This window comes from Sorex araneus, chromosome X (assembly GCF_027595985.1).
Source record: "Sorex araneus isolate mSorAra2 chromosome X, mSorAra2.pri, whole genome shotgun sequence".
Taxonomy (NCBI): domain Eukaryota; kingdom Metazoa; phylum Chordata; class Mammalia; order Eulipotyphla; family Soricidae; genus Sorex; species Sorex araneus.
Window position 1 is genome coordinate 235,178,602 of NC_073313.1, and position 252,410 is coordinate 235,431,011.

The window sequence follows — 252,410 nt, forward strand, 5'->3', positions numbered from 1 at the left end:
TAGATACACACACATATATACACACTTGATAGCTTTATTGTCTCACTGGTTTAATTCTCAAGCCTCAAGTTCAATGACTAAATGAAGAATAAATGAACAAATTTGGATTTATCAGTTCTTCACACATGAACCTCCCTTAATCATCATCAGTTACTAGTTACTAGTGTTTATATTTTAGAATGAGAAATTGCCTAATAATTTTGAACATATTATAGTTTCATTCCATATTTATAGCAAAAAAGTCCTAGAGTCACAGACAAGTTACAGTGATTGAATTATAACTCATTGAATTATAAATAGCTTTAACTTATTTAATATATTGGAGAAACATGATTATGAAATATGAAATTGGGGATCAAAGGGTTATTGTAAGCATAAGTTAATACAACTTCTGATTGGAGCTTAAATGATCTGTAGTAGTTTGAAAGAAATCAGAAATAGTAAGATTTTTACTACGAATTCTCTACTTGTTCTAGAAGTGTTACTGTATTCCTCATAAACTTCCTCAGAAGTTTCCTGTATCATGCATCAATTCTTATGAATAAGTTTTCTTTACTCTTCTCAAATCACAGATGTTTTCCCACCCTGTGAAATCTATCTAGTAGCTGGCTAGAGCTTTACTGCAATTGTGTTCTTCTGAAGGAAATCCTTTTTTTAACTGCCAGGAATTTCAGGCTCCAAACTGGGGGAGAGAGGGGGGGTTGGCACACTGCCAGGTCATTGCCTTTAGCCATCTGCAGGCGACTGGCTGGAGCCCAAGGGGTAAAAACCATAGCCTCCCAGAACTGGAAGGGACAGACTTTCAGGGTTCCTGGGGAGGGTAAGACCAGTTATTTTTCTTCTAAACCACAGCCTAGACTAACTTCTGTGCCTTCCAAAATTCATCTAAACTCTGCTGACCACATATCCCAGTGTTAAAAACAGTGTCGTAAAACCTTTCCTTTCATCTAAGCCAGATGGTGAACTTTTGGCAAACTTCGCTTGCAAAGGACCAGTAAGTATTTTAAACTTCACAGGCCATATATGCTCTATTTCATTACTTAGTTTTGACATTGTGGTGTGAAAAGTCATAAGTAATAAGATGCCTCTACAAATGAATGTGGCTGTGTTTCAATAAAACCTTATTTATGAGACTTGTAAAAATATGACAGTAGTTTTTAGAATATAGTTAACTAACTGAAAACTATAAAGTGCACAATTGTTATTTAAAATAAATAACTAAATATTTTTATAATTTCTGCTTTGATAATATGGTGAATATTGATAAGTATGTTTATATAATAATTATATAATCAAAAGAGTACTGAAAGTATAATGCAATGCAAAATTCAACAAGGAAAGAAACTTCTCTGGGGGCTAGAGAGATAACACAGCAGATAGGCATTTGCCTTGCACACAGCTGCCCTGAGTTTGATCTCCAGCACCCCATATAGTTCCCTGAACCTGCCAAGAATGATCCCTGAGTGCAGAGCCAAGAATAAGCCCTGAAGATAGCCAGGTGTACCCAAAAAACAAAACAAAAAAAGTGTTTTTGGTTTGAGGGGCTAACAGAGGTGTGGTATGTCTCCACGCAGCGCTCCAGAGGCCCTGGGTCTTTCCTGTGGGTCAGCAGTTCAATGTGAGGATGTGGCACTGCTAAGGTGCTCAGGTATCAGGGCCACTTCTTTGGTTCTTGGGGGCCTCTTGGGTCATGCTTGAAGTGTTTGAGGGCCTTCAGGATTGCACCTGCTCAGTCTCAAGGGACTGTCTGGTGATGGGGATCAGACCAGGGTCAGCCTCAGTTGTCTAAACTCCTAAGCTACCTTCCTGGTCCATTTTTTGAAGGGAGTGGGGCTGTTATTTGATTTTAGCCACCATGAGCCACATTCTACAGTATTTGCAGTGATAGAGTTTCATGCTGCAATAGTCCAGTAGCACACAAGCCACCAGGGTGCATGTTTCCCTCCACCATTGTCTCAGGGTTCCTACCACTGCCCCACTCCCCCCTCCAACCCCACCCCAACTCCCCACGCTTATTGTTATGGTTATCTCTGTTCTGTAGACCCGTTCTTAGATTCTGTTGCTTTTGGCCAATTGTTTTCCCTTTACTATGGGTTTTATATTTCACATATGAGAAAGATATTTCTGTATCTGTCCCTATCCTTTTGACTGACTTGCTTAGCATGATGCCATCTAGTTCTAATCATGTTTCATCAAATTGCATGATTTTGTCTTTTCTTACAGCTAGTGATAGTAGTCCACTGTGCATACATACTGTAGTTTCTTTATCCAGTCATCTGTTTTGGGGCATTTGGGTTGCTTTTATTTTTTGGCTATTGTGAATAGTGCTGTAATGAATATGGAAGCAAAAATGTCTCTTTTGATTAGAGGTTTTTTTTTTTTTTTGATTAGAGGTTTTGGGCAATTGGGATAAATACTCAGATGTGGGATTGCTAAGCCATTCTTAGTTTTTTGAGAAATATCTATGTTATTTTCCTAAAAAGTTGAACTGATCAACTTCCCTACCAACAATGAATGATTTCTTTTCCCCACATCCACACCAGTGCTTTGTTTTCATTCTTTCTGATGAGTGCCAGTCTCATTGGTGTAAGGTGACATCTCACTGTTTTTTTTTTTTGGGGGTCACACCTGGCGATGCACAGAGGTTACTCCTGGCTCTGCACTCAGGAATTACTCCTGGCGGTGCTCAGGGGACCATATGGGGTGCTGGGAATTGAACCTGGGTCTGCCGCGTGCAAGGCAAATGCCCTACCCGCTGTGCTATTGCTCCAGCCCCATCTCACTGTTTTTTTTTATTAGCATTTTTCTGATGCTTGAAATATAGAGCATTTTTTCCATATAGATCTTGGCCAATTGTATTTCTTCTTTGAAGAAGTTTCTATTAATCACTTATTCCCATTATTTTTTTTTCTTGTTAATATTAGCCATTGCTTTATATATCTTGGAAATTAACCCTTTTTTCAGGTGGGTGGTGAGCAAATATTTTCTCCCAATCTGTGGTTTGTCTTTTTATTCTGGCCATTTTTTTTAACTCCAATTCTGGTCATCATTTTTTTAAAGTGCAGAAAGTTAATTTGATGTAGTCCCATTTACTTAAATGATGTGATCTCCTTTACTTCCACTTGCTTGGCATTGAAGATAAATACTGCTCAATTCATTGTTGTGAAGGGCTCTTGCCTTTGTTTTCCTCAATATAATCTATGAATTCAGGTCTGATATCTAGGTTTTTAATTCATTTTTAATTAACTTTTGTTCACTTGGAGAGGGATCTGAGATCACTTTTTTTTTTTTTTATTGAATCACCATGTGGAAAGTTACAAAGTTCTCAGGCTTATGTCTCGGTCATACAATGCTCAAACACCCGTCCCTTCACCGGTGACCATATTCCACCACCAAAAAAAGATAAAACAAAACAAAACAAAACAAAAACAGTATGCCTCCCCCCCAGCCTCCAATCCCCCCCTCCACATAGACTGACAAATTTCACTTCCTTTTCTCTTTACCTTGATTACATTCCTTATTTCAACACAAAACTCACTATTGTTGTTGGAGTTTCAACACAGAACTCACTATTCTTGTTGGAGTTTATCCCCCAAGAATACAGCCCTATTGACAAGGAAACATTTGATAATTAGTTTTCCACTGATGACAATGAAGAGATATAAAGTCTCTTTATAGGATAAATACAGGTTTAGGATTTCTGTATTTTAGTAATTAAGTCCAGGGAGATTTAAGTTGGAAATAGCATCATTTCCCTTCCTGGAGCAGCATGGGGCAAAAGCTTAGTTCACAGTCTGGACACATGGCTGCAAGCACTTGCTGGGACCCCAAGTCGTATAGCTGGCTCTGGATACTTGTCGTTCAGCACCCAAGCGGCTGTGCAAAGGCATGGCCACCCGGGTCGAGTCTCGGCGGAGCTCGAGCCAACTCTGGCCCTGGCCCGAGACTCTGAGATCACTTTTTAACATGTGACTGACCAGTTTTCCCAGCACCATTTGTTGAAGAAATTTTCCTTTGTTTAAGATTAGCTGGCTATCTCCTTGAAGGTCTATCTCTGGCTCTCAGTTTTGTTTGTTTGTTTGTTTGTTTTGGGGGTCACATCCAGCAATGCTCAGGGGTTACTCCTGACTCTACACTCAGGAATTATTCTGGTGGTGCTTGGGGGGCATGAGATACCAGGGACCGAACCCCAGTTGGCCGCCTTACCTGCTATACTATCGCTCCAGCCCCTCTGGCTCTCAATTTTATTATATTTGCTTGAGATTCTTTTTCCTAGGACCACACAGTTACTATAACTTTTCAATATAATTTAAAGTTGGGAAGAGAAAAGCCTCCTATTTCTTTCCCTCACCCCCGCCCCATTTTCTTTAGTCCCTAGGATTGCTTTGGCTATTCAAGAGATTTTATTATTCCATATGAATTTCAAGAGCACTTGATCTGTCTTTCAAAAATGGCATGGAGCCCGGAGCCAAGATGTGATCCCGGGGGCCACACGTGAGTGCGACCTCTCCGAAGCTGCACGAGTGTGAATCCAGACCCAGCTAAACTACTTTCGGCATGGGCAGCTCCTCTCAGAATGTCTCCAGCCTGAGAACTAAGCCGCAGCCCCATGCCCGCCCAGGAGGGGAAAGGTATTTCTCTCTCTGGCCTCTTGCTTGCCGGGAGTGAAGGGCATGGTGACCGCCATATTATGACGACCACAGATGGGGTTTACAAGCTTGCAATGATCCAATATCTGGAAGAAATCTCCCTGGACTTAGTTGTTAAAGTACAGAAATCCAAAACCTCATATCTCTTCACAACAGGTCTGACTCTAGTGGGGGTACTCCTAACAATAATAGTGAGGTTTGTGTTGAAATATTGAATGTAACCTAAGTAAACAGAAAGTAAAGTGAAACTTATCAGTTACAAAGGGGGGGCGGGGGGGCTGGATGGGAAGTGTACTGTGTGGGCTTTTTTTTGTTTTTTTGGTGGTGGGATATGGGCACTGGTGAAGGTATGGTTGTTTCAGCATTGTATAACTGAGACTTAAGCTCGAAAGCATTGTAATTTTCCACATGGTGATTCAATAAAATAAAATTCTTATTATTAAAAAAAATGGCATGGATATTTTTACGTTGACTGGTTTAAATCTATATAGTGCCTTAGGCAATATTGTCATTTTGACAATTCTTTCAAGTCATAAGCAGGGGATCTATTTCTGTTTCCTTGTGTCCTTTATTACTTTTAGTATTGATTTATAGTTTTCTCTTTTTGGTGGGGGGAGGGCCCACACCCAGTAGTTCTTGGAGTTACTCCTGGCTCTGTGTCAGGAATTACTCCTGGTGGTGCTCAGGAGACCCTATGGAATGTCAGGGATCAAACCCAGGTCAGCCACATGCAAATGCCCTAGCTTTGTACTATAACTCCGCCCCTATAGTTTTCGTTATATAAGTCGTTCACCTCTTTCTTTCTTTCTTTCTTTCTTTCTTTCTTTCTTTCTTTCTTTCTTTCTTTCTTTCTTTCTTTCTTTCTTTCTTTCTTTCTTTCTTTCTTTCTTTCCTTCCTTCCTTCCTTCCTTCTTTCTTTCTTTCTTTCTTTCTTTCTTTCTTTCTTTCTTTCTTTCTTTCTTTCTTTCTTTCTTTCTTTCTTTCTTTCTTTCTTTCAGCTTTTTGGGTCACACCTGGCGATGCACAGGGGTTACTCCTGGCTGTGCACAGAGCCAGGAGTAACTCCAAGCACTACTAGCAGTGATGGCGAACAGGCCACCCAGCACTGGGAATGACATGCCCAACTCTTTCCACACTGTCCAGCATCAGGGGAAAACCTGAATCGTCTCCTTAAGAATCATTACCTGGGGACTGGAGCGATAGCACAGCGGGGAGGTCGTTTGCCTTGCATGCGGCCGACCCGGGTTCTATTCCCAGCATCCCATATGGTCCCCTGAGCACTACCAGGGGTAATTCCTGAGTGCAGAGCCAGGAGTAACCCCTGTGTATCGCTGGGTGTGACCCAAAAAGGCAAAAAAAAAAAACCCAAAAGAATCATTACCTGAGTAAGGCACTTTCAAGGGCGATCATTTGAACTCGGTAAGCTACTAAGAATATCCTGCCCAAACGGCAGAGCCTGGCAAACTCACCATGGTGTATTTGATAAGCCAAAAACAGTAACAATGATGGTCTCATTCCCCTGACACTGAAAGAGCCTCCAGTGCGGCACTTTTGGGAAGAATGAGTAAAGAGATGAAAAATAACCCAGTTAGACTCCCCAGTGCAGAGCGGGCAATGCCTCTATCTGATGATATTCTGTACCTGGCAAGCTACCCGTGGCATATTCAATATGCAAAAAATAGTAACAAGAAGTCTCACAATGGAGACGTTACTGGTGCCCACTTGAGCAAATCCATGAACAGTGGGATGACAGTGCTACAGTGCTAACTGTTGGACATCTGAAAATGGTTCAGGGAAACAAGAAAAGCCTTCTTTGTTCCAATATCAGGCACCCGTACTTGATTGATGAATTTCAGGGACTATTAGAGCCTCTATCAATTGAAAATATGCAGACTAGCTCCAAAATGAGTTGCATATGGAGGTATTCAAATAAAATGATACTGAGTAGACCTGGAAACTCATAATCTAAGGGTGCAGAGGAAGTGGGTAAGTCAGCAGAACTGACACTGCTGCCTTGTCCAGTCAGAACTCTGCAGGGAGGATTCGTCTTAGCACGCTCCTGCATTCTGCCTGTAGTAACAGGCTCTGTGTACTGGACATTCACTGTGCTCCGGGCTTAGTTCTAAGAGCTTTCTTCAGTGTCATGATCACTCTTAGTCCTTGCACTCTGAGTGAGATAAGTGAAGAGGAAAGAGTGGTTTAGATTGAGTTGTCTGTTTAAGGCCACATATCTAGAATGTGCAAGAACTTGGATTAGAACCCAGGCTCTGAGACTTCAGAATCCTAGCCCGGGAAGCTATCGAGAGTATCCTGCCCGCACGGCAGAAGCCTGACACACTCCCGTGGTGTATTCGATATGCCAAAAACAGTAACAACAAATCTCACAATGGAGACATTACTGGTGCCCGCTCGAGCAAATCGATGAACAATGGGATGACAGTGCTACAGTGCTATAATGATTTGTTACGTTTAATATTCCAACACCAATATCACCACCATTGCATCTTCCCACCACCATTATTTCCAATTTTCCCAACCACACCTCAAGCCTGCCCCTATAGCGGGTCCTGAATCATTTATTTTCTTTTGCTTGTTATAAATAATTCACTAAAAATGATCAAAAATTATGGAAGGGTCTGGAAAGTATCATGCTGAGTGAAGTTAGCCAGAAGGAGAGGGACATACACAGAAAGATCCCTCTCAGGTGGGATATAAAGGAACATGGTGGGGGAATAGCATATGCACAAATTTTGAATGGAATAATATAGCTGGAGTTAAATTTTAACTGGATTGTGACATTGGTAGACATGGATGACTCAGCCTGGTGCAGGGTCTGTAAGCATCTCTGCAACTTGTTGATCTCTTTCGAGATTTGTATGTGAGTCTCTGTATCATGTCCAGTTAATGATTGGTGATTTCCCCCCCAGCCCCCTTTTACAAGATAGGAGAAGTTTTACAAAATGAGAGAAAACAAATAAAAATAAAATATAAACAATGAGTGAATTTGAGTTAAGGGAATATTGAAAAAAATACCCCATCTAAATAAAATAAACCAAGGCTAGGGAAAATAGCTCTAAGGGATAGAGCACTTACTTTGCAGTGGGAATCTGGTTTCCATCGCCAACACCACATGGTCCCTTGGGGAGTGCCCCTGAGGTACTGAGCAAGGAATAGTCCCTGAGCACCACTGGCTGTGACCCAAAACCCTAAAAGAAATTTAAAAAGCAGGCAGGAGAGAGAGTCCAGGAGGGAAAGCACTTGCATGCAGATGCTGCTGCCAATCTCATTTGGACCCCCAGTTGAATCCCTGACACTTTATATGGTATCATATGAGCACCTCCAGGCATCACTCATGAGTACAAAGGCAGAAATAGCCCCTGAGCTCTGCCAGGTCTGGCTTAAAAATCAAAATAAATAAATAATCCACTAGTTTACTCCCCTGCTTATAATTTTCTTTTCTTTTCTTTTCTTTTTTTTTTTTTGCTTTTTTTTGGGTCACACCCGACGATGCACAGGGGTTACTCCTGGCTCTTCACTCAGGAATTACTACTGGCAGTGATCAGGGGACCATGTGGGATGCTGGGATTTGAACCCAGGTCGGCCGTGTGCAAGGCAAACGCCCTGCCCGCTGTGCTATTGCTCCAGTCCCCCCTGCTTATAATTTTCTAACAGGACAGAACTTGCTTGTAACTTTCCAGGACAGAAAAATTTAATTTATGGACCCCGAGGCCACTCCTGTCTGTCTCACTGGCCTTATCTTCTTTCATGTGATCTCTGGGCAGAGCCTGCCAGCTGGGCAGAGCCAGGGGCACTTTCATATCTTGGGACCGTGGCACCTGCAGTTACCTGAGTTTGAGAGACTCACTTCTACTCAGACCAATTTTGTGTTCAGGTTGTAATACATAGATGGTCTTTCTTCTTTTCTTCCCCATGAAGTAGAACTGTTTACTTCAGAGGTATGAGAGAGGGGTAAGAGATAAGGATCCCAAAAGTAAAAGAAAGCTGGGCTGTGGGTGACTCCCAGGTGGAATGCACCCCATATACCTGTCTAAAGGAGAACTCCTTTAGACAGCCCTCCTCCATTCTCTTTCTAACTTTTATCTTTTCACTCCCCGATTTTCAGCCTATCAGTGATACAGTTACTCCTCCATCATAGCTACCTCTGTGACCCTGTAAATCCTGGTGGTCAGGCTCTGCTTTGTCATTTTCATTGATCTAACTTGCCCCTCATTCACTTAAGAATGCATGCGCAGGGGCTGGAGCGATAGCACAGAGGGTAAGGCATTTGCCTTGCACGCGGCCAACCCAGGTTCGAATCCCAGCATCCCATATGGTCCCCTGAGCACCGCCAGGAGTAATTCCTGAGTGCAGAGCCAGGAGTAACCCCTGTGCATTGCCAGGTGTGACCCAAAAAAGCCAAAAAAAAAAAAAAAGAATGCATGCGCATGCTCAGGGGGCTGGAGTGATAGCACAGCGGGTAGGGCGTTTGCCTTGCACATGGACCTGAGTTTGATTCCCAGCATCCCATTTGGTCCCCTGAGAATTGCCAGGAGTAATTCCTGAGTGTACGTGCCAGGAGTAACCCCTGTGCATCGCCGGGTGTGACCCCAAAAAAAAAAATGCATGCTCAGTCAATGTCTTTAGATTAAATAAATGAATTCACAAAACAGAAGATTGGGGTCCCTGCTGTGAAAGCACAATTAGAGCAGAGATGATGAGAGGTCCTGGTGAAACAGTGGGTCTGGGTTTGTGTGTGGGAAGGTGTGGGGGCAGTCCTTAGAGGCTTCTCTTTGAGGATGGATGGAAACAGGAGGTGGCCTCAAAGTGCATGGCAGTGATGTGTGGGATGGGACAGTTTCTACTCTGTCTCTACTCATTTCCTCCCTTCTGTGTGCTGTATGTGGCTTATGTAAAGTGGGGGTGAGAGGAGGTAGCCTTGAGATGCTTACTGATGCTTCCCTCTCTACCACCTGCAGAAAAGTTCTTGGAAACATTTAGGACTGATGAGAATCTTCCAAGAGCACCTGCAAGGTACAGAGGTGGTTGTTAGCCCACTCCTGGATTCCACATGTTCTGTCCTGCGTAGGAAATGATCCCTGACTCCTGATTTCCCAAGGATCTGTAGAACCCAGGAAAGGAGAATCAGCCCTAATTTTTACCCACGTTTTCTGGGTCCCTTGCCTTGCCTTGCCTCACAGGAAATAATTTCAGGAAGAGACGAATAGGGAAGTAGAACAGATTTATCCAGCAGGGATTCTGGAGAGAGAGAGAGACAGAGACAGAGACAGACGGAGGGAGGGAGGGAGGGAGGGAGGGAGGGAGGGAGGGAGGGAGGGAGAGAGGGAGGGAGGGAGGGAGGGGAAAGAGAGAAAGAGAGAGAGAGAGTAAGAGAGAGAGAGAGAGAGAGAGAGAGAGAGAGAGAGAGAGAGAGAGAGAGAGAGAGAGATTTCTCCCTTGAGTCACATCTCAGGTGGGGATTCAAGACACGCATCCCATAATGGGGAAGCACCCCACTTGCCTTTGCAGAGTTGGTGTTCCAGGTTTTCTCCCAACAGTCCCCAGGTTTTCTATATGTTTCCTATACAGAAAGTCCCCAGGCTATCTATATAGATAAGAGTCTGCTGCTACTAGCACAGTCAAAGGGAAAAGATTGCAACTTTGTGGTCTACCCTCACGTCCTTATCACAACTCTTTGTTCCTGCTGGAGCTTCTCTCTGGAGGCGGTTCCAGCTTTCTCTGGCCTGTTCTGGTGCCAGTTACAGGACTCTCAGTCTTGCGTCCACAAAGCGGATCCAGCCTTAATGATTTTGACTATTTTAGGGCTAGTGACAGAGTAACTTTTTCTTTTCTTTCTTTTTTTTTTTTTTTGGTGGGGGGTTGAGGTGGACATATCTGGCAGTACTCAGGGTTCACTTCAGACTCTGTACTCAGGATCACTCCTGGTGAGCTTGGGGTACCATAAGACGTGCCAGGGATTGAACCCTGTTTGACTGTGTGCAAGACAGCTATCCTACCTGCTGTACTACCTACCGCTGTACAGTCCTGTCTGTTATTCAACCTCTGGTCCCCTAGAGTAACTTTTCCCCATCACATCTTGGTTTTACTACTTCGCAAGAACTCATTGCCAGGGCTTCACCTGCCAGCTTCACTTGCAAGTGTAAAAGGTACTTCCAGGGATTGAAAACTTTTGCTTTGCCTCATACTTGGAAACGTTCTGTCTTTGAATCTTTGCAGTACTCCTAGAGTAGGGAGGCTGGAAAATAACCCAGGGGGATCAAAATCCTGACTTTAATTCATAAACATGTTATTATTTTTTTCAAAGGAAAAAGAGAAATTGTGGTTATGATCTCACCATAGTCAAGCCGTTTCTTTGACTTCCATTGGTTTTGTATTAATGGAATCCTTTTATCTTCAGAACTTTGTACTTGTGCTGCCAAGCGGAGGAAGGGAAATGCAGAGAGCTCAGCCTGCATAATCACCCCTTTGCTGGCCCTCCCCAAATCCAGAGTTCCACTGAAGGCTCCCCCCTTGTTCTCATGGGCCGCCCCAGGCAAGCATGAGAAATCAGTGGGAAAATGTTCCTTCAGATGTCAAATCCACAGTTCCTACCAGAAAACAGGGACAGATGAGTAAAGCCTCAGGCAAGGATAGGCAGGCCCTATGTTACTTATGTGAACATTCTAAAAATTCCAACATAAATGCTTAGCGTGGAGTTCTGAGACCAAAAACTTAATATATTCTGCCCTAAAACACATTTTATAAAATTTAAAAATCCTTTACCCTCGTGTTTAACTCTTGATAAAACCACTTTCAAGGGGAAATAGCTTATTTAAAAGTTATTTTATAGCTGTGCCTCCTTCCAAAGAGGCACACATTGCCCTTTCACACATTTTATATAAGAATTTTTAGGGGCCGGAGTGATTGTACAGCTGGTAGAGCACCTGACTTGCACACAGCATACCTGGGTTCGATCCCTGGTATCCCATCTGGACCCCCAAGCTTGCCAGGATTGATCCCTGAGAGCAGAGCCAGGAATAAGCCCTTAGCACAACTGGGAGTAGCCCCACCCCAAAAGCCAAAACCCCAAAAGCCTCTCTCCAACCTCAAAAAAAAAAAAGAATTAAAAAAAGAATTGCAGGAGGGGTCAAAGAGATAACTCATCAGACTCAAGCACATGTTCTGCATGTGGAAGACTCTTCTTTGAAAGATCCCCAGAGCACTGCAGAGAGTGACCCCTGAGCACTTTACTGGGAATAGCCCCATAGCCCCTGAGCCATACCCAGTGTGACTCTCTCTCTCTCGTTCTCTCTCTCCATATATATATGTATATATATATACATATATATATAAATGTATGGGGTTTTTTTGTACGTATATGTACTAGAAAGATAGTACAGCTTGCCTTGCATGCACTCGACCCAGGTTTGATCACTGGCACCACATACAAGCCCTAAGTACTGCTGGGTGTAGATCCAACCCACCCCCAAAAAGACCCTCACAAACAAAACATACTTGTGTGTGATGCCATGTGACCTTACACAAGCAAGGTAAATGCTCTGCCTCTGAGTCACATCCATAACATGTGATATAAAAAATCCTGTAAGAATTTTTTTCAGAGTTCTGAGAGAGTTTAAAAGGCTAGAGTGTGTGCTTTGCATGCAGGAGCCTGGGTTCAATCTCTGGCACCGCATGCTTCTCAAAGCACAGAACTGGTAAGGAGTAGCCTGGCACTTCTAGGTGTAACCCAAAAACTATGCTGGTATCGGGTGCAATGTGGTACCAGGGATTGACAGGCAGGTGCTCTGCAACTTGAGATATCTCCCCCAGCCTTGATCTCAAAATTTTTTTCTTGTGTTTTCTATGGGTTTGGTCCACCCTGGTGATACTCAGGAGTTACTTCCGTGTCTGTCTTCAGGGATCACTCCCAGTGGTGCTTGCAAGCAGGGGAAATGGTTTTCTGGATCAAACCTGGGCCTCTTGTATGCAAGGCGTGACCTCAACCCACCAAAAAGTGGCCCTGTGAGCACTTTAGCCAAGTATGTGTGCAGGCAGTAGTCATCACAACAATAGAGGAAAGGAAGGGGTAAATTTTTGTTTTTTTCTCTTTTTGGATCACACCTGGTGATGCTCAGGGGTTACTCCTGGCTCATGCACTCAGGAACTACCCCTGATGGTGCTCAGGGGACCATATGGGTTGCTGGGATTTGAACCTGGGTTGGCTGCGTGCAAGGCAAACACCCTACCCGATGTGCTATCACTCCAGTCCCGGAAGGGGTAATATTTTTTTCTTTTTGGGTCATACCCGACAATGCATAGCGTTACTCCTGGCTCTGAACTCAGGAATTACTCCTGGTGGTGCTCGGGGGGACCATATGGGATGCTGGGAACCGAACTCGGGTTGGCCGCGTGCAAGGCAAACGCTCTACCCGCTGTGCTTTTGCTCCAGCCCCGTTTGTTTATTTGATTTTGGTTTTTGGGCCACAGCTGATGGCACTCAGGGCTTATTCACCTGGCTCTGCACTCAGGTTCTTTCCTGACAGTGCAGGGGATTGAACCTGGGTCAGTCAGGTGCCAGGCCAGTGTCCTATTTGCTGTGCTATCTCTCTAGCCCCTGTACTCCATTCTTTGGGGGAAAGTCTAACCCACTCTTAAAAAGGGGGAATAATGAGTAAACCAACCCTCTGGAAGACGGAACATCAACATTACTTTAAGTGAATTTCTCCTCTCAGGGCCTGGGGAGATAGCTCAAAGGGCTGGAGCAAATGTTTTCTATGCTAGAGCCCCTGGTTTGATCCCTTATACTGCTTGGTTCCCCAATCACTTCCTGGAGGGACCTGAAGCACTAAACTGGGAGTGGTCCCCGAGCACTGCTAGGTGTGATTCATAACCAAAAACAGAAATTCTCCTGTCAGGGAGATTTGTCTTCCTTTCTTCTTTCCTCATTATTTATTTATTGATTATTTATATCTGCATGGAATCGTATATACTCATTTTTTGCTTTGGCTTTGACTCTTACATAATCTATTAATTAATTAATTAGCACTGTAGCACTGTCACTATAGCACTGTCATCCCATTGTTCATCATTTTTTTTTTCTGTAATGGGAAAATTATCTGAAGTATATTTCTTTTTTTTAAAATTTTTTATTGAGTCACCATGTGGAAAGTTACAAAGTTTTCAGGTTTAAATCTCAGTTATACAATGCTCGAATACCCATCCCTTCACCAGTGCTCATATTCCACCACCAAGAATCCCAGTATAGCTCCACCCCGCCCCCTCACACCCCTAACCCCCCCACGCCCCTATCCCCCCACCCTAAGCCCCCCCCCCGCCTGTGTAAACCATTGTTCATCATTTGCTCGAGCGGGCACCAGTAACATCTCTATTGTGAGACTTGTTACTGTTTTTGGCATACCAAATACGCCACAGTTAGCTTGTCAGGCTCTGCTGTGCAGGCGGGATACTCTCAGTAGCTTGCCGGGCTCTCTGAGAGGGACGTGCAAAGCAAATGCCCTACCCAGTGTGCTATCGCTCCAGTCCAATTAATTAATTAATCCAAAATTATTAATTTCATCGTTTGCATGTGGAGTGGGGGCAGTTCTGGGAGCCCAGGACCCAATCCTGATGATACAGGTCCAGCTCTGCATGCTAAGAAGTCAGTGTCCTGGTGAGCAAAGTGGTGCTGCCCAGGTCCCTGGCTGCTGGGGACCAGAAGGGCTGTCCTTGAATTGCACAGGGTGACATGCAGTGCTGGGCAGCAAACGTGGGACCCTTGTCTCTTGCACTTTAGTACTTTGAACTATTTCTCCAGTCTCCAACACTTATATATATATTATAGTACTGGGGATTGAACTCCAGGCATCACACACAAGATGCATGTACTCTATCACTGTTTTTTATTTTAGTACTGAAAGTTATTATAGTTTTGGCTATATGGAGTGGTTTTATTTGTTGATGGGACAGGGGGATGTGAGGGGCTTTGGGATGTACCAGGCAGGGCTCGGAGACAACTTCAGACTGTGTTCAGGAGTCCCTTCTTAAGGTGCTCCAAGTACCATGGAGTGCCCAGACTGAACCCAGTTCTCCTGCATGGGAGGCATGTGCCCCAGTCTTCTGAGCCATAGCGCCCATCAAGATTTCACTTCATTTTTTGTTTGTTTGGGGGCCACATCCAGAGATGTTCAGGGGTTCCTCCTGGCTCTGTACTCAGGAATCACTTCTGATGGTGCTCAGGGGACCATATGGGATGCTGGGGATCAAACCCAGGTTGGCTATGTGCAAGGCAACTGCCCTACCCACTGTACTATTTCTCTGACCCCTTATTTAATTTTTAAAAATTGTTAATTATTTTTGGAGGCCACACAGAGCTGTATTCAGAGTTTACTCCTAGCAGGCTCCAGGGAATGTGTGGTGCTGGGGATTGAACCTGGTTGTCCACATGAAAGGCAAATGTCTTACTTGTTGTACTGCTTACTTGCTGTACTATCTCTCTGGTCCCCCAAGATTTCCATTTTAAAAGCAATGTTTGAACCCCATCAAAAAATGGGTGAAAAGATGAACAGAAAGAAACTTCCCCAGAAAAGACATGCAAATGGTAAAAGGCATATGAAAAAATGCTCTGCATCACAACTCATCAGGGAAATGCAAGTCAAAACAGCAATGAGATATCGTTGTACAACAGACTGGTTCACATTAAAAATCAAAACAAGAAGTGTTTATATGAATGTGGGGGCAAAAGGGACCCTCATTCACTGCTGCTGGAAATGTCAACTGGCCCAGCCTTTTTGGAAAACATGGACACATCTCAAAAATCTAGGAATTAAGCTTTCACTTGATCCAGCAATTCCATTTCCTGACATCTACCTCAAAGACCCAAAAACACTATTTAGAAAAGACATTTATATCCCTATGCTCAATGGAAACACTATTCACAATAGCCAAAATCTGAGACCAACCTAAGAGCCCTGAGAATAGATGACCAGTTAAAGAAACTATAGGACATATACACAATGGAATACTACTAAGCTGTAAGTAAAGATGAATCCATGCTACAAGGATGGATTTGGAAAATATCAGGCTGAATGAAGTTAATCAGGAGAGGGACTCACACAGGATGATCTCACACATTTGCAGGATATAACAGAAACATAGTAGATGATTAACAATTGCCCAAAGATAACAGAAACCAACTGAGAACTGGCCTTCATTAGGATGCAGACTTCAGGGGAGGGAAGAGAGTATAGGATGCGGAGAAGGCCACTGAGACAATGATAGAAGGAAAGGGTCTCACTTCGGGAAGATTATCTATCAGTAGCAGTATTGTAAACCGCTGTGTCTAAAACAAGGGAAGAAACAAACGAAAGTGCCTGTCATAGAGACAGACGGGGGTAGCAGGGAAAGTGGGAACAAACTGATGGAGGGAAGTGGACACTGATGAAGGAATTAGTGTTGGAACATTGTATGCCTGAAACTCAAGCAAGAATAATTTTGTAAATCATGGTGCCTTAATTTTTTTTTAAAAAAAGGTAATGTTTGGGGTTGGAGAGATAGTGTAGCAGGTAAGGTGCTTGCTCTGCATGTGGTTTGCCCTGACCTGGGTTCTATCCCTGTCCCTGAACACTGTCAGGAGTGATCCCTGAGCACAGAGCAAGGAGCAAGTACTGAGCAAACTAAGTGTGACCCAAAACCCGAAATAAAGAAATAAAAAATAATGCTCTACTATCTGGACTGGAGCACAGTGGGTAGGGCGTTTGCCTTGCACGCAGCTGACCCGGGTTCTATTCTTCTGTCCCTCTCGGAGAGCCTGGCAAGCTACCGAGAGTATCCTGCCTGCACGGCAGAGCCTGAAAGCTACCAGTGGCGTATTGGATATGCCAAAAACAGTAACAACAAATCTCACAATGGAGACGTTACTGGTACCCACTTGAGAAAATTAATAAACAACGGGATGACAGTGCTACAGTGCTCTACTAATCTGATTGTGCTTCTGTTATATTGAGGCAACATTTGTCTTTCATTACTTTTTAAAATTTACTAAAAATTTACATGGGGGTGGGGGGCTTGCAGGTAGGGTGTTTACCTTGGATGCGGCCAACCTGGGTTTGATCTTGGGCACCCCATATAGTCCTCAGGCACTAGGAGTGATCCTAGAGTGCAGAGCACAGTTAAGTGTGGCCCCCAAACAAACAAAATTTAGGGGCAGAGAGCTCCAAGGGTACTTGATTGCACACAGAAGGTACAGGTTCAATTCCAGACTTAGCATGGTCCCCTCAAACACCACCAGGAGTCTTTCCAGCACTGAGCTTAGAGTAGCCTTGAGTACTGCCTGTGTGAAACATAAAAGAGAACAAAAATTTTTCATTAATGATATGAATTTATTATAGAAAAATTAAAATATGTGAGGGGGGGGAAGACAGAGCAGAAGAAAATACCCATCATCTTATCTCCAGTGTTAGCATACTAATACTTTGCTGCAATTTTCTCCTTTTTGAAATGTGTATGTGTATATCACTTAGCTGTATACATACATAGGGGATATCGAGGGTTTGATTCCAGACTACCCACCACAATAAATACTTCAGTAAAACAAACTGCATGAGGGTTCAGGATATGTCTCAGTGGCACAGCACATCGTTGGATGTATGAGACTCTGAGTTTGCGTACTGGGGGTTGAGGGGCAAACTCAATGGTGCTCAGGCTCTGAGCTCTGGAATTGCCATTGAGGCTCAGGGGACCATATGGGATGCTGGGAACTGAATCAGGGTTAGCTATGTATAAGGCAAATGCTCTACCAGTTGTACTATCTCTCTGATCCCCTTTTATTTTATTTTATTTTATTTTATTTATTTATTTATTTATATTTTGGTGGAGGCTGTACCCTACAATGCTTGGGGATTACTCCTGCTTCTATGCTCAGGAGTAGCTCTTGGCACTACTGGGGGACCATGTGGTGCCTAGATGGAACCCCAGGCCCCTTCATCCAAAAGTATGCATTCAGCACTGAGTTATCTCTCCATCCTTGATTCAGTTGGATCCTCAGTACCACCATCATGATTAAAGCAAGTCAGATAAGTTTTTAAATTTCTCAGTACTAATAAGAGTCATAATTCTGCTATACAATAGCATCATGTCTAAAATTGTAGTATCTTAATTTAAAACTAATTTATTGCCAAACAATGTTGAGAGGGACACAAAAGGTACATATGCTGTTGGAGATGGCACTGACAGGTGCTTGAAGCTGGATCGCCACAAACTTTCAATTTGTGAGATGTAGTAAGAAGACGAATAACTGCAATGTTTACAATTTTCCTGTAGTGATTCATACATTTGGTGAATATTCAGTTTGCTCTATCCCCTTATTACAATCTTCCATTCACATATACTCCACACTTAAGATGGGGCTACATCTTGGTAAACCCATGGTAAATAAAAAATATCCCAAGTCAGGGTCAGAGAGAATATAAGAGTAAAGGCACCTGCCTTGCTGCATCCATGTTAACTGTGACCCTGGTTCAAATCCCTGGCACCACATACAGTTTCACAATTTTTATTTTTTTAATTCATTAATCTTTTTTTGCTTTTATTTTATTTTTTAATTTAATGTAGGGGAAAAGTAGCAACTATTGATACAATTCTAAGATTACAATTGATTAGATAGCAAAGTTTCAATGTTAATATCAATAAATCTAGAAAAGAAATTTTTGTTATCATTGTTATATCTGATTGCTTGGTTGGTAAATCCTTGTCTAAGAATTTATTAATTTTTCTGTTGCTTTGGGAGGTGTCCAATGAGGCCGCACAGTTCAGACGTTCCAGATTTGTGGTCTGGGCCAAAGAGTCGACAATGTGTGTTGTGGGTCAGGCTGCTGGTGCTTCTGGAAATATGGGGGATGGGGGAGAGACTACCCACCCTGACTCTGAAAAAACACCAGAGTTCACAGCTCAGCCACTGGTATCTCAAATTATTTGGAGACTGGTGTCTGAAGAGAGTATTCTTTTTTTTTTTTGGCTTTTTTTGGGTTACACCCAGTGATGTACAGGGGTTAGTCCTGGTGGTGCTCGTGGGACCATATGGATGCTGAGAATCAAACTCAGGTCAGCTGCGTTCAAGGCAAACCGCCCTACCCGCTGTGCTATCGCTCCAGCCCCCGAAGAGAATATTCTTGAGGCAGTGGAGTTGAGCCCTTGGCGTAGGTATAGTGATATGGATGGTTGCTGTTGCCAGAGCCTCGGTTTGGTGGTATTTGCCCCCCCTGCTTCCCATGGGTGCTAGCAATTCAATAAGGTTTGGCTGCTTGGTGTGCATCCCCTGGGAGACTTGGTTGTGATTTGGTGGAGCAGGGGCAGTATGTGAATTGACATGGTGGCAGATGTGGATGGTAAGTCTCCCCTGAGTTTTCTGCATGTTATCCATGAGCACAGATCCAGGAATAAACCCTGTGCATAGTTAGTTGTGGCCTGAATTGCAGCCCCCCCCAAATAAAAAATAAATTTTTCAAATCCTAAGTCAAAGATGCATATAACTAATCTACTGAACTCCATCGCTTAACCTAGCCTACCTTAAATGTGCTCAAGGCACATTTGCCTGCAGTTGGGCAAAATATTCTAACAGAGTTTCAGAGAGATAGCTCAGAGAGGTTAAGGCACTCACCTTGCATGGAGCCAACGCCAGTTGATTCCCAGCACCATATGTGATCCCCTGAGCATCACCAGGAGTGATGCCGGAACACAGGTGGGCCTATGTGTACTCAGGAATAATTCCTGACTACAGGTAGATGTAGTCCCCCTAACTAACAAAACCCAAAACAAATTAAACAAAATTCAAACTTAAAAACTACTTAATTCAAAATGTTGAAGATCTCAAGTAATTTATTGAATAAGTATACTGAAAGCAAAGAGAATAAAAGCCAGAATGGGAATAGGGAGAAACTCGAATGGTTAGAATGCATGTTTTCATGAGAGAGGACTAGGTTTAATCCCCAGCTCTGCATGGTTTCTTGACCACGGCTGAATTTGGCCCCTAAAGCAAACAAATATAGAGTACCACTTATTTATCCATGTGAATTCATGTGTCGTGAGCTATGGCCCCATGTAACTGTCCAGCATCATAAATCACTAGCAGTACATCACTAGCCCAGGAAAAAAATCAAAACCCCCAGATTTGAAATTACTTCTTTACAAGTACTGAAAACCTATTGCTTTTGCAGCATTGTAAAGTCAAACAATGATTAAATCAAGCCATCTGTATATCTTTTAATCATTAATTTTTGCCATAGCAACTAAACCAAACTTAAATGTTTCCATATTTCTAGGGATTGCAAACTGAGGCTTTCAAGGCCTTTGTTGAAATTATTCAGCATGGTCTTTTTTTCTGTCTGTTTTTTAGGGCCATACCCACCAGTGCTCAGGGCTTGCTCCCAGTTCTGCACTCAGGGATCCCTCCTGGTGGTGCTCTGGGGACCATATGAGGTGCTAGGGATCAAACTCTTACTAGTTGTGTGTGAGACAAGTGCCCTGCCCAGTGTATCATTTCTTTGACCCTCAACATGATTTTTAAAAAATTTATTTATGGGTGAGGGACAGAGAGATAGTACAGAGGGTAAGCTACTGACCTGGGTTCAATCTCTGGCACCCTCTATTGTCTGCTAATCTCACTCTGAGTGATGCCCTGAGCACACCCAGAGACAGGAGTAAGCCCTAAGCACACTTGGGAGTGGTACCAAAACCAAAAAAAAAAGGGAAAAATGTATATATAGGGACTTGGTAATATGGGTTAGCAGTGAAGCATTCATCTTGCATGTGTAAGGCCCTGAATTTGAACTTTCTTTTCTTTTTTTTTGAGGAGCAGGGGTACATCTGGCTGTGCTCAGGGGGCCCATCTTATGCCTCTAGGAGACTATAGGTGATGCTGAGATTCAAACTATTATTGCAGTCACTGCTACATTCAAGGCAAGACCCTTAGCCTCTGGATTCTCTCTCTTTGGCATAGAAGAGATTTGGTAGCTGGCAATGCCCTGCATCTTTGCACATGATGCTATCCCTCATTCCCAAGTTACCACCATTTACTTATAATGCTTATAGGAAAGTCTATAGTACGGTGAGTATTAAAGGAGTAGAAAGACACATGCTTATGAAATAAAAATGGAGGCAAGAGACATATTAATATAAACAAATAACTATGAGATAAAGTTAGAGGTATTTTAAAGGAAAAGAATAAAAATAATTTGGGGGGACTGGGAATAATGTAACTTGGCCATAGAGCATATGTCTCCTATGTGTGTGGCCTTGGGTTCAACCCTCAGCATTTTCAAAAAAAGTTCTGACAGTTTCGAGTACAGGTAGGCATGGCCACGTGATCGTAGTTTGGTCAGTGGAAGGCAAGCAGTGTGGCAGACAACACTTCTAGATGTAAAGGAACTTCTCAGGCACAGGGCTGGGCTAATGATTCAGTGGTGGATCACATGCACATGTGTGAGGCCCCATGCCTCACACTCCTTAGTACACAAAAGTTCCCAAGTAAAATCATTGGTTTTTGAGGGAGAGAGTTGGGATTTTAGGTCACATACTAGTTGTTTTCCAGTGTTGTTCCCAGCAGTGACCAGGAAACCTTGGTGATGGGGAATCAAACCCAGGGCTTTCACATCAAAGACATGCAATCCAGCTCTTTGAGCTATCTCCCAGATTCTCATATTCCATATCCTCCTATTTGGCCTCCTGTCTTTAAGGACAACAAAAAGAGGACCGCAGGGTCAGGGAAAGATAGCACAGCGGGTAGGGCATTTGCCTTGTATGCGGCCGACCCGGGTTTGATTCTCAGCATCCCATATGGTCCCCCAAGCACCGCCAGGAGTAATTCCTGAGTGCAGAGCCAGGAGTAATCCCTATACATCGCCAAGTGTGACCCAAAGAGCAAAAAATTAAAAAAGAGGGGGGGACCACAATGTATCAACAACTTGGGTCCTGAATGATTGTTAAAAGCAGAGGCTCTCCCCCTTCTGTTTCATCTTTTCCTTCTCCTCCTCTTTCCCTTCTTAGTTGATGCCTTCTCTCCTTTGCCCCTCTGTCAATTCTCATTGGACTGCCTAGAACTGAGCTGGCGGTAGCCCCTGAGTACCACTGGGTATGGCCCCCAAACAAAACCTGGCTGATGCGGGTTCCATCCTCAGAACCACCACATATGTTTCCTCAAGCCCAGTAGAAGGTGATCTCTGAGCATAGAGCCACGAGTAAGGGTGTTATCTACACACACATCATCATCATCATCATCATCATCATCATCATCATCATCATCATCAAAGTATCTTTTTTACCTGCCTCACTTGGTGGCAGTAAACTTTATTACAAACATTTCTCCTTTTATGGTGTTTAGCAATTTTACCTGTACTTACCTCCTGGGTGGGGCCAAGGAACTGGCTCTGGGGCTGGTGTATAGACTTTGTATAGGAAAGCCCCTACTTTGATCCCTGGCACAACTTGGTCCCCTAGCACTGCTGGGAGACACTCTAGATACTGAGCAGCCTCTGAGAACCACTGGGTATATCCCCAAAACAGAACAACAGAAAGGAATGAAATTGTTTTTTGCCCTCCCTGTTTTCTCTGTCCTTAGGAAAACTGATGTATGTGGCAGTTTCTTTTTAAAATATTTTTTATTTTATAAGATAGTTCACAATATTTGATTACATTTAATATTCAAACACCAATCCTACCACCATTACACCTTCCCACAACCATATTTAGAATGTTTTCATCCCAAACCTCAAGCCCTGTTCCAAAGCAGAACCGAAATAATATATTTTGTATGGTTTGTTATGAAAAACCACTGAAAATACTACAAAAAAGTATCCACAGAGGAAAGAGTATGAAGATTGTTCTATTTTGGCAAGGTCTTATAAGTCTTTCTATAAGATATCACTAACATATTGTTAAAGGTTGAACCTTGTAAACTTTCATATATATATGAATATATATATATATATTCGATACTCTTGGAGTATGGGTAGCATGTCTTATGATGTGTTGCATGGCTACAAATGTAGCCACACGGTCCAGGAATAGGTTCACTCATGCATGAGGCTCAGACTGAGTGTGTGGGGAGCGACCTTGAGCATGGTGACGGTTGGGTTCTGGAGGCTTTCAACTGCCAGGACTGGGTCCCTTGGAGCGAGGAGGGCTTTCACCCACCTCCCTCTGGGGCACCCTGAGTGAAACAGCCTGGCACAAGGTCCGGTGGCATGGCTATGGTGAGCGTCATGTTATGCTCCCTTCCAGGAGAGAAAGACATGCTATCTCTGATGTGACAGTTTCATAAGATTATCTTACCATCATAACACACATACTAAACTTTAGAGTGAGAAATATAGCACAGGTATATGCAAAGGGAGATGGGATCCACAGAAGGAAATCATGGAAAATAGACAGTTTCAGTGGTAAGGAGGATTACTTTTTTTTTCTTTCTTTTTTTTTACTTTTTTACTGAATCACTGTGAGATCGACCCTACGGTGGATTAGTTATTACTAGGATTTGAAGGATGGATAAAATGTTGTCACATAAGCACACAAAGAGAAAGCTTTATGGAGAGAGCAGCATGCCATATGTAGACATTTCTTCTTAAATATAAACACTCTAGTAGGATAACACTTTGACTGAAAGCTCCAAAGTAGCATATTAACTTTTAGTCTTGGACGCATGGGGAATAAGGGCAAAATGCCAGTACCAACACTCATCATCTCCCATGAAATCTGTCTCAAAGCACAGAGAATGGTACTTGCTCATCACATGATGATGGTGGAACTGACTTCGATACCAATCTTTTAATAATTGTGGATATTGTTTCCACTTCCCTTCTCCTTTGTTGTTTGTCTTTCTGTTATGGCTGAAGTTTCTGTACACTTGGTTGGGGTGCTCTAGAGATAGCACCTTTTTTGGGACTCTGGGGATCCAAATAGCAGAGCCACTGGGATTGTGCTCGTGCATGCATGTGGGGTGCTAAGTCTTACCAGCCTTATCCTAACATGGCAAGGCTCCACCACTGAGCTACTTGGGCTCCTTGATATGAATCTCTCTCTCTCTCTCTCTCTCTCTCTCTCTCTCTCCTCTCTCTCTGGTTTTTGTTTTGCTTGGGGGCCATACTGCGGGTTTACTCCTGGCTCTGTGCTCAGGGATCACTCCTGGAGATGTTTAGGGAGCATAATAAGCATATAAGATGCCAAGCATATGAACCTGCCTTATACAAGGCAAGTGTCTACCTGCTGTACTATTGTTATGGCCCTCTTATTGATAAATATGTTTATTTTGTGTTTGGGGGCCACACCTGGCAGTGCGCATGGTTTACTCCTGGCTCTCTGCTCAGAAATCACTCCTGACAGGTTCAGAAGACCATATGGGATGACAAGAATCAATTCTGGGTTGACTGCATGCAAGACAAGCATCCTACCCTTTGTATTATCTCTGTGGTCCCACTCTTCTATTTTTTAAGTCTGGATTTTGGGAACACTAAATATGGTTCAAATCCCTGAGCACCACCAGGGGTCACTCCTGAGCACTAAGCTAGGAATAGTCCCTGAGCACCACAGTGTGTAACCTTCCTTTACTTTGGGGGGAGAAACTCCAAACAATAATAGTGAGGGGTTTTTTTTGAAATATTGAATGTAATCAAAGTAAAGTGAAAGTAAAGTGAAACTTATCAGTGACACAGGCAGGGTGGGGGGCTGGGGAGGTGGGGTCGTGGGGGGAGGTATACTGTGATTCTTGGGTGGTAGAATATGTGCACTGGTGAAGGGATGGGTGTTCAAGCATTGTATAACTGAGACTTAAACCTGAAAGCTTTGTAACTTTCCACATGGTATTTAATTAAAACAAAACAAAACCAAAAATTTTTTTTTTAAATTTTAAGTTAAAAAGAAATCTAAGCTTTCAGTGCCAGCATTAATGTAAAGGTATCTGAATTTCTATGCTATTTATTTATTTATTTAGTTAGTTAGTTAGTTAGTTTTTGATTTTGGTTCATACCCAGCAATGCTCAGGGGTTACAACTGACTCTGCACTCAGGAATTACGTCCAGTGGTGCTCAGGGGACTAAATGGGATCTCTGAAAGGGAATTGAATTTAGGTCAGCTGTATGCAAGGCAAGTGCCCAACACTCTATACTATTGCTCCGGCCCCATCTCTGCTTCTTTTTTATTATCAGAAACCATACCCGGTCAAAAATTTTGTATTGATATTATTGATGATTAGTGTATGCAATCATAATAATTATTTTTGTGTGTTTTATGGGGGGGAGAGGTAGCAGACATAACAGCTCCGCTCAGTACTTATTCCTGTCTCTGAGCTCAGGGATTACTCCTAGGGTCACTGAGGGACCAGATGTGGTGCTGGAGATAAAACTCAGTCAGCTGTGTGCAAGATAAGCACCTTAATCCATGTACTATCTCTCTGGTCCTTGATACTAACCTTTAGAGCAAATAAAGAACACTAAGCAAACAACACAGATTTAATTTGGTGATCTTAAAGCGAAAGAACAAAGATAGGTGGGCCAGAGCCATAGTACGGGGGCTAAGAAACTTTTGCAGATCCTTAGTTACTTTCAGGAATAATCCCTGAGTGCAGAGCTAGGAGAAACTCTGAGTACATTGGGTTCACACACACAGACACACACACAGACACAGACACACACACACACAGAGCTGCGGGGGTGTGAGACGTGGGGGCTCCCTGGCACAGCAGATAAATAAGGAAAGAAAGAATAATGTTAGCATTTTGCCTTTATAATTGCATCTGAGAATTAGTCTCATCCTTTTTCATTGCAGTACCCAACCCTGCCCTGTTAGGAACGAGTAAGGGCACCTACACTGAAGAGTGCTTCCACGACTAGTCCCAGGGTCACTCTCCCCACAGGCAGAGCTGCAGACCTCTGTCTTTTTCCATTGTGCTTCTGGAACAAACCTGATGTGATGAGAGTACTTCAAAAGACTCTTTAGGAAAGGATAGACCCAGTAGCAGAGATTCAAAGCACAGACTGAGAAATTATAGTGTTCTCCCCCAAACAAAGGCCCAAAACAAGTAATGCTGGGTGCTTACTTCTGAATTCCCTTGATTCCGCATCAAGTTGAGTCCTGCACAGACATTCAGGTTTCCTCTTTGTTTATTGCTTGGCTTGAGTCACTGAAGTCAGTTGATCACGTTGGCTCCTGTGTGCAGCCTGAACACCCCAGGGCTGATTTCTTCCCACATCCTTCATGATGCAAATTTCTCAACTGAGTAGGTGTTATTTGCTCTGAATCAACTTCACTTACACATGCCTGACAAGGAATGAAGAGCCCTAGTTTCTTTTTCTCATGGAACATCAGAGGACACAAGTAGGGAAATTTGAATTTTTAAATTATAAGTCATTTGGAAAAACTCAGTATTGTTTGACTACTGTTTGCTTCCAATTATTTTTACTGTAGCTCTACCTAATCAAGAGTTCTTTCAGTTACAGTCTTTGGAGGACAGCTAGTTTTCTGAGTTTTACAAATGTACATGAACACTGTTTTCTCCAGAATGTGAAAGAGGAGGCTAGAGAAAGAGCACATCAGGTAAGGTGTCTGCATGCAGCTGACCTGGGTTTGATCCCCAGTACCACAATTGGTGCCCTGGACACCACTAGGAATGATCCCTGAACACAGAGCCACGAGTAAGCCCTGCAGCAGGAATGGCCCTCAAACATTTCTCTAGGAGTAGTGCACCCATCTAGTACTGCAGGGTGTAGTTCGTCCCAAATCTCAGTTAACAGATATTCCAGCAATTTCTCTCCTAACTATATATCTGAAATAATTGAAAACGTGTCCAGACAAAACTAGGTACACAAGGAGATAGTATAGAGATGAAGGCACTTGCTTTGCATGCAACTGACCTGGGTTGATCCCTGGCACTGCACCTGGTATCCCAAGTTCTGTCAGGAGTAATGCCTGAGCACAGAGCCAGGAGTAAGCTCTGAGCACTGCTGGGTGTGTCCCCTTAAAAAATAAAAAGAAAACACAAATAGTAAAAAGGTGAAAACACTTCAATGCCTGTCAATGGATGTTCATATAGGCAATGTTATGCAGCCACATAAAGGGACTAAGTGTTAGGGACTGGAGCACTAGTACTATGGGTAGGGTGTTTGCCTTGCACATGGCTGACCTGGGTTTGATCCTAGGAATTCCAAACAGTTCCCTAAGAACCACCAGGAGTAATTCCTGAGTGCAGAGCCCGGATTAACCCCTGAGATCAATGCTTCTGCCCCTCCCCCCAAGTCGGGGGTGGGGAGTGTTAAGTGTCATAGCACGTATGGATGAAATATGAACACATGCTAAACCTAAGTTACCACAAAGACCACATATCAGGTGATTCCACTTCTTGAAACGTCCAGAATAGACCACTCTATAGGGACTAAACTAGGTTAGCGGTTGGCAAGGGCAAGAAAGAGGGAGCAATTTAGAATGACTGCTAATGGATCCGGGTTTTTTTTGGCAGTAATGAAATGTTCTAAAATTAGATAGTGGTGATGGTTGTACAGCTCTGGATTTTTTTTTTTAAACTTGAGATATGTACTGTAGAAGAGTGAATTTTGTGTCATTTTTATTGAATTTTATTGAATTATATCTCAAGAAAACTACTGCAGGGGTAGAGGAGTTAGGGCTTATGCCTCAATGTACTCAGCCAGGGTTCATCCTTGGCACCATAAGTCACTGGAGCATCATTGGGTAGAGCCCTGAAGGACTCTGAGCACAACTGCCTGTGGCCCTGGTGATCCCTGGGCCTTGAGGGCCAAAGTAACACTATCTCTTTAGGCCCAGCACTGAACCTCCAGACCTATTGGCCAGGAATCACTGGGAGTGGCCCATAGGCCCCCCCCCCAGGCACTGCTTGGGAAGTCCCCCACCCTCAAAACCAAAAACAAATTGTTGCAAATTTTAAAAAATTATTATTTTGTTTGTTTTGGGGCCATACCTGGCAGTGCCCTGGGTTTACTCCTGACTCTGCATTCAGGAATTATTCCTAATAGTGCTCAGGGGACCATAAGGGATGTCAGGGATCAAACCCAGGTTGGCCATGAGCAAGGTAAATGCACTACCCACTGTACTATCATTCGGCTCCTTTTAAAAATTTATTTAATTTTAGGCATCATGATTTACAATATTGTTAATGATAGGGCTTCATGAATAAAACACTTGAGCACCACAGCCTCTACCAGAGTGTTAGCTTTCCTCCACTACTGTCCCAGTGAGCGGCCCCCCTTCCCCCGCATCTAATTGCCCTGCCCTGGACCAAGCTTCCCTCTTCCCCCCTACTGTGGTAATGGTAAGTTTCCTACTAAAGACCAGTTTTTAATTTTTGATGCCTCTGGCCTTTTATTGTTTGTTTCTTTGCTGTGTTTCTTTCCTGTTTCTTTTTTTTTTTTTTTTTTTTTTTTGCTTTTTGGGTCACACCCGGCGATGCACAGGGGTCACTCCTGGCTCATGCACTCAGGAATCACCCCTGGCGGTACTCAGGGGACCATATGGGATGCTGGGATACGAACCCGGGTTGGCCGCGTGCAAGGCAAACGCCCTACCCGCTGTGCTATCACTCCAGCCCCTCTTTCCTGTTTCTTTGGCTGGGAGTGGGGGCACTGGGGAGGAGGAGGGAAGCCATACCCAGTCTGGTGGTGCTCAGTCCTTACTCCTGGCTCTGCGCTTAGGGATCACTCTGGCAGTGCTTGTGGTGGCAAGGATTGAATCAGGGTTAGCCACGTGCAAGGCAAGCACCTTACCCACAGTATTATCTCTCTGATTTCTCCTTACTCTGTTTTTGTTTTTGCTTTAATTTTCCACATATGGGAGAGAGAGAGCACAAAAATCGTTATGAGAAAGGACTCCTTATACATGTAACATAACCCAGATGTCATAAGAGAAAAAGCTAATATATTGGATTCCATAAAAATAATAGAACTCCTGAGACTGGCCCAAAGGACTGGAGCATGTGCTTTGTACATGGGAGTCCACTGGTTTAATCCCCAGCACAAATGGTCCCCCAAGCAATTCACTAGGGACCCCAGAGCACTGACCTAGTAGTAGCCCCTGAGCACAGCTGAGTGTGGCCAAAAACAACCAATAAAGATTCAACTCCAGTAAATAAAATATAGCGCAAGAAATGATGACAGGGCAGCATCAAAAGACAAGACAGTCGGGGCTGGAGTGATAGCTTGCATGCGGCCAATCTGGGTTCGATTTCTCCATCCCTCTTGGAGAGCCTGGCAAGTTACCGAGAGTATCCCGCCCGCACAGCAGAGCCTGGCAAGCTACCCGTGTCGTATTCGATATGCCAAAAACAGTAACAAGTCTCACAATGGAAACGTTTTTACTGGTGCCCGCTCGAGCAAATCGATGAACAGTGGGACTACAGTGCTATAATGCTAAAATATACATATTTATGTTTTAAATATAATAAAAATATAAATTATTTTATAGGTGAGATAGCTCAAAGAGATGGAGCACATGTCATATATATGTAAAGATCCAAGTTTGGTCCAGCACCACCTGATTTCCAAGTGCCGAGGTCATCACTTGACTGGCTCCTGAGCACTGTAGGGATGGCTCCTAAAGATACAAAAGACAAGAAAAAACCCCAAGGTCCCTAAGTATGCACAAATCTTCTGTTATTTCAAGAAAAAAATGCTTTGGAAAAATATTTAAAGACAGAGCTGGAGAGATATATAGCGGGTAGGACACCTGCCTTGCCTGACCCAGGTTCACTCCTCGGCATCTCATATGCTTTCTGAGCACTGCCAGGAGTGATTCCTGAGCAGAGAGTCAGGAGTAGGCCCTGAGCATTGCTGAATGGGTGATCAAAAAATAAAAAAGTTAAAAACATGAAGAGGCAGTTCTCAAGAGAGCTAATACAGATGATTAAGAAGAAGAAATGCCCAATATCATTTAAAGAAGTACAAGTTGAAACCAAAAACAAGCTATTATTTTTACCTACTCAATTGTCAAAATTTAAAGAGTTCATAACACCCAGTGTTGCTCAGAGTGGTAGGAAACACGCACTTTTAGTAAGAGTGTAAATTAGTATGAATTTTTTTAAAGGGCAAGCTAACGAGTTGTTAGTAATAAAAAGAAAAGTACACATTAACCTTTGGCCCAATTGTTTTCTATTTTTAGACACTCAACACACAGAAATTTTTTTTTTCAGTTTTTTAGCCACATCTTGCAATGCTCAGGGATTAATCCTGGCTCTGCTCTCCAGAATCCCAGTGGGGCTTAGGGGGTCATATGGGATGCCTGGGATCTATTAGTCATGCACAAGGCCAGTGCTTAACCTGCTGTACTATCTCTCTGGCCCCACACACAGAAATTATACATGATTTTAATGAGTAGGATCACTGAAAAATTAGAAACAAATTGAAAATTCACCAGGTTCTAAAGCAATAATGCAGTGACTTAGAGTACCTGCTTTGAGAACATAGCATATGGTTATGAGTTCAAATTCCAGGTCCCAAACGCTCTGAACATAATCCTGGCAGCTCTGTTACTTTTGGTGTTTGGGTTTCGGTTATTAAACCACACTTAGAATTTTTCAACGTCTTCACATAGTGCTCTGTGGTTATTCCTGGTGGCGCTCAGGGGACCATATGCTAGAAATTGAAATTGGGTCTCTCTCAAGCAAAGCCTGCACCCCCATTCCTTTGAGCTATCTCCCTGACTCCTGAGCTGCTATTTGTGATCCCCGCCCCCACAAATGATTTCTGGCTGCACCACAGCCACATGTATGAGCATTACAAAAAGAGGTTCCACCCCTCTGAGCACTACAGTATGAGCACCATCATCATCAGTAAGTACAACCTCTATCGAGCCTGTGTGTGGACATCACTGTGACCCCCAATGACCGCTACTATAACCTGTGTGTGCCTCAACTAGGAGTGCTTGTGCTGGCAGTCAGGTGTGCAAACACCACAAATGAACATGTGTAAATTTTGGTGAGCACTGTAGTTGAGTGTGTGAGCACCACAGCTAAAAATGTGAGTACCATAGCCAGGTGGGTGTGTGACTCTTACCATTGCAACGTCAGCAACAATACCACAAACAGCAGTGGCAAACAAAAGGGAAGGGGGGGAGGGCAGAGGAAATAAAATTAGTAAAAATAACTAAGAAAAAAAAGTACTGGGATCTGGAAGATAGCTCAAAAAGCTTGGGGTCTGGGGAGCTAGTAGCACTGTAGCATAGTTGTTCATGGATTTGCTCGAGCGGGCACCAGTAACATCTCCATTGTGAGACTTGTTGTTACTGTTTTTGGCATATCGAATTCGCCACGGGTAGCTTGCCAGGTTCTGCCGTGTGGGTGGGATACTCTCGGTAGCTTGCCAGGCTATCCAAGAGGGACAGAGGAATCGAACCCGGGTTGGCCACGTGCAAGGCAGATGCCCTACCCGCTGTGCTTGCTATCACGCCAGTCCCAGGGAGCTAGAGAGCAGTATAGGGATTAAAGCATTTACCTTGCCTCCCTCTGACCTCGGTTCTGAATCTCTGATTCCACGTATGATCCCAAGCGCTGCCAGGGGTCCCTCCTGAGCACAGAGCCAGGAATAGCCCCTGAACAGCACAGGGTGTGGTCCAGAAATCCTCTCCCCCAAAGAAAGAGGCTGGAGCACGTGCTTTGCATGTTAGAGTTCTGGGTTCCCCCCAGCACTGTGAGTTCCCAGAAGCAACAAGCTGGGAGCTATCCTGGGCACAGCTGGGAGAGGTCTGAGACAGCCACTGCAAAGAAGTCCTCAGATACACGGGGTGTGTCACAACCAACCAACACATTAATGAGTAAGTCCTTCAAAAGATGATTGTAAAAATAAGTTACAATCTATTTGCAAAATTAAAGATTATGCAGCAACTAAAATTGGTAGTTCTATGGAAATATATACAAGAGAAATTAATCAGGGAAAATTAAATTTCTTGTGAGAAAAGGAGAGAGCTCAAAGCCTGGGGTGATAGAATCCTGAGTTTGATCCCTAGCTCCATCATCCCCAAGTGCTGCAGTAGCAGTCTTTGAGCACTGCTGGACATGTTCTTGCAAAAAGGAAAAAAAAAATTGTGCAGGAGAGACCAGACTCCTGTGAGGCAATTCCTAGGAAATAGTATACAGAAGCACACATGGTGTGGTGGTAGGAACTCAGAAGTCCCTGCGTCTCCTCATCACCCCAATGTGTAAGATCCAATCTCTCTTTTTTTGTGTCTCTCTAGACCCAGCCCTGCAAGGTTTTGTGCACAAAACATTCTTTTCAAGGGAAATAACAGTTATGTGGAAGTATATGCGATTATGCAAATTGACACAGGCTGTTGTTTGTTTGGGGAGCCCACTCCTGGCAGTGCTCAGGGGCTACTCCTGGCTTTGGGGGTTATTACCAGTGATGCTCAGGGGAAGTATGAGTGCTAGGGATGGAACCCAGGCAGCCCACGTGCAAAGAATGTACTCTAGCCCTGTGAGCTCTCTCACTGGCCCATGTTACGCACTCTTTGAAGGACATGTACTATATATGTGTACATGTCCTATATATGTGTGGTCCAGAAATCCTCTCCCCCAAAGAAAAAGTATATATGTTTGCATATAAACTTAGATGTCCGCAGGCTATGTTACATGTTAGTTATCACATGCATGTGTGCTTGAATGTATATGTAAGTATTAAAGGGAAAGAAACTTGAGCTCTCTCTCTATATATATGTATATATATATATATACATACACACATACATACCAAGTAATCAATTTTTTCCCTGGACTTTGGGATTATTGTACGTATTCTCTTTCTTAATCATATAGTTCTAAAATCTCTTATTAAGAGGCTGGATCGATAGTATAGCGAGTAAAGTGCTTCCCTTGTGTGCAGCCAACCTGGATTCTATCCCAGGCACCCTATATGATCCTCTAGCCCCACCAAGTTCGATCCCTGTGTGCAGAGCTAGGAGTAAGCCCTGTACATAGCTGGGTGTGATCTCAAGCTTCCCTTACCCCCCTCGCTCAAATCTTGTATTTAAAACAACTAACAGGGATAGAGTGAGTACAGCAGGTAAGGGAGCACCTTACACAGGGTCAACTTAGGTTTGATTCCGTGGCATTACGTGTAGTTTCTTGAGCATTGCCAGGAGTGATTCCTGAGTTCAGAGCCAAGAGTAAGTCCTGAGGACCATTGGGTATGGTCCTAAAACATACACACACACATACAAACACAAACACAAACACACACAAGCAAGCAACTTACGGGGCAGAAGAGACTGCTCAACAGACTGAGCACATGCTTTGCCCGTGGGAGGCCCAGGCTGATCCCGGCACCTCTTGATCTCCTGAGCATTGCTGGTAACAGCCTCTGAGCACAGAACTGCAGCCCCCAGCACCACTGGGTGTGGTCCCCAAACCAAATCCCACCCCCCAGAAAAGCCAAAACCAAATAAAAAAAAACCTGAACTATTAACTGTAGATTTTTGGTTACAGAAAAAGCAAGACTTATAAAAACAATAATGGCATGAACACACCAAGAGTTCGGCATGCTATATATGTCTGAAAACTGGATTGAGCACTTTGTGATTTGTGTTTGACAACCTAAAATTACCAGGAGAAGATGGTGCTGGAGAGCAAGTACAGTGGGTAATAAGGTACTTGTCTTCAAGCCACGAGTCAGGTTGCAATATCCAGCGCCACATTTGGTTCTCCCCTACCACTTGGTCCCCAGTGCACCAAACCACCAGCAGTGATCCCTGGGCACAGAGCCATGAGTAAGTTCTGACCATAGCTGGGTGTGACCCCCAAAAAAGCCCTTCCAAATACAATGAGAAAAATGAAATAATTTAAAAACAAACAGTGAAAAAAATGCCTGCTTTTGAGATATACATTTTAGAATATTGGCTAGCTGCATTCTCTCTGCTAAGTTATATTTTTGCCAAGTAGAAATTCAAGTTATACAAGCAAGAGCCAATTTTAGCTTCTAGATGAATAGTGTCTTTCCGTGTATGTGTTATCCATCTCCTAGATAAAGATCAGATTTTTTCCTTTTTTGTAATATTCAGCACCATGGTTTACAATACTGTTAATGGTAGGCTTCCATGCACAACACATCTCAGCACCACACCCTCTGCTAGAGTGTCCACGTTTGTCCCGGTGCCTCCCATTCTACCACCCTGCCCCTTAAGCTTCCTACTGAAGACCAGTTCTTAGCTGATAAAGATTAGATTATTAAAGTTCCTTTCATTTGGGAATTTCAAAGCAGAGACAGTAATTAGTACTCACGACAATTCTGAAGTATGCATTTTTTTTCTGTCTGCTTTCCATCTGGGAAGATTGATAGGCTCCAGGATTCCCCTGTACTCCAAACCTCATTATTTTTAGTAAAACTAAAACAGCCATCACTTCACTGGTCATTTTTTCATAGGGATATATGAGCTCTTATCCTGCTGCCATGCTTTTTATGGTTTGGTGGCCACATTTGGCAATGTTCAATGGTCACTTCTGGGGAACCATATGTGGTGCTGGGGATCAAACTAGGGTTAACTGTGTGCAAGGCAAGCACTTTAACCCTGTATTATCTCTCCAGCCCTGCCATGCTTTTTTTTTTTGCTTTTTGGGTCATACCCGGTGATGCACAGGGGTTAACTCCTGGCTCTGCGCTCAGGAATTACTCCTGGCGGTGCTCGGGGGACCATGTGGGATGCTGGGAATCAACCCAGGTCGGCCGCGTGCAAGGCAAACGCCCTACCCACTGTGCTATTGCTCCAGCCCCGCTGCCATGCTTTTTGTAAAGAGTTAAAGCTATTTACTAGGTAAGCCAAATTAAAATTCATGAGTTATTTTTAAAAAGGAGATACATTTCTACTTTCTAGACTATCAGGAATATTTTAAATTAATCCATGCTTCAATGGTTGATTAGGACAATGTTTTCTAAATTAAAATTTCTATTTTAAAATATATCAATAGTTAGAGGTAAAAGCTATTATAGCTTCATCAGAGATCTGCTTGGGGTATTCTGTCAATTACAAGAAATGTGCTTACAGATAAAGATAAAGTAATGTGGCTTAGTGACTAGGGGAACTATTTTTAAAAAATCCTGGCCTGGCACTATGAAAGAATACAGTACATTTTTTTTAAGTCAGGTATAAAATGCTCTTGTCTTACACTGCATACTAGCCTAACAACTTTAAAAGGATTATCTCAATTTGCTACATGAAAAGGTAGTTCCTAGCATTATATTTCTTATGTAACAGGTAAAGAGAAAGCCTGACTACACAATTTATTTAACATTACGTGACATTCATGTCAGGCACAGTTCCAAAAATCAAGCCAATGATGTCAATTTGACATTTTTCTTCTTTCTTTGAAGGTGGCATCACTCCCAGGGTGCTGGGAGTCCACACAGTGCTGGGAATTGAATCTGGAGCTTCCACAAAGTTTGTGTACTAGCTCTCTGAGTTGTCTCCCCACCTCACTCCCAGGTGTATAGTTCTATTTTACTTTTCGTTTTGGTGTGTGTGGGAAGCTTTTTGGACACACCTGGCTCTGCACTCAGGAATTACTTACTCCTGATGGTGTTCATGGGACCATATGGGATGCCAGGGATTGAACACTGGTTGGCGATATGCAAGGCAAGTGCCCTATGCACTGTACTATCACTCCACCCTTTAGTTTACTTATTATTATTATTATTATTATTATTTTATTTGGCATTTGAATTACACCCAGTGGTGCTCAGGGTTTACTCCTGGCTCTGTGTTCAGGGGTCACTCATAGCCATGAATAGGGGACCATATGTAGTGATAGGGCTCAAACCTGAGCCATTTGTGTGCAAGGCCTTATCAGGTATATGATTTTAATCTGCCATTTTGAATCTTATATTTAAACTCATTTAAATGACTATTATAACCAACTTGATCTTATTTTTGGCTACACCCAGTAGTGCTTAGGGGCTACTCCCCTCAGCTTAATGCATTTGGGTGCTCTCAGTGCTCCTAGGGGACCATATAGTGTAGAGGCTCGAACTTGGGCCTTCTCCATGCAAAATGTATGCTTAGCCCTTTCAGCCATCTTTCCAGCCCACCAATTTAATTCTTTTTTTTTTTTCTTTTTGGGTCACACCCGGCGATGCACAGGGGTTACTCCTGGCTTTGCACTCAGGAATTATTCTTGGAAGTGCTCAGGGGACCATATGGGATGCTGGGAATCGAACCTGGGTCGGCCGCACGCAAGGCAAACGCCCTGCCCGCTGTGCTATCACTCCAGCCCCCCACCAATTTAATTCTTGATCAGATTTCTATGCAGTACTTTCAAGCTACTTCTAATATTTTTCCATTTTCATTTACATTTTTCTGAAAGTTTTTGCTTTAGATAAAAAATTTCTGTGAACTTTCCATAAAGAGACTTGTTTCAGTTCTCAGGGTTTTATCTTCCCTATCAAATGCTATCAATTTTTTGATACTACTTTTGGAGAGTTTTGTTCAGTAACATTAATTCCATGAAATTTTATTTTTCCCCATGACCCAGTCAAAATGTTTTATTGGGTGAAAGTGGTGGCGTCCAAACATCCATTTTTGTCTAGGACAGAAAAACTCAATTCAGGTCATTTCTTTGATGGTGATATGAGTAAGAAATGCCGGCTCTAGCCCCCTTATGAAAGGGGTTTGTATAAGTAAAAGCCACTTTACCAATTGTTAGAATAAATCATATAAATCCATCCTAAAAATGTTACGCAAGGCAAGCCCCTTCCTATTCCTGATGTAAAGTTTATTGTAAACATATTTGCAGACTTCTGACTTACTAAGTATATCCTCAGGACTGATCATTTCACTCACCATTCTCCTTTGTTGCTCAGCAGAATATCTTCAATTCCGGCCTCATTATTTTTTCTCTCTAGCCCTAGTATTGGAATCCTCTGAGATGTGGAGACCAGCTTTGGCACTGTAGTGAATCTGTATTGCTACAGATATTGTTATTTCCCCCCATAACCCAGTCAAAATGTTTTATTTATTTATAAAATTGTTAGCAGTTTCATTTTCTCAGTTGCTATAATTGTTGCATAGATTGAATTATGGTATTGCTAGCTAGGTTTTTTTTTTTTCAGAAAAATTAGAACAAGTGTGTCACCAAATAGATGTCATCTCTACAGAGGTCCAGGTGCTCTGTTACAAGAAATTCTTCTTTTAGCACAGCTTTTTCTCTTGCTTAATATACCATTTGCCTGCATATGAGTTTAGAAGGAAGTAGAAAGGCCATGGGTTATCAAAAGAAAGTTTACAAATTCTATTATCTACTGGAAGGCTAAAGTTTACATGATAAGCATATTCCCCCTTCATATATTCTGAAATAGTTTAAGATTGTAGGCATTATTTTCAATAGACTGAATTATTTAGAAATGTGGTGATAATGCCAGGTCAAGCCCTGTGGGAAAGGAATGATTCATTTTCATAACTCTGACTCTCTCTCTCATTCTTTCTCTTTGTTTCTAATGTTAGTATAAGAACTCAGAGTTTTCCTGTAAGACTATATACTACAATGCCGGAGTGATAGTATAGTCGGTAGGGCGTTTGCTTTGTACACAACCTACCAGGGTTCAATCCCTGGCATCCCATAAGGTCCCCCCAACACTGCCAGAAATAATTCCTGAGTCAGAGGCAGAAGTAACCCCTGAGCATCATCAGGCTTGACACAAAAAGGAAAAAAAAAGATTATATGTACAGGAGACAGAGAGATAGTAGAAGAGTTAAGGCTCTTTTTTTGCTTATTTGTTTTAGGCTTTGGGTCACACCCTATGGTGCCCTGGTCAGTCCAACAAGGCAAGGCAAGCACCATGCCAGATGTACTATCTCTTCAATTCCAAGAGGTAAGCTCTCGCCTTGTATATGACAAGATCTCTATTAAAATTTCTGGCCATGTGTGGTCCCTCAAGTACAGCGAGATTCACTCTGAGCCAGGAATAGCCCCTGAGCCAACTGGCTCAGTGCATACTTTGTAGGCAGGATGTGTGGGTTTGGATCAACAGCAAAGGCATAGTCCACCAAGCACTGCCTGGAACAACCCCCAAACCAACACAGAGCTGGGAGTAGCCCCTGAGCACAGACAAGTGCAGTTCAAACCTCCCTGCAAAAGACCAGAATCTGCCATGAGGGCTCCACCACATTTCACTATCTCCCTTATACCTAATAGAAACTCTTTAATACAAGCCACTTTCAATTTTCTCCCATCTCCCTCTCACTCCAACTCCAGCAACAGCAATTTACTTTTTTTTATGTTCCTTTTTCTCTCTATTCAAATGAGCACTGCATTTATTTAGGTCCTAATATGGGTCATACTTGTGCTAAATCATGAAGCTCAAGTACCGTGTCTTAAGGAATTCATACTAATCTCTTGGCTTCCTAAAGCCATCCTTGCAATAACTTGCTTAAATAATAGTGTGTGTAGGCGTCTTGTGGAGATACAAATGGCTCAATAGTAAAATCTTCTCAGGGGGTTAGGGATATGACCAGTGCAGGCAGTGGCTCCCACCACGAAAGCAACAGCAAATCTTGTGGAGATATAGATATGTTTCAAGTAATGTTACAGAGGGAATGGAAAGGAATCTGTTTTTGCATAAGTGGAAAAAAGTCAAACGTTATAAATTATACCTTGTATCAGTCACCATGGTATAGAAAATGCTGATCATATCAAACAAGGAGACAGCTAAATGAGAGATGCTGCCAAGGAGCAGAAGTTACAGGACAGAGCATTGACTAGACCTCCTCCATAACAAATACAATTGAGTTTCTACTTGACGCAATATTCAGAAATGACAGGTTTGGAAAGTGTTACTGGTTTTACAAATAGTAATAAAGGCACTAACCTCAGAAGACACCCTGCATTCTAGCCAGAACGTCTGGTACAGGAACTGAATACACAAAAGAATACCAGTCTTGAATTATGCAAGAAGATAAATTAAAACAGAAAACAGAGCTCAGCCATTTGCTGCTAAGGGTTTTCACAAGTTCTATAATGAGGAGGGCATGGAAATAAATATCAGAACCTTCTGCTTGTTATTTATGGTTTGTTGCATGTAGACGTGTGTAGGATAACATTGGGTTTGCCTTTTAGCCTTGCTGCAGGGAACTTAGTTTACCTTGAAGCAATGTTCTTTTTGTATGGACACAGGAAGACAATTAATATTATGCTTTGTAACTTAGGAGCTGACTGACTCCAATAATATTTACTCTTGGGCATCTGTTTTCTCAACTCAGTTGTCCTTAGTTCCTAGCACCCCAAAAGTAGGGACCCGATGAGGGACGGAATGGACCCAGGGCAAGCTGTGAGCTACCCTGGCATTGAAATGGGCCAGGCCAAGGTGCCACAACACTCAACTATAAGCTGAAAGCATAGTCATAGACAAATGCTGTCATGATCAAAAGTAATGACGAGACTAGGACCCTGCTGGGGTTTGGAAGACTAACCTAACCTGAGGACTATAGTCTGGAATATATAGTGAGATGTCCTCAGGAAGAACCAAACTTTAAATTTGATATACCTCTTACTATGCTCATACAGAATGACATTGCTAGAAATATTTAAAGTAGATTTACTACAACTATTTAATTGGATTACTAGCTGAGGAAGGAAGAAAATGACACACCCTTGTTTGGACCCCACCCTTGAGTGGATCTTCTAGTAATCTGGAGTAATCTCCTTAGATGAGATTTTGTTAATCTTTTGGAGGAATGGTCTTATCCCTCTTTGTTGATTTGTTAATTTTCAACCCACCTTTGTGTCATCACCCTATGTGATTGCTATAAAACTAAGACTGTAGGAGAAAGAGAAGACACAGAAGCGGGGAAGACACGGAAGCAGCAGAGAAGACACAGACACAGAAGCGAGAGATAAGACAGAGAAGCAAGAGAGATAACACAGAAGCAGAGACAGAGGAGAGTCGAAGAGACCAGAGGAGAGACTACAGAGAAAGAGATAGAGAGATAGACAGAAGAGAGCACAGCAACACACACAGAAGCAGAGCACAAGGAGGAGCCATCACAATTCCGTCCATATACAGAGGCTTGAGAGCACCGAACAGGAGTGGTGAGAGAGAGAGAGAGAGAGAGAGAGAGAGAGAGAGAGAGAGAGAGAGAGAGAGAGAGAAAGAGAGAGAGAGAGAGAGAGGAGAGAGAGTGAGAGAGAGAGACAGACAGAGAGAGAGCCACCCTGAGAACCTGCGAACCACACACACACACACACACACACACACACACACACATATCATCTCACCTCCTTTTGCACGCGCACATCTTTGAATTTTTTACATACATGTTTATGAGACAGCATATGGGAGACCTTTTACATGATGGGTTTTAGGCATTCAGTTAGTTATTTACTGTGAGGTCTTGCTTCAAAGATGCATTCTCATTCTAGGTATATATGTGGTTTTGGTGGACTCTGAAGAAACAATTTAAAGTGTTTGAATTTCTTCTTTTCGTTTTGTTTTGTTTGGGGACCATACTTGGCAGTGCTCAGAGTTTACTCCTGGCTTTACACTCAGGAATCAATCTTGAAGGGTTTGTACAATAGTAAATACAGTAATAAACCAGAGTGCTGAATAGAATATAAATATACCCAGAAAATAATTTGTAAGATTAAAGTACTGTGATAAATCATCATCTATGAGTTAATTATTTTTTTAAAATAATATGCTGTGTATCTGTATTTTTTTTTGTTCTTCTTATCTTGAGCATAATTTTTTTCTGGATACCAAAGATTTTTACTTTTATTTTCTTTGTCCTGAGCGACTGTTTAAAAATAGTTCCATTTATTTGTTTATAATAAAAAGAGAATAAGTTGTAGAGGCTGGGAAGAAGCTCAAAGGCTGTGTGCATGCTTGCATGTAAAAGGCCCAGATTCCATCTCTGACACTACATGGTCCCTCAAGCATGGCTGGGTGTGGCCTCAAACAGACAGAATAATATGTTGTCGCAAGTCAAAATATATTTTTAAAAATCATGAAGAAAATCAGTTTAAATTTTCCCATAGTCTCCTCTCTTCCCAAATCAAAACAAGGAGTGATAAAAATAGAAGATAAATGTTGCACGATTTGAGTGTGAACAAAGTGTTTTGGGAACACCGAGGACAAGGTTAGTTATGACCTGGAAATTGGGATATGTTTAACTCAGTAGATGACAATTATGATGAAGTTTGACCAAAAAAAAAAAAAAAAGGAGCTTGCCTGGAGAGGGGTCAGAGAAAACCTTGGAAGGAAGACAGAGGGAAGAATCTGTAGAAAATGATAAGACCCCACCTCCTTTTTTTTTAAAGAGGTAGAGTTTGGAAAAGGACCTTATTTGGTCAGTCCTCTGTAAGAGGTTCGTGTGTCTGGATTTTAGGGAGAGTAAAGAGGAAAGAGTACAAGGGAAAGGTGGAAAAAACAGTGAGGGTCCTGCTCACAAAGCTCAGGAGCAGGTCAAGACCTCCTGACTTGTTTTAGAAAAGCATTCTGGGAGTGTGAGGTTATCATCAGGCTTTATCTAGGAAGTTATTACTTAGCGTAATCACCCCACCTAAATTTTTTGCCATCCTCATTTTTTCTGCTTTTAAAGGATTTTTTGGTTTTTTTGTGGCTTTTTTTTTTTTTTTGGCACTACACTCAAGGATGCTCAGGGCTTACACCTGGCTGTGTTCAGGGATCACTCCCAGAGGGACTCTGGGGACCATATAGGGTCCTTGGGATTAAACTAGGTTGGCTGTTTACAAGGCAAGTGGCTAACCTGCTGAACTATCTCTCAAGCTCCTGTTGCTAAAATTTTATGGCCAGGAAATATTTGGGAACTTAATGCAGTTGCAGGTGCATTTTGTTTTTGTTTTTATTTTTTGTTTTGGTGATTTTGGGGCTGGGGGCTGTTCCCAGCTTTGTGCTCAGGGGCTGCTCCCAGCAGTATTCATACTCTGGGGAGCGTGGAGCTCTGGGAATCAAATCAGGGTCAGCTGTTTCTAGATCAGGTACCTGCAAGGCAAACCCCTTAGCCCCTGTACTATCCCCCCATCAGCTCCAAATAAGATTTCCTACAAACAGCTGTCCTACTTAAAATTTTTGCAAAAGAGGCTGGAGAGATAGTCTGTGTTATCACACAAAGTGTACTGAGCATTGCTAGGATCAGGTGTGGAATAGCTCATGAGCATCATTTGAAGTGGCCCCAACCAAAAGAAAACACCCCCCGCCCAAAGTTGGCAAGCATAATGCCCAAGAACAATCCTTAACTGTGAAACCATTCCAGTAATTATTCTAGTAACTGGTTGCAATTGGAAATTTTCAAAGGCATTTTTTTTGGTATATGGAATAATTAATTTGTACTGGTTGAAAAAGGGAGAACCCCCTAAAAGTTTGGCACTTTCAGTTTTTTGTTTTTTTGAGCCACATCTGGTGATACTCATGACTCTGCACTCAGGAATCACTCCTGGATGTGCTTGGGGTACCGTATGGGATGCTAGAGATTGAACCCACATTGACTGCATGCAAGGCAAACATTCTATCCTCTCCCTGGCCCTGGTACTTTCAGGTTTTTGTGGTCTTTTTGGCTTTTTGGGTCGCACCCAGCAATGCTTAGGGGTTACTCCTAGCTCTGTACTCAGGAATTACTTCTGGTGGTGCTTGGGGGACCATATGGAATGTCAGGGCAAGGCAGATGCCCTACCCTATATACTATTCCTCCGGTCCTCTGCTTTCAGTTTTTAATCTTGTATTTTAAGAAGAATAAAGGAGAAAGGATTATAATAAGAATCATCTACTGGAAAACGTGTCCCCAAGAATGAGTTTTTCATAGAGGTGGTGATGATCCTGAAGCAAAAGAATATTAAAGAAGCCTTATGCAGGATGAAATAGGACATGCCCTAAAATGAGCAACTTGTCATCAGCCTAGTTTTATGTTGAAACTTGGATTTTGCTCCATAAAAAGAATGTGTGTGTGTGTGTCTGTGTGTGTCTGTGTGTGTGTGTGTGTTGCAGGGGTGAAAATAGAGAGAGTAAAGGGGTTAAGGCACTTGCCTTGCCTGCAGCATTCCCAATACTGCACCTCTTGGTTCCTTGAGCACTACCAGGCATAAACCCCAAACACAGAGCCAGGAGTAAGTCCAGAGCACTGCTGAATGCGGCCCCCAAACCACACACACACACACACACACACACACACACACACAAAAGAGTGGGTGGTCATTTTCTTTTTTTGACATTTGGTCCTAAATTTAGACCAAGATTTTATCCTAGATTTGCTGTATAATTTAATTTCCTAAGAAAAAAGTGTTTTGTTTTGTTTTAATTCAGACTTTTCGTTGAAGAGGCTAACATTTTATAACCTCATAAGTTTTATGTTTCCGAACAAAAACATCATATTTTAATTTTAAGTTAGGAATCGATTTTTTAAATTAGGGAAATTTTAGATATAAAAGGAGTAAGTTTCCTTTGGGTTTTTACTTGGTTTGTTTTTGGGGTTTTGTGCTATATTCAGTTGTGGCCATAAGAGCCAGGGATCAATGGGGCATGGAACTCAGGCCTCTAGAACACAGAGCATGACTGCAGCCCACTGAGCTAGCCTTCCAGACCAAAAGTAGTAAGTTCTAGTATGTTCTGTTTCATTTGTTTTGAAGATCACACCTAATGATGCTCAGGGACTACTCCCATTATTATGTTTAGGGGTCACTCCCTAGATGTGCTGGGTGAAGATGGGGCAGGAGGAAACCACCAATGTAAAAAACAGGTAGTTGCCTTGGATGCAACTAACTCCCCAGTTTGATCCCCAGCACCCTATATGGTCTTCTGTCCCTGAAGCACTGCCAGGAGTGATCCCTGATCACACAGCCAGGAGTAACTCCTGAGCACTGCAGGGTGTCTTGAGAGCTACAATCTTCCTCCCCCTCCAGTACCTGCTCCTATTAAAATAAACATGTACTCCAGCCCGTTGAGCTTTCTCCCAGACCCTAGTGAATGCGTTCTTATCTTGAACAGGGTGAAGGTTATGAGCATGGGTATTACAGTAGCTGCAGCTGCTCTTGAAATTCTTTGTGTAATTTTTACAAACAGATAGTCTAGTGCAGTTATTTGGAGGTCATTTTTGAAATGCCAGATAAATAGCTATCAAAATCCTGAGAAATTAGTATACAAGGTCATAAACAGTATTATATCTAACTTCAGGATGTTTCAAATGTTTATTCAACAACCTCAGCATCTAAGTAGAAAATAGTATCATGCTTAATGCCTGAAAAAGTATTAAACATGTTTCAAACATTTGTAGAAAGTACAGCCAAAAAACCCCTATTTATTATGTTGTTGTTTTTTCTAACTCATAAGATACAAAGAAGTGTATGTAGGGGGAGGGGTGCGGGAAGAGATAGCTCAAGAGTGGCTGAGTGCATGTTTTCAAGCAGGCCACTCAGGTTGTATCCCTAGCACCACATACGATCTGAGAAGTAACCTCTGAACTCTACTGGGTGTGGCCCAAACTTCACCCCACTTCTGAAAGAAGAGCTTCATACACTAGAGTATATGAAATAATTTTAAAAGGATTACTTTATAACTTTATCACTTCTTTGAACTGTAGAGCCTTAAAATTAACTAGTATTGACATAGCATTTATATAATATTATAGCAGGGACCCCATAAATGCTAATTACTAATTAATCTTACTTTCATGTCATGGCATTTTAAAATTTTTCTTTATTTCTCTTATGGTACAGTATTCTGAATAAGATGTAAAGTTTGACTTAGAGCTTTTTTTTTGGGGGGGGGGAAATTAAACCCAGGACACGTACACGTAAGACAAGCTCTCTACTACAATACTGAACCCCCTCCCCAGCTATGAATGTTTAAAATTGCAAAACATTAAGAAGGATTGTGCCAATTATACCTTATTGACGAAAGTAGTGCTTTGGTTTACTTCTCTCTCTTCCCTTTCTCTTGCTGGTGCTGTTGTGATGAGGAAAGGAGATGCCCTCAGATGCGGTGCTGGCACACTTTGCTTGTGGTACTGGAAAGCATTTTGGTTGTAGTACTCTCTGTGGGTCACAGTGAGGCTCATAAACATGCATGCTGGGGTTTGCGCTCACAAGTCACTTTGGTTTGATGTGACTAGACAATTCAATGCTCAGGCCCACTGATGCTGGAAGGTCACCCCAGCAGTGACTTGCAGGAAGCCATAAGATGCTGGCGATCAAACTTGGATTCTTGAGTATGCAAGGCATCTGTTGCTGACCACCAAGCTTGCTTCCAGCTCTGGGATATCTTTAGTTGTGGTGCCAGCCAGGGCGGCAGATTTTCCTTATGGTGATTGCATAGGATTGTGTGCCAGCCAGGGGTTCCAGATAATAGGGCAGCCAGGACTTCACTCGATGAAAGTGGGTGACACCAAGAATCAAACTTAGGCAATACAGGTGTGTTTAGTTACTGAGGCCCCAAAATTAGACCCCGAAAATTGTTTTTAAAAATATTTGTGGGGATAGAGCAATAGTACAGCAGATAGTGTGCTTGCCTTACATGAGGCAGAGCTGGGTTTGATTCCTGACATCTATATGGTGCCCTGAGCCTACCAGGAGTGATCACTTAGCCAGGAGTTAGAGCTAGATGTGACCTAAAAACAACAAAATTTTAATATAGAAATCTTTTTTTTTCCTTTTTTGCTTTTTGGGTCACAGACGGCGATGCTCAGGGGTTACTCTGCACTCAGAAATTACCCCGGCGGTGCTCAGGGGACCATATGGGATGCTGAGAATTGAACCCAGGTTGGCCACGTGCAAAGCAAATGCCCTACCCACTGTGCTATTGCTCTAACCCCTATATCAAAATTCTTTTCCTATGCTTAATCTTTGAATCACTATTGTTTCATATCCCCCCTCACCCCGCCAAACCATTGGCCAGGTTTTATTTTTATTATTATTTTTTTAAATAAAAATTTTATTTTATTAAATCACCATGTGGAAGATTACAATGCTTTCAGGCTTAGGTCTCAGTTATACAATGCTGAAACAACCATCCCTTCACCAGCACCCATATACCACCACCAAAAAAAAAAAAAAAAAAAACCACACACACAAACCACAAACCACATGCTCGGGGGACCATATGGAATGCCGGGGATCGAACCCAGGTTGGCCGCGTGCAAGGCAAACGCCTTACCCGCTGTGCTATCGCTCCGGCCCCAAGAGTACATTTTTTTTAAAAAAAAAAAAGTTAAAAGAAGAAAACCGTATTAACAAAAATGGTAGGTTTGGCAAAGAGGAAGAAATTAATTTATATTTAACTTAAGAGGCAGCAGTGATAGTACAGTGGGTAGGGCGCTTTGCCTTGCAGTCAGCTGACCTGGGTTTGATCCTCAGCATCCCATATGGTCTCCCAGCACCACCAGGAGTAATTCCTGAGTGCAGAGCAAGGAATAATATTTTTTTCTTTTTTTGCTTTTTGGATCACACACAGCAGTGCGCAGGGGTTACTCCTGGCTCTGCACTCAGGAATCACTCCTGGCAGTGCTGGGGGACCATATAGGATGCTGGGAATCGAACGTGGGTCTGCCGAGTGTAAGGCAAACGCCCTACCCACTATGCTATCACTCCAGCCCCACAAGGAATAATCTTTGACCACCTCTAGGTATGGCCACTAACCTTCCTGCCGCCCCCATCCCCCACCCCAAAGGGGATTACAAAAAGATAAAGGATATAAAGTCTGGAATGAGTAAGGAGATCGGAATTTAATGTTTGGTTCTTTATCTTGTATATACACTTGAATATTTTTTCAAATGTACAACTCTCAATTTTTTTTTTTTTTTTTTTTTTTTTTTGCTTTTTGGGTCACACCCGGCGATGCACAGGGGTCACACCTGGCTCATGCACTCAGGAATCACCCCTGGCGGTGCTCAGGGGACCATATGGGATGCTGGGATTCGAACCTGGGTCGGCCGCGTGCAAGGCAAACGCCCTACCCGCTGTGCTATCACTCCAGCCCCAACTCTCAATTTTTTAAATAAAATAAAAGTAATTTATGTCAGCCATATACATGGGGAGCCCAAGCAACTATATGAAGTTATCAAGTTTCTTTGTACTTCCTCCATTTTCCCCTTTAATATCTTTTCCTTTCAGACAATTACCAAAGTCAAGGATTCTTTTTCTCATAACAGAAGTCTTTTAGGGAAGTTATTCTAAAAACGGTATTAACTGGGAGCTGGGAAAAAATGGTATAGGGAGTAGGGTGCTTGCCTTGCACACAGCTGACTTGGGTTGCATGTCCAACTCTCACCAGGAGACATCCCTGAGGGCAGAGCCAAGAGTAAGCCCTGAGCACTGCCACTGTGACCCAACCTCAACACCATCCCCAAGAGAAAGAGCAATTTGAATTCAATTCATTTCAGCAGTCTTTATTGAACAGCTGTTATATTGAACACCTATTTTATATGTAATTATACATAAAATTATAACTAATGTTAGGGAGAAAGCAATAGGAGATAATTATTCCATTTTCTTTGTGATCTTTAATTTTCTTGGGGGAATATATACCTTGTGATACTAGGGAGCTACTTGTGACCTTGGGCTTGGGTGCTGCTCATGGTGGTGCTAGATGGACTATGTGGTGCTAGGGATCAAACCCTGGGCTTCCTCCATCCAAAGCATGCATTCAGCCCTTTGAGTTATTTCTAAGTCCCCAAAATTCCTCCTATGACATTATTCACAGTCTAGAGGAGAAAATGAAATCAAGTAATCAAAATGTTGGGACCAGAGTGCTAATATAGCAGATAGGGGTTTGTACACACACAACCCAGGTTTGATCCCTGGCACCCCATATGGTCCCCTAAGCACTGCCAGGAGTGATTTCCAAGTGCAACGTCAGGAATAAATCTTAAATCTTGAGCAAGGTCAGGTGTGGCTCAAAACTAAAAACCAAACCAAAACAACTCCCATCCCTCCAAGATAAAAGCAAACCCAAAATGTTGTCTAATGTTGTCTAATATTTATAAAAGGCACATACATCATACAAAGGAGGAATAACTGAGCTTGAGTATCAGGCTATCTTTAGAGTACTGTCTGAGCTGAGTGTTAGATTGTAAACAAGAATGAGATAATCAGAGAGTAAAAGAACATTTTGATACACAAAATAGTAAGTGCAAAGGCACAAAGGTCAGTATATTTGAGGAACTTCTGATAACTTCTGAGTAAATTCAGATAGTACAGAGCTTTATGAGGGCAGAGAAAATGATTCTCATCTTTCCCCCCATTGTATCTATAATATCTTTTTACCCAGTGTGGAACAAGTAGATAAGTTTTTGCAGAACAAAGAGCCAAATGAGAGGGAATCACCTGACATTTAAAGGAGTTGGGATAGAATCTCATGCCTCCCACTGACTGAACCTAATTGTAAAAGAGATTCTTGGCAATTTACTTCGTTGGAATCAGCACCTGAACAAAGAAGAAAAGGGAAGGGAAAGGGACTAAGAATAAATAGGTAAATAATCCACATTCTTATTATAGCTCACTGGCACATGCCCAGATCTCTAACTTCATCTATGTTCCACTTAATTGGCCCCCTCTTTATTATTTAGATTACTAGAATGTTCTAATTATCTCAGAGATTTACCTGTTTCCAATGTCAAAAGCTCTTCCACCATATCTCTACCTAGCCATTGGTTCCTTCTCATCATTCAAGACTTTAAAGTAAAATGTCTCTTCCTTTGAGAAGTCTTTCCTGATGAATCCTTTTAGCTGAACATCTGTCTCCCTCAGATTGTTTTCTCTTGCCACATGTTAGTGAAATAAACTGTGCTCTAAAGTAACTGCCCAACCATCCATATCCTTGTAAAGTTCCTTTTCTTTGAGTGTCAGCAGCATACATTTGTTTTAAGTCCTTAGAATATGACAAAATTTATGAGATAACAGTTCTATGATTATGTTATTGGAATTTTTTTTTCTTTTTGGGTCACACCCAGCAATGCTCAGGGGTTACTCCTGGCTTTGCACTCAGGAATTACTCCTGGCAGTGCTTGGGGGACCATATGGGATGCCGAGGATCGAACCCGGGTCGGCCGTGTGCAAGGCAAACGCCCTACCCGCTGTGCTATCGCTCCGGCCCCTGTTATTGGAATTTTTAGGGTATTGAAGAACTGAAAGCAGCCCCTGGTAGCCAGCTTTGGAAAAAACAAACATCTAAGGAGATTCTTTCCCAGTCAAACCTGCATGAAAACCCAGCTAGACTGACGTCTTGGTTGCAACTTTGAGACACCGAGCAAAGGACCCCACTTAACTAAGCTAAAACTTCAGACTTATGAAAACTATGAGATAACAAATGTATTGTTTTGAGAGAATTTCTTACACACCAGTCAAAAACAAATGCAGATAAGTATCATATGCTGACGAGAGGAAGGAACTTGACTCCCTTGTTTTCTTCCTGCTATGTCTGTGCTTGGAACAGTGACTAGCACATAATTCAATAAACATTTGTTGGTTGTATAAATGAATGAGTAAAGGATGTGTAGCAGGGACTGAAGAGATAGCACTGAGGGCACAGAATGCGGTCTACCTGGTTTTGATCCCTGGCACCCTATATGGTCCCCCAAGCCCCTCCAGGAGTGATCCCTAATCACAGAGCCAAGAGTAAGCCCTAAGCACTGCCAGGAATGGCTCCAAAACAAAAAACAAAACAAACAAACAAAAAGCAGAGCGCAGATCTAGTATCAGAAAGGAGAAGGTTTTTGATTAAAAGATGCCAGTAGAAAATTCCAGAGCAAGTCAGGTAAATTTGTAAGAATAGATGAGTAAATCAATATTTCATTAATGGGGATGCTGTTTTAATCTTTATTTCATCTATTATTATTATTATTATTTGCTTTTTGGGTCACACCTGGCGATGCACAGGGGTTACTCCTGGCTCTGCATGCAGGAATTACCCCTGGCAGTGTTCAGGGGACCATATGTGATGCTGGGAATTGAACCTGGGTCAGCTCTGTGCAAGGCAAATGCCCTACCCACTGTGCTATTGCTCCAGCTCCAAATCTATATTCTAAAAATCTGCTTAGTACCTTCCACCACCATGCCCAACCCTCTTATAAGTCTTGGGCCTTGCTTTTCTAAGTCTTTTCTACCTAAGATGAAATATACAATGTTAGAGTACACATTTCACATAGGCCCTGGGTTCTATCCCTAGTACCAAAAATCAACTTTTCAGATGCTTCTGATTTGTCCACCAAAATTCTCTAAAAAATTTAAAAAAATTGAATCATGGTGAAATACACAGTCACAAAGTTGTTTACAATTGGGTTTCAGTCATTTAATGTTCCAATACTCATACCTTCACCAGTGTACATTTTCCCCCAACCAGTGTCACCAGTTCCCTCCCTTCCTTATCCCCATCATCCCACGTTACAAGGTTGTTCATGATTGGGTTTCAGTCATTTAATGTTCTAACACCCATGCCTTCACCAGTGTACACCCCCCCCCCATACTCACCAATGTTATCAGTTTCCTTCTCCCCATCACCCCTCCCCTTATGGCAGTCATCCCCATTCTCTCCCTATTTTTTTTGTCCACCAAACTTCTATGTTGCTTCCCTCATTTCCTGGTTCCTTAACCCCTAAGTATTCATTTTTTTGGGGGGTCACACTCAGTAGTGCTCAGGGCTTACTCTTGACTCCGGGATCCCTGTATAGGGATCATTCCTGATGGTCTTGGGGGACCATCGGGGTGTTGGGAATTGAATCGGGTTGTTCACATGCAAGGCAAGTGCCTTGCCTGCTGTACTATTTCTCTGGCCCCTAACCATCCAAATCTTTACCATAAATTAGGAGATACCCCTCTTCTTATTTTTGGTGATTTAGGGTCTTGGAGATTATATTCATTTTGGATACCATGAAAGTCATTAGGGTAGATCACAATATTTTCTGTTCTCTCCCTTCTAATAATATGGTAAGCTTATAGGTCTTTGCTCTCTTAAAGAATAAGCTTGGTCAGGTGACTTCCTTGGTCAATAAAATGAGCATATTGCTTCTGCTTGGAAGTACTTTAATTGCTAGAATAAAACTGTAATTAATTAAGAATTAATCACCAGAATGTAGCTCAGTGCTAGAGTGCATACTTCATATGTCTGAGGCCCTGGATTTAAATCCTAGCACAAAGACATACTTAGATCCATCCTTTAGAATTGAAATTTTCTATTTCCTAAATGCTGGGAATATTGGTGGCTTGCTGCTTTAATTGGGTGCCTCTCTGAGCCCTCTTTTAAATTTATATACATATTTATTTTATTTTAATGAATCACCGTGAGATGCAGTTACAGACTTACAAACTTTCATGATTGCATTCCAGTCAAACAATGTTCAAACACCCATCCCTCCACCAGTGCCCATTCACCACTGATGGATGTTCCCAGTAGCTTCCCCCAACCCCACCCCTTCCCACCCCCTGCCTCTGTGGCAGTCACATTCCCTCTTACTCTCTTTGTCCTTTTGGGTGTTATGGTTTGCAGTTATCAAGCGGCCATCATATTGGTCCATAGGCTACTTTCAGCACGCATCTACTATCCCCAGCGATCCCTCCCAACCATCACTTACTTAGCACTCCTTTCTCCATCCCAGCTATCTTTTCCCCCAGCTCATGAGATGGGTTTCCAAGCCGTGGGTCTGAGCTTTCTTTCTTCTCTAGTATCCAGTGATTGAAGTCTTCCTTTCTGCTTAAATTTAAGGCAGCGCTGAAGGAAAGCTGGTGGGGAACAGAATTGACTGTAGCCTCAGTTGCAACTGTGTTGCAGCTCAAGGCAGTTGACTTCTTTCAAGAGCTCTACCCAAGAATCTCCCCTATGCTTTGTTGCTACAAGAATCCAAATGGGTGAAAGGCTCTCGGATGCCTTGTGTCAAACATGTAACATCTCTCTTTGTATCATGTGAGAAATAAACCTTTTTTCAATAAGTTCTTGAGATTTTTGTTACAACCCATTCTATCCTGAGTATTTCAGATACCTAGACTTGCCTGCCTAGTCAATCTTTTGTTCTCACATGAAGTTGACTTGTATTACTCTATCTTAGATGACAAATAACCAATTGTTTTTAGGGGCCTGAGTGCTGGATTCTAGTTCTTCTCTGATGCTCTATCTCATCGTCTTGGGAACTGCCAAGTCCCCACTGAGATATTACAAGGAGCAACAGAAAAGGGTTGTCTCTCCTGTTGTCTACTAATTATTTCAAGTTAGTGGTATATTTTTCACTTTCATTTATTAGAACCTTCTTTTCTATACAAGTTATGATGTTTATTATTTCGTAGGAAAATTTTACTAACATTTATTAAAGTTAAGTAAAAACAGTAAACAACTAATCCTAATTGACAACAATATACTGTCAACAATACACTTTCTGCAACTCTAACATACTAAAATCCTACCACTGTGCTATCGCTCCAGCCCACTAAAATCCTGAGACTAAAAATTCAGTGCTAGGTTTTGTTTTTTGATAGTCAAAAAGCAAAACAATACTGGTTTCTTATTTTAGGCCTTTGGGGCAAAACAAAATACTGTATACTAATAAGCTATGACCTTTTTTAAAAAATAAAGGAATTTTACTATAGGGAAAAAATTCTCTCTGCCGGAGGGTAAACAGTATAAAAAATGTTTCCATTAAGAGAGTGTTAAGGCTCCTAGACTGGAATTACCACAACCTTTAATTATGGAAGATACTTAGTATGATAACAGTAACCATTTGAAGGAATGTGAGGATTATTCCCATCGTTTACTTAAAGAGATAAAGGGGGACTTGAGTAAGCAGCGAATGACTTCAGGAGTGTATCTCCGAACCTATCTCTGAAAGTGCCTTTAGTCTCGGCGCCAGACCTGCCAAACCAGCCTGCAGACTCGGCCTCCAGCTCCGCAGAAGGGGGAGGCTAGACTTCACCCCTCGCATCTCCCGCCCACGCACATTTTCCACGTAGCCGCCGCGCCGCGAACCCCGACTTCCGATCGTGGTGTCACACACGCCACCTCTCTCTCTCTGTTTCCCCAGACCGACTGTGTAGTGACTGTTAGAAAGGCTGTGGGAGAAACGCCCCCGCCCCCCACCGCGGTAGCTAAGGGTTTTTGTTTTGTTTTGTTTTTTGTTTTCTTTTGTAATTAACCCAACTGGACCCAGCAGTCCTTTGCAGCTGCTTAGGCCGGTCGTCGAGTTTTCTGGAGGAGGGGGCGAAGTCTTTCGGCTCCGAGGCAGTCGCCCAGGGCCTCGATCTCTTTTCCCCAAGGCCCGGGGAAGACCCCCAGACTTTGTGGATCCTGCAGGACCCACCCTCGAAGTGGGACCGCGGGCAGAGCCGGCCACACACGGCGGCGGAGGGGACAGACTGTTGTTTGCTTTCGGGCTCCGTGTCCTTTCTCCAAAGCCCCAGCGTTCGGGCCAGCCAAGCAAGGCGTCAGGCCTGGGTGCCGGAGGAAAGATCCAAGCCGATAAGAGCCGAACACGATCTAGTCAGGGGGCGGGGGGTCGGTGCCATTCCCGGCTTTTGTTTGAGTGCGGGTGGGAAGCCCCAGGAGGCCGAGGTTTCCGGTTCTGGGAAAGGCGGGTCCGTCTGGGTTCTAGAGGTGACGGAGAGGCAGGCCTGGGCCCCTCGGAACCACGGGGAGCCGTCCTGTGCCGCGAGGTTTTCCATCACGGGTCCGGGAGGGCACCGTGACGCCTCGCTCAGGGAGCTCCGAGGAGGTGGCCCAAGGCCGGACAAAAGACGTTGCCATCCTCTCTCGTGTCTACGCACGCGAACACACGCCGAGACTGCACGGGGAGGGGTGTGTGTGTGTGTGTGTGCGTGTGTGAGAGACAGAGACAGACACAGGAGGGCCCTCGCCGCCAGTCGCGGGTGGTCAGCTCCACCCAGCACCTCGCGGCTCTCGGAGGAGACGCGCCGCGAGGGCCGCCGCGTCCCCCACAGCAGCCGGCGCGGGAGGGGCGGGGCCGGGCGGGGCCGCGAGCGCGCAGGCGTAGTGCGGGCTGGGTCGCGCCGCCGCCGCCGCCGTCGCCGCCGCCGCCGCCGCCCGCGCTGCACCACAGGCCCGAGACAGACGGGGCCGGGAAGAGCCGGAGACTGAGGAGGAGGCGGAGGCGGCGGCGGAGGCGGGGCGACTCCGGTGACCGGGAGCGCCGCAGACTGGCAGCTGCGGCGACTCCCCCCTTTGTGTCTGGTCTGTTCGGAGCCACGGGAAGTGCTTCCCGGAGGGGCGCAGAGGGTCTCGTCGCCTCGCCGCCCACACCCCCCTCCCCGCCACCTACATCCGCCCTCCCGCCGCCCCCCGCCCTCGGCTCGCGACGCCCGAGCTCCGCCCGGAGACCCGAGCTGCGGGAGAACGAGGCGGCGGTGGTGGCGGCGGCGGCGGCGGCTGCTTCTTACTTGGTGGAGGGGGTTGTGATTCGTTCGCCGGAGCCATTGCCTGGAGAATACGAGACTTTCACGGTGGAATTTACCTCCGGCCAGATCGAGCGGCAGCGATAGGAAAAAAGAGGGGGAGCGCGAGAGAAAGGAGCGCACCCGGGAGGGCTGCAAGGGGCAACCTCCCGGCACCTCCCCTGCGCCCGCAGTCTCGGGAAGCTCGGGGCCCGGCCGGCCGACCCTCCCCTCCCCCGCTCCCCGCCGCACCTCAGCCCTCGGGCCCGGCGCCGCCGACCCCACGCAGGATTGTTCGGCGAAGGCGTGAAGGCGGTGCAGTCGCCCATGGGGGCAGGCACCTTTTGCGATCCCGTCGAGGAGGAGGATTTGTGCTTGCAATCGGAGTGAAAGAAAGAAGCACCGAAGTGAAACTTTAAAAGAAAAAGGAATCCTGCCCGCCCCGAGCCCCCCGGCGATGCCACTCGGGCCGCCGGGCGCCGCCGCCGCCGCCGCCGCCGCCTCCTCCCCCCGCCGGGCTTCGCCCTGCCCGGCAGTCGGGAACTTGTTCTGATCGTCGCCCGCCCCTCAGATCCCCGCTCTCCAGTCCTCGGCATCCCGGCTATGTTTTCTCCCAGACCTGGCTATTTTTTTGATATCGTGAAACTACGAGGGAAATAACTGTGGGGCTTTCCGCAGGTCTTCCGGCCGCTTCCCACGGACATGCCTTCAACTGGGGGGGCCGAGGCACCCCGTCCTAGGCGAAGGAACCTGCCTGGCCGCGAGGGCGAGAAGTGAAGGGAATTTGGGTAGCGGCATGAAAGCTCTGCAGCCAGGTCTCCGCATCTGCCATTTGTCCTTTCAAACTGCACTGTAATCGGGCCCGAGCGGACGAGCCCGCCGGCCTCCCTTCTCCGCCCGGTGTTTACTTTCCGGCGTTCGGTTCTCGGCTTCGCTGCTGCTGCTCGGCTCGGCGCGGGGATGACTCCGTCGCGCCCGCGGCCCCGGGGGGTGCCCCCGCTCGTGTGCGCCGTCCTGCTGCTCGGCGTTGCGGCCGGTGAGTAGCCTCGGCGGCGCGGCTGGGCCACTGCCCCTGTGGGTGGCGAGGGAGGGAGCCCCGCAGAGGCCGCGGCCTGCCTGGCTGCCCGAGCCCCCCGCCAGACCACTGGCCAGGGGCCCCGGGACGGCGGGGACTTGAGCGCCTGGACCTGAGATCCTGCAGGGGAAAGCACCTTTCCTGTTTCTGTCTTGTTTCACGTCTTCACAACCCTGTTCCCCGTCCCCAGCCCCCTCCACGGGGCGGGGTGGGGGGGGCGCGCAAAAGACATGTTGGGTGTGGTATCTTGACATTTTTAGCTGTGAGGTAATGCAGGGATTAAAAATAATATTTTAATCACCAGCAGAGTGTCTATTATGAGATCTTTGGGAAGAGAGGCAGTGGTCTTTAATATGAAGAAGCGGGCTTGGCTTGCAGCATAAAGAACCTAAGCAGTAGAACGCGCACTTGACTCATTTTTAGATTTAAATCAGTCTTTTGGGAAACCATGTTACTGACATCCTTCAAAAGTGTTGGCGAATGAATGAAATACAGATTGAGCCAGAATCGTGAGATTCTCAGTACATTGTATCATGTTAATCGCTGTTCCCCCCTCCCCCACCAAAGTATTTTTAGTAATTATGTTTCCATCCTTTGAATCTGGACTCTGTGCCTTTGGGGTTTGGTTGGATGTAGGAAGATTTTTGATAACTTTACATCTACTCACCTGGCGTCTCTCGGCTTTCCTGTCATGAGACAACTTTGACCTGACATCAGCCTTTCAGATTTGAGTTCTTGAAGTTCTCGGACATTTTACTCAGGCTTGTAGAGAAATGATAATTGTCTCTTTTACGAGGTATTTTCACTTTAGCTGTCATATAGCCCTGAAATAACCTGTTTCATTTGCAAGTACTTTGTAAGCAGGTGTGTGTGTGTGTGTGTGTGTGTGTGTGTGTGTGTGTGTGTGAGAGAGAGAGAGAGAGAGAGAGAGAGAGAGAGAGAGAGCGAGAGCGAGAGAGAAGAGATTGATTTGCTTTTAGAATTTTTTTAGAGCGATTACTACTTTTAATTTTTAAATTTGGTTTATGATGGCTAAATAGATTATGCATTTAAAAATCAATAAAGGACAACATGACAGCTTTCCAGTTGCGTTATTTTTATAAGTGCATAATTTTCACATTCAATGAATTTCTCATTGCTGTGTTAGTCACAGAGGTTGCTTGCTCATTTCCATTTTAAAAGTCTGCACTGGGAAAAAACGGAATGATTCGCAGTTTCCTTTTGTGCTTTTAAGATTGCTGATTTATGTCTGTTGTTTTTATGATAAATCTAGATGGTTGTGTTAAAATTTTGAACTTCTGAACTGCATGTATTTTGAAACTGGTTATTTTAGTATTAGTCATCATAATTCCTTTTATGGTGAAAATGAATGATTTTTCTCTAAATTTCTTTATGTTGTATTAGCTATTTAAATTCTCTAGCTGTAAGCCATGTGGTTCCTGTAAAATGTGAAGACTGAAAGGCCTTAAGCTTGAGCAGTCATTCTTTGAGCCAACAAATCCCAAAGCACTTTTCAGTGTCTTTGTGATTCTTCACCTTTTTAGAATATTGATTCTTAATTGTCTTATAGTGATAGGTATATCATTTTGTGAACAAAACTGATGAAGAGAAAAACATTGCTTGGAAAAGTAATCTTAATTTTTATTTCTTAAATAAAGCATTGAAATAATGTCTCAAAAGGAATGGATTAAAGAATGATTCTTATGAATAACTTTAGTTTCTTTCTCTTTAATTTTACATAGCTCTAGATGCAAAAATTTATGAAGCTGAATTTTAGAGTTATAACAATTCTAGATTTTTTTATGTGCTAGCAGCTATTTTATTTTACATTATTTTCCTCATTTGCTCATTATCATTTGCTCCTCATGATAAATCTATAGTTTAGGTATAATTATTTCTATTTACAGAGCGCAAATGAAAAATAGAGAATATGTCTTTATTTCTTACTTATTTTTAGTTTTTGGACCATACCTAGTGCTTTGCTTGTGTGATATTGGGGAGGGGCTGGGGGGACCATGTTGTGCTAGGACCTAACCCTAGCCTCCTACATGCAGAGCATGCACTTAGATCCTTGAACTATCTTTCTGGTCCCAGTTGAGAAATTAACCTAGCATGCAGTAAATTGTGGAGGCAGAATTACAACCTGCATCTTTATGTATGGCATAGAAAACTTTTCACTGTAATTGAGAACATGAGATAGAATAGTAACTTCACTGGATCAGTAATTGAAAAGAAGCAAGGATGTCTGACAGGATTTTGATATAACACTAGTTATGCAAGTTCAGGCTCTGAATATTAAAGTTGGATTGGTTAATGTAGTTTTACTAAGCGCCAGGTGACTAGAGAGGACCTGTGTGATAGATGCATTGGTGTGACTAGATAAGTACCAATAAGTGCAGTGAACAGGAAAAAACTATAAAATAACGGTATTTTAAATTACATCCCTCTTTTGTTTTTTTCTGTTTTTGCCCATGGCAGGGTTCAAACCAAGGTCTCTTGTTTGAAGGGCACACTTTACCACTGGGCCACATCTCCAGACCTGTCACAGCCCTCTTTGGATCATGGATAAATCTTACATTTCTTTTGAATCCTTCTTATTTTATTTATTTATTTATTTTTTGGTCACACTTGGCTGTGTTCAGAGCTTATTCTTGATTCTGTGCTCAGGGATCATTCCTGGTGCTACTCAGTGGACTATATAGGATGTTGGGGATCAAACCTGAGTCAGCAATGTGCAAAGCAAGCACCTTACCAACTGTACTATCTCTTCATACTCTGAATTTATTAATTCTAAGGAATCTAGTTTTTTTTGGGGGGAGGGTTTCACAGCTGGTGGTGCTCAGGGCTTGGATCACGTGTAGTGTGGGTGGGGTACTATATGCTATGCTGGGGATTGAACCCAAGTCAGCTATGTATAAGGCAAGCACTCTACCCACTGTCTTATCTCTTCATCCCCTAAGGAATCTAATTCTTGAATTCCTTAATTCTAAGAACAGTTGGTATGCAAATAAATTATCATTTATAAAAAATGTGATATGCTTGTTTGGCTTATAGATGGATTGATTCTTAATCTTAATAAAAGAACACAGTATAATGTGACACTTCTTTAAGTATCTGCTTCTGTGAAAAATGTTTTTTTTTTTTTGTCACACCCTGAGATGCTCAGGGGTTACTCCTGGCTTTGCACTCAGGAATTACTCCTAGTGGTGCTTGGGGGACCATATGGGATGCTGGGAATCAACCCAGGTCAGATATGTGCAGGGCAAACGCCCTACCCACTGTGCTATCACTTCAGCCCCCCGAAAAATGTTTTTTTTTGAAAAAATTTGCCAAGTATTATTTAGGTTGTAATTGTTACAGATAACATGTCTAACCCTATATCCCACACAACCCTATGTGCACCCCCCACCCCAGGTAAGCTCGACTATTCTTTCCTTTCAGTCACATTTCTTTCCCTTCTCCTTGTCCTTGTCATCCTTGGTAGCCTGTGAGTTCTACAAACCATGGCATTTCCTACAGCATAGTTGTGGGGAGCCACACCTGGAGGATTCTCTAGGACAGTGGTTTTCAACCAGTGGGGTGCAGATCTGCAGAGATTTTCCTGCCTGTCCTCTTTGAATTTTCTGTTTTCTTTCTTTTTTGACCATGCCAGGGAATTTTTTTTTTGACCATGCTTTACCACTGAGTCACATCCCTAATTAAAATATTTACTTCTAACACTATATTCAGAGAGTGTGTAGTGGAATGAATACATTAGGGCAGGGCTATTTGATTTGATGAATCTGTGTCAGTGTCATATATTTAAATTGTTTCTCCTATTTCACTGAACTGAAAATAGATACTTACGTAGGTATAAAATGGTTGAAGGGGGCCGGAGTCATAGTACAGTGGGTAGGGTGTTTGCCTTGCATGTGACCAACCCAGGTTCAATCCCTTACATCCCATATGGTTCCCCAAGCACCGCCCAAAGTAATTCCTGAGTGCAGAGCCAGGAGTAACCCCTGAGCACCGCTGGGTGTGATCCAAAAAGCAAAAAAAAAAAAAAAAAAAAAAAAAAGAAAGAAAGAAAGGTTGAAAACCATTGTTCTAGGAATCTGTGCAACAGGTAATCGTCATTCTCTTTAGCTTCAGATGTTCATGACTTGAAATGACATCAATGTCAGCTGACTCTTCCTTCATTTGAAGTGATTTTCTTGGGTGGATTTCAACTTTACATGTATTGTTTGAGTTACACACACATCTTCTAAAGAAAGATTCACCTTTTTCATATTCTTGAGCAGTCAGTGAATATTATTAAGGAACTGGAAAATCAGTAGTTCTTTATTTTGCTTTTTGGGTCACATCTGATGGTGCTCAGGGTTTACTCCTGGCTTTGTGCTCAGGAATCACTCCTGGTGGATTTGGGAAACACACAGGGGTGCTGGATATTGAATCAGGTGGGTTGCATGCAAATCAAGAGCCCTCCCTGCTGTACTATCGCTCTGACACTAGTAGTCCTTAATGTTTTCAAAATGTGGGCACTGCAGTAAGATTATGTGGATATAAAATTAAAAAAAATAATTTTTATGTAATTAAAGAATTGTGATTTACAGAGTTATTGATAGTTCAGTTTTAGTCATATAATATTTCAACACTGATCCCACCACTAGTGTCACTTTTCCTCCACCAGTGTTCTCACATTCTGTCCCTATCTCCACCCACCCTAACCCCTGCTTGTCACCTTTACAGGCACATTATGAAGTTCCACTGGCTGTAGCTTAGATCTCATGGTTTCAGTGTTGCTGAGTTTGTGATTTGGGCATATAGCCATAACATTCTCCTATATCACCATATAACTGAAGCCCTGACCTCTGTTTGCTCATTACTTTTCTTTCTCATCTTCTTCCTCCCTCTGATTGATTTCTTTCCTCCTTGTCTTTTTTCTCTCTAAACTCTGGGGTCGGGGTGATCTAGGCATTTCTCCTTTACTATAATACATTTCATCATCCAGTTATTTTATATACCACAAATAAGTGAGATCATCCTTCGTTTAAGATTGATTTTTTAAAATAAAATATGTATTTCTTATCCTATAAGCTAGATGAATGGATCTCTTTGGGACTTATTCATTAGGCTCCAATAAAGCTAGAATTCCTTTACAGTTGAGAAATTTGGGCACATTTTAAGCTCAGTTTTAAACAAGAGTAACATCACTAATGATTAGTTTTGATGCTATTATTGTTGTTGTTATTTATTTGGGGGGTAATTATACCCAGCTGTACTGAAGACCTGTTGGTCTTATCCTTATCTTATAAGGTGTTCTTATCCACTGTACTATTTCTCTGGCCATTGCTACTATTATTGATACAATGTGAGACAGTGGCACTTTATATCTGTGATTTCTTCCCCCAAAACCACAACCGTTCTCTAACAGGATAAAAACATAGAATCTTAAAATGGAGGGACAGGTCACAAAAGTTTACAAAATTCTTTACAAATATTTATCAAAACTCCCTAGATTAGGAATCTGAGAGCTAGTACAGAGATTATGGTGCTTCCTTGGCAGGAGGATGACCCCAGTTTGGTCTTTGGCACTACATGATCCCCTGAGCACCAAGTGCTGCTGAATGTGGTCTAACCCAAATCCCCACCCCTGCTCCAAAATTAGGTTTTTAGACAAGGAAACTTTGAGAAGCTGTGAACTGTCATAGTCCAGAAGAGCCTAAAGAGACTTGATAATGGGCCAGAGATATAACTCAGTGGTAGAGCATTTATTTACCTGTGTTTGATCCCTGGCACACCCAAAAAACAAGCAAACCAAGAGGTATGATGACTAAATGTATCCTAGATGGGGTCCTGGAACAGGAAAAGAACAATAGTAATGGTCATGTTGCTTTTTAAGTTATGATAGGTGTAACAGATATACAGTTGTAGTGTACAAGATGTTAATGAGAGGGGCTGGAGCGATAGCACAGCGGGTAGGGCGTTTGCCTTGCACGCGGCCGACCCGGGTTCTAATCCCAGCATCCCATATGGTCTCCTGAGCACCGCCAGGGGTAATTCCTGAGTGAAGAGCCAGGAGTAACCCCTGTGCATCGCCGGGTGTGACCCAAAACCAAAACAAAACAAAACAAAACAAAAAAAGATGTTAATGAGAGGGGAACAGGGTGAGGGCTATATAAGAAACCCTGAAATCTTTGCATATCTTTTTCCATCTACACTTGTTTCTGTCATAATCTGATGTTGCACAGAGTTAATTGCAATGCTTGTACCCTTTGTTTGCAGCTTTCTCTGGGGTCACCACTTTGTTGTTGCTGAGTGATCCTAAATAGGAAGATTGCTAGGATTCTAACTGGGTTTATGGGGATTGTGCCAGGGATTGAAGTTGAGGACTCACTGGCCTCCTGATGCAAAACAACTGCTGAGCTATGCCTATTATATAAAATAGGTTCTATCCCTGTTTTACCCCCTATTCCTACTCCCCATCCCCACCCAACCCTTACCTGTTGCTGCTTAGGGCTTACTTTTGGCTTTGCACTTAGGGATCACAGAGGTGCTCAGGTGACCTTATAGGGTGCCAGGGATTGAACCTGGTTAGCCATATACAACACTCTCTGTACTATCTCTTTGCAGCACCCCATCCCATTTATCTTTTAAGATGCTAAATTTCCTGTAAAATCTAAGTATAAAAGAATACACATCTTTCTTTTGTCTCAGGCATTTTGAATAATAATAAAAGAAGGATGGTTTAGAGTAATGTGTGAAGGGATTAAATTACATTACAAATTAAATTACACATGTGAAGTGATAAAAATATTACAGTTCCAACCTCCAGTTCTTTTTGGGTGATTAGGGGAGCTCTTCCAAGCAAACCTAGGTATTTGACCGGCACTGCATGGGCTCAGCAATTCTGGGGCCTACTAAGGCCGCCAGGGACTTTATACAGTGTCAGCAATTGAACCTGGGGATTCCTCATTCCACTAGTATTCCAGCCTTTTGTGCTATCTCTCAGATCCTTCAGTTATTTTGTTTAATTTAAATAGGGGAAATAGTTGACATTTCATTTATTCATTCATTCACTAGTTTGGGGCTACTCCTAGCTCTGTGCTCAGAAGTTACTCCTGGCAGTACTCAGAGGATCATATGTCTTGTCTGGGATTGAACAGTGTCAGACACAAGCAAGGTGAATCTTAACCTCCAAATTATCTATCTCCATTGCTGACTTAAAAAAATTACTTTTTGGGGGCCGGAGCGATAGCACAGCGGGTAGGGCGTTTGCCTTGCACGCGTCCGACCCGGGTTCGATCCCCGGCATCCCATATGGTCCCCCAAGCACCGCCAGGAGTGGTTCCTGAGTGCAAAGCCAGGAGTAACCCCTGAGCATTGCAGGGTGTGACCAAAAGAAAAAAAATTACTTTTTGATGTGGTTATGCAATGTAGGTTCTCACATATGCTATGTAGGTTCTATTCCACAGAGCCACATTCCTGACTCTTTATTTATTTTTAAATTTTATTTATTTATTTATTTATTTATTTTGCTTTTTGGGTCACACCCGGCGATGCACAGGGGTCACTCCTGGCTCTGCACTCAGGAATTACCCCTGGCGCTGCTCAGGGGACCATATGGGATGCTGGGAATCGAACCTGGGTCAGCCACGTGCAAGGCAAACACCCTACCCACTGTGCTATCGCTCCAGCCAGCCCCATTCCCGACTCTTTAAATTGATTATTGATTTTTAATTTTTTAAAACTTTTGGGGCCATGCCCAGTGGTACTTAGTACCTACTCCCTGTGCACTGCTGGGGGACCATTTGGTGATAGAGTTTAGAACTCCTTTGTACGAAGCATGCACTTCAGTTCTTTGAGCCATCTCTCCATCCCTGCAGTCTTTACTTTTTATAGATAAGAATAGTTTAAGAACAACAATATATAATGTTATCAACACAACAGGCCAATCTTTTGGGAGTTTTAATTTTTAAATTTGTTTTTATTGAAAAGTATCCCTGTATCACTGTCATCCTGTTGTTCATTGATTTGCTCGAGCAGGCCCCAGTAACATCCCCATCTGTCCTAGCCCTGAGATTTTAGCAGCCTTTCTTTACTCATCCTTCCCAAAGAGCATTGGAAGCTCTTTCAGGGCCAGGGGAATGACACCCATCATTTTTACTGTTTTTGGCATATCAAATATGCCATGGGGAGCTTGCCAGGTTCTGCCGTGCGGGCAGGATACTCTCGGTAACTTGCCGGATTCTCCAAGAGGGAGAACTAGGCTATGAGAGGTCGCGACCATGCGCATCAGGAAGCTTTTTATAGTCTCTGGATCTTGGCCATTGATGGGATTACACGGCACTGGGGGCAGTTTGTGGGTGTGACTGCCTGCTACTGGAAAATGGGAGATCTGGGTGGAGGAGGCCCATCCCGATCCGAGAAGGCTTGGAGATCTCAGCCCCGGGTTCTGCACACCTGGGTTCCTCTGTCGGTTCCTTCATGTGTGAGGCTCATCAGAGCATGTGGAGAGTGGCCCTGAGCATGGTTGTGGCAGGGTTCCGGAGGTCTTCTGGAGGTCTTTGGCTGCTGGGGGTCTGCTGGGAGGGGAGGGAAACTCAACCCGCCCCCCTCCGAGGGGCCCCGGTGAAGACATCCAGGTGCGGGGGTAGGAGTAAAGAGAAAAACAATTATCTCTTAATTTTAATACCATATTTTGTTTGGGTTTATTTACTTATTTTTGGGAGGTGGGTTCTCCAGCAGCACTTAGGAGCTTATATACTTACTACTTGTGGCCAGGTGGTACCAGCTGGTATTTGCCCAGGTGGTACCAGGCCTGGTGGTAGGTGCTGAGGCCTAGCAATGCTGGGGGCCACTGGAATCATATTTGGTGTTGCTTAGTGTATCAGACTTGGGCCCACAAACATGAAAGGCATGTGTTTGATTTCTCTGAGAAATCTCCCCCATCTCTATTACTATTTTTTAAAAGTATATATTATGTATTTTTTGTTTGTCTTGTTTAGTTTTGATTTTTGGGTCACACCTGGCTGTCCTAGGGCTTATCCCTGACTGCATAAGGGTTCACTCTTAGTGGACTTGGAGAAAAACACAGGGTGCAGAGATCAAACCCAGGTTGGCCTCATGCAAGGCAAGCACCATACCCATTTACTATTGCTCTGGCCCCTAAAATATATTTTTTGTATGGTTATGATTATATATTATCTTTTAATTATATTTTAAACTTTCAAGCATGGAGTATGTCATAAACAGGAGCTGTGTAGTATTCTATTGAATGTTTATGTTAAAGTACTTAGGTTTTTTCTGTGTGGTGTTTATTGCAGTTTTCTTTTCTTAATAAATGGTGCCCAACAAGCTACTGAGAGTATCCCATCCTCACCGGCAGTGCCTGGCAAGCTACCCGTGGTGTATTCAATATGCCAAAAACAGTATCAATAGGTCTCATTCCCCTGACCCTGAAAGAGCCTCCAATCGTTGGGAAAGACGAGTAAGAGAGGTTGCTAAAATCTCAGGACTGGGAGGAATAGAGATGTTACTGGTGCCTGCTCGAGTAAATCGATGGGATGACAGTGATGATGATGACAGTGATGAATAAATGGTGCCATGTTGATTAAACATGCCCTCAGATAATGCAGTTTCTTATTTGCATTGAGAAAAAAATCGACATCACTGTGTGGTGTTTCCATATTTCTTTCCGTGGCTTTACATGGTACTCTGGTTTTCTTCCACATTGTAAAGATATACATGTTTGTGAATTGCTTTACGTTATCTTATCCTGATGAGCAAGTGAGTGAGTCAGTGAATTAATGGCCCTTTTGATGAAAGGGAATCCTATTCAAAATTAGTTCCTGCCTAGGCCCTACTGTAGTTGAAATAGGCTCTAGCCACCCAAATACCTGAAGTAGAATATTAGGGTTAAGTGAGGGAAAACATTCGTATAACATTTAATGTTAATATTAAACATTAATGTATAATATTGTTTGATATTAGAAATATTTGGGTTTTAGAAGGTTAGTGATTTTTTTTTTAACCAGATATGTGTTGTAGGAATTGAACACTTGTTTATAAAGCCTGTGGTAAATTGATTTGCTTAAATCATTTTGCTTAAAGTTGCAGTTTCCAGGAACCTGTGGAGGACTGTGCTGTGTAGCATATCAGACCCAGGCCTCTTGAATGTGAAGCATGTACTATAGCCCTATAAACCATCTTCCTGTCCATCTAGTTTTGGACAAACACTTATTAAGTTTTGGTTTATTTCTGGATAATCACCTTTTTTTGGGAGGGGGTTTGGTTGGTTTTAGGCCACACTTGGTGGTGCTTAGGGCTTATTCTTGATGTTATACTTGGGAGTCATACCTGGTGATGCTTAGGGAACCATACATGGTGGCAGGGAGCAGATCCAGGTCTGCTGCATGCAAAGCAAGCACCTTACCTGCTGTTCTGTCTCTCTGGTCGTCAGGATGCTCATTTAGATTTATCAGCAGTACAACCCAATTTGATCATTTTCCTCTTTAACACTTTTCCCCATTTCCCCCCTCCACTTCATTTGACTTTTAAAATATTTTCTCGTTGGTTTTCCTTCTATCTTTGTATATATCCTTTGATAGTTCTTCTTTATGTCCCTCACTTAATGGTATGTCTGTGTTCTCAGTACTCATTCCTTGGACCTTTTCAGTCTATTCTCAATTCCTTAGTGATCTCATTCAGAAATAAATCTTTAAAAATATCAAGAGACTCACAAGTTTTAAATTTATTCCTATCCTAAATCCCTTTCCTTGAAAATTAGTTTCATATAGCTAACTGTATAATCAGCACCTGCATTTGTACATCAGATAGTCACAACAAAGTTAACATGTCCAAAATTGAACTGCGATTCTTCTGCAGGACTCTTCTGTAGTCTTTCTTAGTGCTGCAAATGGAAATTCTGACCAGTTATCAGGTCAAAAAATTGAAGATATCTTTTTCATTTTCTATTTCTTTCTTTTTTATTCACACATACAATCTGAGAGCTAAAACTCTTGTTTCTACCTTTAAAATACATCTTAGAGGGCTGTAGAGATATCTTGATGGACTTGATATTTTAATTGCATACTGCATACCCAGGATCAATTCCCAGCATGACATCATCCTTTGAACACTGCTAGGAGCAACCCTATAGCACTAAGCTGGGAGTAGCCCCTGAATAACCCACATTTTTTTTAAAAAAAAGGAAAGAATAAAGAAAAAAAATTACATTAGAATCTTTTTAATTCCTGCCATTTCTTAGTGCTACCATGTTAATCAAAAGGCTATGATCTTCCTGTTTGTTGGTTTTGGTTTTTTTTTGTTACACCTGGCAGTGCTTGGGACTACTTCTAGCTCAGTTCTTTTGGGGAACCTTATAATACTAGGTATTGAACCAGGACCTCCCATCCGCAAAGCATGTACTCAGCCTTTTTAGCTATCCTTGACCCATATTTAGTTTTTCAGTAACTTTTTTTCTGTTAATACCTCTGCTGTATGTCTTTATTCTGTATGTATGTATGTTTGTATTCATGTATGAATGTGCTTGAGATCAAACCCAGGGCCTCACCATTTAGCAATAGATTCCTGATCTCAGTATCATGCTGTACTTCATTACAGTTTCTTTTTCTTTTCTTCCTTTCTCTGGGAATTGAACCCAGGCCTTCATACAGGCAAAACATGTGTTCTGTCATTGAGCTACATCACTGGCTCAGTTACTTTTCAATATAGTAGCCTTTTCAAATGCAGGACACTGTCACTTTTCTGCTTAAAATTCTCTAGTTTGGGCTAGGGACATAGCTCAAAGATCTAGTCTGAGGCCAGAGTGAGTGATAGTTAAGTGGTTACGCTTCTTGCCTTTCACATGGCCAACCCAGTTCAATACCAGCACCATATATGATCCCCTGAGCCCTACCAGTAGTGATCCCTGAGTGCAGAACCAGGAATAAGCCCTGAACACTGCTGAGTATTGGCCAAAAACAAAACAAAAGGTTAGTGTGCATGCCTGGAGGCACCATCATGGTCCCCTAAGCACTATGGGGTGTGTAACCATAAATAAAAAATGAAATAGAATTCTCCATAAAATAGAATAAAAAAATAGAGGGACAGAGCAATAGTACAGTGGGTAGGGTGTTTGCCTTGTATGCAACCGACCTGGGTTTGTTCAGTGGCATCCCATATGGTTTCCTGAGCCCTGCCAGGAGTAATTCTGGAGTGCAGAGCCAGGAGTAACAACCTCTGAGCATTGCTGGGTATGACTCAAAAAACCAAAACAAAAAATAGAATGATATGCCTTCAGTAAAAATTCTAGTCATTGATGATATTTTACACAGTTTGAATCCTAGTACTTATGACTTTATCTACTAATCTTTGCATTACTTACCTTTTGTTAATGATTTTAGCTTTACCAAGAAATAAAAATTAAGAAAATAAAACTTTTTTTGAATAGGTTCTAGAGTGGTACCAGGGATTGAGCCCATGTTGATCACATGCAAGGCAAGCATCTACTCACCATATCATCTCTCCACGTCCTAAAACTATTCCTTTTTGTTGTTTCTTGTTTTTAGATTTTTTTTTTTTTTTGCTTTTTGGGTCACACCTGGCGATGCACAGGGGTTACTCCTGGCTCTGCACTCAGGAACTACTCCTGGCAGTGCTCAGGGGACCATATGGGATGCTGGGGATCGAACCCGGGTTGGCTGCGTTCAAGGCAAACGCCCTACCCACTGTGCTATTGCTCCAGCCCCTGTTTTTAGATCTTGTTTTCATCATTGTTTGGGGGTTTCTCCAAGACCAGTCAATTCTTGAGGGTTGCTTCTTGTGATACTTGGTGTCCTGTACAGTGCTGGGTATCAAACTTGAGGTTTGAACAACAAAAAGCAGAACAGTAGGGGCTGGATAGATAGTACTATGGGTAGGGCATATGCCCTGCAGATAGATCCCTGGCATCCCTTATGATTCCTTGAGCCCACATGGAGTGATCCTTGAGTGTAGAGCCAGGGATTAAGCCCTGAGGACTACCAGGTGTGGCCCAAAAACAAAACAAAAAACCAAACTTGAGGTTTCTTCATGCAGAGCATATACTTTAGAAGCCCTTTGATCTGTCTGCCTGCCCTTGGCCTTTTAATCATTCAGAAAAAATTGCCTACAATCAACTAAGTTTCAATTATAGTCTTTTATTTTACTAAAAAATGACAACAGATGTTTTAGGTTTTGGTTCTGTGTGTAGTAGTCAAATGTTGATGAATAATAAATTTTTCATTGAAGATTCCAAGCTTCAGTTTTGGAAGGGAGCTCCAGTTAGATCAGGAAAGTGATGATGACATATTTAGTTGAGGATAAGTTCTTAATGTTTCCATCTGTTGCTAGTGATTAGAACTCTAGGGGCCAGTCTAATGTGAAGGGTAACTATATTTAGTTACTACTACACAAAGGGCCATATTGTGGCGACAACAAAAGCAAGATTAAAGAGTCAGTGATATCAAGAGATGATTTACTAGTGCAACTTATTGAGAAAAAATTTTACACGAGAGATAACTTTCCTGAGATACATAGTTTTTCTTTTGGCAATACCATGTGTTAGTTTGATGACATGCTATCAAGAATGCTAATCTCTAAATTCAGATTAGCCTTTAACAATCTTTTTCACTTTTCTAGAGCTTTTATAGGAGTTACTCCTTTGTTTATTTTGTTACAAGTAATTCAGTTTTACTAACTCATGATGCCCCTTTTTAGGAGCAAAACAAGTAGACTTGGATTTGCAACGAATCATTTTAAGTTGTATATAAGCAGCCAATTGGTTTTATATTTCACATTACCCTCATATTATAAATAGATTAAGTTCTAGTTATTTGTCACTAAAAGAAATTATGTTAAAGTGTGGTATATGGACGTGTATCAATTGGATTGGGTAAGTATTTCATAGCAGTTGTGGTTATTTCTTGCTCACAATTTATGTTCGCATTAAAGACTCGTAGGAGTTCTTTGCTCATCATTTAGGGATCCAGGTCGATGAAATACTACTATCTTGAAAGTTGCAGAAACTTGTGTCAAGGACTTAAACTGCCTCAGTATATATACTTAGTTAGTGTATAAGAACAAATGTGAGTTAGAAGCTATTCTCTGCAGTTTTTTGTATTCGAAAATACATAGCATGAACTGGAATGTATTAGTTCATCTTAGAATACTCTTCTAGTGGGGGCCGGAGCGATAGCACAGCGGGTAGGGCGTTTGCCTTGCACGCGGCCGACCCGGGTTCAATCCCCGGCATCCCATATGGTCCCCCAAGCACTGCCAGGAGTAATTCCTGAGTGCAAAACCAGGAGTAACCCCTGAGCATCGCTGGGTGTGACCCAAAAAGCAAAAAAAAAAAAAAAAAAAAAAAAAGCTCAACAAAACAATAAAATGATAAGAGGAAATAAACAGATATTTAAAAAAAAAAGAATACTCTTCTAGTGGCTACATTTTACTGGATGTAGGAAAGGGACAGAGTTGGGGGTAAAAGAACAGAGTTTGGAGGAGAGAAAAAGTAATGTATTTAATTTTTTACTACATTGTTTATCACTCTCTACCCACATGGGCTCAACTTAGTTTGGTCTCATTGACACTGATGTAGGTGCCAAAGAAACACAGTCATTTGTGTTTGGTAGTTTAGGTGTGTGAATTATGGCACTTTAAAATGATATCCTTGATATTGGAAACTTGGGGGATATTATTTATAGCAATAAATTATATTTGAAAAGAGAACTCAGCCCAGTTAAGTAAATGACCATATCAGAAGGAAACTAATAGGCAGCCAGGAGTATAGACATAACTATAAGCTGAATTTATCATACTGTTACTGAAGTGGACTGGTTCATGAAGTCTTTTCAGCTCATCTTACTTGTTTAGAATACTAATTATAGAATTTGTTGTTTAGAAGATGGCATCTAGTTAGTAAGGTGTTTGGGGATGGATTCCTGTGAGATTCAACTAGTCATGTCCTCAGCAATTATCTTGAGAACTGTGTTGGAGAAGCAGTGAATTTTGGCAGCTAATATTTCATTTTTGTTCAAAGGACCTTCTGTATAAAATTTACCAAAATATGTTATATTATTTATTTTTAAAAATATGCCATATTATTAAAATGATACTTACACAGAGGCCTCTGAAAATAACAAAATACTATAACTGCTGTTTAATAACAGTATCATTCCTCTTTTTGAATGATTATTCAGTCAGGTGCAGTGTAGAGTGTTTTAACATAGATTTTCTCTACTCAAAAAAGAATTGGAAGTTAGGAATTTTTTATTTAGAATTTGGGGACAGATGACCAGAGATTAAGTGTTTTTGTTTAAAATAGTATTTACATCTAGAGGTAATTAGTTACTATAGCATGTCCTGGCAGTGGGGAAAGGTATGAGAGACCCAGGGTTCCACATGCAAATCTCCTTAGAACTATCTCCCTAAATCTCTACCTAAGAACTTTTGGTTTATAACCACATTTAGCAGGTAATAATAATTAGAGAAATTGACTGTGGGCCAGAGAGATAGCACAAGGGTTTAGGTACTCGCCTTGAATACAGCCAACTCCTGTTTGATTCCTGGCTTCTCATATTCCTGGCTTCTCCCCTGGGCATTGACAGGAATGATCTCTGAGTACAGAGCCATAAATAAGCCCAGAATGCTGCTGGTGTGTCCAAAACCCTTCCCACCTCCCCCCACTCAAAAAAAAAAAAGTGTTTTTATGGTTTCAATGTCTTACAGAAACTTTTACAGAGAAAAGTGTTGATGAACCTAAATAAAATCTCTTTTGCAGTTTTTTGGGGAGAATTTTTCATTCAACTCTTTTCTAATAACATGTGAAAAATACTGATGATTTTTATAAAAGGGTCGGTGGCCCAGGAGGTGGCTCAAGGAATTGGAACACATGCTGTGCATACAGGAACCTCGGCTGGATTAGCCTCAAACTGGCATCATATGGTCCCCAGGGCACTGCAGGGAGTCTTGAACGCCACTGGGTGTGGCCCTCCCCACCTCTACCCCTCCTAGAAGGCTGCATGTGAAGCAAATTATATGCTGTAATGCATTTAAATGTTGCCAAGTACATTTAATGAAGGAGGTGTGGAGACCATTTAACCATCCTGGGAGGTAACAGCCTAAGTGCCTTTCTACAGGGTAGCAGTTAAAGTAAGTTTAAAGCAGAAGTTCCCAAACTTCTTTGGACTAGTGCTCCCATTTCAGAAAAACAACAACAAAAATAACTTAGCAACTCCCCTCCTCCTCCCTCAAATCTGCCTTCTTTAATTGAACTTATAGAAAGCACCCACTCATACCATTGTGCTTGAGTCTGTTTCATTGCCTTCCTGCCCTCCACCCCCCAGTCTGGGTGGTATCATGGTTTTTTTTTGGAAATAGTGGTTTAAGGACATGTTTAGGGAGAAGGCATGTTTGTGGACTGGAGAGATAGTATAGGAGTAAGGTGCTTGCTTGCCTTGTATGCAGTATACCAAGGTGGATTCCAGACCACATATGGTTTCCTGGGAAGAGCCAGGAATGATCCCTGAACAGAGAGACACAGGAGTAAGTCCTAGTATATCTAGGTATGCCACCAAAACAAAACCAAAACAAAAGACTACTTTGTCAAAGTACTGAAATAAACTAACATAAAATACGTACCTGTTGACTTTTTAGTATAATTGTGTTTTTTCTATGTCTTCTGTCATTTGAATATTGCTTAGTTGTGTTGTAAGGAGATGATGTGCAAAATATGTAAGAGAGTTTATATTCTATAATCTAGGTCTTTATTTTCTTTTTGGGTCAAAACCTGATGATGCTCAGGGGTTTTGAGCTCTGATGCTCTGGCTCTGCACTCAGGAATGACTCCTGGCAGTGTTTGAGAGATCATATAGGATGTCAGGGATTGAACTCAGATCAGCCATGTGCAAGGCAAATGCTCTACCCTCCATACCATTGCTCCAGTCCCTAGTTTTTACATGTTGTAGTTAAGAGAATATCATGGTATCTTACAGACATAAAAGCATTTGAATCCCCACCTTCAATGCATTTACATGCTTGTTGAGATCATAAACAAGTAGTAAATACATGAATTCAAAGATAATTAGAGATTGTGATAAATGCCTTAGAGCTACATCAGTATAATCAGGGAAGACCACTTTAGCTAAGGGGGTCAATGAAGTTTTTATTATGAGATGAATCTGAAGAATTAAAATGAGCCAGAATAATTAAAGGAATATCATTTCAGGTAGAGGAGCATAGAGTACAAAAGCTAGAAGGTAGGAAAGAGCTTGATACTGATTTTTTGCAGCATTAGAAACCAGATGTGTATGGATAGGGTTCATTGTGTTAGGGAAAGAGATAAAGAAAAGAGGCAGGCAAGAGCCAAATAGTGTAGGGTCTGAAGATAATGAAAAGAAGATGAAGAGCTGGATTTTTTTCCTGAGGAAATGAGGAATACTGTTGAAAGATTTTTGAAACAGTGGTTTCATTTTCAAAGATAAATTTGGCTTGTAGTTGGAAAAGGTTTATAGATCTGTAGGAAAACCAGTGAGACCGGTAAGGCGAATTGTGGTCGAGATGACCAGGATGGTGGCAGGTTGGATTTTCTCTTCAATTTCTTACTATGAAGTAATATCTTAGTATCATTATATATCTACTGCTGTGATACACACTGCTTTGATTTTTTTTTAAAAGGACAATAAGTTTATTTGGGAAATAAAGGGAGGGAGTGAGGAGGGCAGGAGAGAATGAGAGGATGAGAGAGAGCAAGTGAGAGATAGAGAAAGAACGAGAGAGAGAGAGAGCGAGAGAGCACGCACAACAGTACTTCTCTAGAGTGGAAATAGCAAAGCTGTTTTATAAATGGCAAGAACTTTATTTAGAATGTATAGTTGAATTATGAAATAAATAATTTTTCTCAAACAATTATTTTAGGTATCTGTTAAAATGTTTTTTTTTTTTTGGGGGGGGGAGGGGGCTGGCCCACACCCTGCAGTTCACAGGGGCTGCACCTTGCTTTGTGCTCAGAGGTTACTATGGCGGTGCTTGGGGATTGTCTGTGGTGCTGGGGATCCAATAGATTTGCCACATGCAGCTTCTTACCTCTGTACTAATAATCCTCTGGCCCTTGCATGTGGCTTGGATTGGCCACATGCAAGCTTCTTACCCCTGTACTAATAATCTTCTGGCCCTGTGTGTATTTACATACTTAAAACATAATAACTAGATAACATGGTTACAGTAGTATTAATGTTTGTGATTTTTACGTACAAAATATTACTTTACCACACCTCTACCCAAATGCCCAGGCCTTCCACCACTATTCCTATGTCACTTCTAGTCAGCCTCTTCTTTTATGTTAAGATTTTCAGTATGTACTGCCTGTGTGTATTAGTGTTATTACTATTTGTTTTTAAATTTACTGGAAAAATGGAAAATGTTTTGCCTTATTAAATAAATTCAAACAAAAGAGTAAAGTTGATCTGCTTGGCTTCTCCTTATGATGCAGAGAATACAGACTACAAGAATAATTCCTAGTCATATGGCTCTTTGTAGATGAGAACTTTCCAGTTTATCCTGTTCTTAAAAGGCTTGTTATTGCAGTGTTTGAAGGCTTGGGTCATGTCTCATTTAAAACATATGTAATCATTTTTTTTTCCCGGGAAGGCACATGTTCAGTGTGAGGATTTTTGTTGTTAGTTTTCTTTGCCCCTGTATCATAAGGAAGTACTCATTCAGATAGTTCTTCATTCATGCAATATACAAATTATTCTCATCTTTAATTACTTTCAATAAGGCTGGTAGTTTTTTACTTGGGTAGTAGAATAAACATGGCATAACTCAGTCTCCACTGTCTCCTCAAAAATATTTTAATGAGAGTCTAAATTATGAGTAATAGCTGGTCCGTGAAACCCTCTTATAGTAAAGTGAAAGAAAGTTGCATATAATAGGGGAATAGTTCGGTGCAGTAGTTAAGGTGGAATTCATTTTTTCTTTGCTTTGAATATTACTTCTTTTAATTGAAGTAATGTATTATTTTAGAACTTATATTAATTAAAAGATTTTCTGGTTAATTGCCAAAAGTCTCAACACAGCTAACTGGTACTCTGCTTTTCTAATCTGATACCCTCACCAGGGTATCATGTTTATGAGATATGGCAGCCTTCTATTATTTAAAATCTGTGGAGTATAAATGTAAATAAAGGTTTTTCCATCAGTTTTTCTTTCTTTCTTTTTTTAAAAAATAGCATCTATACCCAGAAGTGGGGTAGATAGTGTGAGTCTTTTGTGTGGTGTTTCGGCCTATGGGCCACCAGGGCCACATCTGGTAGTGCTCTTTGGTGATATCAGGAATCGAACCTGGGGCTTCGGATATAACAGGCATATACCCCACCCCTTTGAGCCTTATAAGCCTTGATCCCCATCAGTTGTTTTTATTTTTAGCCTCTAAGAAGAAAATTCTTTTAGCCTGCCACAAATCAATGTAGCCTGTGACAAACCAATTAAAATTACTTATGTTTTGTTTTGGGGCCACACCTGGCTTCGCTTGGCTGCTACTCCCAGCTCTGTGCTCAGTCCCCCAAGCAGCACTGCAGATCAAACCAGGGTTGGCTGTGTGCAATTCAAGCTCCTTTAATGCCTATGCTATATCTCTGGGCCCTAAAATTACCTTTATGTAAGTGAAAAAAAATGTATTTAAAATTATCCAGAACAACTCAGTTTAGAAGATCCTAGTTTTGTTAGCAATCCAAAGAATTATACTCAGGAGCCAATCAAACATATGCCTTCTTCCCTATCTCAGGAGTGATCAGAGGGTTGACTTTGACAACATCAATGATATAAAGCTTTCTTATAGCCTGTTTCAGATGGTTCTGGTTGATCTTGACATGCACAGTGAACATGAGTCTGTTTTTGTCTTTTGTCTTCTTCATGACTGATTTGGTGGTAAAGGGGAACTTGAATGTGTCATAGTGGTCAAGCTTGTTTCTGTTGGGATGCTTTTCTGAGAATATTTTGGCTGATATGGAATTTGTAGAGATCTAGACTAATAGAAAGTGGGTGATGTGGGCATGCTGGGGAAAAAGACAGCTCAGATAGAGAAGGGACCACCAAGTAAAGGGTGTTTAGAGGGCCTGCTCGAGATGGGAGATACGTGCCAAAAGTAGACTATAGACCGAACATGATGGCCACTCAATACTTGCATTGCAGAGCACAAAACCCTAAAGGAGAGAGAGAGAGTAAAAGGAAATGTGCCTGTCACAGAGGCAGAGGGGGGAGGGCAGGGAACGGGGAGGGATACTGGGAACATTGGTGGTAGAGAATGGGCACTGATGGAAGGATGGGCTCTCGATCCATTGTATGACTGAAACATAAGCACGAAAATTTGTACGTCTGTAACTGTACCCCACGGTGATTTATTAAAAATAAAAAAATATATATATATAAAAGAAAGTGGGTGATGTGGGAACCTTTTTTCTCCCAGTCACATGAATGTTTTTCAGCATTTGATCTTCCAAGTATTTGCCTTGGTTTTGAATTTGGGAAGCCTTCTTTTAAATAAAATCTTGTGAAAAGACTTCTAATTTTTACATTTTTCTTTTTCTTTTCCTTTTTCTTTGTGGTGCTGTGACTGTGACCTAGGTCTCATGCATGCAAGTGAACTGATGGGTCACATCCCCAAACATTTTTTTGGGGGGGGTTTGGGGGGGATGTTATAGCAAAGGTTTTGCAAGAGGCGGACAGCTACTCCAGACGTTGTGCGTTGTTCCTGGTGGTGCTAGGCGACTGTGTAGTGCTACAGATGGAACCCAGGCCTTCTACATGAGAAGGGCTCTCTCTGGCCCCCAACTTTTATTTTCTCTACAGGATATGTTCCTATTTGTCTAAAATTTACTTGAATTTACAAATAATCATTTGTGATTTTATGCTAAAGAGGGGCAAAATTGGCATTTCTCAGATCTTCAGTTTTAAAAACTAGGGTTATTAAAGATACTGAAAAAGAAAAATGAAATTATGCCCAGACAATTGAAGATTACCTTTTAAGAACCAACTTCTATTCATATTTGGCATATTTATTTTTATTCATTTAACTTTTTAAAATTGAATGAGACAGTGTACATGTCCCACCAACAATGTCCCCATTTCTCTCCCATCATCCCCCCCTCAGTCCCCCACCAACCTGCCTCTGTGGCAGGCACTTTTCTTTTTTCTCTCTCACCTTTTGTGCATTATGGTTTGCAATACAGATTTGCAATACAGGTTTGCAATGCAAATTTGCAATACAGGTTTGCAGTAAAGCTCCCGGAAGCACACGGCCACCAGATCTTTTATAGTCTAGCCCACTGATATACCTAAAGCAGCACACATGTGTTTGGTTTTAACATATTTGCTTGTATTCTCTTATATACATTCTGTATCCCTCTCGGAGAGCCCAGCAAGCTACTGAGAGTATCCTGCCCACATGGCAGAGCCTGGCAAGCTCCCCGTGGCATATTTGATATGCCAAATACAGTAAAAATAATGGGTCTCATTCCCCTGACCCTGAAAGAGTCTCCAATACTATGCTAGAGGGGGGCAAAGCATGAGTAAAGAGAGGCTGCTAAAATCTCAGGGTTGGGAAGAATGGAGACGTTACTGGTGCCTGCTTGAGCAAATTGATGAACAACTGGATGACAGTGATGACAGTGATACAGTGAATACAGATACTAAGAGGTAATTGTATTTGTTCAGGGCGTTCAGTATTTTTATTGGGAAGGTAAGGCTTTGAGTAGCTTTTTTAACTGTGTGGAAGCTTTGGGTGTGCATGTGACTGCTACGGCTTCTGGAAGGACAGGGAAGTGATGGAAAGTGGCCCATCCTGACCTCAAGAAAACCTTGAGATTTCAGTCACAAAACCTGCACACCCAGATTTTTAAGAGATTATGCTTCCGTGAGGTTCATCCTGAGATGGTGGAGTTGGCTGGGGCTTGGCAGCGATTTTGGATTATGGAAGCAAGTGGTTGCTGGGGGCTCTGCCTGGGTGGGCACCAGGCTGTCCTGACCCCCTCTGATTTACCCTGGTCAGTTCAGCCATGAGTGGGTCTGAGATAAACTGCGGCTTTTGATCTCTTTCAAGATTTATTCATGGGTCTCTGAAGCAAGGCTGGTAAATGATCTTGTATAGCTGAGCTAGAGGTGGTTTGTGGAAGTGGCTTCTACATACATAACTTTCGGCTACTTAGTTTCTCGGGAACCTTGGTCCTGAGTTGTTGGGGTCCAACCAGAGGCACAGTGGCAATTTTGGGGTATCAGAAAGCCTGAAGGCACCATCAGGTTGCTAATGCACTCACCCTGCAAGTGCAGGTTGACCTGCTGATGACTCGTCACCCCCATGCTTATTTATTTTTAAACTTTAAATTTTTTGTTTTTGTTTTTTGCTTTGGGACCATACGTGACAGTGTTTAGGGCTTACTCCTGACTCAGCAGTCAGGGGTCACTCCTGGTGGTTCTTAAGGGGTGACCATAAGGGGTTCTAGGGATTGAGGCTGAGTTGATTGTGTGTAAGGCAAATGCCCTACCCATGGCACCATGGCTTGGTCCTCAGTATTTTGTGGTGGTGGTGGTGGTGGTGGTGGTGGTCATGGTGGTGTCGGTGTGTGTTGGGCATAGGGTGAAGGTTGAGACAAATCCAACAGGCTTGAGGGCTATTACTGGCTCTGTGAGGGTACATATGGGGCTAGAGACAGCCAAATGTATATCTTTATTTTTTATTTTTATTTTTTTGGGGGAACACACCTGGTGATGTTCAGGGGTTATTCTTGGTTCTGCCCTCAGAAATTACTTCTGTTGGTACTCAGAGATGCCAGGGATCTAACCTGGGCTGGCTATGTGGAAGGCAAATTTCCCACTTGCTGTACTGTTGCTCTGACCTGTGGGTCAGCCATGTGTAAGGAAGGTTTTGTATCTCTGACCATATATATCTGTACATCTACATATCTATCTATATGTATATTTTACTTATTAAGGTATATGTTAAATGCATAAATCAAATCCATGGCAAGATGATCCTTGTTTTGGGGGTCTCAAAAGCAGTGCTTAGGGAGCTCTAGAACCTCCTGATGTGCTATGTGAGTCAGATAGTTCAGGGCTCAGACTTGGCATTCAGTGCTCAGACTTAGTACTGGGGACCACACCAGAGGTGTTTTGGGGATTGTCCAGAGGTGTTGGAGATTGAACTTTGGGGCTTGTGCATGTCAAGCATATACTCTAGCCTTATGAACTAGCAGCAACCTCTGGCATGACAAGTTTTCACAGAGTAATTTCCACAGAGTAAAAATGCACATAGAACAAGTAACCCTATGTTACAGAAACAACTCAAGTTCTTTTCCTTTTTTGAGTTTGTTACTCTCCTTACTTGTAATACCACAGATTAGTATTGACTCTAAATTGAATATTCTTTTAAAAAATTTAAATTTTCCCTCCTGTGGATCTCAAATCATGGGGTGGTTAGAATTGCCTTGGTGTATGCAAGGTACTGGAGATTAAATTCATTGTCTCAAATCCTTGCCCTGGGCATTTCCTAAGCCATTGAGTCACCTTAGTAGAGCTGTCACAATTTTCTCTGCATGTGTAGGCAGTATTGGGGTTTGAACTCATGACCTTGTGCTTTCTGAGCACGTGCTTTAAGTCATTGAGCCGTATTCCAGACCCCTGAATATATATATACATATATATTCCAAACAACAATTTAAAAATATATATACATATATTTTTTAATATATACAATACATACAATTTAAAAAATATACATACATATATATGTATATATATTTTTAAATATATATATTTTTAAATATATATAAATAAATATATTTTTAAATATATATAAAAATATATATACATATATATATATTTTAAATTGTTGTTTGGACTATATCTAGTGGTGCTCAGGGGATCATGTTGTATCAGTGATTGAACCTAGGTATCCCTCATGCATAGCATGCACTCAGCCTGTTGAGCTTTCTGTTCCCAAATATTAATTCTTCTAATATATATATGTATGTGTATATATATGTGTGTGTATATATATGTATATATACACATGTATATATATATATATAAGTTCATTATATATATATAATGTTTTTTGGACCTCACTTGGCAGTGCTCAAGACTTACTCCTGGCTCTCTGCCCACAGATCATTTCTGGGGTTGCTGTATGTTGTGCTGGGGATTAAACCTGGGTCTGCCGTGAGCAAGGAAAGCACCTTAACATCTGGACTGTGTCTCCACCCCATGAATATTAATTTATTTTTTTGGTTGTTGGACCACACCCAGTGGTCCTCAGGGCTTACTCCTGATTCTGCACTCAGGGATCACTTTTGGCAGTGCTTGGAGAACCATATGAGATGTTGGGTATTGAACCCTGGTTGGCCACATGCAAGGCAAATGCCCTACCCACTGTACTGTCTCTCCAGCTTTAGTCATGATTATTAATTCTTAAGCTTGATATTTATCATACTAGACTTGACTTAGTGCACTGTTACTGTGTGCATTTTTTTTATCCTATTTAGTTTAATAATTTAAATTCTATTGAGGGACTTGAGAGAGAGTAGAATCGGTAGGGTGCTTGCCTCACATGTTGGGTGGTTCAAACATTGGAAAAATTTAAAAAATATATTGAATTTGTTTTAATAGTGAAAAGCAGTTACTAATTTTCACTCTTAATTTAGGATAATTTGACAAGCTAGTCAACATTCGGTATGGGGATGGTACACATCCAATTGTGCTCAGAATTTACTCCTGCCTATATGCTCAGGGAATTACTCCTTTTGGAACTCAAGTGACCATATGTAGTTAGCGGATTCAAACCCTGGCCAAAGCATGCAAGCAAGAGCTTTAACCCCTGTACTATCTTTCTGACTCTGCCCAACATTTCTTTTCTTGGTCATTGCCTTTTCTTTATTTTCTATTAATTCTCCAAATACTGCATTTATTTCTGTGCCTACTAAAAGATTAGACATCATTTTTGTCTTCCTCATTAGTTGAAGGACGTAACTTGTAATTGTGTAGTTTTACTGAAAGAAGCCTAAATTGGCAGTGAATTTTTCTGATACTTTTGAAGGTATGAAGCAAAACCTGGGGGTTAGTAGATAATCACATAGAATCAAAGAGTAGGACAAAAGTCAATTTCTTAAATTTTCTATATATTTCATTTTCTAGAGATCAGGAGTTGTGAGACTTTAGAGAGGAAATGAATGAAGAGCAATAAAAGTGAAGGCATATAAGTAGATGATTATTACTTTAACAATGGCAGCATTTTCACATTTTCATTAGGTATAAGATCTGTCAGTTTTGACATTGAGTGAAGCTTAGATTTTCTTTCATCATTTTTTTCTTAAAATCATTTACTTAATGGATGATTTCTCCCCAATTCCAGTTTTAGTAAGATCTCAAGCTCCCAACTTTTATCACTTATTTGCAATTTCATATATTTTTAACTTCATTTGTTTTTGTTTATTGGTTCATGCCCAGCAATGACTAGGAACTGCGTGTAGCTACATGCTTGGGGGGTTTTCCTGGCAGTGCTTAGAGACTATGCTGTGGTGGGAATTGAACCCAGATCTCCTATATTTGCCTGATCTCCAGTGTCAATGATATTTCATTATGTTTATGTATCTCATTAAATCTATCCATTCTCTACTGCTCACCAAATACCTTTTGGATTTTAGTCAGGCAGGATTCTTTAGAGTGCAGTTGCTGAAAAAAACACACACCATGTTATAGTTCTTTGGAAAAATGTATTTGACATATTCCCTAGCAAATTGGTTTATAATAGGGTAACAGAAGCTTGAACTGTCTTGTGAAGGCTGGAAGACTTGTCAGGTAGAGAGAATTCCCTATGAATTATACCATTTTATCTGTCAGTAAAGTGATCTGGAATTATCCCATACCTGTGTCAGAATTTGTATAATCTGCATAAAGTCTTTATTGCATAAAGAAGAAGAATCAGTACATAAAACTCATTTCTTTCTTTATAAACACTTTCATTCTGATAGGCATTTATTCCAGTGTCTTGTTCTTCATTGGTTTCTATGAATCAATATAACATATCCTCTTCCTTTTTATTTGGTAGTCTTGTTGGTAATATTATTTACCATGATCAATATTTCCTATCCTTAAGACAAAAAGGTAAGCAGACAAAATAGACAAGAGCACCACGAGTGTACACACATGGCTTAAAAAAAAAGATATGCAAAAAGCTTAGGCAAAAAACTGTGTGCATTTATACATGTACATACATACAGCATACATTTATGACTCTTAAAAAAATTTTTTTTTTAAATTTTGCTTTTTGGGTCACACCCAGCAATACTCACGCTCAGGGGTTACTCCTGGCTGTTCACTCAGGAATTAATCCTGGTGATGCTCAGGGGACCATATGGGATGCCAGAGATTGAACAAGGGTGGGCCTTGTGGAATGCAAATGTTCTACCTTCTGTACTATCACTCCAGCCACACATTTTTGCCTGTTGACCTCTGTTTGATCTTCTTTTCATAGCTAGACTTCTGGACTATTGGCAGATCTATTATTTTATTAAAACAGTATTCCATTAATAACAAAATTATATAGTCTTTGCTCACTCTCTTTTGAACATATTTGCATTACAATAGTAGTATTATGCTGGAAGGTGGATTTAATTTAATACAGAAGTATATTCTTTTTTTTTTTTTTTATGGAGGGAACTCAGCAGTGCTCAGGGCTTACTTCTGGCTCTGAGTCAGGGATCACTCGTGGCGGGCTCAGGGGACCTTATGGTGTAAGGGAATTGCACCCTGGTTGGCCATGTGTAATGCAAACGCCCTTTTGCTATACTATCACTCCGGTCCCAGAAATGTATTCTTGTACATAACCTTGCACATAATGTTCACAATCAAGATGGGAAAGTAGTTTTTTTTAATTGAATCATTGTGAGATAATACAGTTACAAAGTTATTGATGATTAGGTTTCAGTTATGCAGTGCTCCAACACTTACTTTTTCACCAGTGTACATTTCCTGCCACCAGTGTCCCCAGTTTCTCTCTGCCTCCTACCCTAGCTGCATCTATGGCAGGCTTTCTCTCTCTCTCTCTCTCTCTCTCTCTCTCTCTCTCTCTCTCTCTCTCTCTCTCTCTCTCACTCTCTCTTCCCCCTTTTTTTCATTAGCCACAATACTGATTCTGAAAGGTTACCATATAAATCACTTTCCTCCTTTCACTGCTAGGTTCTTGTCCAGAGTGACCTTTTCCAACTGTCATAGTTCTCCCTTCACTATCCTAACTGCACTCCCCCACAACTTTTGGCTAGTTTCCTACCATAGATTGGTCTTTCTGGCCTCATCTACTGTCTTGTGCGTTATCTTATACTGTATAGATATTTTATATCCCGCAAATGAGTGCAGTCAGACTCTGTCTGTCCCCCTCCCTCAGACTCATTTCACTCAGCATGATTCTCTCCATGTCCATCCATAAACAACTTTCATGAGGAAAGTGCTTTTTACTTTATCACAATTAGTCTTAGGTAGTTAAAATTTAATTTTAGGGCACATGCCTTGCATATGGGTTTGATCCCTGGCACTACAAAAGTAAATAAGTAAAGCAAACATGTATATCAGAATTTAAGTTATTTTTGTAATAGATGCAGATTTTACATTTTTATTTATTATTGGGGGGAGTTGGGGCCATACTGGTGGTGCTCTGGGGTTATTTCTGGTTCTGTGCTCAGGAGTGACCCCTGATAGGTTTGGGGAGCTATATATAGTGCTGGGAATTGAACTAGGGTTAGCCACTTGCATGTCAAGTACTTACAACCTGTTGCCTGTGGCCCTAGATGTAAATTTTTAATTCTATATTAACTGCAAATATCATAACTGGATCAGTGCAAGAACTTTGGAATATTTATTTCACTATATTTATAATTTAATATTAATGATAATTTATGGTGACTATGTAGTATCAGGGATCAAACCTGGGGCTCCTGCATGCATAGCATGCACTCTAGGCTTAATTAGGCTAGCTTCTTGGCCCTTTTCTTGATCTTTAAAACAATGTCTAAAACAGTTCTCTATTCTCTCTTGCTCTATTGCTCTCTCTCTCTCTCTCTCTCTCTCTCTAGCCCCCTTCCCCCTACCCCATCCCTGATTGATCCACTGGCATAATCTAGGACTTCCTAGTACAGCTTATCGAATGCAGGGCCACACATGCACCAGTTATAATACTTGAGATCCTCCCCTAGCTTCTAAAGCTCAAGAGTTTCTTAGCTTTATTTGTCCTCTACATTCCACATATTCCAGAAGAGTACTGATTTATCTATTAGTACTGATTATCCTTCCTTTAGGAGGATGCTGTAGCTCCATTTAGGAACTTTTGAACTGATGACATTAAATGACTGTCCATTTATTTGGTTCAGTCAATTTAAATGCTGAGATGTTTCTTGAAATTTTGGTATGTTAGCCATAGCCATGCCACTGGAACCCTCGGGAGGCTGTTTCATTCGGAGCAACCCCGGGGTGGGTGGCAGGTGAGGCCCCTCCTGGCCCCAAGGGAGCCAGCACAGAAGCTGAAAACCCCCAGGACTCAACTGCCACCATGCTCACAGCTGCTCTCCAGATGTTTGGACAAGCCTCACCCATGAATGAATCTATTTCTGGACATCTCATACTTTATACCACCAATACACCAAGAGTAGCACATCACATTTGGTTGGGAAGGCAACCAATCTTAGGGGGTAATATATTTATACAAATATCTAAATACATATATATGTATCTATCTATATATACATACATATAAGCACACAAGATTCAACCTTTTAACAACATGTTTACTAATATCTTATAAAAGGGCTTAATGACTCCTGGGTGAAATACAACATTCTTCACACACTTTCATCTAAGGAAAAAAAAAAAGGAAGTTTGGTATGTTTGACTTTTGACTTATTCTTTATGTTCGAAGATGACTTCATATATCAGGCACACTCAGTTCTTAGATGGAGAGAATAGCTAATAGTTTATTACCAGATGCCAGGTTTTATCCAAACTCAAAACAGAAGATTTTTAGTGATATTTTCCCTAACATTGTTAATTTGAACTTGTTTGCAACTTGCTATTTGTCCAGTCAAATTTCAGTCCTTAGTCATTTTTTTTTGGTCTACTGAATTTTTTTTTATTGTTACCAAACTAGTACTTTTTCTCTTGCTTGTTGTTCTTATAATCTGTAATTACTGTGCTTAAGTGTTGCTTGGAAGTATATGTATGTATTTCGCACTATCAACAATCATGATGTCATCCCCCATGTTCATTTTTGTTTTTACTCTACCAGAAAATCATTTCTTGGATACTCTGCAGATTCACTAGCATGACCTTATGTAGACCTATCGGCTTTGATGGAGTTGTGTACACTTTCGGATCTATTAGTGATATTGTGTGTGCCAAGGAACAAACCCAGACCTCAAACCTATGAAGTATATGTTTTATCACAACCACTGGGCTATGTTCTGGCCCCTATAACTTCCTTTTTGGAAAAAAAAAAGCTTTAAAATTATTTCAGTCTTTTTTATAAGCACAATGTGATGATCAAAATCAGGAAATTAATGATGATATGCCATTATAGATATCTTCAGATAATCATTAATTTTTCTAGTTATATTCTTTTATAGTGAAAGAAAAAAAATTTTTTTGTTCCTGGAGACCAGTCTATATACATTGCATTTAGTTGTTATGTTTATATTTCTTTAATCTGTGGCAATTCCTAAATCTTTGTCTTTCTGTCTTAACATTTTGGAGAATAAAGATCATTTATTTTGTAGAATGTCTTTTAATTTGTATTTATCTGATATTTCCTCACTAGAGTGAGGTATTTTTAGTAGAAATACCTCAGAGATGATGTTAAATTTTTTTAGTATAACATATCAAGGGGCATATGATGTTAGTTTGCCTGATTACAGATGATTTTTAACTTTTATCACCTTGGCTAAGGTGATATCTGTCAGATAAAGTTACCTTTTTTCCCTTTGTAATGAAAAGGCAATTTGTGAAGAGATATTTGAGACTATGTGAATATCTTGTTTCTCACTAGACTACTTTCAACATTTGTTAATGATTCTTGCCAAATGGTGATTTTTTTGTTTTTGTTTTGGGGTCACACCTGGCAGTGCTCCGAGTTTACCCTGCATTCAGGGATCACTTCTGGAAAGCTCAGGGTGCTGGAGATTGAACCTGAGCCCGGCAAGCTACCGAGAGTATCTGGCCTGCCCAGCAGAGCCTGGCAAGCTACCCGTGGTGTATTCGATATGCCAAAAACAGTGACAAGGCTCACAATGGAGACATTCCTCAAGCAAATCGATGATCAATGGGATTACAATGGGTTTAGTAATGTATTTTCTTTTCTTCCTTATTTTTTTTTCAGGTGTGGCCACATCTAGGGGTCTGCCACACCTAGAGGTGCTTAGTGAATCTGGTTTGTCATGCTAAGGATTGAACCTGGGGTTCCTGCATGCAGAGCAGAGCAGAGCATACTCTTTGGCCCTTTGAAATCAGCACTTTGAACTGTCTCTCCAGCCTTCTCGTTTTTGTTTTTTATTTTGGGGCGGAAGGGGGCACCTGGTGGTTCTCAGGGAGTAGTTTGACTGGGAAGTCACTCCTGGCAGAGGTCCAGGGGAACTAAATGGGCCTTGGAATCTTAGTTAGGCCTCTAGCATACTAAGCATGTGCTTTAGCCTTTTGAGCTCTCTCCCTAGTCCTAATTATTCATGTCTTAAGTGAGGAGAGACCTATTTCTTAGGATGTTAAGAAATATGTGTGATGTTTATTTCACTCTGGTAAGTACTCCAGTTCCTAAGATATTGCAATGATTAAGTATAAAGATGTGGAAAGGCTAGTTGAATATTATTATAGGTTTATGATCTCATAAAAATTTAAAATTTGAAGCTGATTTTCAAAAGTGTTTTGCTTACAGCATTCTTATTTGGTGAGAAAATCAGGTCTGACTTTTTTATCCAAGTGTGAATTTTATACTTCTTACTTAAGAAATATTAGTAGAGAGAGAGTATGGGGAATATTATCTGCCTTAGAGGCAGGGGGAGGGAGGGAAAGGGGGGATATACCCAGGATATTGGTGGTGGGGAATGTGCACTGGTGGAGGGATGGGTGTTTGATCATTGTGAGATTGTAACCCAAACATGAAAGCTTGTAACTATCTCACGGTGATTCAATAAAATTTTAAAATTAAAAAAAATACTTTAAAAAAGTGATTAATAAATTCAAAGAATATTGTAATCAAAATATTATTGGAGAACTAATATGCATAAATAAAATGCATAAGAATAAAAAAAGAAATATTAATATACTTGGCCACTGGGATTCTCCTTAGACTTTGCTGGAAATGTTATGTATACATGCCATGTACACATGATATTTTTCATAAAAATCTAGAAATTCATATTTAAAAGCACATTTGGGTGCTCAGTTTGGCAATACATATACTAAAATGGGAGCATTATAAGAGAAGAGTAGCATGACTCCTGTGCAAGGTTACCATAAATTCCTGAAGTAGGCCATTTTGCCCTCTCTGTACCTCTCATTGCATCATCTCCCACCCTGAGCTATGCCACTGTACCTCTGCCAAGGTCTTACACTCATGATGGGAAGGACTTTATAAGTCCCAAGGCCTGTTAGACATGGTTGCTTAATAAGTATTTGTTCAAAGATAAAATTATTAAGCATCACAACATATATTTGGTTATAATGAGCTCATGTTAAAGACTTGGGGGTAAAGGGGCTGGAGCGATAGCACAGCGGGTAGGGCGTTTGCCTTGCACGTGGTCGACCTGCGTTCGATTCCCAGCATCCCATATGGTCCCCTGAGCACCGCAAGGAGTGATTCCTGAGTGCAGAACCAGGAGTAACCCTTGTGCATCGCCAGGTGTGACCCAAAAAGAAAAAAAAAATAAAAAAAAAAAGACTTGGGGGTCTGTAGGTCCTATTTATTTGTAAATATATATATAATATTTTTGGTAGTCTATTCCTACTTGGTAAATTGACACTAATTGTTACAGTTATATCTATTTATATTCCTTTAATATGTGACAGTTCCTTAATCTTTGTCTTTATTAAGAATAATTTTACCAGCATTTGCTTAAATAGCAAAGAGAAACCTGAGTACTTCTTTGCTCTTAGGTAGACTTTCTTGTGCTATTTTAAATACAATTAGAGAGATCAAATTCCTTTGTGATTTTTCCCCCCTTCACTGTTAATGCTGAACCTGCTGCTTTTCCAAATGTATAGTGTCTTTCTAATCTTTCCATCTAGGCAGGCTTAAAGAATAGCTAATGATCTGTAATAAACTATAGAATATAGGATTTCATGTCTTTTCTCAACTACCAAATGTCTTTAACTAATGTTAGTGTAGTATTCCTTGTAGAGGGCAGAATTAGTTTCAAGTTGAATGATACAAAGACGGATTTTAACTGTGCCTTGACTGCAAAGTAAGTTCTTTTTAGAGTACTAACAGAAGAGGTGGTCGTACATTTTAATAGAGGATAATACTAGCACACATTGCTTGCTGTCTTTTCAGAGCTAATTAACATTGAGGTTATACTTGATCTTAATGAGAATTTTAAATTTTAAGTGTTTATTCATAATGTGATTTTCCTAGCAAATGATTCTATGCCTAGATCTCAAGATAAATTAGCTAAAAATAGTGCATAATTAAAAAATCTTTAACTTTATTCCTAGAAATTATTTTAATTTTTTTTTTTTTTTTTTTTTTTTTTGCTTTTTGGGTCACACCTGGCGATGCACAAGGGTCACTCCTGGCTCTGCACTCAGGAATTACCCCTGGCGGTGCTCAGGGGACCATATGGGATGCTGGGAATCGAACCCGGGTCGGCCGCGTGCAAGGCAAACGCCCTACCCGCTGTGCTATCACTCCAGCCCCAATTATTTTAATTTTTAATTTGCTTACTAATTGTGAAACTTAATTTTGATTAGGTTTTGTGTCCTCTTATTCATGCAAATCAGTTAAAACTTTTTCTTATTTAAATTAATTCTCCTACAATCTTTACTTCTGTTACTAAATTTTCAACTCATTATGCTTGATTTAGATAAAAATTATTTAAAGCTAGTAATTAAAATAATTGCAACTAGTTAAATAAAACACAAATATAATAAAAACTCAAATTTTTATAAAGAATATAAAATGAAATTGACCTTTTATAACATTTTTATTATCAAGTCAAGCAAAGGTTGACAGCTCTCTTTCTATTAGTTGTCATTCAGCCTATGAAGTATGCAAATGTCTTGTTTGCTTGCTAGCCAATTTAGCTGTAGTGAGAGAGGGGGACCTGGTAAAGATTTCCAATAGTCCTCACATCTCCTCTCCCCCTTCTTTGTAACCATAAAGTTACATAAAGCATGTGGTGGCAACAATGGAAGGGAACATAGTTCTGAAAGTGAATCAAGTTTGTTTTTTAAAATTGATTTTAGATGTTTTACAGTGAGTGCTCATTTTTCTGGTAGCTGAGACAAATACACTGTACTAAGAACTTTGTTCAAGCATATTAAGAAAAAGACATGTTCTTTGGGAAGACATTTGTTTTCTTCATTCTATATTTCCACTGCATGCTCTATAACAAATGCTGTTCATCTTATTGCAAGAGGGGTTTTCAGATTAATTAAAATTTATGTCCAAAGAAATGAACACAAAATATATTTGTCTACTTTTTTACTCTTCTATGTTTTAAGTGAATTATCTCTATTTGATTTAATAGTTTGTACATATGTCTATTTACTAAAGATGGATGATATCCTTTAAGTATTAGCACGCATAGAAATGAAAACAAACCTGATTAAAAGAATAAAATTAATGGATTGCCATATGTCCCGTATCAGTTAGCATTAAATTTAAATGTTTTCAAAAATGTGCCATTAAATTACCTCCCCTAACTAGGAATTCTTTCAGATTAGAAATAATTGTGTTTCATTTATTTATCTATTTTAGTGAATCACAGTGAGATACATAGTAACAAAGTTGTTCATGATTGGGTTTCAGTTATCCAACACCCATTCCTTCACCAGTACATTTTCCTGAGTTTCCCTCCTGCCACCACCCACTAGCCTCCCTCTATAGTAGACACTCTTCTCTCTCATTCTTGCACATACACACTCTCACTCTCTTTCATTTTGCGTATTATGGTTTGTAATACAGACACTGAAAGGTTGTCATGTATGTCTCTTTACCTCCTTTAAGCACAATTCTTGTCCAAAGTGATCATTTCCAGCTATCATTGTCAGCTATCATTTCCAGCTATCATAGTCTCTTCTCTGTTCTAACTGCCCTTACTCCCCCTCCGCCACTTGTGGCAAGCTTCCAGTCATGGATCAGAACTCCTGATGCTTGTTCTACTGTCTTGGGTATTAGTCTCATACTATGGTTTTTTTTTTTTTTTTAATATTCCACAAATGAGTGCAATGTCTGTCCCTCTCCCTCTGACTCATTTCACTTAGTATATGATACTCATGATACTCTCCATGTCCATCATTTTATAAGCAAATTTCAGGACTTCATTTTTTCCTTGGAGCTGCATAGTATTCTATTGTGTAAATGTACCATGGTTTCTTTATCCAGTCATTTGTTTTCAGGCACTTAAGTTGTTTCCACTTTCTGGCTATTGTGCATAATGCTGCAATGAACATAGAAATGCAGATGGCTTTCCTACATTGTGTTTTTGAGCCCCTAGGTTATATGCCCAGGATTGGTATTGCTTGGTTGTATGAAAGTTCAGTTACTAGTTTTTTGAGGAATTCCCATATTGTTTTCCAAAATAACTGAACCAATTAATATTCCCACCAAAAATGAATGAGAGTCCTTTTATCCCTGCATCTGCACCAGCATTGATTGTTTTTGTCTTTTTGATGTGTGCCAGTCTCTGTGATATGAGATGCTATCTAATTGTTGTTTTAATTTGCATCTCCCTGGTGATTAGTGGTATAGAACTTTTTTCATGTACCTTTTGACCATTTATATATTTTTCTTTGAGGAAGTTTCTGTTCATTTCTTCTCCCTATTTCTTCATGTATTGGATGTTTTTTCTTGTGAAGTTCTAGCAGTGCCTTCTATATCTTGGACATTAACCCTTTGTCAGATGGGTATTAGGTAAGTAAATTTTCCCATTCTGTGAGATGTCTTAGTATTTTGGTCACCATTTTCTTTGAGGTGCAAAAACATCTTAGTTTAATGTAATCCTATTTGTTTATCTTTACTTCCACATGCCTGGTCAGAGGTATTTCATTTTTGAAGATGTCTTTAGCTTTAATGTCATGGAGAGTAAGAAAGATATTTTGAAATAAGAACTGACACAAAAGAATTTTGTTCTGTTATTAAATGTTTCAGAAAGTATCTTTTAGTGGGGCTGGAGTGATAGGGCAGCGGGTAAGGCGTTTGCCTTGCACACGGCCAACCCGGGTTCGATTCCCAGCATTCTGTATGGTACCCTGAGCACCACCAGGGGTAATTCCTGAGTGCAGATCCAGGAGTGACCTCTGTGCATTGCCGGGTGTGACCCAAAAAGCAAAAAAAAAAAAGTATCTTTTAGTAAGGTCATTTTTACTTCAAGTTTTACATGCCAACTAAAATCATTAAGATATTTTTATATAGGTGCTGGAGAGATAGTACAGTAGGTAAGGTGCTTGCCTTGCACACTGCAGACCCAGGCTCCATCCCCTGCATCCCATATGGTCACCTGAGCATGACTAGAAGTGATTCCTGAGTGGAGAGCCAGCAGTAAACCCTTAGGCATCAGGTGTGCCTTCCCCTCCCAACCTTGGTTTTCTTTATAGGTTGCTAACCCCTCATATACACACACCCATTAGTGTTTATTTGGTGTTAGTCTGATTTTAAAATATTTTAGCACTAAGATTTTATCCTTTTTATTTATTTTGGTTCTGGGGCCACCTGAGTGATGTTCAGGGCTTACTCCTGATTCTGTGCTCAGAGATCACTCCTGGTGGGCTCTATGGACTATATGGGGTGATCAAACCAGGTTGGCTTCATGCAAGGCAGATGCCCTATCTGCAGTATTATCACTCTAGCCCAAAGGTTGTCTCCTTTATCAGGTATAAGGATTAATAACCTAGAACCTAGTAGAGATGACTATAGTTTATAAATTAATGGTTAATGATCATTAGATATTGGTAGTAACACTGTAGCACTGTCATCCCATTGTTCATCAATTTGCGTGAGCTGGTACCAGTAACATCTTCGTCGTGAGACTTGTTACTGTTTTTGGCATATCAGATATGCCATAGGTAGCTTGCTAGATTCTGCCGTGCGGGTGGGATACTCTTTGGTAGCTTGCCGGGCTCTCCCAGAGGGACGGAATGTTATAAACTAGATTCCATTTTAGAATTTCTTATTTGAAGGATTAGGGATTTTATTTTTAATTAATTTAAAATTTCCTTATTTTGTTAGCTCTAGAACTGGGGAGACAACCCAAAGGTTTGGCGGATGCTTTTTATGTAGGAGGCCTGGGTTCCATCTTTTGCACCTGAGCATGGCCTGCAGACTGGAGTCTCCTAAGCATTACTGGGGTGCCCTGATAATCTCCAATGTATATGAGCAGCACCTCATTTTCAGACCTTTGAATTGAACCACTCTTCCAGTTGATGGATTCCAAGTGAGGAGCTCTAACACCCCAAATTACAGCACTGTAGCACTGTCATCCCGTTGCTCATTGATTTGCTCGAGCAGGCACCAGTGACATCTCCATTGTGAGACTTGTTGCTGTTTTTGGCATATCGAATATGCCATGGGTAGCTTACTAGGCTTTGCTGTGTGGGCAGTATACTCTCGGTAGCTTGCTGGGCTCTCTGGGAGGGATGGAGGAATCAAACATGGGTCGGCCGCTTGCAAGGCAAATGCCCTACCTGCTGTGCTATCACTCCAGCCCCAAATTACACCCCAAATTATTAATTGCAAAATTAAAATCATTTGAATAGTTGTCTTTCTAAAATAGTTTGATAAAATGGGAAGGAGAAGTATCTCTGTTACATTTCATAGTATGATGTTTTTCAGGAGCAAATGTGGTTGTCTGAGTTGAGAACCAACTCAGCTGCTTTTTTTTTTTTAACAGAACACCATTTTATCTTTAATGGTCAACTGACAGACTATGGTTACTCAGAATTTAGCAGACATTTTCTTGAAAATGATTGAAGTGATCTCATCAACTGATAGAATTTGTTGACAGTGATAAAAGTTGAGCATTTAAAGTAAAAAGTTGTAAATTTGAAAAGCTTTTATTTCTCATCAGAACTTGATATTTAAAGATTTTTCTAGGCTAGCTGGCATGTTTTGCATTTTTGAGTCTGAGGTTTGGTTCTTGGCACTGTCGGATCTCCTGACCATCAGGAGTTATCCCTGAGAACTAAGTCAGGACTCTTAATACTCAGAGTATTCAAGTGCTGCCAGGTTTGGCTTCCCCCAACCAAAAAAAAGAAAAAAGGGAAAAAATCTTCTAATATGACCAGTAGGGGTGATATTAACAAATGTGATTAAAAAATAATGATATATCAGTATTTGGGAGCCATACATAAAGAAGTGATCCAATATATTTTATATATTAGAAAATTCTGCACTATCCAAAGTCCTTCTAAAGAACAAGATCTGTCACTGTCATCTCGTTGCTCATTGATTTGCTCGAGTGGGCACCAGTAACGTCTCCATTGTGAGACTTGTGGTTACTGTTTTTGGCATATCAAATATGTCTCGGGGAACTTGCCAGGCTCTGCTGTGTCAGCCACGTGCAAAGTAAACACCCTACCCACTGTACTATCGCTCCAGCCCTAGGAACAAGATAGATTTGTAACTTTTGTAATAATATAAAAACAGTTTCCACAAGTATTGTGAAATTGCTATCAGATTTTGGTATAGAATCAAAGAGTTATAGCTCAGTTAAAGGTTATTAAAATGCGAATCCACTTATAGACCAAACAAGATGGCCACTCAGTACCTCTATTGCAAATCACAACATCCAAAAGGAGAGAGAACAAAAGGGAAAAGGGAATTCCGTGCCACAGAAGCGGGGTGGGGGGGATGGGATGGGAGTGGTGGGAGGGATACTGGGATCATTGGTCGTAGAGAATGGGCACTAATGAAGGCATGGGTACTTGATCATTGTATGACTGAAATGCAAGCACGAAAGTTTGTAAGTCTGTAACTGTACCTCACGGCGATTCACTCATTAAAAAAAAATGTGAGTCCTTTTTCTAACTTCAGGTCTGCATGAAGCTGGATGTCTTTCTTGTTAACCAAAATAGCTATCAAAACAGATTGAATACAGGAACAGATATGAGAATCTGACTGACTTATTTAGGCCAAGTATTAAGGTCTGTGATATAAAGTGGTACTACTTTTTTCAGTACAGATTGTATATAATGTTTTATAGATTATTTAAAATTATAAACATTTTATTATTATTATTATTATTATTATTATTATTATTGTTGTTGTTATTTTGTTTTTGCACCAGATCAGACTGTACTCAGGAGCTTACTTCTGGCTCTGCACTCAGGAATCACCCTTGGCAGTGCTAAAGGGTCAGACAATATGGTATACTGGAACTTAAACTCGGGTCAGCCATGTGCAAGGCGGGCACTCTACCCATTGTACTCTCTCAAGCCCTTCATCTTTGCTTATTGCTGAAGAGTATTCTTATATACATCTTTATCCACACAACCATCATTGGGTACTTGGGTCTCTGAATCTTAGCTATGGTGAACATTGCCATAGCCCAGCTATTTTTTGGTGGTGTCCCCATCTGATTTTGGTATCCGAGTAATGTTTGCTTTGTAGAAACTGGGAGTGTTTTTATTTCTTCAGTTTCCTGAAAAATTCTGAAAAGATTTGGCAGTAAGTCTTCCTTAAAGGTCTGAAATAACTCATCTGGGCCTAGACTTTTGTTTTTGGGAGACTTGATTACCACTTTGATTTCTTTGATAGTGATAGGTCTGCTGTTCAGGTGTTTCATATCTTCTTCTTGATTCAGCCTCGGGAGGTTGTAGGAGTCCAAGAATTTATTCGGTGTTTTTTTTTTCTTACGTTCTTTTATTTCATGGCATATCAATTTTCAAAGCAATCTGTAATGATCCTTTGAATTTGTATCATCTGTTGTGATGTTTCCCCCTGTTGTGATTGTAGTTTTATACTGCCATTTGAACAATAATCAGGGTTTCTATATGGAAGTATACCTTAGTGCTAGGATACCTTACATTAAAATTTTTAGATTATTTTTGCCTTATCAGACCAATCACAATTTCCCTCTGCTTATGCTTAATTAAAAGTGAAGTATTGGACTGAGGATATAGCTCAGTGATAAAGCACTTCCCATTGCATGTGAGAGGCCCTGGCCAGGTTCAGTCCTGCAAAAAATTGAAAAAAAAAAGTTTAAAAATTTTCTTTAATGAACCAGAAAATGATTTAATTAATTTATTGTGGTGCATTGAGGAAATAAAGACTTGGTCCAAAGATGTCTGGATTTGCATTTTTGCTGTGTGAAGCAAATAAGCTATTTAACTTTTCTAGACTATTTAAAAGCTGTAATTGAACTTGAAGACATGTTCCAACTTTAAAATATACTGACTTGGGGATGGAGTGATAGTACAGTGAGTAGAGCACTTGCCTTGCACAGGGGTTTGAACCCCAGCTCCCCATATGGTCCCCTGAGTCTATTTCTGAGTGTAAGGAGTAAGTCCTGAACAGTGCCAGATGTGGCACTAAAACAAAAAAATTAATAACATGCATGTCTGACTTGACAAATTATTTGGCATATATTTTAACTTAGTAATTGACCTCTTTTAATATTTCTGTTATTACGTTGCTTGGCATAGAATTTGCTTATAAACATATATTTAGTAGAACTTGACCTTCAGTCAAAAAAATTTTTTTTTCTTTAACCAAGTCAGTAGTTAGTTCCTGTAACCCTCAGTTCTTCTGCTATCATGCTTTTTATTCATTCATTAAAAGCTCAGAGTCTGATGAAAGGTTGAGTGTTGGCACTACATCATTTCTGAGACCTAGAGCAAAATAAAAGGGTGGGTCTCCTTACTCAGAAAGAAGGGGAAAGTGCTATTAAGAGATACTAAAACATACAGTTTTCCCTATGGTTTCTCTTTCAACTTGTCATAGGGTTTTAGAATTTTATTGTCTAATGTTATTGTCAGAAAAGAAAATATAATTAATTAGTACAAATTTTACTTTTCATTTTTTATATTGTGCAGTGCCTATTTAAAATGCAAGTATAAGGGGCTGGAAATGCAGCACAACGAGTAGGATACTTCCCTTGCATGCAACTGGCCTGGGTTTGATCCCTGGAGCCCCAGGCCAACCAGGAGTGATCCCTGTGCACAGAGCCAGAAATAAAACCTGACTACATCCAGGTGCAGCTTACAAAACAAAAACAAACAAACAAAAAGCAAATATATGACTTTAACTCATTTGTAGGAGTCCCTAATTTGCTTAATCTTATTTTGTAGTTTGAACTTAACATATGTTATTCGTTTTCATCAGAACAGTAGAAATTGAATAAAATTAATTCAGCTGTTTTTATTTTACTTCTTAATATAAGCATATTTTACCAACATTATACCTCTGACTTATTAATGAGTAAGGATGCACTGAGAATCATGGGTTTTGCTGTTCTTCTTACCTTCCTGTTATTTCATCAGATTCAGTACTAGTAGTTGCCTAAAACAAGTAGGTTGAATTGGAATAAGAATATCTTTTTTATTCCAGGTAACTGTTGTTTCTTAGGGCCATGATCTCTCACCTTCCCAGAAGAGAATTAATAAAAATTTTCTTTGTATTCTGTGGCCGAAGAAGAGACTCACTTTTCTAAGAACATTTGTTAGTTTTTTGTAGATTATTTCCAATAGTACTTCAGTTTGTTACCAACAGGTTAAGGAAATTATGTCATTAAACATTTGCACAGTAATAATTGTTTAAAAGACATTTAAGAAACAGGCCAAACAGGAGTTTCACTGTTCTGTTTTCAGGGACAAGAACATAGTTTCACGTGTAAAATATTTTTAGCAAATTGAAATTGTTCTCTAGGTATAGCTTACAAATCCATTATTAGCTTACCTTTTGTTTTAAGTGGAAACTGTACGAAGTTAAACATGAATGAAAAAATAAACCTCTGTGTCAGATTGGCAGGCTATTTTAGTCATCCAACTTGGAGTTAGGCACAGAAAAGAGCCGGGAATTGGTAGTTGAACTATTTCACTTTATTACTATTGACTGCTATGCAAGGATGGCAAGAATGGTCTCATAAATGAAAAGCAGTGGTGATGCTGTAATTGATACTACTAGTGCTCAAAGTCTGGGTTAGTGTACCTGAGCATTCTTGTTCAGGCGTTATTCTCTATGCCTGTATTTCTTCTGTCCACTTGGGGCTCCATGTTGGTTATTATAAATATTAATGTGATCATCTCAGTTTAGGCATTTCTCCTTAATAACACTGTATAACATTGTATTCTGCATACATATTTCTTTTTTTTCTCTTTTTCATATTTCTTAAAATAGCAATTCTCAGCCTTTTTATATCTGCAGACCATGAAAATAACTCTTTGTGAACTTTTGAGGATGAAACATAAACCATTTTTTTTATAATAATATACCATTTTAGTTTTTTCCCCCCTTTTTTAAAATACGACACCTGGCAGTGCTCAAGGCTTACTCATGGTTGTCTGTGCTCAGGGTTTATTCCTGGTGGGGCTCAGGAACAGATGGGGTCCTGGGGTTCAAACTCAGGTCAGTTACATGCAACACAAGTGCTCTGCATGCTGTATTATCTCTCTAGCCTCTTGTATTTTTGTTTTTATTTTATTTTGGGATTTTGTGGTTCATACCTGAAGGAACTCAGGTGCTAATCCTGACTGCTCAGGAATGAACTCTGATGGTGCTGGGGCGGGGAGTGGGGTGGGATGCCATATTTGGTGCTAGGATTTAGACCAAGAAAAACTGTTTGTAAGATAAGTGCCTTGCCTCCAGTGTTGTCTCTCTGGTCTTGTATCTTTTTTAAAAAAAAACTTTTTTTTTTTTTGCTTTTTGGGTCACACCTGGTGATGCACAGGGGTCACTCCTGGCTCAGCACTCAGGAATTACTCCTGGCAGTGCTCGGGGGACCATATGGGATGCTGGGAATCGAACCTGGGTCAGCCGCGTGCAAGGCAAACGCCCTACCCGCTGTGCTATCGCTCCAGCCCCTGGTCTTGTATCTTAATTCTAAAATATAATATTAAAAAATAAAAGCCAGGTGTTAAAGCAATAATTTTTGGGGGACCAACAAATAAATTTTTGCAGATTGACACCAATCCATGGATTAGTGGTTGAAAATGACTTTACTCTGAGACTGGGGAGATGTTCCTGACCTTGGTTCAATCTTTGGTACCACATACCCCTCCCCATTCTAGCATCACTGTTACGTGACCCTGAAGGCATCTGAGCAACATCTGTGGGTTGGCACCTGTAGTACATGGCACCGTAAGGCCTAAGTAATACTGCATCCTCAGGCCTTCACATCAAACTGTGAAAAAAATGACTTCCTGAAATGAATGAGGGAAACAAGTACATTTGCTTGTTTATTCACTTTTTTGTTTTGTGTAAGGAATTGAACCCAGGTCAGCCACCTAGGCAAGCACCTTATCTGGTGTACTGAAAATAATACACAAATATTGACTATAATTATATCTGGGATGATGAGTAAAATGCTAAATAACACAGTGGAAAGGTCCCGAAGACCAAAAGTTTGTGAGTTTTCACATAAAATATCTTATAAAAAGTATTTTTAAATATTTTTATGTAATCTACCTGGGAAACTTAAACCTTTTTACATCTGTGGACCAACAGCAGTCCAGTCCATGGACCAGCAGTTGAAAAGCAGTACCATAGAGATACTAAAGTAGTAGGCTTTTTTTTTTTTTTTAAAGGAGGAAGAGGGTGCCACACCCGTCAGTGCTAAGGGCTATTTCAGGCTCTGTGCTTGGGGATTGCTCCCTTTGGTGCTGGGGTTGTGAGGAGGATTGTGCAGTGCTGTAAATCTAACCCGGTTCAGCTGCATGCAAGGCAAACCGCCTTAATCCTTCGATTGCCTTTCTGGTTATTAATGGCTTTTTTGTGAAAAGATTATTTTCACACAGATTTTCTTAAAACAAAGAATTTGTTGAGAAAAATTGAATCTTTGCTATGAAAATAATACACAAATCTTGACTATAATTATGTCTAGAATGATGAGTAAGGTGCTAAATGACTTAGTGGACAGGTCCTGAAGACCAAAAGTTTGTGGGCTCTCACATAAAACGTTACAAAAAGTAATATTTAAAAGCTTTGCAGGTTGGGGGATGGGTTGGACTAATAGTACAGTGGGCAGGGCATTTATTTTCCATGCAGCTGACCTATGTTCAACCCCTGGCACCCCATCTGGTCCTCCGAACCTGCCAGGAGTGATCCTTGAGCTCAGAGCCAGGACTAAGCCCTGAGCACTACCTGGTGTGGCCCAAAAACCAATTAACTAAAAGTTTTACAGCTTCAGGGGACAGAATAATTTCATATGCTTATGTTAGAATTAATATATGTGTGTGTATGTATATATATGCTGCTTCTTAGCTCTAATATTAAATTGTTTCCTGTTGATGTTCAGGATTTATTTTTGTCTCTGTACACAGAGATCACTCTTGGAGGTGCTCAGGAGAAAATAAGTGGTGCCAGGGATTGACCAGTCTAAACACATGCAAGGCAAATGCCTTAACTCCTGTACTATCTCTGCACAGGTCTGTACTACCTAACCCTCTGCATTTTTTCTTAACTATATATTATGACAGATGTCATAATATAGTGGGGTGATTCTTTGCAACGTATACAGATATTGAATCATTATGCTATATACTTGAAATGAATATAATTTTAAGTAAACTTCAAATAAATAAAATAGCTTCTCATAGAAGGTCTTGATAGATTTGCTTCATAATTTTGGTGTTAGCTTTTTATCATCACAAGATTTTACTTTTCCCTGCACAATAATGAATAAAATCCAGGGTGGAGACAAATTAATACAAACTATAGCAGAATTAAGGGCTCTTTAAAAAGAGCTCTCATTGAGCCAGCCCTGCGCAACCTCAGAGAGCCAGCCCTGTGTAACCTCAGAGAGCCAGCACTGGCACAACCTCAGAGAAACCTCAGAGAGCCAGCACCTGCGTAATCAGAAGGGAACACCTAGTAGAGACTATTGGGAGGACCCACTCAGGTTGAAAGCTGTGTGCCAAAAGTACACTATAGACAGAACATGATGGCCACTCAATAAATACCTCTATTGCAAACTACAACATCCAACAGGAGAGAGAACAAAAGGGAATGCCCTGCCACAGAGACAGGGTGGGGTGGTGGGGGTTGGGGTGGGGGTGGTGGGAGGGATACTGGGAACATTGATTGAGGAGAATGGGCATTGGTGGAGGGATATAAATGAAATGCAAACATGAAAGTTCATAAGTTTGTAATTGTACCTCATAGTGATTCATTAATAAAAAATTAAAAAAAAAAGAGCTCTCATTTAGTTAGATAAATACATATAAAGTACTTAGACTGTGCTTAGTGGAGGATGCATGCACAATTTTTTTTGTTTGTTTTTGGTTACACTTGGCGATCTCAGGATTTACTCCTGGCTCTGCACTCAGGAATTATTCCTGGCAGTGCTTGAAGGACCATATAGGATGCCGGGGATCAAACCCAGAATGGCTATATGCAAGGCAATTCCTTACCTGCTGTATTATCTCTCTAGTTCCAAGTGTTTTTAAAGTAAATAAAAACTTGACTCTTGTAAGCAGTAGTATTAATTAGAGATTTTAAGCCACTGTAATCAGTCTTCTATCTTTGAGATTTGAAAGAAGCCAGGAAGTAGGGCGTGGACCTACAAGGAAACAGAAAGTCTACTTATGTTTTTATTTCACATTCCACTTCAACTATCTTGGAAACACAGGGTAAAGCATCAAACAATGGTTGTGTAAGTATTTTTCTTGTTTCTTTTTATCTCTATATCTACTTTGTACTATATTTTCATTTTAGGACACTGAGTGTCCTGTGTCTGGACATGTCTGGAATGTCTTGAATTGATTCATTAATACCAGGAACATTATGTTTCTTTGTCAAGGAGATAATGAGTTTTCTTTCCATTCCCATTTATTAAAGGAACCAAATACTCTTCTTAAATATTCATTATAACAGGTTTATTATTCCAAACATAAATCATTCAGCCAAATTATTCTACATCTAGGATGTGAGGAATATGTGTACACACACACACACACGTAAATGCATATAATTGTATTGTAGAAGAATAATATCATTACACTGAAGATGGTAGGGGAAGGGAAGAGCTAGAGTTATTCTGTTATGTTGAAAACCATAAAGCTAATGACAAAAATGTACACAAATGTTGTAGTCTGGTTAGTTAGTATTTTTTTCTTTAGAGGCACAGATTATTATTATTATTATTTTTTGCTTGTTTTAGTTTTGGACCACACCAGGTGGTACACAGGCTTACTCCTTGCTTTGTGCGTAGGAATAATTCTTGGCTGGGTTTGGGGAACCAAACGGGGTGCTGGGGATTGAACCCGACTCAGCCACATGCAAGGCAACAACCTTATTGTTGTACTGCTTCTCTAGCACCTAGATTAACATTTCTGAATTGCTACTAGTGTTAGCACGGAAGTGCATTTTTCTGCACTGGTGGATTTTTGAGATTTGTATGAAAAATTTGGAGGGAGGGAGGGAAGGAGGGAGAGAGAGAGGGTGGAGAGAGGAGAAAGAGGATAGAGAGAAGACAGAAAGAGGGGTGGGGAGAAGAGAGAGAAGAGAGAAAGTCAAATTTCACTCCCAGCCATACTATTACCTATTCTGATTGGCTACCTGTTCCATGGGTGGAGCTTTAAAGTGTCCTGGTGCTACATACCTCAGCTCTCTCTGTATCACTAGTAATTCTATTTATTAATTAAAAAATATATATTTTATTTGGAGCCACACTTGATGTTGCTCAAGGCTTAACTCCTGTCTCTGTGCTCAGGGATCTCCACTGGAGATATTTACAGGGACCATATGTGGTGGCCAGGTTAAAACGGGTTGATCACACATGCTATACTATTTTTACTACCTCTGTTTTAAAATTTTTAATGGGGTAGGAAGTGAAGTTAGAACAGAGAAGGGACAACTATGACAATGATAGTTGGAAATGATCACTCTGGACAAGAACTGAGTCCTGAAAGGAGGCAAAATGCCTAAAAGGAAGAAGGGAAGGAGGGGGGAGGGGAAGCTGGGAATGTGGGTGACTGACAATGTACATTGTTGAAGGATTGGATGTTGGAACATTGTATGACTGAAATCTGATCATAAATAACTCTGGGGCTGGAGCAATAGCACAGCGGGTAGGATGTTTGCCTAGCACGCAGCCCACCCAGGTTCAATTCCCAGCAACCCATATGGTCCCCTGACCACTGCCAGGGGTGATTTCTGAGTGCAGAGCCAGGAATACCCCTGTGCATTGCCAGGTGTGACCCAAAAAGCAAAACAAAAACAAAAACAAAAACAAAACAACAAACCCCTCAAAACCTCTGTTTATGTCATGGTGATTCAATTAAATACTTTAAGAATGGGGGGCCTACAACTCCATACCCCAGGATAGTGCCTGGGGGTCCATGTTGTGTTGAGCATTGAATCTAGGACTTGGGGTGGGTTTATTTCCCCAGCCAGAAATTATTATTATTATTTAAAAAAATTTTATGGAGATTATAATGTCTTTTATTTTTTAATTTAATTTATTTTTTCTTATTGAATCACCGTGAAAACAGTTACAAAGCTTCCAGGTTTAAGTGTCAATCATACAATGATCAAACACTCATCTTTTCACCAGTGCACATGTTCCACCACCAAGAACCCCGGTATACGCCCCCACTCTGTGTGGCTGATGATTTTCACTTTATTCTCTCTTTACTTTGATTACATTCAATATTTCAACAGTAAATTCGCTATTAATAATCATTTGGAATTTCCCCCCCAAAATCAGACCTGCCGAAAAGGCCAGAAATTATTTTTAAATGTGTACTTGTATTGAACAAATAAATAAAAAGAATGTGGGTGACATCTAGGATCTTAATCAAAAGAACCTAGTAATGACACTATTCAAGTAACAAAAAAATCACTACCAAGCACTTGGTTTCTATTTTTTGTGTGTGTTGTTGCCTCTAAACTATCTCTATTTTCTGTCTTTAATTTTTTTTTAATTGAATCACAGGGAGATACAAGGTTATTCATGATTGGGTTTAAGTTATATAATGTTCCAACACCCATCCATTCACCAGTATACATTTCCCACCACCAGTGTCCCTGATTTCCCTCTCCTCACTTCTCTGAGAGGTACTTTTCCTCTCTCTTTCTCTTTCTCTCTCTCTCTCTCTCTCTCTCTCTCTCTCTCTCTCTCTCTTTCCCCGCCTCCCTCCCCCCATCCTCTCTGTACTTGGTTTCTAAATAGCATTTTTCTATAATAGAACCCTGGAGAAATGATTGATTGTAATACTGGGATAGGGAAATCAAGAAGAATCTAGAACCCTTATTTATACCAGAATGTAAGGAAGTAGTGAAAAAATGACTGGGGTGTATTAAAATAATACAGCCATCATGAAGTCCCTCTATTGACTATACACAGCTGGTATAGAAAAAATGATGGTATGGATAAGAATCCATAGAATAAAATAAATGTGAGTTCATACTAGTATAAAACCAGGGGCAGTTCTTTTTCTTCCTTTTTGTTTTTAATCAACAAACTGTGCTTTACAGCACTTTTAAGTTTTTGGTACCATTGAGGGATAACTATTTTTTACTGTAACTTTCCAGTTAATAAATTTCAAATGAATCATGGAAATAAAAATTATCACTATGATTCTTTTTTTTTTAATAATTTATTTATTTTTAATTAGAGAATCACCGTGAGGGTACAGTTACAGATTTATACACTTTTGTGCTTATACTTCCCTCATACAAAGTTCGGGAACCCATCCCTTCACCAGTGCCCATTCTCCACCACCCGTAAACCCAGCGTCCCTCCCACCCTCCCCAATCCCATCTCCCCCCCAACCCACCCTGCCACTGTGGCAGGGCATTCCCTTCTGTTCTCTCTTTCTAATTAGCTGTTGTGGTTTGCAATAAAGGTGTTGAGTGGCCGCTGTGCTCAGTCTCTAGCCCTCATTCAGCCCGCAACTCCCTTCCCCCACATGGCCTTCGACTACAATGTAGTTGGTGATCGCTTCTCTGAGTTGCCCTTTCCCCGGAACGTGAGGCCAGCCTCGAAGCCATGGGGTCAACCTCCTGGTACTTATTTCTACAGTTCTTGGGTATTAGTCTCCCACTCTGATATTCTATATACCATAGATGAGTGCAGTCTTTCTATGTCTGTCTCTCTCTTTCTGACTCATTTCACTCAGCATGAAACTTTTCATGCCCATCCACTTAACTACAAAATTCTTGACTTCCTTTTTTCTAACAGCTGCATAGTATTCCATTGTATAGATGTCCTCAACCAGTCATCCGTTTTGGGGCATTCCTCATGTCCTCTTTGATTTCATGGAGTAGCGTTTTGTAGTTTAAAGGTCTTTTACTTCCTTGGTTAAGCTGATTCCGAGGTACTTGATTTTCTGGGGTACGATTGTGAATGGGATTGCTTTTTTCATGTCCCTTTCCTCTGCCTCATTATATGAAGGCCATGGATTTTTGGGTATTGATTTTGTAGCCTGCAACTTTCTTAGTAGAGGTTTTAGGCTTCTCTAGATATAGTATCATGTCGTCTGCAAATAATCACTATGATTCTTGTTGCAGGCAAGAACCAATAAACAGGAGAGCTGGAGAAATAGTACAGAGGGTAGGGTTTGCATGTACCTTGCATGTCTGGCATCCAGTATGGTTACCTAGGCTTCGACAGGAGTGATCACTGAAAGCCAGAAGTAAATCCTGAGCACAGCTGGCTGTGGCATTCCCGTGCCCTCCCCCCCAAAAAAAAAGAGAACCAGACAAACAGGTTATTATTAGTGGGTGAAATTCTGGGGAGAATCTAGGATAGTCTCATGGTAGTTTGTAATTACAAAGAGAAATTTTTAATTATAGTGAAGAAACCTAGAGACACCACCCTAACCAAATGATATAATTACATTTCATACCCTCCCTGATAAGATGGACTGAGAGGTACAGCATTGTCTCTGTGATATTCTTCCCAGAAAAGCATCATCTCAGTCTAATCACAGTGACAAACCTAGGTTGGAAGACAGACTACAAAATAACTCATCATTACTTAAACCAAAAAAGCCATGACAGGAAAAACAAACAACTATTTTTTTAAATTTATTTTTTATTGAATCACCATGTGGAAAGTTACAAAGTTTTCAGGTTTATGTCTCAGTTATATAATGCTCAAACACCCATCCCTTCACCTGTGCCCATATTCCATCACCAAAGACCCCAGTATACCTCCCACCCCCACCCCCCATCCCCAATCCCTGCCTGTTTAGTTGATAAATTTCACTTCATTTTCACTTTACCTTGATTACATTCCATATTTCAACACAACATTCACTATTGTTGGAGTTTTCCCCCAAGAAAGATAGTCCTACTGCCCATGCAGCATTTGATAATTAGTTTTCCATTGCTGAAACTGGAGAGATATGAAGTCCTGTTGTTTCAGCTACATAGAGTTTTTCCCCCGTCCTTCCAGAGCCACCAAGTTTGTGCCTGCTTAATAAATAGTCCTCATCTTATAGCTGACACCACGCCGCCCTATGAGAAAAAAGGATATTTCCAGTCCTCTGCCGGCGTGGGGCTATAGCTTAGTTCAGTCTAGAGACATGGTTACAAGTAGTTTCTGGGATCGGAAGTAGTCTAGTTAGGCTCCGGATTCTGGTTGATCAGCAACATCGCTGCCACTCAAAGTGTGGCCACCTGGGTCGAGTCTCAGCGGAGCATGCGCTGGTATTGGCCCGAGACTTCCCAAGCGTCCCGCTGTTCAAAGTATATAGTTTTGTTTTTTTTCTCCTCCCATTCCCGCGCCTCTAAGTTCGTGCCTGCTTAATAGACTTCATAATATGGTGGACACCACACCACGTTTCTCCCAGAAGAGGGAAAAGAACCAAGAAAGAAGGATATTTCCTCACCTCGGCCGGTGTGGGGCTTTGGCTTACTTCACAGTCTAAAGAAATAGCTGCTACTTTGATTACCTTCAATATTTCAACAAAAAACACGGTACTATTATTTGGAGTTTCCCCCCACAGTAAGATCTGCTAAAAAGGAACCTTTTCACGTTGCTGACAGTCAGGAGATATTAGGTCTGTCGCAGCCTCGCGGTTTGGGATTTCCATATGAAGTCCAGGGAAAATTCTTTTGGTAATTGCATCACTGCAATCTTTTACTTCCCTTTCGTGGTGCTCATATGATGGAGAAGCCTGGAGAGAAGAACCGTGCCCTGCTGGAGGCCCATGGGCCAGTAGCTCTGATCACACAGTTTGGAGGCATTTTTGGGGTGCTGCTCGTGTCCAAAGGAGTTCAGTTGCCTCCGGGGTCGAGCTCGCGAGGCGGCAGAAAAGAACATACCCACATGGCGTTGTGCTTAAATATCGGCGCAGGGCGGATCCGGAAATCCCGCCCCCTCGGCTTTCCCGGACTTCTGCGGGTATCTGCATACTCTAAAAACCGGCAATCACCTCGCTGCATTCAATAAGAGAGAGTTGAGAGAGAAAAGACCATGCCCCGCTGGAGGCCCAGGGGCCAGTAGCTCTGATCACACAGTTTGGAGGCATTTTTGGGGCGCTGCTTACTATTTTTTTTTAAAGCAATGAAAAATAGTTTTGGTTGAATAAAATTTACTAAGATGTCCTGCTTATACAACTCTATGATAATATGTATGTAAATTTATTTTTTTTCAAATAAAACTTCATTTTAGAGCAGTTTTAAATTTATAATATCATTGAAGGACATGTTTTTTTTTTTCTATAATTTTCTAGTTAATGTCAAATGAGTGATCGAAATGAAAGAAAATAGTCATTAAAAAGTATAGAACTACCTTTTGGGGGCAGATTTTCTCTAAGTTTAAAAATCTCCAAAACAAAGCATGGAGAGATTTGGGAGATGGTCTAAGGGCTTGAGGACAAAACTCTGTATTTGGGAGTCCTGCATTCGATCTCTGGAACTTCATGATTCCCCAATAGCACTGGGAGTGAACCCCTAGTGCTGCACTGGAAGTAGCCCCCGCACACAGCAATTTTGGGTGTAGCCTAAAACAAAATGTAGCATTGAAAAGCAAGAGTTTCTCCTTTATAATTCAGTAAATTGGGGGAATTCTTTTTTTTAAATTTATTTATTTTTTAATTAGTGAATCACCTTGAGGGTACAGTTACAGATTTATACATTTTCGTGCTCGTGTTTCCCTCATACAATGTTCGAGAACCCATCCCTTCACCAGTGCCCATTCTCCACCACCAATAAACCCAGCATCCCTCTCACCCCCCAGTCCCATCTCCCCACACCCCACCCTGCCTCAGTGGAAGGGTATTCCCCTTTGTTCTCTCTCTCCAATTGGGTGTTGTGGTTTGCAATAGGGGTGTTGAGTGGCCATCGTGTTAAGTTGGAGGAGTTCTTTTTGGATGGAGGAGGAAAGTGTTTGGATCTTACCCAGCAGTACTTAGGTTCTGGTTCTATTCATGGCCCTCTGTTCAGGGGTCACTCTTTGGGGTTATGGGAGTTGTATGTGGTGCCGGATAGCAAACTGGTGTCTGCTGTAGGCAAGACAGTTTCTTACCCTATGCTATTTCTCTGGCTCCTAGAAGGAGTTCTAATGGTAATAAAATGGTAAACCAAAACTTCAGTAAATTCCTTTTTTTAAAAAAACTCCTGACTCTGTGTTCAGGAATCACTTCTGGCAGAGCTCAGGGGACCATATAGGGTATAGGGTGACTGAAGTAGAAACAGGGTTAACTGTGTACAAGGCAAGTGCTACACCTTCTGTACTGTCTCTCGCACCAAAACTTCATTATTTTTAAGTCTGAATAATACTCCATTGCACACATATCCCAAATTTTGTTTATCCACTCATCATTCAATGAACACTTGGACTGCTTTCACCTTGATTGTTACTATTGTTGCTATTATCATTTTATTATGTTAATTTTGTGAAAAAATACTGCTATAAGTATGGGTGTGCAAGTATGTCAAGTCCTTGTGTTCAATCTTTTGATTATGTATCCAGAATTATATGGCAATTTCTTTATTTTTCCTTTTTTATTTTAATTTTTTCCCCAACACCCGTCCCTTCACCACTGTACATTTTCCACCACCAGTGCCCCCAGTTTCCTTCCCACCTGCCTCCCCTGATCTCCCTTTGCCTACCTCAGTGGCAGGTACTTTTCTTCTCCCCCACCATCCTTTCTCTGTCTCTTCCTCCCTCACTACCTCTTGCTATTTCTGTTCAGATATTCCAAATATTGATTCAACCTTGGAAGGTTATAGGAATCCAGAAATTTATCCATTTTTCTGAGTTTCTCCTGTTTCATGGCATAAAGAGTCAAAGTAATGTCTGATGATCTTCTGAATTTTTGTGGTTTCTGTTGTGATGTTCCTGCTTTCATTTCTGATTTGGTTTATATTAGGGTTCTCTCTTTGTGAGTCTTGCTAGTGGTTGATTAGTCTTGTTAATGTTTTTCAAAGAACCAACTCTTGTTTCATTGATTTGGATTATTTGTTGGTATTCCAGTTCATTAATTTCTGCTCTAAATTTTATTATTTTCTTCCTTTTCCCTGATTTCGGCTCCATTTGTTAGTCATTTTCTAAGATCTTAAGCTGTGAAGTCAAGTTATTTCTGTGGGATCTTTCTTCCTTCCTTATGTATGGTTGCAAAAATATGAACTTTCCTCCTAACACTGCTTTAGCTGTGTTCCACAAGTTCTGGAAATTTCTTACTCTCATTTGTTTCCAGTAGTCTTTTGATTTTCTCTGTAACCCCCAGGTTGTTCAGTAATGGGCTGTTTAATTTCTAGGTGTTTGATTTGATTCTCTGTTTCTGTGTGTTATTAATTTCTATTTTCAGTATCTCATTGTCTGAAAAGATAGTTGATACAATTTCTATCCTCTTAATTTTTTTGGAGGTGTATTCTGTGACTCAGTATGTGGTCCATCTTGATCCATGTACACTGGAAATGAATGTATATTCTGTTTTTGTGGGATGAAAAGCTCAGTATATCGTCTGTTACAGAGGCAGGGTGGGATAGGGTGGGGATGACGGGAGGGATACTGGGGACATTGGTGGTAGACAATGTACACTGGTGGAGGAATGGGTGTTTAGTCATTGTAAGACTGAAACTCAATCATGAAAGCTTTGTAACTATATCTCACAGTGATTAAAAAAAAGCGCAGTATATATTTAGTAGTCCCTCTCTTCCATTTCATCCTTCAAAGCCAATATTTCCTTGCTGAGCTTTAGTCTCATTAATCTATCAAGAAATGACAAAGCATTGTTGAAATCTCCAAGTACTATTGTGTTGCTACCAATGTCCTTCTTGAAGTTTATTAGCAGTTGTTTTGAGTATTTTGCTGGTCCCTCATTGGGTGCATATCCATTTAGGAGGGTAATTTCTTTCTGATATATGTATTGATTGTTAAGAAATAATAATTATGATAATGATTTTCACTGTCTCTTGTAATCTTTTTGGCCTAAAATGTATGTTGTCAGATACTAGTATGGCCACCTCAGCTTTTTTGAGGGAGTTGTTTGCTTGAAGAATTGTTTTCCATCCATTCACTTTGAGTCTGTGTTTGCCTCGACTATTCACATGTAATTCTTGTAGGCATCAGAAGGTTGGATTCAATTTTTCTAATCTGTTTTGCCACCTTGCATCTTTTAGTTGGTGTCTTTAGACCATTGACATTGAGAAGATTATTGTCATGGGGTTTTGTGCCATCTTTCTTAAGAGAACTGTTTTTTTTGTGGGTTTATCTTGCCTTACAGTAGCATCTTGAGTTTTTCTTTCAAAATTGGTTTTGAGTTTATGAAGTTCCTGAGTTGTTGTTTGTTCGTTAATTTATATATTATTCCTGCAAATCTGAATGAGAGTTTATCCCACCATTGTCCTCTAGCCTGGAGTGTTTCATTAGGTAGGTTTACTGTAAATCTATGGGATGCTCCTTTGTATATAATTTCTTTCTTTGATCTTGCAGCTTTCAGTATTGCATCTCTATCTATGGTGTTGTCATTCTAATTAGGATATGTCTTGGAGTCTATTTATTAGGGTCTCTTTCAGCGGTATCCTTTGGGCTTCTTGGATCAGGATGCCTTCATTATCCATCTCTGGGAATTTTTTAGTAGTGTTGTCTTTTAACTGACACTATCTTATTAGGGTTGTCTCCCTGTCCCTTTGGGATTTCAGTGATTCTTATGTCATTCCTCTTGAACTTATCTCGTAGTTCTCTGTTCTGTTCTTGAGTTATTTTGAGGACTTACTTCATTTTTTATTGTTCCCTAGAGGTTTTGTGCATCTCATCCTCAAGCTCAGGTTCTGTCTTCAGTTGTTACTCTCCTGTTAAAGGCACCCATTGAGTTTTTCATTTAATCTATTGAAGTTTTAATTAATGCCATTTCTGTTTGTAATTTTCTTATTTCTACTCTCATTTCCTCCTGTGTTTTATTGGCTGTCCGTTCCACTGTTTCTTTTTTATCCTCCTGTATTTTATTGGATGTCCATTCCACTGTTTCTTTGGGCTCATTAAACATCCTCACTATTTTATGTATGAATTCTTCATCAAAGAGATTATGTATGTGGGCATTCCTTGTTGAGGCTGCAGGGCTCCTGTCTTCATCCACTCCTGATGATTTTTTATGTTGTTTCCCCATGGTGCCTATGGTACTCCGGATCGGGTACTCTCTAACATGCTAACATCATCCCTCTCCCAATCCCCCCCCCACCAGTAGGGATCTGGGAGGGATCTGGGGGAGCTTGGTGGGTGGTGGTCTCTTCTTTCTTTAATAGACTATGGTGGGGGAAATTAACGCTCTTACAATACAGGCCCACCTGTGGCCCATCAGTAAATTCTTTAGGAGCTTCATTCATTCATCCTTAACAAATTTTACTTTAATTGTAATGAATGTTATCATTTCCTTTGCCTTTTTATTAGATAAATAAAAAGATTCAAACTTTACATTTGAATCAAAAACTGAAGCAAGAATCTCAGCCCCCAAATCATTGTGGATCCAAGGATTCCTTTTAGTTTGTAAAGGAAGAATGAGTATTATATTTGAGTTCATAAAACAAATAATTGAGAAGAAAGATTGCATATCTTAGTCCTTTGAAAAAATTAAACTAGTAACTAGGTTATTTAGAGAGAATGGTTTGAGGTTGTAAGGAAAAAATCGGATCCTTTAATTTGATGGTGTAGAGACTCTGCAGAATGATAAGCTGGAAAGTTGTTTAAGCTGTTAGGAATTTTAAAAAATCAGACATGAGAGAAGCAAGCAAGGCTGTGGATATATTTTTCAAGATAGAAAGTCATAACGTAGATAAGGTGACTGCTTTGTATTCATAGAATATTGTAGAAGGTATGCAGCAAACTTCAGGGTAGATAATCTATGTCAGAAATGTTAGAAATATAACCTTTGAGCTTAAATAGGTTTTATTTTGTGTGGACACCAAAATCCTCTTTTAGCTCTCAAATTTAAGTTGAAAAAGAAAAAGAAGGAAATCAGTAAATTAGGAATAATAAAACTATTGGGGAATGAACCTGTGATACTTTGTACATTACTTTCCTTCTACTTTTACCTGAACATACTTGAAGGTGTTTCTATGCTTGCCTATATGTCACCTTAGTGAAAAAATAAAATGAAAGCTTCTGAGAAACATTGTGCTTTGTAGTATTGTATCTGTGCATAGGAAGAGAGTAGTCTTCCCAGTATAGTTAAAATTTTAAGACATATTCCCAGTTTTGATTCTAGTTGTTATAAATTTCATCCCCAAATATTTTTGATTTAAATTTCTGATTATGCAGGAATCATTCAGTTATTACTTTACACGTTTTCTATTTTTCCCCAATTTTTGGCCACACACTGTGGTACTCAGGCTTGCTCTTAGCTTTGTGTTCAGGTATTTCTCCCAGCAGTGTTTGGGGAACATTTTGATGTCAGGAATCAAACTGGAGTCAGTCAAATACAAGGTAATCAATCACCTTACCCTCTATATTCTCCAGTGGTACTGCATCTTATGTTTTTTATCCTTATTTAATTTCAGTTTTATTTGAAATCTTGGATTATGGTTCATACTGTTAATACCTAATTAATAGAATTAATAGTTCCAAAGTTTAAAGTATTAATTACAGTATAGCTATTATTACTTAATGTATTATGAATTAATATTTTATATATAATTTTGTGTTTTGGAGCGATAGCACAGCGGGTAGGTGTGTCTTGCATGTCTTGCATGCTGCGGACGTGGACGATTCCTCCGTCCGTTTTGGAGATCCCGGCAAGCTACCGAGAGTATCTCGCCTGCATGGCAGAGCCTGGCAAGCTACCCATCGTGTATTCGATATGCCAAAAATAGTAACAACAAGTCTCACAATGGAGATGGTATTGGTGCCCGCTCAAGCAAATCGATGAGCAACAGGATGACAGTGATACAGTGACAGTGATATATAAATTCAGTATTTTATGTACTTAAATTTCCCCATGGCACTCTTAAAATACTGTGTTTCTGCCTTTAGATAGTCAACACTTTTTTTCTGTTGGGCTGGAGATAGAATGAGGGGCCTCATGCATACAAGGCAAAGAAGTCTACTGCTACACTATATCTCTACTAGAGTATGCAAATGATAATTTTCTTAATATTCTGTATGGTGGCCCACATTCAACAGAAGTGCCTGTGGAAATGAATCTCAGCATATTTTGAACTCCTCCATTACCTGCTAAACTTATTCTGAAAAAGCTATTTTGTAATCTTCCTTGCTGCTCTCCTCTTGGTTTGTGTCCAATGAAGTGACTTTTCTTCCTTTAGCCTGAATATATGCCTTGAGTTTTTATTATTTTATTTGAAGTCATATAGGAACTTTGCTGAGATCAGAGTATCACTTTGAACTTTTGTAGCAGTTTTTGTATTCAAAGTGTTCTTTACATGTATTTTTTAATTTACTAGCAGTTATATAAAAATTTTTCCTATAGTGAGAAGAGTAATTCAATCCATCATTATTAAACCATGCTGTCATACTTTTAAGATACAACTTATATTTAGTACTTAGAATGCTCAACAAAATTTTATATAAAAAGTTTTAGACTTACAAATTTTGATCAGGAGATCACTCTTCAAGGAAAACTAGATTTATATAATTACTAACATTGCTATTTAATATTTTATGCAAACTTATTTTTCTTCTTAAAAAGTAACTGGTGATCTTGGTGTCTTAAGTATTTATCATTTTATTGTTATTTATAAGATAATGTCATTAAAGTAGCAAATTTTTTTTATTTGCATGTGTGTCATGCTTTTTTTGGTGATAAGGCATATGTTCACAGTTGTGTATACCATATTTGTGAAGTCAGGTACTCACTAAAATTTGTTTGTTACCTTCAAATCATATGGCATTGTTATGTACATACATAGAGCTGAGAAAAGAATTGAGTCTTCTGTTATGAATATTCTCAAGTAAGGTCAAACAAGGCAAGGCTCTGCTTTTTTATTTCACTTCTTAGTATCTTTTCCATAGTTTATTTAATGTCATGTGTTATTATTGTTGTTTTTCTTCATTTTGTGCTTTTGTTGGTGATTTAGTTGTTTAAAATGACCCACAAGTATTACAGAGTTTTTCTTTGTTGTTTCTAAATGCAAGACTTCACTAGACTTTGAGAGAAGTCCTGCCTTGTATGTGTGAGTTTCTAGTTTTGACCCCTTGCATCAAGGGCGAAACAAAATATGCTGGCTTTCCTCCCAGAGAAAATACCTGTGTTAGATAATTTCATTCAGGCATTATATTGCTGTTGGCCATAGGTTTGATGATAAGGCGTCAAAATTATATATTAAACTGTCTTTCAAGAGGGACACATCAAGCAATGTTGTCTGTTGATTAGGTGATGAAAATGTTTTAACCAGAAAGTACAGGTCTGTACATTTTTGTTTCAAAGAGTTAAATATTTTTTTCTTTTGGTAATTATTTAAAATTTGATTAGGATGATCTTTCTAAGATCAATTTTGTTGATTCTCTTTTGTACTTTTGTTTACAGTCTTGACTGGGAAGTGTTAAAGAGCAATTTTATTTTCCTTAGTAGCACTGTAGCACTGCTTGAGCGGGCACCAGTTACGTCTCCATTGTGAGACTTGTTACTGTTTTTGGCATATTGAAGATGCCACAGGGAAATTCCCAGGCTCTGCTGTGCATGCGGGATACTCTTGGTAGCTTGCCGGGCTCTCCGAGAGGAATGGAGGAATCGAACCCAGGTTGGCCGAGTGCAAGGCAAATGCCCTACACGCTGTGCTATAGCTCCAGTTCATAAAGATCTCATTTATTTAGAATGTATAAAGTCTTCATATTAAACAGTATCCTATTCATTCTTTTGCTTTTCACTACTTCCTCCTCCCAAAACAAAGCACAATAAGAAAAATTAAAATATATTATAAAAAATTAAGAATTGGAATGATAGGTATTTGCTCTAAACGGAGTTAGAATATTTTTCATAATAACAGTTGTCTAATCCTTTCATTTTTCTCCTAGAAGTAGGTGGACTGGCTGCCTAATGGTGCTTATTTCTTACAGTAAATAGGAATTAAGGCAAATATCTAATGAAAAATAAAAAATAAGAAACTGAGAAAAACTTAAAGGCAAATCCAGTAATAGAAAATCTAATATTTATTTAAAATATGTTGGGTAATTGAAAAATTTAGCCTGAGGGAAGTGTCTTTATTAAAGTATTATTAGTACTTTCATTTAAAATGAAAACATTTTACACATAAAAATTCAGTGTTTAATTTTATTTCTTTGGATCTTTGTCAGATGCTGCCCCTGGTTATGTTTAGGGGACTAAGTGTAGTCCCTGGGATGAAGTCAGCGTCAGCTGCATGTGAGGCAAGCTCTGTAACCCCACTCTCTGTGGCAGCCAGCGCCCCCCTAACCCCACCCCCAAGTATTTCATTATTCTCCCTTACACATCGTCTCCCTTTTCATTTACATTCAATTAAGTCTTTATGAATTTAAATTGGGAAGTAGGGCCTGCTATCATTTAAATATGCATTTGTTAACCCTACACATCCTATCTAGAGTTCAAAACCTTTAGGAGGGTCAAAAGTTTTGGATACAGTATTTAGTAATTCATTTTTTTGTTTGGTTTTGGGCTGCACCCTGTGATTATCAGGCCTACTTCTTGCTCTGAGCTCAGGGTTCACTTCTGACAGGGATCAAGGAATCATGTGATGCTGGGATAGAACCAGGGTTTACCATATGCAAGGCAAGTGCCCTGCCTGCTGTACTATTGCTCCTGCCCAAGTAGTTGATGTTTTAAAAAATGTATGCTGCATGATTTAGGAGAGAAAAAATGTTACAGAGCCTAATTTTTAAAATTGTTGTTTTATTTTTTACAGGCAGGTAGGAACATGGTTGCAGTCATATAGTTAACTGAATAACTAAAGGATTCTTCATCAGAATATTAAGTCAGCATAGGTAGTACTCATAGCATTTTCTATTGCATCTCACAATTAATCCCCCTCCCCCCACACACCTTCTTTTAGATTTTATTTTATTGGATATTTTTGCTTTTTGGGTCACACCTGGCGATGCACAGTGGTTGCTCCTGGCTCTGCACTCAGGAATCACCCCTGTGCTATTCCCGCCGTGCTATTCCTCCAGCCCCAGCCCCTTTTAGATTTTAAACAATGTTTTTAGGATTTAAGACTGAGAGTTTCTTAGAGGAGAAGAATTTTAGAAACCCGGAGGTATGGAGTGGCACTAAAATTCATCAATAAAAAAACTTCTCTACAATTTCACCACCACAAACCTATCCTGCAACTTCCCTTCTCCCAAAGATTCCCCCAAGGACTGATCTACTCAGATACTTGTTGAGGAAACAGGACTGGGGATAACGATTGATATTTTGCATGTGGTGGAATAAGAATTCTGTAGTTTGGAAAGCACACCATATTGCCAGATCTGAGCACTGAACTGCCTAGCCTTCCTTATCTACTGCCAATAGAGCAATAGAGCATACAACTAGATATTGAAGTAATACTATCATTCTAAGGAAATTATCTAGAATTTCTAATTATTTAGAAACAACTGTTAGCTCTTATAGCAGACAGAAGTAAATTTCTTTTCAATAGTCCTTAGGGAATTTTTCTTGTCCCCTTACACAGATGGAAAAGCTAAGTTCAAAGAGGTTGAGTAATTTGTCACTGTCATCCCGTTGCTCATCAATTTGCTCGAGTGGGCACCAGTAACATCTCTCATTGAGAGACTTATTGTTACTGTTTTTGGCATATCCAATATGCACGGGTAGCTTACCAGGCTCTGCCGCACGGGCTCGATACTCTCGGTAGCTTGCCAGGCTCTCCGAGAGGGGTGGAAGAATCGAACACGGGTTGGCCGCATAAAAGGCGAACGCCCAACCGTTGTGCTATCGCTCCAGCCCCAAGTAATTTGTACAACTTTAAATATTGATACGTTTTGGTTTTGAGCCACACCTGACAGTGCTCAAGGGCTATATCTGGCTCAGTGCTCTGGGATCACTTCTGGCAGTGCTCACGGGATCATATGTAGTTCTGGGGATTGAACTAGAGTCAGCCATATGCAAGGCAAGCACTTTAACCCTTGTACTATATTTCCATTTCATGTTAAAATTTTTGTGTGATTTTGGGGCCGGAGTGATAGCACAGCGGGTAGGGCGTTTGCCTTGCACGCGGCCACCCGGGTTCGATCCCTGGCATCCCATATGGTCCCCCAAGCACCACCAGGAGTAATTCCTGAGTGCAAAGCCAGGAGTAACCCCTGAGCATCGCTGGGTGTGACCCAAAAAGCAAAAAAAAAAATTTTTTTGTGTGTGTGATTTCAAGTCTAGTTTTTGTTTAATTTGGCCCCATAATTATTTCTAATCCATTCCTTCATATTTTCTCAATTTTTTAAATTTCTCTTTCTGGATTATTGTAATTGCTTTCTTTTTTTAAATTTATTTTATTGAATCACCAAGTGGAAAGTTACAAAGTTCTCAAGCTTATATCTCAGTTACACAATGCTCAAACACCCATCCCTTCACCAGTGCCCATATTCCACCACCAATAAAAACAAAAACAAAAGCAAAAACAAAATAAATAAACAAAAAAAACAGTATACATCCCACCCCTCACCCCCCAACCCACCCCGTATGTGAGTGATAATTTCACTTCCTTTTCTCTTTACCTTGATTACATTCCAGATTTCAACACATAACTCACTATTGTTGTTAGAGTTTCAAAACAGACTCACTATTTTTGTTGGAATTTATCCCCTAAGAATACAGCTCTATTAACAGGGAAATATTTGATAATAAGTTTTCCCCTGATGAGAATGAAGAGATAAAATGTCGCGCGGCCGTTTACAATTTCTGTATTATAGTAATTAAGTCCTCGAAGATTTAAGTTTGAAAATGAATCATTTCCCTTCCTGGAACAGCATGTAGCCAAAGTTAGTTCACAGTCTCCATATATGGGTGCAAGCACTTGCTGGAACCCCAATTCCTAAAGCTGTCTCTGGTTCCCGCTCGTTCCACATCCACCGGCTCTGCAGGGGCATGGGCACCCGGGCCGAAAACCCGGCCGGCCGGAGCCGAGCACCGTCCCCGGCTGGGGCTGCCCCGGTATCCGGCGGCTGTTTCAAGTTCAAAGCACACATTTTTTTTTTTGCGCCAAAAGTTCATACCTTCTCAACGGACCCACAAAATGTCGGACACCACGCCTTCTCCCGGAGGGGGGAGAGACCAAGAAGGAAGGTTATTTCCTCCATCAGCCGGCGTGGGGCAAAAGCTTAGTTCACAGTCTCCATACATGGGTGCAAGCACTTGCTGGAACCCCAATTCCTAAAGCTGTCTGGTTCCCGCTCGTTCCACATCCACTGGCTTTGCAGAGGCATGGGCACCCGGGGCTGTAATTGCTTTCTAACTGGTACAATTTCTGTCTTCTCTTCTTCAGCTAGTCTTTCTTATAGTTAGCCAGCATACTTTCCTAAAATACAAATCTGTCCATTTTATTCCCTTACTTAAAATTCTTTGGTTGTTCACTGTGGCCCACAAAATGAAGTCTAAACTCCTTATCATGGCACATCCATCATCTGGTTCCTGCTTACATTTTCAGCATCATTTCCTCCTACTCTCCCTTCCCCATTCTGCATTCTGGCAACACTGAACTGTTTATGGTTACTGGAATTTAACATGTTCTCTCCAATCTTTTGCTTTTGGAATTTTCCCCTTGCTTGGAATTTCCTTCTCTCCTGGTCTGCCTTTTGAATCCTATTTATCTGTCACAATTCAACAATTTCTGTGATTCGAACATTTAAAATATTTCTTGACATTTCCCCAGAGTGATGAGATATTGTTAAGTTTGCTAAGATTTTGTTTTTTTTTTTAAAAGAACATCTATCACATTGTGTTTTTCTTCTCTTATTACACAGTGGAATCCTTGAGAGAAGAACTTCTTGAACTCAGAATGAGTATTTTATTGATTGCTTGATTGCAATAAACCAATCCCTAACGCCATGAGTATCTTTTATTTATTTAGGGCTATACCCAAGTGGTGCTCAGGAATATATACAGTGGTTGGGAATGAGCCTGGTTTGGCAGCATGCAAAAAACTTAAATGTAATTATTGTAGGGTTTTTGCTATTAAAGATATTAAGATTACATATAAGATAACTTGATTTATATAATAGTTTAAAGTCACAAGTAATATTCTTTCCACATGCTTTCATGAAGAGATTGCTTAATTTTCCCTTTTAAAACTTTGATTTCGGGGCTGGAATGATAGTATAGCGGGCAGGGCATCTGCCTTGCAAGTGGCCAACCTTAGGTCGATCCCTGGCATCTCATATGGTCCCCTGATCACCGCGAGGAATAATTCTTGAGTATAGAACCAGGAGTAACCCCTGAGCATCACTGAGTGAGACTCTAGAAGCCAAAAAGAAAAATTTTGATTTATTATTAGATGACAGCATTATAGAATTTCATGGTTATAGCTTAACATCTCTGTATTTGTATAGGACTGTCCACACTCACCACTAAAATTTCAGCACCCTCCCACCACCAGTAAGATCTCTACCCTTTTCTATCATCACCCCACTACAATTTCCCTTTCATAGCCCTTAATTTTCATCAAGTGTATCAGTTAGTTTTTCTGTGTTTTGCCAGTTTGTTTGCTTTAGTAACTTAGAGTCTGTAAGTTATTAAATAATTTGAAAGTGAAATAATTTAGTAATTATTTTTCACTTTCTTATTTCACTTAGCATAATAACTCAAAGGTTTAATATATTTATTGTTGTTGTTGGGCCACATACTTCTGACTCTATGCTCAAGGATCATTCTTGATGTGGCTTTGGAGACCAAATGGAGTGTTGGGGATTGAACCCCAGTTGGCCACATGCAAGGCAAGCACTCTACTCTCTTTACTATTTCTCCAGCCCTAGGTTCCATTGTTTCCAATGAACCCCTATACATTCATCACTGTCATAAATGTAAATTGGTGCAGGCAATATGAAGATGCCTCAAAAAATTAAAAATAGAAATTCCATGTGATTCAGTTATCTCACTTCTGGGTAGCACTGGACTGTCATTGCGCTGTCTTCTCTTTGTTCATCGATTTGCTTGAGCAGGTACCAGTAATGTCTCCATTGTGAGATTTATTGTTACTGTTTTTGGCATATTGAATAAACCACGGGTAACTTGCCAAGCTCTGCCGTGCAGGCAGAATACTCTCAGTAGCTTGCCGGGCTCTCTGAGAGGGATGGAGGAATCGAACATGGGTTGGCCTCGTGCAAGGCAAGCGCCCTACCCACTGTGCTATTTTTCCAACCCCACTTCTGGGTACTTACTTAAAATATAAAAACTAATTGAAAGAAATATATGCACTTCCATTGAGCATTATTTATAGTACTCAAGAACTGGAAATAATCTAAATGCGTACCAGCTGACAGTGGGTAAGAATGTGATATAAATGCACAATGGAATATCACCCCAGTATAAAAAATATAATCTTGGGCACTATCAGCTTCCAGTATTAAAGCTCATATATCATATAATGATGGCATTTGCTCTGCTTGTTTTCAGCTTAGTTAAAAACAGATTGGGACCAGTGGTAGGGTGTTTGTGGCCGACCTGGGTTTGATCTCTGGCATTCTATATGATCCCTGAACACTACCGGGAGTAATTCCTGAGTGCCCAGCCAGGAGTAAACCCTGAGCATCACTGGGTGTGTGTGACCCAAAAAGCCAAAAAACAAAACAAAAACAAAAACAAAAATGAAACAATCAAACCATATCAAAAGTTGTAGCAGATATTTCTCCTAAAGTTAAATAATAAAGTGGATTTCTTATTAATGTTCTTTCAAGCTTTGAAATTAAACCAGACCTTGTTTTAATAACCAACTGAAGTTGAAATCATAGTTATTTATTCTGTGCTGTCTAAATAAACTGCCTATGGTAGTTACAAATATGATAGTGCCTCAAATGTTCAGATGTGTTGCTTTGCCAAATGAGGTGCAAGTCCTATGCCTAATTTTTTTCAATACTGAACATTCAATCTCATTAGGTATATTAGAAATGCTTTTTTTCCTTTGAAAATTGACAACTAGATAGTGAATTAAATCGGCAGTTCCTGGTGGAAATGAAATTATGAGGAATAGGTGACATTGAAGATCTCTGGATTGAAAGATAAAGTGTCAAAAAGATAAGAGGGAAGTTGAGATAGTAGAGGTAGAGGTAGACATGAATGATGTCACATTACACTATTTGGAATATATAGTGTAATCTTGGAAACATGCAGCTAAAACTACAAGGTCATACAGCCAGTAATTTTGGGACTAAGATTTAAATCCATACATCTGACTTTTAACTTTATAGTCTTTCTTCCTTTCTTCCTTCCTTCCTTCCTTCCTTTCTTTCTTTCTTTCTTTCTTTCTTTCTTTCTTTCTTTCTTTCTTTCTTTCTTTCTTTCTTTCTTTCTCTTATGGTCTTTCTTAAGCTTACAATATAGAAATAGAAATAACAGGTTGCAAATAAAGGACAAATAGTATAATATAAGGGAAATTTATAAATATACTTATGTTTTTCATTCTGACATTTGTTCTCAAGAACGTCCACGGATGGTCACAGATAGTTACATGTTTAATAGCTTGATCATATACATTAGATATATACGTATTAGTTGAAAGATATCAGTTTTAGGAAATAAACATCCACCACCTATCCTTTGTGTTTGTACATATGTGTCAGTATTATATTTGTTATGGAATAGATTATATTCTTACCTGCCTTCTCCAGTTCTTTAATAATAAACAGGAATGGGAGTCATTTAATTTGATGAAATATAGCCACTTGTAAGGAAGGTACGTACAAAATCAGTTGCAGTTTTTGTAGTCAATGGGATGGGAAAAGAATTTATATTGTCACTGTGTTTTCATTTAAAAATATCATAGTTGGGGCTGGAGTGATAGCACAGCGGGTAGGGCGTTTGCCTTGCACGCAGCCGACCCAGGTTCAAATCCCAGCATCCCATATGGTTTCCTGAGCACTGCCAGGGGTGATTCTGGAGTGACCTCTGTGCATTGCTGGGTGTGACCCAAAAAGAAAAAAAAATCATAGTTTATTACTTTCATCATAGTGAATTTTGTCTCATGAGTTTCTGAATTGATTTGTGGGGTCTCAGTAACATAAAATAGCATAAAAATAAAGAATAGGGTGTAGAATATGGCTTGGTTGTTCAGTTTGTTGAATTCAGGATTTTATATGTTGACACTACAGAGCAAAGAAAAATAGCAAAGTCATGTTGAATTTAGTAAGAAAGAGTATTAACTCAGGAAATTTTGTTTCACATATATATGTATGTATAAACAGGTTATCACTAATGAAAGCAGTTCTTACGCTATTATAAAGTAATAAAATGACTTATTATTAGTAATAATAATAATTTGATAGTTTTTATAATAAATGAACTTATCTTGAGATCTCATTTGCTTCCTAAACTTATGATTTGAGGGGCTGGAGTGATAGCACAGTGAGTAGGGCATTTGCCTTGCATTCAGCCGACCTGGGTTCGATCCCCAGCATCCCATATGGTCCCCTGAGCACCACCAGGAGTTAATTCCTGAGTGCAGAGCCAGGAGTAACCCTTGTGCATCACCAGTTGTGACCCAAAAAGCCAAAAAATAAAATAAAATAAGATAAAAAAGAAAAAACATTTCAATATATGATTTGAAATAATGCCTGACCTACCTAACAAGCTCCTAAAAGAAAATGACCCTCATCTTTAAAGCATTTATGTAAATTTTTCCTCAGAAATGTTACATGTAGAATGTTACTGTTTATTTTTAAATTAAAATTCAATTAATTTAGAAGAATATGATACTGCTGAATCTTTCTAGGTAGGCTTGTCTTGGGCTGAGACCTCTGGAGCCTTCTCATAATGGGATTGGAAAGATTTCTCTTTCTGCCTAAAGACACAGCAGCTTGAAGCCACACCTGAAACCTTGTCTTAGAAATGGTCCAGCTTCACATCTAATCTTAAAAAGAGTGATAAGCAGCTGAACCTTTTCAGGTGGGAGCAGGATCTGGGCTGAAAACTTTGAATTCTCTTGCACCTTACCCCCATCCACACCTCCATGCCACCAGAAAACCCAGCAGCCCCTACCCACACCTGCCATCTTGCCACCAGAGAATCACCCAGCACCACACCTCTAAAAGAGCAATGTACCACCCAATATTCCCAGGTGACAAATCCAGGTTGAGAACACTGGAACCTTCCTGGAATGAGGACATACAGATTCCCCTTTCTGCCTGAAGACACAGCATCCCACAGTCACACATGACACTGGAACACAGAAAACGGTCCAGCTTAACACTGAACTTTAACAAACTGCCAAGCCACCCAATTGTTCCAGCTCCATAGCTCCTGGTCCATGTGACGACACATACATGGTCACATGATACTTCAAATTTCACAGAACTGTAAGCCCAGTAGTGTAGAAGACAACCAAGCTTAATGAGCCTAAACAGTAACGACTAGCACTAACCAGCACAGTAGATCCTCAGACAATGACTTTAGTAACATCATCGTGAGATATAATAATTATCATAAATTGACTTTAATTGATCTAAGTTTTGATAGTTCCATTTGTCTTCCTATAACAATGTGAAGTAAATCTGTGCCTAGTAGGGGGCAGACCTGGTTAGTGGTTTGGTGACATTGGTGAGAGTTCACACTGGTGGTGGGATTGGTGTGGAACATTTAATGCTTGGAACAACTGTATTATGAACAACTTGGTAAACAACTGTATTATGAACAACTTGGTAAATAACAGTATTATAATAAATTTGTTTAAAATTAGTTTTATATCAGGTTTCCCCCAAGCACTCTTAGGAGACCAGAGGCCATTCCCAGAAATATTCAGCCAACTGGACTGGCTGATAATTGGAGGCCACCAAGGAAACCATGTTTTCTCAGGGGTCTCCAGGGTGACATCCAGTATGCAGGGGACCATGCAATGCTCAAGACCATACTCTGCTCCTTGCACCTGTCTACTAAGCAGTCTTTCCAGCCCTTTATTATTTTATTACAGCATTTTTTGGTCTCATTCCCTTGACCCTGAAAGAGCCTCCAATCATTGGGAAAGATAAGTAAGGAGAGTCTGCTAACATCTCAGGTTTGGGATGAATGGAGACGTTACTGGGGCCCACTTGAGCAAATCAATGAATAATGGGATAACATTGGTCCAGTGATTTTTTTGTTGGAAGTTACTGCTGTTTTTTTTTTAATGAATAATGACTTCTCAGATTCTGAGTAATACTTTGCAATACTTATTCATGTCCTATTTCTTGAAAATAATATTCTTCTTAATAGTTATTCCTAGTGGTACTGAAAATAACTTTGGTTTTGTTAAACTTGGCAGACTTTTTTTTTTTTTTTTTTTAAATAATTTTATTGAATCACCATGTGGAGGGTTACATAGTTCTCAGGATTATGTCGGTTATACAATTCTCAAACACCCTTCCCTTCACCAGTGCCCATCTCCCATCACCAACCCCCCCAGTATACCTGCCACCCCCTCCCACCTCCCCAGTCCCCACCCTTGTACATGATAAGTTCCACTTCGTTTATGCCTTATCTCGATTACATTCCATGTTTCAACACACAACTCACTACCGTTGTTGGGGTTTCCCCCCAAAAAGGAAAGCAGTCCTATTGCCAAGGAGGCATTTGATAGTTCTCCACTGCTAAGAATATAGAGATATTAAGTCCCGCTGTTTGTTACATAACTTTTCTTTTTCCCCCTTGCCCCGCGCCACCGAGTTCACGCCTGTTTGGTAATCGCCACGCTGCCTGACAAGGGAAAAAAAAACCGAAAAGGATGGTTATTTCCCGTCATCGGCAGGCGTGGGGCTCTGGCTTAGTTGATAGACTAGTAGAGTTTCTGCAAGCAGTTTCTGGAACCGAAGGGCTTGCGCTGGTATAGGCTCCGGCTCGAGATTCCACCAGCGTCCCACTGTTCCATGTACATAATTTTTCCCCTTATATCCCATTCCCACGCCACCAGGTCTGTTTGCTTAATGGACATCACACTATGTTTGACACCACGCCGCGTTTCTTCCCGAGAAAGAAGGATATTTCTTCTCAGCCGGCGTGGGGATATAGCTTAGTTCAGTCTAGAGAGATGGCTACCACTTTGATTGCCTTCAATATTTCAGCAACAGACTTACTATTCTTGTTAGGATCTCCCACAAAAGTCCGACCCATTAAAAAGGGACATATTACATATTGCTGATGCTAAGATGACATTAGGTCGCGCGGCCGCTGTCGCGGCCGCGCGGTTTTGGGTTTCTGTATAAAGTCCAGGGAAAGTACAACCAGAAATAACATCACTACAAACTTTTACCCTTTTATGGTGCTCATAAGATGGAGAAGCCTAGAGAGAGGCTCGGCGTCTCCATTTTGCGCTCAGGAAAACCGCGGATCCTGCGCTGTGCTCAGGGGGGAGGTGTGGAGAGAGAGAGAGGTTAAAAGAATTGGGGGATGCCCGGCTCCCACTGTTTCAGCGCACCGTGGGGTCTCTGGTCCCATGCCGGAATTAGTTCAGTGGGCTGTTTGGAGTCCAAGAGCGCTTCCTTGGGCTCTTCCATCATGCTTGCTCCGCAGCAGGGTCCAAAGGGGAGGCAGACTTTTTTTTGATTTATTTTTTGTAAGCTTTTTTGTTTTGGGGTCGTTCCTGTCAGTGGTCAGGGCTTACTCCTGGTTCTGCACTCAGGGATCAATCCTGGCTGGCTCATGCACCGTTTATGGTGTTGTGGATCGAGCCCAGATTGGCCAAGTGCAAGGCAAGTGCCCTTCCCACTGTATTATCTCTTTAGCCACTAAACTTGGCAGTTTTGAAAGAAATTTGGCTATAGAATTCTTAACAGCCTTCATACATTGTTTTCTCTTGCAGTAGGAGCTGTGTTTTACAGAGCTTGCTTTTTCTTTTTTCTTTAATTTTCTTTGGTATCCAAATGAATTATCTTTTCTTGTTTGTTTTTAGACCATACCAGCTGTACTCAGGGACTGTTCCTGGCTTTGTGCTCAGGATGATACCTAGCAGTGCTTAAAGGACCATATGTGGTGCTAGAAATTTCAATTGCCCAGCAAGATGCAGGGCAAATACCTTAAACCTATACTATTTCTCCAACTTTAAAAGAATTATATTTTAAGTTAATTAGAATCGTATGGGTTCTGTTTCAAAAGTCTTAAATTTGCCTTTCAAAAACTTAAGCTTCTTTGTTGTCTTATTTTTCATTTCCAGTCATTACATGTAAATATTTTTAAGTGGGTTTAAATCACATGTAGTATTTATGAGAATATTAGCTTTATGAGATGTAATTTACTTACTATATAATCAATTTAAAGTATGCAATTTCATGACATTTAGCATATTTACAGAGGAACTCACCATAGTCATCTCATGATCAATTTTAGTATATTTTTATCCAGCTCACTAGAAGTCTTGTGCCCGTTGGCATTAATTGTTCATTTATTCCTCCCCTCATATCTGGCAACTACTAAATAGTTTAATCTGTTTACAAATTTGACAGTCTTGTACATTTCATATAAATGTAATATAAATAGACTTTGTAAACATTTGTGTCTTGTTTTGGTTAACATAATATTTTTTGAGGTTTATTCATGTTGTAGCATGTATTGGTAATTCATTTATTCTTATTGCTTAGTATTTCATTATAAGTGTTGCTTAGTATTTCATTATACATATTTAGTTTATCCTTTCACCACTTATTAGGTTTATACTTTTGACTATGAATCATTTGTATCACTTGTCATCATCTGTGATTTGCTCGAGCGGGCACCAGTAACGACTCTGTTTGTCCCTGTTGCATACTAGTGTAGCCCAATGGTATCTGCTCGCTTCAAGAACAGGAAGACCCTCAAACTATTCATTTAGGGTTTTGACAAAGAAGTCTGACCATCTCATAGGTGGGCAGCCATGTGGTCTTTTGGTGTCCCGTGGAATCCAGTCAATAACAGCTCTAGTCCAACAGTCGTCTCTGAGTTGCATTACGTGTCCGGCCCATCTGATCTTTGATGCTTTGGCAAACAAGACAGTGTCCCTAATTCTTGATCGTCGACCAAGGTTGGAACCCCAGATTCCTTCTCTCACTGAAGTGAAACGTGATACTCCAAGTATAGCTCTTTCAGTTCCTCTTTGGGATACCCGAATAGCGTTCTCATCCTGTTTTTGTTGGGCCCAGGTCTCTGAGGTGTATGTTAGTGCAGGAAGAACAGTGAAGTCGAAAAGATGTGCCCAGAGCTGGAGGTTCTTTGTCCTCTTAACCACTTCTTTGATGCTCTTGAAGGCATTCCACGCTGCTCTCTTCCTCCTGTGCAGTTCTGGCGCCAAGTTGTTCCTCATGTTGAGTTCTCGACCCAGGTACACATAGCATTTGGAGATGTTCATTCCGTTGAGAGCAAATGGAATGTCAGAGACTAGTTTGTTTTTCTGCAAAGGTCAGTTGCAGTTGGCCAGCATTTGTGCCTCTTGGCTAATGTTTGGTGTTATTAGAACAATGTCATCAGTGAAGCAGAGGTGGTGTAGTTGCCGACCGTCTGTCTTCACTCCCATTCTTTCCCTTTCCAGTCGTTGCATGATGTTCTCGAGGGTGGCACTGAAGAGTTTCAGTGAATTGGTATCACCCTGCCGAACCCCTCTCTTTACATCACTTATCACTTCCTTGTAGAATGGTGAGATCCTGGTGGTGAATCTGTAATACAGCTCACAGAGGATCTTGATGTACTGAGTTTGAACGCCCTGTTTGGCTAGGGCTTTGATGACCACTTCAGCCTCAACAGAATCAAAGACTTTCTTTAAATCGATGAACGTTAAACAGAGCAGCATCTTGAACTCTCTCGAAACTTCAATGAGCTTGGTCACTGTGTGGATATGGTCGATGGTGCTCAATCTTTTTTGGGATCCGCTTGCTCGCATGGTTGTCATTTGTCTAGTGTTCTGCCTATTCTATTCAGGATGACTTGAGTGAACAACTTGTAGTTGACGGACAACAGGCAGATTGGGTGATAGTTGCTGATGTGGATGTCTCCCTTCTTGTACAGCAGAACAGTCCTGCTGGTTTTCCATTGGGATGGAACCTTGCATTCAGACAGGTAGCATGTGTATTGACAAATACTGGCGGCAGATTCTTCAGCTGTTCGGGTCTGACCTTATCTGGACTGGGTGCTGTATGCGTCTTTACTGACGAAATGGCATGTTGGATTTCAGAAGGGAGGACGTTGGGAATGACATATCCATCCTGTGGAATTTGGTATGTAGGCAGGTGGGCGTGGCTTTCGAAATTCGAGTAGAAGTCATGAATAATCCTCTCCACTGCCCTTCTGGAAGATGTGATAGATCCATCAGGACATTGGAGGGCAATCATCTTGGTCTTGTGGATGGCGAAGGACAGGCGAGCATTGCGAATACTTTTCCTGGCTTCTGCTGCATTGGCCAACACTGCTGCTCTTCTCTCTTTGAGGTCTTCCTTTATCGATTCTCTGCACCGCTTTGCAAGCTCGGATGTTAGCCTGTGGTTGCCTGAGGCTCATGCCAAACCACGTTGGCGAATGAGCTTGAGGGTTTCTGAAGACAGGCATCTGTTTGTGGCTTTCCTACTCTTAGCATTCTTTGCACAGTCATGGAGGTGCTGAACCAGGCAGTCGTATTCTTTGTCGATGTCAACGATGGTATCTTCCCACATTGCCGCAATAGTACCAACGAGCTCCCAGTTGGTGGTCATTCTGGGAGTTGTCTTCTTAAACTTAAACTTTGTAGACCTTTCTCCTTGCTCTGTGAAGTAGAATTTTGCATGAAGGAGACAGTGGTCCTATCCTGTTTGGAATTTTGGGACAGCAGTGATATTGGTCAGGCAAAACCTTTGATTGAATATGATGTGGAACTCTCCACCCGGAGACTCCCATTTCCAACGTTTAGATTCGGCCTTCTGGAACTGTGAGTTACTATGGATGGTCTCGGTCGACATGATGAACTCAGACAGTCTCTCACCCTGTTTATTCCATTCTAGGCCATGGGTCCCAATGTGGAGTTCTTCGGGCGACCTTCTAGGTCCTATCTTGACATTAAAATCACCGACAATGACCTTGTAGAAGGTGTGGTCTTCTTTATAGAAATTCTCCAGCTCCATGTAGAACTTCTCAATTTTTTTCTTCATTGTAGTTGGATGTTGGTGCGTAAACGACAAAGATAGAAGCTGCCGGCAGTGAGCCACATCTATTCAAGCGTAATCGTCTGATTCGGGTTGTTAGGCATTTGAATGAATCAGTGTTCATGGCCAAGTTCATGTTGACAAGGACACCAATGACACCACCACCTCTGTTGTCACATGTTCTGAGGAACAGTTCTTCTCCAGTGTTGAAAATGGTGTGATGTGATCAATGCCTTCTCGTTTCGTTCAGACTGATGATATCATACTTGATATTCTGCACTTGCACCATCAGGTCCTCAACAGATACTTCCGATGCCAGCATACGTGCATCTAAAGTATAGACAGTAATTTTAGTCTTTCTTTGTTTTGGCAGTCTAGTTTGTCCCTGAGATTTTATCAGCCTCTTCTTGGTCATCTTTCTTAATGCTGCTGTATTTGGGGCTCTTTCGGTGCCAGACGGATGAGGCCCATTGTTTTTGGCATCTTGAATATGCCACGGGTAACTTGCCAGGCTCTGCCGTGTGGGTGGGGGTACTCTTGGTAGCTTGCTGGTCTCTCCAAGAGGGATAGAGGCTTTTAGGGCGGCCTCCATTCACCCTTACATGTGTTCTCCCATGGTTCGAACCATATTTGAACACCATCAAATATGATGCAAAAATTATGGAAAATGAGTATTAAGTGTCTTATGGCTGCTTTCTGGCCGCATGGTCCAAAAAGCGGCCTGGAGTGTGGTGATTGCTGGGTAGTGGAGGTCGCAAAGTTCTGCTTTACCTGGTTCTATGGGGCTTCACTCATGCATGAGGTTCAGCCCAAATGTCTGGAAAGCGGCCTGGAGCGTGGTGGTGACTGGGTATTGGAGGTAGTGGAAGCCTGCAGGTATTTATCTGTCTCCAGTAGGGTGGGGCGTCTGGGTTTGATCTCTGGAGCACCGGAGATTGGAGGAGGCAGACAGAGGATTTTGTTTCTGGGTCTCCACTACCCAGCCACCACTACGCTCCAGGCCACTTTCCGGACACTCATGCCAAACCTCACTCATGATTGAAGCCCCACAGAACCAGCTGAAGCAGAACTTTGTGACCTTTGACTATGAATAATGGCGAATTTTCATCCTGTAATTCTTTGTGAACATGTTTTTATCTTTCCTGGGTATAACTCTGTAAATGGAACTGTTGGGTCCTTGTTGGGAATTGTTGGGTCAGAATTCTTTTAATATTTTGCACATTAGTCATTTCTGAGATAGATGGGCAGAGTTTAGAGTTTAGTGAGTACTAGCAGGGGCACTAAACAACGAGGATGGAATGACGACCATGTTGATGACATTTAGTGGGTAGCACTGCACTGTAGCACTGTCGTCCCATTGTTCATCAGTTTGCTCAAGCGGGCACTAGTAATGTATCCTTTGTGAGACTTGTTACTGTTTTTGAAATATCAAATACGCCAAGGGAAATTTGCCAGGGTCTCATGTGGAATGCTGGGGATTGAATCCCGGTTGGCCAAGTGCAAGGCAAGCACTGTATGTATTGTACTATCTCTCCGACCCCCATATTTATTCTTATTTACTTTAAATTTTTACTTATTAAAAAAATACAGTTGATTCAGGCATTAAGTGTTCCAATACCAGTTCTACCACCAATGTCACCTTCTTTCACCAATGTCCCCGGTTTTTCACTACCACTCTATTTTGCCCCCTTACAGGCACAAACAGATGTACTTTTTTCCCCTTCCAGCAATGTTTATTAAGACACAGTGATTTATAAAGTTGTTCATAATCCAATTGTTTCAGGCATACAATGTTACATTAACACCACCATCAGTATTAGCTTTCCTCTTTCAGAATCCCCAGGTTCCCTCCCTGCCCCCTTGGCAGGCATATCACTGTATCACTGTCCCTGTCATCCCGTTGCTCATCGATTTGCTCGAGTGGGCACCAGTAACAAGTTTATTTCATACTACATGGTCCAATAAAACTTAAAGGAATGGGAAGTTAGAATTATCAGAAAATAAGTCAATGAATGAATAACTTTGAAAATTAGTTGCTATGTTTTTAACCTTAATCTAGTAAAGGACAGCCAAGAGCACCAGTTGGTGAGTGTCATACTCAGTGCCACATGACGGGAAGTTTCTCCTCTTCTTTAAAAGAGCTCTTTTAATGCTTCTTGAAAAACTGGTTATTAGGCTATGAATTCTCTAAGCTGTTGCCTGTCAATAAAGTTCTGTATAGTTCCTTCAAATATGAATGATAATCTAGCTGATATATTGTTGGTGAGGCGTTCACTTTTGTTGAGTTTCTGTACTATATCCTTCCATGTTCTTCTGACTTAGAGAGTTTCATTTGATAGATCTGCTATACATATTTTGGGCTTTCCTTTGTATGTAAGTTCCTTTTTTGAATCTTGCTACTTTTAGTATTCTCTCTTTATCTTTGGATTTTGTCATTTTAAGTATAATGTGTCTTGGGTATTTTCACTGAGACTCGCCAGATTTCTTGGATCTTAGTGCCTGTAGTCCTCAACTCTGGGAGATTCTTTTTTTTTTTATTAATTTATTCTTTTATTGAATCATCATGTGGAAAGTTACAAAGCTTTCAGGTTTAAATCTCAGTTATACAATGCTCGACACCCATCCCTTCACTAGTGCACATATTCCACCACCATCTGGGAAATTCTTGATGACTTCTTTAACTAATGTTTCTTCATTACATTTGCCTTACTGTTCTTCAGGAACTCTGATGATTCTTACATTGTTCCTCTATAACTCATCCCATAGTTCTTTGATATACTGTTCATTTTCAGACTGTTTTCCACCTTCTACTTGTTTTCTACTGGACTTTCCTCCTCTCCTTGGAGCTCCTCAATCTTTTGTTCAACTTCTGCTATTCTGCTGTTTAAAATATCTGTTGACATTTTTTTCCAATATCACCTATTATGTCATTCATTTCTTGTAGTTTTTAAATTTCTACTCACACATTCTTTTTTTTTAAGGATTTTATGATTTTATTTATTTTTAAAAATAATTTATTTATTTTTAATTAGTGAATCACCATGAGGGTACAATTACAGATTTATACATTTTTGTGCTCATGTTTTCCCCATACAAAGTTCGAGAACCCATCCCTTCACCAGTGCCCATTCTCTACCACCAGTAAATCCAACATCCCTCCCACCCTCCCCAGTCCCGTCTCCCCCCACCCCACACTGCCACTATGGCAGGGTATTCCCTTTTGTTCTCTCTCTCTGATTAGGTGTTGTCTACTCACACATTCTTGTGCTGTGCTGAATACCTGTACTGTTATTTCTTTGAACTCATCAAACATCATAGTGTCACTAAGGACACTGAAAATTTACTGTGTTATTTAGGTTTTTGGGGATGTTGCTTTTGCTCTTGGAGTTTGGTGGGCTTCTCTATGTTTTCCCCATTGATTTTCTAGTGTTCTTACTGTGTTGGGGATGAGTCTTCATAGTAATTAAAGTGGAAGTGTTCTCTGTCTTTTCTGCCCTTCCTGACCTGGTGGAGCAGCAAGCAGAATTATGAGCCTTTACTATGGCTCCACCAGGGTGTTGGGTGTGTAGCCCCTCTCAGCCAGGACCCACCTGGTAGGGATGGGCTCTGCCTCTCATTCAGAATAGACCCATAGATGTCAGCTGGAGATAAGCCCTACCTGGAATGGTGGAGTAGTAAGCAGAAGGTCAGCTACTTTATATTGTTTGTTACAATGACAGGAAAATGGTATTACAAAAATTTGTACCAATAAGAGTCAGTTTGTGATTGTTATGTCTCATAATGCTATTAAAATCTTTGTACAAGAATTTTCTGGGCTAGTTGGTGCTAGTCAAGACTTCTGTGTTGTTTAGGCTCATTAAGTTTTGTGGTCATCTGTGCAACGTTCCCATTAGATTTGCAGGTCTAACTATGAAAGTTAGGGTGTCATTTGGCTGTGTATGCATCCGCATGGTCCAGGAGCTATGGAACTGGAACAGTTTGGTTGCTTGGCAGTTTGATGAGGTTCAGTTTTGAAGCTGTACCATTTTATGCCAAAGAGTGTCAGTGTGTCTCTGGGCTGCTGGACCTCGAGGCAGAAAGGGGAATCTTCCTACTTCCATTCTGAAAAGGCCCTGGAATTCTCAGCCTGGACCAGTCTACCTGGGAAGATTCCCTGGCATCATGTTATTTTTGAGATTATTTATGGAGCTGGATTGTTTCTCTCCTGGCATGATCAACCTTGTTAATTTTTTATTGTTGTTTGTTTTGGGGCCATATCCTGTGATGCTTAGGAGTTACTCCTGGTTCTACACTCAGGAGTCACTCATGGCAGTGCTTGGGGTACCATATGGCATGCTGGGGATCAAACCAGATAGGCAACATGCATAGCAAACACTTTACCCAATGTACTATTCTTTCAGCCCCCCTTTGTTAAATTTGGCAAAAAAATTGGTTATAGGGGCTGGAGTGATAGCATAGCGGGTAGGGCGCTTGCCTTGCACACGGCCGACCCAGGTTCGATTCCCAGCATCCCATATGGTCCCCTGAGCACCGCCGGGAGTAATTCCTGAGTGCAAAGCTAGGAGTAACCCTTGAGCATCGCTGGGTATGACCCAAAAAGAAAAAAAAAATTCTCTATTGCTCTACTACTTTTCTACATTTCCAATCCTAAAAAATTTTTTATGACTGTATAGCATTTTTTGGTACACTTTGATCTTGATAACCTGAATGTTTATTGGTGGATTCATTTTTATTTTTTAACTATTATAAACACTGCTTCAATAATCACATACATATTAATATACATTTTCTTTATCTATTTATGCCTACAGAAATTGGGACTTGGACAAAATCTGCAACTCAGTAATGTAGAGGAACTTGTGCTTATGTGAAGTGCTGGGTTTCAATTTCTCTCTCTCTCTCTCTCTCTCTCTCTGTCTGTCTCTGTGTCTCTCCCTCTCTCCCTTTTTCTCTCTCTCTCTCACTCACCCACACATCCACACATCCACACATGCACACATGCTTGCACCACACACACTTCTAAGTACCTGCATTTAAAATATTTTGTAGAAAACATAGTGCTCTTCAGGGAAATTTTGGCAAATTATGTAGATAAAGAATATTTTTGAATATTCTTAAATTAAATTTGCTTTTTTTTTTTTTTGCATTTTGGGTCACACCTGGCGATGCACAGGGGTTACTCCTGGCTCTGCACTCAGGAATTATCCCTGGCGGTGCTCAGGGGACCATATGGGATGCTGGGAATCGAATCTAGGTCGGCAACGTGGAAGGCAAATGCCCTACCCGCTGTGCTATTGCTCCAACCCCAAAATTTGCTATTCTTTTAAGGGTATTTACTGAGCATGATCACTGATTGTAATTTAGAAATAAAAATGCACTAAAACCTTTTAATTTTTTTTTTTTATCATCATAATGGAAACCAGGTCCTCCATGTACAGGCAGGACATGTATTCTCCCATTGAGTGACTTCTCTAGGCCTAAAATTCTTCTTACTACCTACCTGTTTCCATCACTGTAATATAAACACCTAAAGGGGACTACTGTTTTGTTATAAATGTAAACTATTTTTTTCCTTTGTCTCTAGATTTAGAACTGCTTGATATAAACAGTCACGTACAAATATTTGAGCCTTTTAATGCAGGCCCCAGGATATATAAGACTCTTGAATCTTTGGACTTGCTTCACTGTTACACTTTTAGTGTGTGGGGGAATGGTAGGGAGTGGTTGGATTACACTCTGTGGTGCTCAGTGCTTACTCCTGACTCTGTGCTCAAGGATCACTCCTGGTGGGTCTAGGGAACCACATGTGGTGTTGTGGATTTAATACAGATCTGGTGTGTAAGGTAAGCATTTTTACCCACTGTGCTATTTCTCTCACTTCCCCACTGGTATCTGAAAAAAAAAAAAAGGGATTTGGTGAGTATTCTCTCCATTTGGAATAGATGATAGTGCTTTGCTATATCTAAACTGTACAAACATAAAATATGTTTTATGAAGACACCTCCAGTACAAGCAGTATGACTTTTGTTGGTTACCTTTTCTTCCAAGAGTCTTAATTTTTTTTTCTCCCTGAGTCATAATTGGCAGTGCTCAGAGCTTGCTCCTGACTTTATGCTCAAGGATCATTCCTGACAATGCTCAGGGGAATGTGTGTGGTGCAGAGGATGGAACCTAGTGGGTTTCATGCAAGGCAAATGCCCTGCACACTGCACTCTATCCAGCTTGTGTTTGGAGTATTTTATGTGCTTAGACAGAAGATGCCTACTCAAGCAACCCACCTAATCACCCCCACTAATAAAAACATTAGATATTGAAACTATAATGAGTTTCTTTGGTTAGACAACATTTCACATCTGTTTCCCCAGTTTGGTGCTAGAGTTTTAATACATATGTGAATCCCTGGGGAGAAAATTAGGCAACCTTGAACTTGGTTTTTCTGTGTGTATGCTCATATGACTTTTTTCCTTTGCCGATATATTTATGCATATATATAATTTTGTTGTAATAAATTATAGCTGTGAATATGACAGTCTGCTGTGTGAGTCCTATGAGTTCTCCCAGTAATTTTTTAATTCCTCTGTGGTCTTAGGAACTTCAAATATAGTATCATGTTTAGAAACTTTCTAGAGAGAAACTTTATGAAGATTATAACATTCATTCCACACTGTTTTGTTGACATTGTGTGGTTGCTCCCTTCGATTCTTTCTGTCTGTTGTTAGGGAATTTAAATGATAAAACTCTAGGCTCACAAATGGGAGGCATGTACTCTATCACTAAATATCCCTGGTACAGAATGACAGTTTTAAACTCTTATAATCTGGATATAGAAATTAAGGAATATTTATATATATATTTTTTTGGTTGGGTTTTTGTTGTTATTTTTGGGTCACACCTGGCAATGCACAGGGGTTACTCCTGGCTCATGCTCTCAGGAATTACTCCTTGTCATGCTCAGGGGAACCATACGGGATGCTGGGAATCGAACCCAGGTCAGCCACCTGCAAGGTAAATGCCCTAGTAACAAGTCTCACAATGGAGACGTTACTGGTGCCCACTTGAGCAAATCGATAAACAATGGGATAACAGTGTTACAGTGCTCACATTTGAAATGTATTTGTCCTGAGAAAATTTGTTTTGGGAAAAGGATGCTTGTTTCTTCAGTTATTCAGTTATTTGCCCCATTACTGCATGGTTCTTGTGTTGTTTACTTTAGATAGTTTACTCTGACACTTAGATAAACAGAAGCCAAACACACACGCACACTCAGAGTTAGTCCTTGAACTTTGTTCCAGGGTAAAGATAAAAGCATTTAGATTTCTCCAGTACAGATAAATATATTACAGCTACTGAAAAATGACTGTTGTTATGACTTGAATTGTTTAGAGCAGAGGTTCTCAAACTTATTTGGCCTACTGCCCTCTTTTCAGAAAAAAAGTTACTCAACATCCCCTTGGAAATTTTCTTTCTTTAAGAGAACAAACAGAAAGTGTTCCCTTATTTGCCCCCAAGGCTAATGCATACCCTCTCTTGTATTGTTCCAGTGTCCTCGTCATGGGCTTCCTTGTACTCCCCCCACCGAAGGTAGGACAGACAGAGTTGCACTTTGGGGAATATGCTGGTTTAAACACTGGTGTTCTTTGATTTTGTTTTGGGACCACACCTGGCAATGCTGAGGAGTTAATCCTGGCTCTGCACTCAGGAATCATTTTTGGCAGGGACATATAGGATCCTGGGGATCCAACGCAGGTCTGCTACATGCAAGGCAAGAGCCCTATCTACTGTACTTTCTCTCTGGCTGCATAGACACTCGTGTTTTTATTTATTTATTTATTTATTTATTTATAATAATTTATTTATTTTTAATTAGTGAATCAACGTGAGGGTACAGTTACAGATTTATACATTTTTGTGCTCATGTTTCCCCCATTCAAAGTTCGAGAACTCATCCCTTCACCAGTGCCCATTCTCTACCACCAGTAAATTCAGCATCTCTCCCACCCTCCCCAGTCCCGTCTCCCCCCACCCCACACTGCCACTATGGCAGGGTATTCCCTTTTGATCTCTCTCTCTGATTAGGTGTTGTGGTTTGCAATAAAGGTGTTGAGTGGCCATTGTGTTCAGTCTCTAGTCTATATTCGGCACGCATCACCCTTCCCCCGCATGACCTCCGACCACATTTTACTTGGAGACACTCGTGTTTTTAAAGAAAAAATCCTCCAAAAAGCTTAAGGGAAATTTTGTATTCATCCACAGAACATACTTTCAAGAGAATAATAGATTAGGCTCAAGAGGCTGTGATTTAGTCATTTTTTACTTATTTATTTTGGTTTCATATATATTATCATTGTCACTGTATCACTGTCATCCTGTTGTTCATTGATTTGCTCGAGCAGGCACCAGTAATGTCTCCATTCATCCTTGTTGCCTGCTAGTGTAGCCCGATGGCATATTGGGGGCTCTTTCAGGGTCAGGGGAATGAGAACTATCGTTGTTACTGTTTTTGGCATATCAAGTACGACACAGGTAGCTTGCCAGGCTCTGTCATGTGGGTGAGATACTCTTGGTAGCTTGCCTGGCTCTCCGAGAGGGACAGAGGCTTTTGGGGCGGCCTCGCCTTTACAGGTGTTCCCAATCTACCATATGTAAGCTTTTGGTCGACTGGCATGTTGTAACAGTCTGCACACTGACAAACACACACCTGCCTCTGTCTCTGGGCAGCACCTGGGACATCTGTGGCCTCAGGTTGATGATCTCCTTGAGGTTGATGGGCCGGGACAGGCGGTATATATAGTATCTTAAAATTTTTTTATTATAGGGGCGGAGGTACAGCTGGTAAAGTGCTGAGCTCCGGCATCAGATATGGTCCCCTGAGGCCTGACAGAAGTGATTCCTTGAGCACAGAACTTTGAGTAAGCTTTAAGCACTACTAGGTGTGGCCCTTAAATGAAAAAGATTATTATTTTAAAATGTTTTTAATTTAATTTTAAAGTTTAATATTTTTAAGGTAAGGTGTTTACCATGATGTTGACATTTGTAGTGTCTTTTTAAAAAACATAGTAATGTTGAGATGATTCATATAATTTTTGTATCAGTGATTTATTCTTTTGTTTATTAGTACTATTTGTATATATTAAATCTTGTTGATACATCTATGTTTTTAAATTTTTTATTGAGATTCTATGATTTTCAATGCTACTAATTATGAGTTGTCATGTATATAATTCCAATACCATATTCATCACCAGGAACCCAGTACCCCTCCCTCTTGATCACCCCCACTCCCACCCTTATCCCTAATCAATTGTATGGATAATTTCTCCATTTTGTTGCTTTGGGTTTGTGTGTGTGTGTGTGTGTGTGTGTGTGTGTGTGTGTGTGTGTTTACTTTTAGGGTCCACCTGGAGATGCTAGGACTTACTCCAGGCTCTGCTCTCAGGAATTACCTCTGATGGTGCTCGGGGGACCATGTGGGATGCTAGGGATCAAACCCGGGCTGGCCGAGTGCAAGGCAAATGCCCTATCGCTCCAGCCCCAGTGTTAATTTGTTTTTGAACACCTGATTTGAATGCCTGATTATTTCCACTGGAGGCTATCAAATAAAGTTGCTCTTGTACTTATTTTTACATAGAAATAGTTTCATTTTACTTTGTGCCCTACAATTTTTCTTTTTTCACTTTTTATATTTTGGTTTTGTTTAGTTTTAGGGCCACATCCAGGGGTACTCAGGTTTTAGTTGTGGCTCTGGTCTCAGGGATCAATCCTAGACAACTAGGGGGACCATATAGGGCATGGGGGATTAAACCTAGGTCAGCTTTGTGCAAAGGAAGTGCCTTACCTGCTGTATTATCTTTTTAGTCCCCTACCAGTATTTTAAATTTATAGTGACAACATTAAATTTTATGAAAAATAGTCCCTTACTTGCATTAGTCATATTTTAATTGCACAATATTCATATAGCTAGAGGATAGCTATACTTTGTTACTGTATAGAATACTACACATTATAAAACTTTCTATTCTCATAAAATTATACTGAATAGAGTATTTGGATATAATATTAATACATGTAGTATTTGTAAGTCTGTTAAGGTTGTTTTGGATCAAAGGGAAGACTTTAGTTCATTTTAGTTTGGATGAGATATGAGGCTGTGATTGCTTCTAACTTGGAGTCTGCTTGGCATTGTGTATTTTTAAGTATTACTGATAAGCCTGACAAGATCCTTATAAACATAAGCAAATTCTTCTGTTAAACTCTCCCATATCTTCTTCCCCTCCGGCACAAAGCAGCAGAATAAGACACTTTCATTCAGAATGGCAAAACATACATTTTTGTTGTGTTTTGGGACACAAACTGGAACGATAGCACAGCAGGTAGGGCATTTGCCTTGCATGTGGCTGACCCAGGTTCGATTTCTCCATCCCTCTCGGAGAGCCTGGCAAGCTACTGAGAGTATCCTGCCCGCATGGCAGAGCCTGGCAAGGTACCCGTGGCATATTCAATATGCCAAAAACAGTAACAAGTCTCACAATGGAGAAGTTACTGGTGCCCACTTGAGCAAATCGATGAACAACGGGATGGCAGTGCTATACAGTTTTGGGGCACATACAGTGGTGCTTAGAACTGACTCCTGACTCTGCGCTCAGTGATGATTCCTGGCTGGGCTCTGGAGTTCAACTTGGGATGGCCATGTGCAAGGCAAGTATCCTACCCATTGTATATCCCTCTGGCCCAACAAAACATAACCTGTAAGTTACATTTTCAGAAGTAAATGATGGCTGGAGAGATAGTACAGGGGGTAAGGTAAGATGTTTAATTTGCATGTAAACCCTGAGCACTGGAGGATGTGGCCCCAGACCACTCTCCCCTTGCAAAGTAAATGATTGGATACCTTTAGCGTTTTTTTGTGGTGGGAGAAGACACACCCAAAAATGCTTAGGGCTTACTTCTGGCTTTGAGTTTCAGAATCACTCCTGGCGGTGTCCAGGGGGCCAAATGGGAATAGAACCTAAGTCAGCTGTGTGCATAGCAAGTGCCCTACCTACCCATTCATTGTACTATGTCTCTAGTCCCACTTTCAGCATGACTTGTATAAAACAAAGCCAAATAGGTGTTTTTTTTTTCTGAAGCTGTATATTTGCCAAATCTATAAAATAGATTTTTGAAAAACTTGACTTGTTTTCTTTGTGAAAGGTCTCTGTTAGAATTTGGCCTCAGCTCTGTTTTTTTCAAACTTTCTTTTTTTTTTTCTCTTCCTATATTTGTGAGCTTAACAGATAGTCAGAGTAAATGACAATCAAGCAAATGACAATATTTTTTTCTCACCTCTACTTTTTTTTGGCACAATTGGAATTTTAATATCGTCTATCACTTTTTTGCATTTTTTATACATTTTATTTTTATAAAGTAGTTCACAATAGTTCATTACAGATGATATTCAAACACCCACCCAAGCAGCAAGCATCTTCCCACCACAATAAGAGGGAAGTGTGTTAAGGTTGTTGATTTCCTTCTGGGGCCCTTAAAGTCCATATATAAGAGAAAACAAGTAAGTATGTTAAAACCCAACACATGTGTGCTGCTTTAGGTACAAAATTGGACTATAGTATAAATGGTTGTGCAGTTGCAAATGTGGCCACATGCTCCAGGAAAAACTGCATCGCTCTCTTCCAAGAGTTTTGTTTTCTAGTCTCTGGATTTTAGCCGTTGATGAGATTACATGATGCCAGGGGGCAGTTTGTGGATGTGACTGTCAAGCTACTGGAAAACTGAGGATCTGGGTGGAGGAGGCCCAGGTCCAATCCAAGCAGGCTTAGAAATTTCAGCCACAGGTCCCACATACCTGGGTTCCTCTGCTGGTTCCTTTATGGGTGAGGCTCATTCGAATGTGTGGAGAGTGGCCTTGAGCATGGTTGTGGCTGGATTCTGGAGGTTTTCAGCTGCTGGGGCTCTGCTTGGGGTGAGGAGGGAGAGAGAGAGAGACTCAGCCTGCCCCCCTCTGAGGGGGCCCCAGTGAAGACAGCCAGGCGCGAGGGCAAGAGATTCTGCCCACCTCTACATTTTTATTCATTTAAAAACTTGTGTTTAGGTAGGGATATCCTCGCAGTAGAGAGCATACCTTGCTCATGCACCACCCTGAATTAGATCCAAGAATCCTGAGTTTGATCCCCAGCACTGCATCACACAGCACTTACACTTATACATACATGAATATATACACACACATATCACAAGCCCCCATTTGTTTTTATTTGTCATGTGAGCATTTTGCATTTTTAAGCAGTTTTATTTATTTTGTTCTTCAATAACTATTTGCCTATTGGTAAACTGTTCCTTAAGCGTGTTGCAAAGGAATGGTTACTATACAGAATTAACATTGAAAATCTTGTAATGATTGTGTTTTTATGTGACAAAATTATATTCTTATACACAAATGAGTGTATGAATGAATGGTGCTAGTATTTCTTGATTTGATGTTCAGTAATTGCATGGGAATGTGCACATTGAGGAAAGAAGCACTGAACTTTGTTTTTCTTTCCAACTACCTATGAATATATATATAAAATTAAAAAGTCTAATATAAAATTAATTATCTTTTACTTTTGAAATGCGTAAGTAACACATGAATAACATTTCATATAAATTTAATTGTAAGAGTATTTGATAAAAAGAGAAATATTTAATATTTTTAGAGTATTTCCCCCCCTCATAAAATAAAGTAATAAATAAAGTAATATTTTTCAGCATTTTTTTAATTGCATGTTGTATTTTGCTTTGGGGCCACACCCCATTGTGGCTCAGGGCTCATTCTTGGCTCTGTGCTCAGAATTACTTTTGGCAGACTTAAGGGACCATATGGGGTTCTGGGGATTGATCCTGTGTCATCCACTAGCAAGGCACTACTTGCTTTGCTCTCTACCCTGTTTTCAGTGCTTATTTCTCAAAAATAGATATGTTAAAACTTTTTACCGTACTTTGTTGATTTTCGTTTGTTGCTTGACAAAAACTGTGGTGCCCAAGAGTTATTCCTAGTTTGGTGTGTAGAGGTCACTCCTGGCAGTGATTGGGGTACTGTGTGGTGTAAGGGACTAAACCTACACCTCTGGCTTGCACACCAGCCCATTGAGCTAGCTCCTCAGCCTTCTTAATAGTTTTTTATTATGAAGTGGAAAGTAGAAGATAGCTAATATTTCAGATATGCCACTTCTGTTCCTTGGAATTAAATGCTACATATGATTAGCAAATACTGATCCAGGAAGCAAATCCCGTTGCTCATCGATTTGTTCGAGTGGGCACCAGTAATGTCTCTCATTGAGAGACTAATTGTTACTGTTTTTGGCATATCCAATACGCATGGGTAGCTTGCCAGACTCTGCCACTCGGACTCGGTACTCTTGGTAGCTTGCCGGGCTCTCCGAGAGGGGCGGAGGAATCGAACAGGGGTCGGCCGCATGAAAGGCAAATGCCCAACCACTGTGCTATCGCTCCAGCCCCCCAGGAAGCAAATATAAATAGAAAATGATTATTCTCTTAATTTGGAAATATGTGTGGGGGAAGGATATAGTGTTATGTGTATACTTACACTATGTTCATAGTTTCATTGGGCACAGAGTGGTAGAAAACCAGGTGATTCTTGTCTAGGGACTACAATTTTGAGTTGGATATGATATTGAATATGATACATATGCACTGAAAACTTTGAGGTTTAATACTATACAAAATGAGTTGAATAGACGTGTTTATGCTCTAAAACTAATGAAGAATTCTTTAAGCTTGATAGAAAAGCTAAACATAAAAACAGATAAAGTCTAATGCTAAAGCAAACATATGTTTAAGCTTTGAAAGTAGAGAGTCTGAAGAGTTTATTAAAAATCAGGAAATTGGCAATTTAGATAGTGGGAATAGATTGCATAAAAATCCTTATGTTTAAAGTTCAGGATTGTCCTTGTAATATTATAATGTTGGGAACCAAGAATGGAGGAGCGAGGTGGTTGGAAAGAGATGAATTGGTTGCAAGACTGACTTATCCACTGGGCTGAGTAGGAGCAGAGCCTCGGACCCAGTATTTCTTTGAAACTTTTAATTCTTTGAAACTTTTAACTCAAAGAAGGAAAAATGGGAACTGAAGAGAGTATAGCAAGCAAAGCACATGCCTGGCATGTGGCCAACCGGGGATTGATCCCTGACAGCCCATATGGTTCCCAAGCCCTCCAGGAAGTGATCCCTGTGTGTCAGCCAGGAATAAGCCCTGAGCACAGCCTGGTGTGGCCTCCCCCCAAAAAAAGAAACAAAAATGGAAAAATAAGCTTTTAGATAGAATAGAAATGGTTAAATATATATATTATTTTCATATCGATCCTGCACGCAGAGCCTGGCAAGCTACCCGTGGTGTATTCGATATGCCAAAAACTGTAACAGTAAGTTTCACAATGAAATGTTACTGGTGCCCGCTCGAGCAAATCGGTGAGCAACAGCATGACTGTGACTTCATATCGATACAGTTGAAAACTGTAGTTTTAAATATTTTTTAAAATAGAGGAACTGACCAGGGAAAAAAGTTTCTATGTCCCACAAATATGATTATGTAGCCCTATCAAGGCATGATTATGAAGGGCCTGATAAGCTAACTGAAGAGTTCGGATTTAATTCAAGGAGTTTAAGGGAGCTAACAGATTTTATGTATAATCAGCTGTCTTTTGTGAAAATGCCTCTCAGCATTTGGATGAAGCTATTTCTAGTTTTATGTAGTTATGTTAATGAGAATGGTTTCAGTGCAGGACCAGAGCCATACTACAATATGTAGGATGCCAAACAGGCTTTGATTCCTGCTACCCCATATGATCCTCCAAGGCATTCAGTTTATCCCTGAGTGCTGAGCCAGGAGTAAGCCTGAGCACAGCTGGGTGTGGCCCCCTTCTGGAAAAAAAAAAAAAAAAGAACAGTTTCAGTGCTTTCAATGCTTATTGTAAACAAATCTCACAAGCTCTGCTGGGAGTTGCCTAGGTCCTAAGCACCTCCAGGTGTGTATCCTATTTAAGAAATAAATTAAGGGCCAGGGAATATAACTCTTTCCTGGATTTGACCCTTATCACTGCATGATCCCCTGAGCACCCCAGGTATGGTCCCCCAAACAAAATTAAATTAAAATACATGTTTTTGTTTGTTTGTGGTCCACACTCACCAGTGCTTGAGGCTTACTCCTAGCTCTGTGCTCAGTGATCACTCCTGGGAGAGCTCAGGTAATCATATGGAGTGCCAGGGATTGAACCCAGGTTGACCGCATGTAAGGCAAGAGCCTTTTTTACTGTACTGTCTCTCCACCTCAAAACACATTTGTTTATTTACTTATTTTGTTTGTTTTTTCTTTGGCCATACGTGGCAATGCTCAGGAGTTACTCCCAGATCTCTGCTTGGGAATTACTTCTGGTGGTGCTCAGGGGACCATTTGGGTGGCAGAGAATCCAACCCAGCTTGGCTGCATGCAAGGCAAGCGCCCTACGCACTGTACTGTCGCTCCAGCCCCCACATTTGTTTTTTTAAAAAAGGGGAAACATTATGTAGAAAGGAGAAATAATAAGTAAATAGCAAAGTTCACCAAAACAGTACAAATCAAATTGAAAAAGCTGTAAGGAGAGATAAAAACAAGGTGAGCAATTTTCTTCACAAACTAAAGACTCATGCCTATCATGCCTATTGTATGAAAATTAATGATGCCTCTTAAAAGAAACAGTATCATACTAAACTGATCATAATGTGTCTTGCTGTTGACAGATTTAGAACACCTTCATGTAAATGATAAGTTTTCTGTAATTTGACAATATGATGCTAGGCTATATTGTTTTTAATTGTACTCTTCTTTCCATATGTACTTTTTCTACACTGTTTATAAAGAACTCAAACTTTGTACAGAAAGAAGTATTTTCTGAGATGATTCTGTAAATACCACTTTAAATTACTAATAATATTTATGAAATGGATTTGACTTTGGTTTGACCAGGGCAGACTAGTTGAATTCTTGCTATAACACTCTGCAAAATCATAATGTAATGTGAAATTTACTCTTAAAATAGCAAATTTATAGTTGACTTAAACTGGTTCCTTTGTCATGAAAGTAACTCCTAAAAATAGGCTGAATTTATTTTAAGAAAAAATTATTTAATGAAGATTGAGGGGTATTAAAGATAACATTCAGTTCCTCCAAATTGTACCTTTACTGCTTCAATATTGAATTTGTCTTGGTGGTAGGGATCTTATCTACCACCAAGATGAACTGAATATTTATTCTGTTTGTAAGGGAAAGACACAGGAGTTTGGATCTAGGGTGTTTTGTTATTGTTGTTGTTTTGTCCATTAGGATAATTTGAAGGGTTTTGTAATTCAATGATTTCATAATGCCACTGAAAAATCTGTATATGTATATATAGATAGATGTGTTCAGGGTATCAGTTATTTTACAGTTGAAAAGAAATTCAGTTTAAAAAATATTTTGCATCTGTTGCTTTATAAAGATAGACTTTATTTCAAGTTTCACTGTCACTGTCACCCCGTTGTTCATTGATTTGCTTGAGTGGGCACCAGTAACATCTCCATTGTGAGACTTGTTACTGTTTTTGGCATATCACATACACCACGGGTAGCTTGCCAGGATCTGGTGTGTGGACAAAATGCTCTAGGTAGCTTGCTGGGCTCTCTGAGAGAGGTGGAGGAATTGAACCCGGTTAGCTGCGTGCAAGGCAAACCCCCTATCTGCTGTGCTATCGCTCCAGCCCATTGAATGAAACATTTGTCTGATTTAAATGGTTATAGGTACAAATTACTACATTATCTCAGTATTTATATAAAATTCTAATCAAAATGGATCACAGAAGAAGTATTGGGATATGTTGGTTGTGGAAAACTAGAAGTAGTAAGTTTATATATTCACTTTAACCTTTCTAGTGATCAAGATACAAAGAGAAATAGAATGGATTGTGTAACTGATGTCTGATAATAGGTTGGTAAGAAACACTTAACCTGAGTTGTGAAATGGAATTGGTCTCAGAGAAGGAATTACGACTCATAGGTAGAATGTGAAATTTACATTATAGGGTTTTTTTTGTTTGTAGTTTGAATTTTCTTAGTATGAATATGTGTTTAAAATATCTTAATCTGTAGAAATATATTTGATTTTGAGCAAAAAAAAAAGTGGGGGCTGTAGCAATAGCACAGTGGGTAGGGCATTTTGCCTTGCACACGGCTGACCCGGGTTCAATTCCCAGCATCCCATATGGTCCCCCGAGCACCACCATGAGTAATTCCTCAGTGCAGAGCCATGAGTAACCCCTGTACATCGCTGGGTGTGACCCAAAAAGCAGATATATATGTATATACATATATATCTATATTATCATATATAAAAATATATATCACATATATATTTGTTTTTAATCTTTATAACAAGTTGGTGAAGTATGTAAATGAAGGAACAATTTAAGAAAATCCTGGGTGGAGCAATAGTATAGTGGATAGGACAGCCTTGCTTGTGGCTGACAGGAGATTAATCCAAAATTGTTAAGCCCTCTCGGTTTATTAGATTTTCTCGCTTGCTTAGCAAGTTTGATGATTTAGAATATACTTATTTGAATGCTGTAGTGAGAGAGTGAGTAGTGAAAATAATCTGTGTAAGAGGAGATTGCTTTTGAGAAATTTTTTTCTTACTGGTGGAGGTCATAATGAATAGAAAGTACTTATTGAATAAACATAAAATTGCAGATTTATTCAAACTTTGTCAGTTATTTAGTAGGGAAGTTTATGATACTTTTCAATACGACTAAGATTTTGCAAAAATAAAATGTTTTCCAGAAATTTTCATTAATCTTTTAAAAAATTATTTTCTTTATTTTAGCTTCTCAGAATCAAGAACGACTGTGTGCATTTAAAGACCCATATCAGCAAGACCTTGGCATTGGTGAGAGTCGAATCTCCCATGAAAATGGAACAGTATTATGCTCAAAAGGTAGCACGTGCTATGGCCTTTGGGAGAAATCAAAAGGGGACATAAATCTTGTAAAACAAGGTGAGTAATACTTTTCTAAACTGAAATAACTTTGTTTTTCATACAATTAACTCTTTTTAAAAAAGATATGGAGATAGGTTAATGCCTTACCTAGAATTGGGAGGCAGCTGAAAGTATCAGAGCATGTGCATGAACATATTTTAGGTCCAGAGTTTAATCTGTGACACAGAGGCCATCCCCTTTCCACAGCACTGCCACATGTGGCACTGGTGCTCAACTCAAAACACCAGATTGCCAGGCCTGCATCTTTGGGAGTGGACACTGAGTACTACTCAGGGTAGCTGCTATGAAAAAGCTCTCTAATAAAATAGTAAATTAAAAAAAATCTGTATATGTACATATGTGTTCACAAGCATTAGATTTATAAAGGATAATGGTTTATAGCTTATTTTAATGATATATTTAAATTATTAGATTAATAATATACCTCATTGTGTGAAGTTTGAAAAATGCAGAAAACTAAGAAAGTTTACAATTACCTGTTAAAACTATTTTCACTCTATAAGTTCATTCCCTTGAGGTATTTTTTAAATGTGTCTCCATGTTTGTATACTTGATTTTTTCAAAATTAAGATAATACTATATAAACAAATCAATTCCCTATTTTCCCTATCATGCACATTTTCCTTAGCCTTTAAATATTTTTTTATTTTTTTTTCTTTTTGAGTCACACCCAGCAATGCTCAGGGGTCACTCTTGGCTCTGCACTCAGAAATTACCCCGGCTGTGCTCAGGGGACCACATGGGATGCTGGGTCAGCTGCGTGCAAGGCAAACGCCCTACCTGCTTTGCTATTGCTCCAGCCCTCTAAATATTTTTGAAAGTGTTTTGTTGTTGTTGTTGTTTTGAGGGATCACACCTGGGAGTGCTTTTTTTGGGGGGCTGGGGGAGCATACATGGCAGTGTTTGCTATTTGTTCCTGGCTCTGCAGTCAGAAATCACTCTGGTGAGTTCTGGGGAACCACATGATATGGGATGTAGGGGGGATAGAACCCAGGCCAGATATGTGGAAGGCAAGTGCCTAACTCACTGTTCTGTCACTCCATCCCCGTTTTGGAAACATTTTAAACTTCTGCAGAGTATTTCATTGTATAATGTAGCACAAGTGCACATTACTCTTTTTTTAAAATTTATTTTATTGAATCACCATGAGGTATAGTTTCATGTTTGAGTTACAATCACACAATAATCAAACACCTATCTCTCCACCAGTGCATAGTCCCCACCACCAGTCTCCCCAGTATACCCCCCCTTTCTCACCCTCCCACTGTATCCATGGCAGACAGTTTCACCCATTCTTTCTCTCTACTTTTGGGCATTATGGTTTGCAATACAGACATTGAGAGGTTATCATGTTTGGTCCTTTATCTACTTTCAGCACACATCTTCCATCCTGACCTATCCCTCTAACCTTCATTTTCTTAGTGATCTCTTATCTATTCCAGCTGCCTTCTCCCCCCAACCTCCCCCACCTCACTCATGAGGCAGGCTTCCAACTATGGAGCAGTCTTCCAGGCCCCTTGTGTCTATTGTCCTTGGATGTCAGTCTCATGTTATGTTATTTTATGCTTCACAAATGAGTGCAGTCCTTTTATATCTGCCCCTCTCTATCTTATTCATTTCACTTAGCATGATACGCTCCATGTCTGTCCACTTATAAACAAATTTCATGACGTCATCTCTCCTAACAGCTGCATAGTATTCCATTGTGTAGATATACCAAAGTTTCTTTAACTAGTAGTCTGTTCTCGGGCACTTGGGTTGTTTCCAGATTTTGGCTATTGTGAACAGTGTTGCAATAAACATATAGGTGCAGATGTCATTTCTATTGTAGTGCACATTACTCTTACAGGATACTGTGTTGTTTGATGTATGGTCTCCTAACAAGTACATTAATGTCAATTTGTAGGATGTTGGTCTCACATTGGAGATCCCCAGGAGTGTCACTATGAAGAATGTGTAGTGACTACCACTCCTCCCTCAATTCAGAATGGGACATACCGTTTCTGTTGCTGTAGCACAGACTTGTGTAATGTCAACTTTACTGAGAATTTTCCACCTCCAGATACAACACCACTCAGTGAGTAACTTACTTTTCTTTGTAATTCCTTTGAAGATTTTAAATTAAAAAAATGTATAAACTTTTCAGCTTCCTTGGGGGGAAATTTGCCAATGATAAGAAGACTATACATTACTTATTATTCTACCTATTTCTTCTGCCTATTTGGTATTCATCTTGAAGCTGCACATAAACAGTATGAAAATATATATGTATAAAATTGTCATATTATCATACTACTTATAACTTTGAAACTATAAAGTGTTTACAAATGGGGAATTGAAATACATGCACAAACAAGTAATAAATTACTGTATACAAGAAAAAAGGTGAATCCAGTTATAGAAAGAGTATGTTATGGGATTAGTATATAGCAGCTTATAAGTGAAATGAGCCAGAAAGAGAGGGACAGACATAGAAAGATTGCACTCATCTGTGGAATATAGAACAACAGAGTAGGAGACTAATACGAAGAATAGTAGTATATAATACCAGGATGTTGGCTCCATAGCTTGGAAGCTGGCCTCACATGCTGGGGGAAAGTCATCCCAGATAGAGAGGGGAACATCAAGTAATATGTGATTAGAGATCCTGCGCGGGAAGGGAGATGTGTGCTGAAAATAGACTAGAGACTGAAAGGGATGACCACTCAATACCCTTATTTGGAACCACAACACCCAAAAGGAAAGATAGATATCAAATTGGAATGCCCCCCTACAGAGGCGGGGTGGGGTGGGGGGATGGGACTGGGGGGGGCTGGGAGGGATATTGGGTTCATGGGTGGTGGAGAATGGACACTGGTGGAGGGATGGGCTCTTAAACATTGTGTGAGGGAAAAACAAGCACGAAAATGTGCGAATCTGTCACTATACCCTCTCTGTGACTCACTAATTAAAAATAAATTTAAAAATAAAAAAAATATATATAGCAGCTTAACTAAAATTAGTAATACCGTATTACATATTTGACACTTTTGAAGAGAATAAATCTTTAAAATTCTCATATATGGAAAAAACAGTTTGTAACTATGTTACAGATATAAACTAGACTTTCGGGGGTCATCATAAGGCATTATATAAAAGTATTGAATTGTGCCATATACTTGAAATTGAAATAGTGTTGTCTATCAGTTGTACTAAAGAAAAATTGAGTAGTATCCAGGTTCAGTGGAACTGGGAATGGGTGACCTCCCCCCCATCTCCCCCTGTTTCTGGCAACTTGACAGTCACCCCCATAATCCACCTCTGGCTGGTGCTATAATCAACAGCTATAATCCAGATACTCAATAATAAATCTCTTGGAAGAGAATACAGAACGATACGCCATAGTCATGCCTCCAGACCCCATGCCAGGCTATTTCATTCAGGGCAACCTGGAGAGGGCCAGATAAGGCCCCTCCACATCCCAAAGGAGCCATGGAAATGAGTATTCTTACGAAAGTTATTTTCCTTTCTGAGCGTGTTTAGTAAATTTTTTTGGCCTAATTGCTATAGAGGGACTTCTAGTACTATATTGAGTAGTAGTGGTGAAAGTGGAAAGACAATCTTGTTTTGTGCTTGATGTTAGAGGAAAGGTGTTCAGTTTTTCACCCTGGAGTACTTGACTTTTTGTGAACTTGTGGTAAATGGCTTTAGCGCTGTTGTGGAAAGCTCCTCCAACTTCTATTTTTTATAGACTTTGTAAACTTAAATGGGTGTTGGAGCTTGTTGAGTGCTTTTTCTGCATATGTTGATACGATCATATAATTTTTATTTTCCTTGTGTTGATATCTTGTATCATTTTGATGGACCTACATATATATTTTTTCATTTTGTTTTGTTTTGGGTGCCCATAGCCAGTGATGCTTAGGGGTTACTCCAAGGCCTGCACTCAGAAACCAGTCCTCATGGGCTTCAGGGATGATATGGGATGCTAAGGATAGAACCCAGGCTGACCATGTGCAGAGCTAAAACCTCAACTGCTGTATTATCTCTCTGGCCCCTGACTTGCATATATTAAGCCATTCTTGCTTCCTCAGGACAGATTCTACTTGGTTATGATGTATGATATTTTTGATATATTGTTGGATTCAATTTGCTAATAATTTGATGAGGATCTTTGCATCAGGGATATTTTTGTGATGTCTCTACATTTGGTATCAGGGTAATATTTGCCTCAGAAACTTTTGGAGGATTCCTGTTTCTTCAACTTTCTAAAAACCATCTATGTTTGGGATTTTCTTTGGGGGATTTAAAAAAAAATTGCTACTTCTATTTTTTCTATAGTAATTTACTTGTTCAGGTGCTTTGTTTCTTCTTGGTTCATCCTTGGAAGGTATAGGAGTCCAAAAATTTATCTATTTCTTCTAGGTTCTCCCACTTTGTGGCATAAAGATTTTTTTTTATGTAATCCTGATGATCCTTTGAATTTCTGTGGTATCAGTTGTGACATCAACCCTTTCACTTATGATTCAGTTTACTAAGGTTTTGGTCCTTCCTCTCTCCTTCCCTCTCCCATCTGTCTTTCTCTCTTTCTCACATTTAGGAGTGTGAGTTCCTCCTATGTATATAATCCTTGGCCATTAAGAAATATCCATTCCAATCCCTTTTATACCTGAAGTTTAAGTTGTCTGATACAAGTATGGCTACCACAGCATTTTTTAAGGGAGCTGTTTACTTGAAATACTGTTTTTTAGCCTTTGGCTTTGAGCCTGTTTTTGTCCTGACAGTTCAGATTTGTCTGTTGTAGGCAGCACAAAGTTGAGTTCAATTTTTTGAACATCCTGCTGGTTTCTTTCTTTTTTTTTTCTTTTTGGGTCACACCCGGTGATACACAGGGGTTACTACTAGTTCATGCACTCAGGAATTACTCCCAGCGGTGCTGGGGGACCATATGGGATGCTGGGAATCAAACCTGGGTCGGCCGTGTGCAAGGCAAACGCCCTGCCCTCTGTGCTATCACTCCAGCCTCCGGGTTTGTTTCTTTTAATTGGTGTGTTTAGGCCATTACCATTGAGTGAGATTATGACATGAAGCTTTTTTGCCACCTTTTTGTAGGAGTTAATGAAATTTATTCCATTTTAAAGAAGCCTCTTAAATGTTTTTGGGAACGTTGGAATCAAGACTGAAGTTTCTGAGCCGTTGCTTATCTGTGAAGCTCTGTATCGTAGTTTAATGCTGGGATGGTGCCCTCGTGGGCTGCACTTTGTGGTGTTTAGGGAACTATGTGGTACTGATTGTCTCATGTAAAGCATGTGCCTTAATCCCTGTATATCTCTGGCCTGATACATTAACTTTTTAAGGCACTGCTCTTCCCTCTACATAGGCTGTTCTGAATTCTCTTTAATTTTTCCTTAAAACCTTAGTATTAGATATTTAATGATTTTATTTCATAGAATACTTGTATTAAACTTACAAGATTCTTTGAGAATATTATTCTACAAGGAATAAATCTAGTAGGCAAGTTAACACTACACCATCACTAAGTTGAGTTTTTCTTTTTCGGTGATGAGACAAAAGAATGAAGAACTCTTAGTAATATATGTTAATGTGCAACTTAAAGCCAGAATTGTGACACTTTGGAAAGTGAAGCTTATTATTCCAAGTCTCTTCCAACTATGAGAGTCTGCAGTACCTAATTTATTCTTAAAGATAGCCAGTCTTTCACTGTATCACTGTCATCCCGTTGCTCATCAATTTGTTTGAGCGGGCATCAGTAACGTCTCTCGATTGTGAGACTTATTTGTCACTGTTTTGGGCACATCCAGTATGCCACGGGTAGCTTGCCAGGCTCTGCCGTGTGGGCTCGATACTCTTGGTAGTTTGCCAGGCTCTCCGAGAGGGATGGAGGAATTGAACATGGAAGGCGAACGCCCTACCACTGTGCTATCGCTCCAGCCCAGCCAGTCTTTATTTTAAATAAATGGGTTTTTATATCTACAACATTCTTTTACTTTTTTATACCCTTATTGTTTATGTTTGTAATTTCCCAGAAAAGAGTATATAATAATTGCAAGGTTTGGAAACTTACTTTAGGACAATCCTTAGAATTAGTATGATTAATCTCTCCAACAAAAAAGTAAAAAGTAAAAAAGTAAAAATTTTGAAAAGCGGGCAAAATTTGTCATTTAAAAATTAAATAAATGTAATTTTGTTTACTGTTGGAGTTTATTTTGGTGAAATTCAACACAAATGTAGGATACTCATTTCTTTAACATATTATTTATTAAATTGATGGTTAATTAGAAACAAAGATTGAATTGCATCTAAAGCTAGGTTTCTGAAATTATATTCTAAATTATTCTGTGCCGTTAAGATTAGAAATTCTAATTTCAGTGTTTGGCAGCAAATGTCTTTATATCATACTAAGAAAAGAAAGCCTGTGTTCAAAGAAACTCATACTGGCGTAACTCACAGTTAGGTTTCTAGCACCTGTGAATTAGTAGTGGTTTCTTAAAATCAGTTTTTATGCTTCTGCAACAGCATTAAGGTGATAGGAAACAGGAACTATGGATAACTGTGGATGGCTAAAAGTCTGTGCTTGGTATTTCATTAAACTTTAAAAAAATTTTTTTATGTTTTTTTTTTTTTTCTTTTTTGGGTTGCACCCAGCAATGCACAGGGATTACCTCCTGGCTTTGCACTCAGGAATTACTCCTGGTGGTGCTCAGAGGACCATATAGGATGCTGGGAATCGAAACCGGGTCAGCTGCATGCAAGGCAAATGCTCTACCCTCTGTGCTGTTGCTCCAGCCCTTCATTAAACATTTTAAGGAAGATTATTGAGTTCTGCTTCAGAGCTTATTTAGTATTTATAAATTTCCTTAGTTATTGCTTGTCTTTAAAGTTTTGTGAGTCTTTCAAATTTGAGAATAATCTATCTGGATAGAGCATTCCTGATCAGATGCTTATTTAATTCAGTTGTGTTGTCATCATCATTTTTTAAGGGAGCTGTTTACATTTCCTTCTGGCCTGTATGGTTTCATTTGATAAATATCCTATTATTATTAATGGGGTTTACTTTATCTGTGAGTTTTGCTTCACTCTTATTGCTAACAGTGTTCTATCCCTTTTGCTTTTTTAGTTACAATGTATCTTTTTTTTTCTATTGAATTAATTTTGTTTGGAATTCTTTCAGCTTCTTGAATCTGGAGACAGACTGAGAAAGTTCTCAACTACAATTTCTTCAACCAATAATTCTTTAAAAAAATTTATTTAAGTTGAATCACCATGAGATACACAGTTACAAACTTGTTCATGACTGGGTTTTAGTCATACAATGTTCCAACACTCTTCCCTTCACCAGTGTACATTTCCCACCACCAATATCCCTAGTTTCCTCCTGCCAACCCTCCCCCTTCTATGGCACTTTTATTCTCTCTCTTTCTCTCACTCTTTCTCTCTTTCTCTCTCTCACTTTTTTTCTGAGCATTATGGTTTGCAACACAGGTACTGAAAGGTTATCATGTATATCCCTTTACCTCCTTTCAGCCTTCAGTTCCTGTCCATAATGATTATTTCCAACTATCATTTTCATAGTGGTCCCTTCTCTATCCTTCTTGCACTCACCCTCGACCATGTGACTTTGATGTACCAAAAGCTTCATCAGTACTATAAAATGATTTTTTTTTTTTGCTTTTTGGGTCACACCTGACGATGCACAGGGGTTACTCCTGGCTCTGCACTCAGGAATTATCCTGGTGGTGCTCAGGTGACCAAATGGGATGCTGGGAATCGAACCTGGGTCGGTTGCATGCAAGGCAAATGCCTTCCCTGATGTGCTATCACTCCAACTCCTATAAAAGGAAATTTTGATCAGTTATTGAGTATAGATGCAAAGATACTCAGCTAAGTCTTATTAAATTAATAAGATTAACCAAATTAAATAGTACATTAAAAGGATCACGCATCATTATCAAATGTATTTATTTCAGGAGTGCAAAGATGTTTTATGTACACAAATCAACATATATATCAAAGAGAAAATAAAAGTAAAATTGTATAGATAGCTGAAGAAAGTTTTTTACAAGATTCAGTACCCATTTCTGAGTAATAAAACATTCTTAATTAAATGGGGATAGAAAAACTTAGTAAAGGCTGTAGATAGCACACCCATAGTTAACATCATATTTCATAGTGTAAAACTAAAAGCCTTTCCTCTGAAATCAGGCACAAGATAAGGAAGTTCACACTTACTACTGTTACTCAATATAGATTGAAAGTCTTTAGTCATAGCAATTAGGCAAGTAAAAGAAAGGGAATTCAAATCAGAACAAGCAATCATTGTTAGTAGATGATATACTATTATACATAGAAAATCCAAAAGACTCTACTTGGAAATTTTTAGAAACAGTAAACCCAGACAGTAAGGTGGCAGAGTACAAAATTAAGGTACAGAAGTCTCATGAAAACAGTGACGTACAAGAGAAACAAATAAAACTTTATAATTGTGTAAAAAGTAGCCTATGTAGGAATTAACAAAGGAGGTAAAAATTATTTATTGAAAGTATGAAATAATCATTAAAATAAATAGAAGACCCAGAAATGAATTTATGTTTATGTCTATGGAGTGGATGATAACATTGCTGAAGATAACTGTCTTGGGCCAGAGCCATGGTACAGCTGTTAGGGCACTTGCTTTGCATGTAGCCAACCTGGGTTTGATCCCTGGCACTGCATATGGTCCCCTGAGCCCTGCCAGGAGTGATCCCTGAGAATAGAGCCAGGAGTAAGCCCTGAACACTGCCCCTAAACAAACAAAGATAAAAAGACTGTCTTACCAAAAGCACTATACATTTTAAGGTAAGTCACACATTTTAGTAGAATTTACCCTATATCTTTGAAGAATGTCATGGATATAGACTCTGGGGCAGGAGAGATCATTGAAAGATGTGCTGTGCTGTGCATACAGGGCCTTAAATTTAATCTCCAACACTTCAGACCTCCTCATCCTCTTTCCTCACCTCTTAGCCCTATCATGGTAGCTCCTAGCACTGCTAGGTCTGAGCAGCACCATATCACTGGACTAGGTACTTTCTCTTTGTCTGTTTAATTTTATAATTTTAAAAATGAGATGTATGTACCTTGCTACTTCAAATCAAGGACTTTAAAAAACATTATTAGGGACTGCTGTGGTTCACAGATTTTGAAAATGTGTACTCTACAAATTATGCTTATAATAATTGATTTCCAATTTTTGCTAACAAGAAATAAACCTGCATCATTAAAGAAATTTATCATCCTGGGATCAATTTTTTTTTTTTGCCTTTTGGGTCACACCCAGCAATGCACAGGGGTTACTCCTGGATCTGCACTCAGGAATTACTCCTGGCGGTGCTCAGGAAACCATATGGGATGTTGGGATTCAAACCCAGGTCGGCCGCGTGCAAGGCAGATGCCCTACCCACTGTGCTATCGCTCTAGCCTCCTGGGATCAAATTTTTAAACTAGGTTTTACAAAGTTTCACTTAAGTATCATAGAATATGCATATAATTTTTCAGGTTATTATGTCCAAATATTTAAAAAAATTATTTTTTATGAGTCCAGGAAAGTATCTCAGTGGTAGAGGGCATGCTTTGTATGCATGAAACCCCCAGTTCAATCCTTGGCACCCCTAAATAAATAAAAAATAACTTTCCTATTTAATAATCAACATTTGTGAACTTAACAGTTACGAACCAGGTAAGGAGCTTCTAGTGAATCTGTACACTATACACAGAGAATTCTATATAATAAGAGATTTGTACAATAAACCTATATGATTTTAAACAATAATTTAAATAGATAGTTGAACTTTTACATTTTACATTAATTATATATGATTACATATGTATCAGTTATATATGATCAGTTTTATATCAATTCTATACATATATGTAATGATTAGGTTTCCATTAAATGTAATTAATAATTCAAAAATAAATGGTTCACAAATGTCATAATTCACAATCACTTGGAGGTTGATTTGTTTTAAATATTGCTGTTCTTTGTAGGGCAAAATAATTCACATTTCTAACAAGTGTACAGGTGATGTTTCAAGGACTACTTGCAGAACCAATAAAGCAGACTATAGCTTGAATTTTCAGGGATTACTTCCATGGCCGTACCATGGAGCGAGGCCAAGGGAGTAAACATTTCTTCTCAGAAATCTGACCTCTTGAAAGCCATGTTGTCACTTTCATGATCAGGAAGCCATCACTCTGGAAACTACGACTGTTGCTGGCTTTAGAATATTACAATACCTTTTATACCTCCCACCAGAAGACTAGATTCTGTACTTCAGTTCTGTCACTGTATCACTGTTATCCCATTGTTAGTTGATTTACTCGAGTGGGCACCAGTAATGTCTCTATTCCTCCAGCCCTGAGATTTTAGCAGCCTCTCCTTACTTGTCTTTCCCAACGACTGGAGGCTCTTTTAGGGCCAGGGGAATGAGACCTATCATTACTGTTTTGGGCATATTGGATATGCCACGGATAGCTTACCAGGCTCTGCCCATGTGAGTGGGATACTCTCAGTAGCTTGCCAGGCTCTCCAAAAGGTATATGTGTATATATCACTGTATCACTTTATCACTGTCATCCCGTTGATCGTTGATTTGGTCAAGCGGGCCCAGTAACGTCTCCATTCGTCCTAGCCTTGAGATTTTAGCAGCCTCTTTTTACTCGTTCTTCCCAATGGTGCCTCATTAGAGGTCTTTCAGGGTTAGGAGAATATGAGACCCATTATTGTTACTGTATTTGGCATATGAATACACCACAGGGAGCTTGCTAGGTTCTCCAGTGTGGGCAGGAACTCTTGCTTGCCAGGTTCTCCGAGAGGGAGAACTTCCTGGAGCTTAGTTTTATAGTCTCTGGATATTGGCTGTTGATGGGATTACATGGTGGGGGGGCCAGTTTGTGGGTATGACTGCCTAGCTACTGGAAAATGGGGCATCTGGGCAGAAGAGCCCAGTCCCGATCTGAGCAGGCTTGGAGATCTCAGCCCCGGTCCCGCACTCCTGGGTTCCTCTCCGGTTCCTTCATGCTTGAGGCTCGTCTAAGCTCGTGTGTGGAGAGTGGCCTTGAGCATGGCTGTAGCTGGGTTCCGGAGGTCTTTGGCTGCCAGGGCTCTGCTCTGGGTGGGGAAGAGACTCAGCCCACCTGCTCAGAGGGGCCCCAGTGAAGACAGCCAGGCTCAGGGCAAGAGACTGCATCGCTCTCTTCTGGGAGCTTGGTTTTATAGTCTCTGGATGTTGGCCATTGATGGGATTACATGGCCCTGGGGGCAGTTTATGGGTGTAACCACACCCACCAACAAAAAAAGTAAAAACCCCAAGAAGTCATACACACACACACATATATATTTTATATATATATATATATATATATATATATATATATATATATTACTCTCTATGTGCTTCTTTTTCCACATCTCCTCCAAGAACTTCCCATGTCGCTTCTTTGTTCCTTAATTGTAGGTTACCATTATCTGCATCTTTGGCTTTATCCAGTGCATCTTTAGCTTTTTCCTTAAATAGGCTTATTCTCTCTTTTGCTCCTCTGACAAAGTCTATCCATTTTATTTCACCATGATTTGAGAAAAGAATATGCAAACCTTCTCTACAGGGCTGGAGCCACAACACAGCGAGTAGGGAGTTTGCCTTGCATGCGGACGACCCGGGTTTGATTTTTCTGCCCCTCTCGGAGAGCCCGGCAAGAGTATCTCACCCACACGATTCAGTATACCAAAAACAGTAACAACAAATCTCACAATGGATACGTTACTGGTGACCACTCTAGCAAATCAATGAGCAGTGGGATGACAGTGATACAGTGACAGTGAATACTGAGTGGTGTGGTAATTATGAAAAATGGGTAGGAAGAGTCTTATAATGTGTCGTGCAGCCGCTTTGTGGCCACACGGTCTAGAAAGCGGCCTGGAGCGTGATGGCGGTTGGGTAGTGGAGGTCAGCTGCCGGGACTGGGTCCCTTGTGGCATGGAGGGTTCTCACCCTTACCCCTCTGGGGCACCCCGAGTGAAAACAGCCTGGTGCAGAGTCAGTTCTATATCCACAAATTGTGTGATTGTATCATGTTTCCCTGACACAGCATAAAGTGTTTGAAAAATGGTTCCACAAAGATCTCTAGCCTTAATCTATGAGTTTTGTAAATATTATGTTAATTCAAATAAAGATCTTTGTGAATGAGTGATTAAAATTCTTGTGATGGTGTTTTTTTTGGATTATCTGGGTGAGCTATAGAAATGACCTCAAGATTATTCTTAGTGAGGTCAAGGGAAATTTGAAGCACACAGAATATGGGAAAATTAGTCTGATTAAGGAGGCAAGAGATTGGACTAAAACAACTTTAAACTAACAAGTGTCTTAGTCACCAGGTAGTGGAGGTGAGAACCTTTGAAGGAGCAAAACCCTCCTGAACCTTGATTCAGCCAATATAACAGATGTTAAACTTCTTACTTTTTAGAGTCATATGAGAATACATATTTGTTATTTCAAGTCTCCATGATTGTGGTAAATTTATTGAAGCTTCCACAAAGTAATTGCATAGCTGAAGAAGCTTAAAGAAAGATAGTAAGGGAATAGCAAATAGCCAGTGGTTACCAATTCTGAGATTTTGCCTATAGAACTGATTTTGCCAAATGGGTAGAATATGGGAAGAAACTTTGAGAGGGAAGGACACTGACACTCTGTGGTATTGGGACAGTATGTCCGAAACTTTATTATTAACAGTATTGCAAATTATGGTGCCTAAAAAAGAGAGAAAAGCAGTTTTAGCAGTCATGTTTGATTTTAGAAACAGCAGAAGAATTATCCCATCTCATGTCCACTTTTCAAGTTTTTTTGTAAGTGTTCATTTGGCTGAAATGTTACCAGATTTAAGTTCTAGCTATGGAAGAATCTAGAAAATATAGGCTCTTTATATAATAGCCTCTGAATTACTGGAGAGATAGTACAAGAGATAAGGTGCTGTCTTGCATTAAGCCAACCCGATTGATCCTTGGCACTGCATATGGACCCCATTCCCCCAGTACTGCCAGGGATCACTAAGCACAGAACTTGGAGTAGGTACCGAGTACCACTGGGTGTGGTCCCAAACCACCTTCCTTCCCTTCAAAAAGCCTGAGCATTTTTGGAAAGCATATTAGAATGGAGGCCAAATGTAAATTATGGGGATATCTTACTCATCTAGGTGCCACATTATTACAATCATAACAGATATAATACCTTTTCTGCTATGCTTTCTTATATACAAAATGTAACTTGCATTTTGTAAGTTGGGAAAGTGGAGGTAACAGAGAGGCAAGTATACCGGGGAAATAGTTTATGATGGAGTATATTTATTCTATGCCAAAATATTTTCTCTCTCAATATTTGCCTTCCCAAGAAACAGACCACGTATGTCACAGCCCTTCAGAAAGATCTGTGATCTTTGACACCAACTCTTGGATGTTTTGGGCATATATTGGAACCTCTGGTGCTTAAGTACAATGGTCTGCTTTCTTTTGTTTGGTATTTTGGGCTTGGGGCCATACTTTCCTATGCTTAGAAGTTACTTCTGGCTGTGCTGGAAGATTGAACTGGGGCTGGCTTCATGCAAGACAAGCATCTTAAGCCCTGTACTATTTCTCTAGCCCTAGTGATACCCTTTCTTTAGCAGATACATAAACATGCTCAGAATATTGTCATGGTCTTGTTCATACTGTCCCATTTGCTTACTCCTTTGCATGTTCAGAATGGTTTTCTGTACGTAGGGACAGAAACATGGCATCTTTAGAAAATTCTTTGCCAGCTTCAGATTTCTGAGAAACATTTTTCAGGAACTTTCATTTACATGTAATTTCTGGGAAATAAATCAACTCTCTTAGTCTGCTTTACATGGGAAATGTATTCTAATAAAAATGCTAATACTTGAGACTCTAAATGCCTATTATTCAAGTGGCTGTTTTTTTCTCTAATTTTTTTAAATTATTGATTTTATTAATCATGCCATGTAAATAACTAGAAAATGATTAGCTAAGACAGATGGTAATATGTTTTTGTTAAATAATCAGATTGTTTATTATAGGATCACAATCTACGTGATTACAGGCAGGGTAGAAGAGATATAGTCACAAGCATCTTCTAAGGCTATAGTTAATACACGTGATTATTGTCATTCATTTGTGTTTTGTGAGTACAACTACCTAAAAGTTTTTAAATGCATTGCATCCTAAGGATGTTTACAGAAATGCAGTGGCTATAAAACAAAGCATCTCCATTTTCTAGACTCTATAGTTATAGGATAACATTGGGTTTGTCCTTTTAGTCTTGCCGCAGGGAACTTAGTTTACCTTAAAGCAATGTCCTTTCTGTATGGACACAGAGAGACAGTTAATATTATGCTTTGTAACTTGGGATCTGATTGAGTCCAATTATATTTACTCCTGGACATCTGCTTTCTCAACTCAGTTGCCCTTATTCCCTAGCACCCCAATAGCAGCGTCCTGACGAGGGACAGAATGGACCCAGGGCAAGCTGTGAGCTACCCTGGCATTGAAATGGGCCAGGCCAAATCACCACAATACTCAACTATAAGTTGAAAACATGGTCATAGACAAATGCTGTCATGATCCAAAAGTAACCATGGGACTAGGACCCTGCTGGGGTTAGGAAAATTAACCTGGTCTGAGGACTATAGTCTGGAATATATAGTGAGATGTCCTCAGAAAGAACCAAACTTTAAGTTTGATATATCTCTTACTGTGCTCACACAGAATGACATTGCTAGAAATATTAGAAGTAAATTTACTATAACTATTTAAGTGGATTACTAGCTGAGGAAGGAAGAAAGCGACACACCCTTGTTTGGATCCCACCCTTGAGGGGATCTCCTAGTAATCTGGAGTAATCTCTTTAAATGAGATTTTGTTAATCTCCTGGAGAAATGGTTTTACCCTTCCTTGTTGATTTGTTAATGTTCAACCCACCTTTGTGTCACCACCTTATACAATTGCTATATAAACTAAGACTGTAAGTGGGAGAGGGACAAAGGCAAGACAGAAGAGGCAGAGAGAATACAGAGGCAAGACAGAAGCAGCAGAGAAGACACAGGAGAAGACACAGAAGCAGAGACAGAGAGAGGTCAGAAGAGACCAGAGGAGAGACTACAGAGACAGAGATAGTCAGATAGAAGAGAGCACAGTGGCACACACAGAAGCAGAGCACAAGGAGGAGCCATCCCGATCCGGTCCATACACAGCGGCTCGAGAGCACCAAATGCAAATGGCGAGAGAGAGAGAGAGAGAGTGTGTGTGTGTGTGTGTGTGTGTGAGAGAGAGAGAGAGAGAGAGAGAGAGAGAGAGACGCCTCGAGAGCCCACAAACAATAGAACACAACACACACAGCATCACCCCATCCAGCGTGTGCGCCTTTGTAATTTTTTACACTACTCAGGATTACAGATTTGATAAAGGTTCAGCTAACTCAAATATATTATGGTACTTATTAAAGTTATTTTTTAAGAGAGAAAATGCATGGGATGGGAGGAGGTACTTATTAAAGTAACAAGAAGTTGCATTTCAGAAATGCAGACACCTGGGGGCCAAAGAAATTGTGCAGTGGGTAGGGCATTTGCCTTGCCTACAGCTGGCCCGGATCGCTGGCATCTCATATGGTCCCCTGAGCCTACCAGAAATGATTCCTGAGCACAGATCAAAAATTCCCCCTGAGTACTACCAGATGTGACTACAAAACAAATAGAGAAAAAAATGCAGAGCCCTATTATATATACCATTGGACTATCTTTTTTTATTGTAATAAGTTCTATATGTCTTAATGATTAAGAAATTATTTAAAATTTCTCATATTCTTGCCAGTTAATTTCTTTTAATCCTAGGATATGCCATAGGTCTTCATTATATATATGTATGTTTTCTACTTATCCGAATAATTAATCATCTGAATATTCAAGATAATCAATTATTTGTTAAACTAGTGGTTGACAGACTGTCATAATTAGATCAGACTTGATAGAAGTGTCTTCCCTATGAACAACCAGTAGTTTAGTGTTTTGAGAAAGCAATATTTTCGTGGTTATTTTTTGTTTATTTTCAGGTACTTTAAGATGGAGGAATGAAGTATTAGTTTTACTTTAATTTCTGTTAATTGATAAAGAGATTAAAGTTGGCTGTTTAATTTACAAATTAGACTTTCTGTTAAAAAGTTTATTTAGCATTTTTGTTCCTGCTTGTGATTTTTTGCTGCCTGGAACTAGATTTTTTCTACTCACTTTTATGTGAATCCTCACAAGAAATATTTGTATACTTTGTTTTTTTGTTTTGGGAACACTTGGCAATGCTCAAGTCTTACTCCTGGCTCTGCACTCAGAGATCACTCCTGATGGGACTCAGAGGACCATATGGGGTGCTGGATATTAAACCTGGGTCTGCTGTGAATAAAGCAAACACCATACCTTTTGTATGTATAAGGCAAAAAGTCCCAGTTTTGATATACTTTTAAAATGAAATACGTGTTTATATTTGGAATAATACTTAGCAATTATTTTACTAAGTTTTTTTTTTTTGGCATGTGGTGAAGGGAGGCTCCCAAAAAGTGCTCAGGGGGCATCAGCATCGGGGATCTATCCCAGCAATACTCAGCAAACTTTTCTGGCAGTTCAGTGCTAGAGGTTTAGGATATGATGCTGCTAGAACACTCCCTAAGGACCACAAGGTTGGTGACCCCAGGGTCTCCAGGGCTATACCTGGTGATACTTGGGTTCAGGTGGTATGTAGTATCAGGGATCAAATTGGGGGTAAACAAGTACTAGTCATGCATCCTAACTATATTACTATCTCCCTCTCCTTACCAAGGATAGGTCTTTTTGTGTGTTTTAGCCATGAGTCCCTTGACCAGGATCATCTTTTTTATATCTGTCCCAAGGCTTGCTTCATTTTTCATGTTTTGAATAATTTGTCTACCACAGTTTATTTTGCTTAAAGATCAAGCAAAATAAACTTGATCTTACTCAATTTTTTTCACTTAAAAAATTAATCAGACACATCTTAGTTCCAAATTAGTAAGTCACGTGGTATTTCCAGCTGCCAAAGCTGCTGACCAAAGGTCGGTGTTTTGAAGAAAAGGAAAGGGAAATTGACATTTCCCTTTCCTTCATCATAGATTAAAAATACACTGAGATAAAGGCTAACAATGCCTCTGAGGCATGTTATCAATATTGGGAATTGAATTACTGAGTTCTATCTGGGATTATGTATGCATATATACATATATGTACATGTATATATGTCTGTGTGTTCACACACACACTTGATATAATCAATATTTTTATAGCCTTTCCCTTCCCTTAGTTATTGCATGACCTGAAGTTGTACACATTTGGTTGCAGTGTTCACACACTTGGTAGTCGTTCTTACTGGGGAACGATGTCACACACTTTAGTAGTGCTCATGCACCCTTCTCTTATAGTGCTTTCTTTGTGCCACCTACTTTCAGTTATGGTATTGCACTCATCTGATTGCAGTGCAATTAAAAAATCCAAACAAAATATATGTATATATTTGTTACCGATAATTGAGAATATAGGAAGAAAAAGTACATACAAACATCAGTTATACTTAATATTGTCTAAGTACCCAACTATTTGAAAAGAGAGAACTGTTAATTAAAGCAAAAATATTGAATTCTAATGCTTTAGTAGTAGAAGTAATCAAGATAACCACTTCTGAAAGTTGCACTAATGAGGCTGGAGAGATAGAGCAGGTAGGTCATTTGCCTTCCACGGAGCCATCCTGGATTTGATCCTTGGCTCCACATATGGTCCCCTGAGCCCCACCAGGAGTGATCTCTGAGCACAGAGCCAGGAGTATGCCCTAAGCACAGGCGTGGCCCAAAGCCTCCCAAAATTAGAAAGTAAAAGACGCACTAATCTACTGAAGTGTCATATTCATCTTTTCATAGTTTCTAAATTGTTTCTTTATCCCCTACTATAATTTGACAGTTATTTAAAAGAAATGGTTTCTCTATCAGTTAGTTGGTTATTCTCATCAAAACTGTTCACAAATAGTATTTACTCAATTCTGAAAAAACCCAAACTTTGCTTTTGTTTTGTTTTGGGGCCACGCCCAGAGGTGTTTAGGGCTTTATTCTGGCTCTGCACTGAGCAATTACTAGTAGCGGTGCTCAGAGAACCATATGGGATGCCAGGAATTCATCCCATATGGCCACGTGCGAAGCAAATACCTTATCCACTGTATGGTCCAGCCCTTAAACCCTTAACTTTCAAAAGTTGAAAGTGGTCAAGGCACAGAATATCCAGAGCATTAAAAAAGCCAAAAGGAGTTAGAATAAGAGTTGCTAGTGCTGATTACTCTCCAATGGGCACTTATTTTTCCCACCTCCTCAGTTCTCCACAATTCCTATTTTTTCCCCACCTTTTCTTCTTTCTGCATATTTTTACTTGCAAACCTGTCTCTTAGAGGCACTCTCATGCCCTGTTTAAAAGCACTGGTGACATTCTGAACAATGTGATAATTGTTTTTAACCCAACTGTTTCTTAATTTTCAAACAAAACCCCAAAAAGTTATGATTTCTGTGATATAGAACAATTTGTTATTAAAAAATCTCAGTATTTTATCAAATTATAAAAAAGTCATGTCATCTATTTAAGTGAATGATTATTTATTAGCTTCAATCTTTTATTAATAGATTCAATATGCAAACATGATCAGCTAAAAACTAACCTAACAAATAATTAGAAAAAATTTTCACCCTCATAATAGCTGTCAGGTTATTTTAAGTAAATTTTAGAAAATATGTAGAAAATTGCATTTTAAAAAGTAATTCATGTTTTAGTGTATTAGTGGAGAATTAGTTTTAACATTGTGGTTATATGTTGGAGATTCATTTTTATATACAACAGTTCATTATTTTAAAAGAAATTTGTAACTTAAAAAAGTGCACAGAATGTTTTCTAATAAAAATGTCTTAAACAAAGGAAAGCATTTATGCACCATGAAAAAGAGCAAAAAAAACAGTGTAGAACATAAACATATTTAATTTTAAATTTCTATCTGTAGTGCATCTTGTTTTCCTTAAGAGTAGGCACAAGTTACTATCATAATGAGAAAAATATCAAGTAGGAGGAGCTAACAGCTGAACAATGCAAGCTCATATTTTGTTGTTCAGTGAGTAAATGACTGGAAAAATTAAACTTCCACAGATTATTACATGGTCATTTTCTCTAAGAAGAAGGATTTTTAGTATAAATTCTGGATTTTGAAGTAGGCCAGTTTAGAAGATTGATTAAGGGATTTTAAATGTTTTGCTTTTTTGATTCCATATTGTAAGACTCTTTTTGTTTTGTTTTGAATAACAAATATTGCAATAATTAGGTTTCTATTTTCTGGGTATAATTTAGGCTCAGATTGACTTTTAAAAATTAGATTATTGATACTTTCTAAGAACTACTGAATAATTATTTCCAAAACTATTGTGTGTAGTAACAACACTGTTTATCATAACATAAAAGTAAATAGCAGAATAAAAGCAATTAAGACTTGGAAGATTCATACTAAAACTACTTTGAGAATATATTTAATAGTTTAGGTTTTCTTTTTTTTTAATGTAGTAAAAAAATAAAAAACTACTGGAAAAATAGGATAAGGGTAAGGTACTTGCTTTGCATGTGACAAATCTCAGTTCAATTCATAGGGCCATATAGATCTTACAAGCATTGCAAGAAATGACTCCTGAGCACACTAGTTATGGCCTAACCTCCCCGTCCCTCCTCCCCCCAAATAGCATAGTCTACAAATTTATCACATATTTTTTAGAATTTACTAAAAATTATTTTCTTGTTCTGGTACTTAGTGACTTTATTCCAATGACCTATTGTTAAGTTAAATTTATTCAGTATAAAATACCAGGTTACATATTAATATAAATAAAATTTATTCTTTATAAAAATATTTGCTCAAAACATTAAGCTGATCAGTATATCTTCATTGCAAAAACTATCAATTTGAATAATTTCCTAAGAAATGTATTACAACTCTGATCAGATTGTTTTGATTGTAAATGTTTTATTGCTTTAAAAAATTAAAAATATGATCTCTGATTTGCTTATCTACTCAGTTGTTAAAGATTAAGAAACTGACTGTATTATGTTTAACTGACATAACAGACTGTATTATGTTTAAGCTTCTCTTTGTTGCTTGCTGCACATGCAACAATGTTGTTCTTTCTTTGACACAGACCCAGACAAAGGCCGAGTGTAGCAAGGAAGCAGACAGCACGCCTCCAATAGTGGCCCCCGCCTGGCTCCAGGATTTGTAAACAGAAACATCCCAGGCTCCAATAAGGCAGACAGCGGTTCCCTGTCTGTTCTGCATTCAGGAAGCTCTTGCTTGTACAAGCTCAGCCATTGCACACAAGCATACATAGCAGTGTTTACATTTGGCTGAGTATTTAACTGAGAAAGCTGGTAAGGAGGAAGAAGAGGATTTATTAGAATTCGGGAAAGACAACTTCAAGTATAGCATATGATGTAGCATATATGCAAAAAAAAGGGACCTACTTTTAAAGAAAAAAAAGACTTGAGTTTTCTAGTTTAAGATCTCTTTTATTGCACACATATGTGAATACACACATTGAAATTTTTTCCCTGGCTGTTTTTCAGAGAGCTCATATTTTTAGAGCATGTGACATATCCTGGAGAGTTTTTCATTGAAATACTTAACCACTAGCATGTTTTTAAAAATATCTTAAAAAATATATCTTAACATTTAAAAAATCCTGTCATTATGAATTAATTACCCTTTTTGATTTGGGGTTAATGACTTTATGTATGAGTTATATTGTGGTGTTTTTTTTTTTTTTTTTTTTTGTAGAATTGAGAATACAAGGGAAAAGAATGTTGAGTCTTCAAAAAAACATTTGAGAACTCAGTAGTGAAGTTAGAAGAGTCTTAAAAGCCATCTAGTGGGCCAGTAGGGTAAGGTGTTTGTCTTAGATGCTGCCAAGTGGGGTTTGTTCCCTGAACCCCACCAGGAGTAGCTGTGCACAGAGCCAGGAGTATGTCCTGAGTATACCGGAGATGGCCCAACATGACTCCTTCAATGTTTGAAAAATAAAGTCATCTAGTATTACCATTTTAAAAATAGTTCAATGAACTTTAATAGCAAGCTTGAACAGCACAGAAGACAGACATCAAGAATATGTACTTACTCGAATATAGGGCAACGAAAAGTATTTTAAATGGATGAAATGTTCTATTATAAAAATGCTACAAAAAACACTTATCATTATGAAATTCACTTAAAAAAATCCCAATGCTTAATATTATCCAGAAACATTTAAAAGGTTTATTTATGATTGTTATAAAGTTAACTATTGAAACTCGTTCACTGAATCTTTTTCACTTGTATTGATACATTTTGTCCTCTCATTTACATTGAAATTCATACACACATGAAAATGAAGAAAACTGTTAAGATATAATTTCTTGCTCCTATTTTTCTATATAATAAATACTTCAGTAGGTACCTTTTGATTCCATGGGTTAAAAATAACAGAGTTAACAATAAGAGAAGCAAAACTTTAAAAATATTTATTAAAACATTCCCTGTCAGAGTATATTTTTAGACTTTTTATCTATATATGTAGTCTGTTATTTGATTGTCATTTGGTTCAATTGTTTTACATTAGGCACGGATAGCACATAGGTTAGTGTCTTCAACGATGTCTAACCAAGCAAGCTTCACTAGCTTCCTGAAAAGCTTAGACAACTGTACTCTTGCAATCCAGATCTTTTTTTTTTTCTAATTTTATTTTCATGCAGTTGTTCACAATAATTGATTGCATTCAATATTTCAACACCAATGCCACCACCATTATATCTTCCCACCACCATTATTTTGAACTTTCTCACCACCGCCCAAGATAGTCCCAAAGGCAGATGCTAAGTAATTTATTTTGTATTGCTTTTTATGAATAGTATGAACTCCTAGAATTCTAAAAATTTTTAAAAATATTTGGGGTTCAGAGGCATCTCTGTGGTGTGCTGCTCTCTTCCAAGATTCAATTTGTGAGCCCAGATCTCTTTTGTTATTCTTGACCACTTCTTGTTACTGAACATTGAAAGGAAAGTTGGGCAGAAAAAGCTTAATGGACTTTTGATAATACCTAACTTTATGAACTGCACAGTATCAGCCTGTAATAGTATTTCTTCTCAGCAGGCAAGATATGTGACACAAAATGTATTAAAATACACATGTATTTAGTAAGTACTTTTTAGACTTCGAAAGTCTATTTTCTTACACTTATATTAATTTAAAACAAGTTAAGCCATTTATCTTATACAGAATTTCATTCTGTATTATAAAAAACTTCAAGACAAGCACATAACATGTAATAGACATAGCACACAAAGTAAGAATCAGCTTGAAATCAAATGTAATTTTTAAGAATAACTCATGGTCTGAAATCCTTAATAGACCTTGAAAGTATAAACAAAGTATTATTTTGATATTCAGAATGATAATTCCAATTTAAATAGAAATGAAATTTGCTCTAATATATTTAGTGTAAAGAAAGGCATAAAAAATATTGTGTTGGTTTTGATTTTTTTTTTTACAAAAGCATTCTTTAGTGATTCATAAGGAGCACAAGTTTGCACCCTACTGTGTTCAGGGGGTCCTGTGTTGCCAGGGTTCGAACTTAGGGGCTTATGCCTCAAACACATGTGCTCCACCCCATGGTGTTATCTTCCTGGCCCTATACATTGCATTTTAGGAGCTCTCTATACAAAATAGTTCAAATTAAAAAATATATAGGGTTGGACAGATAGTACAGTGAATAAAGCACTTGTCTTATATACACTTGACCCAGGGTTGATCTCACGAACACTGCTAGGAGTAAGCCTTGAGCACTTGTTGGTGTGGCCTCAAAATAAAAAACAAAAATAATTCCCCCAAACTCTACAGATACAAATTGGCTTCTTTTGTCAACATATTTCATTCTCCTATAAAATTGTTTTTCAGTGATGCTATTTGACAAAGTAAATTCCCCTTTGGGCATTAGGTGGGAATAAAATATGGTTTTGTTGTGTTTTAAAATGTCTAAAATATTCAGTGGAAAATATAAGATACATTTTTTAAATTATAAATACATTAAATTATTACTATATATAACTATAGTTATTTGATCCATATATTGTGAGTAGTACAGCAGTGATATTTGCAAATCTGTGAGATTTTCATGGTATAAGTTTTTTTCTACACAATAAAATATATGAATCACATATTGAGAGTACTAACCTCTTCCCCCGTGTTCAATTTTTTAAAGATTATTTAGAGTTCTAGCACCTTAACCTTGGTTTAGATAATACATATTTGATACTACCACTAGTTTTTCTTAATATGTTCAATTAGACCAAATATAAATGAAATATTTATATTTCATTTATAATATAAATAATCCAAGTAATTGTTCTCACGGCTGCTCCTCCCAGAAGGGAGCATAAAATGAGGCTCCCATGACCATGCCACTAGACTCTGCACCAGGAGTGCTCAGAGGGGTGTGGGTGAGAGCCCTCCCCTCCCCAAGGAACTCAGCCCTGGCAGCCGACCTCCATTACTCTACTTCTGCCACGCTCTAGGCCACTTTCCACACACTTGGTCCGAGCCTCACACATGAGTGAACATATTCCTGGACCGAGAGACATATTATCATAAAGGGAAATATGTATATATATATATATATATTTGGACTTTTGATAATACAAAAGTCTGTATTGGCAAGCTACCGAGAATATCGGGCCCGCACGACAGAGCCTGGCAAGCTACCCGTGGCGTATTGGATATGCCAAAAACAGTAACAATAAGTCTCTCAATGAGAGACATTACTGGTGCCCGCTCGAACAAATATATATATATATATATATATATATATATATATATATATATATATATGCCTCTCGAGAGCCTGGCAAGCTACCGAGAGTATCCCACCTGCACGAAGAGCCTGGCAAGCTCTCCATGGTGTATTCGATATGTGAAATACAGTAACAATAACAGGTCTCATTCCCCTGACCCTGAAAAGAGCCTCCAATCGTTGGGAAAAACAAGTAAGGAGAGGCTGTTAAAATCTCAGGGCTGGGACGAATGGAGACATTACTGGTGCCTGCTCAAGTAAATCGATGAATAACGTGATGACAGTGATGAATTGTTCTCATAGTTTATCTACATCTGATATGCAGAGAAGATGTTACACAGGGTTCTCTTTTCTGTGATTCCAAGTAAAAACAGCACTTCATGTTTTCATGAAACTTATAAATCACACTACAAACAACCATGAGACATCAATGGTTCAAGTAACATTTTAAAGATTTTATATAGCTATTTTCATTTTCTTGGTATTTTAAATTTGCTATTTAAAGAGCAAGATTTTGTAGTCTTATATGAGTCTTTTGTATTTATGGTATAAGACTACAGTCTGTTCTGTTATGTAATAGGGTGACTTCTTATTTTGATTGTTGTCCCCTATTTTGCTATGGCTGGAGCAATAGCACAGTGGTAGGGCGTTCGCCTTTCACTCGGTCGACCCGTGTTCGAGTCCTTCGCCCCTCTCGGAGAGCCTGGCAAGCTACCGAGAGTATCGGGCCCGCACGGCAGAGCCTGGCAAGCTACCTGTGGCATATTGGATATGCCAAAAACAGTAGCAATAAGTCTCTCAATGAGAGACATTACTGGTGCCCGCTTGAACAAATCAATGAGCAACGGGATGACAGTGACAGTGACAGTCATCTATCAAGAGTCTGATCCATTTATTGTTTTCAAAGACAATGCCATGTTTGTTAGTTTTGGTGCATAAAATACATACTTCTTGAGGAAGGAAAGCTACCTGAGTGCCTTTTTCTGATGGCAGAGTTTATTTTTTAATCAGAATATATTATTAATAAAGTCATGTATATATAAATAATGGAGGTTGCTGTTTATTTGATATATAATCTGGAAATACCTCTACTCCCTCATCCTCATAACTAGAAGACAGGGAGAGACTGAGGAAAAAGACAAACTATTTCAGATTGGTATGTGGTAGTTTAAGGTATCATGCGAATTTATGAGAGTTGTTCCAGGCAAAAACATTGCAGAAGGAAAAGCAGGGCTTACAGAAGGACTCTCTTTCAGTCAGATGCCCTAGTAAAAGCACTTTGTGCCAAGATGAAAAAATTTCAATAAACACATTTTGGATTAAAAAAAATCAGTTTAAATGAAAACAGGAAATTAATTGATAAAAATCAACAAGCCCAAGAGCTGGTTCTTTAAAAAAGATCAATATAATTGATAAATCCCTAGGAAGGCTATCTGGAGAAAATTTTATTACTAATAATCAGAAATGAGAAAGGGCCATTATTACTGATCCCATGGACATTAGAGAGATAATAAGAGGAATATTATTCACAACTCTATCACAGATTTGATAAATGTAATGGACCAGCTCCTTGAAACACAGAATTCAAACAGGAAGAAATATGTAAGTTGAGTAGATACCCTTTAGTGATATTTAACAACTTCATAAGACAGCAACAGGGTCATATAGCTTCACTATTGAATTATAGCAAGAATTTAGAGAAATTATACTATTTTTTGTAATCTTTTCTAGAAAATAGAAGCAGAGGAATACTAGCCTTCATCCTATGAGACTAGTGTTACTCTTCTAACAAGACAATATAGACAAGACACAACAGAAAAAAAATTTCGCAAAACATCTAAAATATATGTAAAACATAAAAAATGTGCAAAACATATCTAATATAGTATTTATATCCCCCAACTACAAAGAATTGTTAAGAATAAGAAAATGAACAGTTCAATTCAAAAGGTAAGCCAAAGACCTGAAAAAGCACAGGAAACCCAAATATTTTGTTACATAGATTTAATTTGCTGCCTCCTTCATTTTTTTTTAAGAATTTTAACTTCTTCCATATAGGGAGAAATAGGATGACAACTTTACAAGTAGCAATGTAAATAAATGTCTTTTTCAAGGGTAGCTTCTTTACTGTTTACTTTCTCTTTCCAGCGTTTTGGAGGGGTGTGGCCTGCCTAGCTGTGCTAAGGGGGTCTGAGGGCTACTTTGACAATTCCCAGCCAGTTTACTAGCCTGATGTTCAGTTCTTGACCTGGTAAGATGCCCAATGATGATGGTGCGGGGGCATGCAGTGCCAGGCATTGAACTTGGGGCCTCACATATATAGGGCATGCTGTCTAGCTCTTTGGCATGTTTGTTCTTCTTTTAAAAGTAACCAACTCTAGTTAATTCTTATCCCAAAAAGAAATATTTTTGGTTCATAGTTTTGCATTCACTAACCATAATGCATAGACTGAGAAAGAAACAGAAATTTTTCTTACAGTCCTAGAGACTGAAGGTCTAAAATTAGGATTCCATGCTATTGAGGGCTGCCTTCTCGCATGGTGAAGGAAAAAAGTAAGCTGTCCTCATCTTTTTCAAAGGGCAATAGTCTCATCATAAGGCTCCCACCCTACACCTGTATCACTGTATCACTGTCATCCTGTTGCTCATCGATTTGCTCAAGTGGGCACCAGTAACATCTCCATTGTGAGACTTGTTACTGTTTTGGGCATATCAAATACGTCACGGATAGCTTGCCAGACTCTGCCATGTGGGCGAGATACTCTTGGTATTTGCCAGTTTCTCCGAGAGGGACAAAGGAATTGAACCCGGGTCGGCCGTATGCAAGGCAAACGCCCTACCTGCTGTGCTATCACTCCCATTCTTACATCTCAAAACTGAGAAGTTGAAAAAGTTTATGAGCTTGGTAGTGCAGAAAAATCTACTACACTCAAAAGAATTATGCTATTAATAACTTAGAGTGATTATGTTACATGAACCATACTCACCATGTGATGGTTAGTATAGGTCCTCCGGGAAATAATTACGTTTAGGTATAGGGTGAACTATGCTATGCCTAAACCTAATTATTTCCCGGAGGACCTATACTAACCATCACATGGTGAGTATGGTTAAACATTGGAATTTATTTTATTGTTACACTTTTGGGTTACACCTTACAGTATTAGGGGCTTCTCCCTCCTTGATGCTCAGAAGTCACTCTGGTCAGTGCTCAAGGATCAGGTGGTACCGGGGATTGAATCCAAGCTGACAGCATGCAAAGCATGTGCACTAGCCCTTTGAGTTACCTTACTCCAGCCCCTTCAATACTTGTATTTTTAAGGGAACGTGGAGGTTGAGGAAGTAGTTCAGTGGCCTGGAAACTCATGGCACCACAGGCTCTGAGTGGCTCTGCTTCTTTGAGCTGGGCCAGGTAGAAGTGTCACTGTATAACCCCAGCCCCATACTCACCCCCCCAACTGTTGTTTAAAGACCCCCAAATAAAATTAAAAATAAAGAGAATACAGATATGTTCATGCACATACTATAAAATATGAAATATATAAACAGTAGGACAAGGTATTTTGGGGTAGGTACATATGTAAATATAAAACTCAGTGCTTTATGCATAAATTTTCTTTAAACCTAAAACAACTCTAAATGATAGTCTTTCAAAATAATAAATGTAACACTAAAGATTGTGAACTTTATAGAGATCTAAAAATAGATGACAATCTCTTTGATTCACACTGCCCAATGGAATGCTAAATAGGAGTAGAACAAAACATCTCAAAAACAAGCATTCACCATGGAAACCTTTTGGATCTTTCTTCTGCCTTATTCAGATCTCTCTAATTTGTTTTGTTTTTGTGCCAGGGATCAAACCCAAGTCTTCATTCAAGCAAAACATGCATTCTACCCCTGAAATACATCCTTTGCCTCCTCTGCTCTAAAGTATCAGTATATTCTGTTTTCTTCTTGTTTTTTTTTTTCCTTCTTTTAGGTGGGGGGAGGGAGGCCAAGAGGGCACATCTGGTGGTACTCAGAGCTTACTCCTGACTCTGTGCTGATGAGCCACTCTTATCAGGGCTTGGGGACCATATGGGGTGTTGGGGATCAAATTCATGTCAACTACATATAAGGAAGGTTCCCTACCTGCTATTGTGTCTCTCTGTTCTTCCTTGAGGGAGAACAAATACTGGATAATCCCACTCATCTGTGGAATATATAGAGACAAAACAATGGACGACAAGACAGTATCAAACAATATAAAATTCTTGGCTATGGATTACGGAAGTGATAAACAGTGAGAGGGATGTGGGGGGGGGGGATGAAGATCAGACCAGAGATGACATAATGGCAGTGGCATAAGTTCTTGGATACTTTGGTGAAGTATGCAGTAACTTTATACAGTAGTGCTATAAATATTAACACTTATGTTACCTAACTATATTAAACTGTAATAAAAATTTTTAATAAAAAGTGATGTTTAACTTGCTTTATGTATAAATTAAAAACAAAGTAATGCCATAATAAGTAATGTACCTTTTTATTGTGTAATTTTGAGTATATCACAGCTTTATCTGATTAAATGATAGCTTCCATACTAATAAGTCTGGAATAGTATTGCCATATACCTTATTTAAAAGCTTACTTAAGCTTAAAAGCTTAAGAACTTTTTTCTTTGCTTTTTGGGTCACACCCTTTGGTGCTCAGGGGTTACTCCTGGCCCTGCACTCAGGAATTACTCCTGGCTGTGCTTGGAGGACCATATGGAATGCCCATGATTGAACCCGGGTCGGCTGTGTGCAAGGCAAATGCCCTATCTGCTGTACTATCACTCCAGCCCCAAGAATTTTCTAAGAAGAGAAAATATCTGATACTAAGGAAAGAACAATAAGAATATAATATGTTTGTTTATATTTTACTATAGTGAAAAATTTATAGATTGTTACTTAATTTGTGAATGTGTATAAAGTTCCTTTTCATGTGCTGAAAAGTTTCTCTTTGGATTAGACAAATTATAAAATCAGGTTTTAAAAAGAAACAGGTGAAACTCACAGAATAGAATAGGATTAATCAAACTATACTGTTTTTCAGTTCATTCTCAATATTATAAAGCCTATTTTTTTAAAGTCATTCCACTGTACTATTGCTCTGGCCTGGGAGGAACATTTCATATTGTTTACTAGTACTCATTTCTGGAGGTTAAAATGGTTTTGGGTTGCTTTTTTTCTTGTTCATCATTTTTTTTCTTTTCCCTAGTTACTGGTTTTGTTTGTTTGTTTTAATAAATCACCATGAGATTTGCCTTGCACGCAGCCGACCCGGGTTTGATTCCTCCATCTCTCTCGAGAGCCTGGCAATCTACCAAGAATATCTCACCTGCATGGTAGAGCCTGGCAAGCTACCTATGACATATTCGATATGCCAGAAACAGTAACAACAAATCTCACAATGGAGGCATTACCGGTGCCCACATGAGTAAATCAGTGAACAACGAACAGGAGGACAGTGCAGACAGTGCTTCACAATAATTCATTACATTTAATATTAAATCACCAATCCCATCACCAGTGCACCTTCCCACCACCATATTTTGAATGTTTCCACACCAGAACCCAAACTGTGCCCCCTGAGCAGAACCAAAACAATTAATTTTGTATTGCTTGTTATGAATATCATGCTAAAAATGGTCCAGTAAAGTTTTCTTATAGGAAAGTGTATGAAGATGGTTGTGTTTCATTAAGCCCTTGTATAAGAGATTACTAACGTGTGTTAAATCCCATGAAGTGTTGTGTACTACTCTTGGTACATCAGTGGTGTAGAGTCTGAGAGGTTACTCCAGGAATTCTAAAATCTAGAATATGATTATACAGCAGATTCACTAATGGGGGAAGCCTATGTTTCTCTCTTCTGGGAGCTTTATTCTGACTCTCTGGATCATGTCCATTGATGAGGTTATATGGAGCCAGAAGCAGTTTGTGGGGGTGACTGCCAAGCTACTGGTAAACTTGGGAGATGGGAGGAGGAGGCCCATTTCTGCTCCAAGCGAGCTTGGAGATTTCAGTCACAGGAACCTCATACCCAGATTTTTCTGCAGATTCCCTCATGGGTGAGGCACATCCAAGAATGACTGAGCATGGCAGTGATTGGGTTCTAGAGGTTTTCAGCTGCCAAGGGCTCTGTTGGGGTGGGAAGGGAAACACAACCTGTCTCCTCTGAGTTGCCCCGGTGAAGACAGCCTGGCGTGGGGTCTAGACGTCTCTAAAATTTTCACATGATCAACAGACACTATCAGTTTCCCCCTTTTCATAGCTCTTGAAAACTACTAATCTGGTTTTTGTATCTATGAATTTTCCCTTTCTGGATATTGCATATAAATGGAATCATAGAATTGTGATCTTTTGTGTCTTTATCACGGCAGAGCCTGGCAAGCTATCTGTGCATATTCGATATGCCAAAAACAGTAACAACAAGTCTCACGATGGAGACTTTACTGGTGCCCGCTCGAGCAGATGAGCAACAGGATGACAGTGACAATGACAGTGTGTCTTTATGTGGAAAAACTACATTTTGCTTATGCATTTATCATCTTAGGGACATTTGTGTTGTTTCTTTGGACTATTGTGGTTGGTGAGGCCATATATATATATATATATATATTGTTTTTTTGGGTCACACCCACCTGGCAGTGCTTAGGAATTACTTCTGGCTCCGCACTCAGGAATTCCTTCTGGCAGTTTTCAGGGGACAGTACTGGATGTGGATGCCAGGGATTGAACCCTGGTCGGGGTTGGTCACATGCAAGGCAAATGCCCTATCCATTGTACTATCGCTCCGACCCCAACCATAAACATCCTTTTCGAAGTTTATTTGAACTCTAGTTTTCAGATTATTGAGGTATATTTCTAGATAACTATATGTTTAACTTTTAAGGTGCTTTCAAAATGATTGTTACTAAAACTATAGCTATCCTACTATATGTGAAGAGGTGTCTCAGGTGAAATGGGTGTCTATATGTAGTTTCTTTCTGTAACTTGTCCTGTATTAAAAGTCGGTATAGTATTGTTAAATTTTATTTAAAATTCAGTAAAGGTCCCATATATTAAAAAAGAGTATTAAACGGTTTCAAATGTTTTTAAATGTTTTTCTCATTTTTTTTACATTTTAACATTCAGTTGTGTTTAATTAATTTGATGGAAGCAAATGCATTTACTTACAACAAGAATGCCTACCATAGAAGTTGTTGCTAGAGAGGCTTATGACTTTGTGAGCAGGATATCTATTTTGATACCACGTATAATTAAGATATCCAAACAGAGAAAGATTTTTGGGGTTAAGGCACTAGTCTTGCATGTTGCCAACCTGGGTTCGCTCTCTGGCACTGCACATGGTCCCCAGACCTTTACAGATATGATCCCTGGATGCAGAGTTAGGAGTAAGTACTTGGGCACTGCAGGGGGTGGCCTCCCAAACAACATCAAAAACACTTTTAAGAAAAAAATCTCAATTTAAAATATACAATATGCTTGATTTCGATTAAAAAAACTAAGTACATTATTACTAATTATGGAAATCTCTAGTAAAAAAGTAAAAATAGCTATTGTAGAGAGTAACTTTCTTCATTGTAGACTCAGTAGAATTTTTTTTGTATGCTGAGCTTAAAATTATATTCCTTTTACTAGTGACTGAACACTCTCTAATTATATCTTGTTGCTCTAACTATAAGTCTGTTTTACATGAAGGAAACTACCATACCTTTAGTTTTCTCTTTTTTCACATCAGATAGTTCAAGTTCTCTACCCATCACATTTTAGAGTTACCTTCATTCTCTTCACTATTCTTGCTATCTTCTAGATGTGCTCTTGTTCCTGACACCATTCTGTTTCTCTAGATGTGATCTGATATGGGGAATGAAACATAAAGTGGTTATATGCTCATAATAGCCCTGTGAGCTAGATTTATGAATTTCCAATCTACATGTGAATAGGCTCAGATTAGTGAAGAAATTTTCTCAAAGTCATAAAACAAAAGAATTTAATTTCAAACCCAGTTCAGATTTACTTCCTGCAGAGTCATGCTTTTTTTCATTAGATAATATCAGTAGTGGAAGCCTAATAATTCCAATTTATTGTTTGATAATATACTCAATACTAAGTACTTGAGCTTGTGAGCCTCTCAGAAAAGTTTAAATTAGAGAATATCTCACAAATAAGATATTTGGATGTTTGAACTCAGAAAAGTCAAATTATTTGCTAAATACCATTGAACAGATAGTATAGATTCAGAATTAAAAATCAATTGATTCCACAGATTGTTCTCTTAACTATTATTTTATTATATGTATGATGTTTATGCTGCAGTTGCTATTTAAATAATTAGGAGCACAGGCTTTTCAGTGTCTAAATATGTAAGTTTTTTTATTAAAGTATATGCTTTGTAATTACCACCAGGTTATTAGTATTTTTTCATTTCTTTGATGCAAAAACTGTTGATTTGACTATATTGACACATCATTTCCAAAGGATGGTCTGTATTTAACAAAATGCTGTTTTTTAAAAGGATGACTATATTTAAAATTTTTGTTTTCTTTTAGGTCCACCTCATTCATTTAGTCGAGATGAGACAATAATTATTGCTTTAGCATCCGTCTCTGTATTAGCTGTTTTGCTAGTTGCCTTATGCTTTGGATACCGAATGCTGACAGGTAAGAAACAAATTTTATTTGTATTATTTGATGTATTATTTGTTAAACAAGCCATTTAGCTAGAATTTATTTTTTCCCTTTCAAAAATCAGTGCTTAGAGCATAAAACCTGAATGGATTTATGGCGAACTTGAAACCACTAAAACCAAGAGGGTTTGGGTATGTGTCATGAGATCATGAGATGACAGCCTTCATACTTCTTTGTCATCATTAAGGAAGCTCCCTTTACCTGAGCTGTCCCCATTGAGTGAAGAGACACCCTCCTTTTTTTTTTTTTTTTTTTTTGGAGGGGGCATCTGGCAACACTCAGCACTTAGGACTGACTTCTGGCTATGACCGAGGACCACATAGGGTGTGGGTGCTCTAACCCAGGTTGGTCATGCACGAGGAAGAGGAAAGCACCCTCTCAATTGTTCTATTGTTCTAGGGCTGGGGGGGGGCCTGCTTTTGAGTGTTTTGTATCATTAACAGTATTCTTTCACCAGTGATCATGTCTATTAGTTAAGAAAGAAGTGCTGTAGCACTGCCGTCCCTTTGTTCGTTGATTTGCTCAAGTAAGCAGCAGTAACATGTCCATTGTGAGACTTATTACTGTTTTTGGCATATCAAATACATCACGGGTAGCTTGCCAGGCTCTGCTGTGCGGGCGGAATATTCTCGGTAGCTTGCCAGACTCTCCAAGAGGGACGAAGGAATTGAACCCGGGTCGGCCTCGTGCAAGGCAAATGCCTTACCCGCTCTGCTATCGCTACAACAATTAAGAAAGAAGGGGAATAAAATTTCCATCCTCAGCCTCCCCCACCCTTTCAAAAATATCTCTGTGCTTAGTATAGAAAGTCATCTTTGTATTATAGCAGCTCTCAATTTTCTTTTTTATTTTTATTTTGGGCTGCCATAGATTCAATCCAATGCCTTATCAATGTGAATCATGCACTCTACCACTGTTTTCATCTCAGGCCCCTTCTCATCCTTTCTCGTGGAAACTTTTACCTTATTCCAAAAATTTATTTATTTATTTATTGTTTGGGGGCCGCAACTGGTGATGTTCAGGGGTTACTCCAGGCTCTGCACTGAGGAATTATTCCTGGCAGTGCTTGGGGGATCATATGGGATGCCAGGGATCAAGGCAAATGCTTTTACCTGCTGTACTATCATTCTGATCCCATTTTTATGGAAAGTTTTAAACATTTAAAAAATACCTATCAAGGGGCCGGAGCGATAGCACAGCGGGTAGGGCGTTTGCCTTGCACTCGGCCAACCTGGGTTCGATCCCCGGCATCCCATATGGTCCCCTAAGCACCACCAGGAGTAATTCCTGAGTGCAAAGCCAGGAGTAACCCCTGAGCATCGCTGGGTGTGACCCAAAAAGCAAAAAAAAAAAAAAAATACCTATCAATCAGTTTCAGCAACTATTACATCTACATCCCCTACACGAGAGGTTCATAGTCTTATTTGATCTACCACCCCCTTTTCAGAAAAAAATTATTCAGTGCCCCCTTCAAAATTTATCTTCTAAGCAAACAAACAGCAACACCCCCCCCCCCCAACACCCCATGCCAAGTGCATACTAAGATCATTCCAGCACCCTCAAGGGAGTGGTATTTCCCATTTGGGAAACATTGTTTACTTCCTAGCACAAGTCACTACATTCTTCCTTATAGTAATGACAGTAATGCTACCTGGTTATTTTGAATCTCAAAATTGTAAGAGTTTAAAAGTATGTTTATAACCACAATACCATTTTCACATCTAAAAAATAACAGTAATTTGTCAGTATCATGAAATGTTCTAATAAGTTTCAGATTCGATAAGCTTTTAAGGGAAATCATCCACTCAGTTAATTCATTACAGTCACTTTAATAAGACATTCTTTAATGTTTCTACAATATCTGTAAGACTATAAACTAGGTCTGTTGCTGAAATTGTCTCCTTCCAGTATTCAGCTTTCAGGAGTTTCATCTTTGATCTCATATATGAATCCCAGTTCAGTAAAAAGTTTTTTTCCTTTGACATCAGTCATATCTTTCCCCCCACCCTTTTGTTGCTATTCTTTAGATGATAATATAATGAAAATTATCATTTTTAGAGAACTGCATTTTGTAACCTTTTATTTTTCTGTTCCCTTAGGAGACCGGAAACAGGGTCTTCACAGTATGAACATGATGGAGGCAGCAACATCAGAACCCTCTCTTGACTTAGATAATCTGAAACTATTGGAAGTAAGATTCATTGCTTTTATATTGTGGATGATTTTCCCTACTTTTGTAGTTTATTGGAGACAGTGATTTTACTTACTAACACATTGATTCATTTATTCAGTGAACATTTATTGCATTTCTTTGCCAAAGCCTAGTGTAGGCAGGGAGAATATGCATTATCAACATATTCTTTTTGAGGTTTGTGTTCTAGTGGGAGAGAGTCTATCGCTGGTAAATAAATTAATATACATAATTTCTAGTAGTAAGTGCTATGGAGTAAAATAAAGTAATTAGGAGTTAATAAAATAATATAAGAGGTTATTAAAGAAAATATGTTTAGAAAGGTGGAGATATTTGAGTACAGACTTGAGCAGACTATCCTGATGAAGGTGTGAAATTCTGAGAGAAACATGGTAGGCACTAGGCTTTCATGATAGATGCCAAATAAATATTTCTGACTTTGCAAATATGTTTTTGTAAATATCTATAACTGTTACATAAATTAAATTTATTTGGTAATATCTTAGGATATACGTTAAAAGTCTTATCATAGAGTGTGCCTCTTTGGCTACATTGGCCAGAGATGTGGACTTTTTTTCTTTTGGGTGTATTTCCCTATTATGGGGAAATGACCAGCACATCCGTGTTTAGGCTGTGTATTTAGGGCTTTTTCTACTCTGAAGAAACCCATGTTCTCACTTGAACACGTGTCTCTCTCCTTCCCTCCCTTTATTTGCCAAAGATATCCTTACAATGGCGCAGGAAAGATAGTTAAAGAACTGGATAGTTATGTAGAGGACTCAAGTCCAATTTCTGACACTTCATGGCTCTCTGAGTGCCAACACATGTAGCCTAGTGGCCTCTCAACATTGCCAGGAGTAGTCTCCATGCCACCAGCACTGCTTGGGAAACTCCCTGTCCTCCCAATCCCAACATACAAAATAAAGTCTTACCATGATGAATGTTTTTGTGATCTTTATTAAAATGACTTGATAACCATGATACCCATATCAGAGACTATTAAATAATAGAAAATGTTTCATCATATAAAACAATGTACGAAGCTTCAATTTGAGAAATAGAATAAAGTTATAAGAAAGTGTTCTCTCATTCTCTCTTTTTCCTTTCTCCATCTCTCTCCTCTCTCTCTCTCTCCCTTTCCCCTCTCTCTCTCTCTCTCCTCTCTCCCCTTCTTTCTCTCCTCTCCCCTTTACTTTCCTCTCCTCTCTTTTTGGGCACTGTGGTTTGCAATATGGATACTGAAAGGTTATCCAGAATATCCCTTACCTACTTTTAACCCTCAGATCTTGTCCAGCATGATCATTCCCAGCTATTTATTGTCATAGCGGTCTCCTCTCTATCTTACCTACCCTCAGCCCCACACACACTTGTGGTTAGTTCTAACCATTGACCAGTTTTCCTCAACCCTCTTTTCCCTGGCCATGGATATTATTCTTCTGATATATATATATATATATATATATATATGTGTGTGTGTGTGTGTGTGTGTGTGTGTGTGTGTGTGTATATGTATGTATGTATGTATATATATATATATGGGCTGGAGCAATATCACAGTGGTTAAGACATTTGCCTTAAACACGGCCCACCTGGGTTTGATCCTCTGCCCCTCTCGGAGAGCCAGCAAGCTACTGAGAGTATCTTGCCCACACGGCAGTCTGGCAAGCTACCTGTGGCATATTCGATATGCCAAAAACAGTAACAAGTCTCACAATGGAGATGTTACCGGTGCATGCTCGAGCAAATCGATGAACAATGGGATGACAGTGACAGTGATATATATATATATGTATATGTATATAATATATATGTTATATACATCTATATATACATCTATATATTTATATATACCACAAATGAATGTGTAATAAATATGTATATATAAATATGTATATTTATATATACCACAAATGAATGCAGTCATTTGTGGTATATATAATGCAGTCATTTGTGGTCCCTTTTCTTCTGACTCATTTCACTCAGCATGATACTCTCCATGTCTATTCATTTATAGACAAATTTCATGACTTTATTTTTCTGACAGCTGCATAGTATTCCACTGTGTAGATGTGCCATAGTTTCTTTATCCATTCATCTGTTTTCGGGCACTCAGGCACTCAGGCCCTCCAGATCCTGGCTATGGTGAATAGTGCTACAATGAACACAGGAGTACAGATGATGTTTCTGCTGTGGTTTGGGGCCCCCAGGATATATTCCCAGAAGTGGTATTGCTGGGCCAAATGGGAACTCAATTTCTAGTTTTTTGGGAAACATCCATATTGTTATCCAAAAAGGCTGAACCAGTCAACATTCCCACCAACAGTGAAGGAGAGTCTCTTTCTCCCAACATCCACACCAATACTAGTTGCTTTAGTTTTTTTGGATGTGGGCCAGTCTCTGTGGTGTGAGATCTCATTGTTGTTTTGATCTGCATTTCCCTGATGATTAGTGATGAAGAGCATTTTTTCATGTGCCTTTTGGCTGTTTGAATTTCTTCTTCGAGAAAGTCTCTGTTCATTTTATTGCCCCATTTTCTGGTGGGATTGGATGTTTTCTTCCTGTAGAGTTCAACAAACCAGTGACTTGTATGTCCTTGATATTAACCCCTTCTTAGAAGGGTATTGGGTGAATATCCTTTTCCATTTCCTAGGCTGTCTTTGTATCCTGGTCATTGTTTCTTTTGAGGTGCAGAAGCTTCTTAATTTAAGATAGTCCCGTTTGTTTCTCTGTTACTACATGCTTGGTCAGAATCAAGGATATTTTAATCAGCATTTGTGAAACACAGGGACTGAATTGCTGAAATATAATTTTGACCTTTATTCTTTATACATTGACAATATTTTTAAGTAGCTTGCTAGTAGTCATGGTCTATTTTCTCAATGTGTTGATCTATAAGATTATTATATTTCTGAACTATATTTATCTTAATGTAATTACATTAGGTTTTCAGTGTTTCACTACTTTTGTCTTGTTTGTAGTTGTTACAAGAGGAAATGTTTTGTGCTGGAGTGATAGCACAGCGGGTAGGGTGTTTGCTTCCATTCGGACGACCCAGGTTTGATTCCCAGCATCCCACATGGTCCCCTGAGCATCACCAGGAGTAATTCCTGAGTGCATGAGCCAGGAGTATCCCCTGTGCATCAATGGGTGTGATCCTAAAACAAAAAAAAAAAAAAGAGGAAATATTTCAATCCCCTAGATCCTTGCTTTGACAGATGTGTGTTAACTAACCTTTTAAAAGTTTATTTATTTTTGCCTTTTTTATTGAATTGCTTTTGGGATAGACCCTTACAAAGCTATTCATGAAAACATGGGCTAGGAGGACTAGGCAGTGGTTGCAACCAACCACAGTTCTGTGTGGGGCAGAGAGTATCTAGAGAAAAGACCAGTATGACAAGAATAGCTGGGAAAGATCACACTGGACAAGAACTCAGTGTTAAGAGTAGGTAAAAGAATATTCTTTTATTATTATTATTATTTTTGCTTTTTGGGTCACACCTGGCGATGCACAGGGGTTACTCCTGGCTCTGCACTGAGGAGTTACTCCTGGTGGTGCTCAGGGGACCATATGGGATGCTGGGAATCAAACCCGGGTCACCTGTGTGGAAGGCAAATGCCCTACCTGCTGTGCTATTGCTCCAGCCTCGGTAAAGGAATATTCTTGATAACCTTTTGTATCTGAGTATGTGGCCCACAATGCCCAAAAGGGGGCGGGGGCGGGGGTGGGGGTGGGGGGGTGGATGGGGGGTGAGAGAAAGAGAGAGAGAGAGAGAGAGAGAATCTCAAAGCCCAAATGGAGAGAATATGTTGTAATTTGGGTTCTTTGCATATTTAATAGTTTGTTATATCCAGATACTGTCACTGTCACTTTCATCCCGTTGCTCATTGTTCGAGCGGGCACTAGTAACATCTCTCATTGAGAGACTTATTGTTACTGTTTTTGGCATATCCAATACACCACAGTAGCTTGCCAGGCTCTGCCGTGCGGGCGCGATACTCTCGATAGCTTGCCGGGCTCTCAGAGAGGGGCAGAGGAATTGAACACGGGTTGTCCATGTGAAAGGCAAATGCCCTACTGCTGTGCTATGGCTTCAGCCCATCCAGATACTATAAATATTATATTGTGTATACCTTAGATTCTGTTAGCATCTTCTAACATGTGTTATTTCATTGTTTATTTTAGTAGGCAGTTAACTTGGTTGGCCACATTACAAGCTCTTAGGCAGATGCTCAAATCTCTGTTCAGTTATTCTGTTTGTAGGTGGAATCTTTTTCAAGCATTCCACTGCATTTTCCTTTCTTCTTCTGGAATTCATTTCTTACTTTCTAATAGTCATGTTTCATGTTTGCCTTAAATTTTTGGTTTTAGATTCCCCAGATCTTCTGGTTTCTAGGACTCAAGATTATGGATTGCAATTTTTGCTCCATTACACACTGATTTCAGTTTGCTCATGGGCTAAAAGCTGTAAATGTGGGTAATTAAGCCCAGGTCATAGCTTTCTTTTCCAAATGACTTACTATAGAATATACCTCCATTTGTTTGGTTTAATGTAAAAATATATTAGATTTCGTTTTGAAAGAATTTTTAGAGCATATAGTAGTTTTGGATTTGGGTTTTTTTTGAGAGGATTATTCCTGGTGGTGCTCAGGGGACTATATGAAGTGCCAGGGGTTGAACAGGTTTGGCCGCATGCAGGGCAGTACCTTACCTACTGTCTTGGGCCCCAAGAGCGTATAGTAGTTAGTTATCTCTGGGTTTGGTTGAATCAGAGATTCTTGAGCCATATATGATGTAGGCTTTATTGTTATCATAATAATGTCATTAAAACTATAAGGAGTAAGGGACTATAACATGCATATGAATTTATACTTTATTAGTTAATATGTTGCTCTTTTTTATGAATTAATGCCTTGCTTTTTTCAACACAAATTTTTACAGTTGATTGGCCGAGGTCGATATGGAGCAGTATATAAAGGTTCTTTGGATGAGCGTCCAGTCGCTGTAAAAGTATTTTCCTTTGCAAACCGTCAGAATTTTATCAACGAGAAGAACATTTACAGAGTGCCTTTGATGGAACATGACAACATTGCCCGCTTTATAGTTGGAGACGAGAGAGTCACTGCAGATGGACGCATGGAATATCTGCTTGTGATGGAATATTATCCAAATGTAGGTTCTCCAAAATGTAAACTGACATTTATATTAACAGTCAGACTATCAGGGGGGCCTCTATAATATGAGGCATAGTTGCTATGCAAACTGGTTATTAGTGTTATGCTGTGAAATAAGGCCCTCACATCAGAACCAACTGGGTCACTAGTTAGAGGATTTTGTTTCCCCTTCCCTCCTTGCTCAGTTTCTTTTACAGCCGTATTTTCTTGAAGAAACTAGTGCCTTGATTGACCTTCTGATATAACCTGCTCTCCCCTCCCACTCCCCAACCCTCATTTCTGCCCCTCCCAATACCACTGATGTGTCTTATCCCAGGCGCATCTTGTAGGTGAGTACTTTGAGTAGCACTGATATGTATATTTACAAAAGCCTTCTGTTTTTCACTTGTTAAATATGATATAAAGAAACTTAGTCAGGGAATAACAAATGCCAAAACTGAGAACTGATCTTTAGTAAGAAATTTACCATGGCAAGGGGGTGGGGGGGAAGGATAGAAGAGAGACTTTGGGAGGGGCAATTGGGAGACACTAGGATAGTGGTGGAAGGAAGTACAATATCTGGTGGAAGGTGGGTGCTGGAATTTTTATGTATTGACCCCCAAAATTAACAGTATTGTAAAGCGTGCCTAATATAAAAAATTTAAAAAGGGGAAAAAACCCTACAATTTAAATTCATACTGATGAGAGTTTAAATGTATACTGTTATAGTGTAATATGTAATATAGCTTTTTCTTAATATAATAATGTATATATATTTTTTAACATATATAATATGACTTTTCCCCCCCCCGCCCTTTCTTTTTATTTTCTTGTAATGGACTTTCCTGTCTTAATTTGATCATTCTAAGAAAAATTGAAAATAAAATAGCTATGATTTTTTAGTACAGGAGAATCAGATATCATGTCTTTCTTTTCTTCTTTACTAACTCTCTCTTAAAATTCTGAAATATAATTAACTAGATTTCTGTGGAATCTTTTTGGGGCTTTACCATCTTGGCATTGTACAGAGCTATCAGGTCTACATGCAGCAGTGCTCGGAGGCCCCCAGAGCTACACTGACAGTATTCTGGTACTATCCAGTGTCAGGGATCCAGCGCAAAGCCTCAAGCATGCAGGGCATGTGCTGCAGGCCTTTGTGCTCTCAGTGTCATCTTTTTTGGGAATCTTAACCTATGTAAATCTTTTTAAAGATTATTGTCACAGCATGTTCGCATAAGTACTACTCTTTTCATGTGTATGTTTTTTCTCTCTCTGTAGGGATCTCTGTGCAAGTATTTGAGTCTCCAGACAAGTGATTGGGTAAGCTCTTGCCGTCTGGCTCATTCTGTGACTAGAGGACTTGCTTACCTTCATACAGAATTACCACGAGGAGGTAAGACAGTAACTAGAAGATGAATCACCTTGTGGGGGGGGGCACTGGAGGTGGTAGAAAGTATTTAAATATTCACAGTGAAAGTATGTTTTGAATAGACTTATTGCTAAACTTGCTAGATCTGATATGGAGAAATGTATTTAAGTACAATAGGAAGAGTAAAGAAAAGAATTTCAAGATTTAACTGAGAATTTGAGTAAAGTTCTAAATACTGCATGCAGAGAGATACTTCTACCGAACTCTAACTTGGTCTTTTGATTTTAGAGACATATAGACTATTTGAAGTCCATGTATGGACTTAAATTAACAGCCTTTTATTTTTTTTTTTAATTCCTTTTTCTCACTTAAATGAACTACAGTGTGGGGCTGGAGCCATAGCACAGCGGGTAGGGCATTAGTCTTGCATGCAGCTGACCCAGGTTCGATTCCCAGCATCCCATATGGTCCCCTGAGCACCGCCAGGAGTAACTCTTGAGTGCAGAGCCAGGAGTAACCCCTGTGTATCGCCGGATGTGACCAAAAAAAAAAAAAGAGAGAGAGAGAAAATGAACTACAGTGCATTATCACTTATTTTAGGCTTAAAATAAGCTTCTTTTATTTTAATAGCACATGGATTTTTTTTTTTTTTTTTTTTTTTTTGCTTTTTGGGTCACACCTGGCAATGCACAGGGGTTACTCCTGGCTCTGCACTCAGGAATTACCCCTGGCTGTGCTCAGGGGACCATATGGGATGCTGGGATTTGAACCCCGGTCGGCCGCGTGCAAGGCAAACGCCCTACCCGCTGTGCTATCTCTCCAGCCCGATCACATGGATCTTTTTATCATAAATTGGTTAGTCTTTAGTATAAAGTTTAAGTGATGTCTTCTTTAACTAGCATTAAGTTTGGTCAGATCTGTCAGGAAGAAATATAATAGTGAGTTCAATTTAAAAAAAACAAAATGTAAAAAAGTAAACGTTTTTACTTTCTCATGTAAATATATGGAGGGAATCTAAAATTGGCTCAGCAGCACCTTTGTGTTTTTAGGGTTCCTGGCTCCTGTATTCTTCCTTCATTATTATATTTATAAGTTTTTTCTCTTCAAGGTCACCTCATCCATCATTCTTTATTCTAGTCAGCAGGGGAGAAAAACAGAAGGTAGAAGAAATTGTCCCCTCTGCCTCCTAAAGTATAATCCTTGAATGTATGCTTTGTTTCCCAGAATGTGGTCCATACTTAGCTGCCACACTCACCTGCAGGGGATGCAAAGAGATGGGTGGGTGGGGGAGGGAGGAAGGGAAGGAGGGAGGGAGGGAGGAGAGGAGAGAGGGGGAAAGAGCACACCACCTCAAATAATATTGGGATCTGTTAGTAAGTAGAAGTTGGAGAATGTATGCTGTAACTATAGGTTTTGTACTTTATGCACATTTTGGCTAGGTGTTCAAAGCATCTTTTTAAAAATACATTTGCATTATCACTTGCTTCCAAAATACACCTTACATCACAGTTACCTCTGATTTAACTTTACTGTGAAAATTCTGTCTTCAGACTTTTTTAGGCTTTCATCCTTTAAAGAAGTTTCTTATTATGCTGCAATAAATACAAAAAATATAGCCAAACTTAAAGGTCTGTACATGTACTTCAAAAACGTTCAGAACATTTTTTTGTTCTCTCTGACCTCTGTAGTGAAAAGAATCCATAATGTATCAGTACCTAATATCTTTCTTCATTGTATAATGCCTCGGATCATCTTTTTTAGCTGCTGCTTCATATATAAATAATATCTCTTGAATAATTTATCAATTCATTTATCTTGACATCTTGCTTTTCCTGAATACAGAATTGGTTAGTGCTATTGCCTATGTCAGCAACCTGAAGTACTTGCTTTAGTGTTTTCAGCACATTAACCGTTTGGACTATGTTTCCTTACTCTTAAACATTATTAAACTGCTTTATAGAGCTGGCTTAGCATAGAACTTAAAACACCATCTTAAACCTATTCAGTTCTTGCATGATTCAGCAAAGTTTCAAGTCTGATATTAACTGGAAAGAATGATTGCCATTTAAATAAGCTTTTATCTTAAGAATTACACCCAAATAATGTTGTAATTGCTACTTAAATGTACGTTTTGCCTAATTGTTTTTTAAAATATCTAAGGTTAATATTTCAAAAATTTAAGTTATCATTTCACTTTCTTTTAGAGAACCCTATTCCTTTTATTTTCTTCAAATCTAGCTTGCTGTTTAGTACAGAAACTTTGTGCTAATTAACAATAATTATGCATGCTTTTGCTTCAGAATAAGAAATTGAACCTGCTTGTTTATGCTTTATTCTTCCTGTGCTTTTTTAAAACTAATGATGTATTTATTCCCTCTCTCCAAATAAAAAAAAACTAATAAAAAGAAGAACACACATACAGATCACTTAAACCTAACTAGAACATTGCTAATTAGTTTGTGTAGTTGAAATACTACTCTGTTTCCCTTCTGGCTATCTTTCGAACTCATTGTACATTCTTTCCATGATTAGCCTTTCCTTATGTGTGAGGTAGTTTTAGGTATTGATTTGGTAGTACTAAACAAACACTTTACAGTGTCTTTAAATTTTCTTAGATAAATATCAGCTCTAGTTGACATTTTACGCAGAGTAAGAAATGCAGATCTTTCAGGATCTGAGTGGGCCATGTTAGTACATGTTTTATAAACCTCAGCCACAAAGTGGGAAGGGAAAAAGAGAAGAAAGAACTCTTTCATAATAAAACTTGTTAGCTGGAACTAGACCAATAGTACAGGGGTTGAGGTCCTTGCCTTGCATGTGACTGGGCCTGGTTTGAATCCTTGGCACTGAATATGGTCCCCTAAGAACTGCCATGAGTGATCCCTGAGCCTAAAGCCAGGAGTTAGTCCTGAGCATCATTAGGGTGTGGCCCAGACCCTTCCCCCACACCCAAGAAACTTGTTAGCCACTATTTTCCTCCCGATTACGCTGTTGCTTTAACTGTTCTATTCCTGTGCTTAAGGAAATAATATAGGGCTTAGGGCACATGTCTTGTGTGCTACTAACCCAAATTTAATCCCCGGTGCCACATATCTTCCTGAGCATTGCCAGATATGGCCCTGGAGGCTTCTTAGCACTTCCAGGATGGCCCTGGAGGTCACTGCATTCAGTATCAGATCCTCAGGCCCTAGTTCTCAACCTCCTTTTGCCAAAAGTGGTCCCCTGAACACTACATGGGAGCCTATTAAAATTAATATTAACTGTATTTGCTTTACTACATTTTTTTTCATTTATTTTGGGTGTTATTTACATTTTAGAAAATATATTACAGAATTTTTTTTTCTTTTTGGGTCACACCCGGCAATGCACAGGGGTTATTCCTGGCTCTGCACTCAGGAATTACTCCTGGCAGTGCTCAGGGGACCATATGGGATGCTGGGAATCGAACCCGGATTGGCCACATGCAAGGCAAACACCCTACCCACTGTGCTATCACTCCAGCCTCCAGAATTTTTAAAAAACATTCTAGGTTACTTTGATATGGGATGTATATGTGCTTTCTTTATGATTTGTTTTGTTCTTTGGGTTTTTGAGCCAAACTGGGCTGTCCCCAGGGCTTACTTCTGGTTCTGTGCACGAGTTCACTCCTGGAAGATTCCTGAGGCCATATGGGTTGCCAGGGAGCGAACCCAGGTCAGCCTTGTGCAAGGCAAACACCCTACCCACGGTACTAGCCTTCCACTCATAAAATGTTTTTTGATGCAGGGCTTGAGTTGCATTTCTTTTAGTAATTTTTTTTTAATTTGCTATGTGAAAATCTCTTTGAATTTTGGAAGACCTATTCATGGAATATATAGTCTAGTGACAAAATTAATAGAATGAATATATATATATATATATTTTTTTCTAAATTAGAAAACGGGGTGGTTTTTTGTTTGTTTTTGGCCTCCCCGCTAGCGATTCTTGGCCAGCTGAGCTGGAGGTTCAGTGCAAGGACCTGAACCACAGAGCTGCTCAGGCTCTGTGGTTTTGGGATTCCTGGGCAGCTCAGCAGTGCTGGACACCTCCAGCACCACACGAAAGGCCCTGTGCTGCACCCATCGATGCTCAGGGAACCATGAGGTGCTGGGAATTAATCCGGATCAGGCACAAACTAGGCACGCATCCTAACTGCTGCACTAACTCCTGGTCCCATGTAAACAGATTTAGTATGATACTGAGAGATAATAGTGCTTCCTTTGTTCTCTTATTTAAGAATCAATTTTAAAATCATTTCTAGTTGTTTTTATATTTTTTGTTTGTTTGTTTGTTTGTGTTTTTGCTTTTTGGGTTACACCCAGCAATGCACAGGGGTTACTCCTGGCTCTGCACTCAGGAAGTGCTCAGGGGACCATATGGGATGCTGGGATTCGAACCCGGGTCGGCCGTGTGCAAGGCAAATGCCCTACCCACTGTGCTATCACTCCAGCCCCCTCATTTCTAGTTTAATTTGAAAAACTGAATTGGGTTGAAGGACAGAACTGATATGTTCTATCATAGGTTTGAACTTTTAGTCACAGAATAGTATAAAATACATATACTTATTTTTGAACCTGTCAGTTTTCATTTAAACTTTTTTTGAGACAGGTAAGAAACAACCCGTTCTCTGTATCTATTTTTGATACCATAGAAATGAAGTGAGAAAAACAATGGATTTAGATTTAGAAACAACAACATGTAGTTGTAGCTGAATGTTTAAAGTTTAATTATATATGCAGCAGTTTTGTTGTAAAATATAGTAGAAATTAATCAATGTGCATTAAAATTTTTATTTATATCACTATATCACTGTATCACTGTCATCAATTTGCTCGAGTGGGCACCAGTAACATCTCCATTGTGAGACTTGTTACTGTTTTTGGCATATCGAATACACCACGGGTAGCTTGCCAGGCTCTGCCATGTGAGCAAGATACTCTCAGTAGCTTGCCAGGCTCTCCAAGAGGGGTGGAGGATTCGAACCTGGGTTGGCCGCATGTAAGGCAAATGCCCTACCTGCTGTGCTATCGCTCCAGCCCTTTTATTTATGTATTTTTTAAAATTTTGATTTCTTATGTCTTTTTTTGATATTAGAAAATTATTGGTCTATGCCCGGCCCCATTTGCAGCCATGCAACACTTCATAGGACACACCCTGCCCATACTCCTAGAGTACTGTGTCACATTTGATGGAGTCAAAGTAGGAGGCAACCAATCATAGAGGGAAATATATTATTTTACAGATATACACATATATAAAAGCACACAAGGATCAACCTTTAACAACATGTTAGTGATCTCTTATAGAAGAGCTTAATGGCCCCTGGGTGAAATACAACAATCTTTACTCTTTCCTCTAAGGATACTTTTTTTGTAGCATTTTTAGCAGTTTTTCATAAAAAAACAATACAAAATATATTATTTCGGTTCTGCTTTGGGCCAAGGATTGGGGTTTGGGATGGAAACATCTTAAATATGGTGATGGGAAAGTGTTTGAATATTAAATATAATCAAATATTGTGAGCTACTTTATAAAATAAAAAAAAATTAAAGAAAGAAAATTATTGGTTCAAAAGTAACAGTCTTATGTATTTATATAACCAATTATCTATATGCTTGTCTTATATCTAATAATACTATTTAAGTTTAATAAATATTTTAATTATCCAAACAGACCATTATAAACCTGCCATTTCCCATCGAGATTTAAACAGCAGAAATGTTCTTGTGAAAAATGATGGGACCTGTGTGATTAGTGACTTTGGGTTGTCCATGAGACTGACTGGAAATAGATTGGTGCGCCCAGGGGAAGAAGACAATGCAGCCATAAGTGAGGTAAGTTTATGCAAAAGATTAATCCTGACAAGCTTAGAAAAATGAATGAATCCACTTTACTATTTAGGAAAATTATCTTTATGTGCTGTCAATTTAAGTATATTGGAATTGCAAAATTAAGACATAAAGAGGATATCTTATGAAGTTCATCGTACATTATGGAAATCACTATTTTTCCTTCACATTTTGGCAAGCATAGGAATTGATTTTTTTTTTAGTTTTTGGGTCACACCCAGTTATGCTTAGGGGTTCACTCCTGGCTCTGCACTTAAGAATTACTCCTGGCAGTGCTCTGGGGACTATATAGGATGCCAGGAATCGAATCCCAGGTCAGCTGCATGCAAGGCAAGCGCCTTACACACTGTACTAGCTCTCTAGCCCCTAGTACTGATATTCAAATAAAAGGTAATTATCAAACTTGAAATGAAGTAATCACCCTCTAATAGCTGTTAAAATATGAAATATCTCCTTCCTGACTTTTTGTTTGCATTCATATATGAATGTCTTTATTTGCATATGTACATGTACTTACTGATTTTTGAAAATATGAAATGGTATTCATATTTTCAGGTTTTCTCACTGTCTTAAAATTTAATGTTTATTTATTTTGGGACTTGGGGCTACACCTACTTGTGCTCAGGGCTTATTAACTGTTTCTGCACTTAGGAATAACTCCTGGCTGGGTTTGAGGGACATTGTGAGGTGCTGGAGATCAAACCCTGGTCTGCTGCTTGCAAGGCAAGCACCCTTCCCAGTATAGTATATCTCTGGCCCTTTTATGCTTTTCAGTATGATTTTCAGGAATGGCCTTACTCAAGGCTTAATCCTGGCTCTGCACTCAGGGATCACTCTGGTGATGCTAGGGAGATCTTATGGAATAACAGGGTTCTAACCCAGGTTGATCCTGTGTAAGACAAGAGTCCTACCTGCTGTACTATCTCTCTGGTCTCTGTTTATTTTTATAGTATGGTATGCCTCATTTTTTAAATTTTTTTCTTTCTTTTTGGTTTTTGAACCACACCCATCAAAGTTTAGGGGTTACTCCTGGCTCTGGACTCAGGGATTACTTCTGGCGGTACTCGAGGAAACATAGGATCTAGGAATCAACCTGGGTGTGTTGTGTGCAGGCCAAGTGCCCCTACCCACTGTACTATTCCTCTGGCCCCATTTATCTTTTCTTTCTTTCTTTTTTTTTTTTTTTGCAGTGCAGGATCACTGAGCGACATCCTTGGGTTACATCATCCTTCTTGATTAGTGAAGAGTATTCGATAGGACAGATTGATTTATAATGGTTTAGCTGTTCAAAAAAGGTATTTTTAAAATTAGGTGTAGAAAGTTTCAGTGACATATTTAAGGTCAAATAAACTTATTAATATGAAATTTATATGTAGTCTTGATCTATTGTATGCCTTTAAAATATGCTGCATTGTTTTTGAAAATGATTTTTCTGCACTTTTATCAGGTTGGCACAATCAGATATATGGCACCAGAAGTTCTAGAGGGAGCTGTGAACCTAAGGGACTGTGAATCAGCTTTGAAACAAGTAGACATGTATGCACTTGGGCTTATCTACTGGGAGATATTTATGAGATGTACAGATCTCTTTCCAGGTAAGAGAATTGCTATTAAAATTTGATGTATGTTTTGGAGTGAAGTGGTTATCTCTCTTCTGTCTCTGTTAAACAGATCACTTAGCTTTTGCTTGCATAAACCTTTAGTTCATTGCCACCTAGTGTTCAGTAATATTTTAACAAAAGGCTATCAATCAGAAGAAAAAATTGTTTTAAAAGAATTAAATTTTGCATCTGAGCATATCGTAGTTGTTTATATTAATTTTTTTCACTGTGTTTAGTTTGGTCTCTGGTTCCTTTAACTCATATCATTTTTCTTATGTACCCTCTGAGCATTTGACAGGTTACTCTTAAATTGTTTACTGATTAATTCAAAGGAATTAGAAGCAATAAATTATCCCATTATGAATTCTCTCATTCTCTCTCTCTCTCTCTCCCACATGTAAGTCCTCCTTTCTCTATTTCCTTCCTTCCCATTTCCAGTTCACCCTTCCTACCTGCTTATCATTGAAAGAGCACTTATTGTAATGTGAATGCTTATTGAAGCTTATTTGAAATAGTCAAATTAGTTTATTTTTTCTTCTATTGTCATAGAAAAATGTAGACTAACAACCAGTCTGTGTATTGCATTCTTCTAGATAGTGTGCAAAATGATTTGATAGAAAGCATTAAACAACTGTATGAAATGGAACTATTCAATAAAAACCATAGTGAAGTTTAATACTTTTGTTTTATAAACATTAAGCTTTTGGGACAGTGAAGATAGCTCAAAATACTGGAATGTATCCCTTGCCATGTACAAGTTCCCAGATTTGAGCTTCAATACTGCCTGTACCCCTTTCCCCTACTTCAAGTATGACTTTGGTGGCCATCAGCACTACTTGACCTGAGTAGTATTGCTTTGTCGTATGTGCACTAGAATGTCAAGGTTCAGTATTGCTGGGGTTGATCCTAAGCCCTCAGAACCCCTGCGAAACTCCACCCAAATTAAACATTTAAAAACAATTTGTGTTTAAAAGCATTTAATAACAATTTATGTTTAATTTATGGAATAAATTAACACTGTATAATGTATCGTCCAGTTAATTGAAAATACAATGTACTTAAGTTAGAATTTTTATCCCCTCTTTTTAAAAAAATAACCATTGTAACAGTGTCACAGTATTAGAATATTAAACTTTTGGAATTTTAAAATTTTTATTTCTGTTCATTGGATTCTGATCAAATAGTTTTTTAATATACACTAATTCAGAATTCTTTTCAGAAATATGTTTGAATATAATTTTCTTTTTGTGGGGAAGGCAGTTTGGTTCACAGCCTCTGCTCAGGGCACTTTGCTCAGGGACTATAGGTAGTCTCAGGGCAAACCTGGGTTTGCCATGTGTAAGGCAAGGAATTTATTCCTTGTACTATTGCTGTGGTTCCTTGTCTCTGATTCTTATGTCAGTGTTAGTATACTGCCATCAGCAACATTTTTGTATAAATATTCTAAGAACTCACTTTTAGCCTGGTAAGTAATCAAGAACAATATCAGATGTTGAAAGGGTAAGGCAACTCAATATTACTTGCAATTATAAAATGAATTTCAATCAAAAGAAGGTTTATGTGAGAAAAGAGAAAGAAGATGTTATTATTTAATGGATAGAGAATTTGACCTTGTTAAAAAGTTTTCAGGAAATGGATGCTAGTGGTGGTTGCACAATATTGTACAGAGCCAGAAGTAATCCTGAGCAGGGCCAAGTGTGGCTCCCACAAAACAAAACAAAACAGGGCAAAGTAGGTGATCACTGATCAAAATTAAAGTCCCTGCTTAACTCAAAGGTGTATAGTGTTCAACCACAGACCACAGAATATCCATGAAAGCATGTTGTCTGACTTTGGAACGTGATAGGACAGACATGGATTCTTCTTGTCTGTGGACCCTCTGTGGCACATCTGATTGCACGTCTTATGTGTATTATTTTAAATATCCAGTGGTCCTTTGCAGGAAAAGGTTTCCCAACTTTTTCCTTTAACGTTTAGAGTATTGAAACTACGCACCGGGGAGATAGTATACTGTATAGGGTGCTTGCCTTCCATGAGGCTGACCTGGGTTTGAATCACAGCATTCATAAGGTCCCCTGAAAATCATCAGGAGTAATTCCTGAGAGAAAATTCAGAAGCAACAGCCGAGCATCTCCAGGTATGACCCAAGAACCAAAACAAACCAAAAAATCATACTTACAAAGAGCATATTTTAAAAATTGAGCCATGCTGTATATATTGTAGTTGTTCTAAGTAAATATGTTTTAATATTGGTGGAGGAAAGTAAGTATTAACTATTTTAAATATTCAAAGTGGCATGAAAAAATTTAATATGTATCTTGTGATATACTTCCCATTTGTGTGAGATGTGGTAAGTATGAATATTATGCTTACAGGAAAACTCAGAATGACTTTTCCAAGCAGAGATGGAGTGAAGATTAGAACCTTCTTGTTTATTTTTTAACTTTTCTATTGAATCATTATGATTCAATTCAATTCAATTCAATTCAATTCAATTCAATTCAGTTGAACCATTACAAGCTGTTCATGGTTGTATTTCAGTATTCCAACATCCATCTCTCCACCAGTGTACATTTCTCAGCACCTGTGTCCCCAGGTTCCCTGCCATCAACCCCCCCCAACTCACTGCCTGCCTCTCTCTCTCTTTCTCTCCACCCCCCATTTTGGGCACTGTGGTTTGCAATATTGATACTGAAAGGTTATCCAGAATATCCCTTACCTACTTTTAACCCTCAGATCTTGTCCAGCATGATCATTCCCATCTATAATTGTCATACTGGTCTCTTCTCTATCTTACCTACCCTCAGCTCTCCCCGCACCCCACACTTGAGGCTACTTCTAACCATTGACCACTCTTCCTCACCCCTGATTTCCCTGGCCATGGATATTCTTCTTCTACTGTGTGTGTACATATATATATATATGTGTGTGTGTGTACATATATATGTATATATATATTTTATATACCATAAATGAATGCAGTCTGTATCTGTCCTTTTTCTTCTGACTCATTTCACTCAGCATGATACTCTCTATGTCTATTCATTTCATGAATTCATTTTTCTGATAGCTGCATAGTATTCCACTGTGTAGATGTGCCATAGTTTCTTTATCTATTCATCTGTTCTCGGCCATTCGGGCACTCAGGCACTACAGATCCTGGCTATGGTGAATAGTGCTACAATGAACACAGGAGTACAGATGACGTTTCTGCTGTGGTTTTGGGCCCCCAGGATATATTCCCAGAAGTGGTATTGCTGGGCCAAATGGGAGCTCAATTTCTAGTTTTTTGGGAAACATCCATATTGTTATCCAAAAAGGCTGAACCAGTCGACATTCCCACCAACAATGAAGGAGAGTCTCTTTCTCCCAACATCCACACCATCACTGGTCGCTTTTGTTTTTTTGGATGTGGGCCAGTCTCTGTGGTGTGAGATATCTCATTGTTGTTTTGATCTGCATCTCCCTGATGATTAGTTATGAAGAGCATTTTTTCCATGTGCCTTTTGGCCATTTGAATTTCTTCTTCGAGAAAGTCTCTGTTCATTTTATTGCCCCATTTTCTGGTGGGATTGGATGTTTTCTTCTTGTAGAGTTCAACAAACCAGTGACTTGTATGTCCTTGATATAACCCCTTCCTAGAAGGGTATTGGGTGAATATTCTTTTTCATTTCCTAGGCTGTCTTTGTATCCTGGTCATTATTTCTTTTGAGGTGCAGAAATTTCTTAGTACAAGATAGCCCCATTTGCTAATCTTTGCTTCTACTTGCTTGGTCAGTGAAGTTTCATCTTTGAAGATACTGTTAGCTTCAATATTGTGGAAGATTTTGCCAACCTTTTCTTCAGTGTACTTTATGGGATTCTGGCCTGTTGTTGAGGTCTTTAATCCATTTTGATATGACTTTTGTGCATGGTGTTAGGTAGAGGTCTCAGCCCGAGTTTCTGCACATAGCTGTCCGGCTTTGCCAGCACCATTTATTAAAGAGAATTTCCTTGCTCCACTTCGTATTTCTTGCTCCCTTATCTAAGATTAGATGATTATTTATTTGAGGATGTGTGTAAGGATATTCAGCCCATTCCATTGGTCTGTGGATCTGTCTTTATTCCAATGCCATGATGTTTTTATTATTACCCCTATGTAGCACAGTTTGATGGTGAGGAACATTATGCCTCACATCTTTTTTTTAAATTCAAGAATTGCTGTTTGTGGGGGCTTATTGTAGAACCTACTTGTTAATTCCCTATCCTATGTTCTGTTTGTCCTTTAAGAGGTGTGTGTTTGTGGGGGAGATCCTCTATTTTTTCTGTGTTCTTTTCCCAAATTTCGACTAGACATTAGTTTTCTATGTGTTGGCTCCAGAAGTCTGTAGTGTGGCTCCTTATGTTTAATTTGGTAACATTTTGTAAAAATCAAGAGAGTAATCAGAAGCAGCTGATTCTGCATATTGTTATGAATAAGGTGATTAAGCAATAATAGAAAAGTTAACAACACTACAAAATTCTTGATGTAGGTACTTCTTGTTAAGAGGAATTTAAAAATATGTATTGATTTTTCTGCAGACAGTTTTATTGTCATAAAAATTTTTGTGACATTTGATACCATCTGGCTGACTAAAATAAGGCCAGTGATATAATGAAACATGATGAGTATACATCCACTTAATTTGCTTTTCAAATATGTTTGTTTTACAAGATTCTGAACTTTCTCCTAATATTTACAATTTTACATTATTGTATGGGATGAGTTGATACATTCTTTCATATGTAAATTATAGTTTATAATAATTTTCCCCTCAAATTTAGTAATATATATTTATCATCTATGCAATAATCTTCTCCCCAAATTTAGTAAGACTAGAAACCATTTAGAAATAGTTGTCTGTCATGGAAATTATCAGTTTATTAATATTTACTCTAGCAAAGAGTATTGTAGATAGTTATTATTAGTAATGTATTCAACACAAACAGAACATTTTTTATTTTCTAATGTACCTGAAATTAAAAATTTAAATGACAATTTTTTGTTTACCAATGTCAGAAATACTTCTTCTATTCTATAATTTTTTGATAATTGATATTTTACTTTTTTTCTTTTGTAAACACAGGTGAATCTGTACCAGAATACCAGATGGCATTTCAGACAGAAGTTGGAAACCATCCCACTTTTGAAGATATGCAGGTTCTGGTGTCTAGGGAAAAACAGAGACCCAAATTCCCAGAAGCATGGAAAGAAAATAGCCTGGTAAGAAAAAGATAAATTATTCAAGAGATGACTGTGACTGAATTTGTTTTCATATTTTTGAAGTAAAAATAGAATGTTAATAATATTAATAGTTTTTATGCGTTTTCTGCCAAAAATCCAATTTGATCTTTATGATGTACATTTAATTTTTCTTTCTCCTTGTAGAAAATGTTCTTTTTTTGGTTCAGCTTTTTTCTTTAGAGTTAAGTACTATTTAGGGAGACTAACTGATATGTCTGAAGTTTGCCAGATTTGGATAACAGCTGGAAAAATTAGTATGTTAATATTTTAAACATTATTAAAATTTAATCTTTTGAGAGTGATGCCAAAAATGTTAGTTTAAACTTTTATTTTCTATGCCTAGACCTGAAAGAAACCAAGGTGTAACCTCTAAATTCTGTTTATTAAAAATGCAGTTCACGGGGCCGGAGCGATAGCACAGCGGGTAGGGCGTTTGCCTTGCACGCGGCCGACCCAGGTTCGATCCCCGGCATCCCATATGGTCCCCCAAGCACCGCCAGGAGTAATTCCTGAGTGCAGAGCCAGGAGTAACCCCTGAGCATCGCTGGGTGTGACCCAAAAAGCAAAAAAAAAAAAAAAAATGCAGTTCACAACATTTATATATCTTCCTGCCATTTGCATAAATTGTTTTTTTTTTAACACTAAAAGGATCTTACAAACATTCCCTCTCTCCCTCTTTCTCCGTCTTTCACATAGTTTCTTTTAAGAGTAGGATTATTTCATTATCTGCTCTCCTTTATGAAGTTTATTTTTTAAACTTATAGACATATTTTCCTTTTTATTAACTTATTTTTAACTTTTAGAATGTTATTATAGTTTCAGTAACATGGTTACATAGTTACAACATGGTTACAATGTACAGAGTAACTGAACACCACCAGCACAGAAGTGCCTACCCATGACTCTGCACCACTGTTCTCTGGATAGTTTTTTATGTCAGTACCTATAGAGGTGGTTTTTTTCTTGTTTTGTCAATTAATCAGTGAAGGATATAATTCTTTTATACCTTAGTTAGTTGCAATAGTGTTAAAGTTCAGAGTATTAATATATAAAGTTACTGCACTTAAAAGTGTCCACTGGGGCTGGAGTGATAGCACAGCGGGTAGGGCGTTTGCCTTGCACGTGGCCAACCTGGGTTCGAATCCCAGCATCCCATATGGTCCCCCGAGCACCGCCAGGAGTAATTCCTGAGTGCATGAGCCAGGAGTGACCCCTGTGCATTGCCAATGTGACCCAAAAAGAAAAAAAAAAAAGTGTCCACAGTAGGGAGGGTGAGGAAGAAATGGACTGGGACATTGGTATCCAGAAATGTACACTGAGTGTTGGAACAATGTATGGCTGAAAATCAATCATGAACAACTTTATAACTGTGTATCTCATAGTGATTTGATTTTTTTTAAATAGGAAAAATCAAGAAAGGCTACAACTTTTCACTAGAGGTAACATAAGGACAGTGGTAGATGTCTATGTCATCTCCTATAAATGATATTATTTTGCATTTCTTTCTAAAACAGTTTTTAGAATAACTTAAGTTATGACTATTCTAGGTGAAATGAAAATTAAAAGTCATAAAACATAAATGGAAGGACTGGAAAGATTCAAGATCAGGGGTACATGACAGGCACCTGAGTTTGATCCCTGGTATTTAATACCTGGCTCAGCACTACCTGCATACTCAGAAGTCCCCAAGCATACTGAGTGTTACCTTGTATCACGGAGTTCAAGCAGCACTACATCACTGGGTTCTAGCAAATAATCATCTGACCTGATGGCCCAGTGTCCCTGGGATTGGCCTACAGACCCCTGAGTACTACTTGAGAGTGCTCCACCCACCAACCCCTCCACAAATACCTATAAATGGAAAAAGAAAAGACTATCTACTCTTATTTCCACTTTTCAAACATAAATCCTATTAATTGTGTTCTGAGGTCTTTTTAAAAAAATTCTGATTTTCTTTTCTAGAAACACTTTGGTTACTTTAGCTGCTATTCTTATTTCTTTAGTTCTTTCTCACTCAGGCATTTTGCAATATTATGTTATTAAATTTGTTTTGTATAAAGTTGGATCTAAAGTTTAAATTAATTTTTTTTAAAGCTTGTATAATTAAGATTATTTCAGCATCACTGCCACTGTCATCCCGTTGCTCATCAATTTGCTCGAGCGGGCACCAGTAATGTCTCCATTGTGAAACTTGTTGTTACTGTTTTTGGCATATCCAATACGCCACAGGTAGCTTGCCAGGCTCTGCCATGCAGGCAAGATACTCTCAGTAGCTTGCCAGGGTCTCCAAGAGAGATTCCAGCATCAACTGCATAATAGAGTATTGCACTTGGAAAAGGAAGTGCACCTAAAATTCTGTTAGGTGTTAAACTACAAGCAATCCCTTCTACTACAGGAAGAAAATTTTTTTAAAAAATTTATATATTTTATTTTACTTACTTAATCACCACGAATTACAAAGTTACTAAGTTTTTCATGATTTGGTTTCATGTATACAATGTTGCACACCAGTTCCTTCACTAGTGTCCATTTCCCTTTCACCATTGTCCCCAGGTCCCACAGTCTGCCTCTATGACAGGCGACAGGCTCTCTTTTTCCTTTTTTCCTTTCTGGCACTGTGGTTTACAAGACTGTCACTGATAGGGTTTCATGCATATCACTTCCTAAAGTAAGAATGTTTTGAAAATCAAAAAATAAATAAATAAGAAATTTTTGAAAGTCACTATTCAGTTTATTATATTTATTTCGAATCATCTCTTCCTTTATTTTTAGATTCTACTAAGAGTTTTTTTAGAAACTCATCCTTTCTTATAAACAACTTTTTCCTTAATGAAAATTTTATTTAATTTGTTTTCAATGGTATGTGCATGGGTAGAAAATGTTACAACTTCTTGACATTAAAAAATGTTTCTCTTTCATTGTTTTCAAGATCAAAATAATTTTCCTCACTGTTTTGAAACCACTTCTCTGTTGTCTCCTAGCATCCATATATGTTAATGAGAATTTTCAGGGCCAGCCAGTCTGATTATATTGCTTTGTTGTTGATGTTTTATCCTCCCTTCTCCCACAAAACTAAAGGCTTATGCCTTCCTTTTATTGTTGGAATTTTTATATTTCTGCTGCTTGTCTATAATCACGGTCTTTTCACACACTGCTTTGCACTGAACAGATTTTTGGGGTAAAACTTCAGAAAATCTGTTTCAAAGGAATTGCTTACAGTTATTCTTCTTTTCCATTTTTTTCTTATAGATTTTTGGCTACTTTAAAGGTTTCAATTTTTTCTCACGTATTCTTTCTTTCCTGTTTTTGGGGTACATTGTCCTTTGATTTAATTAAATTTATCTTTCAAGCACTCATTTAGTTTTTCATCACTATCTCTTCATTAAATGTCTATTTTTGTAGTTATATATATATACATATATATATGAAATCCTTATTGTTTGATTTTATATATCAGATACTATTATTCTGTTTGGGTTTTTTTTGGGGGGGCCATATCCTGTGGTTCTCAGGGCTTACTATTGACTCTTTACTCAGGGATCTCCTAGCATTGCTCAGGGAATCATATGAAGTTCCAGGGGTTAAAGGGGGTTCAGGGCAAGTGCATTACCCACTCTACTATCTCCCCAGCCCCCTATAACAATATATTCTTGTTTTATAGATGTAATAAATTTTATTATTTTATAAGGTATCATAGAATTTTTGACACCTTATAGACTATAAATAGTTGATTATAGTTGAAAATGAAAACCAAGACCTGGCAATTGAGGAAAGATCTCAAAGAGTTAAGAGCACATTCTGCATGCAGAGGACCTGAGTTTCACTCTATGATCTCCAGGATCCTCTGGTTATAACCTGTTGACTCCTCAACACAGCAGGAGATAGCCCTGATGGCACCTGGTGTAGCAGCACCACTTTGCAGAGTGGTGATCTACTGACTTACACAGCCAACTAATGTTGCCTCGCCTCCCTGATCACTTTGTAGGATGCTAAAATTAAGAGGAAAGAAGAGACTCAAGCAGTAGAGCACATGCCTAGTATGTTCAAAACCTTGTTCCATCTCCATTATGGCGTGACTCTGACATCTGCCTCCCAACTACCACCAGGCCTAAGATAACAAGGAACAAATAATACTGGGAATGACCCTTGTTTTAGTGATGATGATGATGATGACGATGATGATGATAAGCCAGAGCAATGAATAAATGTGTAGGATGCTTACCTTGCATATGACAGACCTGGGTTTGCTCCCTGATGCCCCATATGGTCCCCCAAGTTTCTTTAAGAGTGATCCCTGAGTTCAGAGCGAATAATAAGCCCTGAGCACAGTAAGGTGGGACACAGTAAGGCTCAAGAAACCAAGAAAAAGTTTCACTAAACAATTTTACTATATATTTTCATATTTTAATTTTATATGGTCCTGTAGGATTAGTACATTTTCATACTGTATCCTACTGATGTGGTATAGTGGTATGGCAGAGAGAGACTAGAAATAATATGTTTCCATATAAATACAGATTGAATATTTTCTTTGGTCAGTTTTGTGTCAGTAGATTATCTTCAAGGGAGGCTTTTGCTTGAAATGAATTTGAAATCTTCTAGTATGAGGTAATTGAAGGCATAATACTTATGCCCAAGATTGCCTCTACACTGCAGTTCCTGCTCTGGGAATTGGAACAGACTTATAAGAGGTCCCTGACAGCAGTGAGAGGCAGATTCCTTTACAGGGAGTCATTAGACCTTCGAACCTCATTGTCCAACATCACGTTAGGAAAAAAATCTCTGAAATTTTATTTAGTAAAATATAACTTCATCTTCCTTAAATTGTTCTATTTCACCAAAGCAAGTAAGACTCGTTATTTTAAAATATCTTTTGGCAACCCTACCATTATAGCATATGCATCATAAGCAAATACACCTGAAAATGCTTTCTCCCAATTTAGACTAGGTTGCGCAGTAAGGGATAAGTAATGCTTGGTTCGTTTCCAATAAACCCATTTAAATCTAATATGCTGCATTTACTAGAACTGCTTATCTGCAGTGACAGTCCAATAGTAGATTTAGATAGCAGCTGTACAGTCCATAAAATGAGAAACACAGCAGTCTAAACGAAGGAATTTTTGCTTCATACTTCATTGAAATTTTAAAATAGTTTTAAATTATTAACTTATTCTTTCAAATAAAATGAATATAAGCAATTGGTTTTAAAAAATTTCAGGGGCCTCAACATCAATTCTTCACTATAAATGGAAAGAATATTTTTCCAGGTAAAGTTGAAAGTATTGAAAATAGTCTTAACTATCTCTTAGTAGTGGATTCATGAAGATTTTCTTTTTTTTCCCCTATAACTTGAAGACTTTACAGGATAGAGTGAAAGAGAAAGAAGTGGGGGAGGGGAGGGAGAGAACCAGCACAGGGATTAAAATGCTTGTTTTATATCCCGCCCACTTTACCTCAAATTCCCAGTACCACATATGGTCTCCTGAGCACCTTTAAGAGTAAGCTCTAAGCATCATTTGGGGGTGACCCAAGCAACAACAACAACAACAACAAATTTTATAGTAAAAATGTATTATTAAACTATAGTTGAAGGGTATTGTTTTAATATTTCAAGCTACCCGTGGCATATTCGATATGCCAAAAACAGTAACAATAAGTCTCACAATGGAGACATTACTTGTGCCTGTTCAAGCAAATCGATGAACAATAGGACAACAGTGCTACAGTGAAAGAAAAATTAATACACCAAGTTTATATATATATATATATATTTTTTTTTATTATTGAAGCCACTGGCATTTAATGAAACTGAAGCTAGGGAAAGCCAAGCAGGACTGGAGAGGGGACTGAAGGGGCTTGGATGCACGTTTGCCCACAGGAGCCCTAGGTTCAAGCTGCTGAGCCGGGAGTAACCACCAGCCTCACAAGGCATGGAGAGAGAGAGAGACAGACAGACAGACAGAAAGAGAGACAGAGAGAGAGACAGAGAGAGAGAGAAGGTCAAATAATTCTATGTGACACCAAGTTTATATTTAAAATAGTGTTTTGTGGAACCTCAGCAGATGCCTAACGTGCATGAGGTCCTGGATTTAATATCTAGTACCACGTGTGTGCCACCGTCTCCCAACCCAGTCATGACAGAATATGACTTTCTTGATGGTCCTTGAGCATTGCCAGGGGTGACTCCCCCCAAAATAGTAAGTTATTTGTCATGTAAAGTGTCCCTCTTTCAACTGTGACACCTTTCTTCATATTTCTTATTCTTCTCCAAACCCTTTTTGTGGTATTGGTTGAGGGAGCGGAGATGGGCCACAACTGGTTGTGCTCAGGGGCAACTCCTTGCTCTGTCCTCAGGGCTCAGTACTCAGGAACCATGTGTCATGGTGGTGATCAGGCCTGGTTTGGCCTACATAAAAGGCAAGTAAGTGCCTTAACCCCTGTATTGTCTCTCCAGTCCCTCTCTTCCAAATTCTTATCCTCTGTTTCTTAATGTGTCTTGGATAGCAGAGTGTGAGTGTTCGCTTTCCTCAGTTAAAATAATGTCTGGTTTGTCCCTATAAATCTTTTTCTAAGTAATCTTTCTCATTTTTATATAGTCTATTATCACCTGAATAGTGGAACTATTTTGTTATTTTTCTCTCTCTCTGCTCACTAAATTCAGCCTTCTGTATGTTCCTGAATTTCAAAAACTACTAGTTCTTTTTATATTTACTCAGATTTTTAATTTTTTTCTCCTAGACAGAATTTACAAACTTTATTGCATTTCCCCTCTATTTTTCCTTCTGTGACCTTTATTAGGAAATGTAAGTTCATATCTTGGAATAGTGCCATTACTTTTTCCTCTTTTAAAAAATGATTGAGGTTCTAAGATTTACAAGTCTGTTAATGATGACTTCTCTTGCACATAATTCTAGCACCACACCCATATAGCTTAGTAGCATTAAATGATACTTAGTCTTGTCGCCCACGCTACACTTTGGAATGTTCTATTTTTTTTTCCAAATTTTATTTTATTAAAACACCATGATTTACAAAGTTATTCATAGTTGAGTTTTAGATGTGCAATGTTCCATCACCAATCCTGCCATTAGTGTCAACTTCCCTCCACAAGTCTTCCTAGGTCCCTTATTCTACCCCTTCCCAGCTACCATCTCAAAAGATACTTTTGGTATGTTTTGGTTTAGATTAGAGTACTTTAACTTGGAGTGATTAGTATAGTTATTTCTTTTAAATGTTATTCTTAACCCACCAACAATTCTCACCTAACTGGACCGCTGGTTCAGTGTGAAAGCCTGATGATGCAATGCTGTTCTGGCTTTGTGGTTCCACCCAACAGAGCTGGGGGCCTTCAGGGCCTCACATGGCAGTGCGTGGGAACCAAGAAAGCCTGGAGATGTCAGTCACAGGGACCTTTGTATCTGAGTTTTCAGCGGATTCATTTCTCTGAGACCTATTCCTTAGATGATGAATTTCGGCTGGAGGCATGGCAGCAACTTTGGAGTGTGGGAGCAAGCAGCTTCGGGGCTCTCTTTGGACAGTGGCCTGCCCCGCTTTGGAGTGCCCCAGATATCTCAACTGGGAACAGGTTTCCAAGAAATTTTTGCTGCTAATTGATCTCTTTGGAGATTATTTATGAGTCTCTAGAGCAAGGCCGGTAGATGCGCTTCCATGGCTGAAGTGGTTCTTGGCCGTGACTCTTGTTTGGTTACATTTAGAATTTCTGTGCCCTTATGGCTATTGTTCTCCTTAGATGCTCTTTTTCTGTTTCCTTTGCCCAAGTGTTTTTTAATTCTTTGATAATATAAAATCTTCTTTGTTGTCTTCAGTGTTAGTAATGCTTCCTGAATAGTTTCTGGGTTTTATGTTTTGTTTTGGTTTGGTTTTTTCTCTGTGAATTGAATATATTTTATTTCTTTGCATGATTCAGTTCTTTACTTAAAACTGAAATTTTTAGCAGCTGGGAGATAGCTCTTAGGACTAAAGTACATGCTTTGCACCTGGACGACCTGGTTTCAATCCCTGAACATTGCTGGTGTTGCCCAAGCAACAGTAAAAACTGGATTTTAAGATTGAGATAACAGTAAATTACATAACTGTTGTATAAACAACTCTAGTATAGTTTTAGGTATATCATTTCATCCTTCTTAAAAGCATATGATGTATATGTATTGTACTTACCATTTAAAACAGAAAACTTGATGCTTTGACTATCAAGATTGTCAAAAAAAGAAATGAAAGAAAATGAATGACAATCCTCTCCAGGTCTTTGGCTCTCTAATGTGCCCTCATTTAACAATTATCCAGGCCTTTTACAATAATGCTTTTGATTTTACTTAGTTTTTAATGGCACTGAACTTAAGGATCACAGTTTACAGCCTTTTCCAAGTATACGTTTCTGGGTTTTCCAAGAGTTTTTCTGAGAACTTTTCAAATCCTTACTCCTCAAAGTTTCTCGTGCCTCAGCTCTTCTTCCCTACATTTCACCTTGTTTATTTGTGATCCTCAATTGTATTTTAACCTACCCTCTAGCAGTGAGGAATGTGAACCATTTAGTCATAGCCACTTCCCCTGACTAGAGAGATTCCATATACAAAATAAGGCGGCCTCTTGTATTGCTCCTTTGGGGAACTCATAGAATTATAAAAACAAACAATAGAATTTCATGGGAGCAATATCATTCTGCTCCCTCTGTGTCCAGATACTACAATGGGAACATAGGTTGTCATATTTATTTATATATGTATCATCACTCTTTTACCACTAGGTGGTACAAAATTAAAATGCCATACACAAAGCTCTCCAACCTTTTTTCATAGATAATTTATTCTGATTACTTGGTTGCTGTAAACACTTCGTTTTCTTTCAGAGTTTCAATAAGATTAGTTCTATTTTATTTTGGCAGGAGTGAGGTGCATATCTAAGCAGTGTTTAGGGCGAACTCCTGGCTCTTCACTCAGGGATAACTCTTGGTGGGGAGCATATGTGGTGCCAGAATTGAACCTGGTCAGTCCCATGCAAGGCAAGTGCCCTCCCCAGTGTATTATCGCTCTAGCCCTCAATGCAGTATAAAGTTATTTCTGACAGTTTTTCTGGTTTGAAGGAGGGGAGGAAGTTTCTATGTGCCTTACAGGAGTTCTTCCCCTACTATTTTCACTAGTCAGATATCACCATTGAATGGAATATCTGACATTGAGTTAGGAATTATTTACTCCTCTTCAGTTTTTTTTAAGTTTTTAAATTTTATTAAAGAACTGTGATTTATAAAAAGTTATTGGTAGTTGATTTTTAGACACATAATGTTCTAGCACCAGTTTCACCACCAGTGTCAACTTTCTTCCACCAGTGTTTTAGTTTTCTCTTACCCCCAGTCTGTCACCTTGAGAGGTATATTTTAAAGATTGATTGTTGTAGTTTGGATCTCAAGTCTTCAGTTCAGTCTGTGGTTTGGATATATAACTATACCACTCCTCCCAGATTACCAATACCCCAAGGCCCCTGGCCCCTCCTTGTTCCTTTGTTTTATTCCTTCCTCTTCTTATCCTCTTCAATTTTCTGGAAGACTTCTGTAGAAAAGGTATTAAAGGGTGCTGCCAGGGATTGAATCTGTAGCTTCATGCCTTTAGGGCAGGCACTCCCTGTCACTGAGCTATCCTGAACCTCCTGGCACAAGTGAATTTTTTAACTTAGTGAATAAAGTTGAGCGTGTGTGGCTTATATTATGGGGTATTTGCATTTCTTGTTTATGTGCCCCTGTTTAGATTATAGGTTTCTTTTGTTTTTCTTTGGTTTTGGACCACACCTTACAGCGCATGGGTGCTGCTCCCAACTTTGTGCTCCAGGGTCACTCCTAGCAGAGATTGGGTGGTCAGGCTGTGCCAGGGATCAAACCTAGACCCTCCATATGCAAAGCATGCACTTAACCCACTTACTTTTTTTTGGGGGGGGGTAACACCCAGCGATACTCAGGGGTTACTACTGGCTCTGCACTCAGGAATTATTCCTTGCATTGCTTGGGGGATCATATGGGATGCTGGGGATTGAACCCAGGTCGGCCGCATGCAAAGCAAATGCCCTACCCACTGTACTATCACTCTGGCCCCCATTTACTATTTTTGAAGACTTAATAATATTGGCAGACATCATAGATACTATTAAAACAGCCAAAAAGCATCAAAAGAGGGATCAGCTAAATAGTATAGTGGGTAAGATGGTTGCTTGCCTTGCAGGTGACTGACTCATATTTAATCCACAGCACCCCATATGTTACCCTGAGTACCATCAGGAGTAATCCTGAGTTCAGAGCCAGAAATAGCCCTGAGCATGCCAGGTGTGGCCCCAAAATCTGTCCCCCAAAAGTATAGAAAAAAGGAAACATTGGAAGATGCTAAAATGAGTGATAGAAATTGCAAAACAGGATATTTACAGAGGGTAAGAGTACTTCCCCCAAACACAGATTGTAATAGAGAAAATATTCATTGATAATAAAAGGGAAAATGGGATTTTTTTTTCTTTTTCGGTCACACCTGTCGATACACAGTGGTTACTCCTGGCTCTGCACTCAGGAATTACTCCTGGTGGTGCTCAGGGGACCATATGGGATGCTGGGAATCGAACTCATGTTTGCCACATGTAAGGCAAACACCCTACCCGCTGTGCTATTGCCCCAGGCCCGAAAATGGAATTTTATAGTAAAGAAACTTAGGAGACACCAGCTCAATCATGTGTTCAAGGTTAACTTCACTCATAATGGGACAAATCAAAATTGTAAACCATATGAGAAGAAGCAATAAGAAGAACACAGCATCTCTTCGGTGAATTTCTTCCAAAACCCCATATCTTGGATGAGAAAATATCAAATTAAAAATTAGTCTGGAAAGCATCTAGCCAATAATTATTTTGTTTATTTTAATGTAGACAAAACCCACAACTGTTGATACAATGAAAAAATTCTAGAGTTGAAATTGATCAGATGGCAAAGCTCCAATATTAAAATTGATAAGTATAAAAAGAAAAATTTTGTGTGAAAATTGTTACCTCTCATCACTGGATTAAGTCTTTGCCTGAAAAATGTATTAAGCTGTTTGTTGCTAGTCTTCTGTGTTATTGTTTTGTTCGTTGAGTTTACTTGATTTCTGTGTTACTTTCCCATCAAATTTGGTATGCTCCTATTGGTGTGTACTTGAATTTCAGTATTGAGGAATTAGAAGGTATCCTGTAGCTGCATACATGGCCACACAGTCCAAAGAATTCGGATCTAGGGTCTGGTCTAGCCAATAATCTTTAACTTAAAAAATAAAGGTTGGGACCGGCTAAGGTAGTCAGGGTGGGGGACTTGTGTTTATCTCCTCTAATGATCATAGAAGATCTATACCAGAGTTGGATTAATCTACATAAAAACAGCCTGAAACCCTGATGAGCAAAGCTTTCACAGCAGTAGACAAAGCACACCTAGGTGAAGTGGGGGTATACTTTTGCCAAGAAAGAATCCCCACCATAGGGAAAGGCTTATCACTAACTTTATCCTGGGGGGCACATGGTAGAGTAGGGTTGCCCAAACTTTCAGAACTCCAATTATTTGATCCTAGACTTAAACACTAGAGTAGGAGGCTAGAAACTATATGGTACTTTATTTAAATAGGGTCACAGTCATTGGCAGGTGCTGTCTTCCCCCTCCCCCTTTCTTTAAATGACAAGGATCAAACCCAGGGCCTCACACATGCAAGCAAGTGATAGGCATCATATTAAGAACCTCCCTCTACCTTGCTGATAGCAGTGGTGATGATTTTGTTCTCCTTAATAATAGACCCTGTGGGGAAAATCCCTGAGAACTTAACTGGCTGGAGACTGAGAGACAATTATCTAAAGTGCTTTCTCCTAGCAAACAAACAAACGTGGTCCCTGCCAATCTTCAGTGGATAGTAGTAAGCAAGTCAGATCCTTCCAAACAGAAACCACATGCCGGTCTTCAGAATAATAACCAGGACCCAGAGAAATAATACAGAGATTAAGGTGTTTGCCTTGAATGCAGCTGACCCAAGATCAGTCCCCAGCACACCGTATGGTCCTCCAGACTCACCAGAGCCAAGATTAAACCCTGAACACAATCAGGTGTGCCAGAACAGAAGGAAAGAAGGAGGGAGGGAGGGGAGGAGAGAAGAGAGGAAGAAAGAAAGAAAAGGAAAGAGGGAGGGAGGGAGGGAGTTGGCAAGGGGAAATGTGTTCTCTGCTTCCTCGTCAGCACACAATCAGCCCTATGTTGCACACTTTAACTTATCTTGGCATAGGGTCTCCAGACACTCAGGTTCTCATAACTGTGGCAGCCAAATGACACTGAAGAGCACTTGAACTCCTGTTCACTACCCAAGCTCACTTGAACTTGACTCATACATGCCCCCGGCACTCATAATTTTGAATCTTTAATCACTGCCTGGGCTCAGTCAAATTTAGTGACACAAAAGTGTCCTGGCACTTGAAATTGAGAATCCCCAGGTTTCCCCCAGGCATACTTCACTTAGAAGCTATAGCCAATCCCAGCCACTCACAACCACAGCCTCATGGTCATTGCCCAAACGTGTTCTCATTTGATCCCATAACCAAGGTTAGGCACCTCTAACTTTGAATTCTCTGGTTGCCACCCATGCCTACCTGACCGCAGACCCTTATGGAGCACCATACATAATGGGGAAATGGAGGAACACACCCACACTGATGCATCAAGACTAGACAGTGTCCAGTAAAGAACTTATACAAGAGTTATTGCAAGCTTCCCTGAAGAAAATTTTAATGCGAGAGTTCTCGTGATACCCACTAAAATGAGATCAATGGAACAGAGTTTCAACAAAGTGAAAATTTGGAGGGGGGAGTAAGGGAAGTGTGAGCCACACTTAATAGTACTCAGAGCTACTCCTGGCTCTATGTTTGAGGATCATCCTTACCAGTACTTAGAGGACCATATATGGTACTGGGGATCAAATAGGGTCAGCTACATGCAAGGCAAGTGTACGTAGTTGATAATACTCCCCTGTATTATCTCTTTGTCCCCGAGGGAATTTTTTGTTTGAGAAGTCCAAACAGAAATCATGGAACTAGGGGACTGGAACAATAGCACAGCGGGTAGGGCGTTTACCTTGCATGCAGCTAACCCGAGTTTGATTCCCAGTATCCCATATGGTCCCCCGAGCACCGCCAGGAGTAATTCCTGAGTGCAAAGCCAGGAATAACCCCTGTGAATCGCCTAGTGTGACCAAAAAGCAAAAAAAAAAAAAAGAAAAGAAAAGAAAAAGAAAAAAGGAAAAAAAGAAAATCATGGAACTAAAGACTCCAATAGTTGAGTCTATAGTGGTGAGCTCAACAGCAGGATGGAAGCAGAAAATCAGATCATTGAGCTCATGATAAAAATAATGGAAGTCAGAAAAAAAAAGATTAGCAAAAGAAGTAATAAATAAAAATGCAGAAGATATTATAGCAGCTGCATAGATCAGCATCAAGAGTAACAAACACCATCAGTTCTAGAAGGAAAGAAGTGGGTGGGGGTGGGAGGGTGTAGTGGTGGTGAAGAATTTTTATTTTTTGAAGAAATAATAACCAAGAATTTCCTCAAGCAGAGAAAGGAACTAGACACTCAAATCCAGGAAGAGTTCCAAACAAAACAAACCCAAGCAGGTGTACATGAAGACAGCTTATAATTAAAATGGCAAAAATTAAGATAAACAGTTCTTAAAGATGGAATTAAAAAAGTAATCACATATAAGGAATTCTACATAAGACTCTCAGATTTGTTGCAGGAACTATTCAGGCCAGAAGGGAGTGGCTAAACAGCAACTCAGGAACTGGACTTAAGCAGAACTGCCTGGCTTGTGTCACTGGGATAAGTTTCACTGTGAATGATCCCTGTGCACCCAGGATTGGGACCCCCACCCCCATATTTATATTTTCTTATTTAAAAATAGATCTAATTTCTCAGTTGAAAGGCATTTGAAGGTATCACATGATGGCAAACCCTTGAGTCCTGGATTATAGAAGGAAGAAGTGGGAGTGGAAATGAAGAGATGGACTAGTGATAACTTAATGACATTGGAACATTATATGACTGACACCCAATTATGAACAACTTTGTAATTGTGTATCTCACTGATTCAATTCTTTTTTTCTTTTTGGGTCACACCCGGCAATGCACAGAGGTTACTCCTGGCTCTGCACTCAGGAATTACTCCTGGGGTTGCTCAGGGAACCATATGGGATGCTGGAATCGAACCTGGGATAGCCGCATGCAAGGCAAACACCCTACCCACTATGCTATCGCTCCAGCCCCTCAATTTTTTTTAAATATTTTTTTTCTTTAAAAATATAGTACTACTTTAAACTACTCAAATTTTTTTAGGGAAGAGTTCCAAATCTCAGGAGTGTTGTCATTGGTCATTCTTTTTGTGGGGGAATTGGGACCCACCCTAGCTGTGCTCAGGACTTACTCTTGGCTCTGTACTTATTCCTGGCATTACTCAGGGGCCATAAGAGATGCTGGAGATCAAACCTAGGTTGGCCTGGCCACATGCAAGACAAGTTTCCTACTTGCTGTATTGTCTTCCCAACCCCTCAAGTTTTACAGTCGAAATGAAATACTTATCACTAGCAGTAAGAAAAAAAACCTAGAAATTGAAAGTTATCTGATACCAAAATTCCATCAAAATTAATACTTTGGAGGGCTGGAGAGTTAGTATAGCAGGTAGGGAATTTTCTTTGCACATGCCAACCTGGGTTCCATACCTGGCACTGCATAAAGTCCCCTGAGCCCTGCCAGAAGTGATCCCTGAGCACTGCCAGGTATTATACAAAACCAAACAAAACAATTAATACTTGTTTTTGAACTGGAATTTGTGGTTACTGATTGAAATATCACTGCTGTCAGTCAACTGGGATATAGATCATGTAAGTACTAAAGTCACCTATTCTCATGAATAATTTTTCAAGGAGTTAACTGTGCTTATTTACTTGTTCCTCACTTTTTGAAAACCCCATTACTAATCTCCAAAATCTGTAATGCTTTATAGTAGTTATGGAAATATTATCACTGTTATCACTCTTATCACTGTCATCCTGTTGCTCATCAATTTGCTCAAGCGGGCACTAGTAACATCTCCATTGTGAGACTTGTTGTTACTTTATTTGGCATATCGAATATACCACGGGTAGCCTGCCAGGCTCTGCTGTGCGGGCGAGATACTCTCAGTAGCTTGCCGGGCTCTCCAAAAGGGGCAGAGGAATCTAACCTGGGTCGGCCGAGTGCAAGGCAGAGGCCCTACCCGCTGGGCTATGGTTCCAGCCCTTGGAAATATTGGTTAAACAAAATTGATTTTTCTCCTCTGGTCATTTAAAAACTGTTTTTTAAAAAGTTACAGGGCTGAAGAGATAGTAAAGTGGGTTAGGCACTTTGTTTGCACATGGCTGATCTGGGTTCAATCCAGGCACTCTAGGTGATTCCCTGAGTCTGTCACGTGTGATCCCTCAATGCAGAACCAGAATCAGGAGTGTAAGCTCTCAGCACAGCTGAATGACCCGAAAACAAAACCAAAAAAAATTTTTTTAATAAAAATTTACAATCTTTGGCATGTACTTTCTTACAGGCAGTGAGGTCACTCAAGGAGACAATCGAAGACTGTTGGGATCAGGATGCAGAGGCTCGGCTTACTGCACAGTGTGCTGAAGAAAGGATGGCTGAACTGATGATGATATGGGAAAGAAACAAGTCTGTGAGCCCAACAGTCAATCCAATGTCCACTGCTATGCAGAATGAACGGTAAGACTCTAGGGGCTTGGCATCCCTCAGTCGATATTGAAGATTGACCCAATAGAGAAAAGGAAAGAAGTACTCTTAAATCATCCTAATAATGCAGTGATTAACATAAACAATCCAGTGGTAATTTTTCTTAAATATTCCCATGCTTACTGAAGATGTCTGTTTGGTAAAAGTACAAGATGGAATCTCATTTTGTAATGTCTACAGACATAGTAATGAGATTAGTTTTTCTTGATAAATGTTTCCATTTCCCTACAATTATAAAAGTATTTTATATTTTCATGGACTGGAGCAATAGCACAGCGAGTAGGGTGTTTGCCTTGCACACGACTGACCTGGGTTTGATTCCTCCGCCCCTCTCTGGGAGACTGGCAAGCTACCGAGAGTACCTCACCCACACAGCAGAGCCTGGCAAGCTACCCATGGCATACTCTATATGACAAAAACAGTAACAAGTCTCACAATGGAGACGTTACTGGTGCCTGCTCAAGCAAATTGATGAACAACTGGATGACAGTGCTATGGTGTTATATTTTCATAATTCCAAAAGCTTTAAATACTTGCACATTGTTGTTGTTGTTGTTGTTGTTGTTGTTGTTGTTGTTGTTGTTATCATTATCCCTACACCCCCCACTCCCCACTGCCGCTATGATGTTTTTTGTTTGGGGGTGGGTTTTTTGTTTTGGGATTTGGGGTCACACACAGCAGTACTCAGGACTTATTTCTGGTTCTGCGCACAGGGATACTTCTAGCAGGATTCAGGGACCATATAGGATGTTGGGGATTGAACCCAGATCAGCTAAATGCAAGCCAAATGCCCTACCCACTATCCTATCACTCTGGCCCCTACCAATGTTGTTTTTAAAAGAAATGTAACTGTGGACTTGTGTGGAGGCAGGTGTTTCATTAGACGCTGAAGTTTTCATGCTTGTTGTCCAGTGCTCTTTCTTATAGGATATACTACTACTGCTTTTATAAGAAGCAGTTCATGGGCCAGCAAGGTTACCTTGCATGCAGTCAACTTCAGTTCAATCCCCAACACCATAGGTGGTTCCCTGAGCTCAACCAGGAGTGAACCCTGGGCACAAGCCAGCAGTCAGCCTAAGCGCCACTAGGTGTGGTTCTTTCCACACTCCTCTCAAAAAAAGGATGCAATTCAAATAGTCTTTTCATCTCACATGCACATTGTTTTTTGAGACACTTATTTGTTGGAAATGTAATTTGGGGTTCTAAATAAAAGGACTTAAAATATTTTAAGGGCTAGAGAGATAGTATAGGGGGTAGTATTCTTGCCTTGCATGCTGCCAACCCAGGTTTAATTCTCAGTAGCCCATATGGTCTCTGAGCCTTGCAAGGATTAATTCCTGGGTGCAGAGCCAAGAGTAAGACCTAAGCACAGCCAGGTGTAGACCAAAATCAAACAAATGTCTTAAAATTTGGGAACTTTCAGACCCTCATTTGCATTTCCTTGTTTTAGGGCAGATGTCTGTCCACAAGTTTGTCATAAAGATATTTTTAGCAGTGCTTCAATTTTTGTTTGTTTGTTTGGGGGCCACACCTGGAGGTGCTCAGCATCTAATCCCAGCCTAGTGGTTGGAAGAAGCTTCTGGCAGTTTTTAGGTAACCATGTTCTGCTAGGGATCAGACCAAGGATGTCAGCATGCAAAGTATGTTTTCGAGCTCAGTAATATCATAAACTACAGGAGAGATTTTTAATTAATAATTAGTCTTATAAGAGATAATAAGCATCTATTGAAAATTATATATATATGGGTTAGAGAGATAGTTCAAGGGCTGGAGTGCATATTTTGCATACTACAGGATCTGAATTTAGTCCCCAGAACTACATGCCCCTTCCCCAGCACAGCTGGGTATGACTCTAGTGACTCCGAAGCACTGCCAGGTTGACTCTTGTGGCCCCTAGCACCTCAGTGCCAAGCAACACCATGTCACCTTCCTGAGCACTGAGCTGTCAGTCCCTTTCATGTGGGCCAAATGTCATGTAAACTTTCCAGTAGCTTAACTCATGTGAAACTATCAAATGACAAGTTATTGATATTGATTACTTTAAAATAAATTTTGTAATTAAAATTTAAAATTACCTCTAGAATAAAGGAATAAATGAGAGTATTTAGGTATTAGCACTGTGGCTTAGAGCATGTGCTTTGCATGTGTGAAGCCCTGCTGGGTTTGATCTCTGGCACTGCATGTTATCCTACTTCTCACCCCAGCATTGCTAGGTATTGCCCTGGTAGCGCCAGGCACTGACAAGTATGGCTCCCACAAAATCAATAAAAACATTTCAGATTTTAAAATAATGGGTGTTATACTTGGAGAGTTGGTTTGTTATAAACGTATATCCTGAATGTAATGCTTTTTTTTTCTCTTTAAGCAATCTGTCACACAATAGGCGTGTGCCAAAGATTGGACCTTATCCAGATTATTCTTCTTCCTCATACATTGAAGACTCTATCCATCACACTGACAGCATTGTGAAGAATATTTCCTCTGAGCATTCTATGTCCAGCACACCTTTGACTTTAGGGGAAAAGAACCGAAATTCCATTAATTATGAACGGCAGCAAGCACAAGCTCGAATTCCTAGCCCTGAAACAAGTGTCACCAGCCTGTCCACTAACACAACAACCACAAACACCACTGGTCTCACTCCAAGCACTGGCATGACCACTATATCTGAGATGCCATATCCAGATGAAACAAATCTCCATGCTACAAATATTTCACAGCCAATGGGGCCAACCCCTGTCTGCTTACAATTGACAGAAGAAGATTTGGAGACTAACAAGCTGGACCCAAAAGAAGTTGATAAGAACCTCAAGGAAAGCTCTGATGAGAATCTTATGGAGCATTCTCTTAAGCAGTTCAGTGGGCCAGACCCCCTAAGCAGTACCAGTTCTAGCTTACTTTATCCACTCATAAAGCTTGCTGTAGAAGCAACTGGACAGCAGGATTTCACACATGCTGCAAATTGTCAAGCATGTTTAATTCCTGATGTACCACCTGCTCAGATCTATCCTCTTCCCAAACAGCAAAACCTTCCTAAGAGACCTACTAGTTTGCCTTTGAACACCAAAAATTCAACGAAAGAGCCCAGGTTGAAATTTGGCAGCAAGCACAAATCAAACTTGAAACAAGTAGAAACTGGAGTTGCCAAGATGAATACAATCAATGCTGCTGAACCTCATGTGGTGACAGTCACCATGAATGGTGTGGCAGGTAGAAACCACAATGTTAACTCCATTGCTGCCACTACCCAGTATGCCAATGGGGCAGTACCAACTGGCCAGACAGCCAACACAGTGGCACATAGGTCTCAAGAAATGCTGCAGAATCAATTCATTGGTGAGGATACCCGACTCAATATTAATTCCAGCCCTGATGAACATGAACCTTTACTGAGACGAGAACAGCAGGCTGGCCATGATGAAGCTGTTCTGGATCGTCTTGTGGACAGGAGGGAACGGCCACTGGAAGGTGGCCGAACTAATTCCAATAACAACAACAGTAATCCATGCTCAGAGCAAGATGTTCTAACACAGGGTATTCCAAGCACAGTACCAGATCCTGTACCATCAAAACCCAGAAGAGCACAGAGGCCTAATTCTCTGGATCTTTCAGCCACAAATATCCTAGATGGCAGCAGTATGCAGTGTAAGTGGAGAAATTGTGTCATCTCTTCTTGTCTTTTGGGTCAGTTAAAGTTACTACTTAGAGTCAGATTGTGTTTCAGCTAGTAATTATATAATTTCATCACCTTTGGATATAAGGCATTCATTTTGATCTCAAACGTAGTTAGACTATTCCAAAGAAAAAATAGTTTTTTTCTTGTGGGTAACTAAAAACGTCAGTGTCATAGTAGTTAACTACTTATGTGATATGTCCCTTGCATTGCTGCAGATTTATAATACAACTCACAAACTTTATGTGATGGTTAAGTAAATATCAGTGTAAGAGTTCTAAGTAAGAACTAGGAAGATAAGGTAGAGCAAAGCCTAGCATGTGTGATACCCTGAGACTGATACCCAGTATCACATATTCCATCCTACCCTCCAACAACTGGGTATGCTCCTGGTGTCCCCTCAGCCTTGTAGTACCTGTAGGAAGCACCAGCTTGAGCACTGAATCGTCTTCTGGTCCATTAACCCTGCAGCTCCAACCCTGCGTCCCCTTTTACCTCCCTGCCGCCTCCCACACTCACATTAGATGTTGTCTTTATTTAAAATAAAAAAAGACTAAAATGATAAAGTTTATTTGGCATTTTAATATATTTTATGTACATATTTAGATTTTTATCAGAGTACTCTTAAACTCTTAAGAAATCTTAAAAATTCAGAGGTGGGGCCAGAGAGGTAGCACAGCAAATAAATAAGGTACTTGCATACCTCAGCCCCAGTTTAAATCTCCTGCACCACCTATGGTCCCCTGAGCACCGCCAGGTATGTATATCTCCCACTCCCCAAAAGAGTCACTACAAAGAAACTGTAAAGTTCTCAGCTCTTTGATGTTACTTTTTTCAAAGGTCTTCTATAATAGTGTACCATGGGCCCTACAGTATTTAAATAGCTTGATCTTGGTTTCTTGCATTCTTTAATTTATAACACAAGAAAAGAAGAGGGGCCTTAAGAGATAGTACAGCAGGTAGGATGCTTGCCTTGTATATAACCAACCCAGGTTTTGATCCCCATCATCCCACATAGTTCCCCAAGCCTGCAGGAATGATTCCTGAGTACAGAGCCAGGAGTAACCCCTAAGCATCGCCACTGGTGGCCCAAACAGAGAAAATAGAAGAGAGAAAGCTCATTTAAAGACTCTAACAGTCATCATTATACAAATTATTTCTATTTTAGACTGATAACATTAATTTAAAAAACATTCTTATAATAGGTATTGTCAGGACTACAAAATTGAATAAAAGGATTCAGCTTTCAAAAATCTGTGCTGGAGCCAGATAGATATAGTATGGTGGGTAAGGTGTTTGCCTTTTGAACTTAATGGGCGTTCATCTGGCATATATTTCATAAAATGTCTTTTCAGATATAGGAAGGAGGAGTCACTAGAAAATTTGTACTTTAACATTTGTGTGTCCTTCTGAAAAATACTATATCAATGCTGTTAAAATTTGATCTATTTGGGGGGCCTGAGAGATAGTGCAATAGGGAAGATTTTTGCCTTGCATGCAGCCAGCCTGGGTTCAAACTCCAGCACCGCATGGCTCAGGGCATTCCCTGAATTCCTCCAGGAATGATCCCTGAGCCCAGAGCCAGGAGTAAGTCCTGTGCACTACTGGGTGTGGCCCCCAAATTTAAAAAAACCACAAAACACAAACAAATCCTTATTCTTGGATCCACTTTGATTACTAAATAGAATCATTAGGTGAATTCTGCCAAGTTAAGATCTTCACTATTAACCAAACATTTAAGAATACAACTGATAATTTTAATTTTTCCCCTCTGACTCTGACTTTTGTGTTATATTTTTCTTCCTTATCTTAGAAAATAATTGGGCTTAAAGAATCTCAGAAATCTCAGTTAAATTTTGCCTAGCAAAATGTTGCCTGGCATCATAAATTTCAAAAAATGTTTATTAGCAGCCATCCCTGAAGTTGATTTCTGTTCTATAGTTACAACCATAACTCTTTAAGAGTTTTTTTTTTAACATAAAATTCATTTTTCTATACTTTTGCTTTCAGTTGGTGAGTCCATACAAGATGGCAAGTCAGGATCTGGTGAAAAGATAAAAAAACGTGTGAAAACTCCTTATTCTCTTAAGCGATGGCGTCCTTCCACCTGGGTCATCTCCACTGAGCCACTGGACTGCGAGGTCAACAACAATGGCAGTGACAGGGCAGTTCATTCTAAATCCAGCACCGCTGTTTACCTTGCAGAAGGAGGCACTGCCACAACTATGGTGTCTAAAGATATAGGAATGAACTGTCTGTGAAATGTTTCCACGCCTTTGAAGTGAAATTATTTTTTGCATCATTTAAATGTGCAGAAGACATTTTTAAAACTGCTTCTCCTCCTGTCAGTACCCTTCCAATCCCTGCAACAAGGACTTGCTTTAAATAGATTTCAGCTATGCAGAAAAATTTAGCTTATGCTTCCATATTTTTTAAGTTTTTTATGTTTTTGCACTTTTGTTTAGTCTTGCTAAAGTTGTATTTGTCTGTTATGACCACAGAATTATATGTGTGTGTATCAAAAGTGGTCTCAAAATATTTTTTTAAGATAAAAAGCAAAAAACATTGTATGCTGATAATCAGTTTGGACCAGTTTCTAAAGGTCATTAAAACAGAAGCAAATTAAGACAGGTTTGACTGCAATGGTGTCTGGTATCCATGTTTTATTTCTGGGCACAAGCTAGTTTATACGTTCCTGAACATACTCTCTGTTGGACATTCTTTCTTCTTGTGTTTTGTTTGAATGTGCAATAGTCTATAGGCCAGAAATAAACTTTCTTGTAAGCTCTCTTTCTAATAGAGTACACATTCTTCCATAATATAAATATTTTTCTCCCCTCTCTGCCATATGTTTTGGGAGATCTGTTTAGTGACAGTGAATTTTGCACAGGAGAAAGCAGCTACCTGATTTCTTATTTTCTCCTTATGGGGTATGCAGAAACACTGTCTCAAAGGGCTCTAAAAGAAGGAACAAAACCTAATTTGAAATACCATTTATTTTTACCTTCCAAATACTAAACATTTCCTTCCAGGCATTTTTTTTTTAATGCCAGTGGTCATATCCAGGGCCTCATACATGCAAGGCATGCGCTCTACCACTGAGATACATCCCAGTCCCTCCTTCTAACATTTTAAGAATTACATTTAGTTCTGGTTTTAGAGTTCATAAGAGAGCATAGAACAAATCAGAGAAAATTGAATAATAGCCTTTTTAAATTTTTATTTTATTTTTGTATGTGTGATCATGTTCATACTCATTTATTTAAGAAGCACATTTTTTATCAAAAAACTTATAGTAGTATACTTATATGGAATTTTTAAGTGTTATAGCCTTCATTTTCTGAGTGGGCCATCTTTGGTTTTTTGTTTGTTTCGTTTTGGGGCCACACCTGGCAGGGCTCAGAGGTTACTCCTAGCTCTGTGCTCAGGAATCACTCCTGGCAGGGATTGGGAGACCTTATGGGATGCCGGGGATTAAACCCATGTCACCCATGTGCAAGGCAAATGCCCTACCCACTTTACTATTTCTCTGGCCACACATTGCCTATTTAGAAAAAATAATAAACTTCAAAAGTAATTCATAGTTTTGAACCTATCTTTTTATTCTTTTTCCAAGCAAAGCCTGGTAACTTATCTGAAAATGATTCTTCTTCCCATGACCTAAAACACTGTGTAGAAAAATCATTCAACCGGCATGAAGAAATCCCCATTGAAGAAAGGATTGCTGCCAGCCCTTTTTCTTTTAGTAGACTGAGACTTACCTCTGTTTTCAAAACTGTATTTCTTCACTAATCCTATTTTCTTAATGTCTCCTCTTGCCAGTTGTTCACATATTCTTTAATATGTGAGCAACCTTTATTATTTACATTAGATCTTACCTTTCAGTGATAACATATATCCCTGAAATTGTGCTTTTTAAAGCTTCTTTGCTTCTTTCATTAATAACTGTTTTAAAACTACAGCCTCTGCATTGTTTTTTAAAATAAAGCACTTTCTTTAAAATAAGGGACCTTTTTAGAAGTCACACATTTTCCTTCAATCTGCAAATAACAATGATAGCACTAAGAGGAATATGCGAAAACCCAAATTTCTGATCTAGGTTTTTATCTCAAATAATATTTTCTCAGTCATATTATTCTATTTTCATAGTTTAACTAAAAGTAGCTTCATCTTCCAAGTAATTTGCTGTCCAATATGCTTGTGACTGACTTGTGTATAAGCCTTCTTTTGTTTGACATCTTCTATGAATTTCTGATTTAGGTGTTAACCACACTTTACTCAGCTAAATTACTAAACAGTTTTAAATATTTAGAAGGTTGTTTGACCAGTGTCTAGGATTTACTACCTTTTCTGTTTTATTGACCCTTCTCTTGATTTATAGCCTCACCAATATTCTTCTATCATAAAATCTTTTCATTGTTTTTCTTTTCTGTAGCAAGTTACTTATGTCATTCCCAGCAAATTTTATTTAGTTCTCTTGCTTTTGTCTTCCACTATATTTCAGTATATTTTTTTAAACATTTGTAAGACATTGGTAGTCAAATAAATTATATTCCTTCTCCAATTTGAAGCACTGAGAATAAATGAAGATTTGAGATAAAATTCATTTTTTCTTAACAGAAAGAGGAATTACATTAAATCCTATTATACTTTGTTTTCAGGCCAGTTAATTATTTTTCCAACTTTTTAAAATGTTTAATCAAAAAATGCAAAACTTACATGCTAAATTTTTTAAATGTCCATTTCGTGAAGCATGCTTAAAACAAATAATTATCCATTTTTTTAGTGTACTCTAGAAAAAGTAGAAGTAGAAAATGTAGATAATTTTAATAGATTTTAAATTGTATATCAGGTTTACTTTACCATCTGTAACATACAAGCAAGCAAAATTACTGTGACTTAAATTATTTGCTAACTTTATTCATCTAATGATAAATGTTTCATTTTTTGATAAATGTGTCTTAAAGCTAATATTTATTACCAAATTATGGATGTAGAAAAACATTTGCATTCTTTTAAATTAAAAACCATTGAATAAAAAAATATAATTCTTTTTCTCTAAAGTATTAAAACCTCTTAAGCATCGTAATAGATTATCAAAGTCTAATGTTAATTCTCTTCATTATTTTAATTATTAACAGTATTAAATCATTGAAAGAACTTGATTAAAATTTTGTTTAGTCAAAAATTAATTAGAATTTGGGGCTGGAGCAATAGCACAGCGGGTAGGGCGTTTGCCTTGCATGCGGCCAACCCGGGTTCGATTCCCAGCATCCCATATGGTCCCCTGAGCACCGCCAGGAGTAATTCCTGAGTGCAGAGCCAGGAGTAACCCCTGTGCATCGCCAGGTGTGACCCAAAAAGCAAAAAAAAAAAAAAATTAATTAGAATTCCTAAAATTTTATATTTCTTTTAAAATATATAATTGGGGGTAGCTTATCACCAGAGTAAAATGTTTTGGGAAAGCACAGGAATGAAATAATACTAATTGACTATCTATTATATATTTAATACTGGGCTGCCCACAACCTACCTTTTTAATCCACTTTCCAATCATATAAAGATTATAATTAATATTTCCACTTTACAGATGCAGAAACCAAAGGCAAGAGAATCTAATATACCCAAAGTTCACATCTAGTAATAGACACAGCTGAGATTTTAAACTAGCTTTGCCTCTCTTCATATCTCTTTCATCTACACCACACTGCCTACACACTGTGTGATAGGATATGTAATGGACTAATATTCTGTAAGAAATTTAGTCATTATATTCCAGTACAATTATGGCTTGTATTTAAGCCTAACCAGATACCTTAATGACCTTAGAAGTTAGGCAAACTTAAGATGTGTAGACTTGTTCTATGCTGATTGTTGCTTAAGGAATAATTACTGACTCGATAAAATTTTAATTTCACATCCGCCATAAAAACATTTTACTTCTCTTATTTTTGGAGTTCTTATATTGTAGGACATAAAGGAAATTTTAAGGGAAAGTAAAGGTAGCCTGTGGGAACTGAGCTGGGTGTTTTTTCTTTAATTGATTTAACACTATATTTGGAGGAATTGATTTAACAAGACTTTTCATTTTATTAATCCATCTTGAAAATTTTTACTTTTAGGAACTTTAGAAATAATGTACTATTATAAAGTACTAATTGAGCAGGATGTAGGAAGAATAACCAGGAGACTGTCCCTTTATAAAGCAGTTAGTATAGCTTCCTAAGTGTGTCCATTTGGTTCTTAATGTGAAAGTAATTAGAGAAAAGTATGAGCACACAATTAAGTATTCAGTGGGAATTGTTACGGAATTTGACAAATATTTTTATGTTACGGAATTTGGCAAATATTTTTTTTAACATAATGGGGCCTGAGTGGTAGTACTGGGGTAGGACACTTGCCTTAGGGCCTGAATTAGAGCCAACCCAGCATCCCATATGGTCCCCTGAACTCTGCCAGGAGTGACTTCTGAATGCAGAGCCAGGAGTAACACTTGAGCATCATCAAGTGTGGCCCCCCTCCAAAAAGTAAAAAAAAAAAAACTCACAAGTTTGACTTCTAAAGCCAAATAGAATACCTGGTTAGGCAAAAATTTATTGAAATTTTTATTTTCTATAAGCCTCATTAGTCAAAGTAATTTAAGATGGTAAAAATATTTCAATAAATTTTGCTCTTTTCATATTTATGAAAGTAAATATTTTATTGGAAGTAGCTGCTAGAATTTGAAATTGCATTGTATTTCTATGCAATCTTTTATAAATTTATGTTGAACTTAATACCATTTATATGCTGGATATTACATAACTATTTACAGATTACCTTATATATTAATTTACCTTTAAGCTATCTTCTTAAAGCTAGAATCTGCACAAACATGTTAGTTGATTATTTAGACTGGTTATTCTAGAAATCACTTACCACTCCCATATACTTGGTTTAAAAGGAGTCTTTTTCAGACTGGGATGTTTCTAAGTACCCATACATTTGACTATTAATCTGCTTTTAGCATATAAAATTGAATTTTAACTTACACAGTTCTGAATTATGCAAACTTTGGCCAAAGTTACCTTGCATGATCCCTTCCTACATAGACTTTTATTAAATAAATACAGCAAATGACTGTTTTAGCTAGTTACACTAATGTTATTATCAAAAGAAGGCTTTTCTGTAGGTTCCCAGATTAAAGAATCCTAGGAAATCTTACAGTGTTTTGGTGCACAGACATATTTTCATCAGTCACCTTTTACTTTGTGTTGAACCTATTCTGTCCCTTGATTATCTTACTCGCAGTCTTCTCTGTCAGGCAAGTTTTTATCATTTCTGCTTCCCTTAATTTTCATTTTATATTCTTTTCTCTTGTCCAATTAGTAAAAATAGAGAGCTGTTGGCCCTTCTCACCAACATTTTTCCTCTTCAGTATGCTTTGAGCTTTTTCTCTGTTAACATCTAAGTCTCAGTTTCTTCAGTCAAAATTGCTTTGGTTCACTTAGCATTTTCTTCTCAGTACTATTTTAATTATTTATATATTTAAATACCTAATATTATGTTATATTCAAATTCATTATGCCAGTTAAGTAAATAGCTTAATAGGATAGAATTAAGAACCAAGATGTTATTAGCATTTAACAATGGATCAAATCATGAGATCATCAACAGATTACTCACATTTTGTATCACCTAAAAGTTTCTATCAATTTGTATTTTATGATTTTATATTATCATTAGTTAAAACTAAAAAGCCATGCATACAGAATTGTGTATCATTTTGCCATTAAAATTTTAATCTATAATGCAGCGAGCTTAACATTATGATTGAGCTACACATTTTTGTGCATTTACTTACATTAAATATTTTCTTCAACAGAAAACCCTTCAATAATCAGATATCTATGGCCCTTTTTGCAAACCATTTTTGAAATACAGTTTTGCGATGTAGGCTAGGCTGTAGCAATTTTCATTTAAATTTTAAGTGACAGATTCAAGTTAAGTGTTTGTGCATATAAAGGAAATTTTATGATTTTATCTCATAACTGATACACTTGAAATAAAATACTTCAGAAAAAAATGTATACTATATATTAAAATTATTACCCAAATTAGCCATTCTTAAAAATTCTAGTCAATTATTTCTGTGCTACTTGTAGTGTCACTGTTAAATGTTATAGCATTTTTTAAAAATTAAAAATCCAGATTATTAATCTTGATAGGAGAAAAGGAATCCTTAGAAATAAATCACATAATTAGGGTATTCCAGTTTATGATTAATTTTAAGCAAATTACTGTATTTTAAACTACAATTTTTAAAAAATGTTTTGAAAGGCAACATGTGATTTTTCCCATTACATGTATATTTAGACTTCAGAACCATTTTTACGTTTTAGATTCATGCTATAGACATAATAATTACTTAAAAACTCAGGGCCCCTTTCATCTTTTTTGCACACTGAACATTGAAAAACTTCAATTGTTAGCAAACAGTTATGGTTAAATATGTAACAAATGTGTTTTGTGGCACATGGTTCATTTAATGTTTTACCTTATGATTTGGTTTAATTTGCATAGGCACATCACATTTCATTAATCATAAAGTCTTGCCCAGTTCTGTAATTGCTAAATAGAGGGAAAATGACTCAGCTAACAGGCTACATGTTGCAGCATATTTAGGCCTTAGTGTTGGAAGCGTCACCTTCAAACCATTTCTGTTTCTTAATTAAATGGTTATACATGATGGGACAAATCATTTCATTTTGTTTGTTTTTAATAGGAGATTTTAGTAAAGTAGTTCCTCTGAGATATAATTTTCTTGAGGTAATAAAACATAACACTGTCTTCTAAAAGTGAGCTAATATATGCTTTAGTAAAAGCTTTGATGGTTCTGAGAAGGTAAACTATGGCAACCTATTTATTGCATTGTCAGATCCAAATAGAATTTTTCTTTCAAACAGGTAAGTTCAAGCTCCAAATTGGTATGCAGTATATTTCAAATACTAGGAGTGAATTTATTTGTAACCCATCTCTTGTCTCAGGTTCTCTACCTTATTACCAATCAATCCTCTTAAATAAAATAAACAAACATTTTAAAAGACGCTTAACAGGAAAGAAAACTAAATTGCTAAAATTTGCAATTAAAAAATAGGTTCTGGTTTAATATTGAATTGCTTGGCTTCTGTGGCTTTCCTTTTTCTGGTCACATTTATTTATTTAAACAGTTTGTGTATGTCTTGTTATGTTTCCATGGATATTATATTGTGTAAGTGTTTGTATAAGCTGGAATCATTCTTAGTTTTCTGTTGATAATTTTTCAAATAAAAGTAAGTGGATAATTGTAAAATACACTAACTCTTAGGGTGTTGTAGTAGCTGAAACATGAAGATGTGTAGCTGCCATGCTTTTTCTGAATGGACAAGAGAAACATAGCTACAGAGTATTCTCTGAGGATGCTTTTCTGGAATATGAGAAGCTGAAAAATGTTGGCAGTTCCCTCAGAACCCTCTTTCTTGTTAACGGGTATCTTTTGTTGGTGTGTTTTGCTCTTACACTACAGATAGATATCATATATGAATTTATGAATAATTACTTTCAGTTATTTTGCTTTTGTATAAGCTGTCTGAGACCTTGCTATGCTGTACAAGTTGTGTTTGATGGATCAGTGTGAGTATGAAATAAAGCAAATCACTTTTCTTTTGTATTATCTATGGATGCCACTATGAAAGCTGACATTAAGCCACTAAAGAGTTTTCTATCAATAATTGTAAGTAAATGCTTTGATATATATAAACCTAAATAAAAAAAGATTGTATTGATACAGAGACATTGGAGAAGGAGATTTTAAGACAGTTCTTTAGGTTTAAAATGGCTTGCTGTAAAATGGTGCATTATTCCATTTATTAAAGATCATATTAATGACAAAAGTAATTGTATCTTTTGATTTTTATGAGGTCACCAGAAATTATCATTGTTATGTGCATTTCCAGTTTTTTCCCCCTAGAATAGTAAATGTTGTATCTTTTATGACTTCCATTACTCAGTATTACATATTCCAAAGTCAACTTTCTGGTAGAATAATATTTAAACACAGTATATGCCAGGTACTGTTTCAGTTAATATATATTACTGATAATTCTCAAAACAATTATTCTAAATTTATACCATTGTCCTTTAACTAGCTTGTTAAATATTTGACCAAAGCCACAAATTGACAAAGATTAGATTATACTACACACACACACACACACACACACACACACACACACACACACACATACATTAACTATAGTTTTCAAGCTCTAGTTATTGGAAAGTAACTCAAAAGTAAAAATGGGAAATGGTACATTGGTTGAATAGCATAGCCAGTAGTAACATAGCTGAATGGTTTGAGAACATTAAAATTACAGTAACATGTAGTAACCATGTAGTGAAACAACTATCTCGATTGGCCTAATATGTGACTGTATTTCACAACAAGTAATTTTCTCAGCTAGATCCTTCATATTTTTAAAAGCTCCTGTAACATAGTCTTAGCATAACATATTGTGTAAAAGAAACTTTTTTACTGTTAAGGATAATTTAAGATAGTGATTAGTGTTTTTCAAATTAAAGTCTACATTTTATATTTGGTCAGCTTTTATTGGTATGGTATCAATTTTTTGAAGCTGAATAATTTTCTGTACTGAGAAATATCAAAAAGTATGATTTACCCTTCAGGACTTAATCCATCTTGTGGAAGAGAGAAATCCTACCTAGGAAATGATTGTGCCCAAAACAAGAGCATTTTTAAGTATCTGATTGAGTGGTTAAACTATAAGTTCAATAAAGAGGCAAGCAAGCTTTCAGCTGGGCTAAGCAGGGGCTTGAAAAGATCGGTGGAATTTCAACAAATCAGGAAGGAGGAATATTTATTCTTTGTTTTCTTTGGAGGGATTTGAACCATGCTTTCTCATGTTTCAGGGCTACTGTCAGAAATGGTTGGGGGACCATGCATTGCTGGGTATGGAACCCAGGCCTCCAAAGCATGCACTTCGGCCTATTAAGCTATGTCTCTAGTCTGGGCAGAATATTTGAAGTGACCATGGTTAAAGAAGAATACGGACTGAAAATAAAGCAGAATAAGTAGATCTAAACAGAGAGACTTCTGAAAGCCAGACCAAATTTATTGAGGTAGTACTGTCATAAACCAAATATGACTGTCACAGAGAGACCAGAGTTTCTTAGGAAAGTGACCAAAGTAATTTGAACACATGCTCTAATTAAAAGACTAGAACGAAAATATTAGGACAGTAAATAGTAAGGATACCTAATCCAACTTTATTAAGCCAATTTTATTAATTTTTCCTTTTGTTATAACTTTACTGACAAATATGACTAGGAATTTTTCAAATGATGAACAAACTCTTTAAGCAGAAGTTGTAGCACCCACAAATCCTAGAGACTTGTGAGAATGGAGGTTTTTCAAAGCAATGGAAAGATGTTCTATAAGAGTATAATGTGGGGCACTGGGTGGAAAATTATGGGAGAAATGACACCGAAGAACACAGATGACCTAGATATGACTATATCATAGAAGGGCTAGCTTATGGTGCTGTTTTTTCTAGACTTCAGTGAAAGAATTTGCACCAAGGAGCTTTAAAATAAGTACGAAGAATGGATTGAGAGGAAGGTAGCTGAATATAGAAACCTGGACAATATTATGACACTGATAATAGATAACAAGAGCTCAAACCAAGACTAACGTCATTTTAGTAAGAAAGGACAGACTGGATCAGAGGGGAAAACATCAGTAAGATATTGTGAGCCACTTAGATGAACATTGACCAATGTCAGGGTTTCAGTTTGGCAAAGGACTGACCATCATTCGGGGAAATTAAAAATGTCAGGGAATATGTGATTTATCAAAAGGTCTATAGTTGTAGTATTTTAAAAATAGAGTTTTTATTTTGTTCTATTATTATATCATGAGTTCACATTTCTAGTTCCCAAAATACATGTACATAGTTTTCACCAATTGTTTCTTAGAAATGCTTTCAGGAATAGAGCCTTCCTGGGAAATAACACAAAAATTTAATTTGCTTTTTTGAAAAAGTAGTGTCTTATTATTTATTGCACATAGCAATTTAATAGGATATTTGGGGGGTTGCCCTGTTCCTGACCTATAAAACTGAGCATTGAGTTTTAAAGGGAACAATGGCAACAATAGGATGCCCTAAAATGGTGGATAGTGAGGAGGTTGTCTTGGTTATAAGTCATCAAGAGAGGCAAGTTGTGTTTCTTTTTCCCAGAACTTCCCTCTTCCAGGATATCCTCAAAAATCTGGATATCCTCTCTCAACCTAGGACCACTTCCCTCCCCATTTATTTAATTAGAACAGTGGAAAACTCCAGAGAATTTTCCTAAGAAAATAAGAACCAAATGTGTATTTAATTTTTTTAATAAAGCAAAAAAGAGAAACTATACCATGCCATGCAGCGCTGGAAATCAAACCTGTGGTTCCATGCATACTAGGCATGCACTGCTGCCTTTTGAGCTGTTTCCAAACCCAGGATTAAATATTTAAGAAAACAAATTTTTTCTCCTTAGATGTCATGTAGAAACTTAGAATTACTTGGACTTTGGGAATGGGGTGTTCTGGCTCTGTGCTCAGGGATCACTCCTGGAGGTGCTGGGGAATCATATGTGGTGCCAAGGTCTGCCTCATGCAGTGCAGATGCCCTATCTGCAATACTATCGCTCTGGCCCCTGAATTACACAGATTTTTAAAAAATAAAATTTCAGTTTACTTTTAAAAGTTAATAATGTTATTAAAATTACGTGTTTCTGTGGGCAGAGATAGTACAAGGGTTCAGGTGCTCTCTTTGCATGTTATGAACCTCAGTTTGATCTCCAGAGCCCCATGTGGCCTCCTGAGCACTGCTAGGGATCACTCCTGAGCAGAGTCAAAATAGCCCCTGAGCACAGTTGAATATGCCCCAACACCCCCACTCACCACCACCACCACAACCAAAGTCAGTTGTTTGTGACACTGTGGATGCCTTCTAAATGCCACATCTCATATTGAAATAAAAATATCAGCAAAATTTAAAAGAAAAAGATCTTAATCTACTCTCAAGGTTTGCTGCCCCTATTTAGGGAACATTCAAGCTTCAGTGTTTCAACCGCCCCACTTGGCCACCACACACACACACACACACACACCACTATCCCATTATGGGGATATTTGATCTTTATTTTTTAGTTTCTTCCTACATCATGCAATTTTATACTCGGATACCAGTTGTCTGGACAATCTAATACTTTCACCAGGTTATCCATGGCTAAAACTCCCAACCTGATGTTCCAAGTTGTCCACAGTGCAACTGCTTACTTTCAGTCTTCTTCATTCTCTACTCTGTAGTTGTAGCTATGTGTTTGCTTCCATACTGAATTGTCAGTCTTTGTATCAAAAAAGGTATTTATTGTGTGTGGGGTAGGGAGAGTAAGATTCTGTCCTTAAGAACTAATTTTAACTTTAAAATTTTTTACAGTAGATTCTCATTCAACTCTTCTTAACCAAAATCTTAGTCTACCTGTGTTCTCTATGCTTTTAAAAGAAGCTCAACTGCTACTTTTCATTTGCAAGTGATTTGTGGTTCATCTTCTTCAGGATTAAAATTGACCAAAATGAGAAGCACTGAGAGAATGTGCAGATACAGAGACACTCACCCACACAAAATTTTTTTCTTTTTTTTTATTAGTGAATCACCATGAGTTATAGTTACAAGCTTATGAACTTTCATGTTTGCATTTTGTTTATATCCCTCCACCAGTGCCCAGTCCCCTCCACCAATGTTCCCAGTATCCTTCCCACCCTCCCGCCCCATCCCTCCCAACCCCACCCCACCTCTGTGGTAGGGCATTCCCTTTTGATCTCTCTCTCTCTCCTTTTGGGTGTTGTGGTTTGCAACAGAAGCACTACATGGCCATCGTGTTTGGTCTATATTCTATTTTCAGAGTGCATCTCCCATCCCTTGCAGGTCCTCAAACCACACTTTACCTGGTATTCCTTTCTCTATGCAAGTTGCCCCTTCCTCCAGCATGTGGGGCCAGCTTCCAAGCCTTGGAGCCAACCTCCTGGTACTTATCTCTACTATTCTTGGGTGTTAGTCTCCTATTCTGTTATTTTATATTCCACAGATGAGTGCAATCTTTTTATGTCTGTCTCTCTCTTTTTGATTCATTTCACTTAGTATGATACTTTCCATGTTGATCCACTTATATGCTAAGTTCATGACTTCATCTTTTCTAACAGCTGCATAGTATTCCATTGTGTAGATGTACCAAAGTTTCTTTAACCAGTCATCCGTTCTCGGGCACTCGGGTTTTTTCCAGATTCTGGCTATTGTAAACAGTGCTGCAATGAACATTCGAGTGCAGATGTCATTTCGATTGTACTTTTTTTGCCTCTCCGGGATATATTCCCAGAAGTGGTATTGCTGGATCAAATGGGAGCTCAATTTCTAATTTTTTGAGAAGCGACCATACTATTTTCCAAAAGGGCTGAATCACCCACACAAAATTTTAAAAGTGAATGTCAGCATTACCCATAAAACACATTAAGTGGGAAAAGTGAGTTAGAGTAAGTGGACTTAGAATGTGGGTTCTCCAAACCAGACTGTTTCATTTCAGAAGCCCCTGGGAGGGGGGAAGGGAGATGAGACCCCGCCCTGCCCCAAGGGACCCAGCCCTGGCAGCTGAAAACCTCAGAAGTCAACTGCCACCATGCTCATGGCCTCTCTCCACATGCTTGGGCCAAACCTCACCCATGAGTGATCCTATTCCTGGACTGCGCGACTGCATTTGAGGCCATGTGACTCTTCATACCACACACCCTACCCATACTCCTAGAGTACCACATTACATTTGATGGGGTTCAAAATAGGAGGCAACCAATCTTAGAGGGAAATAATTTTTTACACACAGACACATACACACACATATATGTATATATATACACATATATCCAAATATATATAAGCACACAGGCTCAACCTTTAGCAACATGTTAGTGATCTCTGATAGAAGAGCTTAATGGCCCCTTGGTGAAATACAACAATCTTCACACTCTTTCCTCTAAGGAAACTTTTTTGTAGCATTTTCAGCAGTTTTTCATGATAAACAATATAAAATATATTATTTTGGTTCTGCTTTGGGCCAGGGGTCAGGATGGAAAACATCCAAAATATGGTGGTGGGAAGGTGTAATGATGGTGGAATTGGTGTTTGAATATTAAATGTAATCAAATATTGTGAACTACTTTATAAAATAAAAAAAATTTAAAAGAAAGCGGGTTCTTTTAGATAAAAGCATTTAACCCGCTGTTTAAACAACGGGTTAAATGCTGTTATCCTCTTGTATTTTTTTAATGTTGAATTTTTTCAGTCGGTAATAGAGTAGAAGCACTATTTTTTGTTTGCCCAGCAGCAAGTCTGTACATCACTTTGACCACTGGGTGGCTCTCATACTTCATACTCCAAGAACTGCAACATCTGGATTCTTTTCTTTTCAGTCGTGGTATCTCTTGTGAAATTTGCTTCATAATATTTTTTGTCACTGTCACTGTCATCCCGTTGCTCATCGATTTGTTCGAGCGGGCACCAGATAGCACAGCGGTTGGGCGTTCGCCTTTCATGAGGCCGACCTGTGTTCGATTCCTCCGCCCCTCTCAGAGAGCCCGGCAAGCTACCGAGAGTATGGAGCCTGCACGGCAGAGCCTGGCAAGCTACCCGTGTGTATTGAATATGCCAAAAACAGTAACAATATTTTTTGTATTATGAATAAAAATCAGGAATGACCCTGTTAATACTACTTATTTATTATTATAATATACTGCTTTCTATTGAATGAGAAGGCCTGGGCTATTAGATCTACAAGTTATTCCTCTTCAGAAAACACAAATATCAATGCTAGAACTTAACATGGTTATCCTTACCATGACCTGATTATCCTATGACATCACTTCAGTCCTGCAATGCAAGATAATTTGTAATTCCTGAAACATATGGAGAGATGTCTAATCCAGATCTTGAACACTTTTTTCTAAGACTAGTATCTGTCAGGACTAGTTCAGTTTTAGTTTCAACTAGGATTAGCAGTTTTATGAAATCATTTTGTAAGCAAGATTAGGCTTTAGCCTTTTAAACCACTGTTGACTTGGCTTTCTTGTACTTCATCTTGTGAGACATTTTCATCTTTCCTCTTGCTTTATTTTATACCTTAAAATTATTTTTCCTTATTTAATTGTACCTATTCCCCCCCACCCCCCACTGGGCACCTCACTGTGCTGGAGATCAAACTGGAGCATGTGCCCAGCCTTGGAGCCATTTCCCCACCAACTCTTCTTTTTTTTTTTTTTTTTTTTTTTGCTTTTTGGGTCACACCCAGCGATGCACAGGGGTTACTCCTGGCTCTGCACTCAGGAACCACCCCTGGCGGTGCTCAGGGGACCGTATGGGATGCTGAGCATTGAACCCGGCTTGACCGCATGCAAGGCAAATGCCCTACCCGATGTGCTATCACTCCAGCCCAAGCACAGCAGGTAGGGCATTTACCTTGCACCCGGCCGACCTAGGTTCGATTTCTCCGCCTCGGCAAGCTACTGAGAGTATCTCACCCACCTGGCAGCAATGCTCAGGGTTAGTCCTGGCTCTGCACTCAGGGATGCTTGGGAGACCATCTGGGATACCAGGGATCTAATCAGAGTCAGCTACTGGCAGGGTAAATACCCTACCTGCTGTACTACCTATCTCTGATGCTCAGTATATTTTTAACCTAAATCTAAGCCATTATTTTCCCAGGATAGTTGGATAGAAAGTATTTTCCTGTTGCCCTCTTTGTGGTTTCTACAGAAATCCATTAGTTTGTTTCTACAATAACATGTTGATTCAAGATTTTCAAATGTTTTCAAATAGGACTACTTTAACATGTAAATTCCTAGCAACATGGAGAATAATATTTTCACATTACTATAACCAAGATCAGAAAAAAGAAGAGTAATTAACTTTGGGCTTATGGGAGAGAAAAAGAGCTACATTCTTTCAAAGAGTGTTATACAGAAATAATTTTTATTCTCTCCCAAAGCTGATCTGAACAATTAAAATAAGAGCCAGGATTGATTTACTTTCCAGGTGAACTTTAATTTTGAAAATAGACTCTCCTAAACATGGAGAATCTCAGTAAATCTGCTTTCTCTAGATATTTCTTTTAATTAATTTTTATTTTCTATATAATTTCATATTTGACATGCAAGAGAATAATCTGAATCCCTTTTATCTAGGAAAGGATTAAAAATAATGATAAGTCTAGGGACCAGGGAGATAGTTCAAATGATGGGTGTATATGCCTTCCACACATGTGCTAGACCCTGAGTTCAGCACCCAATACTGCCTGTTCACCTCTCCATCCAGCACCACTGGGTCTGACCCTGGTAGTCATCTACAGTGCTGGTTCTGATCAGCACCACATTGCTGGGCCAATACACAATTTTTTTTACTACCATCCTAGTCTTTGCAGTGTCCCTCTGGTCAGCAATCCCCATCCCAGTCATATAATTGATATAAGGACCTAGAGAAAATGCTTGCCATACTGAAAGCTTTGGCTTAGACCTTGAAGTCAAACAGTTATTTTTTTCTCTCTAGTGAAGAGCAATTTTATTCTTTCATAGGAAGACTACTGTTACTTAATTTCTTAATTTTCCCCTATCTGCTGTTAAGACCTAAGCATAATTAAGAGTCCAGTATGGTTCACAGTCCTGAGATAACTACATCAGAAAGTTTTTTGGTGTATGGTCACTTACCAATTTGACTCATTTTAAACCCCAAACAAAGTTTGATTATATACATTGCCAAGCAAAATGGAGTCATCAGAAATAACCCCACACTTGAACCTCTCTTACTTGTTTTTACAGAAGTTTCTCAGTACTTAAGAAAAGAGAACAACTTGGTACTAGAGATGGTCAGAAAAAGTACAAAGGGAGACCTTTTTTTTTGTTTGTTTGTTTTTTGGGTCACACCCAGCAATGCACAAGGGTTAGTCCTGGCTCATGCACTTAGGAATTACTCCTAATGGTGCTCAGGGGACCATATGGGATGCTGGGAATTGAACCGGGTCGGCCCGTGCAAGGCAAATGCCCTACCCAGTGTGCTATTGCTCCAGCCCTGGGAGACCTCTTTTAAGAAAGAAAAGGTAAGACAAATCATACATTCACCCCCTTTAGATGCCAAGACCAGGAAGAAAAGGCATTCAGAAATCATTTACTCCAAGTCAAGCCTCTTGTTTCACCAGAGAAGTGTGACATTATCTGCTACTAATTTCAAAATTTATATTAATGTCCTCACCTTCATAAACAAGTGCCTCTCACCTGAACATTTTCCACTTGTAGCTCTGGGATGTGTTTAGAATTTTTTAAGTTGGTTTTTTATTTTAATATAAATTGGAAAAACGTGATTTGCAATACTGTTTGTGATAAGGTTTCGTGCATACAATGTTCCAGCACCACACCTCCCACCAAAGTGACCACTTCCCTCCATGCTCATCTCAGTGGCCCAGTGAGGGTGTAAAATCCCCTTCCACCTTTCTATTGGCCTCTGTCTTGTATATTTGTTTATAAATGCTCTCTTTTGTGCTTTAATTTCCTTTGATGTTCTTTCTCCTAAATAATGGTGGCCCAAATTAGACTTTTAGTACTTTTAATTTTAATATGCAATAAATAACTTACTATTTATTTTTTTATTTTATTGAATCACTGTGACATAGTTACAAGCTTTCATGTTTGGGTTACAATCACACAATGATCAAACACCTATCCCTCCACCAGTGCACATTCCCCACAACCAATATCCCCTGTATACGCCCCCTTTCCCATCCTCCCCTGCCTCCATGGCAGACAATATTCCCCATACTGTCTGTCTACATTTGGGCATTATGGTTTGCAATACAGACACTGAGAGGTCATTATGTTTGGTCCATTGTCTACTTTCGGCACACATCTCCCATCCCGACCGATTCCTCCAGCCATCATTTTCTTAGTGATCCCTTCTCTATTCCAGCTGCCTTCTCCCCTCCGCTCATGAGGCAGGCTTCAATAACTTACTATTTCATCTTTTGTAAGGCTATCGATGCTGCTAATTGTGTTATACTGTTGTTTTTTTTTTTCTTCTAGACTAAAACTTTAGCGATATTCAGTCTGGAATTCAAGTGTTCTGTTTACTGTATGGTACTGGTGTGCCTCTCTTTAAGTAAATCTACTGAAAATACAACTGTATACAATGGAATGTGATTAATTCATTTAAGGGACTCACCAATACTTCTTTTTTGTTTGTGGACCACACCAGGTGGTCCTCAGATCTTACTCCTGGCAGGGATTGGGGGACTATATGTAGTGCCAGGGACTAAATCCAGGTCGGTCATGTGCATGGTAAATGCCCTGCCCACCATACTCTCACTCTGGCCCCTTACCAATTTTTTTAAAAGCTATTTTCTAATACAAATAATCTTTTCAATATCACATTTATCACACAAATTAACATGTGCTGTATAACTTAAAGGGGAGAGATGAAAACTGCAACTTGAAGCAACATAAAAGCTTCCAATTTTGTAGAAAATAACTATATTTTTGTGACCTGTAATTCCACATTATTCTCGCCTGCACTGTTTTTTTCCCCCCCTAGGGTGAAGGTTGGGCCACACGTGGCTATCCTCAGAGCTTACCCCAGCCTCTAATTTGCCACTTACAAGGCAAGGACCTTACCCACTGCTGTCTTTCTATCTCCTCCTGTACCTTCTTAAAAGTATCCACCCAAAATCAAACTTTTTTAAAAGCCTTCATTTGTACTATCCTCTAACCTAGGTAAATAAACTTATCCCCAGCAGTTAATTCCTCAATTAAAAAAAAAACATAACTGAGTTAATAGTATTCTAATTAATTCATCCCTTTTCCTTATAAAAGTTTCAAAGTTTCCCCAACCCCTACTAGGACTGATTTCTGAGCAGAGCCAAGAATAAGCCCTGAGCATTGCTGGGTATGGCATCACCACCTCCCACTCGTCCCCCACCCCCAAAAAAAGATAAACTAATTAAATTTATTTGAACTCTGACTTCTGACTTTTTCTTTTTTTTAAGATTATATTTTAACTAACTCAGACAAAGCAGGAACTTGCTTTATAGCTCAAAGAGTTCCTTGAATTTTTCAGATAAGCTCCACCTGGTAGCATGACATTGCTAAACTATGATACAACACCCGAGGCCCCTTTGTAGCTAAAACTAAGGAACAGTATTTTCTTCTATGTGTGGAGTGGAGGTGGTGGGCTGGAGGCTGTGTGTGTGTGTGTGTGTGTGTGTGTGTGTGTGTGTGTGTGTGTGTGTAAGAAAGCAAGAAACAAGATGATAAGGCAAACTAAGAGAAAATAAAAGCAATGACTAGAATTCATGAAACTCAAAGGGCTCCTTCGATTCCTTGAGCAGAGGAACATCCATTACACTTACATTGCTACCTAGAAGTTGCCAAAACCTAGAGAATTTGCTGTCCTAGAAGTAGAGAAAGGCATACTCACAAGGTAAAAGAAGTGGTGGTATGTATTAGCTGCCTACCCTTTCCTGAATAAACATCTTCCCATCATTTCTCAGAGAACTAAAGGCAAGGAATGAAATGTTCCTCTTTATATCTATCCATTCTATGTCTTTGTCTGGTAAACTCGGGAATTTGCATTTCTGAAAGAAATGACTCACTCCATTCCCATTGAATGTATGGGTCATTGTTAGGGGCTGAAACAATAGTACAGTGGGTAGGGTGCTTGTCTTGCATACCACCAACATAGGTTCGATCGTTGGTACACCATATGGTCCCCTGAACCCTTCCAGGAGTGATCCCTGAGTGCAGAGCCAGGAGTAAGCCCTGAGAGCACTGCCAGGTGTGGCCTAAAAGCAAACAAACAGAAGAAGAATTTATAGTCATTTTTAAATTGTAGTTTTGTGATTATGGTTTAAATCAGTCTTTGACTTCATTGTCATATTATAGGTAGATATATTTTTGCCTCTTGAAAACATTTTATTTATCTGATATTCAACTTTTCTAGTCTTATTCTGTGAATAAATAAGAGTAGATTTGCATGTGAAAATAAAGTTGTCCTTCAGCTGTTTCTCCAGAGGTCTTAGCATGTTGTTCCATTGTTGTCTATCAAGAATTCCAGAAGAGATTTGGATGCTTTTTCAATTCCTTAATTTTTTAGTAACTCTGTCAAGGAAATAAAATGTATTCGGGCATTGTAAAATCATTTACAATTCATTATAAATATTAATAAGGCAAAAAAAAAAAGAAAATAAAGTTGTCCTTGTAGTTAGTTTATAGGCTGGTTATTTTGGAAGAAATTGTGTTCCTACATATTAATGATTTTTAATTGACTAATTCATACTCTCAACAAATAGAGCTATCAACATTGTAATAGCTAAAACATGGAATAGGTAATTTTTAGCTCCCCTATTAAGGACCAAAGTTATTTTTTTTTTTATAGATTACTTTTCTCTTTCTTTTTTTTTTTTTTTTTAAATTTATTTATTTTTAATTAGAGAATCACCGTGAGGGTACAGTTACAGATTTATACACTTTTGTACTTATACTTCCCTCATACAAAGTTTGGAACCCATCCCTTCACCAGTGCCCATTCTCCACCACCCGTAAACCCAGTGTCCCTCCCACCCTCCCCAATCCCATCTCCCCCCCACCCCACCCTGCCACTGTGGCAAGGCATTCCCTTCTGTTTTCTCTCTCTAATTAGCTGTTGTGGTTTGCAATAAAGGTGTTGAGTGGCCGCTGTGCTCAGTCTCTAGCCCTCATTCAGCCCGCAACTCCCTTCCCCCACATGGCCTTCGACTACAATGTAGTTGGTGATTGCTTCTCTGAGTTGACCTTTCCCCGGAACGTGAGGCCAGCCTCGAAGCCATGGAGTCAACCTCCTAAGGACCAAAGTTATTTTTAATAAAAATTATTAAATGAAGGGATTGAAGAGAGAACAGAGGGACTAAGGTGCTTTCCATGCACACAAATGACCCTGCGTTCGATCCTCAGCACTTCATATGGGCCCCTGAGCACGTAGTTTAGTCTTTGATTATTCTGTTGTGACCCAACCAGTTGTGGTCCAGACCTAGTTATAATAGTAATAATAACAATGATGATGATGATGATGATGACAAATTTCAAATCATGAAATGGGCAATAATAATTGCTAGAAAGGAAACAACAGTTTTGTTTTTTGAATTCTGAATATAAAATGGACAGCAAACAAATATAAAAATAAATAACATTACAGAAGAAAAAAGGAAAAATAATTTAAAATTTTACATTAATGTATTTTTAAGAGGATTTTGGGACGCATTTGGCTATGTCCCGGGGTCACTCCTAGTTAGACTCAGGAACCATATGTGCTACTTGGATTGAACTTAGATCAGCTGGGAGCAAGGCAAGTGCCTTGCCCTCTCTACTATCTCTCCAGGCCCACATTAATATACTTGGGCAGCAGGTGGGGCAGAGGGGATGTCATCTAGCAGTAGTTCAGGGTTTACTTTAAGCTCTGTGTTTAGAGATCACTTCTAGTAGTGCTTGAGGGACCATACGTGGTGCCAGGGATAGAACCTGAGTTGGCCATGTGCAAGGCAAGGACCCTACTTGCTGTATTATCTCTCTGGCCACATATCAATGTATTTTTATTTGTTTTTATTTTTAAGTCACATCCAGCAATGTTCAGGGGTTACTCTTGGCCCTATGCTCAGAAATTGCTCCTGGTGGTGCTCAGGGAACCATATGGGATTCTGGGGACCGAGTTCTGGTTGGCCACAAGCAAGGCAAACACTCTACCCACTATACTCTCTCTTTACCCTCTGGTATTAGTCTTAACTCTCTGACTACTACTGGTCATTTTTGCTGTCCTCTAGATTTCAGTTTTTGTTTTGTTGTTTTGTTTTGCCATACCTGGCAGTACCCAGGCAGTACTCTGGCAGTACCAGAGCTCTTGGCTCTGTACTCAGGGTTCACTCTTGGGACTTGGTGGATCATATGGGATATTAGGGTTAAAACCAGGGTTGGCCATGTGTAAGGCAAGTACCCTACCTGATGTATTTTTACTTGAAAAAACTTAAGCCTATATGATCTACTATAGGTATGAATGCTGATGTTTTTGTCTTGTTCAGTAAAAATGAATAACAGTTGTGGCTAAGTGGTAAAAGCACCTGCCTTTCATATGTGATGGCTTGGGTTACATAACTAGCACTTCCAAAAATAAAAAAAAAATAGAATATAAGTTAGAAGGATCAAGAGCTAACTTAGAAGGCTGAAGTACATGGCTTGTATATACAGGCTTCAAGTTCAATTTCCAACACCACATTCCTTGATCCTACCCGCACTGTCTGGGGCTGCTCTGATGGTGTAGACCTGTTGGCTCCAAGCAACATTGCCTCATCTGGCCCTAACGCTGAACCATCAGGCTTGTCACCACCTGTCCAATGTCACTGGGAGTGGTCCCCAGCACCTAAGAACTGTTGAGGTATTCCCTGCCTCCATTTTTTTAGACAGTAGAAGTTAGATTTTGTAGATCTACTTCTGGTCCTGAAGAAAGACCATGAGGATTTCAGACTGGAAAGGTGGCAACTGAGTTGAAAAGAATATTAAGGAATGTTTTCAGTAAGAGTGAATGGAAGTGGGCAGTTAGATAAGGAATTCTTCAAGAAGGGTAAACAAGTTCGTCATTTTGTATAATTAGGAGCCTTACCCACCGTACTATCACTTCGGTCCCAGTTCATTTATTTTTAATGTTGAATATTATTCAGCTATATGGATGGATCACAGGTCATTTGCCCTTTGTTGACCTCTTGGTTGCTTCAACATATTAGCAATTATTAATAAAATCACTATAAGCATATGCAAATTTGGTGAGTCATTAATTTTTCAATTTTCAATGTGGGCAAACATGAAGGAACATAATTCTGGATTGTGTATTTATATTTAGTTTGTTAGAAATTTCCAAATTATCTTCCAAAGTGTCTCTACCATTTTGTATTCCCATAAACAATTGATATTGCTTAATATAGCACTTGATAGCACTTGATATTATTGGTGCTTTGGATTTTCAAAATTTAATAGATGTCAAGTGATGTCTCCTTGCTGTATTAATTTCCAATGCGCTATAACATATGGTGATCATCTTTTTATATATTTATTTGCCTTCTATGTTTCTTCTCTGGTAGGGTATCCATCTAGGTATTTTACTCATTTTAAAAATCAGATTGTTGGAGGCTGGAGCGATAGCACAGCGGGTAGGGCGTTTGCCTTGAATTCGGTCGACCCAGGTTCGATTCCCAGCATCCCATATGGTCCCCTGAGCACTACCAGGAGTAATTCCTGAGTGCAAAGCCTGGAGTACCCCTGTGTATCACCAGGTGTGACCCAAAAAGAGAAAAAAATCAGATTGTTTTGGTTTTTTACTGTTGATTTTTGGGGTTTGTTTGGTTTTGGGTTTTTGGCTCACATCCAGCTGTGTTTGGGGATTACTCATAGCTCTGTGCTCAGGGATCACTCCTGGCACAGTGAAATGGTAGGAATCAAAGAGAGGTCAACTATGAGGCAAGTACCTATATCCCACAACTATCCCTCCAGTCCACTTATTGTTAAATTTGAAGACTTCTTTATATACGTTTAGATAACAATCCCCAAACAGATATGTTGTTTGCAAATATTTCTTCCTGGTATATGGTTTGTCTTTTCATTATCTTGATTAGCTTTCAGTTCTTTTTCTTCAAACTAAGTTTCATTTACGTTTAGTCCAAAGTGTAAATCTTTTATATGTCTCTCTTTTTCCTTATAAAAATAAATTCAGGGTACAGGGATATAGCTTAGTGATAAAGTGCATACCTTGCATGCCTGAGGCCCTAGGTTTTATCCCTACAACCACAAAATAAAACATTAATAATAACAAATACACTATCACTCCTCTCACTCCTTCACACATGGTAATCAAAAAATATTTTGTTTGTTTTTGGGCCACACCCCCAAATTCCAGGGACTACTCCTGGCTCTGCGCTCAGAATAACTCCTGGCTGTGCTTAGGGGACCATTATGGGATGCCAGGGATCGAACCTGGGTCAGCCACATGTCAGGCAAATGCTCTACTCTCTATACTATGACTCTGGCCCTATAATCAAAATTTTTAAAAAGGCATAATCAAGGCCCTATGATCAATCTCCTGTACCATACCACCTGTCTAACCCCTCACTCTTGTGTGGAATCCTGGTGACCCTAGGCTGCCAGGAGCAAACCTCTGATAGCCAGACCCACCCTTCAGTGTGGCTCCCAGGTTCCCCAACATTGCTGGGGAAGGACCTATTAAAGTAAGAAAAGAGAACAATGAGTAGGCAGGCCTGAGAGGTAGTACAGTAAATAATGCAATGGCTTTCTATATAGCCGGCCTCAGGGCGATCCCCAGCACCAGTGTGTAGCTCCAGGAGTGAGTCCTGGCCAGGGAGCTGGGAATAATGCCTGACACCACTCCCACCATAAATGAGTAGACCAGCAGAGATAACACAGCCTCCACATGTGATCCTCTAAAATAACAACAGCAACAAAAATTATATTATTGTAAAGGCAATGCGAATTGCTAATGGAAAATTCAACAAATATTCTATTAGGAAAAGAACCTATGAAAAACTCTGACACCTGGAAGTGGCCTTGGGAATATCTGGAAACCACACCCTGGCCCTCACAACTGGACAATACATGTCCAAAGCCTAAAAAAGATACTAACCGTTTGACCCAACAATTTTTGTTTAGAAATGTATTCCAAGAAAATAATTGGACGTATGCCCAGAGTGTTAAATGAAAGGATGTTCTTAATTGAAAAACTCGGAAACAGCCTATATTTTGCTTGGATTGCTGTAACAAAGCATAACAGACTGGGTGATGAACAAAAATTTATTTCTCATAATTCTGTTTACTTTAATTTTTGGTGAGGGCCACACCCAGTCATGCTCAGGGCTTACTCCTGGCTCACGGCTCAGGGATCATTCCTGGCAGTGCTTGGGGTGCCATATGTGGTACTAGAGGTCAGCCCTAGTCAGCTGTGTGCAAGACATGAGCCTTAACCTCTGTGCTAATGTTCCAACCCAGATGTGTATGTTTTAATAGTGCCCATTACAAATGACTGTATAAAAATATTTGGCAAGAATGAATTTCAAGAAGTATATTTGTTCAGGTTTAAAAATAGATACAGTGACCAGAATACAAAGACAGTCAACAGAATGGGAAAGGATATTCAGCCAATACCCATCTGATGAGGGGTTGATATCAAGGATTTACAAGGCACTGGTTGAACTCCACAAGAAGAAAACATCCAGCCCCATCAGAAAATGGGGCGATGAAATAAACAAACTTTCTCAAGGAAGAAATCCGAATGGCTAAAAGACACATGAAAAAATGCTTTTCATCACTAATCATCAAGGAGATACAGATCAAAACAACAATGAGATACCATCTCACACCACAGAGACTGGCCCACATCCAAAAGAACAAAAGCAACCCGTGTTGGCGCGGAGTGAGGAGAAAGGAACTCTCCTTCACTGCTGGTGGGAATGCTGACTGGCTCAGCCCTTTTGGAAAACAGTATGGACGCTTCTCAAAAAATTAGAAATTGAGCTCCCATTTGACCCAGCAATACCACTTCTGGGAATATATTCCAGAGATGCAAAAAAAGTATAGTAAAAGTGACATCTGCACCTATATGTTCATTGCAGAACTGTTCACAATAGGCAGAATCTGGAAAAAACCCAAGTGTCAGAGAACAGATGACTGGTTAAAGGAACTTTGGTATATCTACACAATGGAATACTATGCAGCTGTTAGAAAAGATGAAGTCATGAAATTTGCATATAGGTGGATCAACATGGAAAATATGATGTTAAGTGAAATGAGTCAGAAAGAGAGGAACAGACATAGAAAGATTGCACTCATTTGAATATAAAGTAGCAGAATATAAAGTAGCAGAATGGGAGACTAACACCCAAGAATAGTAGGGATAAGTACCAGTAGGATTACTCCACAGCTTGGAAACTGGCTTCACATGCTAGGTGAATAAGCAGTTCTGATAGAGAAGGGATCACCAAGGAAAGGGTGCTAGGCAGGCCCACTAGGAATGGGAGATACGGGCTGAAAATAGACTATAGACTGAACATGATGCCTAGTTGATACCTCTGTAGCAAACCACAACACCCTAAAAAGAGAGAGAGAGAGCAAAAGGGAATGCCCTGCCACAGAGGTGGGGTGGGATGAAGGGGACAGGGTGGGGGTGGTGGGAGGGATGCTTAGGACCATTGGTGGTGGAATATGGGCCCTGGTGGAGGGATGGGTACTTGATCATTGTATGACTGAAACACAAGCATAAAAATTTGTAAGTCTGTAACTTTATCTCACAATGATTCACTAATTAAAAATAAATAAATAAAATAAAAAGATAAAAAATAACGTGCAGTATAATTTCGATTCATTCTTAATACACAAATGTACAGGAAAATGGCTGGGAAAGTTGATGGTATCTTTTTTTGAAGATACTATGGGTGATATTCTTTTACTTCTATTCACTTATTTTTGCTTAACTACACATATTAAATTTTTCTTTTTTTTTTTTTTGCTTTTTGGGTCACACCCGGCGATGCTCAGGGGTTACTCCTGGCTCTTCACTCAGGAATTACTCCTGGCGGTGCTCAGAGGACCATATGGGATGCTGGGAATCGAACCTGGGTTGGCTGCATGCAAGGCAAATGCCCTACCCACTGTGCTATCGCTCCAGCCCCCACATCTTAAATTTTTCTACAAGTTTGTGACTACTCTTTAAAGGAACCCCTCTCCCAACCACACTGAAAGAAGAAACAGAGATATACCCTGTACCTAAAGCACATTTTAGACAACAATTTCTCTGACTTTTTTCCCCTGTAGACATTTTCAATTTTCTGCTTCTCAGGGAAGTTTCAGCTTGGGAGGTGGGGGCTGGAGGGCTGCAGGAGGGTGAAAATTTGCTGATTGCTCCTTGCTGTTTCTTTCCGCCCCTCTCTTATAAGGGCTCTTGTGTGTAATGTGCCATGAAGGGTACTTGGTGCTTTTACTCCTGTTTGGAGGTTTGGAAAGATTTCTGCTTAATCCCGAAACACTGCTGGAGCCTGTCACATTATGACTGAATGATTCATCTTGGTTTGAGGCTTATGATTAGACAGACTCTGAACTCAACTTTCAAACTTGTGGCATGAGATTCTCAAAGGAGAGCAGAGTGCTTATGGTCAGTCCTGATCTCAGTAATTCCTAGTTTAGGAGGCTGAGGGTGGCAGTTCATGTTTCAGCGAAAACTAGACAGTGCATTTTTCTTCTGAAGCCTATTATTTCTTCAGAGGCCAAGACCACTCTATGTATTTTCCTCTATCTTTCCTTTCTTCTCCTTTTCCTGACTTTGTAGTGTAACTCATGCAAGTAGGTATTATTTGAATAAAAGTAACCACCTAAATTAAGGCATAATAAATTAATTTTTATTGCCTATGTATATGAGGTTTTACTTTGCATAAAACATCTATGTGACCATCAAAATGTGGTGAGCTAAAAGGCAGCAACTGCTGAGTCATTACATGTAGTAGTGATGGATTTAGCCTGCAATACCTACATTAAGTAGGTAGTATACAGTGATAGCAGAACCTAAAATTTTAGTCTTATAATAGAGGAGGTATCATTTTATGCTAAGCACTTTGCCTACACCTCTGATAGGTCTTGAGGACCATTCTAGAATGAAGAATCCTCTGCAGAGGATTAAAAAGCATTTTAGCTCTGGAAATGAAATCAGATTCCCAAGAGAGAATTTTTGTATATAGAGAGGGTTCAGAAAAAGTTCAAGGACAAGGTCTATGTTTAGAGACAGAATGCCAGTAAGACAACATAGCAAGTGGGAGGAAAGGCAGGAGAGCCAAGAGAGTATTTAAACATATTCAGCAGGGCCAAAGAGATAGTGCACTCAGTAGGGTGCTTGCCTTAGTCCCCCTGAGGATACCGTACCCTGAGGGTCTTGCATATGGTCCCTAAGCCCTGCTAGGAGTGATCCCTGAATGAAGAGCCAGGAGTAAGGCCTGAGCACCACCAGGTGTGGCCCCCGAACAAACAAACATATTAAATTTTTTTATTTTTAGTAATTATATAATAAAGGATTTCAAGGAATTATTGATGGACACAAAATAACATAGGTATCAGAAAGAACATCCACTACCCAGCCACCACCACACTCCAGGCTGCTCTTCGGACACTTGGGCCAAACCTCACGCATGAGTGAAGCCCCGCAAAACCAGGTAAGCAGAACTTTGTGACCTTGAACTCTAGGTTCAAGGAGACCTGGAAACAAGATCCTCTGTCTGCCTCCTCCAATCTCCAGCATCTGAGGGAGGGGTCAAACTCAGCTGCCCCACCCTACCCAAGCCAGATAAGTACCTCACTGGCCGACCCCCACTACATCCACTACCCAGCCACCACCACGCTCCAGGCCACTCTCTGGACCAAGGGACACACCATAAGACACTTAATACCCATTATTGCCGCACCATATTTGATAAGTTTAAATTTGGTGTGAACCATGGTAAAAACTCTAAGGGTGATTGGAGTCCACCCTAAAAGCCTTCGTCCCTCTCGGAGAGCCCGGCAAGCTACTGAGAGTATCCTGCCCGCACGGCAGAGCCTAGCAAACTACCTGTAGTGTATTCGATATGCCAACAATAGTAACAACAATTGACCTCATTCACCTGTCACCGAAAAAGCCCCCAGTACGGCAGCGTTAAGAAAGATAAGCAAGGAGAGGCTGAAAAAATCTTGGGGATGAACTAGACTGCCAAAACGAAGAAAGACTAAAATGATTGTCTGTACTTTCAATGCATGTACGCTGGCATCAGAAGCATCCATTGAGGACTTGATGGTGCAAGCGCAGAAGATCAAGTACAACATCATTGGTCTGACTGAAACGAGGAGACATCAATCACATCACGCTATTTTTGACACTGGACAAGAATTGTTCCTCGGAACATGTGACAACAGAGGCGTTGGTGGCGTTGGTGTCTTTGTCAACACGAACTTGGCCATGAGCATCGATTCATTTGAATGCCTAACAACCCGAATTGGATGATTACGCTTGAATAGATGTGGCTCACTGCCTGCAAGTTTCTATCTTCGTCGTCTACGCACCAACTTCCAACTATATTGAAGAAGAAATTGAGAGGTTCTACGTAGAACTGAAAACATTCTATAAAGAAGACCACACCTTCTACAAGATCACTGTTGGTGATTTTAATGCCAAGATAGGTCTAAGAAGGTTGCCCGAAGAACTCCACATTGGGACACATGGCCTAGAATGGAACAATCAGGGTGAGAGACTGTCTAAATTCATCATGTCGACCAAGACCATCTATGGTAACTCACAGTTACAGAAGGCCGAATCTAAACACTGGACATGGGAGTCTCCCATTGGACAGTTCCACAATGAAATTGACCACATCATATTCAATTGAAGGTTTTGCTTGACTGATGTTGCTGTTGTCCCCAAATTCCAAACGGGATCAAACCACCATCTCCTTCATGCAAAATTCTACTTCACAGAGCAGGGAGAAAAGTCTGCAAAATTTAAGTTTAAGAAGGCAACTTCCAGGATGACCACCAACTGGGAGCTATTTGGCACTATTGCAGCAACATGGGAGGATGCCGTCATAACATCGATGAGGAATACGATCGACTGGTTCAGCACCTCCATGACTGTGCGAAGAACGCCGAGAGTGAGAAAGCCACAAACAGATGCTTGTCTTCGGAAACTCTCGAGCTCATCTGTCAACGTGGCTTGGCGCGAGCGTCAGGCAACCACAAGCTAACGTCCGAGCTCACAAAACTGTGCAGAGATGCGATAAAGGAAGACCTCAAAGAGAGAAGAGCAGCAGTGTTGGCCAGTGCAGCAGAAGCTGGGAAAAGTATCCGAAATGCTCACCTGTCCTTCGCCAACTACAAAACCAAGATGACTGCCCTCCGACATCCCGATGGATCTATCACATCTTCCAGAAAGGCAATGGAGAAAATTATTCACGACTTCTACTCAGATCTCTTTGACAGCCATGTCCACCTGCCCATGTACCAAATTCCGCAGGATGGATATGTCATTCCCATCGTTCTCCCTTCTGAAAACTGACACGCCATTTCATTGGTAAAGACTCGAATAGCATCTGGTCCGGACAAGGTCAGACCCGAACACCTGAAGAATCTGCCGCCAGTACTCATCAATACACTGGCTCGACTCTTCACACGCTACCTGTCTGAATGCAAGGTTCCATCTCAGTGGCAAACAAGTAGGACTGTTTTGTTGTACAAGAAGGGAGACATCCACGACATTGGCAACTATTGCCCAATCTGCCTGCTGTCTGTTGTCTACAAGTTGTTCACTCGTGTCATCCTGAATAGAATAGGCAGAACACTAGATGAACGACAACCATGCGAGCAAGCTGGGTTCCGAAGGGGATTCAGCACAATAGACCATATCCACACAGTGACCAAACTCATTGAAGTTTCTCAAGAGTTCAAGATGCTGCTCTGTCTAACATTCATTGACTTAAAGAAGGCCTTCGATTCTGTTGAGACTGAGGCGGTCATCGAAGCCCTGGCCAAACTGGGCGTTCAAACTCAGTATATCAAAATCCTCCTCTAGCTGTATTGTGGATTCACCACCAGGATCTCACCATTCTACAAGGAGTGATCATTGATGTAAAGAGAGGGGTGCGGCAGTGTGATACCATTTCACTGAAACTCTTCAGTGCCACCCTCAAGAACATCATGCGACGACTGGACTGGGAAGGAATGGGAGTGAAGATAGACAGTTGGCAATTACACCACCTCCACTTTGCTGATGACATCGTTCTCATAACACCAAACATTAGCCAAGCTTCACAAATGCTGGCCGACTTCGACCACAAGTGTGGAAAGGTCGGATTGCAGCTGAATCTCAACAAGACGATGTTCATGAAAAACAAATTGGTCCTTGAAGCTCCATTTGCTCTCAATGGAATGAACATCTCCGAATGCAGCAGCTATGTGTACCTGGGTCGAGAAATCAACATGAGGAATGATTTGGTGCCAGAACTGTGCAGGAGGAAGAGAGCAGTGTGGAATGCCTTCAAGAGCGTCGAAGAAGTGGTTAAGAGAACAAAGAACCTCCGACTCCAGGCACATCTTTTCGATTCCACCGTTCTTCCTGCACTAACATATGCCTCAGAGACCTGGGTCCTATGCAAACAGGATGAGAATGCTATTAGGGTATCCCAAAGAGGAAACGAAAGAGCTATGCTAGGAGTATCATGTCTCACTCAAGTGAGAGAAGGAATTCGGAGTTATGACCTCCATCGATGGTCAAGAATCAGGGACACTGTCTCGTTTGCCAAGGCATCAAAAATCAGATGGGTCAGTCATGTAATGCGATTCAGAGACGACCGCTGGACTAGAGCTGTTACCGACTGGATTCCACGAGACGTCAGAAGACCTCGTGGCCACCCACCAACTAAATGGTCAGATTTCTTCGTCAAATCTCTGAATGAA

At 39.6% G+C, this 252,410-nt stretch overlaps 1 protein-coding gene across 1 annotated transcript; it reads left to right on the forward strand.

The window, feature by feature from the left end:
* The first annotated feature begins 54,541 nt into the window (after nucleotides 1-54,541).
* Nucleotides 54,542-229,671, forward strand: BMPR2 (bone morphogenetic protein receptor type 2). Its single transcript, XM_055120119.1, has 13 exons — nucleotides 54,542-55,030; nucleotides 145,970-146,140; nucleotides 148,050-148,220; nucleotides 178,688-178,798; nucleotides 180,925-181,016; nucleotides 185,956-186,186; nucleotides 187,446-187,560; nucleotides 193,228-193,388; nucleotides 194,851-194,998; nucleotides 200,110-200,246; nucleotides 215,888-216,060; nucleotides 218,453-219,732; nucleotides 221,771-229,671. The coding sequence occupies exons 1-13, from the start codon at nucleotides 54,955-54,957 to the stop codon at nucleotides 222,019-222,021; spliced, it is 3,117 nt and encodes a 1,038-aa protein (XP_054976094.1). The 5' UTR covers nucleotides 54,542-54,954; the 3' UTR covers nucleotides 222,022-229,671.
* Nucleotides 229,672-252,410: the final 22,739 nt, after the last annotated feature.

Excerpts from the sequence above, each read along its gene's own strand:
- BMPR2 (XM_055120119.1), top strand. The coding sequence starts at position 54,955 with ATGACTCCGTCGCGCCCGCGGCCCCGGGGGGTGCCCCCGCTCGTGTGC. Across the intron at positions 178,799-180,924 it reads TGGATACCGAATGCTGACAG|GAGACCGGAAACAGGGTCTT; the intron begins GTAAGAAACAAA and ends CTGTTCCCTTAG. Across the intron at positions 194,999-200,109 it reads ATGTACAGATCTCTTTCCAG|GTGAATCTGTACCAGAATAC; the intron begins GTAAGAGAATTG and ends TTGTAAACACAG.